Source organism: Lynx rufus, unplaced genomic scaffold (assembly GCF_022079265.1).
Source record: "Lynx rufus isolate CCGP_SWC_20201006 ecotype Redwood Valley unplaced genomic scaffold, mLynRuf1.p SCAF_4, whole genome shotgun sequence".
NCBI lineage: Eukaryota > Metazoa > Chordata > Mammalia > Carnivora > Felidae > Lynx > Lynx rufus.
The window spans coordinates 104,794,847-105,083,204 of record NW_025814856.1 but is presented as its reverse complement, the minus strand read 5'-3'; the positions used below and the strand labels follow the sequence as shown (position 1 = coordinate 105,083,204).

Below are 288,358 nucleotides of genomic sequence, written 5' to 3'. Positions count from 1 at the left end.
AAAAGGCATCCAAATCGGCAAGGAGGAAGGCAATCTTTCACTCTGCAGACAACATGATACTCTATATGGAAAACCAAAAGGATTCCACCAAAAAACTCCTAGAACTGATCCATGAATTCATCAAAGTCGCAGGATATAAAATCAATGCAAAGAAATCGGTTGCATTCCTATACACCAATAATGAAGCAACAGAAAGAGAAATCAAGGAATGATCCCATTTACAATTACACCAAAAACCCTAAAATATCTAGGAATAAACCTAACAAAGAGGTGAAAAATCTATACTCTGAAAAGTATAAAAAAGTTATGAAATAAATTGAAAACAAAAAAATGGAAAAATATTCCATGCTCCTGGATAGGAAGAACAAGTATTGTTACAATGTCAATACTACCCAAAGCAATCTACATATTCAATGCAATCCCTATCAAAATAACATCAGCATTCTTCACAGAGCTAGAACAAACAATCCTAAAATTTGTATGGAATCAGAAAAGACTCTGAATAGCCAAAGCAATCCTAAAAAAGAAAACCAAAGCTGGAGGCATCACAGTCCCAGACTTCAAGACATATTACAAAGCTGTAATCATCAAGACAGTGTGGTACTGGCACAAAAGCAGACACTCAGATCAATGGAAACAAATAGAGAACCCAGACATGGACCCACGAACATATGCCCAACTAATCTTTGACAAAGCAGGAAAGAATATTCAGTGGAATAAAGACAGTCTCTTCTGCAAGAGAGCACTCTTTCTGGTGCTGGGAAAATGGGACAGCGACAAGCAGAAAAATGAAGCTGGACCACTTTCTTACACCATACACAAAAATAAACTCAAAATGAATAAAAGACCTAAACATAGGACAGGAAGCCATCAAACTCCTCGAGGAGGAAGCAGGCAAAAACCTCTTTGGCCTCGGCTGCAGAAACTTCTTATTCAACAAGTCTCCAGAGGCAAAGGAAACAAAAGCAAAAATGAACTACTGGGACCTCGTCAAAATAAAATCTTCTGCATAGCAAAAGAAACAATCAACAAAACTAAAAGGCAACCAATGGAATGGGAGAAGATATTTGCAAATGACATATCAGATAAAGGGGTAGTATCCAAAATCTATAAAAACTTATCAAACTCAACACCCAAAAAACAAATAATCCAGTGAAAAATGGGCAAGACATGAATACACATTTTTCCAAAAAAGACATCCAGATGGCAAACAGACACATGAAAAAATGCTCAACATCACTCATCCCAGGGAGATACAAATTAAAACCACAAAGAGATACCACCTCCTACTAGTCAGAATGGCTAAAATAAACAACTCAGGCAACAAGAGATGTTGGCGAGGATGTGGAGAAAAGGGATCCCTTTTGCACGGCTGGTGGGAATGCAAACTGGTGAAGCCACTCTGGAAGACAGCATGGAGGTTCCTCAAAAAATTAAAAATAGAACTACCCTATGGCCCAGCAATTGCACTACTAGGTATTTATCCAAGGGATACAGGTATACTGTTTCAAAGGGGTACATGCACCCCAATGTTTAAAGCAGTGCTACCGACAATAGCCAAAGTATAGAAAGAGCCCAAATGTCCATCAGTGGATGAATGGATAAAAAAAGAAGTGGTATATACATACAATGGAGTATTACTCAGAAATCAAAAATAATGAAATCTTGCCATTTGCAACTATGTGGATGGAACAAGAGGGTATTATACTAAGCAAAATTAGCCAGTCAGAGAAAGACAAATATCACATGACTTCACTCATATGAGGAATTTAAGATACAAAATAGATGAACATAAGGGAAGGGAAGCAAAAATAATATATAAACAAAAGGAGGGGGACAAAACATAAGAGACTCTTAAATACAGAGAACAAACTGAGGGTTGCTGGAGAGGTCATGGGTGGAGCGATGGGGTAAATGTGTAAAGGGCATTAGGGAGGACACTTGTTGGGATGAGCACTGGGTATTATACATAGGGGATGAATCACTGGAATCTACACCTGAAATCATTATAGCACTGTATGCTAACTAACTTGGATGTAAATAAATAGTAAATAAAGCCTTTAGGTTCTTGGTCTGAAACACTGATACAGTCTTTAACAACTGTTCATTTTTGCCAATGTATGTTCGAGATTTTGGTTGTATATTTTGCCCCCAAAATAGCTTTTTAGTATCTATTGCCCTATATTTGCTTTTTACCTCTCCCATGCTGGTTTCCTTTGGTACCATGTCCTGTAACCTCCATGTGCACTTTTAAGCATCCCAAGGAAAAAATTCTGAGTTTATGAAAAGAAATTCAGTTGACTACTACACAATTATACATGAATTCCCCAATGCCCCCTAGTGTTTTCCAGAATCCAAGCTGAGGGACTGGAGAAACAGGTCAGCGAAGTCTGGTACTAAACAGAAGATTCACAAAAGTCACCATTTCATGTAGGCAGGTACACTGGAAATTTCTGTTTCCTTAGATGTATTGATCACCAACTGTAACAAAATAGGCAGAATTCAGGCAGAGGAGGGAAAAATAGAGAAAAAAAGAAACTAAGAGAGACTATTATATCCTAAACTGTCCATATCAGAAGAGAGATCATGTAACAACTCCTTTTCTGGTTATTATAGTAAGTACCTGTTTCCTAATGAACTCAGCTTTGATAACTAATATGAAGTTTTTAAAGAATTGAAAAAATTAGCTTAGAGAGAATTTCTCAAATTGTGCTCCCTTGCCCAAGTTTTTCTCAAAATACTTATGTACACTTCATCTTAAATGAGGCTTTTGATCAAATAGACGAGAAAAAAGTTGAGTTTAAAATAATTAAATGGTTTTCTTTGTAAGACTTCTCAGATATTTTTCAATACACACAACTATATGAATAAAAATTTATAGGGTACCTTAAATTGACTGTATTTTCTTATCCTTTTACACCAGCTTTTGCATGTTCATCCATCTACAGAAAATATGTATTTGTTGAACCATATGTGACAAGTAATTTTCTTTCAAATTCAAAACTGAGGACTTAAATTTTCCAAAAGCCCTATTGTTGAGAATCTATGTGTCAAATAAACATGCCATTTTAATAGTCCTTCTAAGCATATACTGCACTCTCCCTCTCTCTCACATACATGCACATACACACACATACACACACACACACAATCAGTAAACTTCATGTACCTTGTTGGGGGAATTGATCATAATATTTTGTATTTCCTTACTTGGCAGGATCTTTCCATGAGTTGGATGCTGACTTTCTACCTAATTAATGCACAAGAATGACTAATATAATTTATCAGTTCTACAAGGTCCGGTAATGTGCTCAAAATTCATGATCTCTTCCATTATTCTCTTTCCCTCTGATTATTAGAGCCAGAAGAGCTAAGTTCAATTATTGTCACTGTCACTTACTCATGTAAGTTGGGCAAATTATTTCATCTTTGTTAGTCTGTTTCCTCCCTTACATTATGAATAGTAATACTTCTTTTGAGAGTACTTATGAGATTAAATGAGCACATTTTTAATAGAGGGCTAGCACAACTCATTAACAGGAAGTATTCCACAGATGCTACTTCCCATTATTCTGTCACATCATCCACCTCATCCCCACCTCCCTTTCACCTCATCATTAATCTCCCTAAATCTTTAAAAAAAAATTTTTTTAACGTTCATTCATTTTTGAGAGACAGAGTGCAAATGGGTGGGGCAGAGAGAGAGGGAGACACAGAATTCAAAGCAGACTCCAGGCTCTGAGCTGTCAGCACAGAGCCCGACGTGGAACTCAAACTCACAAACCATGAGATCATGACCTGAGCCGAAGTTAGACGCTTAACTGACTGAGCCACTGAGGCACCCATCCCTAAATCTTTTCGTAAGAAAATAAAATATTCCACAGCATACTGTGTATTCTTTCTAAATCAGTGAATCAATTTCTAAATTGTGTATCCAACTGGTACAGTGAAGTTCTCTTCACAGGCAGTAAAATTAGAAGGGAAAACCAAAGGTACTACCATGCCATAGTGGGATACATTATCCAGTCATCTCTATTCTAATCCTTTCAACCATAACCATAAGGAAAAGATGCAACATTTCCTTCACTGAAAGGATTACAGACAAGCCTTATGCGAAGATGTCTAAGGTTTGTTGACTTATCTTATTTAAAGCAAAAATGTAGGTGATCTAATCTAGAGAATTGTTGAAATACTATATTGTACCCTTGAAACTAATGTGACACACTATGTTAATTATACTTGAATAAAAAATTTTTTTAAGTAATCTATCTATTCTGCATACCTCATTGACAAAGATATTATGATTATTGTTTAATTTGGTGCTGGTGAGAATGCAGTAAAAGGTTACTAATGCTAAAAAAAAAAGGGAGAGAGAGAGAAAGAAGAAACATAAATGACTAATTTTAAGTTGTCACAAACTTGTCACAAAAGTGGAATTTCCTTGGGGCGCCTGGGTGGCTCAGGTGATTAAGTATCTGATTTCGGCTCAGATCATGATCTCACAGTGTGTGTTGAGCCCCACATCGGGCTCTGTGCTGACAGCTCAGAGCCTGGAGCCTGCTTTGGATTCTGTCTCCCTCTCTCTCTGCCCCTCCCCCCGTTCATGCTCACTCGCGCTCTCTCTCTCTCTCTCTCAAAATAAACATTAAAATAAATAAATAAATAAATAAATAAATAAATAAATAAATAAATAATAAGTGGACTTTTCTTTCAATTGTAAAATACGGAGTCAGTGACATTTCAGAAAGCCCTAAATTATGATATGATAGCACCAATTTATGAGGGGCAACTCAGGTCACTTCATCCTTTGGTCCTCTGGTCTCTACTGAACTAGATGCAAATAAAAGCTGCTTTTTATTGTGACTACAGTTATTTGCACAAACGGAATTATTTTGCTTCTTCTCTGTTATGACATCTTGTTTTGGAGATCGACTTGTTTTCACTCAACTTCCCAATCTGCCACAGACAATTTTTCATCACAATATCTGCTACTTCATTAGAGTGGCATGACTGCTTGCCTGCATCAGTTTGAGAGCTCTACTCTTGTTCTGAAAACCTTCAGCTTCACATAACACATGCATATGAAAAAAGAATTACCTCTAAAGCACCACCACCCCCGCTCCCCCACACACACACAGAATCCAAAGATTTATACCTCTTTCTTAGTGGTAATGGGTTCAATGAATAGCTATTTGTTTTTCACTTAGAAGAAAAAATCCTGATATTCTTCAGCTACTTCAAAGGGGCTACAGGATGCTATAGTATCAAGATTTTTATCCTCTTCTGGTGAGATGTCTTACCAACACTTCCAGGGTTTTTTCTATTTTCCTTTCTCCTCATAGCATCAGGATGTGATAAATGTTGTAAACCAACATGACATTCAGTGGGACAGTGATACAGGTACATTTCCTTTAGACAAAATTGTAGCACAATGCTGGACAACTGATCAGACCCTGAGGCAAAACAATGAGTGTACTATTTTCCCTGCCAGGTAAGAACAAACTGATTCTGTTTGTTTTTTTATTTTTATTTTTATTTTTATTTTTATTTTTATTTTTATTTTTATTTTTATTTTTATTTTTACTTACTGGACAAAGAGAGAAAATAGTCACCAGTTTAATAGCTACACAACAAATTCAATGGGCTGTAATGATTCTCCCGACTTAGGAGACCTCATCAAGAAAAAGCAACTATAATTGAATTCACCACCTGATTAAGCTTATAATAATCTACCATCATTCTCCAAGATACATCTGTCTTCTACATTAATCTAACTGGGGATGTGATAAGAATCATCAATCTTCATCTTTCAAGCCTTTAGTAGTAAGTAGTGGAACTAACATCTACAGTTTCCCCAGAGACACAGAGTTGATTTTGGTTTATTCTTTTGGAAAAGGAATAGAAATTTCAGGTGCTTCTACTTTGTCATTTCTACCACAATGGAATTCATACCAGTTGTTCTCAACCCACAGCAAAACTGTGATTCAGAAAAGTATATTTATATTTATGTTTTCTTTGTGCTCCTTACACCCAACTTTATAGATTTAATGCTGCATTTATAACATCTCCTATAAACAAAGCTTGAGAAGATGTTACTGTTGTTTGCCCTTTGAAATAGATTCATGTTTACATGAAAAAGAAAGATCATAAGCATCAAACAGAACCAAACAGATTTCTAATTGTAAACTAATCATTTCCTAAAGCACAAGTGACCTAGTCCACAATAATGTTTCTAAGCTTCAGTTTTCTCATCTATAATAGGGTGATAAGTGTAAAGATTTATGAGGCAAAGTCACTGAACATAGGCATTTATAGTAACCACAGGCAGGGTTGTAAAGCACACGCTGATCCAATTCTCCAAGGCTTCTACTTTTCCTTCAGAGTTTTCTGGGAGACACTCTGTTCCCCTTCTCTGCTTTAGGCTAAATTCCCTCTTATGTATATTCCCTTAAGACCATCTCTCTCCACTTTCTAGTGTTTGCCTCAGTTGTTATTTTATATTCATTTTTGTATTTACTTGAGTGTTATCTATCTTTATCAATGCCCTCTATGCCCTGTGAGAGGAAGCCATGACTGCTTTAGCTCATCTTTGTATTCTTCGTGCTTAGCATAGGGCCTGACCATTCCAGACACTTAAAAATTAGTTGAGGGGCCCCGGGGTGGCTCAGTCAGTTAAGCCTCCGACTTTGGCTCAGGTCATGATCTCATGGTTCGTGAGTTCCAGCCCCACTTCCAGCTCTGTGCTGACAGCTCAGAGCCTAGATCCTGGAGCCTGCTTTGGATTCTGTGTCTCCCTCTTCCTCTGCCCCTCCCCTGCTCATGTTCTGTCTCCCTGTCTCACTCTCAAAAATAAACATTTTTTAAAAATTAAAAAAAAATAGTTGAATGGGGCACCTGGCTGGCTGAATCAGTAGACCATGTGATTCTTGATCTTGGGGTTGTGAGTTCAAAACCCTGTGTTGGGCATAGAGCTGACTTAACAAAAAACAGCTGAATGAATGAATATCACAAAGGAACAACTAATGAGTACTTACTCTGAGTAATACTCCATGCTTTATGTACACCACACATGTAACACCCAAACATCCCTTATATTTCTTCATTATAAATATGAGAAAGTGAGATTTAGAAAGGGCTCAATGCTAAAATTTTTCTATTTTCCTCATTGGTCTGAGTATTCTCTTCCCACAATAGCTTCATCACACAAAAATCTCAGGTGCATGATACCCTCCAGTGCAACACAGCTAACTTGGGAACTCTAGTCTGCATCAGAAACATCTGAAAGCTAGTTTAAGTACCTCTGTCATGCACAGAGATTCTATTCTGTAGTTCAGGAGAGAGACCTAAGTATATATGTTTTTATAAAATTCCTCAGGTGATGCTGATGCTAATGCAAAGACTATTCATATGTTGCTTCAGAAATTTTTAAACCTAGGACTCTAGAGTTAGGGAAGTAATCAGGTGGTGGGGTTGGAATGTTTAGTGGTAGATCACAGAGAACTTCAAAGGAAAGTCTTAGGGAAGAGAAATTCTTAGTCTTGGAATCTGACCTCCAGTATTCTGAAATGTCTAAGTGTTCTGTGGTAAGAGATTGTTAACTAGTACTGTGATAGGGAAAGAAACCATCAACACTAACAACCTAAAAAATGCATACTAGAAAGTTGGCTTCATAGGCTGAGAAATCTTGATTCTTTTTAAATAAAAGAACCACTAAAATTATTTATGGGAAATGTTTTACATTCATGCCTAATTACCATGCAGCCTAATGGCATTTGTATGAACTCCTAAATGCATGTGAGAATGTCTGTATAATTGAAACAGTGATCTCTGTTAATCTTGGTCTTTTTAGGTTATTTCCCTAGAACCGTAGATATTTGATCACAACTTTAAAACAAACAGTAAAGGTCTGATTGACATATATATATTTAGGGTGATTGTTTTGGATTAATTTATTTATTGTGATTGTTTCTGGAATTGTCCTATACACTTCTGGAAAGAGAAAACTGGCATATACTTTCTAGAGGGCAATTTGGCATCTGTGAGAAAGACAACTGAAGATTTTGGAGATGGACACAAAATAATCCATGCCCTTCTAAACATTCCATATGGTATCTCTAGGCAAGGGACAAAGGAGAGTTATATGCCTCACTGGAGCACATTTCAAATGCTAACATAACATAGGACTTTATATATAAGAATGGGCACTTTCACTCTATGAATTAAATGATATACCTTGCCTTTGTTTGTCTTGGAGATTATCAGATTATTTTTCCTTAAAATATGTGCCAAGGTCTCTATGAAAAACAAATAGAATTTTCCCCTTACACATTCAACCCATGTATCCCTTTTATATAATTCTCTTGGTTCCTCAAGTATTGACATTTGGACAGTATAATGAAACTCAACAAATTGAGCTAAAAATAAATAAATTCTCAAATAAAAAAAACAAATCTGATTTTACAGATTTCAAGCTTCAGGCAACTCTTCTTCTTTAAAATAATATAGATGTTATATTAGAATTAATATAGATATATAGGAATATACCATTATTAAGCTAAGACTTGGAAATCAGATTGACCATAGTTCAAATATCAGCTCTGCCATTTACTAGATGTGTGATCAGAGATTAAGTTCCTGGACTCCTCCAAGACTCAGCCCATTTATCAGCAAAATTAGGATACCTATTGCACAGAATTGATGTCAGAATTAAATGAAAGCATGTATTTAAGAGTGCATTAAAATGGACCTGGTATAAGGTCTTGATATCAAGAATTACGGCTTTTGATTATTACTAGTCATCACTGTTAATAAAAAAAAATATTGAGAACAATCATAATGGTGATATCATGAGGATACGAAACAAAGGACCAGGAGATCTTTCACAAATCTCAAATCTGTAAGTACCTTAGATTGTGGCCACAGTTGTTTATAAACTCTCACTCATGCCTTTTAGACTCTGAAAGATGCTTTTCTTTCCTAGCCCAGTTTTTAAAAAATATTTAAGAATTTGGGAATCACACACCTGTTGAAAAAAATGGCAACTGTTCCTTTGGTTCCCAGTTTTTAAGTTTCTGTTTCATGCTTGTTTTGATGTTTTTTGGAGGAAGGAAACTATTGTAATGCTCAAATGGTAGCAACACTTTTATCATATGCCCCATTAGTCAGCCCTCTTGATATGAAAAGCTGAACTTGGTCCACACAGCTGTCATTTAGCATTCTCGCCTGTGAAAGGAAAAATTAAAGAAAGATGGAAACTTGCTATTTTTCTGTTTCAAAAATAAAACAAGGCCGGCAAAACTGTCATCAGGTCACTTTTCTCAAAAAAGCATTGGCTGCCATCCCAAAGGCAAATTGAATCGTGGAAAACATCCCCATTGATTTTTGTAGGACAGAGGAGGATAACCTGGGACATGAGTTGAAAATAGGAAGGAAACTAAAATGTAAATGAGCACCCATGAACTCACATTAATGTTGCCTTTGTTTTATTTGATGAACAAAGAAAAAAACCTGGGAATTGATTTTACTATTAAATATTACCTAAAGGTTGGTTAACATAAAAGTCTTTAATTTGGAGCACTGAAGGTAAGATGAGGTATGCCTAACTTCCATGGATATTAACTTTGCACTTAGAATTATGTACAGGTAAATGACCAAGGAAACATTCTGTAAGACTCAGTTGTAACACTAGAACACATTAGCATTACTTAGGATCTAAGTGTTAATTATGATTTGACTCTCATTCTAATACAGAACAGGAGAGAAAGAGTAAATATCAGTACTGAATACAGATAAAAATCTCATGAAACCTTCTTTTTGGCAAGATAACACCACAAAGAATAGTGTTGTTGTTATAAAACTTTTATCCTTGGGGCCTGACTCATTTGGTGAAGTATGGGACTCTTGACCTCAGGGGTCATGAATTCAAGCCCCACAGTGAGCATAAAGCTTATGTAATTAAAGAAAAAATGTTCAAATAAACAAATAAATAAATAAATAAATAAATAAATAAAGCTTTTATCCTCAAGCATAATACTTCAAAGACTGAGAAAGACATTATGTAATTAAATAAGTAATGAAATCATTTGTGAGAATAAGAAAGGATTAAGAGTTATTTGCTTTCTTCCTTGTGGTATCTCTTCACTAGCTTTTATTAGATGAAAAATACTTTTGAATGAAATTCCTAATGGAAAGTGCTTATATTTATATTGTTCTGAGTAATTTTCTTACACCCGTTTAGATAGATTCAAGTTACAGAAACATCCTATTAGAGTAGGTTTCCTTTAGAAGAAAAAGGTGATCAGAAATTCTAAGGTCAGCTGGAAGTTAAAACTGTAATAAATTGTAACTAGAAAATAAAGGGTAAACTTATATGCGTAACAAAGAGGATAATTTTTCCTGAAACTTGACATAGCCCTCCACCAGAGTATTAATTTTGGGGATTATCAGTAAAAGATACTAAGTAAACTAGATCATAATTTATAATGATTTTTGTGGGAAATTTCATAGATCTAATCACAAAACATAAGGAGACACATAAATGGAAAAATTTATGTTAAAAATGAGGAAGTAGTCATTTTATGACAAAGAACTATGTAGTTTCATGAAAATTAGAAAATTGAGTCAGTTAAGCATCCAACTCTTGATTTTGTTGTCTCCGGTCATGATCCTACAGATTGTGAATTTGAGCCCCACATAAGGCTTTGTGCTGACAGTGCAGAGCCTGCTTGGGATTCTCTTCTCCTGCTGCTCCCCCACTCACACTGTCTCTCTCTCTCTCTCTCTCTCTCTCTCTCTCTCTCACTCTCTCTCAAAATAAATAAATAAACTTAAAAAAAATTAGCAATTTAGCAAATTGAGATAATAGGTGAAGGGTAGCAAAATATGCCACATTAGCACAAAGAATATTTTAGCCTGAATGCAATTGAGAAGGAATATATACACAAAAAGCTCTTGGTCCTTCCCCATTTGCCTAAAAGTGGGACATAAATTTAAAAAGTTGTTCTCCCTCCCCTTTCCTCTAGGAAGGACACAATTTAGTCACCAGTGACAACTCTAGATTCTTATCAGTCCAAAGATGCAATAGAGGAATCTACATTTCAAACTTTACTTACTAGACTTTATTGTCCATTCATTCTCCCATACATTTACCTTCCCACAATTTGCCACCCCAGAAACTCAAAGTCTCTTTCCTTTGTCCTGTCACTTCTCTAAAAAATCTATTGTTCTATTAAGACACTGCATAAGCCTAAATGCTAATCCCCTTTTGAGTTATTCATCATTGAGTACTCCCAAGGATATGTGCAACACACATGTTAATAAACTTCTATTTGTTTTTCTTTTGTTAATCTGTCTTTTGTGAGTCTACTTTGCAGGCCCCAGCTGGAGAACCAAAAATGGATGGAGGAAAAAAAATTTTTTTTCCTCCCCTACATAGGGATTCAGCAAATTGGCAATAGTTGTACAAAAATTATTTCAATAAATATCTTAAGTCATGACAAGATTTAAATTGTAGTAATAAAAGCAGATATGATCACTCCACTCATTACAGACAATGAGATTGATGACAACATAAGAAAAAGGTGCCATATATTTAGCAGAACACCATGTGAATTATGAAGTTCAATATTTTAGTGCCAAGAAAATTAATAAAGAGCTACAGGCACAAACCTATATGTTCTCTTACTGAATTAATAAAAATGTTTACTTGAATGGAAATCACAGTGGACCCTGAACAATGTGAGGGTCAGGGGTGCCAATCCCTTTAACAGTTGAAAATCTGTGCATAACTTTTGATCCCCCCAAATTTGACCATCAATAGACTCTGGTTGACCAGTATTCTTACTGTTACATAAACAGTTGATTTTTGTATGTTATGTATATTATATGCTGTATGCTTACAATAAAGTAAGCTAGAGAAAAGAAAATCTTATTGATAAGGTTTTGGGGTGATGGGGGTTTGGAGACAACAGCCAAGAAAGAATTCTTGAAGATGTCTTTGGTGCAGAAAGGTGATTTTATTAAAGCACAGGGACAGGACTCTGGGGGCAAAAAGAGCTTCACTGGGGTTGTGAAGGGTGACTGGCTATATACACTGGAGATGGGGGAGAGAAAGTCAAGAGGAAGTTTCTTAAAGGGATTTTCATATGCTAAAGACACAGATAACTGGGGGCCTAACTATTGTTAAGCTTAGGTTATTTTTCTCTCTAGCAAGGCTTTAACACAGTAGGGAGTTCCTGGACTTGAGGTTATTGATAAGATTGCCTTTTTTTTTTTTTTAATTTACAAAGATATTTGTAAACTGATGGAGACTCTATCAGTTTAACAGTTTGTTTTCTGTTCTTTCCTTTGTTCTTGGGCAGCCAGGAGTGCCTGAGGAAGGTTACACATATCCCACGTGGAATGGGGGTGGGGAGGTATGCTACCTTGTGCTTGGCCCTCAATTTGCCTTATGCTCGGCCCTCAATTTGCCTTATGCTCCTTCATCATTAAGAAAATAATAACAGGTAGGGAGCCTGGGTGGCTCAGCAGGTTAAGTGTCGGACTTCGGCTCAGGTCATGATCTCACAGTTTGTGAGTTTGAGCCCCGTATCGGGCTCTGTGCTGACAGCTCCGAGCCTGGAGTCTGCTTCGGATTCTGTGTCTCATTCTCTCTCTGCCCCTTCCCCCCTTGGGCTCTGTCTCTCTCTGTCTCTCAAAAATAAATACAAATGTAAAAAAAAAAAAATTAAGAAAATAATAACAGAAAGTGCACTTACAGTACTATACAAAATCTGTATAAGTGGACCTGTTGGAACTCAAACTGGTATTGTTCAAGGGTCAACTGTATAATCTAAATTTTAAATGTCTTTCACAAGGCCTTTGTTGTTTGTTAATACCATAAAATCAACTAACCATAGTTTTTGTTGTTTGTCTTATTTTGTTTTTATTTAAGTATATTTAGCATATAACACTATATTGGATTCAAATATACCGCAACCATAAGCCCTGCTGGACACCAGTGCCAAATGATCTAGAGGTGTCCCTGGGTCGCAGTTTCAAAAATTGGGGCTCCATATAAATGTATAAGCTCCTGCCTGGGAGGCAACTGTTAGCTGTGGTGAAGAGAAGGGAAAACACAAAGATAGCATACACGGCCTAACATTCCTTGAGAGTTCGTCCACAGTCCCCTAGATATTCCAAGTCTATTGTCTGGCCGAAGCTCCAGGACAACCAAGAATGCCTCCTTCACAGAAAGGCCGAGGGTCTCAGTCCGCCGTCTGTGTGGTGTCCTGGGAGTGGCAGCCTCCTAAGAACTATCTCCGTGATTGCTACAGTCCTGTGCGATCTAGGAATGCAAGCTCCCCAGCCACCAGAGCCAGGCTATTATGGGCATTCCCGCGGTTGCAACAGCAAAAACCAGGGCCCCAAACATGGAGTAAAAGCTCCCCTCTGGGAAATACTGGCACTCGAATGATGCAGCGAGAGAGCATGAGGATAGCACCCACACTCCAAGGTCTCTGAAAAGGATTACAGAGATGGCCCTTAGATGTATGTTTAATTAGAAGCCTGCCCCTCAAGCTGCAGGGGCAGCTATGCTGATGAGCTAATAGGCCTGTTCACAGAAAGACTGACCTGCTGCGTCTGTTGCCTCTTGCTGCGCTCTGGAGATCCTGGCCATTAAAGAACTCTTTCTCTGTTGTTGAGAGTCCTGTAGGATCCACGAGCATAAGCCCCACTGACCACCAGAGCCAGGCGATGTAGAGGTCTCGCCTGACAGAAGCCGCAAGAGCTGTGGCATCACCAGACACCAGAATAGCTATCCTGGCGGTGATCCTGGCGCCCTGCAGAACAGCGGCGGGAGCGCGCCACGACGATGCCTGCGGGCTGGCGTAACACAGGGGGAGAGCGCAGGCGTAGCTCCTCCTGGGGAAACAAACCTTTTTTTTTTTTTTAACATTTTATTTATTTTTGAGACAGGGAGAGACAGAGCATGAACAGGGGAGGGTCAGAGAGAGAGGGAGACACAGAATCTGAAACAGGCTCCAGGCTCTGAGTGGTCAGCACGGAGCCCGACGCGGGGCTCGAACTCACAGACCGTGAGATCATGACCTGAGCCGAAGTTGGCCGCCTAACCGACTGAGCCACCCAGGTGCCCCGAAACAAACCTTTTTAAAAACGAAAAAAGAGAGAGAGAGAGAGAAAGAGAGAAAAGCCTAGCATTCAAAAAAGAAAAAAAAAATGGCATCTGTGGCTAGAGCAAGGCAGAGGGAGGGCATAGAGATGGTATAGGTCAGGAAAGAAAAAAGAAAGAAAAAAAACTTATGTTTACAAAAAAAAAAAAAAAAAAAGATGGCCTCCTGCAGCTTCAGCAAGGCCTAAGGAGAACACAAAGGTGGCCCTCACCAGTCTCCTTTCCAACAGACACGCCTGATGTGTGTCGAAAGAGATGCTTGGCCCCCAGGCCAACACTCCAAGACAAGAAACTGGGCCGTTCAGCTGCAAAATCCTTTATCCCTAGATTGACTTCTTCTGCTCTGGGACCTGCAAAGGATGAGTCTGAGGGCACAGGCCCTTTAAGAGTTATTTCTCAAATGTTTATAGTCTGGTGGATTTTGTGAACATTAACCCTGTCAGTTTTCAGAGCCCTAAAGCCCAGGTCCTAAATCTGGGGGTGCCTGATGTGGGGTTTGAGCCCTTCACTCCTCAGGGAGAACTCTGGTTTGGAGTTACCTCCCTGCTGTCACTGTGCCAGGGGTGGGGTTTACTGCCAGACTGGTTGTATCCCAGTGTCTCCTACCCAGCGCAGTGTGGAACTCCATTCGCCCAATGCATAGGAGTCATTCAGCCTGTTTTTACTGGATTTTTTTTCCAGAGGAAGTTGATCGAAATGTAGCTAGATTTGGTATATTTGTGAGAGGAGGTCAGTTCAGCTCTTACATTGCCGCCTTGAGCAGGAACCTATGGTGTTGTGTGTGTGACCTAAGGTGTGTGCACAGAATATCTTAGAAATGCTCACTAAAATACAAATGTGTTAAGCCATTTAGCCCTACTGAAACTGGGGCCTAAGAATGCAAGAGTACCGGGCTTGGAGGGTCCCAAACTGGCCACTCGCCTCAACAAAATCCAAAGACAGAGAGATGACAGGTGGTGAAACCAGAAAGGACTTTATTTCAATAAAGCTGATATCAGGAAGAGAGCAGACTAACAACATCTCAAAAACTGTCTCCAAAGTGCTGAAAATACTTCTAGGCTTATAGAAGGAAAATGTGGGCCAGAGGTCAGTGGGTGCCTGCAGGTTGGCAATGAAGATCAGACCCATCATTGTCTTGGGGTCAATCACGTGGGGGTAAGGCTGACATTAGTGCAGTAGAGCCCCTCCCTAAGGAATGTGGTGAAAACCTCAAAATGAGGGAAGGTGACCTGGTGATGTGCCAGTGCATGACATTCCTCATGACTCTGTAACCTAGAGTTATATATGCCTGTGCTGGTATGAATAAAGCTGCTTCCTGGAAAGAAAAGCCTCTGTGTCCCAAATCTCTGTATGTGACCCTCTGCTACATTAGGACAGTCCCTATAGCATGAGGGGGTAGTTTCTATTCTCAAAATAGGATGCTGTACCCACTGGGTCTCTTTTCTGAGTTACAAGATAAGCTGAAAAGAACTTAATCAGAAAGTACAGACTGAGGCCAAAATAGGGGTAGTTGAAGTCTTCTTTCACTACCAGTATTTATTCCTTTATGTTTATTAAGTATCAACTATAGGCCAAGGACTTTCCTAGGTATTACAGGCACAGCAGGGAACAAATCCATGAGCCAATGAAATTTACATTCTAAAGGGGAAAGAGTCAATAAACATATTTTCAAGTAGTGGCAGGTACATGTTTCCAAGAGACATAAGGCAAGGCAATAGAAAAGAGAGTGATAGGGTGTTGTTTTCCACTGGGAGACCAGGGCATTCTTTGAGGAAGTGGCATGTGAAAAGAAACTTGAACAAAGGAGAAGGAAACTGAGGGAGAAAAACCAAAGAGGAGGCAGTTGCCATGGCCCTGGTAGAAAAACCAAGGACACTGCTGGTGTGTTGGCAGATGCATTGTTGTGAGGACAGAGAGGACTTCAAGACAGGTTTACAGCGAGGCAAAAAAAAGTACTTATAAATATTCTACTGGTAGCATTTACCTCAATTTTCTCATTTCATGCCAACTGCAAAATTCACAAGGGGCAGAGATGGGAAGAATTTTACAAGCAAATCACAGAATTTAAAATGAAAAACACATCTTCAACATAGTAGGAAAAACCAAATCCCTGGGGCTCTAAGGACTGCTGAAAAAGAAACTGTCAAATTTCCAGACATCCCCAACAAATGGAGGCAGTCTGTCACGTCATCATCAAAACACTTAATGAGGAAGAACTGTATAAAAGATGGAGATGCTTCCAGCCATGTAAACTGCCTCTACTAATGGTTACATTAATTATTTAGTAGAAGAATATAGCTTGCAGTTACCTTACAATTTGTGATATGAACTATGTAAAAAAAAAAAGGGTAATAGACTTTATGGTGCTAACCACAGCAAACGATAGCAGAGTTCTCAAAATTTTTTTGCAATAATTACACATTTTACTCAGAGTATTGCTTTATATATATCAGGCTTGCATATAAATTCTTGTGATGTTAAAATCCTATGTGTCCAAAAGGACCCCATACCATTTTCTTTACCCCCTGCTTAATGTAATGAATAACTGAGAGCCTATACATGCTCGCACATAAACAGCTTAGACATTTTCAAGGAATGGTGAAACGTAATGAAAATGTTTAATGAACTTAGTTCATTACCTACCAGGATAGAAGGACACATGAAACTCAATCGGTGCCCAAATAGTAATCAGGGTTTTGCTGTGGTTTTTTTGTTTGTTTGTTTGTTTGTTTAATTCTCCAATTCTAGACTATATATATAAATGTGAGGTACAAAAGAAGTAGCTAGCAACAGGACAAACCTTTGAAAAACCATAAAGCAAATACTTCAAAGAAAATGTTTTCCCTGCAACACTGCACAGAGCTTAGCTGGCATGTTGTCAGCAAACAAAAAGAAATTCAGTGTTATCATTTATGACAGAGCACACCACATAATAAAGAGGATTTGGTCTGAATAAAGAGATGGTCCTAAAATGCTTGAGACCATTTGCAGCAGCACTCGAGGTCCTGAGCTGCCTTGTGGGCGGTTCTTCTCCAGCAACTATCTGTTGCCAGCCCCTGAGATAAGAGACAAGGCCGACTGGTGTTATTAAAAGCTGAATGAATGAAGGAAAAATAGGAAATCTCATTAAATGCTGCCAGCGGCTTCAACTCATTCTGAACATCCCTATATAACAGCCAATAATCCAATAATGATACTGTTTCCAATAATATACTTAAATATATCTCACTACAAATAATTGTGTCCTGAGACTCCATAAATGTGTTGCATGGTGAAATCTTTTTTAGTTCAAACATCTTCATTTTAATGATATTTCATAAAACTTGACTATTAGGTAAAATAAACCAGTACTGTAAGCAACTGTGCATAACCACACTAAATACCTGCAATGGTCATTTTTCTTTTTTAAAATCTATGGACTGTCCTCTTATAGCTATTGTCACTGTCGGTAAACTAAGCTTTACTTACTTGTCCTGACTCACCTGGGTCTAACTTGTCCCTCACAAAGTTTTATTCTAGATTTGTTTTCTTGGCCTCATTCTTCTCCTAAACACCCCCAATACTTACATGTCAGTTTTTGAATTTGGTGTTTTGCTGGTTAGAACTGTTATATCAAATAATCCCCTTCTATGCTCCCCCAACACTCACTGTCCAAAATATTTTTCCCATTTTTTTCTTAACTTCCCCAATACCTTGAAAGAAAATTTTAAGTCAGTAAAAAATTTAAGTGACATCAGCTGTGAGCAATAGTAGCTGACAATCCATGTAATGGGCTGTCAGTATTTCAGCAGAGTTTACAATGGTAACAGCATGTGTTGTGTTGGTTTTAATGGGTAATACCAAACAGGGGAGAAGAAGGTAGAAAACTCAGATGTAGATGTTTGCTCCATAAAGAAATAAAAATTTTAGAAGGACAATGTAATACACAATGAGGAAGGGCTAGGTACTATTATTAGGAGGAAAATTTACCCTCTTAAACTGAGGGAGAAATTGAGGATGGAAATTATGTTGTAAGAGGTCCTGCTCTATGATAGAAGCAGAATGAATTATATCACAAAATTAGAGAAATGTGATTCAGAAAGCAAAAGTTGTCTTTGTCAGCAGGGGACTTGTAGTGAAGGCATGGTTTCTGATGAGAACATTGACTGAGATCATATGGGAAGGAAAAGGTTTTGTATATTAAAAGGAAATCTTTGGTCCCATGAGCTCAAAAGCAACTGTCTGGTCCTGCCTGTCAACTCTCCCACAAACCTGATTTACCAAATCTGAAGTAAATCAAATTTTCATAGCTCCATGATGCTTCCCAGATTGGTCTTCTATCAATACATGAAGAAATCCTATAGGAAGAATTATCAGAGTATCTGTATGTGATCATATTTTGCTCTTCTATAAGTAGATTGACCATGTTACTTATTATCCAAATGAGGACATTTTATTCTTTTTTTAGTTTAAATTCCGGTTAGTTAACACAATGTAATATTAGTTTCAGGTGTATAATATAGTGATTCAACACTTCCATACATCACCATGTGCTCATCATAAGTGCATGCCTTAATCCCCATCACCTAATTAAGCCGACCACCCCTCAGTTCTGGTAGCCAGCAGTTTGCTCTCTACAGTCAAGAGTATGTTTCTTGGTTTGCCTTTCTCTCTTTTTTTCCATTTGCTCTTTTGTTTTGTCTCTTAAATTCCACATGAGTGGAATCATATGGGATCTGTCTTTCTCTGACTTATTTCACTTAGTGTAATACTCTCTAGCTCCATCCACATCACAGCAAATGTGATTTCATTCTTTTCTATGGCTGAGTAATATTCCTGGGTGTGTGTGTGTTTATAATCACACTATGTTTATCCATTCATTGATCAATGGACACTGGGCTGTTTCCATAATTTGGCTATTGTAGCCTGATATAAACACTGGGATGCATGTATACCTTTGAATTATTATGTTTATATTTTTTGAGTAAATACTAGTATTTCAATTGCTGGATTATAGGGTAGTTCTATTTTTAACTTTTTGAGGAACTTCCATACTGTTTTCCAGAGTGGCTGCATCAGTTTGCATTCCCACCAACAGGGCAAGTAGGTTTCCTTTTCTCTACTTCCTTGCTAACACCTGTTGTTTCTTGTTTTGTTGATTTTAGCCATTCTGACAGGTGTGAGGTGATATCTCATTGTAGTTTTCATTTGCATTTCCCTGATGATGAGTGATGTTGAACATCTTTTCATGTGTCTATGGCCATGTGCAGGTCTTCTTTGGAAAAGAATGTCTTCCGCCCATTTCTTAATTGGATATTTGTTTTTTGGGTGCTGAGTGTGATAAGTTTGTTATATATTTTGTATGCTAACCCTTTTTTATATATGATGGGAAAGGTCTAACAGAAATCCCTTTATTTTTTAATTTTTAAAAATTGTTATTTATTTATTTTGAGAGAGAGACAGAGACAGAGAGAGAGAGAGAGAGAGAGAGAGAGAGAGAGAGAGAGAGAGAGAGAGAGAGAGAGAGAGAATGCATGTGAGCAGGGGAGGGGCAGAGAAAAAGAATCCCAAGCACCTCCTGAACCATGACCTCATCATCTGAGCTGAAATCAAGAGTTGGAAGCTTAACCAATTGAGCCACCAGGTGCCCCTATTTATTTTTCCTAGGAAGAGAGGGAGAGAGCACGCCAGGGAGAGAGACAAAAGGTGGGGAAACAGAGAGAGAGAGAGAGAGAAAGAAAGAAAGAAATGTTAAGCAGGATCTACCCTCAGCTTGGAGCCCAATGTGGCAATCAATCCCACGACGTGGTATCATGACCTGAGCTGAAATCAAGTCAGACACTCAGTTGAGCCCCCCGGGTACCCCTGGATACTAACCCTTTATCAGGTAGGTCATTTGCGATTATCTTCTCTCATGGTGTAGGTTGCCTTTAGTTTTGCTTTGGAAAAGCTTTTTATTTTGTTGTAGGCCTAATGGTTTATTTTTCCTTTTGTTTCCCTTATCTCGGAAGATATATGTAGAAAGAAGTTGCTATAGCCAATGTCAGAGGTTGCTGCCAATGTTCTTTTCTAGGATTTTTATGGTTTTAGGTGTCAGCATTTAGGTCTTTAATCCACTTTGAATTTGTTTTTCTGTATAGAGTGAGAAAGTGGTCCGGTTTCATTGTTTTGCATGTTGCTGTTCAGTTTTCCCAACACCATTTGTTGAAGAGACTGTCTTTTTCCCATTGGATATTCTTTCCTACTTTGTCAAAGGTTAATTGACCATATAGTTGTGAGGTTTTTTTTTTCTGGGTTTTCTGTCCTGTTCCATTGATCTATGTATCTATTTTTTGTGCCAGTACTGTACTATTTTGATCACTACAGCTTTGGAATATAACTTGAAGTCCAGAATTGTGATACCTCCAGCTTTGCTTTGCTTTTCCAGTATTGCTTTGGCTATTCAAGGTCTTTAGTGGTTCCATACAAATTGGAGGATTGTTTGCTCTAGCTCTGTAAAAAATGCTGCTGGTGTTTTGATAGGGATTGCATTAAATGTGTAGATTGCTTTGGGTAGCATAGATATTTTAATAATTTTGTTCTTCCAATCCATGAACATGGAATGTGTTTCCATTTCTTTGTGTCATCTTCAATTTCTCTCATCAGTGTTTTATGGTTTCAGAGTACAGATCTTTCACCCCAAATGAGGACATTTTCAAGAGTGGGGGGGGGACTGTAAATAAATTAGGATGATAATAGCCATAAACTGTACAAACTAGAACATTTTTCACCATAATTTCTGGTTTCTGGGAACCAACTTTGCCTATGCCCTTGTGCATGTTATCCTTAAAAATTATCAATTGTATTATGGAAACACAAATGTTGACATTTTCAAAGTCATCAAATTACATAAATTGTGTATGTTAACTATGTGAAGCATTTTGTATACCAGTTATATCTCATTAAAGCTGGGAAAAACTTGCCAGTCCCTGTTGAAAGACAAACTTACAGGTCTATCACAATGTAACAAAGAAATCAAGGGTAAGAGTTAGAAACTTTGATAGTGGTTTGACAGAGTCCTTTTATGTTTATTTGGGCTTTTATTGTGTATGCCTTTGTTTACTCTTCCCAGATATTCATTTTTTCCACTTTTCCTAGCTATTTTTCTGAGTCCATGTTGGATTGGAAATTAAAAAAAAAAAAATAGGGTATTTGTCACAAATAGTCTAAGAAGCACTGGCCAAGAGTTTTTCTAACCATAACTTCAAGGAATCTTCATACTGGGCATCGGAATGGAGTTTGTCCCCTATAGACCTGAATGGGTTCATCCTCTTGAATTATCACTAAGTTTGGGGCACCCCGAAGTACACAGTCTCCCAAATGAGAAACTCAGATGACCACAGTGATTCCTCCCCCTCATTTATCTTCTCCCTCATACTCAGTCTACCTAAAAATTTCTCACTTCAGTTTTCTTTCTACCCTCCTTGCATGGCCTTATGTCATATCCTTGCATTCTTCCTCCTAGAACAATGCCGTGGACTCCTTTCTAGATACCTACCTCTAGGTTCATTGCCTCCACCCCCACATTCATCCAGTAAAAGTCCACCCAGTCAAGTGTGTGATCCTAGGATTGGGTATGCCACTGCACTCTTTACATGGCTTTGGTGAACATCCCTCCTGTAAGTTAAAAAAAGCAAGCTCCATAATGTAATACAGAAGCCCTCATGCCTGCTCCAGGTAGTCTAGCCATTTCTTAGTTCATCCTTTGCCTGCCTTCACTTAGCCTATGTACAGTTTGTGGTTGCCCTTCTGCACACAACTGTTGTCCCTGGGACTTTTGATCCAACTGGGTCTTTACCTGACCTCATTCCATTTCTGCACATTGTGTCACCTCTGAACATGGGAATGCTATTATCTCTTTGAGACCTTGATGGCAGTTCTTTTAGGTAAATATGCAGAAGCGGAAATGATGGATCTTGGTAGTTCTATTTTTAATTTTTTGAGGAACCATACCGTTTTCCATAGCAGCTGCCCATTTTGAATTCCCACCAACAGTGTACAAGCGTTTCAAACTCTCCACATCCACACTGACACTTGTAGCCTTTTTTTTTTCATATTAATCATCCTGACAGGTACGAAGTGATATCTCACTGTAGTTTTGATTTGTATTCCCTGATGATTGGAAACATGGAATATTTTTTCATATATCTGTTGACCATTAGTAGCATTATTCATAATAGCCAAGTGTGGAAACAACTAAATGTCCATAGACAGAAGACTGGATAAAGAAAAGGTGGTATATACATACAATGGAATATTGTTCAGCCTTTTAAAAAGAGAATTCTGCAATGTTTGAAAACCTACTTGAATTTTGAAGACGTTACGCTAAGGAAATAAGCTAATCACAGAAAGATATACTGCATGACTTCACTTATATGAACTATCTATTTCTTTTCCTGCCTGTGGGAAGGTGGATGGTGATTATTATCTAAAGGCTCCCCCAAAGGTTATATTTGCTTGGTGTTCTGGCTTTTTTTTTAAATGTTTTTATGTATACCTGTGCAGGCTGCACCATTTTATGACTTCCTCTTCATTTCAATGGAACATGTATATTTTCTTTATATTCTTGAGAAAAAAAAGAAACTGAATGGTTCTTCCTTGTTTTGATTAGAAAAGCACAAAAAGTCAAAGTGGGGTACAGAGTTCAGTGAGAAGGAAATCTCCAACAGTTTTCACACAAGCCAGGGCATTCTGTCAGATCAGGTTTACACCTGGAAGTTTTCATCTTCTGTTTATCAATGGCATTATTGACAAGTCACAGCCATAGCCAGAGTCACTAAAGTCTGAGATTCAAGGGGCAAGGTATGAGCAGAAGGCTACTTGGCTGCATCCACCTGCTAACTGAAGGGCATGATATTTTTAAAAATTTTTTTTAAATTTATTTATTTTGAGAAAGAGCACGAATTGTGGAGGGGCAGAAAGAGATGGAGAAAGAGAATCCCAAGCAGGCTCCGCATTGTCAGCACCGAGCTGAATGCGGGCTTGAAGTCATGAAACTGCGAAATCATGACCTGAGCTGAAACCAAGAGTCTTAGGCTTAATCGACTGAGCCACTCAGGCCCCCTGAAGGGCTTATTAATAGAAGATGTGCTAGTAGATTTGACACCTTAAAGCTAATAGGATAGAGAAAGGGAAGTGTTACTTGTGATGAAAGTGTGCAGCACAACATGTCCATGAATGCTTGGGCCATCATTCAAGAAATGTGAGCTTCCTCACTTAAGAATATGCTTTCCTGTACTCCTTTCCTTTCTTCTTTATAAAAGGATAGCTGCTATTTAGTGACTATGTTAACAGAAGGAAAGCGAATTGAACTAGGGATTCAACAAGTAAACTTAACTATCAAGGAGTCTGTAAGGAGATGGGAGACCACAGGAATACGTGAGAATTAGAGGTGTAGGGTTAGGAAAGTTGGAAGAAATGTAGATACAAAAGAATCAAATTAGGTATTTCATCTCATGTAATCTTTATTTATTTGTTTATTTAAAGGGTTCTTTTTTACTTTATTTTTAAAATTTAAATGTTTATTTTTTTGTTTTTTTTTTAATATGAAATTTGTCAAATTGGTTTCCATATAACACCCAGTCCTCATCCCAACAGGTGCCCTCCTCAATGCCCATCACCCACTCTCCCCTCCCTCCCATCCCCCATCAACCCTCAGTTTGTTTTCAGTTTTTAAGAGTCTCTTATGGTTTGGCTCCCTCCCTCTCTGACGGTTTTTTTTTTGTTTTTGTTTTTGTTTTTTTGCCTTCCCCTCCCCCATGGTCTTCTGTTAAGTTTCTCAGGTTCACATAACAGTGAAAACATGTGGTATCTGTCTTTCTCTGTATGACTTATTTCACTTAGCATAACACTCTCCAGTTCCATCCACGTTGCTACAAAAGGCCATATTTCATTCTTTCTCATTGCCAAGTAGTATTCCATTGTGTCTATAAACCACAATTTCTTTATCCATTCATCAGTTGATGGACATTTATTTTTTTTAACGTTACTTGTTTTTGAGAGAGAGAGAGAGAGAGAGAGAGACAGAGTGTGAGTGAGGGAGGGGCAGACAGAGAGGGAGACACAGAATCTGAAGCAGGCTCCAGGCTCTGAGCTGTCAGCACAGAGCCTGACGCAGGGCTCGAACTCATGAACAGTGAGATCATGACCTGAGACGAAGTCAGATACTTAACCGACAGAGCCACCCAGTCACCCCTCATGTAATCTTTCTAAAGGTTGATTCAGTGTTAAAAATGTAGCTTTCAACTCATAAGAACATTTTTTAGTGCAAAGCTTGCTAAATCCATACTGAATCCAATACTGAAGAAATGTAGCACCGTATAACTGCAATCAAAGGAGCTTACAGCAACATTCTCCTTGTATGTGATCAGTGCTGTTCAAAGTTATACGATAAATATTACCTGTGGATGCTGGAGAGGGCAAAGAAGCCACTATTGTTAAGAGCTTTAGTTGGTAAAATATTTGTGAAGAAAGACTAACAGTAGATGTCGAAAGCTTGAAAAATTTGTGTTTTTCTGTGTTTTCTGTTTCCTGCTCAACATCGCCAATGATTAGGACAGTGCAAGTGAGTGCACATAAAGACCACAATGAGATACTACCTCACACCCACTAGGTTGGCTGTGGTCTCTGCCTGCTAGGGCTGCTATAACAAAATACTACATGCTAGGTGGTTAAACAACAGAAATCTATTTCTCACCATTCTGAAGGCTAGAAATTCAAGACAAGGTGTTGGCCATTTGGTTTCTTCTTAGGCCTTTCTCCTTTGCTTGCAGATCGTTGCTTTCTTAGTGTATCTTCATGTGGCCTTTCCTCTGTGTGTGCATGGAAATAGAAAGATCTCTGTACTTTCTCCTCTCCTTTTAAGGACATTAGTCCTACAGGATTAGGACTCTACCCTCATGACCTCCTTAGTTATAACTTTAGTTATAGCCTTAAAGTCCCCCCCCACACACTTCAAAACAGTCACATTGGGAGGTGAGTCTTTAATATATGAATTTGTTGGAGGTTAGGGGTGACACATAATTCAATTTATAACAATCTCATTGTTTACAATAGCTGCACATTAGAAATAATCCAAATACCCACCAATAGGAAATTAACTAAATACATTCCTATACGTTCATACAATGGAATGTATATGTATATATCTATGTGTATATATATACATGTATATATCTACACGCATATATATTAACAAGGAAAGATACCATGATATAGTGAGATGAAAAAAGACATGTTTCAATGCAACATATATAGTATGATCTCATTTTATAAATAAAGAAAAATGCGTACACAAATACATTTTTAAATTTCTTTCCCTTTCTCTGTACCTATATATGATCATCCTGAAACACCATAAAAAGTAAAGCTAGGGATAAATTTACTGTATGGTGGACTATGATTGATTTATCATTTTTATCTTAAATTATGTTACTGCCTACGTATTTATATATGAACATATTTTATTCACATATTCCCCAAAAAAAGTTTTCATTTTTTAAAAAAATACTACCATTGAAACTGTGATTTACAAAGAAATTACAATCTTCAAGGCTTAAAAGGTAATCCAAAATAAAGAGTCTAAGGAATCTACTGGTTATTTTCCAGTAACCTCTTAGGTTGGTACCAAAACCCAGAGGCTATGAATTTTGACTCAATTCCTACCACTGAGTTTTCTACACATATATGTTTCCTGCATCTTTTTATGCAGGAGGTATTCTTCAGAAAATCTTACCCTTAATGCTGAGAAAATGATTACTCTTGTGCCTGCTGTTAGATAAATGGCACAATCCTGACCCTGCAGTAAACTGGCATTCTGTGGGCTTCCCCAGCTCCTTGAAAATCTGGCATGCTGTAGAACAGCTCTTTTTGCGTCCAAGTAGTGCTGGAACGCTCCTCCCTCGTAAAGCCAGCTGACATGTGATTCCCTGCTGGCAGCCACCCAGTCCTACCTGCCAGCAGGTGGCACTGAATGGAGGACTTCTGAAGGCCTCTTAGTCCCCAGGGCTGAAAGATTAACCTAAAAGCAGAGTGGGAGCCAGCTTTCAAAGGACAGTGTGGTGGGAGGAGTGAGGGATTGCTTGGAATGGTGTCTCCAGGATCCTGTCCACAGCTCCACCCCAAGATCTAAGTGAGTGTTCTGCCTCTGGCTGCCTTGTTCCTGGCTGTGTGAACTACTGGCCTGGTTCTCTGGCCTTCCAGAGGTTCTGTGAGCTACCTAAGAGCCTATAACATGTCCCTTTCTGCTTGAACTTGAGGGAGACAATTCTGTGATCTGCCACTAAGAATCCTGACTGAATCAATGTTCTTTGCTCATCTTTGAATAATTCACTGGGTGTGAAATTCTGGGTTCGAGTATATTTTCCCTCAGACTTTTATTTTTATTATTCCATTTTCTTCTTGCAACTTGTATCTCTGCTTCTCATTCCCTGGTAAATCTGTTTCTTCTCTCTGGAAGTTTTGTGAGTTTTTTCCTTATCCTAAGTGTTCTGAAGTGTGTCTTTTATTTATAGGCATGAATTGATGTTGTTTTTCCCTGTGTCCTATTGAGTACTCCTACTGAGCCCATTTAGTGTGATATTTACTGCAGAGAAATTCTTCTCTGCTGTCCCTTGTACGTTGCCTTCCATCCATTCCCTCTGGTGTCTTCTCGATCTCCTATGTGACTGATACCATAACTTCTTGACCTATCCCACATATTTTAAGAAGTTCTTTCATTCTCTTTATGACTTTATTTAGTAACCGCATATGAAGCCCTGTCTCTGTGCCTCTCAAACTTCCATGTGCATACAAGTCACCTGGGGATCTTAGTGTAAATGAAGATTCTGGTTCATATTGTGCTGTGGTGCCTGAGCATCTGTATTGCTAACGGGTTCCTGGAGGTGCTGGTGCAGCTGGTCTGCAGCCTGTACCTTGTAGAGCAACGTCTGCGGCCACATGCCAGGCATTGCAGGTACACAACTGTGCACTGAGATAGGGACTGGACAGTCAGCCGGCGTGGGGAGCTTCCTCCTTCACTCACTAGCCATATGACCTTGGGAAGACTCAGCTAATCTCTTTGAGAATGTGGTTTTCCCTCTACAAAATAAAGATCCTTGTCTCCATTTGTCAGATTTCCTGCAGTGATTAAGTGTGATAGTTAGCCTGCACACACCACAGGGGGCATGAGGTGGAAAAAGGACACCCGTGGGCTTCTGTTGTCAGGGGTGGGCTTTAATGATGCCAGACAGAAAGTGTCCTGGTAGCTAGGTCTTTGCCCAGTGGGGAGGGATCTATTCTCAGCTTGACCTCAGCCATGAAGTTGGTTCTTTGAGTTGAAGGGATTAGAACAAAACACCCACACCTGTTTCATCCCCACACAGATCCAATCCCCACCCATTGGATAGGAACAAGCACCCTCAATTTCAATAAAGACAACCTTCTGGGTCAGCCACACAAGTACAGCAAATCATTCTGTGATTAATGGAATATATTGAAAGAACAGATTTCTGTTAAAAACATAAAGGCAATATTTCAAGTGGAAATTGTGAAAAGTCATGAGCAGACTGTGAAGAGCCTGATGTTTATGGGCAGATCTTCTTGCCATAAAACCATTTGACATTTTGGTTGTTCTGAGCAGAGGGAATGAAAAAGGAAGGAAGGAAATCAACATTGAGTCACTCTTTCATGCCAGACATTTTGCAAATATTATCCTGGGATCTGCTGTGGTAATGTGGGGTCTACCACAGCTGAATTCAGCTCCCCCATCTTAGGGAGATACTGGCTATGAAAAGAACAGAGTGACCTCACAGAGGATAAGTAGCCTCAGGCAACAAAATGAAAGGACAAATTAGCTCAGACATAGGTTTTAAAAAATTTTTCCAGTATTGATAATTAGTTATGGATTTGCTTTTGGTTATAACCTTGGTTATAATCTTGCAATATTTGTTATAGGCAAACATTTTGTTATAATTCTGCTGTTCGGAGGCCAATTTGTGTTTGTTAAACCAAATACAAAGAACAGCAAAACAAAACTAGACTAGTGAAAGAATGGGTGATAGTTTTCCTAAAAACAAATTTTATCCTTATTAATTTTCATGAAGTCTATCAGAAAATTGCTTAGTATTTTATTAGCCACGTCAATATCTTTCCCAGAAGAGAGTAGTGAATTTCCCTTTCCCAGAAGGGAGGAGTGAATTACATTGCACAAAAAAAGTTCTGCCCTAATGAGGGTTGGGGAAATTTTCTCTGGTTAAGGATTTTCACCAGTTCCCTTAATGAAGCAAAACCAAGAAATCTGAAAGTGCACTCCACACATTATAAGGTATAGTTTGCTATAAAATGGTTAAAAGGATTTTTCCCCAAGAATTGCTTCAAGTCATTTTGGTGGGAAGCGTTACAGGAGAGTACCCTTCTGTTTTGGTCAAGGTTTGACTTTTCTGAGTGGATTGTGATAATGTGATTTATAGTATTTGGTCTTATTCCAAGGTTCCTGGCTCATAGCTCCTTAAAACCTCTGAATTTTCTGTGATAGAGAGTGAAAAGAATGCCTTCTTTTATGTTAATGAGGTGACTTTTGGACCCCCACCTAAGGAAGAGGGCACTCACTGTCTGGAGAACCAACCATGTGATTAGAGAGCTAGGACCTTGAGGCCCCCCACTGACTCCTGGAGAGTAGAGAGGAGCTGGAGATTGGGTTCAATGGTCAATGGTTTACTCAGTCGTGCCTATGTGATAAAGCGTTCTTAAAACCCAAAAGGATGGGGTTTAGCGAGCTTTCAGTTTGGTGAACGCATGGGGGTGCTGGCGAGGGTGTGGATGCTCTGTGCCATTTTCCCATACCTTGCCCTATGCAGCTCTTTCATCTGACTGTTCCTGAGTTCTATCCTTTTATAATAAACACCAATGATCTAGTAAGTGAAATGTTTCTCCGAGTTCTGTGAGCTGCTCTAGTAAATTAATTGAACCCAAGGGGTGGGGGGAGGAGTCATGGGAACCTTTTGATTTCTAGCCAGTTGGTTGGAAGCACATGTAACAACAACCTGGGTTTGTGACTGGATCTGAAGGGGGTGGGGTGTATTCTTGTTGGATGGAACCCTTAACCTGTGGAATCTGATGCTATCTCCAGATAGCGTCAGAATTGAGTTGAATTTTCAGATATCCGGCTGCTTGGTTTGTGTGATAAGCCCCAAACATATGCTGGAATTGGGTCTGGGAACCCAAAAGAAGATGAAAGGGGTATGTGACCTCATAAACTGTCTTCATTAGCGTAGTTTCTGTGCAGGTGGGCTACATGCTACACTAGAACATATTTAAATGTCCAGCACTTAAACTGAGCTCAAATCTACATTTTATACTTCTTCCTATAAACTACTCTACACTCTTATCCCTGTCCTCTCTCCCCTCAGAGCTGGATTTACTTACCATAGTATTTCTGAACTGAAGAGGTTCTCCATAGTCCCAACAACCTTTGTGCCCTACTCACATCTACCTTAAATATATTTAAAAGGTGGGGCACCTGGGTGGCTCAGTCAGTTAAGCATCCAACTTTAGCTCAGGTCATGATCTCCTGGACTGTGAGTTCCAGCCCCCCATCGGGCTCTATGCTGACAGCTGAGAGCCTGGAGCCTGTTTCAGATTCTGTGTCTCCCTCTCTCTCTCTGAGCCTCCCCCTTCCCTGCTCACGCTCTGTCTCTCTGTCTCTGAGAAATGAATAAACCTTAAAAAAAAAAAGAAAAATAAAAAAATATATATATATACATATACGTATATGTATATATATATGTATATATATATACATGTACGTATATGTGTATATATATATACATATATATATATATATATATATTTTTTTTTTTTTTTAAAGCATACAAAGCCCTAAATTCCTCATTTAGGGATAAGGTCAAATGGTAGGTATCTAGAATCAAGACCACACAGTACTGATGAGTTTCTTTCACTAAGCAAATATTTCAAATATTTTTCATTTTGATTTGAGAAGGACACAAGCAAAAAACAAAACAAAAAACAAAACAAAAGCATGTACTTGAAAGATAAGAATAGTATACTTCACTGGAAGAAGAAATCCCAACATAAAGTGGGGCAATTGCATGGCTGCAAATCAGCTTTGTCTAGCTTCACCACTGGGCCCGAGGCCAGCACTTGGTTAGTGTCATTTCTACTCAGGTCAAAAACAGTGAGAGAAAAACAGAGAAAGCCTTCTTATCCTACCCACTGAGTATGCTCATCAAAAGCAGAGGAAAGGAAAGTGGGAAAAAAGGATCAAACCTGAATCTATCAGTCAGTAACACTGAAAGGTATTGATGGGGTTAAAGAGGAAAGACTTGTAATTAGGCAGGCATGGCTATAAACTACACTCAATTATAGAACTTCTCTAAACTCCAGTTTCCTGCAAAATACAGCTAATAATATACCTCACAAGGCTGATAAATGATTAAGAGTGTGGAGCTCAGCCTGGTGCCTAGGATATAGCATTGTATCAGCCATTGATATATGACAAAGATATCCCAAATTCAGTGGTATGACAACAATAAGCTTCATGCTCATCCACATGGTTCTAGAGTTGACTAGGGTGACAACTTCAAGTTGCAGGCGTGCAGGAAAGCTGAGCACATGTCTATCCACATGTCTCCCTTCTCCTGGCACCAGTGGGCTTCACAGAGTATGTTCTTATGACAGTGACAGAAGCACAGTCGTGCAAATGTGATTCAAGCATTTGCTTATGTAATCTCCACTAACGTCCCATTGGTCAAAGCAAATCACATGGCCAAGCCCAGCACCAGTGAGGCAGTGGGAGGGAAGGGAAAGGTTGCTATTATTTTTTAAGTCAACTCTCTGTTTACATTAGTTTATATCCTTCCCACATGTAAAACACACTCCTCTTCATCCCCAAGACCCTCTAGAGGTCTCATCTAATCACAGCATCAGATTCGAAGTCCAGAGCTTTGTGATCTACATCAGGTCTAAATGTAGCTTTTCTTGATCCAGAGACCTCTTAATATAGTGTTAGGTTTTCTGCCCAGTACATATCCAACATACAAAAGTAGAACAGGGTTGGGATAAAAGTAATAAGAACTCCCATTAGAAAAGTGAACAGTTTTCCCACACTGATTTCTGCCTGGGGAAAATGGAACCTTTTTATATCTGAAATGATTTCAGTCTTCTAGTTCTGCTTGCAGTACTTTCCCCAATATAGCTCTTTTCAAAACATTGTTAGTTCCAAATATTGTGGCACCAAAATATATGACACCCGTATTTCTTTTTAAGACATGCCTGCCTCTCTCTAGAGACTCAATTACAGATAGTTTGGCAGTTTCGGGCATTTATAGACCAAAACTTTAATCTTTGTAGGAACTCTTTTGTCCATGTAAGAGGATCTAGTAGGCACCTTAATCATTTCAGGAGTCTTAGCAAGGACCTTAACAACCACAGTCTTCAATTCATCTTTACCCTGAGGCAATATCTTACTGGCAGTACCCTGAATTTGTTCTTTTCCTTAACGCTATGTCATAATGGCTATATGGTTTTGATGAGAAATAGTTTTATTTTCTACTTCCACTCCCACTGACATGTATTTTTTTAATGTATTTATTAAACACAACCTGATTTTTCTACATGAGTAAGGGAGGACCACCCATACCATCCTTCTTCAAAAGTATATTGGAAGTACATAGAGCCCTTCAGATGCAGACTTTGGTCCTGTAAATGAATTGTCAGACTATGGTTAAATCTCAGATAACACAGGGAATTTACAAAGAATCAGATAGATTCAGCAATGGGAGCAAAATTAATGATTGCATTTCAGGCAAATGATCTGTTCTTGGTGCTGGTCTTCCCAATGCAATAAGAGAAACTTAATAAAGAGCTTGGGAAGATACTCATGGACTAGTTCCCTGTAATATAGTGAGCAGTATTGATGAAAGAGAACAACCACTAGTGATTATACCTGGAACCTTGGTGTGAGGAGAGCAATTAGCAGCCACTCAATTAAAAATTCTGAAGGAAATGAACGTTCATAATGGATCCATGCAATTATGTGAAACTATACCTTCTCACAGTATCACTGGAGACTAGAAAATTATTCAGTATCATCAGTATGCCTTTTTTTTTGATTGACAGATAGAATTGTGAATTATAAAGTTAAATAGAATTACCTGGAATCATGCTTTCAATCCTGTCTTTGCCATTCCTGACACACAAAAGTGGTTTCTGATTTCCTCTCCAGTATGATGAAAAGTCTGATCATAGATGCTCCACACACCAGTCCCATACAACTATAGGCCGTTCCCTAAATACACTTTTGATTCTTTTTCAATTCCCTGTGGCAACCTTCATTATCTCTGACCTGGATATGACAGTTGTGCTATTCCATCAGCCTTAGTTCTTATTCCTTTGTCTTTCAAAGCCTTGTTTCAATGCCATCTCCTCCCTAAAGCTCTTCCTAATTACATTGCTCAGAATTATTACCTTTACATAGTGTTCTGTTTATCTCTCATTTGGGGATAATCACCATGTAATGCATTTTACTATAGTCTGAAATATGGAAGTCTGTTGCCCATATTGGACAATAAGCTTCCTGAGGTAGCATATGGGCTTTATCCCATTTTATCCCTTGCACATGATGTTCATTGTTCTAAATTCTATTTTATGCAAAACTACCAACAATTGAGTCATTTGTAAACTGATTCAAACTTACCAGTATATTCAGACCCAAGTTAGATAGATATACCCATCATCCTATTGACCTAACTCGGTCCTTTATTTTTCTAATCCATAGTTCTACAGTCAATCCCATTCTCTCTAAACCCTTCAGAACATTCTTCCTATATAATTCCTATTCCAATTAGAATATTGCTAGCAATAGTAGTGACAGGGATTCTCTAAAGTATGTACTAGATTATTATGAAAATACATAAATAGGGGTATGATCATATGTGTATATGAGGTAGAAGATTTTTCAAAATTTCTGAGGCTAGCTACAGACGGATGACTAATATATCAGAGTGGAAAAGCGTAAAAACTTATTTATGAAACAAATTAGCTCAAGAAGAACAATTCCTGAATACTGAATACTTATTTGATTGCTGAATGGAATCTTGGACATATATTTTATGAAGCCATGGATGAATAAGACTGGCTTGGAAATCACTGAACCTAGGTGTTAACTGAGCATGCATTTTCTTTGTGAAGGTCAGGTGAGATGAACAAAAAATTTTTTCTAAAAAAAAATCTGCATGTGAAAACTGAAGCTGAGGGTTCCACTTCATCACTCCATATTTTATATTTGGCCACTCAAAACTACAAGCAACAATTAATAAACAATTCTCAAGACTTTATTTGTGATAATCTCAACTGGGGAGGTGAGAAAAGTTGGTATCAGCCTTATCATGGTGAAGAATTCTCTAAAGAATTGATGCAGTGATCTCTCCATAGAAGGAAAGAGAAAGCCATATTGGATATATTTAGTTCTGGATATTAAGTTTGTTTTTGTTTAAAATATATGATGAATGTGAGATATGTTCAAAATGATGAACACAACCCAGTCATAAAAAATTATGGTTACAAGGTGCCTAAATCTTACTGAACTTGATCCTCCTCAAGAAGATAAATCAGTTGAGCCCCTACTTTTGCGAGTAGTTTTTAAGAGTGCATAAGTCATTGGGGGAAAACCTCACATCTGCAATATTCTGAGTATGGAAAGGAGAAGCTTTGTAGACCACAGAATGAAGTTGTTGCAATTGATGTGCTATACACATGGGCCTAGAAGCCCAGCTCTGCTGCTGTGTGCCCCTCCCTTTGCTTCATGAATAGGAGCCTTGGGAAGGGGAGAGTCTCATGCACTTTAGTGAAAACTTCCCCAGGTGTGACACGGAGTAGAAGAACAGGATGAGGGTGGGGAGTTGCTGCCAATATTTCCACTTAGTCTCTTCCTGCTTATCAAGAAAGTCTGTATTCTTTTTTCAGTTTTTAAGTTCCTGGAATTGGATACCCAATTCTGTTGTTGGATCTGACTGAATTAGGGGAAAAAATGTAAGAAGCCTTCTGGCTAGCTCAAAGGAGGTACTCCTAACAATAAGTATCTTAATGCAGGTGGAATAAGTGTATGTTGTCAGTGGTATAACTGTGATTTTTTTTTTTTAGAGAGGGCCTGTGAGCGGGGGCAGGTGGGGGGGGGCAAGAGACAGAGACAGAGACAGAGAGAGAGAGAGAGAGAGAGAGAGAATCTTAAGCAGGTTCTATGCTCAGTGCAGATCCTGACATACGGCTCTATTCCACAACCCTGGGATCATGACCTGAGCTGAAATCAAAAGTTGAATGCCCAACCAACTGAACCACCCCAGCACCCCATAACTGCAAATTTTAAATCAGTGTTTCCTGTTCGGTGTTGTTTAAGTGTCTTTCATTGCTTTCAAGTTAATTATCTTCTAACATCTTCCTTTACATCTCTGCTCTGTATTCATTTTAACATAGATGTGTCCCAAAGAAACCAATCCAGTGCCTGAATAATTCTAAATCCTGGTGGAAAATCCTAAATTCCTGATATGTTAAAAATTATTTTCTTGTATTTCTGCTGTTTATTCTTTGGGACTAGGGACTGTTGGTTTTTCCTTTCTTTGATTATTCTAAAGTACTTCCTTGTTCTGTAGGCTTCTCCATCCACCCCATACCCAAAGGAAAGGACAGAACTACCAAATGGGTTGCTTGTATACATTCTTTTTACACCATTACTATCTCCAAGTCCTACTGATTTTATTTCAGAAAAATATGTATTTCCCCTCCCTCAGTGCCACCATCCCGTGTTTTTCCATGTTCTGTGACTCCTCCTCATAACTTTCCTCATTAATTCAAACAGAAGTGTTCCAATCCATATGCCACCCACCACTGGTGTTGTTAAAATGCAAACATAATTATTTCACCATTTTAAAGCCTTTGATTTTCCCATTTCTTCAAAATAAAATTGAGAATAGAGTATTTTGCATAGTAGGAAAAGCTATTCATAAGTTGACTCTACCTTTCCAACATTATTTCTACTTCTGTCCGTGTGCCCTTATTTATAGTCACCTCTACTTACTCCCAGTTTCCAAAAATATAACTTGCTTTTGTTCATGCTGTTTCTGTTTCTGAAATACTCAAGGACCACTCAAACCACCCTCAATCCCCGATGTATATAGTGAGTTAATAACCACCCTTCTAGACCCTCCAGTTACAGGATAAATGTCTCCCTAGGAAGCATTCACAATGTATTTTGCATTCCATTTGTTGTGTGTTAGTGTCTTGTAATTAATTTTAAGTATAATGTGTTCTAAACACGAGCATGTGTTAGTGCAACATAGTGACTATGGTTTAAGGAAATTTTGGATTTCCTTTACTAGGTGAATAGCAATGAGGATGGGGCCAGAAGATTTCTAAAGACCCTTTTTATAGGCAAATATCTATTCAGTTAGTCTGCATTTTATTAAGAACTTGTATGTGCCAACCGTTTTATAGTAGGCAGAGACTATACAGATGAACAAGACAAAATCTCTTTTTTCATGAAGTTAACATTCTGAGGAGGGTATTGGGGCAGAGACAATGAAAAAAAATAACGTAGGGGAAGAGAGCTAATTCAAGTGAGAGCTGTCACCAAGTGTGTGAAGATCTGGGCAAGTTTAAGTGCAAAGACCCTGTGGCAGGAATGGGCTTCCTGTGTCCCAAGTACAAATTAGCAAACCCATGCATATGGAGTGAAGTGAGGGGACAGTGGTAAAAGAGGTGGAGAGGTAGAAGAGGCAGGAGGTAAAGGGTAGAGGGAACATCTCAAAGGGCTGTGTAAGGAGTGATGGATGAAGCGATTTTACTGGGATTGATCCCTATTTGTCTTCAAGAAGAAAAGCCTTGAAGTCATGAGCCAAAGTCCAGAGTAGACTGGAGTAATTGGGGACTAAACAATGCTTTAGACTTAAACTTGTAGGCCAAAGACAAGCACTGGAGTTATTATCTATAGCGACTCCCAAGAAGAGCACCTCCCAGTGTTTAGTTGGCTTTCTTCACAGACTGACTGAGGGGTGGGGGAAGTAAACAGAGTCTGTGCCAATCTTCCCATTTGACCACAGCTTGCCAGTGGGTAAGCTGATGTGTTTGGAGCCTAATTCAGTCTTCTAAAAGGTACAATATAGGGGTCACCTGGAAAGCTTGCTAAAAATACAGATTTCCATGCTCCTCAACATTCACAAATACTCAATGTATAAATAATGAGGATCTACTATACATATCTGGTGAAGGAGGGCAATATTTTCATTCTCATCATCTGTTCGTACAAATAAAAGGGCCTCTAAGGTACCATGACTATATATTAAAAGTTGCCAATGGCAGCTGTTTTCTTAGTGATGATAGAATTTATTTCCTTTACTTCCACTGCTGTTACTCTTTAATAAGTTAGGAGCTCTTGTAATAGTAAATGTCTTTTAGAAATGGCTTTGTTCAAGAGTTTTCAGCCATAGATATTCATGCACCTATTTCCTTTTTCCCCCAAGTCTCATGGAACTCAGTCTTTTCTGGGCCCAGCTGGCCCAGAGATAGGGAGGCGTCTGGAAGATTCCTGTAATAGGACCCAGTACTGAGGTTAAATGAAAAGGGCAATGACAGATGTTTCCCTGAGATGCAAGGCTCTGTTTTGTTACAGTTGCCTTCCTCTTGTCATCTGCATCTGTTAGAGTGGTCAACCTTGGTGACAGACAAGAAGTAAATGCAAGATTTAACACATCTGTTGTTGAGCAACTGACCTTGCATAACATGACTGCAGAAAGCTGTCAGTTCTGCATGTCCCTAGTCTCTAGACCTTTGCACTCTCTCCCATGCTGCAATCCTGCTGACCTACTATCCTATACATGAAAGAATATTGCTAGCTGGCTGTCTGGGTCAATGTTTTCCATGATATGCCACATTCTGTGAGACAGGGACTTGGTGTTTCAAATGCATTTCTTTTCCTAACTTGTTGAAGCAGGTCTGGCTGGCTAACTGGGAAGTACTAGAATTTTTCAGTCTTAAACTTGCAGTTAAAAATACAGGTAACACCCTGCTGCAAGCACCATGATGCACATGAGATGGCAAAAGGATAAAGAAAAAATAATGATGGAAAATCTTTATCACAGAAAGAGTGGTGACATTTGTTTCCCATGTGAATGGTCCAGCAATTTCAAAATCAAAAATACCCCAAGTAGTTAATCCATGACCAGTAGGACCTCACATGTTCATCTAATGAGAAAATGTCCTTGGGCATTTTCCTGTAGCTTTGCTTATTTGCTTTTGTTTATATGTAATGATGAAATCATCTTTGAATTCATTCACTCTCTGACAGTTTAGTGAGGTGTTTAGGAAATGATTTGATTTCAAAGTCAGTCTAGTTATCTTAAAACAATAAAGAAATTATCTATCACAATTTCAAGTATTGATCTTTCCATAAACCTAATTTTAAACATTCATTATTTTATCAATTCCTTTGTTGTTATTGTTTTTTACCAAAACACGCCTCCCCTTTCTTATATCAAACAGAGCTTATTTGTCCGAATAAAACTAAGAGGGACACCTTTATTTACAAGATATTTGATAGAGTAGAAAAAATAAGACATTAGTAGATCAAGTTATCTAACTACATTTTTTTGTCCCCTGTTTAAGGATATAGCCACCCATGGGGCACCTGGGTCGCTCAGTTGGTTAAGCGTCCAACTTCAGCTCACGTCATGATCTCACTGTTTGTAGGTTCGAGCCCCTTGTCAGGCTCTGTACCGACAGTTCAGAGCCTGGAGCCTGCTTCGGATTCTGTGTCTCCCTCTCTCTCTGCCCCTCCCCTGCTCAAGCTTTGTGTGTGTCTCTCTCTCAAAAATAAATAAACATTAAAAAAAAATTTTAAGGATATAGCCACCCAAATGAGCCTATGAGGGGGAGGTTCAGGTCTAGGCATTCACTCACTCTTCTCCTAAATCTCATGTGTTTGCAAAGGCCATATTTTGTACATATCAGTCTTGAAAAATAAATGGAATTTTTTAAATTTGGTCCATCTTCCTGGCAGTGAACAGAAGGAAGATGAAACATATTTGCAGAAAAATGCTGTAAATGCATGTAAATGAAAATGATGGGGGGGAAGGGTACTCCGTCATGGCCAGTAAGTAGGACAAGAGATTTTGAATGTCAATTCAGATGTCTTTCCTGATTCCATCCTAGTGTATATGAAAACCCTACATGGGGAAAACTCCAAAGCCTTCTTGAAAGTAAGAAAAAGTTCACATTCTAGAGGGCTCTAAATATCAAACTACACAACAAAAAAATTGTTAAAGTAGTCCCCCCAACCCCTTATCCATTCCATGACCCACAGTGATGCCTGAAACCATAGATTGTACCAAACCCTATATAGGCCATGTCTTTTCCTGGACATACATACCTATGATAAAGTTTCATTGATAATTAGGCACAGTAAGAGATTAACAACAATAATAAGTAAATAATTATAACTAAACTGTAATAAAAGTTATGTGATGGTGATCTCTCTCAAAATATCTTAATATACTGTACATACCCTCCTTTTTGTGGTGATGTGAGATGATAAAATGTCTACATGATGAGATGAAGTGAGGTGAATGATGCAGGCATGGTGATGTAGTGTTAGGCTACTGTTAACCTTCTGATGATATGTCAGAAGGAGGGTCATCTGCTTCTGGACCATGGTTGACTGCAGGGAACTGAAACCAGGGAAGGCAAAACCACAGATAAGGGAGGACCAGTCTACTATTATATACAGCTTTTGGGCTCTTTGTTTTTTAATTCTGTTATTTTAGTTGGACATAATCCTAGATTTACTTTCATATTCCTTTTGCTCTTCCTTTATACTACTGCTAAAGTAAATCTGGGTGGTGCTTGTGAAAACAAAAAACAAAAGGAACTAAAGAATATATGCGTATTTATTCTTTTTGGTGTAATTTGCTAGATCTATTTGTCTTTCATTATGTAAGTAACATACACAGATCTATTGTTTTTCCACGTGGTTTACTCATGTGGTATAATTAAAAGTAAATGGAATTGACAAGTCTGGAAGATGTTAAAATGGAAAGGAAAAATCTATTCGTCTTTAAGAATGTCAAGAGCTCTCTTATTTACTTATTGATAGCTACTACATTTGGCTTCAAAATTTTCTAGGCTTTTGTAAATAATCCAAATCTAATTGTTTCTTATACAATATTCAGAAGGAAAAATTTTTTTCTCAGGGAGCAGATTTTCAAATCAAAACAGATTTGAGGACGTTGATTTTTATTACAATGTTTATCAGGGAAATAGGGAACCTTTCAAGAATGAAAACAGAATGCATTTTACAAATTTCTATCATGGTTTATGTTTTCCCAAGACCATTGTCCCCACCATTAGCTTGCTATTTTACAACACTGTACAATTCATCCTAAGAAAGGCTTAGGATGATGTCTACATGTGTTTTCCAGTTACAAATATCAGTGTGTGTGCGTGTTTCTTGGTGACTATATTTTGGATCTACTCACTGCATTGCAGTTAATTTGCTATATTGTAATTTGTGTGTCCTATGTTTACTTCTTCGATTTGATTATAAACTCTAAGAATATGCACTTTCATCTTTATATCCCCAGTGTCTAGCAGGGCCTGATACATAGAAAGTGCTCAGCGATGCCTATGGAGTAGAAAGTGGTCAGTTTAATAAATTAGACATTCGATCAAAAAAGCTCACTTTAACCAGTTTTGCGTAGGCTTTGTGCACAGATTTTCTTTACGAGTAATAACAAATAGTGAGTGACATCTCAGGATGTGGTGGTCTCTAAGCTCAAATTCCAACTGAGAACTGAAGACACTGTTGCTCTGAAGCAAACTGGCTTCCCTTTACCTGCAAGCTTGACATAGGAAGAACATTAAGGACTCCAACCTCAACTTCTTGGGAGTTCAATGTTGTTGAAATAGTTATGAGTTTGTTCAAAACAGCATTGTCAGTAGCCTCATACAGAAATAACCAGTATCAAAGAGCAGAAGAAAGTAAATAGTACGTTCCTCTTAGTTGATGGCTATCAACAGGACTTTTTCCTACCATTTCTAGATGCTTTTTTATAATTCTGCACAACCACTTTTACTCAATTCATGTTTTCTTCTTCTTCGACTTATTTTGCAGTTGCTAGAAATCATACTGAAAGAGAAAAGAAGGAGAAAAAAACTCCATTGAGGATAGATGTATAAGCATAAGTTTACACGACAGGGATGTACCTTGATTAGTCATTTGGGTCCCCCACTTATCTTGAGGAAGGCTGTGCTCACAAAAATCCTGAAAGCTAATTATATTCCCTTTTGTTTTTCACTTTTGAGTGTGTTTAAAATTTTCATTAGTAAAAGATGCTGGCAATTTTGTTTGTGTGTTTTTTGTTTTCTGTTTTTTTTTTTAATAATTTTTTTTTAATTTTTTTTTCAACGTTTATTTATTTTTGCGACAGAGAGAGACAGAGCATGAACGGGGGAGGGGCAGAGAGAGAGGGAGACACAGAATCGGAAACAGGCTCCAGGCTCCGAGCCATCAGCCCAGAGCCCGACGCGGGGCTCGAACTCATGGACCGCGAGATCGTGACCTGGCTGAAGTCGGACGCTCAACCGACTGCGCCACCCAGGCGCCCCTGTTTTCTGTTTTTTTACCTTGTACAGCAGCCTCTAACTTCCATCCCTACATATTTTCCAAAAAATGATTTTCAGTTTTCATTCCTGTAAGAAATGTTCTAGCCATATACACGTACATACATGTACATGTGTTTGAAATGGAATCGTTGTACAGCTGGCTTTTCCAATGCGCACTACTCATTGTAATGCTGGGTAATATTTCGTCATAAAGTTGCACTATGATTTGTTTAATCAAATCCCTTAGTGTCCAACTTGTAGATTGCTTACAATTTTTTCACCTCGGAATGGTGCTTCTGTGATTATCCTTCCATCTATCTTTGCACATTCATATGGGTATATCTGTAGAGAAATTTCCCTAGTAGTGAAATTGCAGGATCAGGGGAAATTTCATATTTTAAATTTTGCCAAGTATCTAGACTGCCTCTTCAAACAGCATACCAAGTGACTTTGTCACCGAAAGGGTATGTGAACATACCTTCCACCCTGTCTCATCAAGCTCCCTCCCTCCTTTTTTTTTCCAATATCTATATTATGTTATATTAGTTTCAGGCATACAATAGAATGATTTGATATTTGAATACATTGCAAAATGATCACCCCAATAAAGTGTAGTTAACATCTGGCACCATATATAGTCACAATATTTTTTTTCTTGTGATGAGAACATTTAGCAACTTTCAAATACACAATACAGTATTATTCACTATAGTTACCATGCTGTACATCATATGCCCTGGATTTATTTATTTTATAACTGGAAGTTTGTACCTTTTTGACCCCCTTCACCCATTTTGCCCTCCCCTTCTGTCCTCCTTTGGCAACCACCAATCTGTTCTCAGGATTTGGTTTTGCTTGTTGTTAGATTATACATATACATGAGTATATACAGTATTTGTTTTTCTTAGAGTTGTTTTATTTAGGATCCATCCATGTTGTAAGTGGCTCCTCAAAAAAGAAATCACAGGTGCATTTTATTATTAGGTCATAATTATTTAATATATTATAAGTATTGACAGATTATGTATAAAAATATAGTAAAAGCCGGAAAGACAGAAGATAAAGCTTAGTCCTCACACATTATATATGACTGTGGTTTGTTTTACTTTTATTACATTATTTTTGTCACAAGAAAAGTCCAATACATGCTACAGCACAATGTAGAAGGATAGGAACATAGTCAGTGAACATATAAATTCCAATTTGCTCTGTCTCTGAGTCTCCTGCTTGCTGAGATAAAGAGGCAGGTTGTTGGCTTCAACTAGAAAAAAAAACACAAAGCCCATTACCCACAATTCCTTGCAACTTCTCTGCTCGATGATGTACCAGTGACAGTACAATAAATCTGCTTGTTCATGAAAGCCTAACGTAGCCCAGTTAGGAAGGTAGCACTCAGCAGGCTGTATCATCATACATCACCTGGAGGTGCTTCTGGCCATGCTCTAGAGAGTGACGCTGCTCTGATTTTTCTCCTTTTTGTCACTGACTCCTCCAGACATCACTGTCTCATTGAATGTAGCTGATTCCTGGCTATAGTTCCCCTCTTCTTGCTGTCTCCTATTATTTCTGTTCAGATAAATCTTCTTACTTTGGCAGAAGGGGTTGAATATACAGCCTCTTCCTCTTGCAGTAATCAATACTTGTGCGGAGATAAGCCAACCAACAAAGGGTGAACTAGAGCAAAGACTGGCTCTTCCCATGATTATATCTCGTGTTTGAAGGATTTCTAATCTTTATGGTGTAATCCATAAAAGTACTGCACATCTAGGAAGATACGACCACAAGATGGGCACCATCATAGTGGTGCCTCAAACACATGTAGGAGAGGCTTTCTAGATGCTTTTTTACAGAGCCACAAGACCCAACCAGGTATACTCCTGAATCTAGCATTATTTTCAGCCCATATCTTACAGACCTTACCCATGTATGGAAACAAATGAGACTTACACTATCTGTGTTAACAAAAATGACACTAACTTATGCAGTCCACTATGAAGTCTGGCCTAACGATTTGGGGGAGTCTCCATGGGATCACCCTAAAGTACCTACATACCAAGTGGTTAGTTCAGTCAGGTTACGTTGCAGCATCTGTCATGTTCTCTCTGGTCTGCTCCAGCCTCCTCCTTTGTAACTACTATGTGTAAAGGCACCTGCAGATGTCCTACCAGACATGCTTGCTCTGAGAGCTTGAACATCTCTGTCAAGGAAGCAGTCTCCTGATCTTCCCCAAACTTCAGGGAGCTAGTGTGGCCCTGTGTTCCTGTGGAAGTGGAGAATACTCTTCTCAACCTTATGCTGCCCTTCATCTCCTGGGTACCAGACCACTCTGCCACTGCCCCTTGCCTCACACTTCCTCATGGAAACAGCTCCACGAATCTTGGCCTCTAGTCTCTCTTTGCAGGACTTGACCTAAGTCTCTAGAACTGGGCCATCATTGAGCAGCAGATCTGCCTTAAACCCCTCTAATACTGTTTCCAACCTTTCTAAAGTCTGCTTCCACTCATGCCTATCAACTCCTGCACACAGCCTGCACAGAGGCAACATAAAAATGGCTGTTTACACAACACCAGGAGCAATTGGGAAGCAGATTTGTTCATACTGATTTGGGAGAGTGTTCAGGAACTTCTTTGAAAACTAGGGAGCTGGCAGACAGCATTTCCTCCCCTGCTCTCCACCCCCCCAGCATAAACACAAAGCCACCTGCAGGAGGCCCGGTGCACAGACTCTTGTGGCCTCAGCCCAGGGCTCAGGGCAAATTTAGTTACAGCTACATGCACGATCCACCTAGCCACTGGCTGCATTCCACGTCAGGTAGCACCCAGCTTCCACAGCACTTGGGGGATTCTGTCATAGGACCAGTGGTCCAGAACAAATTTTGCTAATACCGCTGCCAACTCCCAAGTTCCCAGCAAGCACGCCCCCTCAGAGCTGGCCTGCCTGGGCCCCACTAACACCCCAGAGAGCCAGCACAGCCCACAACAGACAGTGTCAGGGCAGTCATCTGCAGAAAGGATCAGTGACTCAGACACAACAGCAGGGCATAAGCACCACACGTAGGATACTCCACTGAAGTGCCAGGTTCTGGTGAACAGAGGACAGCAGGGCACTCCAGGACCTCTTCTTCATAAAGTCACTGCTTTCAAGAGCAGAAGACATAGCTGCCTTTCTTCACACGGAGAAACAGACACAGAGAGGAAGACAAAATGAGGAGACAGAAAAATTTATCCCAAATGAAAGAACAAAGCCACAGCCAGTGATATAAGTGAAACAGATAGAAGTAACACGCCAGATAATGTTGAGCAATGATCATACGGATATTCACTGCCCTTGACATGAGTGGAAGACCTGAGTGAGACCCTTGACAACAAGGAACAACATAGCAGAGAAAAAGAACTCGTCTCCTGCACACGCAGTCCTCGGGGCTCCAGTCCTACTGTTTCTTCGGCCCTCCTGTTCAGCTTCTATGTCACACATTTACTGTCTAATGCAGTTCTTTGGCCCCCAAGACATGCACAGCTGCATTTTATAAGTCATGTGAAGTTATGCTTCTGTAATTAGAGTCTTCACTAAATTGTAACTGTCCACTGGATTGCCCTCTAGAAAAGGTTCTCGGTTTATTTTATTTTTTTTTATTTTTATTTTTTTTTAAATCAGTGGTTATTTTTTTTTAATTATTTTTTTTAACGTTTATTTATTTTTGAGACAGAGAGAGACAGAGCATGAACAGGGGAGGGTCACAGAGAGAGGGAGAGACAGAATCTGAAACAGGCTCCGGGCTCCGAGCTGTCAGCACAGAGCCCGACGCGGGGCTCGAGCCCACGGACCGTGAGATCATGACCTGAGCCAAAGTCGGACACTTAACCGACTGAGCCACCCAGGCGCCCCTCTCGGTTTTTTTTAAATCACAGTTTTGTTTATTCCCAAACTCAACAGTTTTGAACACATCTGAGCATTCCATGTTCCTGCCAGGAATGTTCCGTGTCCACTCAGTAGTGAAGACAGTTACCTAGTCTGATGTACAAGTCTCCATGGTCTGTCCCTTTCTCTTTTTTAAACTCTGCCTTCACCCCGTTACATCCACTTACCAGTCATACTGAATGGCTTTCAGTTTCCCAAACAAGTTTGTTTTCATACCTATAACTTTTGTTCTCAATATAATTCAGCCTAGAATACATCCCTCCCCACCTACTTGTCTCAAAACCCAGGTCAAGCATCAGTGCATTAATGAAGATATTTCTTTATCCTTCTACCTCCTCCCTCACTATGCTGGAAGAATTGATCACGTTCTCCTCTGACCCAACACCATACTCCATATAAAATTATACCATATCACCACAATATTTTATTTTACAACACTTGCTAAAATTAAGGGCAGTTTTGTTTCAGCACCTACCTCACCATCTGTTGCTCAGTAAAATTTTGATGAACTAATCTTTTGAAAAGAAAAAGTGTTAGCCCATCTTTGCAGACATACAGAAATAATAGTAATAAAGCCATTCTTTCCCCCTAAATGCTTAATTTAACTATATCTGGCCTTAGATAACTTTTTGCGTATAGGAAATGGTCCTATAGAATAACAAAATGAATAATACTATGTGGAGGAAAAAATGATGAAGAAAATACATACAAAGCCATAACATGGGCTATAGCTGCTGGTTTGCCCACATCACATGCCCTTGGCCCACTTCTGAATGAAGCTTTGTGAGCTCTCTGCATTCTTGCCCAGAACCTCCTCTGATAGGTCTGCAGAAGCACAGCTGGTTTTTGTGGCAATACCATACTGTCTTGATGATGACAGCTTTGTAGTAGAGGCTAAAGTCTGGGATTGTGATGCCTCCCACTTTGGTTTTCTTCTTCAATATTATTTTGGCTATTCAGGGTCTTTTGTGGTTCCAAACAAATTTTAGAATTGTTGGTTCTAGCTTTGAGAAGAATGCTGGTGCAATTTTTATTGGGATTGCATTGAATGTGTAGATTGCTTTGGGTAGTATTGATATTTTTAACAATATTTATTCTTCCAATCCATGAGCATGGAATGTTTTTCTCTTTTTTTGTATCTTCTTCAATTTCCTTCATAAGCTTTCTATAGTTTTCACATACTTTTACATCTTGGTTAGGTTTATTCTTAGGTATTTTATGTTTCTTGGTGCAGTTGTGAGTGGGATCAGTTTCTTTATTTCTCTTTGTTGCTTCGTAATTGTTGTATAAAAATGCAACCAATGTCTGTAGATTAATTTTGTACCCTGAGACTTTGCTGAATTCATGTATCAGTTCTAGCAGACTTTTGGTGGAGTCTGCCCCCCTGAGATCAGGAACACGATAGGGATGTCCATTCTCACTGCTGTTGCTTAGCATAGTGTTGCAAGTCCTAGCTTCAGCAATCAGACAACGAAATGAAATCAAAGGCATCAAAATTGGCAAAGACAAAGTCAAACTTTCACTTTTTTCAGACAACATGATATTCTACATGCACAAGCACAGCTGGAAGCAAAGCTTCTCCTTCCCAAGATGAGTCAGTGGCTAATACCTCAGACTACTGTCTGTCAGGTGGGCAATCCCAGAGACATCTCGGGTGCTTGTCATCAGTCCTGGCAGAATCAAACCCCATTTCTTACAATCGCTGTGTCAATAGTACATGTTCCTGTTAGCATTTACTTCTTCCTTTTTGTCTTACTGCTCCCTCACTTCTTCTTCATGAAATCACATTCCAGAAACCACTTGAACAAAAGTCTTTATTTCAGGCTCTGGTTTCAAAGAACCTAAACTAAGCCATGGAAACTTGTCCTGGACAATCCACTCCCACTAAAACATTAATGCATGAGGCTATATATCAGCCTAGATTAAAAGAGACCTAAGGCATATAACAGTTAAAGGGAATGTGTGGTTCTGGATGAGATGCTAGTTGGGACAAGCTAAATATAAAGGACATTTTTGAATTAATTATAAAAATGTGAATATGGTTCGGTACTTGAGAAGATAAAAATATACTAAAGTGGAAAAATAGATATTGTTAACTACACAAGCAGATTACAAAACTTTATCCCCAAAAACATACAAAAATTAAAAAATGATCCAGAAGGATATATACTAAGGCATTGACTATACAGTCTGTAGGTATTTACAATATAATCCCTTTCTTTCTTTAGTATTGCTTGTAAGTATTTTTTAATATTCTACCACACACATATACTGCTTCTCTAGTTAAAAGAACATTTTTAAAAAGCTAATGCTATGTCTGACTTTCAACCTATTATTTTGTTATTCTAGGACAGTTTCTATACAGTTCAGTGATGAATGAGTCTGAGAAACAAAGAAAAATGTAAATGGAGCAAATGTAAATGTAAAAGGAGGGTCCCATAATGCACTGTGGCCGGATAAAAATATATAAGCCACGACCCGGCTCCTGTGCAGACAGGATCCCATAAATATCAGAGTCCGGTTCTATGTGAGTTATATTCACTCCTCTCCGTAAACTCATTCGCATGCACTCATTAAAATACTCAGAAAACACAGACACATTCCTCAGCCCAGATGGAGGAAGATGCTTGTTTTAAACAGTACTTTATAATTTATGATTGCAGGGATTAGGAGCCTGCCTTCCTGCTTACTAACTGCACCTGATGTGACTCGGCAGGAAACTTCCAGCACAACACGCACATTCTCCATAAGCTGGTTATCCTCCTATACACTTAATCTTTTCCTAACCAATCCCCCTAAAAGAAAATAAATATTTGTAGATTAAAGGAGAACTGCCTTCTCATCCTTTACAGCTGCTGGTGTGCAAGCTGTTAAGCACCGAGTGTTTAATTAATGGATAGATACCATTAGAGAGGCAGCTGGACCTGCATTCAGATGAGCTTGGATTCAAGGTGCCAGGAGATAAAGATCTGAAAGTGGAAAAGCTGAACTGCAGTTGGGTTCATTTATAAAAGAGGCTGTTAAAGGTCAGCTGTGTTTCCTTGTGCTAGAGATAAAGAGATGCTATTAAAAACAATGGGAAAGTAATTCATAAGGGAGCAGTAAGTCACTCATGTTAAATTAATTTGTCTTTCTGATAGCATGGCACTCATGATGGGGAAGTAAATTTACCTAAAGCCAAGATCTTTCGAAAACAGCCATTGATCATGTCTCCCTTGCAAAGCCACTGGAATACACGCCGGATGCCAGGCCCACTGGTCCTGCCTGATGACAGCATCTCCTTCATTCACTGCAGCCCCTTCCCTGTCTGAGAAGTCACCATTTTCCCTTTAGGAAAGTACAGTGGCATTTCTATGGGCGCACTGAGACGTTGAGCCTGCTGACATCTTCCATCTCCTCTGATGAAATAGCCAAGTATCAGGACAGCCCATCAGGCACACCATCCCACTCTCCTGTCATTTAGCAACATGTTAGAACATTCTAGCTCACTGCACTCCACTTACAACCTCTCCTCCTCCCTTTTCTCACTCCAGCATACCACATGTACAAACACATGCCAGGGTGAAAATTGTTAATTTATCCAGAGACTGTTATCTATAATCATGACTCCCATTTTATTTAACTCCACGTAGAGACCCGATAGGTTTTCTTTGTTCGTGTCCTCCTCAGGGTGAGTCCTTTCGTTCGGGTGCCATACTCCCTTTCTCCTCCCCAGCACATCTCCTGACACCAGCCTGTGGTGTGACGAAGGCCAGATGTTTTTCATGTGGAAAGGCCGGCTTGCTGAATCACACCTTCATCTTCCTCTGGGCAAGGTGGAAGTTGTGTCTTCCTGCTGCTGCGCATGGGGACAAGAAGGAACAAATACACTCCGTCAGATGTGATCATGTGTAGACAGGCAGGTCTGGTCAGTTTCTCCCCTTCTTCTTGTTGCCAGAGGAAAGCTGCTTGTTTCTCTTCTATCTTTCTTGGGCTTGGAAATTAATTGGGGTCTTCCTTTACTTCCTGAAATTGTGGGGATAATGAGCAATTCCACCACAAAGGTCCATTTGCAAACAACGTGCATTTCCAGGCACACTAATGACAGCCCAGCTCAGCAAGCTGCTCACCAGTTCACAGTGTCAGTCACGAGTGTCAGCCAAAGAGAGACGAGCAGGGTTAGAGGCAGTTAATACCGCACAATTACGGCTGCTGATCATTTGCAGTTTTTAATGACAACTTTGCAATTCAGATTCTGCACTAAAAAGGGTTTCCAGATCAGATAATGCAAGGGTTTTTCTAAGCCTGTCGCCTTTGAAAGACTAGAGACATGTACGTGTTCAATATTAACTGCCCTAGAATGGATGCACCTTGCTCGTGTTCAGACTTCACACACATGATCTTAATAGGATGCGCTTTAGGTTGTAATCAGTGAACTCTAGAAATGGAGGAGGCCGAGTCAGGAAGGCTCTCCTCCTGTATTGGAAGCCAATGAGAAACAGCACATCACAGAATGAGCCAGGAATAATAGCGACAGCAAGAATTACTACTTACAGAGTACCTACTATATGTCATGTACCATACCACTTATTATGGTACATTAGAATCATCTAATTCCTGAAACCATGCTGGGAGATGGGAATTGGTGTTTTCATTCTCCAGTATGCAAAGAATTATAGTAAAACTAATTTAATAATCTCTAAGATTGTATTCCCAGTAAATAGAAGAGACCGCATGCACTCAGGCTTCTTGCTCTGTGCCAGCTGAAATCATCTCTTGTGATACAGAGTTTAGCATTAACACTAACTCAGGAAAGAGCTCCAAGGTACTGGGCACATTCTTTTTGTTTTGTCTGCCCAGCTTGCCTCCCATCGTAAAGTGGAGTCAGCAGCCACGTCCACTTGGGAATGCTTCTTCCACCATATCTAACCATCTCATTAAATAGAACTGCTTTCTTCTTACAGACCCTCAGCCCCTTTGTCCACAGGCCAATCCCTAAGACCCCTCCCACATTCCTGACTATAATTGTTGGTGGGTGGGCACGTGAAACAGTAATAATAATAATTAGTGTTTTTAAATTTGCCAGACAATTGACATTTTTACTTCTCTTATTCTCACAACAATTCTGTGATACAGGTATTGTTACTATCTCCATTTGGCAGAGGTAGAGAGTGAAATCCATGTGGTTAGGTATCCTGCCCAGGGTCATATTTCTAGAAAGTAGCAACGTTGAGATTTAATTTGTATCAATTAGCTTGTGCCACAAAAAATGCTAGGTTGACAACTCATTGGCTTAAAACAACAATCATGTATTCTCCTGGATCTGGGGGTCACGTGACTATTGGCTGGCTGAGCCTGGGGTCAGCTGGGTGGCTCTGATCTTGACTGAGATCACTCATGCCATTGAGCTGGAATCAGCACAGACAGCCTGGAATGGCTAGATGGCTGTGTTCCATGTGTCTCTGGGGACCTGAGGGTCTGGCCTGAGCATGTCCTCATGGAACAGCTAAAGAGCAAGAGCACAGATGGAAATTAAAGAGGCCTCCAAAGGCCTGGGCTCAGAATCAGCATACTACTGTCTTCCCCTCATCCAAACATGGTCATGAAGTGAGAAATGTAGTCTGTCTTTTGTGAGCAGAACGTCACAGTCAAAGACAAAAAATAAAGATGGAGGAAGAAGTGAAGAATAGGGGCCAATGCCACAATGTACCAATGATCCAATATACTTCTTTAGGATGTTCCATCTCAAGCTGGGGAATTTCAGGTCCTTGTTGGTAGCTGACATGATGAGAAACGAAGCTCTAAGATTATGAGCCTCTGCATTCCCCAGAGTGAGGGTGAACCTGGTCTGCAACGGTATGTGGGGAGAGATTCAGAGACACAAGACAGAAAGTCTCAGGGAGGCTCATGATCCTGGAATCAGTTGTCTTCAAGCCTCAGCTGTGTTCTTGCCTTTCTTGTCATTTGGTTGTTCAAGCCTGTTTCTGAGGTCCTCACCCCAAAGTCTTTTCATGTAGGTTCATTTTCTGCCAAAGGTTACTCAAAATGTCTTGAGCAATACAACACCCTATAAGTAAAAGTCAATGAATAAATCTGCAGTAATTCATGCTAAGATATCTAACATTCAACATATTTTTTGCCTCTACTATTTGCAGTGGATTAAAACTGAGTATCAAAAAGGTTGAATCCCTGTTCTCAGAAGAACTCATAATCTGGAAGAAGACACAGCACACACACAGCTTGTGATACTGCAAAATGAGTGTAATTTGCTCCTTTAAGGAAAACAAAGAAGGTGGGATTAAACTTTGATTTAGACAAAAATGGGACTGCCTCAGAGGAACTGATGTTTTCTGTTAAGTCCTGGGAGATTAGGAGGATTTCTACAATCAGAAAAGAGAAAAGAGGTAGGTGGCAGTGAGGGGTTTGCTTGGGGGAGGGGGAAAGGAAGCAAGGGCAATGAGCAAAGTCATGGAGGCATAAAACTACGTATCTGGTGAAGGGATCAGAATCGCTTGCTGATTGATAAGAAATATTAAAGTGTAAAGTTGGAGAAAAGACTTTGTCAGTGTGCCCCTAAGAATTATGCAAGGATTGGGGCCTGTTTAGCTGGCTAAATTGTTCTGCCCTACTTACCAGGCATTATGTCCCCAAAGTGCTATGGAATGTAGAAAGGGCCCCTTGAGATTGCCCTACTGCTTTTATCCTGATATTGTACTTACAAAGCAACCTTTTCATCATAATTTGGTTTCCCACATAAGCTGTCCTCTAGGGAGGAGCATGAGCTAACCAGCCTACAGTAATATTCCCATCCACCTGACAGTTATATTTCTTAGTATAAATTTTTAAATTGACAACCTAGTTTATAAAACAAACTCTTGGGAGTTTAGTGTGTAGTCAGGACTCTATTTTACAGAAACCCAACATAAGCTAAACAAAAAGAGTTTCCTAGAAAATTATCAGTTTGGCTCCCAAAGGAGGAGGTTCAGGTACCCGGGTTACTTCAGGGCCTTCAGGACATGGAACCCAGAAGTCCATGTTTTTCTCTCATCATTGTTTGGAGGTTTACTATACCTGGAAAGACACTGGCAGCCCTGAGAGCTTATTTTTATAAGTCACAAGCAAGAAGGAAGAAAGAAAGTATTTTGCTCATTCTAGCAGAGAAAATCATAAAAGATGCCTCTTACAGTTCACATTTGGATTACATGTTCATTTGTGAGGGATGCGAAAGGAATGAGATACAACGATTGGTCCAGTCTAGATCATGTGGTCAGAGATGGGTGAGAATATTGTTCCAAAGTTTGCAGAGTGGATGGAGGGTATTTCCTTGGACAGAAAATTGCTGTCCCCATCTCTGTTTATCATGAACCAGTTAGCTCCTATGTCCAACAGTCCCCAAGCTAATAGATGAAACTGAGTCTGAACCTAGAAAGCAGAAGACTAGACATGGACTGTTCCCCTTTCCCAAGAATGGAGAGGCCAAACAAATGACTTTTAGTCTGGCACTGCTTTTCTTAAGTTATGATTTGAAATAATGCCGACTGAATAAGCTCTCAGACAGGTCATAAATTAAGGCTGCAAAGGTCAACCCTGTGGGTAGGATATTAAAGTATGCTGAAGTGGAAAAATCTGGCTGAGCATCAAATAATAAAAGAGAATGGGTGAGTTTTTATCTTCTTTGCTCCCTTGGGGAGGCACTCATGTAGTACTCTGCAATATGACACAGAAGGTTTGGAATCAGTAGCATTCCAGATACTCAGGGAAAGGTGGAAAGAGGAACAGCATGCCCAGATCCCAGCCCAGGCAGCTGCTTTTCACTTATTCCCACCCCTTCCGGAGAAACTCAGCATTGCTTTCAAAATAGCATAGAAAACTTCGGTACTCAAAGAATCCAAGGGTCAACACTTTTTTGAGATTTTCTTCAGCCCTATTTAAACCAAGGACTGCTCTGGAAGGTCAAAAAGAACCCATTAATTACACTTGCTAAATTGAGAATAGTTAAAAGCATGGCAAATAATACAAAGTTTTGAAAGGGGGTCATGAAATACAAAGAAAAGCAATTGACATCAGGAGACCAAACTTCTGATGCTCATTCTGTGTGTGCTCTTGAGCAAGACATCCCCTTTGATGCTGTTTCTTCATCTGTGAAAGGCAACAGTTGGACAAATTAATCTCTAAGAATTTTCCACATCAGAAGATGTAAAATTTCACTAACATGCCCAATTCTTAACCTTTTCTGAGATTGATGTGTTTTCAGTGTGCTTTGTTATTAGTGAGGATGATGGGAACATTGGTGTGGCAACAGTGTCTATATACTAAACCATCCTCAATAATTAATTTACACAGAATAGAAGACCATTCAGAGCTCAGCATTTGGAATCACACAGATCTGTGTTCAAATCATGTCTCTTCCACATGGCTTCGTGTAATGGACATTGTGAACAAAGAATCGCTAAAGCTTGGCTCTTGCATATCTGGTATGGGACACTCAAGAGTGGCTCCTTGATTTTGAGTCTGGGAGCAGCAGAAAGGTGGGCATAGAGTCTGGTTTTAGATATTCAAGAGAAAATGGACAGGAGGCAGAGACAGAAGTGAGGATGGAGGCCAAGAGCTACAGATTTTATATTTCTTAATGTTTGTTTATTTTTGAGAGAGAGTGCAAGAAGGGAGGGGTAGAGAGAGACAGGGACAGAGGTTCCAAAGCAGGCTCCACACTGACATCACAGAGCCTGACAAAGGGCTCAAACTCACAAACCATGAGATCATGACCAGAGCCAAAGTCGGACGCTTGACAGAGTGAGCCACCCAGGCGCCTCTAAAACAGTGTAAATAGTATGCTATCTCTGGGCTAGGAAGGAAAGAAAAGAATATATTTACATATGTCATTTGTATGTACTTTTGTGTTGTATGTTCAGAGACACACTGGAAAGATATCCAGGAAACTATTAAAGTAGTTCACTGCAAGGCAGAGGGGAGGGAGTGCGGAGCATTGTGTACAGAAATGACATGGGAGGGAGACAGTTAATGCACACCTTTTGATTGTTAACCAATAGGAAGGTAAGGCCTATTTTTAAAAATTTAAATTCAAACAAAATGTGGAATGTGGATTTGTTAGTTAAGGTAATACTAGTTTCAACTGAAAATAAATCACAAAAGTCAAAAGCTTAATACCATGCATGTTTACTTCTCACTCACCCCAACTCCAGAAGTGTCCTGTCATTCAGGGTCTACACTTCTTTCAAAATACGTGTCCTTCCTCCTATGTATCTCGGGTTCTCTGCATCCAGCTAGCAGGTGGGGGAACCATATTGCTTAGGCCAGAATGCAGCTATTTGACTACTTCTAACTAACTGCAAAGGAAGCTGGGAACACGGTCTAGCTGTGTGCCTGGAGGAGGAGATGAGTTTGATGAATAGGTAGTGTCTCTGCCACCAGTGGAAAGACCTAACGAAAGAGAGCTCTGATGCATTTTATTTCTCTGTTGAGTATATAAAATTAAGTTATTGCTAAAGCATTATTTTGAAATTGTGGCATTAACGTTAACTGTTGTTGCAAGACTGCTTTGTTGCTGTTGAAGAGATATGGACGTTCACTAATCTCATCCATTCATCGAATGCCTTAGTTGTAGATTAAAGGCAGCCATTGGAAGATCTGTCATGAGGGCAAATTTGAGGGTCTGCTGAACAGCAGGATTCTATTCAGGATCCTCTGTTTTGTTTACTTCAAGTAGGATGAGGGCCCTGCTCCACTTAGGAATCCCAGGAGATAAGGAGTATCCTATGCTTTGAAATGCCCCAAAGGTAGACACTGCTAGTACGACTGGGCTGTCCAGGATAGAGGTTATGTTCACTTACCAGTGTAAGGAAATTCAGACCAAGCAAATGAGATTATTAGGTGCGCCAATGACAGACACTGCATTGTTTAGAACACACCTTTCCAGAGTTATCTGATGATAGCCTCTAATTGCCTTGGAGCTATTTTGCATTTGAGGGCAAGGCCAATGTTCATGTCTGTGGACATGCAAATGAATTCTGTGTTGTGGAGGGCTGCTCTTTTGTGGAAAAGACACTGAGGGGTCCATTTATAGATTCAATTCAATATTCTTGACCGGTGAATGTATCTGTTCTTTGGATTCTCCTTTAAACTGGTTTTAACATCTGCCCGGTTCCTTTGTTAACAGTAAGTTAACAAAGGAAATAAAATCCTTAATGTACGTTCTGTGTATCTGCATGAGAATCATAATTTTATCCTCTTCTGAAATGTGTTAACACCAGTAATTATTGAGAACTAAGGATCTTTGCTTCTGGCTTTTGTCAAGCTTTGCTTTCTTTCTGTGGTTTGTTTACTTGTCTTGTTTTCTCTTGTCAGCATTGCCAGGAAAGCTGTTATGTAGTACACCATAAAAATCAGACCACAAAATGATTTTACCATCTTGCACTTGCACCCCCACCCCAACTGTTAGAATGGTAATGCCAGCGTAATATCATCAGAAAGTCTCTTCTGACATTTCAAGCTCCCACAGAAAACGCTGCGAATTTTCTGAGAAGGCCTGGTTTGCAAGATTTGCTCCACAAAGAGGTTGGATAAGCACCTTGAATTAAACCTTCAAAGCAGCAGGCCTTTGGTTACTTGACCTGATTAACTTGGGAACACTGAAACTCTCTTCTTTATCATACAAAGTTTTTTGAAACCATCAGTTTTCATAATGAGAAACACTTTTGTAAACACACTTTTTTTTTTGCATTTCCTTCTAATTAGCAAAACCTTTGCTTTGCACAAAGATTTCCATATGTAAAGTTTATCTGCAAGGAATATTTAGTGTGAAGTATTAAAGAATTAGAAGGCTAATTGAAATCACACTTTTCTTACTGATAACTTATCAAAATCTGTTGGTCTGTCCATTAAGATTTAGCTGCTTAGCCTCCAGGAAGCTCAGAGCCAAATTTGTGATTCAACTTTTCATAACTCAGTAGGACCTACCTAGCTGCATTCTGCCTTTTCCAGTCTTAACCTTGGCTCCTTATTTACATTTTACTTGTTACTGATTTTACTTTTAAGTTCTTTTTCTTCTTTCATATTGTGTACATTTTATAAACCATCTCTACTTCTTTAGGGAATAGGCCAGATACAAAGAATGATGTTTATACAGGCACATTATAAATGCCTCTGTATTCAATCTTATAAGAGAAATTCCTGGAAACATCACTATTTCCTTTGTCATTGTTCTTCCCTGGTGCATTTCACTCAGAAACAAGGAAGCACTTGGGTGTTGTACTTAACTAGTCCATACGCTATGTAACTAACCAGATATACTTTAGGAATGGACAAACAAAATCACAGTAAGGTCAATTGGTATATGTCTCAGTTCCTGCAATTATTCACATTGTTTAAATGATACCGTATTTTCAATCTCAAAAATATTTCTTAGCCGTATCATTATTTATTAGAAAAGTACTTTCTGATCACCAGATTCTCATCCATCTTTTTTTTTTTTAATTTTTTTTTTCAACGTTTATTTATTTTGGGGACAGAGAGAGACAGAGCATGAACGGGGGAGGGGCAGAGAGAGAGGGAGACACAGAATCAGAAGCAGGCTCCAGGCTCTGAGCCATCAGCCCAGAGCCTGACGCGGGGCTCGAACTCCCGGACCGCGAGATCGTGACCTGGCTGAAGTCGGACGCTTAACCGACTGCGCCACCCAGGCGCCCCCATCCATCTTTTTATAAACATCTCATGAGCTAGAAAATAGCCTGTCATTATGCTTAGAGGTTAAGAATTCAACTTGAACAAGTTTACAACTCAGGTTGTAAGCTACAACTAAATCATCCTGGGAATCCAGTGCTCCTCAGATCCCTTTATAGAGGTGAAATCTCCCTAAAAGGAATCAAAGTATTGCCTTAAAGGGGGAAAACAAAAGGGGTGGTTAGCTGCTTTTCCATTGTCATTGCAAGAGCCCATTTGATGATGTATTAAAAGCACACTGGACTAGGGACCACTTTCTTCCTAGTGTAGAGTAACCTTGGGCTCGAATAAACTCTTTTCCTTACTCTAAAAAAAAAAAACAAAAAACAAAAAACGAAAACAAAAACCACAACACTGGACCTGCAGCCCAAATGTGGGGCCAAGCCTTTGTTTTGCAACTCACTCAAGTGTAGTTTCCTACTCCTGTAAAATATGGGTAAAAATTCCCTATACTTTTCAAGTGGTTGTGAAAATTCAATGTGAGCATGTTCAGCATGGACCTCATCACCAGCTCCCTCCCTGACTTACAGTAGGAATTAACTCTGTGTGAACTCTAGAGCTTTTAGAGCCTCTTTCTTTTCTCATGACCTGCTGCTATGCTCAAACAGGCTTCAGCCAACAGCAGCTCTGGGTTTTGGGTTTTACTTTTTCTCTGGGAGATGTCCTAGCCCTATCCTTGGACGTCCTTCATTTTGCCTTAATTACCTTTGAGGAGACCTTCATTTAGGAATTACTTGTTCATTTCTGGCATATTGTATTTTCCAAAGTAGGCCACATCAATTTCTCTCATCCCATAGGCTCTTCTGCAGTGTGAAAGTAAAGAAAGGAAAAATTGGGGTTGTGAAAGGATTTAGTACCCAATATTAGGGTCTTCCACTTTCTAAACATGGACATCACTGTTTCATTGTCCTTCTGTTTGTCATCTAGAGGTTTAATGGGGAGGAATGGGAGGGACACCTTTATTTTATAAAGTGGAAAAGGAAAATTGAAAGCTTCTCCTCATGAGAATTCTCTGGCAGGTTAGTTTGGGGAAAATACTATTAAGGAAGTGGGAATCTGGAAATTGATTTCCTTAAAATTACCATAGGCAAGTACCTGTGGCCAGTCTTAATGTACCTTTGCTGGATGAGTTTCCTAGCTTGAAAGTTATTGCTCTTTGCAACCATTACTTTGTGGTATGATAATTCAAAAACTAGTTGCATACAGTATTGCTAGAAGTTAAAAAAATCAAAATGAGGCTGGGCTCCATAATGGGGAAAAAAAAGTAGGTAACTCTGATTTAACAATATTTTCTTGTTGTATTTGTCAGACTATGGTAACTCTCCAAGGATATAGAATGGATATGGAATGCAACATTCCTCAAACCAATTTGGAGGGGAAAAATTTTTTTTTCATGGAGACTGATATGAGAATAATGTTAAACTAAACATGTTTTTGAAAGCATAGGCTGTATTAGCTATCTATTGCTGCGAGACAAGTTAACACAAATTTTGCTTAGAACAACATACATTTATTATCTCACAGTTTCTGTGGGTCAGGAATTTTGATTGCAGGGCTGTGATCCAGATGTTGTCTGGGATGGATCTCATCTGAATGTCTACTGGGAAAGGGTTCGTTCCATTGAGGTGGTGGACAGAATTCATTTTCTTGTAGTTGTAGGACCGGGGACCTCGTTTTCTCACTAGCTGTTGGCTGGAGACCATCCTTAGTTCTTTGCCACTTTGGTCTCCTTTCATCAAGACCAACAAGTGAGCAGATAGTCTCTTCACAGGATGTTTGTTGCCATTTTATGTAATATCATTATATAAATATAGTCATGTTCATCTTGTCATCTTTGTTACGATCAATTAATTAGAAGCAAGGTATAGGTTTCACCTGCACTCGGAGGAGATTACACAAATGCATGAATATCAAGAGGTAGGAATCATGAAGGTAAGAACTGCAAAACTGTCTGTACAAATGCCTTGTCTACCACCTACACCAAGAGACTTGAACAAACTCTGGCATAGCTTCTATCAGCTCAAGGCTGTGTCCCTAGGATGACAACCCTTGCTCCTTTAAAAGAGCTGCCTGGGAAAACTCAGTACTGCCAAAATAATGTATTGTTTTTTCTAGCTAAAATCTGATTATAGGTCTCTGATCTCCCTTTTTGTATTTACTTTAGAAAACTTGCTGTTGTAAATCCTTTCTCTGCCTCTTCAGAATATATCTTGTGCAACCCAGAAATGTCTTTCTCAAGGACCTGAGAGTCATCTCTGTGAAATGTGATCAAGAGAGATAGGGTCTCTGTTTCCCTTTTCCCTGGGAGAATTGGAGATTGACTTCAGTAAGCACCAGTTAGCAGACAGATAGCCTAATCACATTGACTAACCTTCCCAGTGCTTTTTCTTTAGCACACTCAGCAGTTAAAAGGCATCATTTTTGTTTCGGTGGAGTTGAATCAGTTTACACTGGGGTCTCTCTCCCCTACTGTTGTCACCTGAATAAAATCTGTCTTGCCACATTTGACAAATGTCTGACTGTTTTCTTTCACGGGGGCAATCTTAAAGTTTACCTCCCATAATTACCCAGAGGTTTTGGTGTCATTTTGCTTTCCATTCTAAAACATCTAGTTTAGCAAAGTTGAGCTTCAATGAGCATTTTTGGATTACGTGTTTGGTGTAACTTGGGTGTTTTTCCTTTTACATGATAGACATTTTCCTAAAGAATGGTAATTGTCTTAAAATAAATTAATAAAAGTTAAACTACCAGGGAACATTAATTTTGAAAAGAAACACAAACAGAGAAATACATCGGGGTTGTAGGTCTGGCTCTGTGACATAGACTAGACTGAAATGAATTTTCTTGGTGATAAGGTGTGATTATCTTTAGGCAATCTAGGAAGAAAAAAATAAGTCTCAGCCTTACTGGAATAGAGAAACTGAGCTGGAATCAAGTAACACACCATTACTCCCCCTCCAGCCCCTCAATGGCAGTTCACTCTTTTTCCCTTGAAGGAATGAGGAGAATCCTAAGCATAGAAATATTTCGCTCAGTCAGCTCAAGCCTAGGGTAGAAGAATTGATACAAAAGGAATTGGGATTTTAGACCAAGTATGTTTGCCAAGCAAAGGTTCTGGGATTTTTATTTGAACCCTTCAGTTAAAGAGTCTTTTTGAAGCAGTATTGGATCCAGAAGTGGTGACAGCACATTGTTCCCTCTGTCCTCCACTGAGGTCCACATTCAACCAAACAGCAAGGGCCACCTCTTGTGGTTTCTTACAAGGAGTGGGTCACTTTCTAGCACACATCTCTCCTCTGACCCTGTTGAGCCAGTTTATTTGCATCTCTCCCAAGCCTGTACCTCCAGCCCAGCTTGTCAAAGGGTAAATGTGTTTCCTGGATCATGGTGTGCTAAACCAGGAAGAAAAAGACATTGCACAGGCATTGAATGAGTACAGAGCAAGAGGATTTTGTAGGCAATGGGGTTTTCTTTTGTTTTTGTTTTTTTTAAGGGAAGATCATAGCTTCTTTTATGTTTTATATAAACTGTGGACACGAAGAGCTGAAATTTCCCTTTGACATTTTGTCTGTTCAATGAACTGCAGAAAATGCAAACCTTTACAAGCCAGAAAAATATATCTTCCTTGTGTGTGCTTAGAATATTTAAAGACCAAACTGTGTCTAACTTTTTTGTTCTCAAAGTTTTGGAAATCTTCCTCTTGATTTTATCCTTTTAAAAATTAATTGGTTCTGGGGCACCAGCGTGGTTCAGTTGATTAAGCATCCAAGTCTTGGCTTTGTCATGGTCTCATGGTTCGTTGAGATTGAACCCTGAGTCGGGCTCTGTGCTGACAGTGTGGAGCCTACTTGGGATTCTCTCTCTGTCTCTGCCTCTCCCCTGCTCATGCTGTCTCTCTCTCAAATAAATAAACTTTATTTTATTTATTTATTTATTTATTTATTTATTTATTTATTTATTTATTTTTGGGACAGAGAGAGACAGAGCATGAACGGGGGAGGGGCAGAGAGAGAGGGAGACACAGAATCGGAAACAGGCTCCAGGCTCTGAGCCATCAGCCCAGAGCCCGACGCGGGGCTCGAACTCACGGACCGCGAGATCGTGACCTGGCTGAAGTCGGACGCTTAACCGACTGCGCCACCCAGGCGCCCTCAAATAAATAAACTTTAAAAAAAAAAAACCTAAAAAGAAAACTGGTTCCAATTCTGTATGAGTGTTTTAAATCAACAGTTATTTCCCTAGTTTTGTATCATCTTTAGTATTCCAAACTAATCATTTCTGTCATTGCAATGCCGTTATATAGTATCCTTGCAAATATGATTCTTGGTAAAAGTAATTTTATTCCAAAATCACAGTAGCTCTAAAATGAAATTAAGTTCTTTATAGATGTTTGCCTCCCTTTTTATATTTCAATTATTCCCCCTGAGATTTAGACCTACTTTCCAATAAAACTGTTTGTTCTCATATGGACAACTTCTTCTATATTTTTAATCTGTTAGTGGTTTGGTTCTAGATTCTTCATTTTAATATTGTTATGACTACATTAAGAAGTTTAAGCCTTGCCCTGACTGTTGGTCATTGAGTTGTAGAATCTGGACTAGGACCTTGCACCTCAACTACTTTCTCATTTAAGGTCTCTGTAGACAGTCATATTCTTCACGCTTTGAGTTTCCATCACTGTGTGTAGCTTTTCTGAGCCACTTGGCTAATATTACTAGCTTTATTTTATTTTATTACTAGATTATAATACCTTTTAAGCTCATTTAGGAGTCAAATGTTTGAAATTATAAAGGATGATAATATTCCATAAGTTTGGAACTAAAAAGAAAAAGATTAATATCTACCTTGTACTAGAACACTGTCATATTCACTATTTATTTCACCATAATGTAGTACGTAAGTCTTAGTGATCTTGGTCCAGGAGAAATGCCTCCTTCCAGGGGCCCTGGCTGTCACAATGTTTGTAGCCTACTACTCTCTGCCCTCAGCTGACTGGATATGGAAAAACATGCGACTCAAGAACAGGCCCAATTGGTTCTGGGCCTTTAGACTTTAGAATTCGTTAATGAAAGTTCCTTGAGTTGGAAGATCTGGAGACTGTCTTATAGTTCATATGTTCATTTAGAACCTATGCTGATAAGTAATCAAAAAGAGGTTTTTTTTACAGGGAGGGAGACAGAAAAGAGAAGAGAGCAGGGAACCTATTTTACGTAAAAATAGGGAGGAAACTACAGAAAAATAGGCTGCCAGTTAGCTATCCCGATTCTTGAAGATTTCTAATTCCCCATTCCAGCCTAAGAGTTTCAGGTATTTGGATTCTGGAAGACATCTCTGTGCTCACTCAAGAAATCTCCACATAAGTAGGCTTGAGTGGATTATTATTTATAAACAAGCTATATATGACTAAGAAATTTCATAAGAATCCTATGAAAATTATATTTAAAAACTAGGGTGGGAGCACCTTGGTGGCTTAGTCGGTTGAGCATCTGCTTCTTGATGTAGGCTCAGGTCATGTTCTCAAGGTTGGTGGGATTGAGCACCTGCATGGGGCTGTGTGCTGACAGCACAGAGCCTGCTTGGGATTTTCTCTCACTCTCCCTCTCTTTCTGTCCCTCCCCTGCTGGCATGCACATATGCTGTCTCTCTCTCTGTTTCTCTCTTGAAATAAATAACTTAAAAAACTTAAAAAATTTAGGGTAGATTTTTGCTTAAAAAATAGTAGATTGAACTCATGCTTCTTTCTGCTGCCTCTCCAAGATCCAGTAAAACTGAAAAAAAGAAAGAAAGAAAGAAAGAAAGAAAGAAAGAAAGAAAGAAAGAAAGAAAAAAAAAAAGATTTGAAATCACAGGGACAAGGAGAAAAATAAAGTAAAATTTTGGAACGATGGAAGGAGCATTTTGAGTGGTAGCTGTCTTAGCTCAGTAGAGAAGGTGAGGGCCAGGTACTTGTAAAGGGGGATAAGAATCAGATCAGTTTGTGTCTCACACCTCATAAATACCCAAGAAGTTGACCCAGCAGACATAGTAGGAGGCTGGAATGAAGAGTGAAGCTAATAAACAACACAGATGAGGAACCGGTATCTAGGTGTTTCCCCAACCTGCATAGCAGGTGAGTGTCTCTCTGCCTAAAGGAAGGACATCCACCCCTACCAAAAGACCAGAGGGCCTCAAGACAGAGAGATAGCAAGTACTTATAGGGACAGAGGGGAGCCTCCCCACAGGTTTATATGTAGGGCCATGGGACTCTAGCCCAACCAAGGCTCTGGCGCTCACCCTAGGCTTACTGTCCTAAGACACATAGTTTTAAGAAGGGGTCTTTAGCATTATTCTTGGAGGAAATGGCCAGACTCACACACACACGCAATTCAGAGGTGCTGACTTTTGCAGTCTCTTATCAACACCTCTTGGGGTGAAGCTCACCAGCCCACAACCTGCCCCATGTACATCATGTACATAGTGCTCACTCTTTAATGAGTGGGCAATTAAGAACTTTAAGACGTTTGAGGAAAGCCTTCAACATGAAAGGGGAGAAAAAGGGGAAAAGGTATTTGGATGAACAAAAGGGAAAAAGAGACAATGCAAGATAGCTTTGGTTAAATGCAGGTTTGGAGGTATGGGTATCTATAAGGAAGTCTGAATTGCCCAGTGTAAGACATAGAAGAACAGAGACAAACGCTTCATTAGATGAAGAGATGAATTTGAAGACATCAGCTTTGTGAGAGAACAGCCTCAAATAAGGGAAGATAGGTGATTTAGTGTAACAAGAGGAGGCTACTAATTCCAGAAAGCTGGACCTAGAAGGATATCTAATGATAGAAAAAGAAAATTTGAGGGACACTTGGGTGGCTCAGTCGGTTAAGTGGCTGGCTCTTGGTTTCAGCTCAGGTCATGATCTCATGGTTCCTGAGGTCAAGCCCTGCATCAACTTCCACACTGACAGTGCAGATTATTGTCATAGAGGAACAACTGACTGCCTTAGACATAGAGAAAAACAATGAGGGGCATTAAAAACAACTTTGTAGGGTCGCCTGGGTGGCTCAGTCAGTTAAGTGTCCAACTTCAGCTCAGGTCATCATCTCATGGCCCCTGGGTTTGAACCCCGCTTTGGGCTCTGAGCTGTCAGCACAGATTCTGTCTCCGTCTTTCTCTGCCCCTCCCCCACTCCCCACTCCTGCTCTGTCTTTGTCTCTCTCAAAAATAAACGTTAAAAAAAAAAATTTAAAAACAACTTTGTAAGTAAACGACCCAAGAGAAAAATGGGCAAAAGATCTGAAGAAGCACTTCAGTAGAGATTATATACAGGTGGCAAATAGGCACATGGAAAAGTGTTCACCATCGTTAGTCATTAGGGAGGTGCAAAGTAAAACCATAAAGAGATGTCCATTTGAATGGCTAAAAAAAAATAAAAACAAAACATAAAATACCAAGGGCTGGTGAGAATGTGGAGATGTGGGGCAACTGTAACCATCATCTGTTGCTGGTGGGAATGTAAAATGTTGCAGTCACTTTGGCAAACTCTTTGGTAGCATAGTACAAAGTTAAATACACACCTACCATATGACCCAGCAATCCCATTTCTAGGCATTTACCCAAGAGAAATAAAAACTTTGTTTTCACAAAGATATAAATGTTTATAGTAACTTTATTCATAATTGTCAAAACCTGGAAACCGCTCAGATTTCTCTCAACTGGTGAATGTAATACAAAGTGTGGTACATCCAGGCAATCAACGCTACTAACAACAAAAAGGAATTAGCTCCTGATACATGAAACAACATGAACTACTTTTTAAGACTTTTTAAGTAATCTCCCCCACAGCATAGGGCTCATACTCACCACCCCAAGATCAAGAGTCACATGCTCTACTGACTGAGCCAGCCAAGGGCCCCATGAATGAACTCTTTTAAGTGAAAGAAGCCCCCCCCCCAAAAAAAAAGTGCTACATACTGTAGCATTCCATTTCTATGATATTCTGAAAGGGCAAAACAGTGGGGACAGAAAATGGATTAGTGATTGCCAGAGGTTAGGGTTGGGGAGGACAGATTGACAGTTGGCTATAAAGGGGCATAAGGTAATTTGGGGGTGTGGTAGAACTGTTTTCTACCTTGACTGTGGTAGAATTGTGTGGTGGTATTTACATGACTGTGCAGTATGTCAAAAAACAAAGACCTGCGCATTAAAAATGTGCATTTTACTCTATGTAAATCATAACTTTTAAAAATGGTGGGAAAATGAGGTTTCTGGCTTGAGTAACCACTTGAGAAGACATTGTTAAGGTTAATAGGGAAGCTTGGCTGGGCAGCAGACAAGCCCAAAAGGAAATAAGGGCAGACTCTGCCTTGGCAAATAGAGCTTGAGGCAGCAGAAATAAAGACAGTTAGTATAGTAGTGGCTTGCTGTTTGGTATTCCATTATATGAATATACCAGAGTTTATTTTGACATTTGCCAGGTGAGGGACATTTGAGTCATTTCCAGGTTCAGGCTCTTATAAATAGTCCCTATACACATTAGTGTGGCTACTGAGGATTTGAGCAGAAAAGCCAGGGAGGGATCTGTGTTCCTAAAATGCAAACCCGATCATGTTATTCCCCTGATTAAAATTCTTCTCTGGTTCCTTATTGCCTACAGCAGTGATTCTGCACTGTGACCACACATAAGAATCACCTGGAGTGCTTCAATATGCTGAATGTTTGGCCCACACCCAGAGGTTCTGACTTAATTAAATATTGGATGAGACTCAAGTGTCAGGTTTTTGGTTTTTTTTTAGAGCTCTTCATATGATTTTATTTTTAAGGCTTTAAATCCTTTAAAAATAAAATTATTGAGATATAATGCTTATAACATACAATTTACCTATTTAAGGTGTACAATTGGGGGCTGAGTAGCCTAGTCTATTGAGTGTCTGACTTTGTGTCAGATCATGATCTCACAGTTCGTGGGTTCGAGCCCTACATCAGGCTCTGTGCCAACAGCTCAGAGCCTGGAGCCTACTTTGGATTCTGTGTCTCCCTTTCTCTCTGCCCCTCCCTTCATTCTCTCTCTCTCTCTCTCAAAAATAAACATTAAAAAAATTACAGTGTACAATTAAATTTCTTTTAGTATATCCCATTATTGATTTTTAAAATGTGTATTATATATATAATAAAATATGCAATTTTATTTTTTTATACATTTTTAAAATATCTTATTTTTAAGTAATCTACACACCTAACATGGGGCTCAAACTCACAACCCCAATGGCTTAGTAGGTTGAGCATCTGACTCTTGATTTTGACTCAGGTCATGATCCCAGCATCATGCGATCGAACCCAGCACTGGGCTCCACACTCAGTGTGGAGCCTGCTTGAGATTCTGTCTCTTTGTCCCTTTGCCCCCCTCTCCTGCTCATGTGTGTGCTCTCTTTCTAAAATAAATAAAAATAAAAACAAATCAAAATAAAACCCCACAATCCTAAGATCAAGAGTCACATGCTCTACCAACTGGGCCGGCCAGGTACCCCTAAACTTTGCTATTTTAAAGTGTATAATTCAGTGTCATTAATTACATTCACATTGTTGTACAGCCGTCACCACGGTTTCCTTATCCCTATTTGATTTCAATAAATGTCCAATTCTGCAGAACTAAATCCAAGTGCCTTAGGAAAGTCCCAAAACCTTTCATAAGAATACCTCATCATATCTTCCTAGATGCAGCTCCTATCACTTCCTGCCCTGTCTTCTCTTGGACCCAGACAGCCTGAATCATCTTTAACCTTTGAAAATTCATTATCTTTGCATATTCCTATTAAATATCTCTGAAACATCATTCCCACTACTACTTCTGATAAAGTCCCATGCCTTCAAAGCCAGACTGAAGTGTTATTTTTATGGAATATTTTTCCACTTCTGGGCTTCTTTATCTGCTCCCCTCTGTGAACTCTGGCACACTTTATCAACCTCTGTTGGGACACTTAACCATGACAATTTTTTATGTCTCCTCCACCAGATTCCCTCTGTCTCTGTCTCTGTCTCTCTCTCTCTCCCTCTCCCTCCCTCTCTTATGGTGAAGCTGCAATATGAACATAAAAATCCATGAGACTGTCTTGAAGAACGGGTAAAAAGAGTCACAGATGATATGAGTGAGAAGTAAACTTTTGTTGGTTTAAGGCACTGAGATTTCTGGGACTATTTGTTTCCACAGCAAAGCCCAGTCTACCCTAATACACCCATGAGGAATTCATTCATCATATTCACCAGCAGTTCTCTTGTAATATAACTAAATGGAGAATGTGGAACTCCAAGGTGGGAAAGAGATCTTGGGTTTGAGGGCAAGTAGGAGAGCTTGATTTTAGAGGAGTCTAGGCAAGATACAAGTTTAAAGGAAAGGTCTTGAGCAGAAATGGTTCCCCTGGGAAGATAGACTTGGGCTGCTGGGATGAAGGAAGAAGGAACTCACATACTGGTTGTATCTAAGGGGACTGAAAGCAAACAGCCTATTAAAACCTTTTACATAGACTGTTCCCGACTTCTAGAATTAGACATAACCAAATGTAAAATTTCAAATCCCAAATCAATTCTTGGCAGAAAGATACAGTGTAAAAAAGAGAGAATCTTAACCCTGAACAGATGTTCCATTTGTTAATTTGATTTTTACTAACAAGATACATTTTTGACGGCACTGCTGAATGTACCAGTTTTGTCCCTTGTTAGTATAATCAGAAATATGTCTTGGTTCAACAGTGCTCTGGAGGTTGGAACGTGTTCTCCTTTATGATTTGCAACTCTGATTAGTTCTATTTTTCTGCCTACGCCACAAAAATGCAAATGTGAATTGAGATCCAGTGTAATTTCTGCTTCTTACATCATCACCATTTAAAAAAATTCAGACCAAATAGATATCTTCCTTTGAATCTCACTAAAAATGTGGCCTGAGGTGCACAAGGCAGAATATAGTTTTCCAATCGTCCATAATCATATGAACCTACTGTCTCACATTATTAAAAAACAAAACAAAATGGACATCTGTCATAGAGAAACATGTATGAATTAAACATATCCAGTCAGAAGTAAGTTGTTGAAAGGAGAAGAGTATATGTTAAGGAAGTATTATAATCTAGGATCTGCTTTAAAATCATTAGACAAAAGATGAGGCACCTGGGTGGCTCAGTCGGTTAAGTGTCTAACTTTGGCTCAGGTCATGAAGTCACAGTTTGTGAGTTTGAGCCCCGTGTGGGTCTCTGTGCTGACAGCTCAAAGCCTGGAGCCTACTTGGGATTCTGTGTCTCCTTCTCTCTCTGTCCCTCCCCCACTCGTGCTCTGTTTCTCTCTGTCTCTTAAAAATAAATAAAAACATTAAAAAAATTAAAATCATCAGACAAAAGAGAGATAAAGAGGAAAAAAATATGTATATCAAGCAAGCATTGCAAAATCTCAAGAAGTATTGAATCTTAGTTATGAGTAGATAGGGATTTATGGTACCCTTGTCTCCACTTTTGTGTATGTCTGATATTGTTGATGATAATAATACAGGGATCATAAACTTACAGATAAAATACCTTCAAACATTTGGACAAATTGAAGGACACAACGTACAGAATTAGGTTCCTTAATCACAGAATTACATTGTGTTATATAAAAAATAATAAGGATATTTTGCAAACAATAGGCTTGATTCTTTCTTCAGAGCTCTTTCACATATGTTATTTTCACCATGGAGCATAGAATGGCAGATTCCTGCAGTGATTATTACCTCTTTTGATGCTGTTTAATAAGCTGCCTTTCTCACTGCCCTGAAATCTGAATACCCTGAAAGGGTTCATCTGTCGTTAAAAGCAACAATGATCTTGCCTCACCTTTGGAATTAGACTCACTGTTAAAAATGATAGTTGGAACTGGCATGCATGAGGGAAATCCACATTTTCATCTCCTTATGTATCAACAAGGAAGATAATCATCTTCAAACTTATACATACAACATCTGATTTAATTGTCTATTGTTTTCTAGAAACCGTATCTATTGTTTGTGGCTTGAAATATGTATTTGAAATTAGTGATTTTTTTTTTTGCTCTGTTGACAGTATCAATAAAGGTAGAGTATATCTTAATGTCTGGAGAGATATTTAGCATGCTGTAGGTGTAAATGAAAGACATAAACTAAGAGACAAAAGCGAACCTTTCAAACATTAATGTGATGTTGGCTGTGTTATTATGAGCCTAATGATATCAAGTGCACACAAGAACACATAGGTGTCATGCTGGGAAACCAATGATCTAGCTTTCATCTTGACTGCAGGCAAAGAATATCTCATTAAAGCTATAAATTTCATGAGTCTGTTCCCAAATTTAAAACCTTTAAGGAAAATGGCTTTCATGGTTCAACAGTTTTAAAGGGTTGTACTTACTTGGCTTCGTAACAAGGAAATTAATAGTTTTTCTAAAACAAATCAGAATTATGCCATAGTTGCATGTGTTTTCATGCTGTTGCCGTTAGCACTTAACTTCCTCTCTAGATAACAAAACCATGGACTTCACATTGAATTCGCCACAGGGAGGCATTTATTACCTGCTCTGTTTGTTCAGGATAGTCTGGGATGGGGATGGAATTTGCTCATTCATGGCAATGTAAAAATTGTTTTCTTGAGGTAATGTGAAATGGAGTAGGTTTCTAATCAACCTTCACTATTCAGAGTGAATCTTACTTAGTCTACTATCAGGAGGAGTTAAGTTGTTCCAGTCCCACGCAGTGTTGGCAACCAACCAATCCAAATGCATGCAGGCCTCAGGGACCCAAGGCTTTGAGAAATGTCAGTGCGATTAACTGAACCTATTTCTTCTTTCTCAATGGACTTTTTAATAAATGTTAGGTAGCCATGTGAGAGATGCATTTGTAAGAAACATACTCCCGTTTTTTGTTTTATATACTTTTAACTTAAAGAATAATCATTTGTCCTATCCGAGAAAAACATGACAACTTGTAACGGATGTAGGAGAGTACAAACATGTGAAATGCCTCTAGTGGTTAAGGCTTAAAGGAAAGACATTAGTGATTTACACACAGGATATACAAAACAAAATGAGCAGTAAGAATGTAATTATCATTTTCAAAGAAGTGTTGGAGAAGCAAAACTACCTAGACTCACCTCATTTCATCTGGATGATCAGAATGTTACAAATGAAAACTAGTATACCCTGAAAAGAGCATATCCTGTTTGGTATGTGTGGAAATAAAACTCAAAGTTCATAGACACTTGAAACTCAAAGCAGTTCATTTACACTTACAGTTGGAGCACCTGGGTGCACATCTGGGTTCTCCCCTCACTCAAGCTTTCTAGTCCCAAGGGGAAAGGATAGACTTTATCCAGAAGATACAGTGATTTAAAAATTTTAGATTGTGTATAAATATACTTTGAACTGCAAAGGTCATTCAAAACAAATCATTAAAAGCGAACATGCAGTCATTAAAAAGCTTTAGCTACATTAAATGTTTTCAAATAAGGCATTCTACTGTTTTTTGAATGCTGAATTTTTTGTATGTTGTTTAATTTCTTTTTAAATTTTCATCAGCATCTTTTGTAGGTAGTGATTACTCCTAACCTTCACACACTGATGTTACAAATCTGCACAATACATGCAATTTCCCAGAAAGAAAATCAAGGGATTTTGTGAATCATACCCCACAGCTTAGTGTGACAAATAGTTTTTGAGAATAATAACCATTATGAAATACAACTTTTACTTAGAAAAAAAATGCCTCCAGTTTCTGGCTCATTATGAATATTAGGAATAAGATTATTTAAAATATTCATGTAACAAATGTAATTCATGTAACTACATGTAATCCATGTAATTTACATGTAATGACATGTAATTCATGTAAATAAAACTGTGGGCATATATTTTCATTTATTTCATGTAAAACTCTGTAGTGGAGTGACTGGGTCGTATTAAGAGTATGTTTACCCTCATCCAAAACTTGCAAAATCTTTCAAAATGTACCATTTTATACTTGCACTGATAATCAGGAAGACACAATGACAGTTTCTTTAGCTGTTTGTCAGCCTCGTTCCATGGCTACATCGTTACTTTTTCAGTAGGCTTGTAAATGGCCATCCTGCAGGGATGGAGCTATGAATGGACACAACAACATTAGTGTTCACTCCTGAGAGGAGATTTGGTTACCATTGCTGAATGCCTGACTTGCCAACAGTAGCAGCCTGTCCTCAACGGCTCATGCGATGCATTCTATAGCTGCATGACAATTACCACAAATTTAGCCACTTACGACAACGCATGTTTATTATTTCACAGTTTCTGTGGAATGTGCGTCTGAAGTAACATGGGTTAGTTGAGTCCTTTGTATAAGTTCCAGTTGCTTCACCAGCATTTCATTATCAGACTTTATAGCCCAGGACTGTCCAGTGGAAATACAGTGGGAACCACATAGATAGCTATGTTACAAAAGTGAAAATTGTTGAAGTTTATTTTAATAATATATTTAGCCAAATCTATTTAAATATATTATCATTTCAGCATGCAGTCGCAATAAAATTAATGAGATACTTTATTCTTCTTTCATACTAAGTCACCCAAATCTGGCATGTATTCTTAGAGCACAACTTAGTTCAGACTGGTCATATTCCAAGTGCTTAATAGCCACATGTGGCTAATGGTTGCTGTATTGGACAACATAGAGATCTTTTAGTGGATATGCAGTGGTAATTGTGGTTTTAGTTTGCATTTTCTCGATAACAATGAATCTGAGCATGTTTTCGTGTACTCCTTGGCCATTTGTGTATCTTCTTTTGTATAATAGCTCTTCAAATGTCCAGCACCAGGTGAATGGATCTACAAATTGTGGTATACCATACAATGAAAAAGTACTCAGCAATAAAAAGGAAGAAAACTACTGATTCATGCACTAATCTGGATGACTCTCAAAATATTATGCTGAGTGAAGATAGCCGGACACAAAAGAATACATATGACATGATTCCACTTGTCTGAAACTTTAGAACAGGCAAACGAGTCAAGAAAGAAAGCAGATTGGTAGTTATAATAGGGGTGCATGAATGACTGCAGAACTGCATGAGAAAGCTTTTTAGAGTGAAGGAAATGTTTTATATCATGATTGGAGTGGTGATTATGGGATGTAAAACTTATTGAACTGCATATCTATTATATGTAAACTATACTCAATACAATTGATTTAAAGAGTCAAATCAGTACATGTTAGTACCTGCTATGTACTTTCCAGGCCCAGTGCAGAGTAAAACTGTGGGGCCCCTTATTTTAAAAGTATTAAGAATTTCAAGACCGTGACAGCAGAGGGAGTTTGTCTGTTATTGAATTCCCAGTAATACACAGTGCATGGCATATATAGAAAGTTCCAGTAAAGTTCTATGGAATGAATTTTAGAACTGGAGCATCTTAGTGCTCAGCAATTTCCACTTGAGAACAGCTTCACACCTCTTCCTACTTCTGCTGTTTATTTCATAGACCTGAGGAAAGAGTAGAATTCTGAATACAGTTTAAAAAATAATGCTGGTCATAAGTATGATAGAGAAAAGTACTGATTAAAGTTGTTTTATTTTTAAATTTTCTAAAGATGTGAAGAAATATAGCCCAATCACTAACATGAAGAGTACAATTCAGTTGAGCAGGTGGAGATTATACAGGCATTTTGTCTTTTGAATATTCTCTATTGTTGGTCACAGGCTGACTTACAGTGGCGGTGTTACATCTAATATGAGTCAGGAAATGAGCTGAGTAATGGGAATATATATAGAGAAAATGGGTACATATAATTTTGCAGTGGTCTGTCTTCTTTAGAAATCAATTTTTAGGTCATATTCAAATTATTAACATTTCTATTATTTTCTTCCACTCATGTTTTGGAGCAGGTGGAATACTAGTTATATATAATCCCTACTGTCACAGACAGTTTCACTGGGACTTGGCTCTAGTGCTTTTCAACAACTAGAATAGTTATTCACGGAGAGAGGCACTTGGACTTACTTAAATGTGTTACAGACTGAATGTGGCCCCTCAACCCCTCATATTCGTATGTTGAAGCCCTAACCCCTCAGTAATGGCTACCTTCGGAGTAAGGAACTAATTAAGGTTAGATTAGGTCATAGGGTTAGATTCCTGATGGTAGGATTAGTGTTGTCTTAAGAAGAGACAGAGAGCTTGCCTGCTCTCTTGCCTCATGTGCGCACAAAGGAAAGACCGTGTGGGGATGCAGTGAGTCCACGACCTGTAAGCCAAGAATATCCCTCACCAGAAACTAAAACTGGGGGCTTCCAGCCTCCAGAACTGAAAACAGATCAATTTCTGTTATTTAAGCTACCCAGCCTGGGGTCTTTTGTTATGGCAGCCTGAGCTAATACAAAATGTAATACTCTACAAAATATTAAAAAAATATAAAATATGCATAATCTGACTCAAACAAAGTGACCAATTTAATGAGTTACATAATATGGGCAACCTAGTTGGGTTACAACGGGATTTGTAAGTATGTCTTGATGGCATGAATGTATGGACCCTAAAAAGTGGAGAAATTCATACGGCAGATTATCCCTAAAGCAAATTCACTGTGATTCTGCTTTGTCACTCGCTGTCCTAAACCAAGGAGTGTGTTTTTTTGAAAAAAAATTTTTTTTAAAAAGGGCAACTGGGGTTTTAAATAGTCAAAGGTATCACTTAAATATTTCTATTTAAAATGCCCGTCCAGCGGCTCAGGGTCACTGTGCCTCTCATACTACTCAGTAACTTCTTTTAGAAATGAAACTAATTAAGAGACCAGATGGCAGTGCACTCACAATGTACCGAAGGAAAAAAAAAAAGGCCAGAAAGTTACTGAAAAACCATAGAGAAGCAGTAAGCTGCTCTTATACTTCTTTCATCATAACTTAATCTACAAAAGATAAAGCAGGATTCTTGTGTTTTGGAGCAGGTGAAATGGTAGTTATAATTGTTTCACTTATTTCACTGAAGACAAAGTCTTCAAAATAAATTAAACATGGCTAAGAAGTTGGGGAAGAGGAATAACTAAAGAAGTAGCAGGTGATGAATGAGGTGCTAATAAGCAAGCCTGTACATTTTAGGGGAAGATAGTGGATGGAAAGAGGTACGGTATTAACAAGTGTTTCCACAGTAATTAAATGTGATATTCTTGGGTGAGACTGCTTGGGTTTGAAGTGTTGCTCTGCCAGTTACAAGCTACGTAACGTTCGTTACCTATTTCCTCTTATTTCCCGTCTAAACCTCAGATTGATCACTGGAAAATGGGAAAAATAACGGTAACCATCTTATGTCTTAACAGGGATGGTTAGTGGCATAATGTACACTAAGCATTCAGTATAGTACCTGCAACATCAAAATAAATGCTATGAATCATGTATTATTGCTTCTTTTTAAAAGTGACACTAGTAATGTAATTCCAATCTATGTGAATAGGGTATTTTGAAATATAGACTGATGTCTCACTCAAAAACAGAACAAAATGGGGGAAAATGTCAAATTAATTTGTATAGTTGCTTGTTGCAAAGGCCTGCTTTAGACTCTAACCTGCCTTCTCAGGCATTTGCCTCAAAATCTTTGTTCCAAAATTCATCCAAGGACTCTAGTATATGGGATAGAACTGTTTTCCTGATACCCACGGTTATGTTACTTGAGGCTATGTATCAGTGAATTTAATGTCTTGCCTGCTTGTAGTTTTTCCCATTTCGGCTCACTGTATCATAACTGTCAGCACATCCCACTGCCACACCTTTATTGAACTTGTCAGATGCATGTGGTCAAACTGTGGCTCCAGGGCAAGTACGCAGATTCCACTCTCACAGGGAAGAACTTGTATGCTGACATTCTCTTACAAGCCTTCCCAAGTTATGCTTCTCTTTTTAAAAAACTCTGCCTTAAATCATCAAACAAAGACATCTGCTAAAAACATCTGACTCTGCAAACAGCAAGTCGATTCATTGTTCCTGCTATAGTTGGTAAATGCTGGCTAAAAAATCAGAACCAGGGGAAGTCAAATGGCTGGTTATGAAAATCCTGATAAAGATAGGTATCAAAGGAATTTTAGAAAATTCTAAGCCAAAGAAATACAGATGGGAAAGTGTTCTTGAAATATCCAGGAAAGTGTGCAGGGCACAGCAAATAGTAGGTCCTTAGTATTTTGTGAAGTAAAAGTCATAGTACTACTTCGGCTGCAGAGAATGTGAAATTGTTTCTTTTTAACCCTTACTTGCCATGCTAGAGTAGTATGTCATACATGAGTTGATGAAATCCCAAAATGATATTTCACCTGGTGGCACTGTTTGGTTTTAAGTGTTTTCACATGCGTGTGTTTGCTGTTGATTTTTGAACCATGTTGTCTTTTCTTTATATTCATAATTGGAATTCTGTTAATGCCCCTGAAGAAGACAATAGAGCCCAGTAAGGGGAAAAATGACTGTGAGAGATTTTTGTTGAGGTCGTTCAGATGTATTAATACTTTGAACAGATTATAGGTTACGGATTAGAGAATATTCTGTCTCCATTCTCAGATTTCATTTTAGTATTTTTAGAAGGTCCTTTATTAAAAGTTTAAATTGCTTTAGAAAACATATAGATTCCAAGAACAAGGTCCTATTTCATTTTCAATGACTTTATTGAGAACATTTTGCAAATTAGATTTTACAATTTAACATTTTACAATTAGAAATTTTATCTGCTACTACATAAATTGCAAACTTTTCAAAACACTACAGAAAATCCTTTATTTCTTTGGATTCTTCTGTTCCATGCTGAGCTCCTGAGATAAATTTTTTCTTTCAGCTTCATTTTCATCTTCCTGTGAAATAAATTTTAGAAAACATTAAAATGTAAACTTTAGGGCATTTTATCAGCTATAATTAATACATTTTAATTCTTTTTTCTCTGAAGAATTAACTGCTGTGATTCTGGCAATCCTAGAAAAGAGGCTAGAAACAAAACGGTAACATTATGTAACATTCAAATATTTATAGTGGGAGCTCATTTGCACTACACGTGGACTAAAATTTTCTGTATGTTCTTAAAAGCAACTTATTTTATTAATGACCTCAAATTACTTTTGAAAACACCTGCCCATAAAAAGTATTCATTTTAGGGGGGTGAATCAGGTATTTTTACTTCACTGTTTGATAAAAGTAAATTTAACTTCTGAGACACTTTATGTGCTCCAGCATGGCATTTTTGTCTCCTCTAACGTGCTTTCTTGACAGGCCTGCCAATTTTCCAATTACTTGCACCACCATATGTTATCTGAAGATCAGTCAACTCTAAAATAGGAAACATGGGCATGTCAGTCTATCGAATGCTTACAGTCTTCTACAGTTTCAATTCTAAGTGTGGCTTCATAATTCATAGCAGGGTCCTGTGGAACATGGTGAATAAATGAAGTGACTTCGTAATGTCTGTCTCCATAGGAATGAAGTGCATCTTGTGTTCAATATTAAATGGCGACCTCCAAAGTATAAATAATGAGAGTCTGGAAAAATATTTCACCTTATAATCTGTAACCCATTTCATCATCTATGTTCCTTCAACAATGCCAAGTACAAAGCAGTCTTGCTTTCCTAATGTTTCTAATAATTATCAAGTGAGAACTTTCATTTTTATTAACTGAAATTAAAAAGCATTGTCTACTGAGTTAAGCATAGGTAGCAATTTCTTAAGTATCTCTAGACAACAGTAATATTATCAGTGTCGCCAAATACATCACCCTTTATCTCAGAATCTTATAAAACCAAATTCAATCATTGTTGAGCTCTTAGTAAACTGACTTTATTAAATAAATGAAATTCAAGTATAATTTTTTCCCATGAAAAACCACATCCTTGCCTATAAATATTAAGGTGGAGAAGGCTTCCTTTATATACTTTGTCTCTAGGTTCAACAGCATCTGTGGGTTAGACTTTGTCAACATCAGAAAAGTAGAGAAATTACCAATATTATAAACCAATCTGAATCATTTATAAATATGTTGCATACAAGGGATGGGGCTTTGAATGTCATTTTGGCAGGCAATGTAATTTTAATATATTGTTCAAAGCAAAATAGTCACTGTATGTTGTTTTAATTTTTTTTCCCCAATTTATCTCTACTGAACAGAGATACTATGTTTGATTGACTCTTGAACGGGTATTTTCCACTTTTGGGCAAGAGTTTCTAGAGATTACATTTTGATTATATCTTAACAGAAGCAAATTTTGCACTATGCTTTGCGCTGTCTTCTTCATGTGAGATACTGACAGAAGGTGTTAATTTAGCAGGTAAAGGTGGCAAGACATTTTTTGTTAGGTAGCACTGAATTTATGTATTTAAACAGATTTTTTTCAATAAATACAGTACAGTTCTATACATGTATTTTCTCTTCTGATTTTGTCAACACCTTCTCTTTTCTAACTTACTTTATTATAAGAATACAGTATATAATATACATAAGAAAATATGTGTTAATTAACTATGTTATCAGTAAGGCTTTTCTGGTCAATGATAAGCTCTATTGGTAAATCTGGGGGTAGTCAAAAGTCACATGCAAGTTGTTGGAACACCTAGCCCTCTCATGTTATTCAAAGGTCAACCATAGTTTATAAATGCATGTCTCTTCTAATATTGCCTCCTGCTCAGGACAGGTGAAGAATTGTTCCACATTTTTCTTTATGCTGAGGACATGTCTTACATGATCTTGCCTTTATGTACCTTTAAACCGTTTCCATAGGTAACAAGATCCTATCTCCTTTTTCCTCTGTACAAAGATAACTGTGATTTGGATGAAGAAAAGGATTATGAAGGGGAGGAAAAGGCATTTAACCCTAACTGCTAGAGTGTAACACATTGTAATTGCTATAGTAGAACATCATCAAAATAATGAAAATAGCAATAAAAGCTTTTATTTATTTATTTATTTATTTATTTACTTAGAGAGAGAGAGAGAGAGAGAGAGAGGACAGGGGAGAGGGGCAGAGGAAGAGAGAGAATCTTAAGCAAGCTCCATGCTCAGCACGGAGCCTGACATGGGGCTCAATCTCATGGGATCATGAGATTAGCCAAATTCAAGAGTCACATGCTCAACCGAGCCACCCAAGCATTCCAACAGGTTTTATCATTATAAATAAAAACAGTAGATTTAGACACAATAAACCTCCATAAAGGATTTTAGAGGTTGCTTTATTTTTTTTTTGTTTGTTTACAAGTGCTAATTTGTGTAAGAACTTTATAAGCAATTCAAGATTAATAAAAGCATTGAAATAGCTCAGGCAGCAAATCAAATATCATTGACTAATGATTGCATAATGAATGAAACTGCAAATATAGAAGCTTTTTACCAAAAAGTATTTCTTCACTACTGAATATTAATGGCAGTAAAAAATTTCTTCTGATAAATGGCACGTTTTTGTTTACTCTTTGCTGAGTTAAGACATCTGTTTGTTTCCCAGCAAAAGAAGACCCTTACTACACGGATCATTTTCTTAGTGACAGTCCTGACAATTTTGACATTTGTTTCACAAAGTGTTCTGAGGCAGCCAGCAAGAAAATGTACCCTTTGGGGCCACTGGAAAGTGTAGACAGGTTTACCTCTTAACACTGAAGCTTGCTAATTCATACTCCAGAAAACATGTTGATTGTAACCACCCTGCAGATCTGCTAGTTACATGTGGAATTTCAATACCCACTCCCATAACAACAACCCATAATGCCAAATGACTGACGGTGGTTCTTTAGCCTTCTTGCTCTTTTTACACTGACAGCATTGTTGTAGTAATGAGAATGAGAATGTCTAGGCATACACGGTCCATGGGATCACGGTCTAATGCTCCTGGTGGTAACATAAGACTGAGGGAGTTATTCTAACAGAGAACAGCAAAAACATTCTTACCTAAACTAAACATTCTAACAATAAAAACACTGCCATTCTTACCTAAACTAAATCTCTGTTACCAATTAATAAAACTTGCAAGGTTTTGTTTAAATGCTATTAAAGCTTCCACTATCAATTGGAACAGAGGCACCCTCAATTTTCCTTATTTACAAAACTGTCTTAGTTTTCATAATAGTTCAAAGAATTGATGCCCATTAATAAAACCAATCCATCCTGCTTTTTCTTTCTCTTCGGAGATAACCAACTCCAAAAAAAGGGCAGTTATTTTAGCAGCTAGAATTTCTACTGCTCAGGTAATATTTGGACTCAAATTAGTCTATTAACCCTATAGACAGCCAAATTGTAAGTGATTTCTCTTTAAGTAATATTATACAAAGGGACAACTTTCCCCATTGTTTGTTTTTATCTTTAAAGAAGAATGTATAAATACTTTATAATGCAGATACCTGTCAAATACCACCATACCCAAGTGATTAAGGTTAGTATCACCAGTAATACTTATTCACAGTAACTAACCCTTTGCTATGATGCACTAAAAAGGGCACATCAGGTCTGTGGTATCCTTCTTAATAATGCATAATCTCAATCTAATCATGAGAAAGCATCAGATAAACATTATATAAAATAATTAAACAGTAGTCTTCAAAACTGTCAAGGTCATCAAAGACCATACAAAGTTTGGACTGTCACAGGTGGGAGAAGACTAAGTAAGGGAACATGATGATTAAAAACTGATGGGATCCTGGACCACGAAAAGGGTATTAGTGGGAAAACTGGCAAAATTTAAATATGGTCTATGCAGTAGTTAATAGTATTGTCTTGATGTTAATTCCTGGTTTCAGTTATCTACTTTAGTTATAAAAGTCGATAACACTTCAGCAAGCTGGATAAAGGGCAAATGGGAATTACGTGTACTATTTTTGCATTTTTCTTAAATCTAAAATTATTTCAAAAAGCAATTTAACAAATGGTGACTCAATGAAAGGTTTTCTGCATTCAAAGTAAGTATCACGTATATATAAAGATTTTATGTGGAAAAAAATTCAAGGCACCTATAGCTGCTCACATTGAAAATACACAGCGAAAACAGTTTGCTTTCCATTGTTCTACTTAAAATTCCTTTCGTAAGTATCTCAAATGTTCATAATGGTGATGTTCTTAATTTTTATTTCCTTGTTTATGCTTTCATATATTTTCTTACTTTTCTACTTATGGATTACTTTTACCAACAGAAAACATAAGATTTTTTAAAATAAATCCCTTTATAATCTCACCCTTTGAACTATTTCCAGAAATAAGCATAATGGAGGTCAATGTTTACAAAGAGAATTTCAGTTGTTTTCACTTTACTGAATTTCTTACTTATAGCAGATACATGGTAGTACAGCAGTAAAATGAAGTGAGGAGGTGCAGCTAAGCACTAACTTAACCTATTTCTATTTTCTTGTATTATCTTTAGATTTTAAATATTCCTTTGGCTAATCCAAGAGTTATTGTAGTTGGATTCAAATTAATAGTCAAAATTATCTTTATGCTTTAACAATGGTCTTTTTAAAAATGTTAGTGAATATATATGTGTATATATATTTATGGCTTTTGACAAAAAAGATATACACTTAATCTGTTATGTTAGTTATAGAATAGGTATCAAAAAGCAATATATACTCTTCCAATCTATGGTCAAAAACTGCTGTCTTTTATTTACTTAAAGTATGTTCCAGATATAATTCTCAACAGCATTTAAGATTATGCTTTTAATACCGAAAATGTGCTGGTGCTGCACAATGAAGAAAAAATTTATCTTAATAACTGGAAAAATACTGATGATAATGAAAATGTTTTAGGCAAAATGAGCACGCTGCATGCTTCAGACTAAAATTAATTAGAGTTTTTAATGTTTTACAATTCCACCATAATTCTTTAAATGGTGCATTTCCTTCATAGTAATAAACACTTGGATCATTAAGTAAAGTGCAAGATGTGTGTGATGTGCTACATTTAACAACCTTTGGCTCTTTTTTCTGTACTTCTGCATTCAGTTTTCCAATGCACTGAATAAGCAATTGAAGACCACAATTAAATTTCCTGACTTTGCATATTTGAGATTCTTATTTCATTTAATACAAAAGGTAATTAATCTACCATTTTATAACTGAATCCAACTTTAGTGGGCCATGATAGATACTGAAATGAACTTACAAGAAATGCTTAATTAAATATAGTGTAAAAAGCATAAGATGTTTTTTTTTTCCTTATGACAGAAGTTGCATATTTAATTAGAAAGTCTAGGGCTATATTATAAAATTAAAGTAACTGGGGAGGTTCTTTGTAAACCTAGCTCAAATACTTACGTCTTGTAAGTAAATTTCTACCTTTTTTTCTACTTAGTGGTTCAGAAAAGAAATAACCAAGGAAATTTCCCTTAATTTAATATTATAAAATCATATCCTTTATTTTAATAGCAAGTAAAACAGATAAAAGGGCAGAAATGAATATCTGATTTCATGTATGAGAATACATGAACAATTCTGTTTCATTTGTTAAGCAATCACTTATCTCCGATTTGTGATTGTGGAACAAATTTAATGGACTAGGTTTGCTTTTCTGAGTCTTTAGTTCCTCTTGTCATGTTTTACTTTGTGGTGGCTTTTGGTAGCATGGAAATGGGGAAGTTAGAAATAAAACACTGGGTTTTCCAGTGTTTCCCAGAGCCAGAAAGACCCTCAGGACTAGCACAACCATCTGGAGAGGGTATATTTATATTAAAGGAAATGAAGATCAGTGAGTGAAAGGTGAGAGTCAGGCAAAATAGCAGAAAGGAAAGAAAGGAAATGAATGACGGATGGTAAGTGTGAGCTAGAGTAGGCTCTTAATGAACATAAACCCTATTCTATAAGTTTATATCCTTATATCTTCCCATAAACATGAATAAAAAGCACAATTTCTGTAACATTAATTTTTAGATATTTCAGGTACGTTTAAGATATGAACCTTCTAGGGCTAAAAATACCACTATCCTCTTCATATGGAGCTTATGGTCTTAAAGATTTAAAAAAAAATCTTCTTATAGAAGTCTAATATCTGAGAAATAAGCATAGAAGTATATGCTAGATTCTGCATGAGATGCCCCTACCTTGATAACTCACCTTCATTTGTAACATTTTTGCTTTAAAAGATATTTACTTGAAGTATTCAGTTTTGTAAGTTGGTATGCAGTCAGCACTGATTATAGAAAAACAAAACAAAAATATCTCAAATTCTTTAATGGCCCAACATAAATATATTTTCAAGTGAGGATAGCAAAAGTTTTATATGTTTTTTTCATGTAGTACCTTATTTATGTTTTTATTTACTTATTAATTTTAATTAGGCATGGTTGACATAATGGTATATTAGTTTCAGGTGTACAACATGCTGATTGACAACTATATATATACTACTCAGTGCTCACCACAGTAAGTATAGTTCCCATCTGTCACCATACAAAGTTACTAAAATATTTTATTATTTTTTTTTTCAACGTTTATTTATTTTTGGGACAGAGAGAGACAGAGCATGAACGGGGGAGGGGCAGAGAGAGAGGGAGACACAGAATCAGAAGCAGGCTCCAGGCTCTGAGCCATCAGCCCAGAGCCTGACGCGGGGCTCGAACTCACGGACCGCGAGATCGTGACCTGGCTGAAGTCGGACGCCCAACCGACTGCGCCACCCAGGCGCCCCTAAAGTTACTAAAATATTGACTATATTCCCTATTCAGTACTTTTCATCCCCATGACTTATTTTATAACTAACTGAAACTTTGTATCTCTCTGTCCCCTTCACCTATGTTTCCATTCCCCACACCCCTCCCCTCTGGCACTTATGTTTATTCTATTCAGGAGTGTTTCTGCTTCACTGTTTTTAGTTCCACATATAAGTGATATCATACTGTATTTGTCTTTGTCTTACTTTACTCAGCATAATATTCTCTAAGTCCATCTATGCTGTTACATATTCTACCGTAATTTCTTTATCCACCACAATTTCTTTATGCATTCAGCTACCCACCGACACTAAGATTGCTTCCAAATCTTGGCTATGATAAATAATGCTGCAATAAACATAGGGGTACATGTATCTTTTGAATTACTACTGTTTTTTTCTTTGAGTAAATACCCACAAGTAAAATTACTGTGTTGTATGGTTTTTCTATTTTTAACTTTTGGAGGAAACTCCATGCTGTTTTCCATAGTGGCTGCACCAATTTACATTCCCACCACAGTGTTTTAGGGTTCCTTTTTCTCCACATCCTTGCCAAATCTTGCTATTTCTTGTCTTTTTTTCCCCACTAGGTTATTTATTTTTGAGAAAGAGTGCAAGTGGGGTAGTGACAGAGAGAGAAGGAGATAGAGAATCCCAAACAGGCTCTGTGTTGTCAGCGCTAAGCCCAGCAAGAGGCTTGATCTCATGAATCATGAGATCATGACCTGAGCTGAAATCAAGAGTTGGTTGCTTAACCGAATGGGCCACCTAGGCACCCCATTTCTTGTCTTTTTGATACTAAGTGGTCTTTGTGGTTTTGATTTGCATTTCTCTGACGATCAGTGATGTTGAACATCTTTTCATGTATCTGTTGGCCATCTGTATACCTTCTTTGAAAAAATGTCTCTTCAGATCCTCTGCCCATTTCTTTTTTTTTTATTATATTTATGATTTTATTTTTTAATTTACATCCAAATTAGTTAGCAAATAGTGCAACAATTATTTCGGAGTAGGTTCCTTAACCCCTTATCCATTTAGCCCATCCCCCCTCCCACAAGCCCTCCCATAACCCTCAGTTTGTTCTCCATATTTATGAGTCTCTTCTGTTTTGTCCCCCTCCCTGTTTTTATATTATTTTTGTTTCCCTTCCCTTGTGTTCATCTGTTTTGTCTCTTAAAGTCCTCATATGAGTGAAGTCATATGATTTTTGTCTTTCTCTGACTGACTTAATTTCACTTAGCATAATACCCTCTAGTTCCACCCATGTAGTTGCAAATGGCAAGATTTCATTTTTTTTGATTGCCGAATAATACTCCATTGTGTATACAAGCCACATCTTCTTTATCCATTCATCCATCACTGGACATTTGTGCTCTTTCCATACTTTGGCTATTGTTGATAGTGTTGCTATAAACATGGGGGTGCATGGGTCCCTTCGAAACAGCACACCTGTATCCCTTGGATAAATACCTAGTAGTGCAATTGCTGGGCCATAGGGTAGTTTGATTTTTAATTTTTTGAGGAACCTCCAGACTGTTTTCCAGAGTGGCTGCACCAGCTTGCATTCCCACCAACAATGTAAAAGAGATCCTCTTTCTCTGTATCCTTGCCAACACCTGTTGTTGCCTGAGTTGTTAATGTTAGCCATCCTGACAGGTGTAAGGTGGTATTGCATGGTGGTTTTAATTTGTATCTCCCTGATGATGAGTGATGTTGAGCATTTTTTCATGTGTCGGTTGGCCATCTGGATGTCTTCTTTGGAGAAGTGTCTATTCATGTCTTTTGCCCATTTCTTCACTAGATTATTTGTTTTTTGGGTGTTGAATTTGATAAGTTCTTTATAGATTTTGTATACTAACCCTTTATCTGATATGTCATTTGCAAATATCTTCGCCCATTCTGTCAGTTGCCTTTTGGTTTTGCTGATCGTTTCCTTTGCTGTGCAGAAGCTTTTAATTTTGATGAGGTCCCAGTAGTTCATTTTTGCTTTTGTTTCCCTTGCTACTGGAGATGTGTTGAGTAAGAAGTTGCCGCCACCAAGATCAAAGAGGTTTTTGCCTGCTTTCTCCTCGAGGATTTTGATGGCTTCCTCTCTTACATTTATGTCTTTCATCCATTTTGAGCTTATTTTTGGGTATGGTGTAAGAAAGTGGTCCAGGTTCATTCTTCTGCATGTCACTGTCCAGTTTTCCCAGCACCTCTTGCTGAAGACTGTCTTTATTCCACTGAATATTCTTTCCTGCTTTGTCAAAGATTAGTTGGCCATATGTTTCTGGGTCCATTTCTGGGTTCTCTATGCTGTTCCATTGATCTGAGTGTATGTTCTTGTGCCAGCACCATACTGTCTTGATGATTACAGCTTTGTAGTGTAGCTTGAAGTCTCGGATTGTGATGCCTCCTGCTTTGGTTTTCGTTTTCAACATTGCTTTGGCTATTCGGGTCTTTGCTGGTTCCGTACACATTTTAGAATTGTTTATTCTAGCTCTGTGAAGAATACTGGTGTTATTTTAATGGGTATTGCATTGAATAGGTAGATTGCTTTGGATAGTATCGACATTTTAACAATATTTGTTCTTCCTATCCAGGAGCATGGAATCTCTTTCCATTTTTTTGTGTCTTCTTCAATTTCTTTCATAAGTTGTCTATAGTTTTCAGTGTATAGCTTTTTCACCTCTTTGGTTAGATTTTTTCCTAGGTATTTTGTAGTTTTTGGCGCAATTGTAAATGAGATCAATTGCTTCATTTCTCTGTTGCTTCATTGTTGGTGTATAGGCATGCAACTGATTTCTGTGCGTTGATTTTATATCCTGCAACTTTGCTGAATTCATGAATCAGTTCTAGCATTTTTTTAGTGGAATCTTTTGGGTTTTCCAGGTAGAATATCACGTTGTCTGTGAAGAGTGAAAGTTTGACCTCCTCCTGGCTGATTTGGATGCCTTTTCTTTCTTTGTGTTGCCTGATTGCAAAGGCTAATTAAGACTTCCAATACTATGTTGAGTAACAGTGGCGAGAGTGGGCATCCCTCTCCTGTTCCTGACCTTAGGGGGAAAGCTCTCAGTTTTTTCCCATTGAGGATATTAGCGTTGGGTCGTTCATATATGGCTTTTATAATCTCGAGGTATGATCCTTCTATCCCTCCCTTCTTGAAGGTTTTTATCAAGAAAGGATGCTGTCTTTTGTCAAATGCTTTCTCTGCATCTATTGATAGGATCATATGGTTCTTGTCCTTTTCTTGCATTGATGTGATGAATCACGTTAATTGAGTGTGGATATTGAACCTGTCCCGCATCCCAGGTGTAAATCCCACTTGGTCGTGGTAAATAATTTTTTCAATGTATTGTTGAATCTGGCTGGCTAATATCTTGTTGAGGATTTTTGCATCCATGTTCATCAGGGAAATTGGTCTATAGTTCTCCTTTTTCATGGGGTCTCTGTCTGGTTTTGGAATCAAGGTAATGCTGACCTCATAGAAAGAGTTTGGAAGTTTTCCTTCCATTTCTGTTTTTTGGAACAGCTTTAAGAGAACAGGTGTTAACTCTTCCTTAAATGTTTGGTAGAATTTCCCCTGGAAAGCCATCTGGCTCCGGACTTTTGTTTTTTGGCAGATTTTTGATTACTAATTTGATTTCTTTACTGGTTATGGGTCTGTTCAAATTTTGTTTCTTCCTGTTTCAGTTTTGGAAGTGTGTGTGTTTCTAGGAATTTGTCCATGTCTTCTAGATTGTCCATTTTATTGGTGTATAGTTGTTCATAATATCCTCTTATTGTTTTTGTTCCTGTTGTGTTGATTGTAATCTCTCCTCTTTCATTCTTCATTTTATTTTTTTTTTATTTTTTTTATCGTTTTATTTTTTATTTATTTTTGAGACAGGGAGAGACAGAGCATGAACAGGGGAGGGTCTGAGAGAGGGAGACACAGAATTTGAAACACGCTCCAGGCTCTGAGCTGTCAGCACAGAGCTTGACACGGGGCTCCAACCCACGGACCGCGAGATCATGACCTGAGCTGAAGTCGGCCACTTAACCGACTGAGCCACCCAGGCGCCCCTTGTTCTTGATTTTATTATGTGGGTCCTTTCCTTTTTCTTTTTGATCAAACTGGCTAGTTGTTTGTCAATTTTGTTAATTCTTTCAAAGAACCAGCTTCTGGTTGTATTGATCTGTTCTGCTGTTTTTTGTTGTTGTTGTTTTGATAGCATTAATTTCTGCTCTAATCTTTATTACTTCCTGTCTTCTGATTTTTGGTTTTATTTGCTTTTATTTTCCAGCTCTTTAAGGGGTAAGGTTAAGTTGTGTATCTGAGGTCTCTGTTCCTTCTTTAGGAAGGCCTAGATTGCTATAGACTTTCATCTTATGACCGCCTTTGCTGCGTCCCAGAGGTTTTGGGCTGTGGTGTTATTTTCATTGGTTTCCATGTACGTTTTAATTTCCTCTTTAACTTCTTGGTTAGCCCATTAATTCTTTAGTAGGATATTCTTCAGTCTCCAAGTATTTGTTACCTTCCCAAATTTTTTCTTGTGGTTGATTCTGAATTTCATAGCGTTGTGGTCTGAAAATATGCACAGTATGATCTCGATCTTTTTGTAGTTGTTGAGGGCTGATTTGTGTCCCAGTATGTGGCCTATTGTGGAGAACATTCCATGTGCACTGGAGAAGAATGTGTGTACTGCTGCTTTAGGATGAAATGTTCTGAATATATCTGTTACGTCCATCTGGTCCAGTGTGTCATTCAAAGCCATTGTTTCCTTGTTGATTTTTTGATTACATGATCTGTCCATTGCTGTGCGCAGGGTGTTGAAGTCTGGTATTACTATCGATGAGTTTCTTTATGTTTGTGATTGATTTATATGTTGGGTGCTTCCACAATTGGTGCATAAATGTTTACAAATGTTAGGTCTTCTTGATGGATAGACCCCTGGATTATGATATAATGCCCTTCTCCATCTCTTGATACAGTCTTTATTTTAAAGTCTTGATTGTCTGATACAAGTATGGCTACTCCGGCTTTCTTTTGTTGATCATTAGCATGATAGATGGTTCTCTATCCCCTTACTTTCAGTCTGAAGGTGTCTTTAGGTCTAAAGTGGGTCTCTTGTAAACAACATATAGATGGATCTTGTTTTCTTATCCATTCTGCTACCCTATGTTTTTTGATTGGAGCATTGAGTCCATTGACGTTTAGAGTGAGTACTGAAAGAGGAATTTCTTGCCATTATGTTGCTTGTAGAGTTGGAGTTTCTGGTGGTGTTCTTTGGTTCTTTCTAAACTTTGTTGCTTTTGGTTTTTCTCTCCTCTCTCTCTCTCTTTCTTTTTATTTTCATCTTTTCTCCCCTCACAGAGTCCCCCTTAAAATTTCTTGCAGGGCTGGTTTAGTGGTCACAAACTCCTTTAATTTTTGTTTGTCTGGGAAACTTTTTATCTTTCTATTTTGAATGACAGCCTTGCTGGGTAGAGAATTCTTGGCCGCATATTTTTCTGATTCAGCACATTGAATATATCCTGCCACTCCTTTCCGACTTGCCAAGTTTTTGCGGATAGCTCTGCTGGGAACCTGATGTGTCTTCCCTTGTAGGTTAAGGACTTTTTTTCCCTTGCTGCTTTCATGATTCTTTCCTTGCCTGAGTATTTTGTGAATTTGAGTATGATATGCCTTGTTTGATGGTCGTTTTTTGTTGAATTTAATGGGAGTCCTCTATGCTTCCTGGATTTTGATGTCTGTGTCTTTCCCCAGGTTAGGAAAGTTTTCCGCTATGATTGGCTCGTATAACCCTTCTACCCCTATTTCTCCCTCTTCTGGGACCCATATGATTCTGATGTTGTTCCTTTTTAATGAGTCACAAATCATCTACTATTCACTAAATGTAACATTTCAAAAATCTCAAATGTGCTAATATTTAAAGACAGTACATATAAACTTCTACTTTCCCTACAGACACTCAAGGAGAAGAAATATTTCTAAATTTATGCTGTTTTATTTTTTTACCCTAAATATACACATACAGGTTTAAATTCCCAGGGATTTAAAAAAAATTCTACCAAATTAAAATGAAGTAAAAATAAGGTCTAAAAATGTCTTAAATATGCAAGATATGAGATAGGGCGATCACCAAAGTATAGTACTCAAAAGACTTCCAAGTTGGATTTCAAAAATCAGAGATTGGCTCAAAGTTTTCAGATATATATACCCTGTTTACTATGACTAGAATTTATTGAGCAATAACAGTTATAAAAGCTGGAAAATACTTGTATGTAGCATATTTATTTATTCATTAACATAAGCAATAACCATGATATTGGGATTGGCCACTAGAAGACTACCATCTTTTTCTTAAATTTTTTTTTTTAACATTTATTCATTTTTGAGATACAGAGAGAGAGGGAGACACAGAATCTGAAGAAGGCTCCAGGCTCTGAGCTATCAGCACAGAGCCTGACAGACAGAAAAACATTACCTGAGCTGAGGTCGGATGCTTAACCAATTGAGCCACCCAGGCACCCCAAGAGTGCCATCGTTAGTAGGATGTGACAACATTTTGTTTATCCTTCAAAATACAACAAGGAATTTGATGCAACACAGATTAAAAAGACACTATATTTTTTAAAAGAAAAAAATTTTTTTTTGCTTAGTAAGGCCCTAAGGTTAATTTTTACCAAAATTAACTTCTATACTGCCATTAGAAAAATCATAATCTTTGGCCATTTTAACTGAAACCACAATTTAAAAAAAAAAGAGAAAGAGAAAATACATTTTATATTTCCTTTGCTGAGTTTTGATATTCTAAATAAAGGATAGTTATAGCTCATATGTGTCAAATTACTGTCAAAGAAACAAACAGAATTTACATAAATGGTAATGGTACACACAACCTTAATATTACTTTAGAGAATGGGTAGAAGACAGTCAACAAGTAAAAAATACCATAAACTCCCTTAATGAAAATTATATTAACTTTTTTTTTTACATAACTTGATTCACTGAATGAAACTTATCAAAGTGAAAACCAGAATTTGTATTAAGATAAAAAGCTGACAGAATATTTCAGTAATTAAAATTCTTCTATTGTTATGGTTTCTGAGGCCAGATAAACTGTAAATGTTTTAAACTGACAAATTTCAGACTAAGAAATAACTTCAAATATACGTAATAAAATATCTAGATAGATTTTCACTAGGAACTTATAAACAGTCTCAATTTAAGTTATTTTCAATATATAATGCCCTTTTAAGCAGGAAGTTGTCAACGTATTTATCTCCAAGGCCACATCAAAATCAAAGAAGGACTTGAGGCTAATTTGCAAACAACTAGGATATGTATGGAACATCTCTTAACTCGCTTACAGTTCTCAGAGTAATTAAGTCACAGAATATTAAAGTTGAAAGATTCCTATCAGATCTTATCTAATCCTGCACATTATATATGAAAATACTGAGCACTAAATAGACAAAAATACGAAACCACTTTCTTTACTAGGTTATCTAGGGACATAAAACAACTCCCCAAACTGTCTTCCAAACTCAAATGATTTAAAACTACACTGCTAAAAGAAAATGATAACTTTACAGTGGAGAAACCTGACAAACACTAACTTAACTTGACTGAGCATGGTTAACATAACTAGTAATACATATTGACATGCTATTTCCCCTCATATGATGTACTGAGAAGGGACATCACCTCTAGTCTGTGGTAGCCTCAATCTAATAATGAGGAAATACCAGACAAACCCAAATTGAAGGATAGTCTATAAAATAAATGAATGATACTCTTCAAAAGTGTCAAGGTTTGAAAGGCAAGGAAAGAGTAATAATTGCCACCATCCAGAATACCCATGAATGGGGATTCTGGACCAGAAAAAGGACATTAGTGACAAAACCAGTAAAATTCAAACAAATTCTATAGTTTACTTAAAAGTATTACAATATTAAGATTTGCGTTTGATCATTGTTCTGTGTTTATATAAGATGTTAACATAAGGAGAAGGTGGGTACTCTCCATAAAATTTTTGCAACTCTTAAAATCTAAACTTGTCTCAACACAAAAGTAAAAACAGATAAGCAAATAAAAAAATCTTTGTTAAGATGATTTAGAAATAAATATGCTTTGGTTTTAAATACTATAAAGTTTCTCACCAAAGTAGTATGCAGAGGTAATCAGAGTTATACATAAAGAGGTTTTGGCATTTCCATAATATGAACAACTCATTACAGACTCTATAAAGTAGTGCCCTTTAGTAAAAAAAATGCTAGTAAAATCATACAGTCATTCAGTGATGTTTCACACGTGAAGTTCACCGTCATGTTTTTCTGATTCATGAAGTTTAACAACCATTAGAACAATATTCAACTGTAATACAGTAAAATATATGATTTGTTTTTATTATTTCATTTGGTCGTATTTTGGGTAGTAGATGTTCTTATTAATACTAACATGTTATTTTCGTACCTTTAATCAGTGCCTTCAAAAATGATGTCTGACTGTTATCTAGAGGAAAAGAGGTATTCTTGCTTAACAAAGAAAATTTCTCCAAAGAAGTTATCATTTGACCTAAGACTGACTTAATAGGGTACAGATGTCAAACCAAAGCAAAAATGTTAGTAAGTCAAAACCTAAAGATCAATCAGTTGATCTATTCATTTTTGGTAACCCAATGACAGACCTGATTGTATTGATCAAATAATCTTTACATTTTAGAAGAGTCTGGAATATAGTTTGTTCATTGACTCATATTAAACATTATCTTACAGAGAGGGAGGCAAACCATAAGAGACTCTTAAACACAGAGAACAGACAGGGTTGCTGGAGGAGGGGGTGGGAGTGGGGAATGGACTGGATGGGTGATGGGCACTGAGGAGGGCATTTGTTGGGATGAGCACTGGGTGTGTATTTAAGTGATGAATCATTGGGTTCTACCCCCCACAATCAAAACTACACTGTATATTAACTAACTTTAGTTTAATAAAACTAAAACAAAAACATTATCTTATAAAGATGGTTTTAACTCTTGAGGTAAATTATATTCCTAGAATAAATTCTATTCCTAGAATCTTATTCCCTTTTTACTCTTACAAAAATTTAATGAGGGGGGCCTGGGTGGCTCAGTTGGTTGAGTGTCTGACTCTTGATTTTGGCTTAGGAAGTGATCTCATCGTTCTTAGGAATGAACTCCATGTCAGGCTCTCTGCTGTCATAGAGCCTGCTTGGGATTCTCTCTTTCCTTCTCTCTTTGTCCCTACCTTGCTTGTGTGTGTGCACGTGTACTCTGTCTCAAAATAAATAAACTTAAAAAAAAATTAATGAACAGTGACCATGAGTTGGACATTAGGCAAGGTATTGGAAATAACAAAGATGGATAAAAGTTCTTGTTGCCTAGAGCAATCCATGTTCCTATTTGGTAGACTGGCATGCATACAATTACAATGCAATGGAGAAAGTACATCAGGCATATAAATGTGAAGAGAAGAAAACTGACCATGATAATACATAGAAGAGTTTGCCTTTTTTTAATGATTAATATTCTAGAGAGGTGGGCTATGTCATCAAAATAACAAACCTTTCCTCATGCCCAAAGATTAGTACTGTGAATCTTTAAAACAAATACTTCTCAGGGCGCCTGGGTGGCGCAGTCGGTTAAGCGTCCGACCTCAGCCAGGTCACGATCTCGCGGTTCGTGAGTTCGAGCCCTGCGTCGGGCTCTGGGCTGATAGCTCAGAGCCTGGAGCCTGTTTCCGATTCTGTGTTTCCCTCTCTCTCTGCCCCTCCCCCGTTCATGCTCTGTCTCTCTCTGTCCCAAAAATAAATAAACGTTGAAAAAAAAAATTAAAACAAATACTTCTCACTGTAACTTACACTATCCTTGTATTAAGGTAAATTCAACATCGAGGGCATCTTTCAGAAATAAAACTATGTTTTAGAAAGTGAATCTTAAAAACTCTACTCCCAAGTGAACAGATTAAGTTGCCTCAAATATCTCTATTTCAAGTTGAATACTATTTTCCCCAGAGTGAACCCATTAGTCTTCATAGTTTTATTGGAAATTAACAGCTCATTAGATGTCCAGTAACACATCTTCTATGGCACATTAATTTTTCATGGGTTAAAAACTGATTTTGCTTCAAGAAAAATTAAAAATACTATTTTAGAAAATTCCACACACAAAAATGCTCTAACAGTGGTTTTTCACAATCAGTGTCAAAAATAACAGCCACATTTCCATATCTAGAACTTGTAGATTACTGCTTAGCCACTGTTTTGCTTTTTTTAAGAAAAAGATTTCTAGACAAATGGCACCTTTTACTCTGCATCTGATTTTGTATGCTTAGTTTACTTCTGTCATAAAGGTGTCAGTCAATGAGGAGTTCTCTGACTTTATGCACGAAACTTTCTATTCCTCAGCACTCAGATTGTTCTCCATAACATGTATCACAATGAAAGGATCATTTACTTATTTACATATCATGTGTTGTCTTTCACTAGGGTGTAAGCTCCATGATAGAAGATTTTTCCCTGTCTTGCTTATTACCACAGTATCCTAAGGAATTAGTGCTATTCCTATCCTACTTTGGCTTCTTAATGAATATTTCTTGACTACATGAATAAATTTACTACTATACAGATGCACAGGAAACAAATAAATAATACTTTTGACTTTTTGTATACATTTCAAATACCAAGTATTTACATACATTATATGTAATCTTCACAAATGCCAGGAAAGAGTAAGTATTTTTAATATTTTCATTCCCATTTCTCATTGAGAAAATTGAGGATTGGAGACATTAAGGAACGGCTCTTAGTCACACACTTAAAAATATGACAACCTAGGATTCAAATTCAGCTCTGACTCCAAAGAGTCCTCTTTCCATACACCAAAGGGACAATTACAATTGCCTGTGATCAATACATTTTAAAAGCGCCCCATACATTCTGAAAAATAACTCAATTTTTGCTCACTGGCTACTGACCACATTAATTATTCAGTTTAACAAAAAGATTCTAAGTCTATCTCACAGAAGTGACTGAAAAACAACCTTTAAATCCAAAACAGTTCTACAATTCTCCCTAAAGATAATCTGTAGAAATCTTGATAAACATACTGATTGCCTTTTCACTTTTTCAAATATTATGACAGTATTTAGGATTTGTTGTATGATATTTCCTAAATCTCATGAGGAAATAGAAATAGTTGAGGACAAAAAGGGTATTGGTAAAATGTCACAAGAATCAATTTTTGAGCAACACACAATTCTGCACTACTTTGGGATGACTGCTCTTATGTCTTCAAATAAACTCATGTAAAGATAATTTATTATCAAGGTCCATGGCTTTCTCAATTTTTTACTAATTACTAACACAAAAGCTTACTTTTTGAGAAAATAAAAATAGCCTCTATTTGTAAGAAGAATCATAAGCCTCTAGAGGTAGGACTCCTCTGGGCTCTTGGGAATGCTGAGAGTTTAAACTCAAGGGTCTCAAAAGAAAATCCTGGTACAATATTAAATTGACTCTGACAAAACCCAATGATTAATGAAAAATGAAGTTATACAGTGAAAATATAAAAATGACAAAAGTTAATGATCTCATAGCCACATTATGTGGCAGTCATACTGTTCAATCAAAAATCCATTAAACATTTAAAAGTTCTAATTTTCATAATACAGATGGTTCAGTAATTACCCAGGGAATTTAGATTTATAATTATCCGTTGCAATGAGAGGGTTTTTAAAGAATTATTTTATTTTGCTTATTTTAAAATTACTGTATTTTATCACAGACAGAAAATACATAAATAGAATGCAGGTCCTTTTTTTCCCATTTTCTTTTAAAATAGAAAATAAAGTATATGGTCTGTAATTCACCACAGATTGAAATGTTTTATTGATAAATTCAATTTCAAAAGAATTATAAAACAGGAATATAACTGAGTAATAGTAGGCATTTGAAACTGTGACACCATTGTGTCCCATCTGACTGTAGGTAGCCTGAAGCAGGGCTTTATTCTGCTGATACAAAGGTAGTAAACCCCAAAATTAATTTGTGTTACATGTTTCACATCACAAGCAGCACAATAATATGTAATATTATGTTGACTTCTGAAAAGCCATATGGAAAACTTGGTAACATTGTTTTTTTAGAAAAATTGTAGGCTTCTAATATACAAAATAAATCTACATAACTTATTTAAACTAAGCTTTACTTAAAAAGTTAATGATGTGTTTCCTTCTTTCTTTCCTTTAGTTTTTCATTCAGTAATTATTTAATGAATACCTATTATGTGCAATATGTTCAGGGTAGAGAGGACAGCAAACACAGCTGATCCCGGTGATCAGGAAATTTATACACTTGAAGGGTAAAGTGTCTTTAATTCAGACCTATGTTCTTTATACCAGACACCTCCAGGTTTCTTCAGGGAATCAAATTATTTTTGTTATAAATGTTGCAAACATAACAGTAATCATAACCGTAACTTATAACACTTAACCTTTCAGTATTCCTTCTCCATCCTTTTCCCCTTTCTTTCCAATACATTGAGTTGGATATTACTTATTCCCTGGTATGTTTTTATATTTTAACATTTTATATGAATGGCATCATATTATATATCTTCTACAGTTTGCAGTTTCTTTTCTTTTTTTTAATTTTATTTAAACCCAAGTTTGTTAACATATAGTGTAATAATGGTTTCAGGAGTAGAATTTAGGGATTTGTCACTTACATATAACACCCAGTGCTCAACACAACAAGTGCCCTCCTTAATACCCATCGCCCATTTAGCACATCCCCCACACCCCCCCCCCAGCAACCCTTAGTTTGTTCTATATATTAAGACTCTTATGGTTTGCCTCCCTGCAGTTTGTTTTCAACATTACATTTTATCAATTTATTTACATTAAACTTTCTTAATATAAATGTTTTTAACTCAAACACTAACTTCATACACTTGAAACATACCAACTAAGGTCAAGGTGATAACACGCATACTGCTATTATTTAATCTTGTTTTGGAGATATTAGCCAACACTATTAGACAAGAGAAAGACAAAGTATAAAGTTGTAAAAGAGGAAGTAAAACCAACCGTATTTGTGTATACCTAGAAATGTCCAGGGAATCAACTGAAACACCCTTACAAACAATAAGAGAATACAGTGAGGACCTCTTTTGATAATATTAGGAAAATCAACAATAGGTTAAAAAAAACCCAACAGATTATTCAAGACAACTCTAAATTCTGTATCTGCGTTCTTCTAGTTACATTCCTAAATTTCGAGAGGAGAGTGATCAAAACAAGAAAACTGTCCACTATGTGTATTTCCAAGAGGAAATCGATACATAAGCAAGTCACATTTAGAGATAAATCAGGTATGGAGATAAGTTACAACAGATTTCTATGTTTTTTTTCAGAGCACTCTTCTCTACTAAGAGCTGTTAAGATTTTAGAGATAGGAGGTACCTTACTTAGAGGATGGATCATTTGATCTATTCTTTTTTATAATGCTGATAGAAAAGCCATTCTTAGAGTACATAACTGACTTCCCCAGAGTCCCATAGCTAATTAATAGTAAAGTTGGGTTCAGAATTCATGTCTCCTAGGTTGCTGTCTGGAACTGTCTTTCATGATGGATTAATATTGACCGTAATGAAGCAATATGATTTTAAATCAATTGTTGGCAAAAACAGAGATTATACAAAAACACAACAAAAAATGTTGGTGACATTGTGTGTGTGTGTGTGTGTGTGTGTGTGTACACATAATCCATGGGTTGAATTTATCTTACACTGAAAAACAAGTATGTGATGTTCTTCCCCAAAACATCTACATGAGTACATGTCTAGGCTTTGGTGTCAGACAAACCTATTTGAATCCTGCTTTGGAACTTACTGTTGATGTGACCTTGGGAAAGGCACATGACCTCTTAGTTTTGGCTTCCTTATCTGTAAAATGTAAAAAAATAAAAACCTAGCCTCAAAACCTAACCAGAAGAAAAATTATAAGTTTTGTAGGGGGGCCTGGGTGGCTCAGTTAATTAAGCATCCAACTCTTGGTTTTGGCTCAGGTCATGATCTCACAGGTTCATGAGTTTGAGCCCCACATTGGGCTCAGTGCTGACAGAGCAGAGCCTGCTTGGGATTCTCTATCCCCCTCCCCTGCTTGTGCTCTCTCAAAATAAATAAATACTTAAAAAGGGTAAGTTTTGCTTTATTTTCTATCTGCAATCCTAATTTTTCAATACAAATGATAATTGTTAAGAATTAAATTTACAATATAGAATGTTTTCTATTTGTTGGTTATCTACGAATATGTATCTATTATGTGCCAGGTTCTGTTCTAGGAGATGGAGAAACAGCATAACTGTCCTCATGGATCTTAAATTCCAACAGGTTTCAAATTTTGATGTAGCAGAAAGAACACAGGAAAGGGATACAAACTGTGGGAGCACACCTTTTCTTAGACAAAGTAATCAGGAAAATACCTCTACTAAAGAGGTGACATTCAGGCTGAGACCTGAATGATATGAAGGAGCCACTCATATACTAATCTGTGAGAAGATGATGTCCAGGCCTACAGAAGACAGGCAAGGCCCTTAGAGTACAAATGAGTTCAGCATGCACATGCACCAGAAAAGTCAGCATATTTGGCACGATATTAAATGTTAGGTACAACTATGTGGGCCATATTGGATATTCTATTTGCAATGAGAAGCCATTGGAGGGTTTAAAAATTTAAGTAATACGATTTGATTTTGAATTCGATGCTTGTTTTGGTTGCAATTTAGAGAAAATAGAGGATAGGTAAGAATGAAAATAGGGACATAGGGCAAAAGGCTACTGCAATAGTCCATATCAGGAATGAGAGTGTCTTAAAGTATTGTAGTAGTAGTAGGAGTAGAAAGTATAATATGGTTCAGAGTATGTTACAGTTTAGAGTAAGGGCAGGCTGATAGGTAGATATGGAAATCAACAACAACAACAACAAAAAAGTAATTAGGAATGATTCCTCTGTTGTTGGCACCCAAAAATGGATAAGTTGGTAAAGACTATGGGAGACATAGTTGTGATGGGAGTGATGAAGAATGAGGACATAAGAATTCTATTTTGGCAGTATTGAGCTTAAGACAGTCTTTAGATATTCAATGCCAATGTCAGCAAATATTTGGACAGATGAATTTAGATCTTGGGAGAAGAATTAAGCGCTGGTATTAGAAGTTTTGAAGTCCTCAACATATAGTTATTATAAGACTTTTGCAATCATCTAGGGAACAATACGTAAATAGTGAAGAAAAAGGCCCAAGGACTAATAAGCCATGTTAATACAACTTAGGTAGAGGTGAAGAATTTAGCTAACAGGACTGAGGAGTTGCCAGTTTTGTATGAAGAAAATTAGGGGACAATATGGGCCACAGAAACCAAGATAAGAACATTTTCAAGAAAGAGGAAATGGCCAAGTGATTGCCAAAAGATATTAAGAAGTCAGATAAGATTCAAGCAGAGGTATGACTACTTTGACAACAAAGAGACTGTAAGTGACCTTACAAGAATCATTTCAGTAGAATGGTAGAGATCAAAGCCCAGTTGAAATAATTTAAAGAGGGGCCAGGACATGTCATTTTGCACTTCATCCTTCCTGTTTAATTTTAAGACTGGAGCTATAGCAGCAATCTTTGAACCATGGTAGAAAGACCAAAAGACTCATGGTAAAATTACTCCTCATAGTTTGGGCTTCTAGCAATACTATTTCTGGGCTTTTAGTCAAGCATTATATTTTATATCTTCCATATATTAATCAAACCTTTCCTGCAGCATAAAAATCTACCTCCTCTATATACAATATATGGTATATATATCTCTGTCCTGGTCCCCTAGACTTTCAGCTTGAATAAGAAACAAAAAACAAAACAAAAACAAAAACCAAAACTGCAGCACTGGTTTGCAGAGTCCACTGCATTTACTGTCCATAAGAACATCTTTCACCATCTCCTTTTAAGTCTGTATGTCCTAGTCTCAAAATGACCATATGAAGCTGAATATATGTATGAAAGGGAAACTTTCACAAAGCAGAGATCTAGAACTCCTTTAAAAAATATGCATATATGTTGCTTTATACACTCAACCATAAATAGTCATTTCAGAATGATTTTCTCAACTTCAGTTTAGTGTTCTGAGAATTAACACTACATGACTGTAATCGGGAGGTAATAACTGGAGAAAGGATGAGGTCAAAGTTAGGGTCTCTGAAAGACTGGGAGATATTAAAACATGTTTGTCAAAGAAAATTTAAACAAATGAAGAAATTCTTTTTCAAGGAACTAAAATATTTTCTATCTGATATTTCTCTGGCATTAGTGTCTCAAATGAAGTTTTTGATTATAACAAAATTTTCTTTCAAAGTTAATTTTATAATATTTAAATAAATATAGGAATCCTCATGTTTTCATTATAAAGCACTAGAAACTGTCATAAAACATACTGTCATAAGTCTAGATTTTCCAACAAAACATTTTAAGATAATAGAATTAATTTAATACAGTTAATTAATGATGAAGAATTTAGGCTCAACATATTCAAGAGCTTATTTGCCACTATTAAAATTTTTAAATATGAAATATGATTTTATATTTTCCTAAATTTGCTAATAACCAGTTTAAAATATGGTAATGTATAACATACAGAATAGAATAAAAATAGAAAACCAAAAACTTAAAAGGTTTATAACATTATATGACAATAATTTACTGTTTTTAATCAAACAGGATTATAGTACTGTTCATATATCTAATACATGTTATTTTTCAAATTCATTAGCATATTTCATAATGGTAAAAACAAAGCATGTAATTATTAGAAAAACTGGTCTTTAAATACTTTGATTAAATTAAGTATATTGCTATAAAATATTATTGCAAAATTGATATGTAACTGTGCTAATTGCTTTAAGACAATAGCAGTGTTAAAGCTGGATAAAATACTTCCATAAATTATAACAAGTGAATCAGCGACTTTATATTATCATAAAAATAATTTGGAAATGCTAAATTCTTTTCTACCCATAATGAAATTGCCTAAGAGACATTTTGGAGATTTGCTCATTTTCAGTCTATTTAAGTTTATAGCAGTGATAATGATACCATAGTGGTTCTTAAAATAATGTGAATTTTTCAGGTATGAAGGTTTATGCACACAAGCACTTTTATTTTCTTCTAGATCCTCAGTGAAACAGCCAGTGGAAATTTTAAAATATAAGAGAGAGGGAGAGAAAGAGAAAGAGGGAAAGAAGAAGTGAGAACATATACCTACAGAGAGAGAAGTAGAGAGAGGGAGAGGGAGAGAGGGAAAGAACAAGTGAGAACATATGCCTATTATGATATTGGCATCACAGAACACTCCTACCACATTCTAAAAATATCAAGAATATTTGCTGGGACCCAACAAACCAGGTTAGTTCTCTTGCTACTGGCTTTAACAGTACCTTCAGTTATTTTTCCATAGCTTCCTTCTCATTTGTCTATATTCTCTGATAGACTATAAGCAAGCGTCAAGAAGACAGGAGCTGTATCCTGTCATGGATGCCATGGTACTAAGCAACTATTACAGGGCCTTATACTTATACTAATATCCTAACAGTGGTTACCTGAGAGGTAGGTTAGGAGTTTTGTTTTCTTTATTCTTTTTTTTTTTTTTGCATTTTTTGAATGATCTTAGTAAACATATATTACTTGTATAATAAGAATATAATAATACATTTAAAAATGCAGCTATTAAAGTAATCTGCCACTTAATTCCTTACTAAACATACCACAGATAAACAGTAATATGAAAAAAGTAGTAATTAAAATGATGCAGAGTTATTTATAAAAAATGATGCTAAATGAAGCTTATGTATTTTATTTATTTACAAATTACTGTAGTATACCATCTTCAAAAATTAATTAAGGGCATATTTTAGTATAGAGACTATTGTTCAATAAAATTTTGTTTTTCATTGTTGGAGAAGTGAAGAAATGTAAAGTAAATCTGGATTCTCAAAGCCTGTCAGATATTTCTAACATACGTAAAATCTTTTATACTTCTAATTTTTTAAAGTTTATTTATTTTGAGAGAGAGCAAGCAAATGAACAGGGCAGAGAGAGAGGGGGAATCCCAAGCAGGCTCTTCCCTGTCAGCGCAGAGACCCATGTGGAGCTTGAATCTGTGAACTGTGAGGTCACGACCTGAGCTGAAATTAAGAGTTGGAGCCCAATACCCTGAGCGACCCAGGTGCCCCTATTTCTAATTTTTAAGTAATGTAACCAAGTAGTGTATAGCTTGTTCCTATCCTAGACAAATACTTAACTACAAAAAGATGAAGCAGTAAATTACAGGGCTACATTTTGTATGAGCAGAAAATACTAGATTTTTCAAACTGGTAACTTTTATGACATTAGCCAACTAGCCATTAAATCATTAATGTCATTTTAATACTGTATGTTTATATAGGATAATTTGACTTTGAGAACTTAAAGTATTGTGCTATTAACATAAGAAGTACTTTTTTTTGCATTGTTTTTTGGTGGTTTTGTATAGTGAACATGTGACTAAAACAAAATCTTACTATTTTTCCCCCTATCAAACATAGTAAGATTTTCTTTAAGCTAGATTTGTGATAATGATAGGTTAAACTTGTCATACTATTTTTAATAAAATACAGCATCCTTACTTTAATATATGGAAGATACATTTTCAAGAAGGAAAATGCTGATGTTATCTTGGTTATAAGCTGGCTGCTGAAATGATTTAGATAGTTTTCTCTTCCATACAATATCAGTGTAAGGCCTTTCTTTTCAATGAGTTATAGTGGATAGTTCAAACCTATTTTATGTGTATCTCTTAGTTCAGAAAAATGGGAAAACATAAATATTTACTCTATATAGACAGAAAAGACACAAGATATAGATAAAAAATGATCCATTATAGAGCAGTGAATAATTACAATGTGTATCACTGTAAGAATGGAAAAGGGCATCAAGTATTTCCACCAGCTTTAAATTTGAGGATATCTAAAGTTACTGAGAAGATTTTAAATCTGTAATTTTGTGTGTTTGGGATATGTGTTTTTGGTTCACGAATCTACACTGATAATAAATTTAACATTGTTGTCTATAGCACACTTTGCCAAAAAGAGTAAAACTTTGGCTTTAATTGAAAAGCATCTCTAAAAAAACATGCCTAAAAAATCCTAATATAAAAATAAAAAATAATAATCAGTGGTGCTTGTTTTAAGTAAATTCTTCCTTTTACCTCTGATATTTAGATATTGAAAAGGTAGCTACGTAAGTTTTTGTGGACAAAAAATTCTCATAGTTGGATAATTTAAGGAAAATGTGCTATTTTTTTTTCATGATGCAGTATTTTTTAAATTTTGGAAGACTACACGGTAAGGAGAAGGAAGTATCAGTTAGGAACAGCAATATCACTAATAAAGCGATCAGTATAAAATTTATAGGTACTAGAAACAGTTTCAAACTACATTTAAAAATGAGACACAAAAATACCTGCTATCAGTCACATACTACATTGATGCAAAATGCTGTTAATTTCAAATAAAATCTGTACACAGATTAAACCTTTTTGTAGGAACCATATATCCAACTAAGCTCTTGATGATCAAGACTATTATATACCACAATGCAAGAAAAAATTTTAAATAAGTTATTTTATATTAAAATGGGAAAATATTTGTCTACATATGCCAAACAATAAGCCCAATTAGATAATCATGGAAATGATACAATATTTGGGAAGTATATAGACACTGTAAGAGATTTAGTCACAAATGTACACAATGGAACACTGAATATCAGTACTATATTATGGCAAAGACCAATGGACTTGGAGACATAAAGTCTAAAGTCCTTAGCTGGGCCCTGCTGTTTATTATGGGTCTTTTTTTTTTTTAATATTTATTATTTTTGAGAGAGAGAGAGAGAGAGACAAGGGGGCAGATAGAGGATCAGAAGCTGGCTCTGTGCTGACAGCACAGAGCCTGACACTGGGCTTGAACTCAAGAACTACGAGATCATGATCTGAGCCCAAGTTGGATATTCAACTGACTGAGCCACTCCACCTGCCCCAATTACGGGTCTCTGACAATTCATTCACAAATCTTCTTGGAACTCCAGATTCTTAAATACAGAGATAACCTTGAGGGGGATGAGGTCTAAGAATATTTGACCAGTTGATCTGCAAAGTGAATTCTAGATTTAAATTCAAAGATTCCACCTATTCTAAATGAATAAAGAAGTATATTATGAATAGAACTCCTCATGAAACTGGTACTTTCCTCAAATAACCTTGAGGAACCATTTCTTTCCCTGGGTAAATGCTTTATAATTCTAACCAACTAAATTTTTAAGGCAGACATTACTTATTTGGAGCACATTTATAGTATCTATTGACCTGATACTAGCAATAATTCAGTACCATATGAAATGTAAGAATAATAGCTTAAATTAAAACTTGAGATGCTTCAAAAATATAGTATTCATGTGATCCTTTGTTGAAAATATGAAATAGTACTATGCTGTAATTCTATATTAATCCAGAAAAAAAGAGCCTATAACCAGATTTATATACGATACCACTGTTCTCAAAGAATCTTTTTGACAGTAACAATTATATAAAGAGCTACTGTAAGTTTTTTGGCATTCTATCCTTTGAGTTATGAAAAATCAAACATGAAACAAAATAGCTTGGCTTTGCTCACAAATCAGGATAAACAGAAGATTATCTGTTTATAAAGTATTAACTATATATCATCATGATTATTATTACTATAATTGTATTAGTACATTACATCATATCCTATGGAAAATTTTACTCAACTCCCATCAATTCTAGAAACACTTACTATACCTTTTGTATACCTACTATAGCTTTTTGTATTAATAATTATCATGATGATGTGTATTACCATTTATAGAGGATTTAATGGGCCAAGAATTGTGCTATGCATGCTACATAGGCTATTCTCTGATCTTCAAAACAAGCTTATACAGTATTATCTTTAAGTTATCAAAGATGACATTGAAACTCAGAAGGGTTAAGGAATTTGCCCAGAGCATCACAACTACCAAATGGAGGAGGAGATATTCAAATCCAGGTATGACTGACCATAAACCTGATGTTCCTCAGGCATGTTTCACTTAATTTCAATCTTATAGAAATAGACATAAAGAGGTTACCCTACGGATAATAAACATAACACAAAACATACTGGCTTTTGACATTTACATGAAAAGACTGACCATACATCAAAGATGTTCCTCAGGAATTAAACATTTCTTAATGTCAGTAAGTAGTTGGGAACAATTTCAGATAAGGCTAAACTTTGCAACCTACTGCCATTCTATTGGCATGAAGCCAATCATTAAATCATAAAGGATAGAAATTTCAATCCTAAAACTCTTTCAAATCCTATCATTTAAAGCTTTTTGCCTGAACTTCTAGTTTCTTTAAATATTTCTATGTAAGATATTCTGCAGTTTATCATATGGTGAGAAAAAAATTTATAAATGTATAGCTCATCACTGCTGAACAATGAGAACATGAAAGCTTTAAAGAAATGGTATACAAAATTTGGATTGTAAGTAAAATGTTACTTCCACCTAGCTTATATTTGCTTCATCTGTATTCATATGCCTAGACATGTAACAAAAAAATACTGACCTATGTATCAGTCCAAATGTGCTAGAACAGCAAGCATGTTCTAGTCTACACAAAATGTGGATTTAGTGACTTCTGAACAATTTGGCTTTAACAGCAAAATTTAATAGAAAAGAATAAGATAGGATACATCATATATAATAAGGACAAGAAAGGCAAGTTTTGAGTGTTGAGTGTATATATACATAGAGAGTGTGTGTACAAAGGGTCTTTGAAAAGGCTCTGCAAGGGCTCAGTGTGTAGGGATATGTGTAGAATGTGTCAGAATGTCTGTAAGGATGTATATAGGGGTATAAAAAGGTTGGTGTACAGAGACCAATCACATATAAAAAAATGTGTGTAGGGACATACACAGGGATTTGTGTAGAATAATATGTAGAAATGGGTAAAGACTTGTGGCTTTGCAAATAACTGGCATCAGAAGCCAGCTCATCCCCACACTCAGGAATCCAGAAGTCAATGCCTTATTATATGAACTTGATTATAATGATGTCTTAGTACATTATTTGTAAGAGTACATCATATCCTATGGAAAATTTTACTTAACTCTCATCAATTCTAAGAACATTTACTATATTTTGTATTCCTACTATAACTTTTGGTACCTTAAAAGATACACCAAAAGTTACTATTCGACTTTTTCATTTTTTGTAATTTATTTATCATTTCTTTCAGAAACAAAGCTAAATGCTTGGTATACTCCATACATTTGCCTTTTAACATTTTAAATCACTTATACTTTAGGGTTAATGTAAAATACATTCTTCATTTAAACATAATACAACTTTGTAAAATGCTTTATTTCAAATTAAAGGCTGATGATTTCTGTTTGTCTACTTTCCTCTCAATATGAAGTTCATAAGAATGGACAATTAGTTAACTTGATCATGCTTTTACCTAGGTCAATACATAAACCTACTCAAATAGAGAACAGAGTTTCTAAAATGAATCTTCCTATATGCAAATGCTACTAAGTCGTGTTAATACCCTCCAAATGTTAGAAGAACCAAGTATACATTGAAATAAACACAATGACTCTGAAGGTTAAATATAGATAAATGTCTTATTTGTAATAACAGAAACTATACAAATTAAATGTTTTCTCTTAATAGGTCACTTGTAAATAAATCTGTAAGTTTTTAAATTAGTTCTGTGCTAGGCATAATTTTTGCTTAAAATTACTTTGAAACCAACTTCTTTTTATTGTTAATTTCAGTGGGACTGGAAGAACATATCTAAAAAGCAGTCTGCTTATAAAACAAAATGTTCTTACATAAATGTTGTAAATATGAAAATAGTTGTTGTTTGTTTGGTTTTTTTTGCAGGCAGTTCTAGTCCCTGAGATTTCTGTGGTGAGAATATCTCCAAAGCCTTTGTTTTAATAGATTGTAAGAACTCATACAGGGAAAAAATAAAATATTTGCTCTAAAGAGAACATCCTTCTAGAGATATAAAAATGAGAAAAATATAACAACCATATATTTCCATTTGGTTACATTATTTGGGTTTCAAAATCACCTGTTACAAAGGCTCCAAATTCACTTAAAAATTTGGAATGCTATTTTTATTTTTTTTTTATTATTTTTTATTTTTAAAAAAAATTTTTTTTTCAACATTTATTTATTTTTGGGACAGAGAGAGACAGAGCATGAACGGGGGAGGGGCAGGGAGAGAGGGAGACACAGAATCGGAAACAGGCTCTAGGCTCTGAGCCATCAGCCCAGAGCCCGACGCGGGGCTCGAACTCACGGACCGCGAGATCGTGACCTGGCTGAAGTCGGACGCTTAACCGACTGCGCCACCCAGGCGCCCCTGGAATGCTATTTTTAAAAATAAATTTGTATATTATATGGTTGAAGTCAAGGAGTTTTAAAATTTAGTGACTTTGAACCAAATAAGAATGGAGGTAAATAAATAAAAAAGAAGTATGTCTTCAAGCCATACACAATAACAATAAAAAATATACAATTCTCAGTCTTAGTGTGCTTGTCTCCTAGAATCTGTTTTTCTGAAAATAATTATTGGAAATATAGACATGAGGTACGTTTTAGAAATTAAAATATTATTAGTGTAAAATATATATGATTTATATGGTAAGACGTTTGTCATTGTTGTACTTCATTCTGCCAAGTATTTGCTTGCTTGGCTCCATGAAACAATAGTATCATATACCTTGGACTTTATTTTTATTTTTTAATTTTTTCATATACCTGGGACTTTTAAAGGAGAGTAATAGGTCTTTAGTCTTTCAATTTACATGCCTGTTTCCCAATGAGATAGAATTACTCAGAGGAAGAATTCTATTTGGCTCCCATTTTTAAGTAATTATTAGACAAAATGTCTTACTCGTTTTTGAATCTTCATAGTATAGTAGTGGCCAGGGTAAAGGCATTAATGTGTGTGAATAAGTAGACTCATAAATCAAACCCTAGAATTATAGAAGACAAAAATACGCATACAAACCAGAAGGGCCATAGTAAAACAAAGGTCAGATCATTTGAAAGACTTCAAATAGTAATACACAAAAAATGTTACAAAGGAATCCTACTGAAACTTAGATTTATTAAGACTTATGTTTCACTCTCTACATAGATATTTACAATTCTGTCTCCAACAATCAGAAAGTGATCTAGTACTTTATGGATATTTATGGATTATGATCTCAAAATATGTTTCAAATAAAACTGATTATAATGACTGATGTCACAAATAGATCTATTTACTTCTTAATTTAGCAACATACACCGTGTGTAGGTCACAAAACTGACCTTATGAAAAAATAATTTTTTTAAATATTTATTTATTTTGAGAGAGAGAGAGAGAGAGAGAGAGAGAAAGACTGCGCAGGGAAGGGCAGAGACAGAGAATCCCAAGCAAGCTCCTATGCTGTCAGCACAGAGCCCCATGCTAGGCTCTGTCTCGTTAACTGTGACATCATGACCTAAGCTAAGATCCGTAGTCTGACACTTAGGGGTGCCTGGGTGGCTCAGCTGATTAAGTGTCAGATTCTGGATTTCGGCTCAGGTCATGATCTTGCCCCACATCTGTCCAGCTCCATGCTGAGCCATGGAACCTGCTTGGGATTCTGTCTTTCTCCCTCTCTCTACGCCTCCCCTCTTGCTTGCTCTCAAAATAAGTAAGTAAACATTAAAAAAACTTTATTAAAAAAAAAAGGTTTGACACTTAACCAACTGGAACACTCAGCTACCCCTTAATGCTTATTATGGAATATTAAGGAAAAGAGCAATGTAAAAGTTGTTTATGCTAGTGTTTCTCAACCCTTTGTTATTAGCATCCCCCAAAGAGTTTTCTTAGAAATTTTTTTCATAAGTAGGGGCGCCTGGGTGGCTCAGTCGGTTAAGTATCTGACTTCAGCTCAGGTCAAGATCTCATGGTCTGCGAGTTTGAGCCCCATGTTGGGCTCTGTGCTGTCAGTTCAGAGCCTAGAGCCTGCATCAGATTCTGTGTCTCCCTCTCTCTCTGCCCCTCCCCCCTCTTTGTCCCTCCCCTACTCACGCTATGTTTGTCTCTCAAAAAATGAATAAATGTTAAAAAAAATTTTTTTAAGAAATTTTTTTCATAAGTGCCTCCCATGAAATTTTAATGCCACAGATATATTGTATATCTGTGTACGTGCTGTTTGTATAGCTGTACTTTATATAATAAAAAGGAGTTAAGCTTTATGCTTAAAAAGAGCTTAACTCTTTATCTAAGGTTATGAATGATTAAATATAAATTTTTATAATTTTATAATTTAACAAATTTAAAATTAAAAGCTATTAATATGTAACTTAACTGTGTAACTACAATTGCTGAGTAATCTTAATTTATATAAATTAGGTCAAAATAATCCAATTAAAAAATGGGCAGAGGACCTGATTAGACATTTTTCCGAAGAAGACTTAACAGATGACCAACAGATTCATGAAAGATTCTCAACATCACTGATCATTAGAGAAATGCAAATCAAAATCAAAATGAGATATCACCTTATACCTGTCAGAATGGTTGAAATCAAAAAGACAAGTGTTGACAAAGATAAGGAGAAGATTGAACCCTAGTGTGCTGTTGGTATGAATGTAAATTGGTATAGTCACTGTGGAAAACAGTTTGGAAGTTCCTCAAAAAACTAAAACCAGAATTTTTAAATTTACCCAAAGAAAATAAAAACACTAATAAACTATGTTTACTGCAGCATTATTTACAATAGCCAAGATATGGAAGCAACTTAGGTGTCCATCCACAGATGAATGGATATGGAAGATGTGATATGCACACATACCCAAAATGGAATTTTACTAGCAATAAAAGAGGAGGAGATCTTGCCATTTCCAACAACAGGGATAGAGAGTACAATGCTAAGTGAAATAAGTCAGACCTAGAAAGACAAATACCATATAATTTCACTCATGTGGAATCTAAAAAACACAAATGAATAAACAAGAAGCAGAACCAGACCTATAAATACTGAAAAAAACTGATGGTTGCCAGAGGGGAGGGGAATTGGGGGATGAGCAAAATGGGCAAAAGGGAGTGAGAGATACAGGCTTCCTCTGTAATGTATAAATTACAGGAATAAAAGGCACAGCATAAGGAATACTGTCAATGATACTGTTATAGAATTGTGTGGTGTCAGAGGCAGCTACACCTGTGGTGAGCAAAATGTAAACTATACTGTTGTCCAATCATGATGTACACCTGAAACTAATGTACCACTGTGTGTCTACTATACTTAAATCATAAAATAACATTACAAAATTTAAAAATTATAATGTCAAGTTACATGTAACATAAATATGTAAGAATAACAGTGCAAAACTTAAATCATTCAAACTATTACATTTCTAGTAAAAGTAACTGAAAAATTAAGTAGTGTCTTAAAAGTCTTAAAAGTCTTAAAATTTTAGTGAACGTTAGGTTTTGCTTGATAAGAGAAAATAGCTGCTAAATAACCATTCATGTATTGTCAGTATTTTCTAATTTCAGGAACTGAAATAATTAATGATGGATTAAATAATGTTTATAATAGTAAATAACAAATCTTTTTATTCTTAAAGCCTAAGTTATAAACAGCATCCACAAGATGGCCAATAACAGCCAGCAGGCAAATGTGAAATAACTTCAAGATAAAGCAATTGATGAAATGTCATATGATCACAACCATTTGTTTGTCACTGTTTTACAGCACTGATCATTATACATTTTTGTGTATTCTTCGTGATCTCAATGATAGTATTTCTTGTGCGATACCCAAGAAAACCTGAGACAAATTAAATACTAAAAATAAGATTTTATCAGAAAAGGTTCAGCGATAGAGGTCACAAACCCTCTTTGGTTTTTTTCCTGTGAGAACCAATTTTTGTCCCCTTGGAGCAACTCTGCCCTCAGAATGCATGGCATATGTTACGTTATGTTAAGATCTTTAAAAATACACATAGAAAAAAATAACAATGCTAGCAATGGCTATTCCCTAACTGGTGTCTATTTTCATATTTATATATTATTCCATAATAAGCATGTACCTCTTTGTAATTTTCAAAAGAGTAATTAAATAATTATGGCCATGTTTACTATGGGCATAATTAGATTAACCACAATCTTTTTTGTCTTAATACCTCACAAAATAGCTAGACAAGTTGCACTGGAGAAATTACAGGGGCGCCTGAGTAGCTTAGTTAGTTGAGCTTACAACGTCAGCTAACGTCCTGATCTCATGGTTCCGTGGGATCCAGCCCTGTGCTAGACTCTGTGCTGTTAGCACAGAACCTACTTGGGATTTTCTGTCTGCCTCTCTCTGCCCATTCCCTGTGTGCTGCTACTCACAATCTCTTTCTCTCAAAATAAACAAACATTAAAAAAAAAAAAGAAATTACAGAATATGAGAATATGGTCTCATATATGTAAATTATGTTTATATATGTTTATTGATATTTTTAGCTGAGATATCCAAAACATTTGCAATGGACTAAGTTGATACACAGGGTTAAGGATGGCAAATGCCCTTCTCAGTTTCAACATTTTCTAGGATCCTATAATAATAGCGTATGGCCAAAAATATGCCCATCCTCCACTGTCCTTTTTTTTTTTTTTTTTTTTTAAAGACAAGAAAGCTGTAACTGATGTGGGGAACAAAGGCAGAGAAATGTAGATAAAATTAAATTTTGATATAACGTCCAGCCCACTGACAAATACTTGAGGCCGGCAGAGTGTAACACTCCTCCAGGAACTTGCAACTGTCTTAATGTTAATGCTTTATTAGAGGCAAAAACAACTTTAGCGTGACAGTAGCTGGGCCTCCAAGGTTCTGTGAGTCTTCTTTAGCGTATGAAAGTCCTTTCGGAAATGTCCCTTACTTCACCTCCCCCAACACCCAAGTATATCATCAGTCACTCCTCACAATCCCAGGGCAGCTCTTTCTGCCCACTGGTCCTGTCCTGGTGCTTTAATAAAACCGCCTTTTCACACGGAAGACATCTCAATTCTTTCTTGGCTGTGGGCTCTGAACCTCAACACTTCAAACCACATCAATAACTATGTAAAGTATTTAAATATAAAAAAGGAAAATGTAATCCATTTTTTATTCATGAATGCTGACTTGAAATTTCTGAAAATTTGGTTTCATTCAGAGTATAGAATACTTTACTATGATAGTTATGTTATTTGTGGGTCAAAAGGATAAATACACTCCAATAGATAAAAACAGCCCACAAAGGCAAAAAGCCTACTGATTTTTTCAGCCCAAATAAAACTGAAGAGTTCTAACTCCTTTCCCCTTGCATCTTGAAAAAGACTGAATTAAATGCTAACAGACACAACTATTCAGCAGCAGCACTGCCAACGTGGCATGATTTGGCACGGTGGAAGTCAGAGCAGCTGCTAACTGCACCCAGCTTCGCCAACCTTAATACATATGTGATGAAAAATGAAGGACTTTAAAATACAAGAAATGCAAATAGAACTGATTTTACAAAGACAGGACAAGAATTTAGGTCTGAAATGAGATGATGAAAAATTTAAACTGTTGTCAACAATGCTAACCTATGTGAAGGAAAGCTTACCAATTATTTCTGCCATTCCCCTCCCACCTCTGTTTTTTAATTCCAGTTGACTTTAATAAGACAAGTCTGAATGTATCATAAGTTAATTCTTTATCAGTTTTCATATATCATCCTTTACCTTGGTCGGCCAGCTAAAAATTATGCAAGCTATAAATTAGCTTTAAACAAGCTCTGAATCAGGTTTGAACTGGTTTTCGAATTAAAGAGCCTTCAGTATATTACAAGGTGCTGTCATTTTATTACCTCAATCAATTCTGTGTGGCCTGAGGTGGAAGGAAATGAATGCTGTCTTCATTTGCAATGGGTTTATCTCTTACAGCAGGCTCTGGAAACACAACCACAGCAATGAATTGAAAGCTAAAGTTACATTTGACATTAGCAATGCAGGAAACTGCTCCTTAACAAAGTTGGAGTTGCAATGGGAAAAAAAAAAAGCCATTTATTTACCATGAAAAGTACACAAAAAAATTAACCCTTGCTTAAAATTAAATTTTTAAGGAGTATTTAAAAAATTATAGTTCTATTAAAATAATTTTAGATGATCCTCAAATGAAAAAAGTGAAAACAATGGACGTGTTCTCAGTGTTTTGTAAGTAATAGACATAAAATATATATACACTTCATCTTTTTTTTTTTTTTTTTTTTTTTTTTAAGGCAGGGAGAGTGGTAGGAGAGGCAGAGAGAATCCCAAGCAGAATCCACGCTCAACACAGAGCTGGAAAGGGGGCTTGATCCCATGATCATGAGATCATCACCCCAGCCGAAGTCAAGAGTCAATGTTCAACCAACTGACCCACCCAGGCGCCCTTTCATCTTTATCTTATTAAAACCATTTCATTTCTTTTTCTTGTGAACATTCAACTGAATGGAAAAGTGAATTAGATACTGGTCAGGCTCATCGACACTATAACCAAACTCTAAAACACAGATAAAATAGCCCCACACCAAAGCTCCAATGAGTAAGTATTATTTATTATGGTCTCCATTTTAAAATGAAGAAATGAGGCAGAGATTAAGTCATTCACCGAAGTTTACCCAGTTACCTAGATTGTATGATTTTGAGTGTATTCCTGAAGGAGACTATTTGACTAAGATTATAGGAACCCTGAGAACACTGAAGAGACTACTTTCTCAGGAAATATTGTACCAGAAGAAGTAATGAGGGGCACTGATGACAGAAGGAATAAAACCACGTTTTAGGCCTTAGGAGGGTATATCAAGTAAAGAAAGAGGTGGGTTCCAGTGCCTGCAAAGATAAAAGGATATTATGTGTAAGTATGCTTAGAACACACATATATATGCAAGAAGACTTTTATTCTTTTGACAAAGTTTATTTAAAAAAGAGACTTATAGGGGCGCCTGAGTGGCTCAGTCAGTTAAGCATCTGCCTTTGGCTCAGGGCATGATCTCACAGTTTGTGGGTTCGAGCCCTGCATCAGGCTCTCTGCTGTCAGCACAGAGCTTGCTTTGGATCCTCTGTCTCCCTCTGTCTCTGCCATATATGTAAGGGTCTATTTCTGGACTGTCGATTGTGTTGCACTGATCTATATGTCTGCTCTTTTGCTAATATTACATTGTCTTTTTTTAAAAAAAATACCACATTATCTTGATTACTGTTGCTTTAGAATAAGTCTTGAAGTCACAGAGTTTCAGTACTTCAGCTATGCTCTTCTCATATATGTTGTATGATTCCAACTATATGACATGTGGAACAGGCAAAACTATGGAAACAGGAAAAAGATCTATGGTTGCCAGAGGTTTGAGGGAAGGGATGGAGGGGTAAATAGGTGGAGCACAAGAGATTGTTTTGGACAGTCTATTCTGAATGATCCTGTACAGGTGGATATATGTTATCATAAATTTTTCAAAACCTATGAAATATACAATACAGTGAATCCTAATATAAATTGTGGACTTCAAATAGTGCCTCATTAATTGTAACAAAATGTACCGCAGTAATGCAAGATGTTAATACGAGAACAAGAATGAGGGAGCATATGGAAACTCTCTATACTTGCCACTCAGTTCCTGTAAGCTTAAAACTGCCCCCGCTCAAATTTTTATTAAAAAAGTTTTTTTTAAACATTAGCTAACTGTTACTACACTTTTCAAACTTTTATGCAGTTACCCCCATAGAAACTATACACACATTTTTTTTTCTCCATGGATTCCCCTATGTTGCTTCAAATACCAGAAAGGCCTTTTAAGTATGGTAGCATATAGCAGCATTATACTTCTTTGGTTTGGTTTTTCTTTTTTTTTAATTAATTTATTTATTTAGAGAGAGAGAGACAGTGCGAATGGGGGTGGGGAAGAAAGAAAGGAAGAGAGAGAATCCCAAGCAAGCTCCATGCTGCCAGCAAAGGGCCTGTGAACTCATGAAACCACAAGATCATGACCTGAGACAAAACCAAGAGTTGGACACTTTACCGACTGAGCCACCCAGGTGCCATCTTTTTTTTTAAAGTTTATTTATTTTGAGAGAGGGAGGGAGGGAGGGAGGGAGGGTGAAAGAAAGAGAAAGAACAAGTTGGGGGGGGGGCGGGCAGAGAGAGGGAGAATCCCAACCAGGCTCTGCACTGTCAGCACAGAGTCTGATGCAGGGGGCTTGAACTCATGAACCATGAGATCATGACCTGAGCCAAAATCAAGAGTCAGATGCTTAACCAACTGAGCCACCTAGGAGCCCCCAACTTCCCTGGCATCTTAAAGGTAGGTTTAACTATGTAATTTATGAAATGTAAGCTGGAGTGATATGTGTGTAAGTTTCCAAACATAATTTTAAAAAGCCATTCTGCAATTTGCCATATTTCCTGCTACAGTACCAGGGACTACCTATGTTGAAATAAAACTGCCTTCAGCTTCGGTCCCCAAGTTACTAGGATGTGCCGCATCACTCTGCCAATCTGTATTGATATGTTATTTTCATGAGAATTCAACTTGTGTTAATCCAGTAAAATTTTGAGATTTTGGGATTTGTGTTGCATAACTTAGCCTATCCTCACTTACATTCCTATCAAATGCTACCTAGTTTTCATAATTACATTCAAATGATGTATTATCCACCCAAAGGGCCAGATTCATGCCTTATTATCTTAGTGCAGTATGTGGCATACCTTTGAATACAATACAGATTTCATTCAATAACATAAGGTTACTCTTGCAGACATATTGGTAGGGCTATGATGAGAAAGAAAATACCTTTATAAATAAGACTGTTTCTTCTCAATTTATGTACAAAAAATATGAAATATAGCTATTTTTTAAGATTAATTTTACCCTCTTAGACAATGCCAGTGTTCTTCGTTCTGGAGAAGACAATTTCTTTTTAATTTAAAACTGTATCTCTACTTCAAAGAAATTTACTATAATCAACAGGTACTTGTAGATATTAGCAGAAATGCTGAGTGAACTAGACAGGGATAGAAACTATTCTGAGAAAAGATATTATTTTAAAGTTGCTGAACAGATATTTTCTTATGTCTTTTACTCTTGGTCTTTTATACATATTTGGGTCATGGCTGGCAGAAATTTACATTTTCAGACAGCGTTTGTTGTTTCAACAAATAGCCTTGAGCATGTAAGGCAAAAAAATAGAATCTGAACTATTTCCATTGTCATTCAACAAAATAAAAGTTTAGAAAGTAATTTTAGTAACAACTAATAGGAAATAAGGTAGCAGTGAAGGACCACTAGAAACAATTTTAAATCTATCTTAGAAAAAATTATGTGTAACATTGAAACTCCCAGTCTTCAAGAAAGTATGAAAGAAATATTCTGTTCCATTCGCATTTGTAATCTAGCTCGTAAAAAGAACCTCCACATAAAAAGATGAATAAGAATGCAAAGAAACCTCTACTGAATGCCAAATGAATAGTCTAGCAAAGAAATGAAAAAGAAATCAGTCTGGTCCTAAAGACTGTAGAGAAACTAGGACTTAAGCTGAAAGAGAGCTATCTGTAGTATTAGTGTGGAGGCAGATTACAGATAGCCTTGGAAGTCACGGTTAAACCCTGATGTCTGCCCTACAGTATGGACAATGGAGAACTCCTTCCTTGAGTTTTTTTATCCTGGAAAGGCAAGTGAAAAATAATCTTTCAAAAAGACTGATTTGGAAAAAGTGTGTATAATGGCTTACTGAGAATAGAAAACCAGATTTTGAAGGGAAGGATGATTTTTGGAAGAACAAAAACAAACTTTTTTTTTCTCCTGAGACAGGAAATAAGAGACTGAGGTAGAGAGTAATGAAAATTGAATTAGGAAAAGTATGAAAGACTATTTCTCAAGTTGAGAGGGGAGTAGATGTGGATACAGGCCCTTTTCCTCAGTGAAGTTAAGAGATAGAGTCCTCTTGAAAAAATGAGGATGCTGGGAATGAAACAGACTTGAGATATGTGGCAAAGATTTGAAATAGCTGCCACAAGAAATAGCTCACAAAAGACAGCAATGAGATGTGGTTTAATGTAGGAGGCATAAATTTGTAGTGAATCTAGATTCCCAAGTTCTTCCAGTTATTTCTGGCCAGAACAAAAAAACAGTTAAGATGAAACAATACAATGGATCCAGAGGGGCTCCTGGGTGCCTCAGTCAAATATCTTACTTCGGCTCAGGTCATGATCTCACAGTTCAGGGGTTTGAGCTCTGTACTGGGCTCTGCACTGACACTGCGGATCCTGCTAAGCATTTTCTCTCCCTCTCTCTCTGTCCCTCTCCCGGCTCACTCACTCTCTCTCTCTTTCAAAATAAATAAATAAACTTAAAACCAAAACAAAACAGAACAATGGATTCAGAGAGAGCTGGGGAATTATAATAGAGGGCTCTAATGTTTTTTCTAAAGTATACATTAAATGGCAAAAAACAGGTTTCATTTTTTTTTAATATATATATATTTTTATTTTTGAGAGAGTGCAAGCTGGGGAGGGATAGAGAGGAGGGACAGAGGATCTGAAACGGGCTCTACACTGACAGCAGCGAGCCCGATGTGGGGCTTTAACTCATAAACCGTGAGATCATGACCTGAGCTGAAGTCAGATGCTCAACCAACTGAACCACCCACGTGCCCCCCAAAAATTGTTTTAAAAAGAGAGGGATAAAATCAAAAGGAAGAGGAGGGCCTAGGGACCTTGAAGAGCTGAGGAACTGGTAGAGAGTATGTGAAGAAGTGACAAAAACTAAAAAAAAAAAGAAAAAAAAAAACCTTGATTTGAGTCATGGTGACAGGGTATTTGACATACTTACATTAAAGGATTCATGGCTTGGGTGAAATCTCTCTCTGTATATCATAAATGGTCTGAAATTTCATTTTTTAAAGATAAGCACTGATAAAATACTTCAGAAAATATTTACTTCAAAGCCTCACACACAAAAAAATTGGTCTGACAATTCATTAGATAAGCCTGAAGACAGTAAAGGTGAGATAAGAAAGAAAGGATTTCTTTAGAAGAGATGTTTTAAAGGGAGTCCCTCTATGAGAGGAATTTTCTGAAAAGTACTCAGAGCGTTTCCCCCTACAAGTCTGAGGGTCACAGAGACTGAGTGGTGATCCGCGTCTGTCTAGCTGTAGTGGCAGAGCAGCACAGAAAAAAAAAAATCAGGGCCACAGATGGAATGACTGTCTTTCTGAGCTTACAGAGCAAGAGTGTGTATGTGCTTATCTTAGGAATAATGATGAGATGTGAAAGAGAGAAGACTCTGGTTATGTAGAAAGGGATCTAGCTAGAGAGGACAGCCTATTGGGAATGAGGTGATACCAAGCAAAGAAGAGACAAAAGGAACTTCAGTTCTGAAAATGAGTTGTAAGAAACACACAGGAGAAGGCATCCATCTCTTACTCACATCTAAGGAACTGCTGGTAGGCAAGTCCTAACAATGAGAAATCACCAAAACCTAGAAAAGAAAAGTCGAAGTTCAGAATGGCCCCCATCAAACTCTAGATTTTCTAGGTTGAAGCAGGCCTGAGCTGGTGAGAGGAGAAGTTTTAACTGGTTGAGAGAATGAAGCCTTGACATTAAACTAGACTAAATTTATACACACACACACACACACACACACACACACACACACACACACAAATAATCCCTTAAGGAGACTGCAAACACCATGAGATATGCCCTGGAGTCACTGGAGAAAAGAAGATTCAGCGGAGCTTGTTTAAACACACTAGGAAGAAAGAATTAAGTTGCTTTCTGTTTGTATCTGGTGTTAAATTCAAGAACAAAATCTATTTATCTGAATAAAAATGAAAGACTACTATTTTAAAAATAGGAATCTGAATAGTCCTTTAACATGGAAAACAGATAAGATCACTTCTATTGTCTTTTACACTCTTCATTTAAAATTAATTGAATACTGGTATCAATTTCAGACTGCAGGATTTTTTTTTCTCAAATTGCTATGGTGAGTAAAAACTACTAATATTAATTTAAAAAGCAACTAACCATATTTGACCCTATAAGATTACTATCCTAGAGAAGGTTTTTTTGTTTGTTTGTTTGTTTTTTTAAATTTTTTTTCAACGTTTCTTTATTTTTGGGACAGAGAGAGACAGAGCATGAACGGGCGAGGGGCAGAGAGAGAGGGAGACACAGAATCGGAAACAGGCTCCAGGCTCTGAGCCATCAGCCCAGAGCCTGACGCGGGGCTCGAACTCCCAGACCGCGAGATCATGACCTGGCTGAAGTCGGACGCTCAACCGACTGCGCCATCCAGGCGCCCCGTTTGTTTGTTTTTTTAGTGATAAAGGACCACGAACACTTAGAGTATTGATTACACCTCAGGGAAAAACGAGGAGGGGAGAAAGAGTAGGAAAAAAATAAAAAATTGGGGGATTTTTGGAACAGCTAAATCATAAAATTTATTTCACTGCAAAAATTAGATTCTTGAGTAGTAGACTTGGGAGCACTCAAAAAGAAATGGAGAATAAAATGGTACTTAATGTAGTCATGCTGCAAACAGGTTAAAACTGCTACACTGTCACTAGTCAGAGAGAAAAGGTAGACAAGTGTCTAAATCATAGGGCACTTTGCCTTCTTGTAAAAGAGCAGAATGTTTTCTGAAAATATCTATTTCATTCACAATCCTAAAATGACTTCCAGTGGGGACAAATTAATAACTGATAACTAAATTTAATGAGTAGATACTAGAATAAATTTTAAATTGAGTTATTAAGTAATGATTTTGTTATTGTTGTTGAAACTGCCGCATTAACATAAGGAAATAATGCTGAAATACCTTATATTCATGAATTGCTTTAAGTTACCTATCTGTGCTTTGGAAACTGATTCACAGGTATCTGGTCATCTAAACCTAGAAATCTGATTCTAGAAATAGAATTCACACAATACTATAATGCGTAGTCTTTGAAAGTTGAGAAAACAGTCTAGTCCCTCAGGAACACAAAAGTGAACTAATAAAAATGAACTGATGCAGCCTGAACTTTTCAAAGTGATTCTTAAAAATTGTAACCTCTATATGCATACTTTAAAGAGTTTTCAAGCCAGTGAACCAGATAATCATTTGTAGCCATTATTGAAGGTACATTTAACAAAAAACCATCTTAACTTCAATGAAGATATAACACTACAACATAAACCTTTAAGAAACCTTCAGAGAAAACATTAAAATAGATTGCATCTTAGGTGACCAGAGTTTAAATTTAGCATATGAATATAGTTCAGAGGAAAAAAAGAGAACAATATATTAAAGCTAAAAAAAACTTGTAGAACTGAAATCACTTCAGAACCAAGAGGGCTATGGGAGGTCACAGGTAGAAAATGGTAGAACAACATAGTTACACATATGGATCTTTATCTGAGGGGGATATCTTTATCTGAGGAGGGGGACATTTTTTAACTTCAATTATAGGTTAGGTAACAATTTTCTATTCTCTGGCTGAAAAACAAAAAAAACTGGCAAAAGAATTAACCCAAATGAATCTAAATCATATTATAATTAGGATCTGATCCACTTACAGGTATTCTTTTTGAATAAGAGTTTTTTCTGTAAAAGAATGCTGATATTAAAAAATATATATACAGGGGCGCCTGGGTGGCGCAGTCAGTTAAGCGTCCGACTTCAGCCAGGTCACGATCTCGCGGTCCGTGAGTTCAAGCCCCGCGTCTGGCTCTGGGCTGATGGCTCAGAGCCTGGAGCCTGTTTCCGATTCTGTGTCTCCCTCTCTCTCTGCCCCTCCCCCGTTCATGCTCTGTCTCTCTCTGTCCCAAAAAATAAATAAACGTTGAAAAAAATATATATATATACAAAATCTTTCAATTTGTACACAAAGTGGCTGACACTGAACAAATCAGAATATTCTTAGACTATCCTCGCCAAGAAACTAAATGTGGCTGGTTTTAGTTTCTTTTCACAGTACAGATTTTCAAATTTCACAATTCATGATAAACATTAAGATATAATATTTGATGCAGAAAAAGCATTTGACAAAATACAACATCCTTTCTTGATAAAAACTCTCAAGAAAGTAGGGATAGAAGGATTCATACCTCAAGATTATAAAAGCCATTTATGAAAGATCCACTACTAATATCCTCAACAGGGAAAAACTGAGAGGTTTCCCCCTAAGGTCAAGAACACGACAGGGATGTCCACTATCATCACTGTTATTCAACATAGTACTGGAAGTCCCAGCCTCAGCATTCAGACAAACAACACAAAGAAATAAAAGGCATCCAAATCAGCAAGGAGGAAGTCAAACTCACACTTTGTAGAAGACATGATTATCTATGTGGAAAACCCAATAGACTCCACCAAAAAACTCCTAGAACTGATCCATGAATTCAGCAAAGTCACAGGATACAAAATCAATATACAGAAATCAGCTGCATTTCTATACACCAATAATGAAGCAGCAAAAAGAGAAATCAAGGAATCGCTCTCATTTAAAATTGCACCAAAAATCATAAAATAACTAGGAATAAACCTAGCCCAAGAGGTGAAAAATCTATACACTGCATGAAAACTATAGAAAGCTTATGAAAGAAAATGAAGACACAAAAAAATGGAAAAACATTCCATGCTCACGGATTGGAGAACAAATACTGTTAAAATGTCTATACTACCTAAAGCAATCTACACACTAAATGCAATCCAAATAACACCAGCATTCTTCACAGAGCTAGAACAAACAATCCTAAAATCTATATAAAATGACAAAAAACCTCAAACTGCCAAAGCAATCCTGAAATAGAAAACCAAAGCTGGAGGCATCACAATGCCGGACTTTAGCCCATATTACAGAGCTGTAATCATCAAGACAGTATGGAACTGGTATAAGAACAGACACATAGATCAATGGAACAGAATAGAGAACCCAGAAATGGACCCACAGGTATACAGCCAACTCATTTTTGACAAAGCAGGAAAGAATATCCAATGGAAGAAAGACAGCCTCTTCATCAAATGGTGTTGGGAAAACTGGACAGCAACATTCAGATGAGTGAATCTGGACCACTCTCTTACATCATACACAAAAATAAACTCAAAATGGATGAAAGACCTAAATTAAGACAGGAAGCTAACAAAATCCTAGAGGAGAAAACAGGCAACAAACCCTGTGACCTTGGCCACAGCATCTTCTTACCTGATGTGTCTCCAGAGGCAAGGGAAACATAAGCAAAAATGAACTATTGGGACTTCGTTAAGATAAAAAGCTTCTGCACAGTGAAGGAAACAATCAGCAAAACTAAAACGCAACTGACAGAATCGGAGAAAATATTTGCAAATGACATCAGATAAAGGGTTAGTCCAAAAACTATAAAGAATTTATCAAACTCAACACCCAAAAAACAAATAATCCAGTGAAGAAATGGACAGAAGACATGAGTAGACATTTTTCCAAAGAAGTCATCCTGATGGCTAACAGACACTCATCATCAAGGAAAAGATGCTCAACATCACTCATCATCAGGAAAATACAAATGAAAACCACCATTAGATACCACCTCACCTGTCAGAATGGCTAAAATTAACAACTCAGGCAACAACAGACGTTGGTGAACATGTGGAGAAAGAGGAAACCTCTTGCACCGCTGTAGAGAATGCAAACTGCTGTGGCCACTCTGGAAAACAGTATGGCGGTTCCTCAAAAGACTGAAAATAGAACTATCCTATGACCCAGCAATTGCACTACTAGGTATTTATCCAAGGGTTACAGGAGTGCTGTTTCAAAGGGGCACATGTACCCCAATGTTTATAGCAGCACTTTTGACAATAGCCAAGGTATGGAAAGAGCCCAAATGTCTATTGACCGACAAATGGATAAAGATGTGGTATACATATACAATGGAATATTACTGGCAATCAAAAAGAATGAAATCTTGCCATTTGCAACAATGTGGATGGAACTAGAGTCATCAGAGAAAGACAAATATATGACTTCACTCATGTGGAATTTATGATACAAAACAGATGAATATAAGGAAAGGGAAGCAAAAATAACATAAAAACAGAGAAGGAGACAAATCATAAGAGACTCTTAAATACAGAGAACAAACTGATGGTTGCTGGTGGGGTGTTGGGTCGGGGGATAGGCTAAATGGGTGAGGGGCATTAAGGAGGACACTTTTGGGATGAGCACTCGGTATTATATGTAAGTGATGAATCACTGAATTCTATTTCTGAAATCATTATTATACTATATGTTAACTAAGTTGGATATAAATTTACAAAAATAAAAAAGAATTCAGCCAAAAAATATATAAAATAAATAAATAAAATTAATTTAAAAAAAAGATATAATATTTGACTCAGGAAAAATATAGTACTTAGTGCCTAATAAAAAATTCACTTTTAGATCCCTTTCCCTCACCTCCTTCCAAGCACAACAGATTAGATTCTGCTGGGTCTACATATATCATCCATATTATCAAGTAGTAGCTCCCCTAACACAGATACTCATTTCATTGAATTATGAAGGGCCTTGAGAAGTTATGGTCTGTCTTCTACAATTACAGTAGGACCATCTTTAATTAATCTGTTTTAAGAATTACCTCTAGGCTTTATTCCCCTTTTCACTAGAAAGACCCAAACAGATCCCACTTAATAAAGGTATTTTTCATTTTCCTATTACTAGTGGTGATTATTTATAATAGAAAAATTATCTGAGTTTCTACACTATGAAAATCTACAGTGGCCTCAGGACAAAATCCAATTTGAGGATCTCATGCAACAAGGAATAAAAAATACCTACTTCAGCATATATGAAAGGAAGTTTCTAAAACACAGCCTCCAGAATCAGGCAGATCTGGGTTTGAATCCCGGTTATACCCACTGCATACATAATCCTTAACTTCTCTGAACCCTAATTTTTTTCCCCACAGAAAGGGAGATAAAAACAGTAACTACCTTAAAGACTGTGGTGAGAATTAAATGAGATTATACATTTTAAGTACTTAAATAATGCTAGGTACAAAGAGGTCCTCAATGAATATTAACTGCTATTATTATTTCTAAAATGATACACTTTTATTTTTAAAATGTTCATATTTTTTGACCCAGCAATTAAACCAAGAGTATATCTATGCCAGGAAATGCACAGTACTTAAAAGTCTGGTTAGAGAAAAATATCTAAAATGTGGAAAATGGTCACATACACAATTGCATAATTTGCCATTATATGACAAAATGTATAATATGAATGCAATTTTTAATGGGTAGGTTGTAGTACGATATACTACTGAAACATGAGCAGAAATGTAATGCCTATAGGTATTATAATAGAAGTAATTTTAAATATTTTCTGTTTTTTAAAATTTTCCAAATATTCTACAATGATCATGTATTACATTTATAAGAAATTTAAAAAATGCATAATATGTCTAATTTCTTTTCTGACTCCAATTTTCTCCAGAAAAGCTGACTCAGAGGAAAAAAAAATAAGATAAGCATACATTTTTTAAAGATTTTATATAAAGGATGTTTGTTTTTATTATATTAAAAACTGCTAGTTTGAATTATTACTCTCTAGCATTAAAGTTAAACAAAACTCAAAGTATGACAACTCAATTATAGCATATTTAATCATATGTCCAGAACAATATTTCACTTGGAGATCAAGTTGATATGTATTCTGCTACTTAAACACTAAACTTACAGTAATTTTTTAAAATTTTTCCCTGACTTTATTGAGATATAACTGACATGTAACATTGTGTAAGTTTAAGGTGTGCAGTGTATTGACTTGATATACATATATTGCAAAATGATTACTACTATTGTGTTAGTTAACACCTCCATCACATCAAATAATTACCATCTCTTTTTTTTTTTGTGTGGTGAGAATGCTTAAATCTACTTTTTTAGTAACTTCAAAGTGTATAATACAGTATTCTTAACTCTGATTACCATGCTGTTCATTAGATCATCAGAACTTTTTCTGCATTCAAAGTCATTACACCATTTTATATACCTACCCAAAACTCACTTGTTCATTCTTCCTGTTAGAAGTTGCTACTGTAAGATTTTTTAGCTTTTCCTCAGGAGACCACTAGATAGTGGCAACAGAAAACTAAAAGTTATTGGTGAATTTATCACATTATGTCTTTAATTATTATACAAAGGATATTATTTTTATTCTTTAAAATGTTTATTTTTTTTTGATGGGGGAAGGGAGACAGGTGAAATATGACCTGAAGTGAAATCAAGTTGGATGCTTAAACTATTGAGCCACCCAGATACCCCTCAAAGGATAATATTTTAAAAGTCAGAAAGTCTCCCTTGATGAACATCAACTCAGAAAAAGTAGATAGATCATTAAATCCTAAATGCCATGTTTTCCTGTAGCAAAATTGGGTGTGGTACTTAGCTTTGGGTATGGAGGCTGTCACCTGCAAAGTAAGAAAAGACAGTGAAAAGAAGCCTATCAAAAAACCCAAAAGATATGGTCTGCTAAGAAGGGAGAAAACCCAGAGAAAATAAGTTCACTGAAAGGCAAGGAAGGAGTCTGCAAAAAAGGAGGAAGTTACCAATAGTATCAATTGCTGCAAAGAAGCAGAAAAAAAGATGAAGCAGAGTAACTGAGGAAGATTCTTGATGGGGGAAAACTGAATTTATAGCTCAGGGAAGATACCTATGATGTTGCTGTGCAGTTCCAGAACTCATAAAGAAGAAAGGGAATATGGTATATTAGTAACCCAGGAATGCTACCGTACTGAACCTAAATCAGGTATCATCAATCTACCTTGATCCTGCCTCGGGCGGGGCAGGGGGGTTGAAAGATAGTCCTATTATGAACAGTAAAGTGTGTAGGTATGATAAGTGAATACTTCAAGTAGAAACAAAACTATGTGTAAGAAATTTAAAAGAAATGAGGGTCAAAAGCAGTGGTTCTTAAACTTTAATTATCACCTGTGGTGCTTATAAAAATGCTAATTTTTGAGTAGCATTCTAGAAATACTGATTTAGTAGGTCTGTATAGGGCCTTCCAAACTGCAAATTAAACAGTACTTTAGAAGATCCTGGTGCAGGTGGTTTGTAGGCTTTGAGGAAAAGTCATTAGCATTTGGGCAATGTGAGTTGACAAGTGATGAAAATGTCAAATTATGATGTAAATCAGAAAACTGAAAAAAATTTTTTGTAAAGTAAAAGAAGTAATAAAGTGATGTTCACCTAACCTATTAAAATTAGTTAAGGGTGGTTCTGGGGTCCTGTCAAAATAAGAAGTGAAGCTAATAATTTAATATGGAGCAGGACTGGAGTAGGCTGGGGTCTATGGGAGGATAGTGTGGACCACAGTCTTATAATTTGCCTTACTTAGCATTTTTACCAACGGAAAAGAAGTTAAAAACAGCATATGTGATAGTCCCAAAAAGAGATAGCCAGTTTTTAAAGTAACATGAAGATAAACAGAGAAATTTATATGCTATGGCTAAATAAATATATGTTATTAATGGTTTCTTCTACTGGAAATCAGGGAAGTGGGTAGCGGAGAGGGGAAGAAATATGGGGTGTAAAGCAGGGCTCTGAAGAAGTTACATGTATAAATCACTACCCTTTGACTCATACATGTAAAGCACATATTTGAGATCTACTTTTCCACACGAAATGCATTACTAGCATCTGAGAGTAAGTATAAATTTCCTTACTTAAGAAAGAGGCTTTCTCCTGGCATAAATGCTGTAAGACATATTGAAGGCATATAATCATGCTATGAAATTGCAAATATGTTTACACAGTATGCTCTAAAAGTTAATAACCTGAATTTCCAGACTCCACAAAGAATGTGAAAATGCTAGCCCAGAACCTCTCACATTTCCATCCTTTGGAAGTTTTCAAACATTTATATGGTAAAAGAATGTGCTGCTGATATATATGCCTGTTCTCTAAAAGTCATTTGTTAGGCTTGATGAAACCTTTCATTATCAAAAACTGTATATACTTTGACAAGGTAGACTCGTAAATTATCTTACACCTGTCTTCAATGATTTGTTACTTTTAAATTTTATTTTATTTACTTTTTATTTTCATTTCATTTTCAGGTTTATAGTTTTCATGACCTTCACAAGGAAATAATACCCCTCTCCAGTCTATGAGAAATTTCTTGGGTATTTCTTTCTCTATTAAAAAGTGTATCTTTAGTTAAAAACAAGTTTCCATTTATGTCTTTTTCTATATATAGAAACATATATCAGTTATGTCTTTTTCTATTGTTCAATACTTGGTAGAGCCAACGTTTTAAATATGACAGTAAACTTTTACTTTTTAAATATCAGCCTTCTACTTACAAAGTAAAATAAATACATTAATGTATGATCTGTTCAATTCATAGAGGACTTTAATTCTATATTTAATGCAAAATAGTCATTACCATCAATATTAAAGAAAAAACTATTTGCTAATGATACACAATAGATTTAGAAAAAAATACCTTATGGAATACTATAGTATATAATTTTAAAAGTTTAGAGAGCCACAAGTGCCTTAGTTTAAAAACCAGATTAATTATAAAGATAACTTTCCATTACCTCTTAACCCTGGCAAGAAATTAAAGCAAATGGACTTTTCTTTGTGAATGAAAATGTTAGACATGACCTTACTCTGTTTCATGTGAAAGGGACAAGAAAGATTTTTACCTGGTGCGTTAAGACAAAAAGTAAAACACAGAAAACTGCTCTTCAGATTACTTTTTAAAAACATTTTCTACATTTGAAAATCAGGACATTAGCACCAATTTTGAATTTTTCCCTGTGTAATTAAAATGCTCATTTAATTTTTTTGAAGTTTATTTTTATTTATTTTGAGAGAAAGAGAACATGTTTGCACAAGTGGTAGAGGGGCACAGAGAAAAGAGGGAGAGGCCGAATCCCAAGCAGGCTCCACACTGTCAGCATGGAGCCCAATGCAGGACCCAATCCCACGAACCATGAGATCACGACCTGAGCCAAAACCAAGAGTTGGAAGTTCAGCTGACTGAGCCACCCAAGTGCTGCTAAAATGCTTGTGTATTTTTAAGAATTAGAAGGGATGTCATTTACTGAGTATCTCCAATATTCCAAGTATTACCATTAAGCCTTTCACAAATAAGCAACCTGAAGCTCGCTAAACTGAAACAACTTACTAATTTCACAAGCATTGTAGGGGCACCTGGGTGGTTCAGTTGGTTGAGCATCCGACTTTGGCTCTTGGCTCAAGTCATGACCTCGTGGTTTGTGAATTCGACTCCCACATTGGGCTCGCTGGTGTCAGGGCAGAGCCCACTTTGGATCCTCTGTCCCCCTCTCTCTCTGCCCTTCCCCTGCATGTGCTCTCTCAAAAATAAATAAACATTAAAAAAAAGAAATATAAATTGCACAAGCATTGTAAATAATTAATATCTGAACCCAGTTTGTTTCTTTTCAGAATTCATAAAGCTCTTTGTTCTACAATGTATTGTGTACTTTCACTTTCTGTATACCTTAAATAACTCTATTTTGTTACTCAACAATGCCTCAGATTATAAGAAACCCCATAAATTTAATAGCAAATTTTTAAGAAAAAATATTCTCACTTAAAAATATAAACTGCTTACAGACACCCTAATTTCAGAAATGTCAAAAAATGAACATGTTAAAATGTAAGAAACATGGCATAACATACATTGGCTATGCCTCCAACCCCTAATATCTTATCAATCTTGGTAAAGATTCTATCAGAATGTCTAGATTAGAATTCTTAAATATATTTGATTTCAGAACTCAATTCCATTAACTTTCAGAGTTTATTCTTTTGTTTTTCTTAGCCTAGATCTGAAGAAGTCTGTCTTAGTTGTAGGTAAAGGGTACTACCTACACCACAATATGTAGCTTAGAAGGATTACTTTTTAATAGATAAGTAATTCTATACAATGATGAAATAATTAAAATAAATATTTAATAAATTAGAATATGAGATCTCACTCTGTTTTTTGAAGCTAGGAGTTAAGCCTTCCCCATTATTTCCTTTAGCCTCACAGCTCTGAGAACGGGCTAGCCTTTTTCAACTAGGACCATCTCTTTAGAGCAAACAGTATCCCTCACCCTCAAATCATCTATAAATACTGGAATAACAAGTTTACATAACTAATGTAGTCTACATTCTTTCTTAATTCTTACATTATTATATAATCCAAATTTAATAATGCTGGGTTAATAGGTAAAAATATTCTTATTAACTTTTTAAAATCTGTAATGAAAATCCTTCAGTCTACCAGATTTTTTGTAGGTCACTTTTCCCTCCAACATAATATAAAAGTAAAAAAAAAAAAACTATTTTAAAACTAAAGGATAGTATAAAGTTGGTGAGTTTTGAAAGGCATTCCCATGTATGGCACCCTACTGTACTTTGATTAATTATCTCTCAGTTATGAGTTAGTTTCTTATCACATATGGTATTCCACAGCATGCTATGCAAACGCATCAGGCCCACATGCCATCTAAATTAGAAAGTGGCTTGGTTTTTCCAGTTTGTAGTAAATGCAAATTAAAAAGTGATTTAGTGTTTCAATTTTGAAAATTATTAATATGAAAGAATTGTCTAATTTTAGAAGTCCCAGTCATTTTTTTTCTGTGAATATGAAGTTCAAATACATACACGTGTATGTCATAAACACTAACAAACTGTACCTGGAGGAGAGAAATCATATGTACAAAAAGATTCTTAAGGAATACCTGACCATGACATATTGAAGTATACCAATACACTTAACATGTATTACATAGTCCCCATGGAAATTACTACAGAACTAAACAGATCAGTATAGATTCCAATTCTATTATGAAGAATAACCATAAACAGTCTTTGTTTGGCTAAAATTATTACTTGATAAAATATTACCTAGGAATAGGTTTCAGAAAATGTCTAGGACAATCAAAGAACCTTTTTAAGCAAGCAATAATGACAAAAAATAAGTTCAGTTTGTCCATAAATGTTCAGTTTAAAAAAATACACTCTACTTTTTAAAAAAACATAGTGTCATCTGTAATTAGTAAAATTCTTAATGGCTATTACTTCTTACTGAATTCATACGTCATTGTTACTAGTCTCAAAGTACAATACTCAGTTAGAAACTAAGGGCTTAAATAAGATATTTATACAAACGATTTTGTGGAAAATGCTAGAGTTCAGGCATATAATAGAGTTGAGGCAATACCCTGAACATAACCCAGATGTAAAGCAGAAGATAACTGGAAGATTGTGGGTTTTATCCCCCACACTAGCAAAGAGGTAATCTAAAGTTTAATATGTAACTACAGCTATCATCAAGGATAACCACACCAGTTTTAATTCTCATAATTTTAGTAAGTCTACAAACCACCACAGATTTGTTCTATGGGATTCCACTGTAAGAAACTATATAAACAACTTTTCTCCAAACTTTTACATACCTGTATCAGTAAAAAAGCCAATCAGAATTCAGTAAAGCTTGCTAAAGCACACTGTTGTAAGTTCTAATGCTTGTCACACAAATGCTAGAATACTGAATTAAAACAGTTAGGTGTTATGTTTTACCTAAAATGACTTCTTTGTCAACCATGCTAAATTCAGAAACTTAAAATTTAACCTAATAAAATCCAAGAGGTCAAATGAATAGCTAAAATATTTTTAAAATATCTGTTTTAACGGGTCATTTGTATACTTCAAATTTAAAAGACCTTTAACACCCAACATGGGGCTCAAACTCACAACCCCAAGATCAAGAGTTGCATGCTCCACCTTCTGAGCCAGCAGGTGCCCCTTAATTTTATTTTTTTTCATAAATTGTCATTATACATAAAATCAGACATCCACTTTCCAATATTACCAGGTTCAATTACATGTGCTAATTTAATGTACTATGGCAAGATACTCCTTGGAAAGATTGTCTTGTTCAGTTCTTAAAGGGGCAAGATTCACAATTAGTGTTTTATTTGAAAGTGAATAGTTACCTATGCAGTTTTTACTCAACTATATCAGTTATAGAATTCTAGTTGCTTAATGCAGAAAATTGGAAAATAAAGATGAAAAAAAATCATACTTTCCCTACTCAGGGATTTCTAATACAAATGATTACCAAAAAGTACCACTTGCCTCAGCAGACATGCATAGCATTTGTAGTTCCAGAAAATTTTTCATAGGGATTTAGATGACATTTCTCTACATATGAATTCAATTTATTATTGCTCTACACTATATAGATCAAGTAAGAGTGAACCAAATGGAGTTCTCCAAGCTAAGACAGTTAATCTGGTAGTAGTCAGATAATGACCTGTCATGTATAATCCATGGCTTTTCACCAAACAGAGCTTAAATAAGGATGAAAAGCTAAAATCATAACTGGCACAGTCACTGTAAAATACATGATGTATATGACTTGAATGAAGCACTCTTAAAAAATATTTATATATGTTCATTTAACCATGGCAAAATAAATGATCTTCATTTTGGGTGTGTTAACAGAAGTTGTTGAGATCTACATTAGGTACACTTTAGGAAAAGACTGAATAGTGAATTGTGCCCTATATTTTAAAAAAATTAAAAATTAAAAAAAATACATTAAAAAAAAAACCTGTGCCCTATATCTAAAAAAAGTACTTAATCTACCTTGGGTTTTATATGTAAGTATACAACATAATTTTAAAATAGTTTGTTGACATTTCACTTGGGTTTTGGGCATTGTGTATATTTGTTTTAAAGTTCTAAAAAAGTTAATTTTTAGGTGAGAATCTTTCTTAATAACTGAAGACTTCATAAAACACATAAAACAGATTCTTATTCTTGACTGCTCATTAAAATAATTTAGGGAGCTTGTAAAAACATAGACGTCCACCCTCATTCCCTCTCCCACTTCTTCCTGAACAATTCAGTCTAAAGCCCATTAGGTTATAGTAAGCAAAATAGGTGTCCATGTTGGGTGGCAGTGGAGGGTGATGAGAGATTAGTTTTGTATCAGGGGACTAATTATATAAGAATATTTCAGAATAATGGGAACTAGTTTTCTGTCAGGGAGTTAGAAATATAGAAAGGGAGAAAACTGGAATGGTTTCCAGTATCTATAAAGGCAGAAACGGGTATGTGTACGTATACATCTAGTCCTTCACTCTGTCTAGAAGAACTAGGAGGAATGACACTGCAGTAACAATGAGCACATCTAGTACCCATATCTTGGTTTCTAAATACTACTCTCCACTGAAAGAACTGGAGCTCCTTGGAGAAATGGCTGGTTCTAGGACTAGGGAAAGGGAAAGTACAGTTGAGTCTGGAATATCTTTAGTAAGGAAATACTTAAAGATTGCTGGGATCATGTCAAAAGGACATAGATGCCAAGCTGAAGTGGGAGAAGGCAGTCTGAAGTGGCTTCCATTAGCCAAAACTGGGACAATTTGAAGATCAAAATAAATGATAATAACCAATATAATCCACTGAATAAAACAGAAAATGAAAGTCTGATGAGGATAATTTGGATAATATGGATATTTGCATAGTCTCAAGGTTAGACAAATTAACGAATTAATTAGAAAAGGGAAGAGAATGGGAGAGACTTGCAGACAGCTCCTTAGTCAAGTGATTACCATCTATGGTTCATATTGAAGTCATGTATCACCTGAAAGAATGCATACTGCATCACATCTGTGGCATTTCTTATCAAAGATGCATAAAATGAATCTAACTATAAAAAAGATTTAAAAAATACAAAGTAAGACATTCTACAAAATAACTGCCCTGTAATCTTCAAAAGTGGCAAGGTCATGAAAATCAAGGAAAGAATAAGGGACTGTCCAGACTAAAGAAACATGAAAAATAAATGCAACAATGATTCTGTACTAGATCCTTTTGCTATAAAGGAAATTTCTAAGACAAATGGCAAGACTTGAATACTGAGGATTAGATGGTAATAACATTAATTTTCTGTTTTTGTTGGTTATATTTGGGACATGAAAGAGGATGAAAAAACACAAATGCAAAGCAGAGGTGTGACAAATGTAGTTTCTGAAAGATTATTTTAGTACCAGTATAGAAGTATGGTCTCCAGGCATTTTTGTTGATATGCCCCATACTAAAAATATTTTAAATATGTATCAAAATATATTTGTGTGAAGTTATATCATGTTCCACAGTATTAATATATTATTTACATTATAAAGCACAGACATACAAATTAAAATGGGATGTTATACAGAATTAAGTTGACTTAATTAGACATCTTGTCTATCTCTTAGGGTACAAACACTTCATTTTGGAGGCCACTAGTAAAGAGAATTGGTAAAAGAGAAGAGTATGGCAGACCTATTTAGATAGTTTCCAAAACAGGAGAAACTGAAAGAATGAGGAAAAAGTGAGGCACTGAATCAACACAGGAACAATGGAGGAAAGGAACAAAGAGCACACTGGGGAAACATTTAAGCAAGAAAACTTCTCTTAGAGGACTCAGAGAATGATTTTCTGTAAGGCACAAGGATGGGTAAGGCTTGAAGATGATTCCAGGTATTTAGGTTGGGTGAACAAATGGAACAGAGAGGGAGGAAAACTAAGAGAGAGGTGAAGAGGATGATTAAGAACATGGGGCCCCTGGGTGGCTCAGTCAGTTAAGTGTCTGACTTAGGCTTAGGTCATGATCTCATGGTTCATGAGTTTGAGCCCCACATTGGGCTGTGTGCTGACAGCTCAGAGCCAAGAGCCTGTTTTGGATTCCCACCCCCCCGCCCCCACCCCCCGGCTCTCACTGTCTCTCTCTCAAAAATAAATAAGCATTGAAAAAAATTTAAAAAAGAACAAAATGCATTATTTTTCCAGGCATATAATACTCATTAACATTAATATTATGGCAACATAGTAAAAAGCAGGGGAAAAAAATTCCTAAGGCATGGTGATAGGTAGCAATGAACTAGCTGCACTGAATATAAACTTAATACACTGGCTGGATAGCTGCTGCCTTAGTCAAATGTCTTTGAAGCACAGCCTATGGGAGAAGATATGTTTTGTGCATATGTGTTTCCATGTGTTTGTAAATGTGTAGATTTGTGTTTCCGTGTGTGCACACATATATGTATATATCTGTGTCCATGTAGTCATTTTACATGAAACCTAAAGTGAACTTAAGTAGGTTTATAATAGGTTGATAAGTCAGAGAAAGTCTTATCATGCCATATTTCATAGGTTCAGGTAGAATAAACAGTCATTCTATATACAAATATTGAATGGTTATCTTGTCATACCTGAAAATGATATAAAATTATGTGTCAATTATTTCTCAATTTAAAAAAAGTCATTCTACTTTTAGGTAAATTGTAATTAAATCAATATTATTGAAACTACACTTAGGTATATTTTATCATGTGCTAAAACTTAAAATTATGGATTATGTTATGGTTAATCTTCTTAGACTTGAGCAGAATTTCCATAAAAGTAATAGGCAGGATTTGTGACAGAAGATTTTTTCCCTCACAAAGCCCATAACAATAAACCTATTACTTAAGAGACAAAGTCATGTATAAATATATTATGCTGAGAATATACATGGCATTATTTTTGTTTCCTCTGCTACACAAAATTTGGAGACAATGTTAAGAGTTAAATTAATGTTTAAAGTGCAATGTATTTTCAAGCACGTATTCAACTATATATCCTCACCTTGTATTTATCTAAAATTCTAAGCAAAATAAATAACTTACTTGGGAGTCAAATTTTTAGAATAAAAGTTAAGACTCCTTGGACTTAATAATCCTGACTACCACAGAGAAAGGAAGTTGGATATACATTTTATAGCTGTAAGAATTTTATACTTCACTCCCCACCCCCCCGTAAATTTATTAGCAACTGATTCACTTTCCTTCTCCTGGCAGCAACTATTTTTATCTTAGTTTTCATATCATTAAAATATATGAACATGGCAAATACACACAGTATTACCTAACAAATAATAGTCCACTAAATGTAATAGAGGAAAATCAAGGACAAGCAAAGTATATTAATTTCCACTGTAGGTTTCTTTTAGGCCCTACAATGATACTAATTTTGACTGATACACTAGTTTTGACTCAGATATTAATAACATACTGATTTCTAAATTTAACAGCTTCTGCAGCAATTCACTGAATTATAAAGCATGATATTATCTATCAATGCTTTCTTTGGACCCAAACTAGCCAATATCTTTCTAAGAAAAATGTAAACAAATTTACTACCTGCTAGTTAGGAATGAACATCTTCAACAGTGAACAAATCAGAATGGATCGAACAACAAATATTATTTAAGTTTCCAGCTTAACTATTACATTAAATTTAATTTTTTATTGGAAAAAAAGCATAACTATACAATAGTCATGTTGATATGACAAAAATACAAATCTACTTCACTGCTGTAAACCTTATAAAGTAAAATGCTATGACATTCCAAAGATTAGACACTATATTTGGATGAAATTTTGATCATGTTGGTTGTTTATTATCTCGTATTCAATCAGAGGTCAGAATACAGAAAATATATTGCAAGTTTTCTAACAATGTGCCTTCTTAATGGATTTCCATTCAGAGTAGAAGACCTATTGTCTCATAAAGAGGGAAAACAAAAACAAAAATAAAAATATCTTATCCTTCTCAATGGCTACTGGCATCCTACTGCATTAAGAAATGTATGATAGGGGCATCTGGGTGGCTCAGTGGGTTAAGCATCTGACTTTGGTTCAGGTCATGATCTCAAGGCTCATGAGTTTGAGCCCCACATTGGGCTCGCTGCAGTCGCTGCTTCAGATCCTCTGTCTCCCTCTCTCTGCCTCTACCTGGCTCGCACTCTCCCTCTATCTCTCAAAAATAAATAAACATTAAAAATGTTTTTTAAAAGATTAAAAAAAAGAAATGTAAGATATACTCCTAACATATATATAAATAGGCCCCCTTTAATTTTCAGTATTCATTAATGAAGTTACTATATAACTTTAAGCCATTCCTTAAGCACTGTATACAATGCTACACATTTAAAGTAGTACAGAACCTTTTTAAAAGAATGTACACAAAAAGGTGTATTTTTAAAGGGCAATAAATATTTTTTTAAAAGATGCTTTCCTTATTTGCTTGTTGAGAGTAGAGGAAACCCCAAACAAAAAATTTATTAGAAAAATCATATTATGGAGTGCCTGGGGGGCTCAGTGGGTTGAGCACCCGACTTTTGATTTTGGCTCAGGTCATAATCTCACATGGGATCATACCCCGTGTTGGGCTCTGTGCTGGAAGCACAGAGGTGCTTGGAATTCTCTCTCTCCCTCCCCTCTCCTTGGCCCCTCCCCTGCTCAAATGCTCTCTCTCTCTCTCTCTCAAAATAAACTTAAAAAAAAAAAAATCTTATACCACAAACAGTCCCATAAGACAACTCTCTATAATCTACAGTATAATCACTATTTTTTTCCATTTAAACACAGTTTCTGTACAGCATTTTTAAATTATGCAATATAACTTTCGCTATTAAATATAATACCTCTTAATTCTGGGTCTTAATAAAATGCCTGGAAAAAAATTCTTGATATCGTATAGTTTAAAATCTTGAGCAAAAAAGTTTGATTATTACTAATAAAATGCAGAGTATATTCCACTTCAATAATCATTATGCTAATATATAAATTTTGTAATAAATTTGGTTTAAAAACCCTTTAAATAGCTTTTTTTCTATAATAAAATGTTTTTCTGTAGTTTTTCACAAATCACTTTTTATAGATGGTGTCTGTGGTAACCTGGAACAAATAATTTTAACTGAAAAAAATACATTTTATTTTTGTTTTTATTTTTACTACAGCTTGTACATTATTAAAGGTAAAACTGCAAAAATTATACAGATATCCATTATGCCTTTAGGATTACTCCTGATTTTGGTATGTTCTGAAAATAGTGGCTTTTTATCCTTTGGAGGATCTCCAATTAAAAATGGATCATTTATTAATGAATTAGTAGACTCAATCTACATACCACTCTCTATGGCCATTATCAAGGTTCTTAAACATTTGAAATTAGAATCTAAAGGCAACAATTTGGCCAAAAAATATGTATATGTACAGAAATATATATTTGATTCCACAATCAAAAAGGAATTTAGTATTAATTTTAACTGACTCTAGGAGAGACAAATGCATTTAAGTGGCATTTAAGAAAGATGGCTTCATGTCCATATTACAATAGATAGCTAATTTCCACTGTCTACTTACGGAAGAACAATCTGATTAACCCGCAGCTGATCAAAATGTCTTATTTCAAATATATTCAATATTTTTGTCAAACGAGTCAAAGTATCAGAGTCTATTCACTCACTTTAAAGAAACAATAATCTTAAACTGCAGATTACCACAATTTAAGGTTATAATATTGATATTCAAAAGATATAATTTCAATTTTTGGAGATAAACTATTAAACAACCTTATTGTCCCTTCTAATTATGTAAAAACTAGTTTTATCAAAGAACAGACTTTTCTTCCCCCCCCCATGATCATCTGTTTTGTTTCTTAAATTCCATCTGTAAGTGAAATCATATGGTATTTGTCTTTCTCTGACTTATTTCACTTAGTTTTCAAACAGCCGTTATTAAAAATTAATTCACAATATACTTAATGAGTTATCTACAAAATAAAGTTGGATTTTATTGGTTATTCTGTTGATTCATATTTATACACATTACTATATATTTGTCAAAACAAATTTCTCATGACTCAAGCCAGAATTACCCTGCCATTCCCTAGGTGTGGTAAATAAGCGCAGGGTGACTTTCTTTGGTGACTAGAACACTATTTAATATATTACAGTAACATAGAAAATACACAAAATTTACAGCTAAAACATTTCAGAAGATATTTATATAACTTAGTAGAGCTGTTTATTCCATAATTTAAAGGCAATAAAATCACCATGGCTAAATAGTCTTGAAGTACATTAGATTAAAATGTTGGTTATTCATAATTCTAATTCTCTTCAAAATCAGGAAGCTGATGGTATGATATGGCTATCAAAATGAAGTGAAACACTTTTTCTTATGGACTTTTCTCCTTACCTTAGAAGATGAAGAATCACACTCCTGACATATCCACCCATAGCCTGTTTGTTTAGGAGACTTTTTCAAAGGGGGATCCAAACAGCCAAAATGGTAGCACAGTCTGCATTCATCACACCTGTAGGGTAAAGAGATTTATGGTGTATCTAAATAATATTAAAAACTATCTTTTACAAAGACAAATGGCAAATTACCATACATTTCAACACTGTTAATTCTTCCCTTAGTTCACAAGATTATTAAATTAATGTCTATGACAAAGACAATCTAAAGCTGAAATCTATGTTTAAGGAGAAAACAAAATACAACAATAAAATTAACAAACAAAATAAATATCATTCAGAACACTTTGATAGCAGAAATGTTGAGAGCATATGAATGAATGTGTATAGCCAAATGTGTTCATAACACAATTTCAATTTTAAACATCAAGAATTAATCAATTATCCATTAGTTAAAAAACATTTAATATAAGATGTATATAATTCTAGATTATGAATTTAATCTAATACATTGTGATTACTTAAAAAAATTTAAGCTGTAATCAATTCTATACAATGTACCTTATCACTCTTTCTCCAAGTGAAAGTAGATTGTAAATACACTTTCTAATGTTTATAGCATGTTAACACAATCTAGCAAATAAAAATCATTCTAAGAATTTGGTATTATTTTCTCAAATACAAAATATTCTCAAAATTACCTGTCACTCTCTCTCAGTGCATTTGGTTTTTCAGAGTACCTCCTAGTACATCCTTAAGCTTATCAACAAATATTTTGATACTGTCTTTGCCACCCTATAATGTGCAAAATCTAAGAAAACTATCATACCTATTCTTCGTTTCAGACAATCTCATCCTGCTGACAATGAAGAAAGATCTGCATTATTTCATTGTTTTGTACAATAAAATTTGCATCAGTTGGAATAACAAGACCAAAATTTAACAATAAACAACAAAGATGTATACATCTAACAGAAAGGATTTTGTCCTCATTTTATTTGTGTTCTTTTAAATTAAAAAAAATACTTTTCTTCAGTCTGTCAGATTCTCTTTATTTACTGTCTCTCTTACTAATTTACAACTTAAAATGTTGAGAAATCCAAATACGAAACCACGAAGAAATTTTTATAAAGCATGTGTTACTCAATAAATTGAAAAATTACTATTCAATAACCTTTATTAGAAAAAAGGGGGGAAAGAACTATTGTTAGAAACAACACACCAAGAAAAACCACTGATTTTTAAAAACCATCAGAATAAAGGGGAGTATAAATCACATTTAGGTAAAAATTTCAAATCACGCTACAAAATCCAATGTCCCAAAGACCCATTTTGGAGATCAAGTTTCAGAAAGTTAGCAACTTAGTTAAGTTACTCAGGTATAAAAAAGTTTAAAACATAATATATTGTAAGTTTACCCATTTTTCCTGTAAACTTTCTCCTTATGAACCATATACATTTATGCAGTTTTCCAAAACCCTGATTTTAGACTCAAGACACGGACTCGAAAAGAATGATCTACCATGATAATTCTAATTACATGAAAAACGAAATCAAATAGGAATAACAGTACTTTATATACTATGCCAATATTATAAATAAACCAAAAACACATTTAAAGGCAGTCAAAGTATTCAAATACCTGTTGTTCTGTCATTAAGAAAAAATAACAGAGAATATATAGCAAACATCAAATGTAACATAAAGAAACTAAATGGCAAGCCCACACAATTTTATGTTCTTTTTTGTCAATATAAGTTATTTACCTTTAAGTAGTTAAAACTTCAATTATATTATGTATAGTTACAGAAACCTTCAGAATATGAGCACTTCTGAATTTATGAGAAAGTTAAGACTTCTAGATAGCTGAAGCCATATTCCTTCAAACATGAAAACTAGTGTTTCCACCATTTTGATGGAAAATTTAAAAAGAATCACATTCTTTACTTCAGCAAGAAAATAAATATAATTTACTTTATCTTTGTCCTATCAGGGGCATGAATACAAGTAACACATGCTGCTAAGTGTTTAACTGTGTTTGGAGTACTATCTGCTGTTCTGTTTGAATTCCTGTATTCAACTTTCATAGGTTTTCAGGGTATTAATTTGCTTGAAAAGTGTCAGCTACTGCTTTCTGATATTGTAACTCTATTTGTCTAAGCATTTTCCTAACAATAATTTGTTGTGGATTTAGAAAACAGATCTTTAACCTTAGTAAGACTATGCAAATGGACAATAAAAAGACATGAAAATGAGAACTTCTGAGTTAAGTACACGGACTCAATTTCAGTTTACTACATAGTCTTTTTTGCTTCACTTTAGGTTTTGGTAAATGTTCCTTAGAGTTCAGATTGCCAATAATCTGGGCTCTTGATAGGTGGAGAGTTATGGTATTACTGTTTTCCTAGTTCATATCAAATTATAACCTAATTATTGCATATTTACTTTAAAACTCTGTGTCATAACTTCAAATTATGATTTCTATTGTATAAGTCACATCAAACACCATGATGAATATAAAGGTATATCTTAATTCGTTGTTTTGTAAATAATTTGTTTATATCACCTGCATAGATGAAGGGGATTCTTATTGTTACCTATGTATTTCCAGCTAACAACTTTAAGAATAAGTTTGCTACACTGATACAGTTCCAATTTATAGCTAATTCCAATTAACTGTAAAATCAGGTTATCAGCTCAAGAATAAATGCACTGGGAAAACAAAGGTTGTATATGCTAGATTTGTTAGACAATAATGTTGAAGTATATGCCATTTGGAAATGACCTAATTCTACTGATTACTTCATTAGTAATACCTTTTAGAATAACTTACTCTCCCTGTGGAACTCTAATGTATTTGTGATGGGTCTCAGAGGAAAGGCAGAATTTACTTGTCAGAATTAGGGGGTGATATGGAAGTTCTTTCAAGTTATAGCTCATTCACCAGTAAATAAAAACTGTAATCCCAAGAATAAATAGCAAAAAAGAGTAGTTAATACACTTAGGAACTGCTAAAATCCAGGAGAAAAAAACACAAAGAGAAATAAATCAATCCTGAAATCAATAGCTCTGTTAATAAATATGCAAATAAAAGTTCTTTCTACAAATGACTGAAGTTATTTCCATGTGGAAAAAGTATGGTTGTTTTTACATTAGAATATTGAGGACATCCATAGATTTATGTGCTGGTAACAAAAATATCCTGAATGATACAAGTAAACTTGAACAGAATGTGTACTAATTAATGTATCAGAGACGAATGTAAGAGATACCACTAAGAATCCTAGAAACCAAAGAATAATGTAGATGGTAAAAATAGTGGATTACTTATTTCATGCACATACAAACACCACTATGAAAACTCTGGCATATTTTGTCAGCCAATAAATTCTAGCTATGTTACAAATTCAGATCTTTTTTAAAAACTGAAAATCAGAAACTCCTAAGGGTCTGCAACCATTCTTCTACCTAAAAGCTGAAATAAAGTTGAAGTAGTTTTTGATCAAATTGTTATTTATAGTTTCTACTTCTATTTCTTACATATACCTGGAAACATAACTGCAGCACATAATATATACGTATTTCATTTATCAGAAAGAATAGTGAATGCAATGTTTTAAAATCTTTTCCAAGAGCAGTCATTGACCCACAAAAGCATAGTGATATGACACAATATACTTTATTATGGAACACAAATGTCTATATAAAAAAAAACATTATAATATACCAATAGCACACATACTGTATAGAAAGGCAATATCTTAAAATATTAAAAGAGAATATTAAACTAACCTTTAAAGAAACACTATGAATTCCTTTTAATAAAATACAAACTGGATGCTTAAAGAAGTATCCTTTAAACATCTAATATATATTATACACATTGACACTACAGGGCATTCTAAAATTACAATTTTGATGAGAAAAAATGAATCCAATTTATAAGATGAAAGGAAACCTGATTGTTTAATTATATTATTTAATACAAATATTAAATACAACTTCCTAGGTATCAGATTCATAAAGGACACAGATGTGTAAATAATAAAGCAGCTAAATATATGTGGTCTTTTACACATTTAACAAAATGCAGTGACCAAATAAACATAGTTCTGTATGAATTTAAAATACTTACTTAGCATATGGTTAATTATAGCACCCTAGACAAAGAAAAGGAAGAAAAGGACTTATGTTCATATGTCCTCTGATCCATACAACAAACAGTCATGTGTTTACCTAGTTACTGAGAATATGGATACAAGTAAAAAGAAACAACGGATTTATTTCTGCCTGTGCCAAGAGAAAGGCTAAAAGCCAGTATTCCAAAGGATTTCTTTAACTATCTTAATTTCCAATTGATAATTTCACTAGGAGAATATGTTAAATAACTGTTTTTAAACTAACTAAAACAATTAAGTGTGCCTCCTATAATTTATAGCCAGAGGATAAGCTAAACTTCAGAAGAGAAATCTGTAACATGGGACTTGAAAAGGGATGTACATTTTTTGTGATCAAGTTGACCCATATTCACAGCTATTTTGTTATGTCAAGGAACGTTTTATTTAGATCCATGTCTATCATATAGAGTAGAATACTGACCCTAAAAATATATACCATTACATCTGTTCACTTAAAAAGAAAACAGACTAAATACTGAGAGACTGATGGGTTGGGTTTCCTTACTTTTTCATCATTTCTGTGTAAAAATTCTATACAAGAAAGATCAAAGGAATTGGTCTTTTAATACTAACATTACTTAAATCTCACTAGCAGCTTAACACACCCACATAAATCTATTAACAGATTGATAGATTCTTTCATTGAATAGTGGCCAATTATTTCAATTACCCATTTTAACAGATGGAGAAGAAGCAGGATTGTGGCCCATGAGTTAAATCACTTTTAAAATAATACAAGCTTGGACAAAATTCTGCATTCCTCCAATATCAGAATAACATTTCCTATCAATAAAGGTATATTTTATTCCTTATGTATTTTACAACAAACTTAGTGCAAACCACCTACATGAGCATTTTCCAAACAAAATAATTAGAAAATGTATTTTATATCAGTCTGCAAATAGAAGACTAATGTAGAGATCTTCAACATATTTTCACTAGTGCCACTATAGACTTCTATTTTTATCACAGGCAATAATGACTGAATGAGTGGTAAGAAAGACAAAAATATTCTTTACACATGAAAGTACATTAACTGGAAAAAAATCTAGATAATTATTGAAATCCAAATTCACATTTAATGATAGCTTAAATAATGAGATCAATTCAGTTAGCTACATCTGCAGCAGCCAGGTTATAAGATTCAAAGTGAAACAAAAAATAAAAATGAAACATAAAGAATTCTTAGAAAAATACACAATTAAGGTCAAGTACCTCCTCACAGCATGAGAGAATGATTAGACATTTCCATACCTGAAACACGTCTGCTTTGTTCTTTAATAAACTGATCTCCATCTGCTCATGCCCTTGGAAATTTTTCAGCAGTACAACCTGCTGTGCTCAAGCCCCACATAACTTTGTACTTCCCTGTTCATAATTAACTAATTATGCTCTAATCAATAGTGTAGATCCTGATTTTACAATGTAAATCAGATAAATGAGATAATAGCTGGGGGTCAATCTCATTTTATTTACAAAGCCCAGCGTGAACATCCAATTTCATTATATCTTATGTACCTGAACAGCAGTGAATCTTATCAGCAGGACTGCAGAAGTCTTAGAGTGAGCACTGGGAGAAAGAGGCCTACGTTTTTTAAAGTATTGGCAAACCATGTCCATCTCAGAAATATTTTTAATCACAATCCTTAACATTATGTATATTTACAAAGTGCTGACTCAGATAAGTAGGAAAAAATTGATCTCCATATGCCATGCAACCCTAAAGCTGAGTCTCTTAAACAAGTTTCACTTGTCAAAAACAATTTTAGAAAATATTTTTTTTTAAATGTTACATTCCACTCTGCTATACAGAGTCCTACATTCCTTGAATAAATTTTGGTGAAATATTCATAAAATATTCTCATGTTGTGAATCAAGTACAACAGTGGTAAGTTTTGTCAAAAAAGGAACATTGTTTAAAAAGAGTGGTCTCATTAAGTTAAGATATAAAAACAAGGAAATAAGATAATGGTAATAAATGATCATTATTTATTGGTCAGCAATCTATTTTTAATGCCGTAAATGTATAGTCAGAAAAATACCAAGAAATACATGAATAATGATGGCACAGAAGTGAGACATAAATCATTTCTAAACTTAAGATGGATAAAGGTTAAGGCTAAACTTTTTTTCATGTTCAAACATAACCCTAATATCAAATCTTTTTTTAACAAAGGAATCAGTGAATTATGGACAAAGGCTATGTTTTTTGATTCACTTCTGTAATCTAAAATACTGATTTCCCCATAATTAAAATTAAAAATTAAAAACATAAAAATTAAAAAAAATTGTTTTACTGAATTTATAAAAATAAAGACATTGTATGTATTGTAGATGAAACTCCCACAAACTCTTTTATCTAGAAACAGATATTTCTGAAAATTTAAGGGCCTTTTTACGTACATTAACTCCATCCTCAATCAATCAAGGACAACCACAACACATTGATTCTTTTAAAAACCATTACATACAAATGGTTCTCAAAGTGGTGTCCCTGGCCAGCAGCATCACTCAGGAACTTGTTACAAATGCAAATTTTCAGGCCTCATCCCAGACCCCCTGACTCAGAAACTGTAGGGAGACAGGAGGAGGAGTAAAGTTGAAGAAGAGGACAGTAAGTAGGTGGAATAGCACAATAATCTGTGTTTTATCAAATCTTTCGTGGGATTCTAATATACTATAAAGTTTGAGAACCACCACTATATACTACTATGTCATTCTTCTTGTATTTCAGAGTCCTTTAATTTCCCTCCTGATATTTTAGTATTTTTTTTCATTTCCCTATTACGTGACAAATAACCATAATTTACCTGGCATGCAAATTTTTCGTCTGTGAAATACACACCATTTAGTGCATATTTTCTTAAAGACACATTAATATCTTCTTTGCAGAGCAATTGGGCCAATCATGGAAAAGAGTTTTAAAACTGTGGAAAAATGAGAGCACTTAGGAGATTATTGGGAAAGTATGTTTTATTCTACTCCCTTTAAAAGTTCTCTTACTCTAAATACATGTTTGCAGGACCTTATGAATTAATGAGATTTGTATTTGTGATGTGTGACAAAGATTTTAGGGCTAGCACCAAATATGGAATAGCATATCCACCACTGGAGACTGCAAGATGGAGAATGATGATAATGTAGTATCATAATTAGAACCAAAGTGGAAAGGATTTTGATTAATAGTAACACCAAAACCACAAGGCTTAATGATTTCTCAAAAAACCCAAAATAAAATGACCACTAGTAATTTCTCAGCATATAACAAAGCAGGGCCAGGAAGATTAACATATTCTTTTAAGGAAATGGCAATCTGACATTTTCTTATAATCAGCTGCAGGTCAGCAATAGTAATAATTACCAACTTTTTCTTAAGCTTATGTAGAAATAATGAGTCTTCCGTTATTCCTAAAAAAAAAAAAAAGCCAACTGGTTTTGCTACAGGCTATTAATATTTTTCCTCCAATATTAAAAGATCTTTTGATAAGTTAATCTCAGTTTATACATATTTTATATACATATTACTTTTATTAAACATCTTATCCATAATATGGTTCCTTACTATAACTATAGATAACTACCATACAGCAACTTTATACTTACACTTGCTTTTGATTATTTATAACACTGCCTACTCTATTCCTAAAGTTTAAACTATTTTTAATTGCCACTATACCTGAAAAGATGTCCAAAACCACAATTATAAATCAGAAAATTCCAAGAGACATGTTGAGAATTACATGTATATGTACATTTCAATTTCAGCAAAGAGTCTCTTCTAAATCAGTTCAAGATGGAGTGATGGAATATTCAACGTATGTCTGTCGTTGATTTAAAACTGGATCATTAAAACTTGAAGATCAAATTTTAATTCTGTAAACCTCTGGAAAAATACAGATGTTGATGAAGATCTTTCAGCTGGCAAGCTGTATAGTCATTAAGCTTTGTATCTCCCTCCTTATTTCATAACCTCTTATTTAAGGTTGAGAAAAATAAAATTATACTGAACACAGAAAGTTTGTATTAAATCAATAGACTGAATAAATTTGGGTATTACTAAAAAATACCTAGAGATCAACACAGATATATTTTACTAATGTGTTTAAAATCTGAAGTTGTAATAGTTTCATGCTAATAATATTAGTGCTTTCACACTAGGATTAATGAGCCAAAACTAGAATGGCATAAGCTTTCACAAGTCTTTCACTTTTGCTGAATAATATAAATAGAAATAACCTTTAATATAAGAGTCTATAGTTGTTTCCCAATGTTAACATTTCATATATGAATATATGTATTAAGCTGGATTAAACAGGATAGCAGACTAGTGGAATGCATTGTCTTTCTTGTTACTGGTATTGTTCAACAACAACAGTGAGTAGTAGCACATTGCATTTAAGTCCCACAGGCTTCCATAGCTCTTCAGTAAGTCCAAACACCACATGTCATCATTTGCCAAAGAAGCAAGAAGGAAAGACATCACTTAATAGGACAATTCTGACAAGACATTATCTACTATTTTTCAACAATGCACATATCAAATATTTCTGATTAGTGCAAGGAAAAAAAAAGTAGAAAAAGAAAAAAATAGAAAAAAATCCACACAGGCAAATTAACTGCCTTGTCAGTCCAAGCAACAAACCAATCAATTACATTCTATCCAAACCTGACAAGCAAAGGCAACTTTTTGCAGTGATAAGCTTATGGGAAGGACAAGATAGCTGTTCTCCTTTACTTTATGTACTCTATTGAGAGTGTTATCCACATTTTTAAAATCACACTTATAAAAGAGGTTTCCAGGATTGCCTCCGAGGATGAGCTGTGGCAGAGTTGGGTCTCATGAAGGGTATCTACACAGTAAAGTGATAAGAAAAGAATATTAACATTTAAAGATCATAGCAGCTCTGTACTATGTCTTATGAAACATACTAACAATACCACAGTAGATTCAAATAACATATGATCTGGTCCAAAGAGACAGATACCCTAAATGCCATGATCTTGTATAGGTTCTTACTAGTTAAAATGAAATAATTTTATCATTTGAAACACTGAGTTGCCTCCTCTTGTATTATTATTGTTGTTATTATTATTATCAGTTTTAGTTGTCAAAATAAATCTATCTTACTAAAAAAAGAAAATATAAAAATGTTGGAGGGTTTATATTTACATAAGCAAACATGTATTTGATCAATAAATATTTTGAAAAATTGCAATCTGCTGTATTTTCTTCAACTATGGCAATTTAACATAGTTAAACTATGCTGAATGCTTGAGAAACTATGCTGAATGCATACTGTATGCAACTGTGTTGAAAACAAGCACACCTAATAACTACAGGCTGGTTCTACTCAACTATAGAGTCTCAGAGAGGAAATTTTCACACGATTCTTATCCCCTGTGCCTACACTGCCTTCCTTTGTTAAAGACTATATTAGAAATGTTTGGTTACAATTGTAAAGAGTATATCCCTAACTAGCTCTTTTAGTGGAATGTGCAACAAAAATGGCAGAAAATACACCTCACTGTAAAGACCTGGTAGATTATGAATGTACTAATTTTAGCCAAAATTTCAAAACTTACTCATTTCCATTTATTTCTCAAAACTTTCTCTAGTGTTTCTTGTATTTACTTCACTATCAACTTGTATTCATTTGCTACCTTGGTGCCTTTATTTTCTGGAGAAATTTTAGGTGCTTAGTGATTAGAAGAACTTTTTTTTTTTTTTACTGTGATAATCATAAAAATTTATTTCTTTCTTTCAGATACCCATGTAGCTGAGATGAAACTGCCAAAGTAGTCACACATTATAGAGAAATTTCATTTTAATATATAACTACTAGAAAGATGTGTTTAATGCTTCTAAGTTCCATTGAGAAAAAGAAAGTGAAAAGTGGCACAATCACAGACACACACAGCACTACTGAGAAGAGCTACCATGCCAAGCTGAATAATTTCCAAAGAAAGCAAAAACAAAACTGTACAAGAAAAAAAAGAATGTGAAACACAGTTTTCAGAGAAATATACTTCTTGACATATGAGAAATAAACAGAGTTGAATTCCCTTGTTGAGTCACAGGGAAACAGAGAGGGAAGGCTGAATTCCCTTGTTGGATAGTCACATGTGTTAACTCTTCTCTGTGCTTCAGTCTCTAAGTGAAGAGCTTTAAGCAGATTCTGAATGTGATATTCTGAGAACTGCTTTGACTGCAAGCTAAGAACTATGAGATAAGCATAATGCAAGAGGAAGCAACCACATCATTTACCACAGAAGTATAATTAAATCTTAATTCCAAGTGTAAATGATGGAGACTAGCAGACAACCCAAAAGATATGTTGTACTTAACTCTGATAGGAATTTGAACATAAATACATTAGATATCATGGAAATCTGCTTTAAACCCCAATTAAATCTAAGCTAAAATTTAACTTAGAAAAAAACTAAGAGGCTATTGCTAATATTTCTCTATCCTAAAATTTCACTTAATATTCCAAATCTCCCTTACAGACAGAGTAAGCAGTGTGACTTGTTTTGGCTACTATCTTCCAAGGACAAAAGACTATGTGGTCTTTTACATCAGAGATCAAGTTGTGGCTTTGTATTTATTCCACATGTATCTAGTAAGCTTACCTATAAATTAAGGTAGGAAAAAAAAAAAAAGAATTAAGCATTTTTAAAGGGCTTCCCTGATGCATGCATCAACAGTCAGTACCTTGAAGAGTTGGAACTGCCTGCCAGGAAGCATCTACTTCTGACCCAACAAAGTCAACTATGCTAAAGTAGTGTCGTCTGGAGAGAAGTATACCTCATGACTAGAGCATAAGCTACAGAGTCAAGACTACCCTAATTATACCACTTTCTAGTTGTGTCATCATAGACAAGTAATTCTTAGTCCTCACTCATAAAATAAGGATAAAATCTGCATCTATTCTTGGGATTGCTCTGAGGAATACATGAGATAAAATATGGAAAGCACTAACTAGCGCATTGGTCCATAAAAAGCACTCTGTAAATCTCAGCAACTAATATGAAGAGCAGATTTATCAAGCAGTATAACAGTATTTACTGGAAGGGGAAAAAAAACTGTATTTTAATACATAATTTATATAATTGCAGTATGTAACTGGAATAATTTCTATATCATTATGCTTAGTGCTCTGTACCTCAGTTTCCTAATTTCCAAAGTGGAAATATGAATACCTCATTGGACTACTGTAAAAACTGAATGAGATGATACATTTAGAGAGCAAAGAATAGAGACTGGGACATAGTAAGCATCTAAGATGAACATTAAATCGTAGCCATACAGAATTTAAAATAACATTTTTCTAGGTTCAGCTACAAATGTTAAAAATATTAGAGTCACGGGACACCTGTGTATTTCAGTCAGTTAAGTATCCAACTCTTGATTTCAGCTCAGGTCATGATATTATGGTTTGGGACTTCAAGCCTCGCATCAGGCCTGGGATTTCTCTCTCTCTACCCCCCTCTCTCTGCCCCTCCCCCAGGCGCGCTCTCTCTCTCTCTCTCTCTCTCTCTCTCTCTCACAAATAAACTTAAAAAAATCTTTAAAACATTTTTAAAAATGAGATTCCTATACATTATTACATTGATATAAAAATCTACCAACTCCAAAATTTATACCCAGTGTTATTTTCAAATTCATTATATTATGTTTATTTCATATGTCCGAAATTATACAAAATCAATACAAATCAAAACCTTGTTACAGAAGGAACAGATGAAAACAGGATGTTTGATTAATAAAAAAAAATGAGAAAATATAGATGGTTTCTAATACTAGAACTTGGATTATGCTTGTTTTGTATGACTCCAAGGACTAAAATTATTAAGGAGAGACAAGTCAGTTCACTTGAAGAGAGAAACTACAAATGGTCAGACCTGCCTCAAGAGAAAATGGGTTACTAGGGGTGCCTGGATGGCTCAGTCGATTAAGCACCCAAGCTGACAGCTCAGAGTCTGGAACCTGCTTCAGATTCTGTGTCTTCCTCTCTCTCTGCACTCCCTTACTCGCACTCTGTCTCTCTCTCTCAAAAATAAATAAACATTAAAAAATTTAAAAAAAAAAAGAGGAAATGGGTTACTTACACAATTCTATCTGGGGCAGAAGGTCTCTCCCTGTCACTTAGTACTGAGTGATACTAGGCAGATGATTTAAGTGGTGGATGGATGGCGGGACTACAAACTTTGAGACCCTTTTCAGGACTGTACAGTATTTGTTTTGGAATCTCTTCAAGTTACGTAAGTTACAAAATTTGAGAAAAAATAAAGTTGATGCTTTACATATAAGAAAATGACTTCAGAGGTAACTTAAGTCGAGTCATGCATCTAGCTAATAGCACAGCTGTGGCTAGAGTCCCAGTCTTCCCAAGTAATTGAATACGTAACAGATAATCTCTTCTGGATTACTTAAAATATTAACACATTGCCATGGAAAATAAGTAAAACATTTCAAAAACAAATTTTACTGAAAAACAGATGAGTGAATGAGAAATATTTCATTGCTATATATACTTGAAATTATGATGTTTGCTACTCTAAAATTGCTTACTCCAGAAATACCACACTTCACTATGTAATTAATATATATCATGTTCAGGCTTTTGTTTTCTTTAAATACAATTACTCGTCTACAATGTACTTAATTTTAAAAGAAAAATAAAATTAAAAAATTCAAACACTGATAACATATAACATAAAAATATTTATGAACATACAAAATTATTTAAGGGTTTAGTGTTTTAATTAATGTAGATTTAAAAGCCAAAGAATGTCATATTAAATACTGAATGTGCAAGGCATGTTAGCCATTCCACACATCTAACAACATCACCAAATGAGTATACATTTTCTTTTTAATGTAAATTTTATCAGAATACACCTTAACAAGAAAAATTCAGTGGCAGCTGGATTACCTTCATTATCCAAATAGGAGTACTGTGAAAACTAAACATCTCTTCTCAAATTTTACTAGTAGAAAAGCATTCTTAAAGTAACTAAAGGATACCTGGGTGGCTCAGTCGGTTAAGCATCTGACTCTTGGTATCGGCTCAGGTGATCTCTTGGTCCTGGGATGGCATGGGCCTGCTGGGGATTCTCAATCTCTCTCTCTCTCCCTCTCTCTCTCTCTCTCTCTCTCTCTGCCCCGCCCCCATGCTTGTTTCTCTCTTTCTCTCTCTCTCAAAATAAATAAATAAATATTTTTAAAAAACAACTAACTGGGGTGCCTGAATGGCTCAGTTGGTTAAGCATCCAACACTTGATTGTGGCTCAGGTCATGATCTCACGGCTTGTGGATGGGAGCCCCGTGTTGGGCCATCACTGAGTGTGGAACCTGCTGAAGATTCTCTCCCTTTCCCTCTGCCCCTCCCCAGCTCCCACTCTTGCTCTCTCTTAACAATAAATAAACTTAAAAAAAATAATAAAGTGTCCTTCACCAGATTCAGTTTATTTTCCAATTTCCTCTTTAGGTTCCTTTTATAATGTACTACACAGCAACATTTTATGTTCAAAAACATTAACTTAAATCACTGATCACTGCTTTTTAAAAAGCCAGGTCTAAGGCAAAAATGCAACATTCTTGGTGGTAGGGATAGGCAAGTAACTTCTAAGAACAGTGATATAAAACATTCAATTTTAAATTTTAGACTTGTGCCATAAGACATCTCTCTTACCCTAAATTTGTTCAGTGAATGTTCATGACAGCCTTGTAATAATGCATTTGGAGAATAATGTAAAGGCAGGGTCTAGTGGAGAATAAAGAAGCAAGAGAATGCATGGCCTACTCTGAATAGTAGGGAGGATACTGGTAGGCTTTCTACAATGACTGCAGCTCATGATTAAGCCATTTTATTGGGCAAGAGAAAGACCCAGAAGTTTGGAGAACTGAGATATATTAAAGCTACAGAATGCAGTTAAACAGTGGCAATAAAAATGAGTAAAGCCAGGGAGCCTGGGTGGCTCAGTCGGTTAAGTGTCCTACTTCGGCTCAAATCATGATCTCACAGTTCGTGAGTTCCGGCCCCACAGCGTGGAGCCTGCTAAGGATCCTGTCTCCGACTCTCCCTGCCTCTCCCATACTCGCACTCTCTTGCTCTCTCTCAAAAATAAATAAACATTAAAAAAAAAAAAGTTGAATCAAAGCAAACAGAGTGGAATCCATGGATGTCTCATCAGAAGAACCACAGAAAGAAGGCAAGAGAAAACACTGAAGAAGCTAAGGTGTACAGAATGATGTGGTAGACAGCAATGAAACAGATGTTGAGAAAGATCTCAAAGAAGCCACAAAAATGAAAAAGGGAGGGAATGGATATCAAGAAATATTTTCATGGAAAATTGTTCCCAATTTATTCTGATATTTGTAGTTTTCAAATAACATACCACAGCTATATTTAAAAACTTTTTTTAGAACAAAATCATTATAATTCTATGAATAAAAGTAAATTCACTAAGATGCTATGAGATCATAGGAGTTTAAACTCTTCTTTTTGAAATTTTTTATGTATATTTTTATAACGAACAAAACTTAAAATATACATGTTTCCACTTACCGGTCTTTAATTTTTTTTAATAATAAGACTTTATTTTTCAAACAGTTTTAGGAAAACTGAGTAGGTATACAAAGATTCACATATACTCCCTACACACACACACACACACACACACACACACACACACACACACACACGCAGGCATGCACAAACACACGTGCTTTAAATTTAAATGTTAAAGTTTGCATTTTCACATAACGGGCACTTTTGATAGCTCAGGGGTAAGGAAAAATGAAAAAGAAGAATGCCAGATAGAAACAGAGGAAGAAACAGACATGTGAAAATTTGGGAATGTGCACACTTCCTTGATTTTTATTCAGTGTAATGCTATTGGACAAGTCTCTTGAGTTAGACACAACAGAGATAAATATGAACTTTGAGAATCTGAAGGGAAGAGACTTTCAGATGAGGAATGAGCTAGCCTTAACTGCCTCTAGCATTCAGTGTATATTTTAAGATTCTTACATTAATTGTGAAGTAGTAAAATAATATTTGAAAAGCGTGAGTGATACATTAAGGATATATATTATGAACACTAGGGCAAATATTAATTCTTAAAACAGGGCCTAAATAAGACAACAATGGAGATAAAATGAATTTATAAAAAATACTCAATGCGAAAGTAAGCAGAAGGAGAGAATAAAAAATAGCAAAGACTAGATGAAATAAACAGAAAATACAAAGATGGCAGATTTAAATCCAACCATATCAATAATTATATTAACTCTAAGCAATGTAACCCAGTTAAAAGGCTAAGATTGTCAAACTGGATAAAACAGTAAGTTCCAACTATATGCTGTCTACCAGAAGTCCAATCCATTTTATTTTTATTTATATTTTTGAGTTTATGTATTTATTTTCAGAGGGAGGGAGGGAGGGAGGGAGGGGGGGGAGAGAGAGAGAGAGAGAGAGAGAGAGAGAGAGAGAGAGAGAGAGAATCAGCAGGGGAGGGGAAGAGTGAGAGGGATAGAGACACTCCCAAGCAGGCTCTGCACTGCACAAACAGTGCAGAGCCCAAAGTGGGGCTTCAACTCACAAACGGTGAGATCATGACCTGAGCTGAAATCAAAAGACACACAACCGAGCCACCCAGGCGCCCCAAAATCTAATCGACTTCAAATACAGTTGTGTGTATGGGTGTCTACATATGTATGGAATACATATCTCCATGTATCTAAAAATATATAAAATAATTAATTATAAATATAAAGCTATTTTAAGCATAAAGATATAGATAGTTAGAAGTAAAGAGGAATAAAAGATACACCATGTAAACAGTAATCAAAATCTTATCAGAGTGCTAATATCAGACTAAGTAAGCTTCAGAATAAGAATGTTACCAGAGATTAAAAGGGACATTACATTGATAAAGGGACCAATTTGTCAAGAAGAAATAATGTATAAAGCAAATACTAATAGAATTGAAAGGTGATACACATAAATCTACCATTACAGTCAGAGACTTTAATACTCTTAGTAATTAATAGTACAAGTAGATAGAAAATAAATATTTATAAAAACACCTGAACAGGGACGCGTAAGTGGCTCAGTCGATTAAGTGCCTGACTTTGGCTCAGGTCATGATCTCACCATTCATGAGTTCAAGCCTCACGTCAGGCTCTCTGTGGTCAGCTCAGAGCCTGGAGACTGCTTCGGATTCTGCGTTTCCCTCTCTCTCTGTCTCTCCCCCACTCTCTCTTTCTCTCAAAAATAAAAACATTAAAAAAAATTAGGGGCACCTGGGTGGCTCAGTCAGTTGAGCATCTGACTTTAGCTCAGGTCATGATCTCACAGCTCATGAGTTCGAGCCCCACAGAAGGCTCTGTGCTGACAGCTTGGAGCCTAAAGTCTGCTTCAGATTCTGTGACTCTCTCCCTGCCTCTAACCCACTTGCATTCTGTCTCTGTCTCTTTCAAAAATAAACATTAAGGGGCGCCTGGGTGGCGCAGTCGGTTAAGCGTCCGACTTCAGCCAGGTCACGATCTCGCGGTCCGGGAGTTCGAGACCCGCGTCGGGCTCTGGGCTGATGGCTCAGAGCCTGGAGCCTGTTTCCGATTCTGTGTCTCCCTCTCTCCCTGCCCCTCCCCCATTCATGCTCTGTCTCTCTCTGTCCCAAAAATAAATAAAACGTTGAAAAAAAAATTAAAAAAAATAAACATTAAAAATGTTTTTAAAAATTAAAAAAAAACACCTGAACAATAAATATATTGACCTATTTTTATAGGACATCTCTTTCAACAAGTGATGCATATACATTCTTTTCAAGTGCACAGAGTAAGATAGACCATATTCTGGGCCATAAAATAAACTTCGATGAATTTGAAAGAACTGAAATCATAAAAAAAAATGTTTTTTATAATAGTGTTTTGGCCAAGAGAACTGCCCTTCCTCTCTTAAGGCTCCAAAAGTCAATGATCAGGTTCAGCTAGGAGAGAATGGAGCTCTTGATCTTACGAGGTCCCTACATAAACACAGCTCTAGTATAAAGACTTGAAAAAGGCCAACTCATTTGGGTTTGGATCAATAAATATGTGAGCATATGCAAAAAAAGGCCAGGGATATTTAAACTCTGAGGTATCATGCCTATGTTGTTCACCTCTGAGTTCCACAACTAAGTCCAGCATCTGGTGCAAAGGGTCATAGAATAATTATCTGCTAAATGAATACTTTTCTAAAAATTTCCCCAAAGACTTGGAACTTAATATAATGAAAGGGTAAATCCAAGGGCTAGAGAGAGAACTGGCATAGGTACTGTTAGGTAGCTTGTACCTGTGAACCTTTGTAAAACCACAGATACCCAAACTTCAACCCCATAGATTTATACTATGGATTTAGATTCTCCAAGAAGGTGTTTTTTTTTTTTTTTTTCCTTTTTGCCTGTTTGGTAATTCCTTCCAAAGGTGATTTGCATCCCCAGCAAGCTTAGAACCACGATCTTAGGGCTTCAGCTAAAAGGGCTTCTGGTATAAAGCAGTGGTTCTCAAAGTATGCCCAAACTATCAGAATCAGCATTAATTGAGAACTTGTTATAAATAAATACACATTTTGAGGCATGTTCCCAGAACATCTAAAACAAAATTCTGTGGCTTAATAATCCTGTCAAGTAGTATGAATGTATCCTAAGAATTAAGCCCCTCTCCTTAAAGTAGAGCAAATGGAGCTGGTATGAAGGAAACCACAAAAAAAGAGGTATGGAAAGAAAGCTAAAGATAATAATAATAAAGAAGGTAGGAGACAAATTACAAATATTTCACAACTTAAGGTGGACTAGCTAACATTCAACTAAGCAAAGATAAGTTTTATTTACATGGAAATATTTTGATCACTAAAATAAATCTTTAAAAAATCCCACAGAGAACTATACTACCTCATCTTGAGGATCTCTCCTACTTGGTAGTTAAACTTCTCTGGAATAAGTCTGTGGCCCGGCTCAACCAAGGACACCTATATCCAACTCTTTCAGTTCCTCCATTCTTTCCCCACTTCCCCCTGCCCTTTTTTTTTTTTTTTTCAGTTCCTCCATTCTTATAGAACATGATTTCCTACTAGTCCTTCAGTATCCATTCAGAAACACAGTCATTTACAAAAAAGTAAAGGTAGTAAAATTAGGACTGGATACCTGAGTTGTACAGAACAAATCTGTAACAGTTATGAAATCTATTTCCAGAGTCTGATTCCTCTCTATATTTATAACCCCATAACTTTAAATGCATTCTGGAAATTTCTAAAGCAACACTCCTAAAAAGAAACTTCATAATCCCAGATGATACCATTCATCTATTGTATGTCTCCAAAAATTAATATGGCCACTCATCTTTCTGTTACTAGCATCACCATTCTTTTCAATTAGTTATCTTAGTCAGTTTGGTTTAACATTCAGTTTTCTTCCTTGCCTCCCTGTTTTGGTTAATAGTGTTTTAACATCTAGTATGAAGTTAGGTCTCCTGAATCTTTCTAATCCTTCAATTTTTCCATCACTCAAGGTTCCTAGCACCCAAACCTGTCTACCTCCAGTTGCACATTCCTTCATCACATATCAATCTTCTAAAGTACTATATACTATTATCTCTTGCCTTCAATGAATCCCCATTAGGACTCTTAAAATCTTTAGTTTGAATCTAAGGCCACACCTACCTTAAACCTACATTATACCTTATTCCAATGATCTCACATGCGATCAGGTGTCTTTATTCATGTTCATTCATTCTCTTGAAGGATTTGCTAGTTCTCATCTTAATCTCCTGAAACCTGCTCAGAATTCAAAACCCAGCTCAAATGACTCCTTGGTTTATATGAAGATTTCTCCCTTATCCTCTTAGGAATATTCCCATGATCCTCTAAGTTCTTATGTTTCTTATATATCCTCCGTCTAACAATTTGATGGATGAAAAAATGGATTTTAGCATCCTTAGTAAATATGAAACAGACCAGAAAATAAATCTGAGACTAAACACAGGACTCTTATTTTAAAAAGGAATGAAGAAAAAAAAAAGATTTCATAATTTATTTACAAATGAAAGCTTCAAAAGAACAGTCAAGGAAATCTTTGGTCACTGTGCTCAATGCTCTACATGAAACTCAACTTTCCTTTTAAAAAATATCTACATTTACAGGCCATGTCACAAGGTCCTTGATATAACTAGGCAATTATTTGGTTCCTTGATAAATGACATGAATGAGTACCTGACAAGAGAAATTTGGATCTGGAAGATTTCAGTCACTTAAAAGGGAAGTTACTGATGGATGTAATTTCACTTGGATGTGACTGAATCCCACTGACTTAGTCTTTCCTAGGCCTATCTTCCTTGTGCAGCTGTCTGTGTCTATTATATGGAGGGTCTAACAGTTTCTTTCAAAGCAGAATTTCTCCTCCATTTGCTATTATTTGGAGAGAAGGTACTTAAAGAGTTACTTTCATATAGTTCAATCTATCAGTTCTCAAGTGCTCAAAATGGCTGCCTATTCATGAACTAAATCACACTTAGGATCCTTGGCTTCATGTATTCTTTATACTAAAAGATCACATACACACCCAGAATGCATAAACAATTTTACACTAAGTCACATTATGTGGCCACATTTTTAATAGTATAGTGACAAGGTAATAGTCATCCTAACTTTTTCTACTCTTTACCCATAATGTTTTCCTCAAACTTGCCTAAATATTTTAGGAATACATACATACATTAAGTACCTCATTAAAAAAAATAACTGTTTCTAAGGTCCTAAATTTCACATTTTAAGAAACCATGGAGTATTCAGATAATTAGTTCAAAGAAAACCATGAAAAATTAAACAACTGATACAGTATCCATGAAAGGAAAGCTGAAGAAACCAGGTAATTCACTTCTTTTTTATTTTCTAAATTTCTTCCTCTCTCGTTCACCAAAGGACTAACGTTAAGGCTACAATAAAAAAAACAACAAAACAACAAACAAAACCCTATGGTTAAAAAGCAGCCTAATTCTTGTCTAGGACAGAATTTAATATAATAATAACCAACTTGGAAATATAATAATAACCAACTTGATAAAATGAAAGAGGTACTGTTTTGGAGACTTGTGTTTTAGTTTCTAATTCTAGTTCTACTAATGAAGCTAGTGTAGAGCAAAATTGTAGTTGATAAAAATAATTCAAGATGAAGACAACTCCAAAATGAAATGTAATTATTTAGAGTACTTCAGGTCAAGCAATGACCTACAAAGGGAGCAATGTTATATTATATACATGTATATGTCTATGCTATATATTTTTATATAAGTTATTTTAATTATTTATCAACACACAAAGAGCCTTAATGAGACTGAAAAATGTGTCCACAGATGATGTGACTAGTATCAATAAATCACACACTGTTACCAAAAATTGTTTTTAGGGACTTAAGAGAGTCAAATGTCAGAACAAGAAAGTCTAGGAAATTTATTAAGTGAACAATTTTATATATGGGATATACTACTACTACTAAAATGAGTGCAGAATTTAAGATGTGACTGTGATGATTAAATCTCAAGAAATGTATCAAGGACTGGTTCCTAATTAAACTGAAGTGATAAGACTAAATGAATGTCACATAAACTTGCTACCATCATAGAAGGGAAAAGTGGAACCCAATGACACATGGTGACATGACACTGCAAAAGGTTTAATATTTCAGTATTTAAATAATGAAGTTAATCCAAAAGCAGCTGTGTTCTCCAAAATGACAACTAAAATGATGAACAGTCAAAACATTAGGATAAAAGTGTTTAACAGTACACACAATTCATTAAAAGAAGAAACTGGTGACATGGTATGTAAAGCCACAACTGTGCACTATAATAGACTTTTTCTTTTAAAAAAGAGTGGAATTATTTTAAGAACTTAACATAGAACCTATAGAAACAGTATGATAGTGAACACTGAAGTCAAGAGGTGTGGGTTCTAAGCCTAACCCACACTAACCACGTGGTTTTTTACAAACCATCCACCATTCAAAAAAATGTTGAAAGATTATACCATGACAAGTTTTATCTTTGCTTGTGAGACAGAAATACAAATAAAGCTTTTTCATTAACTTTACAGTCTGATAAGGGGGGTCAAGTGAACAAAAGTATAAGACTCAAGAGAGATTCAATACAGGATGTCAAGTATTTTCACAGAGGCTTACATAAGCTGCTAATGTAGTAAGAAACAATCTTTGAGAAGGAGGAGAGTAAAAGATTAACAAAGGATTAAAGCAAATGTTAAAAGGTAAATTGGAACTTATCAGGCAGAGAATATGTGGAAAAAAATTTGAGGCAGAAGAAAAGTACAGAGTAATTTTTAAAAACAGTATGTCAGGAGGTGCCTGGGTGCCTCAGTTAGCTGAGCATCCAACTCTTTGATTCTGGCTCAGGTCATGATCCTACAGTTCGTGAATTCAAACTTCACATTAGGCTCTGAGCCATCAGTGCAGAGCCTGCTTGGGATCCTCTCTCTCTCTCTCTCTCTCCCTCTCTCTCTGCCGTTTCTATTCTCTCTCCCCCCCCCAAATAAATAAATAAAATTTACAAAATAAAAATATCAAAAACACAGTATATCAGAATAGCCACATAGCTTGTTATGACTGTAGTAAAGGGCACTTGTGAATAAGTGACAGGGGTCTAGACAGTTTGCTGGAGATGCTCTGAAAAGAATTAAGCAAATAGATAACATTAAATTATGTGATATAGAATGAGAGCTGTGGATGCATTAACTGGAGAAAAAGGAAGCTATAAGGAGGAAGAAATTTTAGAAAGTTATCTGCAAAAGCTCACACATGACAAGAGAAAAGCCAAAATGAGGCAGTAGAAGTAAAGATGAAAAATAAAGGAAGATATATAAGGTACAGATTGCTATGGAGATGTGACTGGCTATGCCAGTCAGAAACTAAGTAGAGAGACTCTAGGTAGAATTAAAAATTTCAAATATTCCAAATTAAAAATAGAAATACCAGATTATACACATAGTAAGTCCACTACTGGATATATACCTGAAGAAAACGAAAACACTATTTCAAAAAGATCTATGCACCCCTATGTTTATTAAAGCATTATTATAATAGCCAAGTATGGAAGCAACTCAAGTGTCCACTGATAGATGAATGGATGTGGTTTATATACACAATGGAGTATTACTCAGTCATACAAAAGGATGAGATCTTGTCATCTGCCACAACATGGACAAACCTAGAGGGCATTCTGCCAAGTGAAATATGACAGAGAAAGACACTGTGATTTCACTTATATGTGGAATCTAAAACACAAAACAAATGAATAAACAAACAGAAGTAGAAACTACCTCTTAAACATGGAGAACAAACTGATGGTTGCCAAAAGGGTGTGGAATGGAGGACGGATAAAATGGGTGAAGGAGAGTGGAGACACAGGCTTCCACTTATGGAATAAACCAGTCATGGGGATAAAAGGTACAGTGCAGAGAATATAATCAGTGATACTGTAATAGCATTGTTTGCTGACAGATGGTAGTAGCTATGTCTGTGGTGAGCACAGCATAATGTATAGATTTGTCCAATCACCATGATGTACACCTGAAACTAATGCTACACAATGTGCCAACTATAATTCAATTAGAAAAAAAAAGAACATGAAAAAAATTTTCAGAGAATTCAGCACTAACAGGAAAACCAAAGATATAGAAAGATGAGATCACCAGGGACTATGCAGAATAAAAAAAAAAAAAAAAGGATATTGGACAGAATAGTAAAGAACTGTAACATAAGCATGGAAGGCAGAAGGACACAAGTCTATAAAAGGACTGTCTGGGGAGATAGAAAACCTAGGAGAATGCCACGTCTTGAAAGCTGAGGAAAGTAGTCACTGAGAAGAACAAGAAGATAAAGAAGTAGGAAATAATCTGAGTCAAGGAGGATGGGTTCGAGGGCACTGGCAGAAATATTACCTTCAGAAGGAAAAGGGAGCACCTTTTCTAGTATACTGTTATTAAAAGAGGAGAGAGAAGGGTGATGGAAGAGATGCATAAATTTATAGGTTAGTTATAGGTTACGTATCAGAAAGTTTGTGCATTTCTGTCTGATAGTTTGTTTTCTATGTGAAGCAGAAGATGAGGTCATTGATTAAACATGAAATAAGAAGGAAAGAGTATTAAGATGAGGTACATAAGGAGAATGGAAATAGGTGCTGCCAGCAATGAATGTTCAAGCTGACCAGGAAAATATGCAAGGACTGCCAGACAATGCTGAGGGCCTAATTTATAATGATTAGGTATGTTAAAAAATATATACACTTACACACAAATGAATAAATTGTTTATACCTCAGTAAACATATCCTTTCACTCTATTTAGTATTTTGTTCCTTAATTAAAACTATGTGTACAAAAACTTATTTAGCCTATCTTTAGTCTTTTTTGAGGAGGAATTTTGATGTTTATTTCATCTGAATATATTTGCCCTACGAAATAGTAACTTCTGAGCAAAGCCAGGTTTTTGATATTTTATTAGCTTTTTTGTATGTGTGGTCAAATAGGGCTCTATTTTAACATTAAATTCATGTAATTAACTTATTTAAAATTTTATAAAAAATTTTCAATATTTTATTCATAATCCTACCATACTAAAAAATACCATGCTCATTTTTCCCCTTCCAATCTCTAGCTATCTATATATAAAATTTAGTGGTATATACTCATGTTCTAAGATAGATTTCTTCATTCCTATGAAATTATAATCTATAAAAGATATATAATATTTTGGTTACCCTGATTTGCTTCAGTTTATCATCCACATCCTATACCATGTTTAACCTGTTTTTATTTGGAGGTATGTGTGTCTGGGGGGGGTGATAATTCTCCTAATAAAAATGTTCTTTTATCCTGCTGCTTTTCTTTGTGTACTTCTTTGTGATAATTTCTAAGGTGAAAGATTATTATGATGAAATATAAAAATACATATGTAATTAACACAGTCTAAGCAGTGAAAGAATTTTTTTCCTTAAAATGAAAAAGTAGAATTACATATTAAATATACTTAATTTATAAAAGGTATTTTTTTAAATGCCAGAAAAATAAAAAAATACTATGTTATTTGCATCAGTTGATAGTGTCTGGTATTTGACAATTTGTAAAATATAAAGAAATAACTGCACAGGTAAACACTCTTTAGAAACCAACCATTGGAGTGAAGTAAAAGAATATGGTACTATATCAAAGTACCTACAAACAAACCAACCTAGAAAAAAAAGAGAGAAAAAAAAAAAAAGATAAAGCAGCGCAGTGTTTTCTATTGCTATGGAATTACTCCAGGAAGCCAAATTAAAGTTCTCAACCTGTTAACAAATTTCTTTAAGATTAGAGTAAAAAGGAGACCTAGACTGTTACACATTACAAAACAAATTATAACCTTATTTCTTATATTCTAAAATTGGATTAAGATATAATCAGACCTAACTTTAGCTGACTCTACCCTACCCAAGCAGTCAAAATTAGCAAAAACTAACAGTAACACATATTTTCAGATTAGAGATGATTCAGATTACAGTGAAATAGGTACTATCCTTAGAAACACAACAGGAATATGAAGGATAATAAAATTCATTTAAGAATTTTAAAATACACTTTCATAGAAGAGCAATATAGCCATGACAAAAAATTAACCAAATTAGTACACAAATTATAGTAAAATAAATGACAACAAAAACTACGATCCCAATCTAAACAAGGCTTCAGTTTTGTATATAAAAATAACTAAGCCAAGTTCCCACAATCTGTCACTCTTAAAATATTAAATAAAAGCCAGACTTTAATTAAAAACCATCCATTGTTATTCTCTAAAAATGTATAAAGAACATACTATGTGATAAGCATTGAGTTTGTGATTGGGAATATTAAAACTAATTTGCTTTAAATTTTTAGGTCTAGTACTTATACAATGAGAATCATGGGTTGACCAAGACATAGAAACTAAACTTAGAAAAAGAAGGACTAAACAAGTGAGAAATACTCATTCCAGAGAAAAATGGGAGGTCATATTAGGAAAGAGGATATAACATAAAATAAAGGGAGATGGCATTAAAGTAACAGGCAAGTTTTAGAAAGGAGAAATAGCCTGCAATGTTTTGAATACATGTCATCTGGAGCTGTGAATACAGAAATGTAGCTAGAAATATTAAGGTCAGGTTTGAAAGACATTGTATGCCACGTTATACACTTGATTTACCTTGCAAGAAATGGAAAGTTTCTGTACAAATTTAAGTGCAACATGAACAAATTCATCAGACAACTGGATAAAGACTAGAAACATCCAGACTAATGAAGGTGCTTGTTACCACAACAGACCAGGAGAGGGTTGATGAAGGTATACAATCACTATATATTTACATTCACTTAAACCTCACAGTAATTCTGTGGGATAGAAATGACTGGTATTCACAGTTTACAAGAAACTATGGCACAGTGATTATAAAACCAACTCAAAGTCATAAGTAGTAAGTACAGGGGGAGAACTTTTGAACCCCAAAAACTTGGTACCAAAATTCAACCATTTTAACCACTATTTTGCTACTGAGAACTAGAGTAAAACACTGCATAATAAAAACGAGAAGTTTTAAGAAGAAAGGTTGGTCACTAATGTTATATGTTGAAAAGAGACCAAATGCAATAAGTACTTAAAAACTTTAAAAGCCATTAAATTTAGCAATTCACGTTCACCAGTGACTTCTTCAACAGAAAGGATAATTTCTGCCTTAGGAATCAATCACCAAACATACTCAACTTACTCCAGGTCCAAAACACTTTATAAAAGATTAGAGCATTAATGAGTACCATCAACATGCTTTAAAATTTAATTTTAATTAAAAAAATATTAAATAGATTTTAATTTATTTTCATTTAGGATAGAGTCTGAAAGCTAACAAATTATGTTTCTAAATCAACAGAAGAATACGGCATTCTAGTAAAGAAAAATAACATTTTTATATTAGGCTTATGTCAAAACGTAAAGTAAAAAATTATTCTTAAAGAGCACAGTATTTCAGCAGATCTTTAAAAAATATTTTGAGCAAATCTGTACATACATCATCTAAAAGGCAAAAAAAATAATATGCAGTGCCTAAGTAATGTATGATGTATTAGCTGGCTATTTCATAAAAACATGTCACTTTAGGTTTTTTTTTTCAGACATTAATATCACAACATTTACAAGCAAAATTTTTGATTTGCCAAAAAGTACCATTAGCAAACAAAATGCATACATACAAATAAACAAAAAAAACCTGAAAGAAAGTATTTGCAACTTACACAAAGTGATACACTCAGTTTTTAAAAAGGGAAAACAGGGGCGCCTGGGTGGCGCAGTCGGTTAAGCGTCCGACTTCAGCCAGGTCACGATCTCACGGTCCGTGAGTTCGAGCCCCGCGTCAGGCTCTGGGCTGATGGCTCAGAGCCTGGAGCCTGTTTCCGATTCTGTGTCTCCCTCTCTCTCTGCCCCTCCTCCGTTCATGCTCTGTCTCTCTCTGTCCCAAAAATAAATAAACGTTGAAAAAAAAAAAAAAAAACTTTAAAAAAGGGAAAACATAGGGTGCCCTCGGTGGCTCAGTTGGTTAAACGTCCAACTCCTGATTTCGGCTCCGGTTATGATCTCAGGGTTGTGACATCAAGCCCTATGTTTGGGCTCCACACTTGGCATGGAGACTGCTTAAGATTCTCTTTCTCTCCTTTAGAGTGCGGAAGCTTTTTATGGAGATAAAAAGCTTCTGCACTGCAAAGAAAACAATCAACAAAACTAAAAGGCAACCGACAGAATAGGAAAAGATACCTGCAAATGACATATCAGACAAAGGGCTAGTATCCAAAATCTATAAAGAACTCACCAAACTCCACACCTGAAAAACAAATAATCCTGTGAAGAAATGGGCAGAAGACATGAATAGACACTTTTCAAAAGAAGACACCCAGATGGCCAACAGGCACATGAAAAGATGCTCAGGCTAACCAAGAAGTTAAAGAGGAAATTAAAAAGTATATGGAAGTCAATGAAAATAACACCACAACCCAAAACCTCTGGGATGCAGCAAAGGCGGTCATAAGAGGAAAGTATATAGCAATCTAGGCCTTCCTAAAGAAGGAAGAAAGATCTCAGATATACAACCTAACCTTACGCCTTAAGGAGCTGGAAAAAGAACAGCAAGTAAGACCCAAAACCAGCAGAAGACAGGTAATAACAAAGATTAGAGCAGAAATTAATGCTATTGAAAGCAAAAAAAAAAAAAACAGTAGAACAGATCAGCGACACGAGAAGCTGGTTAGTGAAAGAATTAACAAAATTGATGAACAACTAGCCAGTTTGATCAAAAAAAAAAAAGGAAAGGACCCAAATAAAAATCAAGAATGAAAGAGAAGAGATCAAAACCAACACAGCAAAAATAAAAACAATAAAAATTAAAAAACGAGCAATTATATGCCAATAAAATGGGCAATCTGGAAGAAATGGACAAATTCTTAGAAACATATACACTACCAAAACTGAAACAGGAAGAAACAGAAAATTTGAACAGACCCATAACCAGTAAGGAAAAGTTAACACCTATTCTCTTGAAGGTGTTCCAAAAAATAGAAATGGAAAGAAAACTTCCAAACTCTTTCTATGAAGCCAGCATTACCTTGATTCCAAAACCAGAGACCCCAGTAAAAAGGAGAACTATAGACCAATTTCCCTGATGAACATGGATGCAAACATCCCCAACAAGATATTAGCCAACCAGATCCAACAATACATTAAAAAAATTATTCACCACGACCAAGTGGGATTTATACCTGGGATGCAGAGCTGGCTCAATATCCATAAAACAATTAACGTGATTCATCACACCAATAAAAGAACGAACCATATGATACTCTCAATAGATGCAGAGAAAGCATTTGACAAAAATGCAGCATCCTTTCTTGATAAAAACCCTCAAGAAAGTAGGGATAGAAGGAGCATACCTCAAGATCATAAAAGCCATATATGAACAACCCGATGCTAATATCCTCCTCAATGGGGAAAACTGAGAGCTTTCCCCCTAAGGTCAGGAACAAGACAGGGATGTCCACTCTCACCACTGTTACTCAACACAGTATTGGAAGTCTTAGCCTCAACAATCAGACAACACGAAGAAATAAAAAGCATCCAAATGAGCCAGCAGGAGGTCAAACTTGAACTCTTTGCAGATGACAGGATACTCTATATGGAAAACCCAAAAGATTCCACCAAAAAACTGCTAGAACTGACTCATGAATTCAGCAAAGTTGCAGGATATAAAATCAACACACAGAAATCGCTTGCATTCCTATACACCAACAATGAAGCAACAGAAAGAGAAATCAAGGAATCGATCCCATTTACAGTTGCACAAAAAACCATAAAATACCTAGGAATAAATATAACCAAACACGTGAAAAATCTATACACTGAAAACTATAAAAAGCTTATGAAAGAAATTGAAGGAGACAAAAAAAAAAAAATGGAAAAAGATTCCATGCTCCTGGATAGGAAGAACAAATATTGTTAAAATGTCGATACTATCCAAAGCAATCTACATATTCAATGCAATCCCTATCAAAATAACACCAGCATTCTTCACAGAGCTTGAACAAATAATCCTAAAATTTGTATGGAAACAGAAAGACCCCAAAGAGCCAAAGCGATCTTGAAAAAGAAAACCAAAGCTGGAGGCATCACAAATCCAGACTTCAAGCTATACTACAAAGCTGCAATCATCAAGACAGTCTGGTACTGGCACAAGAACAGACACTCAGATCAATGGAACAGAATAGAGAACCCTGAAATGGACCCACAAACGTATGGCCAACTAATCTTTGACAAAGCAGGAAAGAATATCCAATGGAATAAAGACAGTCTCTTCAGCAAGTGGTGCTGGGAAAACTGGACAGTGACATGCAGAAGAATGAACCTGGACCACTTTCTTACACTATACACAAAAACAAACTCAAAATGGATGAAAGACCTCAATGTAAGAGAGGAAGCCATCAAAATCCTTGAGGAGAAAGCAGGCAAAAACCTCTTTGATCTTGGCCACAGCAATTTCTTACTCAACACGTCTCTGGAGGCAGGGGAAACCAAAGCAAAAATGAACTATTGGGACCTCATCAAAATAAAAAGCTTCTGCACAGCTAAGGAAACAATCAGCAAAACCAAAAGGCAACTGACAGAATGGGAGAAAATATTTGCAAATGACCTATCAGATAAAGGGTTAGTATCCAAAATCTACAAAGAACTTATCAAACTCAACACTCAAAAAACAAACAATCTAGTGAAGAAACGGGCAAAAGACATGAATAAACACTTCTCCAAAGACATCCAGAAGGCCAGCCGACACATGAAAAAATGCTCCACATCACTCATCATCAGGGAAATACAAATCAAAACCACAATGAGATACCACCTTACATCTGTCAGAATGGCTAACATTAACAATTCAGGCAACAACAGATGCCTGAAGGTGAGGACGCGGAGAAAGAGGATCTCTTTTGCATTGTTGGTGGGAATGCAAGCTGGTGCAGCCACTCTGGAAAACAGGATGGAGGTTCCTCAAAAAACTAAAAATAAAACTACCCTTCGGCCCAGCAATGGAACTACTAGGCATTTATCCAAAGGATACAGGTGTGCTGTTTCGAAGGGACACAAGCACCCCCATGTTTATAGCAACACTATTAAGAATAGCCAAAGTATGGAAAGAGCCCAAATGTCCATCGATGGATGGATGGATAAAGAAGATGTGGTGTATATATATACAATGGAGTATTACTAGGCAATCAAAAAAAATGAAATCTTGACATTTTCAACTACATGGGTGGAATTGGAGGGTATTATGCTAAGTGAAATTAGTCAGAGAAAGACAAATATCATATGACTTCACTCATATGAGGACTTTAAGAGACAAAACAGATGAACACAAGGGAAGGGAAACAAAAATAATATAAAAACAGGGAGGGGAAAAAAACAGACGAGACTCATAAACATGAAGAACCAACTGAGGGTTATGGGAGGGCTTGTGGGAGGGGGGATGGGCTAAATGGGTAAGGGGCACTAAGGAATCTACTCCTGAAATCATTGTTGCATTATACGCTAATTAATTTGGATGTAAATTTTAAAAAATAAAAAATAAAATAAAAAAAAATGTTCAGTGTCACTCCTCATCAGGGAAATACAAATCAAAACCACACTGAGATACCACCTCATGCCAGTCAGAGTGGCTAAAATGAACAAATTAGGAGACTATAGATGCTGTAGAGGATGTGGAGAAATGGGAACCCTCTTGCACTGTTGGTGGGAATGTAAACTGGTACAGCCACTCCGGAAAACGGTGTGGAAGTTCCTCAAAAAATTAAAAATAGATCTACCTTATGACCCAATCATAGCACTGCTAGGAATTTACCCAAGGGATACAGGGTGCTGATGCATAGGGGGGATATGTACCCCAATGTTTATAGCAGCACTTTCAACAATAGCCAGTTATGGAAAGAGCCTAAATATCCATCACCTGAGGAAAGGATAAAGAAGATGTGGTTTATACATACAATGGAATACTACTTGGCAATAAGAAAGAGTGAAATCTGGCCATTTGCAGCAACGTGGATGGAACTGGAGGGTATTAAGCTAAGTGAAATAAGTCATACAGAGAAAGACAGATACCGTATGTTTTCACTCATATGTGGATCCTGACAAACTCAACAAAAGACCAGGGGGGAGGGTAAGGGGGGAGAAATAAGTTACATAGAGGGAAGAAGGCAAACCATAAGAGACTCTTAAAAACTGAGAATAAACTGAGGGTTGATGGGCGGTGGGGGGAGAGGGGAAAGTGGGTGATGGGCATTGAGGCAGGCACCTGTTGGGATGAGCACTGGGTGTTGTATGGAAACCAATTTGACAATAAATTATATTGAAAAAAAAAGATCCTCTTTCTCTCTGCTCCCATCCCCCAACTGTGGCATATGCACATGCACATGTTCTCTCTCAAAAAATAAAAATAAAAAAGGACAGAACATCAATAAATAAAGAGGCACATGGAAAGATAACACATGGATGAGAAAACCCAGATGGCTAGTGGCTAATCAGTGTGATAAATTCTCAGTCTCATAGGCAGTCACAACATACAACCAAATGCCGATTTCTATCAACTGGATTGTTAAAAATCTATGTGATCATATTCTCATATATTTGTGTCTACTGGGTAATGAAGTAATTGTATCTGTAAAATGTAAAGTACACACACACATCATATACATATATACATATATACATACATACATATATATACATACACACATACTTAATAAACATATTCTTTGGTCTAGCAAACTCACTTTGAACAGAGATCAAATAGAAAAAAAATACCATCAATAGGGAACTATTATAATAAATCAAGGCACATCCACATTATATTTTTTAATTTTTTAAAAATGTTTTATTATTTATTTTTGACAGAGACAGCATGATGGGGGAAAGGGAGAGAGAAGGAGACACAGATTCTGATTCAGGCTCCAGACTCTGAGCTGTGAGCACGGTGGCAGGGGGGATTGAACCCATGAACAGTGAGATTATGACCTAAGCTGATGTCGGGCGCTGAAAGGACTGAGCCACCTTGGCGCCCCTGAATCCACATTATATTTTGTAGCTATATAAAGTCTGGTTTAGTTCTAAATTTATTGAAAAAAGTTTTTTGGTGTTCTTAAATTAAAAAAAAAAAAAAGCAAGTTTCAGAGTAAAGCCTACCATAACTGTAAAAGGAAGAGATAAACTAGAGGGGGGGGAGGAGGTTAGTCAATGGGTTCTGAATATTTTGTTTGCACACAGATGAAGTATAAATGATCATACTTAATATATTACACCTAAAGAGTGGGGTTTAGAGTAAGTAAGAAGTAAATAACATTTCTCTATTTGTTACCTACATGATTACAAACAATATACATTGCTTCGGTACTTAAAAAATCAATTCAATAAGTTGAATGTGTCCTAATCCAGTATCCAATTAATTCTCTTAAAATAAAAAGCTAGCTGAATATGCCAAAGCATTTGTTTTGCTAATGGTTTTATTTATTTTTTCCAAGGTATGTGTGCATACGTATATTTGTTCTCTTTATGAACATTTTGTAGTTTAATAATTTTTAGTTGTAATGCTGTACTATAAGTTTTATAATTGTTATTTTAACTACATTTGTAGCAAAGAGTAATAGTTTGAAAACAGTGTTATAGAAAATGTCCTTATATATCTTATTTATGTAATATGACAATCCGAAAAACCAACCACACATTGTGCTGTTCCAGGTCAATTAATTTCCCATAGATCTCTGCTTGAACTACCTACTGCCATAAAAGGACTTTCCATCTTCTGGCTATGGCCACAGTCTCTCTTCTCCTATGGAATGCCTTGTTCCTTTCTTCTTTACTTGCTTAAACCTACCCAGCCTTTTACAGCCCCATTGGTTTTACTGGCTACCACTCATTTTTGACAATTATCTCACTGGGTAATCTTATACTGAGATTTCCCATTATGTAAAATTTGGGGGAAAACATTATTTTTATATGACAAACTTCTGTGGCTTTCTGGTCATGATGGTATGGGTGGGGTGGGAAAGAGAGAGAGAGATGGGGGGAGGGTAAGGGATTGGTGGGAGGAGGAGGAACTACGGAGGATGTTGGGGGGGATGAAGAACGGGGGGGGGGGGGATGAGGGACAGGGAGGGGAGGGAGGGAGGGAGAAAGAAAAAGAAAAGTACTTGTTCAGTAGGGCATACTTGAAATTTATCACTAACAAAACCCTTAAGTCATTTTTAGTTAAAAGCATGGGGATATATATCCATCCTGATGTGTTCTTTTAATCTTACACTTATTAGCAAAAAAATAAGGTAAAATGAAGATAAATAATTGATGAACTCCATGTAAACTCTACCATTTTGAGACATTTGGAAGAAAAAGCAGCAGAGTTAACATTTGTTAGAAAACTTATCTTCATTTACAGAGCTCAAAGAGAGCAATGAGTCTCCTACTGAGCTACTCATTCATGTAAAAGTCAACAATTGGAAACACACTGAGAAATTTCACATTAAATTCCCATTCCTTTAATAGATACTGCACTTTTTATGAATACTCCCATAATCCCAGGAGTAGGGGCAACCAAAGTAATGTTTGGTCAAACACTATCTGATGCATTTTTTAAAACAGGAGATACTAAGAAATGGTAATGTGCAAAACAGATTCTCAAGTTTTTGTTTGTTTTTAAATAATTTTGTGATTAGGCTCATACCCAGACAGCCACATCAACAGTAAAACCAAAAATTCATGCTGCAAAAGTCTTACAAACTATATTTTGGTAAGTCACTTTCTCTTTCTTGGCATGTTTTCATAGATGCAAATAAGCTTTGTACTAGTTTTATGTGGACCAACTTTATAACTCAATTCCCAATAGAAATGTATCTTCTCAAAGTTAACAGGTATTGATCTTTTAAACCACTTAGTCTATCCACACTTTGTTCCCCTGTATGATCAGCTCTACTAATATACATCCAAAGTGTAATACAAAGGACACTTTCTGGGTTACATGTAGTAAGTGAGATGTATGCATTTGTTAAGCAAAGCTTTCCTGATTTACTGACAGGTCATATATGTTTAAGGGTTACTAGGAAGAAAAAAGAAGAGGAAGAGCACAATGAGAAAAGAAATTAACTTTAAAGAATAAATAAGCCATCCTTTTGCAGATATAATAGAACTAAATGATTTGTATATCACAGTTTACATACAATGTAAAGAGGGAAAAGCCATGCTCCTAAAATCTTTTTTTAATTTATTTTGAAAACAGACTTCTATAATAGAATTCAGTGCTTGGTCACCCTTCCCCTACATTTCTGTCCTAACTGGTTTCTTTTAATGAAAAAAAGGAGTCAGCAAAACAAAATGCCACCATTAAATCATTTTGCAACATTTTGTGTCAAAAATGTAATGGGAAATGCACACATCAAGAGAAAGGTTACTGTTCTTCCAGAACATCTTTTCACTTGGTTCATGGCTCATCCTTCTACATAACTGTGCAGGCACTACTGATGGTTTTCTCTCTCAGTTTAATGTGGCATTTGAAGGATTATGGCATTTTCAGGAAACCACACTGCAGTGATTTTAGTGGTTATCTGGCTGAAAGTGATACAGTGATTTAGAATAACTGTGCTGTTTATGTACAATGGTAAAAGTCAGCTACCAAGTCATCTCACAATGTCAACTTAATTCTTGATTGTATTTTTTCTTAATAATACCTGAGGTCAGTCTAAAAAGTGAGACCAGAATTAGAGGAAGCTTCTTTTAAAGGGGAGCTTGCTGTATATAGATATATTTAGGTTTAAATCCTATTAAGTACATTGCAGTAGGAAGAGCTCATTCAGAAATTGATAATCCTAATTCATTCCAGTTGAGAAAAAGTATAATTTGCTCCTTGAAACTGTTCACAAAAAGGATTAAAATGAATTAAGAATTAAAAGAAAAATTTTAATTAAAATGAAATTATATAACATACCTGTAAAACAATTAGGAGATACAAAGTTAGAGTAAATATGAAACCTGCTATATTTACCTAGACAACATGTCATTAAAAAAAGTTTATTTGTTTACAGTTTATTTTTAAATGTTTATAACATTTATTGTTAAATGTTTATTTTAATGTTTATTTTAAATGTTAAATGTTTATAACTTTTATTGTTTTTTTTTAACGTTTATTTATTTTTGAGACAGAGAGAGACAGAGCATGAACAGGGGAGGGGCAGAGAGAGAGGGAGACACAGAATCTGAAACAGGCTTCAGGCTCTGAGCTGTCAGCACAGAGCCCGATGCGGGGCTCGAACTCACGGACTGTGAGATCATGACCTGAGCCGAAGTCGGAAGCTTAACTGACCAAGCCACCCAGGCGCCCCTAACTTTTATTGTTAAATGTTTATTTTGAGAGAGGAAGAGCAGGGGAGGAGCAGAGAGAAAGGGAGAGAGACAAGGGGGGGGGGGGAGAAGGAGAGGGAGAGGGAGAGGGAGAGAGAGAGAGAGAGAGAGAGAGAGAGAGAGAGAGAATATCCCAAGCAGGCTCCCTGCTGCCAGCACAGAGCCCAAAGTGGGACTCAAACTCATGAACCATGAGATCATGAGCTGAGCTGAAACCAAGAGTCGGACACTTAACCAACTGAGCCAGGTGCCCCAATAACATGTCATTTTTATCCATAATGTAATTTAGCCTACTTAAAAGTTCAACCTAGAATATTTTACCTTAGAAAATTAGTAAGAAAAAAGCTTCCAGATTAATAGAAAACATTTCTACTATAAGCCATTTCTCACAAACCTGAAAACTGAAAAGTATCTGCTTTATAATAACTCACATATTTTGGTAGGCTACTATCTATAAAATGTATAACTCAATTTAAAATCAGAAAAATATTATAGGCTAATAATACAATTAAAAATACCACTGTTGGTGAAAGTTTTATGCTGTAAATTATTCAGAATTCCATACACCCAAATAACTTTAATTTCTGAATTTTGTCTTCATTGCTATACTATTATAAAATCACAGAATGAAAATTAAAGGGGATTTTCAAATTGATCTAGTACACCACTCATTTTATGAATGAGACAACTTGTTCCCAAAGAAGTTATCTTCATTCCTGATGGTGACACAGCCTCTTGCTGGCAAAGCCTTACCTCAGATTCTAACCTCTCAATTTTAGCTCTATGCCCTCCCTACCGTTTTTCTTGGCTGATTAAGTTTTCAAGTGAGGCTCACTTTTTGAGTCTATTAAATATTAAATGTACTACCGCTCTCAAAAAGAGAGATTTTCATCTGTTAATAAGCAGAAAAATTATCATCCTTATTTTCCTTATCTGTCTCTCCATATCTGTCAACACTATTAACTGGAATATTAAAGTTATACTAATGACGCACATTACAGAGAACGTGTGAATAAGAAGAATGAGGGAAAAGGAAGCTTAATAGTTTCTCTTCTCTATCCTTAATAAAACAGAAATGTATAATCATTTCTGTTCAAATAGCATACAGCTAAAATACACGTGCACATGCATGTATACACACATTTTAAAATATGAGCAAGATTTCCCTACAGTTATGTAATTCTTAAGTTGTATATTTCTTAGATTTAAGTCTAAGTTTCATGTATCCTGAAGACTCAAATTCTCAACTAAAAAAAAAAAATTAACATTTATTTCATGAATATTCTAAAATGATAATGTCTTATTTGTTAAGCTAACTAAATTTCAAAGGACCACAATCTTTGTCTGTTATCTTGTATTATTCCACTATTTACATGATCCCTCCTCTCCAAATAACCCTCAGATAACAATCAAGAGGCTTATAATATGTAACATGTATCTGTTCTACAAATACAATTGACAAGATGCAAAGATACTATGCTTGTAATTTTTTCCTTTTTTCTTTTTTTGCACAACTGGTGGTTAATACAAATACACCTCTCTTAAAATTTCACGTCATTGTGCTGGTATATTCAGAAATTTCCTTAATCTACAATTACAGCATAGCATTGATGTGTGTTGTTCTTTAAGACAAGACAAAGGGACTTCAAAAGCATTTAGTAAATAGATGACCACAATTAAAATTACCAATAATCAAAAAGTAAACACATAGATGGCATCACAGATTTTAACAAACAGCAACCTTCAATTAATATATATGGCATTAAAGTTGTATGTATTTTAATATATTTTATATATACATACACAACATAAATATTATGTGAACATATTATAGTCATATACCTTTTAGATATTAACATTTCTTAAAATATCTGAAAAGAATGTAATCTTGCCCCCTAAAAAGGCAAAGGTATATTTCTTTAAAAACAAACATCACAGAGACAAACATCGTCAAAGGTTAGATCCATTATTAGTGCTATGATCCTCATTCAGTATAAAACATAAATAAAGAACAATTCAATAACATCTAAAATTAAAAAGGAAAAAGTAGTACATTTTAAGAAATCTTCATATCACAGAAACTCAAATAGCATGGTTAGAAGAATGAAGATTATAGCACTGAAGTCTCAAAGAATATCATGTAAACTATAAAATAAACACAATATCAAATCATCCTAAAGGGCTGTCATCATTTAGCCTACAACAAATACATTTATCAAAGTCAAGTTTCATCTAACCAGGGAGCTGAAATGCAAATTATGCTAAGAATATATAGGGTTAACAGTACAGACGCTAGAGCCTGACAGCCTGAATCTGAATATCAGCTCCACTACTTTCTAGTCTATGCAACTTCTGGGAATTTACTTAAGTCCTCTATATCATGGTTTCCTCTTCAATTCAATGGAGATAATAATACTCCTTAGCTCATAGGATGAGCATTAAATGATTAAATATGTATGGTACCTGGTACATAAGTGTTTTATTACAGTTGTTGTTGTTGGCATATGCAGAACATTTACAATTCCCTAACCATTTAGCCAACCCCTATATTCGCAATGATCTCATTTAATCCTCCAACAACCTAAGGGGTAAGCACTATTGATTATTGCTATTTTACAGGTAAGGAAACTAAGGCACAAGAAAGATAAGGGCAGCGCTAACTCACAGAAACAGGTTTCAAACTCAACTGAGTAGCTATAAATCCTCAAACTAATCATACATAATACTGTCTCCCAATATAAGAGATAATAAAATTTAATAAAATTTAGGCTTTTTACATAAATCTAGTGGGCTTCTTTTAAAAATATCCAATGTTTAAAAATATCGAGGGGCACCTGGGTGGCTAAGTCAATTAACTGTCTGACTTCAGCTCAGGTCATGATCTCGTGGTTTGGGAGTTCGAGCCCTACATCGGGCTCTTGCACTGACAGTGTGGAGCCTGCTTGGAATTCTCTGCCTCCCTCTCTCTGCCCTTGTCCTGCTATCTCTCTCTCTCTCTCAAAATAAATAAACTTAAAAAAAAAATTAAAAGAAAATATTGAGTTGAAGAGGGAATAAAATGGGATGTTTTCACATTTCAAGACCCCTTTTAGTATATCTAATTAGAAGTTCCTCTGCTAAAAAAAAATATCCAATCACACTTGGGACCATTACAATAGGTATTAGGACTACTTGCAATGTGATCTTACAGTAGGAAAGAAGCAACTCAGCCCTGAATACAGCATTGCCAAGTGGGAATTTATGGCCAAGGAAAAGGGTGGGGGTTAGTGGGTGGAAAATTACTAAGGGAAACATCAAAGATAAGGGAAACATCTGGCTAAACCAACCCAAGAAGACTGTTGCTGAAGATAGCCCAGGTGATCAGACATTACCTGGGGGAAAGTGGAAGGTGAGGAACCAGAGCAGATATCTAGGATGATCAGATATCAAGGGCAGGGGATTCTAGCTGAGGTGAGGTGACTTAGCAGGATAAACAATCTAACACCTATAAGAGCTAGAAAAAGAACAAAGGCCAAAGCCAATAGAAGGAAGTAAATAATAAAGATTAGAGAAGAAATAAATGAAATAGAGACCAAAAGAACATAACAGATAAATGAAACCAGAAGCTGTTTCTTTGAAAAGATCAACTTCATCACAGAAACAAGGGGATTATAAGAGAATATTATGAAAAATTATATGCCAACAAATTCAATAACCTAGAAGAAATGGATAAGTTCCTAGAAACATAATCTTCCAAAACTGAATCAGGAAGAAATAAAAAATTTGAACAAATCGATTACTAGCAATGAAATTGAATCACTAATAAAAAAAACAAAAACAAAAACAAAAACAAAACTCCCAACAAGCTAAAGTACAGGACCAGATAGCTTCACAGGTGAATTCTAACAAACATTTAAAGAAGAGGTAATTACTCTTCTCAAACTATTCCAAAAATATAGAGGAGGAAGAAAAACTTCCAAATTCATTCTATGAGGCCAGTATTAATACCAAAACCAGAAAAAGACAACAAGAACAAAAAACTATAGGCCAGTATCTGTGATGATATAAAAATCATCAACTAAATATTAGCAAACAGAATTCAACAATACATTTAAAAAAATCAATCATCAGGATAAAGTGGGATTAATTTCAGGAATAAAAGGATGGTTCAATATTTTCAAATCAATGTGATACATCACATGAACAAGAAAAAAGAATAAAAAACATGAGCATCGCAAAGATGCAGAAAAGGCATTTGACAAGGTACAACACATATCCATGACAAAAACCCTCAATAAAGCAGGTTTAGAGGAAACATATCTCAGTATAATAAAAGCCATGATATGAAAAACTCAGAGCCAACATCATACTAAGTGGTGAAAACCTGACAGCTTTTCCTCTAAGATCAGGAACAGAACAAGAATGTCTACTCTTGCCACTTCTTCAACATAGTACTGGAAGTTCTACTCACAGTAATCAAACAACAACAACAAAAGAAATAAAAAGCATCCAAATTGGTAAGGAAAAAGTAAAACTTTCACTTTTTGCAGAAAGACTCAACCAAAAAACTACTAGAACTGACAAATGATTTCAGTAAACTCGTAAGATACAAAATTAATACGCAAAAATCAGTTGAATTTCTTTACACTAATAATGAAGTAGCAGAAAGATAAATTAAGAAATAATCCCATTTACAATTGCACCTCGGAATTGTAAATAATAGGAATATCTAGGATATAAAATAATAATAAAATAATAAAGTCCCTAGGAATAAACTTAACCAAGGAGGTATATAAAACATCCATGATCCACGAAACAATCAATGTGACTCATCACATCAATAAAAGAAAGGACAAGAACCACATGATCCTTTCAAATGCAGAGAAAGCATTTGACCAAATACAGCACCCTTTCTTGATAAAAACCCTTAAGAAAGTAGGGATAGAAGGATCAGGCCTCGAGATCATAAAAGCCATATACGAAAGACCCAACGCTAACATCATCCTCAATGGGGAAAACTGAGAGCTTTCCCCCTAAGGTCAGGAACAAGACAGGGATGTCCACTCTCACCACTGTTACTCAACACAGTATTGGAAGTCTTAGCCTCAACAATCAGACAACACGAAGAAATAAAAAGCATCCAAATGAGCCAGCAGGAGGTCAAACTTGAACTCTTTGCAGATGACAGGATACTCTATATGGAAAACCCAAAAGATTCCACCAAAAAACTGCTAGAACTGACTCATGAATTCAGCAAAGTTGCAGGATATAAAATCAACGCGCAGAAATCGCGTGCATTCCTATACAACAACAATGAAGCGACAAAGAGAAATCAAGAAATCGATCCCATTTACAGTTGCACAAAAACCATAAAATACCTAGGAATAAATATAACCAAACACGTGAAAAATCTATACACTTAAAACTATAGAAAGCTTATGAAAGAAACTGAAGGAGACACAAAAAAATGGAAAAAGATTCCATGCTCCTGGATAGGAAGAACAAATATTGTTAAAATGTCGATACTATACAAAGCACTCTACCTATTCAATGTAATCCCTATCAAAATAACACCAGCATTCTTCACAGAGCTAGAACAAACAATTCTAAAATGTGTATGAAACCAGAAAAGACCCTGAATAGCCAAAGCGATCTTGAAAAAGAAAACCCAAGCTGGAGGCATCACAATCCCGGACTTCAAGCTATACTACAAAGCTGCAATCATCAAGACAGTCTGGTACTGGCACAAGAACAGACACTCAGATCAATGGAACAGAATAGAGAACCCTGAAATGGACCCACAAACGTATGGCCAACTAATCTTTGACAAAGCAGGAAAGAATATCCAATGGGATAAAGACAGTCTCTTCAGCAAGTGGTGCTGGGAAAACGACATCAACATGCAGAAGAATGAACCTGGACCACTTTCTTACACTATACACAAAAATAAACTCAAAAATGGATGAAAGACCTCAATGTAAGAGAGGAAGCCATCAAAATCCTTGAGGAGAAAGCAGGCAAAAACCTCTTTGATCTTGGCCACAGCAACTTCTTACTCAACACATCTCCAGAGGCAAGGGAAACAGAAGCAAAAATGAACTATTGGGACCTCATCAAAATAAAAAGCTTCTGCAAAGTGAAGGAAACAATCAGCAAAACTAAAAGGCAACCAACGGAATGGGAGAAGATATTTGCAAATGACCTATCAGATAAAGGGTTTGTATCCAAAATCTATAAAGAACTTATCAAACTCAACACCCAAAAAACAAATAATCCAGTGAAAAATGGGCAAAAGACATGAATACACATTTTTCCAAAGAAGACATCCAGAAGGCCAACAGACACATGAAAAAATGCTCAACATCACTCATCATCAGGGAAATGCAAATCAAAACCACAAAGAGATACCACCTCATACTAGTCAGAATGGCTAAAATAAACAACTCAGGCAACAAGAGATGCTGGTGAGGATGCAGAGAAAAGGGATCTCTTTTGCACTGCTGGTGGGAGTGCAAACTGGTGCAGTCGCTTTGGAAGACAGTATGGAGGTTCCTCAAAAAATTAAAAATAGGACTACCCTACGGCCCAGCAATTACACTACTAGGTATTTATCCAAGGATACAGGTATTCTGTTTTGAAGGGGCACATGCACCCCAATGTTTATAGGAGCACTATCAACTAAGCCAATGTATGGAAGGAGCCCAAATGTCCATCAATGGATGAATGGATAAAGAAGTTTTATATATATATATACATATATATATATATATATGTGTGTGTGTGTGTGTGTGTATACGTATATATACATGTATATGTATGTGTGTGTGTGTATATATATACATACACACACATACACATATACACACACACAATGGCATATTATTCAACAATCAAAAAGAATGAAATCTTGCCATTTGCAACTACATGGGTAGAACTAGAGGGTACTATGCTAAGCGAAATTAGTCAGAGAAAGACAACTATCATATGACTTCACTTATATGAGGACTTTAAGATCCAGAACAGATGAACACAAGGGAAGGGAAGCAAAAATAATATAAAACCAGGGAGGGGGACAAAACATCAGAGACTCTTAAATATGGAGAACAAACAGAAGGTTACTGGAGGGGTTGTGGGAGGGGGAATGAGCTAAATGGGTAAGGAGCATTAAGGAGTCTACCCCTGAAATCAATGATGCAGTATATGCTATAATAACTTGGATGTAAATGAAAAAAAAAATTTTAAATAAAAAACAATTTTTAAAAATGAATGAAAAGTAATTAATGGAAAAAAAATCCATGAAAGAAATTGAAGATGACACAAATGAAAAGATATTCCATGCCCATGAATTGGAAGAACCAACATTATTTAAATGTTCAGAAAGCAATCTACCCAAAACAATCTACAGATTTAATGCAATCACTATCAAAATACCAACATTTGTCACAGGACTAGAACAAACAATCCTAAAATTTGTATGGAACCACAAAAGACCCTGAAGAGCCAAAGCAATCCTGAGACAGAAAAACAAAGCTGGGAGTACCACAATTCCAGATTACAAATTATACCACAAAGCTGTAATCATAACAATATAGTACTGGCACAAAAACAGACACATTGATCGATGGAACAGAATAGAGAACAGATATAAACCCAAGCATAACTGGATAGTTAAACCACAACAAAAAGAGATGAGAATATACAATGGAGAAAAGATAGGCTTTTCAACAAATGGTGCTGGGAAAAACTGGAGAGCTACACATAAAACAAAACTGAAAACTAGACCATTTTCTTACACTATGCACAAAAATAAACTTAATATGGATTAAAGAGCTAAATATGAGACCTGAAACCATAAAACTCCTAGATGAAAACATTGGGAGTAGTTTCTTTTACATCAGCCTTAGCAACATTTTTCTAGGTATGTCTCCTCAGGCAAGAGAAACAAAAGCAAAATTTAACTACTTGGGACTGCACCAAAAAAAAAAAAAAAAAAAAAAAAAAAAGGGCTTTTCTACAGTAAAGGAAACTATCAACAAAAGCATAAGGCAACCTATGGATAGGAGAAGATATTTGCAAATAATACATCTGATAAGGGGTTAATATCTAAACTATATAAAGAACTTATAAAAGTTAACACACCAAAAAAATCCAATCAAAAAATGGGCACAAGACATCAACAGACATTTCTCCAAAGAATACGTCCACGTGACTGACAGACACATGAAAAGATGTTCAACATCACTCATCATCAGCAAAATGCTAATGAAAACTACAATGAGGGGCGCCTGGGTGGCTCAGTCAGTTAAGCATCCGACTTTGGCTTGGGTCATGATCTCGCGGTTAGTGAGTTCAAGCCCCATGTCGGGCTCTGTGCTTACAGCTCAGAGTCTGGATCTTGCTTTGAATTCTGTGTGTGTGTCTCTCTCTCTGCCCGTCCCCCATTCATGCTCTGTCTCTCTGTGTCTCTCAAAAATGAATGAATGTTAAAAAAAAATAATTAAAAAAAAACTACAATGAGGTGTCACCTCACACCTGTCAGAACGGCTAAAATCAAAAACAAAGGAAACAAGTGTTACAAGAATGTAGAAGAAAAGGAATCCTCTTGCCCTGTTGGTGGGAATGCAAACTGGTGCAGCCACTCCGGAAACAATATGGAGGTTCCTCAAAAAATTAAAAACAGTATTACCATATTATCCAATAATTCCACCACTGAGTATTTACCCAAAGAAAACAAAAACATGAATTCAAAGATATAGCCTCCCCTATATTTACGGCAGCATCATTTGCAATAGACAAGATGTGGAAGCAAGTCAAGTACTGACAAATGAATGGATAAAGAAGAGATGGTGTGTATGTGTGTGTACATACACTGGATTAGTACTCTCTAAAAAAGAATGAGATCTTGACATTTGGAACAAACTGGATGGAGCCAGAGGATACTGTGCTAAGTGAAATAAATTAGTCAGAGAAAGACAAGTAGAGTACGATTTCATTGATACATGGAGTTTAAGAAACAAAACAAATGATCAGACAAAGAAAAGAGGGCAAATAAAAAAGCAGATTCTTAAATATAGAGAACAAATTGGTGGCTGCCAGAGGGGAGGTGGGTGGAGGGATAAATGAAAGAGATAAAGAGGATTAACAGTATACTTACTGTGATGAACACTGAGTAATTTATAGAATTGTTAAATCATTATATTACACAGCTGAAACTAATATAATAACACTATATGCTAATTATACTTCAATAAAAAAATTAAACAAAAAAAACCACAACAGGATTAAAACAGCATTAAAATTAAGAGATCTTGGAGGCCAGAAATTCAGGACAATACCTGAAATTGAGTGAAAAGGTGAGATTAACTGAGAGGTAAAAATTATTTGTATGAGAAAAACATTACAAAAATAAAAACTAACGTTAAAGATTAAAAAATAAAAGTGACTTAGCAGAGTTCTTGCTAAACCTGTGTTTTACAAAGAAGTACACAGATGAGCCTAGGAGGAGGTTCAGGAGACTGACTAAAGCTTGGATCAGAAAAAGAATCTTTGTTGCCTTTAGGAAAAAAATTTAAAAAAAATCTGTAACAAGAAATATGTATAATGGTAATATTAAGATGAAAAGAGCAGGACAGGAAAGTAAATAGGCTATGAGGAACTGGTAGGGAAATGTTGGCAGAGGTTGCCTAAGGCTGAAGGTGGAAACTAGGTTTGACAGTAAACAGGCATAGAAGTTTTTGAGGTGATGGAAATATTGTAAAACTGGATTTTAGTGATAGCAAATCACTTAACAAATGTAGTAAAAGGCATTATTATGCTCTACACTTATAATGGCTGATTTTGCAGTTCGAACACTGGATCTCAATATATTTATTTTTTAAAAAGAAAAGAAGTATTTGCTATTTATCAATGAAAGATGAAGTTGTGAATTAAATTACTTTCCCCTCCTATTTAGGTAAATGAGACACCACAACATGAAAACAGCTTTCACTCTATTTTTTTTTTTTTTTTTTTTTTTGGAGACTGAAGAAAACATAATTACATTCTACATACAGAGTAGCCTAGAGAGAAATGTTACTGACAGAATGTGTTTCCATGGAGGGCTTGTGAGAGAATGTAAACAAATAAGCAGTATGGACTTGGGGACTTGGAATATCATATAATTTTTGATTATCGGAGCTAGTGTGCTAGACCTCAGATATGATATAGCCGAAATTCTTCTCCTAAAATAAGAAAACAGAGATCCACAGATTAACTGACTTGCCTATCAACATCCCTATATATCAATATATATCAGAATAATACAAATTAAAACCACAGTGGGATTCCTTCACATACCTATTAGAAACAGCTGATATCAAATAAAAATTAACATATAATTCATATGAAATTCTACAAGAGGAAAAGAAAAAGTAACATAAGTTTGAAAAATAGAAAAGTAGGTGCCTTTGGAAAGAATGACTGACTGGAAAACAGCACAATTTTTGGAAGGGATGAAAATGTTCCAGATCGTACTAGAAATGGGGGGTTATAGGAGTACCTGCTTTTGTTAAAAGTCATCAATTTATTCACTTAACATTTATGCATTCCATTGTATGTAACAGACCATACACATACAGACACACACACACACACACACACACACACACACACACACACACGAACTTAGTAAATTCACATATCGTAGTTGTTTGGGTTAGCAATTATGTAATGTCTTCCTATATATTCTAAACTCAAGTAAACAGAGAACTAACGGACATGACACTTTTAAATAAATTTTAATATGGACACAATATTTCCATAAAACTGTTTAAGCTTGTTTAATCATTTCATTATTACTTCAGAATTCACAATTTTAGGGACATTAAATTGTTGTTTGTCTATGTAGTTGACATAGTCTAGATTTTAAAACACTGAAACAAAACATGTATGATTAAGTTTCTATTTAGGTAGAGCCACTTTTTTACTTTTAATTTTCTGTTGTCTACATTCAAATGCAAAAAATATCTACTTTTAAAAATATATCATAAAGGATAATATATTTTAAAACTTTAAATAATTGCAATATATATGCTCCCTTTTTTTCCTACTTATCTTTGATAATAAAGGAAAGAAAAACATCTTTGTTAATCAATAATCAGACTGAATTCTTTATACATTCTAGCATTATTCATGTATTAACTATTTGCATTCTTATAGAGTTTTATGTGTAGTATTAAGCTTATCCAATTAAGTAGCTTTTTAAAAGTTAACACAATTAAACCACCATGTTTTCAAGAATAATAAATTAAGCTTTCATTACTAAAGATGATCTCATAAAGCAATACCTTTGTAAAAGATATCAAAAGTTAAAATCAACTGTGTACTAAATAAAATGGAGATTTATTAGTATTTCTCAAAAGAAAGATGTAATTATGTTAAACACTCCAGAAAGTGACAGAAATAGGTGTTCTAATTTTACTGAATTTTAATCTTGCTTCAGTATTAGATATTATTCACTAATCATATCAGAATTTCCTTCAAAAGCAACTGTTTCTATAATCGTTACTAAAATTATATATAAAAATAAAAGAACAGTTAAATATCTAAGAAAATAAAGGTTCAAAGAGTTCATAATTATGTTCCTTGTTTACATTTAATTCCTAAAGCTTCATCAGTTTGGATTTAGAATGCCAGACTTTTCTTCTCTTTTGATGTGAACCCTGTTAAAGGAGTTAGGCAGCATTATTTCTTCAAGCCAAGAGTACAGGAAGTCCATATGTCTTCTGAGAAACCTTTGCATGCTGCTCTTTGTCTTTTATATTAAATCTAACATAACAATTAATCAGATTTAATATCCTGGCAATGATTCCATAATACAACTTCCTATGAAGTGTGTCAGCCACTAACCATCATGGTTGGTGAGGGTGGGGGTTGGTGTTCAGTAACTTGGAGCGAGAACATAAAGGTTTATGAGGGTAAGTGAAACAGAGACTATGCCTTCAAGATGGTTATACTTTCAAGAGTGAAAAGCCAAGTTAAATATATACCAGAGAGAGTAACAGCCAAACTTGAAGAAAGCGGTATAACACAAAGGCTGTCAGGGTGACACGAGAGGATACATTTTACCACATATAACTGAAAGAAATATTAAAATCCAAGTTTTAGAAATAGTCCTTTAGAATACAGTAATTCAATGGTACTAACCACTGACTCAGGAATACAAGACAAAACAAGTAAAACAAAAACCTAAAACTTATCCTTGTAATTGCTGATAGAGGCAAAGAATAAAAACAGAAGTTTGTACAGAAATGTCTTTGTACAGGAATGTCTGTTTTTAATACATTTGAAATTTTTTAGAAGACACAAATCATTTTAAAACTTGTAGTTGTTTCTAAGTTTTAATTCATAAGTATCCAAATAATATATATTTACACCATCACTTACAATCATGAAACTCCTACATGAGTATGCAAATTTTATCATTAAGAATGATTATGTGATAAATTGCACAAGAAATAATAAACTAACAAGTATGTAATCAAAATAAAATAATACATGCTATTTGTTTTAAGAAATCTATCAGCTGTAATCTCAACTGTTCTTAAAAAATAACACCAGGTTTCATTTTTTTAAGTAATTTAAAACAATCCATTTTCAGCAAACCGATGTCCTATGAATATAGTAACTGAAGTTGTAACTAATCTTAGCTTTACTCTCCAGTCTAATAAAATCTCTACGAGAAAACACCTTCTCAACTATGACACAGGCAATCTAATAAGCCTCCATCTGTGTTAGAACAAAACAGGTAATTTAAAAACATCTAAGTAATCAAAGACTAATATTTGAAATACAAATCTGATAAATATAAATTCTTGCTGGTGTTCCAACAGCTTATGATACAATTAAATTTAGTTTTGGGGGGAACACTCAGAATCCAGATGTTTAAAATGGGAACTAAATAAAAGTGCTAATAATGTTGTTAAGAGACCAAACAGACATCCTCATCTCATAACTAAAATGGTTAAATATCTATGTAATTTGCCATATACTCAAGGAGAATATAGTAATAAGCGTTTAATAGTGTGGACATAGCTATAAAAGTGAAATAGCTTCATAGATCATTTCCTACACTCAATGTGTCTGAGTAATAGCAACAATACAAGATAAAATTAAAGATGCTATTCAAGGCGACAATGGATTCTAGGGTTCTTAGTTTTAGAAACCTTTTTCCTCTCTCCTATCTCCCATTAAGTAATAAAATGTGTCATACTGAGTTTGCACAGTTAAAGTAAAATTTGAGGTCTAAAAGTTTGGTCTTATTCTTAATTTGATAGTGTAATGAAGACTTAGAAGAAAGGCCCACCTATATCTAAAAATCTATCTTTTGCAAGTCAAATATGATCAAGAAGAGGGATCACTTCATTTCTCTTATTACACTGATGCATCAACTAACTAATCTCAAGTCTGTAGTTCCTAATTCCTTCCCTAATACACAGAAACAAATAATCCCCTATTCTTTAATGCCATAAAAGCAATCCTCCTTTATTAAGGCTTTTAAATATTTTCACCAAATACTTCTATTTAATGATGAATTTGTTCTAGGAATAAATTGTAACAGTATACATTTTTTTAATTAATTCAGCAAAGAATAATCAGTCATTAGTTATTATGAAGTAGTCATTCATTTACCAAGCATTTACTGAGTATTAAATGTGCCAGAAATGTGGAAACAAAAACAAATACTAGATCACTGCATGGGCCATAACTACCTAGAACAAAGAACATCCATTACAAAGAGATAAATGCCTAAAAAGACTTCACAATTTCAAAACAGAATTTCATTTTGGTCTTTAGCCCTCAGTAGCATAAAAAAAAATACATTTTAATTGGAAACTTCCCACATAATTTTTAATTAAATGTTAAAAGCAAATGGCAAAAAGGAAGCAGTATTTTTAAAAAATTTGTAAGATACTATAAACCATCCTTCTCTTTAAGACTTTGATCATTTTCAGATTCTTCATGTCTAGTGCAAATAGTTCAGTCTAATTATTTTAGAGAACATGTTTCAACAAATTCAAGTTTTCTGTCCCCCATATTCTAGAAATAATTAGATACAAAAACAGGACGTGCACATTTTCTGAAAAGCAAAAAATAAGCATGTATTATTACCGCAACATATTTACCAACTGGAACCCTTATTTCAGAGCCCACATATATGTATCCTTTGTATTACTAAATAATACCACTACCCTACTATTTTATACGGAAAAAATATGATCACTCAGTAGTTATTTATATAAGTCCCTAATGGAAAAGAGTATAATTTTGATCATGTACAATAGAGGGAAAAAACTGAGACACAGAAATGGTAAATTACTTGTCAAAGACCTGAGAAAAACTTAGAGGCAAACTGAAAGTAACAGTTGGAAACTAATATTACAGTTAACTGATTAACTGAACTCAATTTCCAATGATATTAAAAAATTCCACATGTAAATTCACATATACACATATACAATAACTGAAAAAGCAAGAAAATAATTAGGAAAGAATTTTTTATATAGCCTGAATTACATAGAGAAGTGTGGTTTCAAAATCAAAGCTGCTAAACAGCAGGTTCTAGTGAGTCATATACATTAGTTCAAAGGAACTTGAGAAAATATATTCAGCAAAAGACTATTAATTAAATTACCACCCAAGAAGTTTAATTTTATAAGAGAACCTAACAGACATAATAAGTTTAATGTATCTCTGACTAAGCACTGAAATATATCTTTGGGAAAAATAAAGTTTCATTTAAAATGTCTTAAAATTAAAGTTAAAAAATAGCACGTGTACACAATATTTAAGATGCAACTTAATCATAAAAGTGTGAACCTTTGTGGGAATGATTTGCAAACAATAATGGTGCCAATTACAAAATAAAAGAGATGTTAAGGGAAATGGCAGATAATAGCTTATACGATTATCTTTTTAAAAAACACATGAAATTCTACATAAAATAAAATTCTTCTTTAACTCAAGAGCAACAGTGCTTAAATTGAATATGTATTTCTTTTTTACAGAGGAGTCACATTATAACCATAAAACATTTTATGGCACTGCTTTATATCCAGCTTATTTTGTCCTCAAAAACATTACTATATAATATTTATAAAACATTTAATTCCCTCTTCATTACCTCTTTAAAACCTTTGCAGAAAATCTGTGATGTTATCTTCTTAACAAGGCAAAATCAAGGAAGAAGACTTTGTATATTCATTATTTCTAGAGTAACAAAAATATCTTTACCTTCCAGGAGACTTTCCACCAAATCCCAGACTCTGGCAAGTTATAATAATGCAATTAGGAAAGGAAATTTTACAGGAGAAACTAATTAAATAAGTGATAGGAAAGCCTAATACTATTTTAAAAATTTCAGCTATAAATGAAGGAAGATGGTGCCTACTTTTTTTTATGACAACTATGATATGATGTGTTGGACTTGCTCTTGCTATAAAGTGGTTTTTAAACTAAAAATTGAACATATAGCCTAGGTTCTTTCAAACACATGACCAAGCAAATAAAATAGAAACCTGTAAAAATGTATAGGTCCTACAGCAAAAATGTCATGAATCAACTATCTCGAAAAAAATAAATAAGAGGGTTGATATTGACATAGGTTCAAATAATTAAAAACAGAATAACCAGCTCTCTATGTTTTAAACTATTGTTTCAAATTGATTATATCCCACAATACAACCCTCAACCCCAAGAGGATTTCCTCTAGACTGAATTTTTATTCATTATATAAGACTGTTTTATGGGATTTTTTTCCTTTTATTTATTTTTACAGTTTTATGCACTCCATCATGTTATGCTTATGCTTGGGATTTCTTTATTCACATAAATCAGAAAATTATATTGTGGTCTGAATTATTCATGTGTATCTTCTGATACAGTAACTACTCTACCCTAAATTTAAATGAGTTTCATCTTCAGGAGAGTGCTCATGACATCTTATATGTACTACTTCAAAAATTACTGACCAAATATGATAGACCTTCTTAACTTTGTTGAAGCACTTTGCATTTCTTCACTGGAATTTTTATTTTCTCCTTATCTTCTTTAATGATAGAATAAAAAAAAAAAACTCATAAAATTTAAAACTGCATGTTTTTGAAGAATGAAAACAAACAGAAATTTGATTTTTAATGACAAATGACATCATTTTGGAAGCAAATATTTAAAATCATTTAATAGGACTAATATATGTTTCAACACCTTTTTCTTTTTGAAACACTTAATTTCTATGCCCTCAGTTAATTTCATACTGTTTTATCAAAAAACAATTTTTAAAAGAAATCAGAAAGGGTTCCCATAACATACCAAAAGACTCTTTGTTACTGTACTTTGAAAGAATGATACCTCTTTTAAATGAGGTTTCCTTTCGTGCCACCTACTCCTCCATCTCACCTAGGGTTTTAAATAAATTTCTTCATCCCAACAAAAGAAACAAAAGGTTAAAATTAACAATCTCTGCACCCTCAGGAATAGCCACTGTGCAACATCAGCTGAGATTCCTGATTAGCATTATGTCTGATACAAAAAAAAAGGACCAAATCAAAACAAAGAAACAAAGAAGAAAACAAAACAAAAAACAAAATCTACCTAGGCCATCTTTTCACTTTTCTTTATTTCATAAGAGAGAAGCATTTAACACATTCATTTTGATAAATGGTAAGGAAGTGCTAATGAAGCTCTTGTCAATAAACAAGTGTTGGTCTTAACATTATTACTAATAAATTTCAACTTTTATAATATGTAACAACTTAGTAATTTTGCTATTTTATGAGATAAAGTAATAATCTTAGTATTAAGTGTTTAAATCAAATTGTTTTTGTGGCCTCTATATACAGAGCACTGTGTCAAGTGCTCTTGTCAAGAGAAAATTGTTTCTTGTGTTCAAAATCCAGATTTTGAACTCTTAATTACATCTCAATCCAGAAAATAACCATGTGTGGCAGGTTAGTAAGAGAATGAAATGTTTCTGAAATACAGTTTCCACTAAATAAGATTTTAAGAAAGCCCTATACTGTGATTTTTCCCCCATTATATCTGTGATGAGAAAATGATGAAGATGGAACCTTAATGCCCTGAAGACAAAGTCTCAACATCCCATTTACCTGACAAGATTTTCATTGTCTCCAGTTCCCTTGCAAGTTGCACATTCAGTTCGCAAATCTTCAGCCTTAGGCTTCTTTTGTAACACAGACTGCCTTTGCCTTCTCTCTCTAGGAATTCTTTCCTGCCATACAAGAGAAAATAAAACAAAACAAAACATAAAACAAAATCTGGATATGAGTAAAAAAGAAATAATTTAAGCAAGAAAGTTTTTCAAAGTTTAGACTGTGTAAAAAATGCTTAACTTATTCCAACCTCATGTTTTTCTTCCTCAGGAATGAAGCTTCGCTTTCGTCCTCTGGTTCTCTAAGAAAAAAAAGATGCCACAGAAATATCTAATGTTTAATTAATAATAATAAAAAAATACTCTCTGTTAAATGTTACTGCTTAAGTTAAGGACTTGGAAAATTAGTATTTCTAATTAATACTGTATTCCTCTAGCAATATTTTGTTAACAATTTATCTATGAGAGATAAAAACATAACAAATTAAATGTACAAGTTCTTTACTTTTAAATTACACAAATTTCTGATAGGAAAAATAAGTTCTCCAAAATCAGAATGATTTTTTTCAACACTTTATACATGTCACACAATTATGATTTATCTAGAGCATTTCAATTTTCGTAACTTATACGCTTCTATAGCTGAAATGCTATACCTGGACTCCTCCTACTTCTAGTATTCTCATGTGTATACATACATGTTTGTATAATATAAAGAATTTCTAACTGTCATAAAAAAAGTGGAAGTAAAAGATCTCAGATGTCCCCAAATCCGAGGTGAAATAAAACATGGTATAAATTACTTACTTTAAACGAATTTAGTTGAAAGTTTACATCAATTATTTCACAACATATTTACTATTACAAAGATGACCTCTACATGTTCAAAAATAATATATGGGGTGCGTGGGTGGCTCAGTCGGTTAAGTGTCTGACTTTGGCTCAGGTCATGATCTCAAAGGTCATGAGTTCAAGCCCATTATCGGGCTCTGTGCTGCCAGCTCAGAGCCTGGAGCCTGCTTCAGATTCTGTCTGTCTCTCTGCTCCTTCCCTGCTCACACTCTCTCAAAAATAAACATTAAAAATTTTTTTAATAAAAAAAGTAATATAAATACAATGGTATTTGTGGCCAATATGCTAAAAATCTTTATCCACATAGGACAGCCTCCTGTAGATGTGTAATCCCCATGTTCAGACCACAGCTCTTTAGAGAGACTAAAAGAGAATGGAGGCACCATTCCCACAAATTATTTTGCCTGACTGTTGATATCAAGGAACATTCCCAAATTAGAACAGGTACCAATAATTCTAAACAGAAATGATGTCCAATACATTGATGTCTTCCTAAATTTACTCTCATTTCAATTCTTCATAATACTGAGTCCACTGTCATTTAATAACATTGCCAATTGCATACTGTTTAATCTACCCCTAGATAACCAAGCGTTGACTAAATTAGTCATTCAAAGGAAGTAAATTTATAAACTATATGTACTGCTAATCAGGATGTTCTAATTACATTATGGAATAAGTTAGAAAAAGACTATATCCAGGAAAAGGCTTTAAATGCAGGCCCTACACATTAAGGAGGGCACTTGCTGCCATGAACACTGGGTGTTATATGTAAGTGATGAATCATTAAGTTCTATTCTGAATTCTATTCTGAAACTAGTATTAGGCTATATGTTAACCAACTTGGATTTAAATAAAATTTAAAAAAAAAAAGAAAAAGGAAAACACACACAAAAATAAAGATATTTTCTCCACACATACACACAAAAAAAGAAAAAAATCTTTGAAGTTACTGACTGAATTTACTGCCAGAGTCAATGAATTATTCACCTTTGTAACTCTGGTACACAGGAAGCAAAGTATCTGGTACTAAGTAAGCACTAAATAAACAGTGGTTGAATAATGCATGGATAAAAAAATTTAAGATAGATAAAATAATTAAGAGTAGGACCTACATATATTCATTCTTACTTCCAAAAAAACAGTACTGAGCCTTGCTCCTCAAAATATCAGTCATGGCCCATAAATGCTGGCATTCCCTGGGAGCTTGCCAGAAATGTAGAAGCTCATGTTCACTTCGACATACTGAATTAGAGTCTGCCCTTTAACAAGATCCGCAAGCAAATTATACACACATTAAAGTTTGAGAACATCAGTATGAAGAGTCCTTAATACTGACACTTATCCAGGTTTCACCTATAACCTTGAAGCTAGCTCTTTACATATTCATCTTTCCTTTCTGTGACATTCCTGTTCTTTATGCTTTAATTTCTGTCCTCTGACACAATTCATCACAAAACTGGTAAAAGCCTTGTCCTATTCATCTTTCTTGACTTAATTAAAAATAATACAACATGTACTACATTAAAGCTCAATAAATTTGTTTTAATCAAATAAGTGGGTAGATTGAAACTCATAATTATACTAGATAATACAAATGATAAAACAACTGACAAAAAGGATAAATTACTGTTCCCTTCTCTACTGATGTATTTTTAATTTGCATAATTTATGCAATAAGGTCATTTCAATAAGATGATCCAAATAACCAATATCAAAGGGGAAATATCGAAATTACTCATTTGAGTCCCATAACATCTAGGAATCCCCAAAAGGCCTTCACACATTCCCCTATTTTTCTTCATTCAACCCATCTTTAGGTAATGAAGTAGCAATTCAGTTTCTTTCTTTATCTAGTAGTAAACTGCTACCAGTAATTGGGGTTCTTTTTTGCATAGAAGTCAACTACTACCAGGTTTTTAAATTATCTAACCATTGAATTAATTTTTGAAATATATATGCGAATGTCCTAAGTTCATGTTTGCAATTCTTTTGAAGATACACAATAATTTAACATTTCTGATTAATACTTTAAATCCTTAAACCTCTCATATGATTACATCAATTGCAAGTTTTTCATACCCACACTGTAATTAATATCATAAGGCATAAAGCCAAGAGGTGATACCATCACACAATGGCGTAGTTGTATTTCTCAATAAATTTCTTATTTAACCATGTATATGTCTTTTGAAAGTGCTATTTTTTTCAAGTTTATTTAATTGTTTTGAGAGAGAGAGAGAGAGAGCATCAGAGAGAGGGAGAGACAGAATCCCAAGCAGGCTCTGCACTTCCAGCACAGCGCCCGATGCAGGGCTGGATCCCACGAACCATGAGATCACGACCTAAGCAGGAATCAAGAGTCAGATTCCACCCAGGCTATTTTTTTAAAGTGCTATTTTTTAAAATGTTTATTTACTTTTTTCTGACGGGGGGGCGGAGAAAGAAAGAGAGAGGGAGTGCGCACATGCACACGTGTGCATAAGTGGGGGGTGGGCATGTAGAGAGAGAAGGAAACACAGAATCCAAAGCAGGATCCATGTTCCAAGCTGTTAGCACAGAGCCAGACGAGGGGCTAGAACTCAGGAACAATGAGATCATGACCTGAGTTGAAGTCAAATGCTTAATGGACTGAGACACCCAGGCACTGCAAAGTGCTATTTTTAAAATGAATATATTTATAATTACCCAAAAGAGTCATTTTAAATTAAGTATACTTATTACCAAATGGTAATCTTTGATGTATTTCTGTGGTAATTTTAAATAACAAAACACAAGTAACATAAACAATTTCCAGCCAGAAAAAAAAAGAGGTGTTATAAACAAGATGAAATTATAGCATCTTAGAGCTCTGAAAAAGCAGTCCAAAGAAGTGACTTGATGATTACACAGCTGATAACTGACAGAGGCAAACTTCAAACTCAGGTAGCTCAACTCTTAATTCAGTAATTTTTCTTGCATGGCAATCCAAGGTTAATAGTATAATCCCAAGTAGAAATGAGTAAAATTATTACAAGAAAGCAAATCTCTTATTTCCACTTGAATACTTAAATAAATTATAACAGTGTGATGCCTAAAGGAAAAATTCTTGTATTTTGAAACAAGTAGAAACTTCCTTCCAATGAAGAGGAGACTTCAATACCTTAAAATGACACTATAATCTACCCAACTTGGCATTCTATACAGTACAATGACTAATAGAATCCAGTACCAAAGTAAAGTACAGAAATCTTCTTTTTTTGGCATTTATCACACCAGTAATATTAAAAAAAAATTAATCCAAACACAGTTTTTTGCAATACCAAGTCCTCCAACTAGGGAAATACTGGAAATGGTTTTTTGCCCCCTAGGCTTTTTTTTTTAATATTTATTTATTTTGAGGGAGATAACGCATGCATGTACACGTGGGATAGGAGCAGATAGAGAGGGAAAGAGTTTTCTTTTCCTAGTTTTAATGAAGTGGCAGCCACTGTAATAATGACAATTCATAACTGCCTACAATCGCAACAGATAAGATATCTTAAACATGGTGTCCCTGAAAGACTCAGAAAATGTAAGGGTAAGAGTTAAAAAGGGAGAAATGATGCAAAAAGGAATAACAAAAACATGTTTAACTCATGCAACAAATTTCAATTATCCAAAAGCTTGCTCTATCTTAGATATATAGAAATATTCATAACTGGGTGGTCATTTCATGATATATATACATTGAGGCTGATGTTATTTTAGAAGCATAATAATAATAATAATAATAATAATAATGCAGGGTGAAAACAGCATGTGGAAGAAGGAAGAATTTTATTTAAAAAGTATATGCTTTAGAACTTAACACAGATACATTATCTAGAATTCCCAATGATAGAGGGTTCAATTGCAAATATTTTTCTTTGAACCTCACTCCAAATCTTGACATATTTCTGGTTTTTTTCTGTGTTGTTATTTTGTAAGAATTTTATTATTGCCTAGGGAACAATGACAATCTGAGTTGCATAGATCACATCTACCTAGCTCTTTATCTGCCTCTGGTACATTTTTTCTTTTTTTTTTTTTTTAATGTTTATTAATTTTGAGAGAGAGAGAGAGAAAGAGAGCGAGCGAGCATAAGCAGGGGAGGAGCAGAGGGAGAGGGAGACACAGAATCTGAAACAGGCTCCAGGCTCTGAGCTGTCAGCACAGAGCCTTACACGGGGCTCAAACTCACAAACCGTGAGATCATGACCTGAGCTGAAGCTGGACGCTCAACTGACTCAGCCACCCAGGCGCCCCAGTACATTGAAAACAGAAGGTGATAAACTACCCACAAAGAGAGTGTGCCATGGTATTACAGACAATGTATCTAAGTTAAAAAGGAATAAAGTATTTTTACCTACCAAGCATCATTTTAATAGTTTATTCATCCGAAAAATGTAATTAAATGTTTCAGTAATTTCACTAACATTTGGACTAGAAAACATGCAACGAATTTTAATTAATTCTTTAGCACTGGGGTTATTTTAATTTACAATGAAGCTAGATTCATGATGATTTTCACAAGGTTAGAATGATTCATTTGACAAATGAACTAAATTTCAAACTAACAGTACCTCAACATCTTTGATATCACTAAGATGGGTTTCACATATTCATTTGTGTGTTTTCTCTAAATTTAACATGTATCTTTTTTTCACAATTAATAAACTAGCTCTATGTGGTTAGAAGAAACATAAGGAATGCCTCCCTGTGTAATTTCTACATAAAAAGAGAAAATGGTTATTCGTGAACAAAATTCTAAATTCAATGTTAATTAGGACAATCAGGTCAAACCTTGAAAATCTGTTAAGCTAAAATTCGGATTTATGCTGAGGAATCAATGCCAGCAACTGTGTGGCAGTTGTACAAAATCGTTCAATATAATTTTTTTAATTTTTCAAAATAAATTTATGTAACATAAAATTCCTTAAAAAGTAAGTATATGTTTTCCAGTCATAAAACAATATATTGGAAACAATTACTTAGTAAAGCGCATATGATATTCAAAATAAAATAAAAACTATACACGTATCAACAAGCACCATCTGTTTCTACTGGCTACTGGCACATAACAGATGGAATGGTGACCACCAAAAGTGAGTTTTCCCCCTTCTTGTCAGTTGGCTATGGAGTTTATTTTTATCTAATTTAATTTTAACGGGGTTAGGAAAATATGTAGAATGAAACTATGACTGATTTTTCTTAACACTATAAATTAAAATAACCACACGCCTAATTAAAAGTAGAAAAAAAATTATACATTGTACAAATTAATAAATAAGGATCTATAAAATCCTTCTCATGAATGGTGGTATATTCAAAATAAGTAAACTCCTGAAGCTCTGACTATTCTTTGTTGTTATTCTACATTCCAGGAAGTAAATAAAAATTACACATTTCCAACAGGCAAAAAAAAAAGCACAGCATGAGTCTTTGGGCTCTGAATAGATTATCTGAGCTAAGGATACCCATAGTAGATCCCTTCCAAGTAAGCCAAAGTGAGTTACATACAGTCCAGTTCACCACAAAAATTTCTGCCAGGGTTTTTTCTAAGGATCTTTAACAAACAGAGGCTATACAATCTGTTTAGTACTTCAGAGGTCACTTTAAGTCTAATAAGAGACTCAATCTCTGATATCTAAAGCCTCAAAACATAACCCTTTATTTCCAGAACTGTAATAATTTAATTTAAAAAGTATAAAGATGACAAGTAAGTTAAGACACAATGCACAGTAATCTTTAGTCATTTCAATAGGGCTGAGTCCACATGTTTCTGTTTCCACTTAAATTAGCATCAAGAATTACACATACACACACACACACACACAGATATAAACACACAAAAAAACATATTCTGTTTTTTCAAATTCTTAGGATATAGGTTCTAACGTTGTTAAATAGGCTACTATTTTGCATGTGTAAAATTAGTTTAAAAACAAATGTAATGAAAGAACACTCTAGGATATTTGATTATCTCTCGAATGAAGAATGCCACTTGAAACAGGCTATTGACTTCAGACTTTAAGTTAGATGGAAAACAGTTTAACCAGGTGCTTAAGTTTTTTTTTTTTTTTTTCAAAATAATGATCTAAAACAAAAGGTGCCCCCTGAAAAACAATATGCTTTTAGTCAAAGTTGCTAAAAAGTACTTGGACTTTTTAATGCATTTATTTTCCAAAAAAGGAGAGCTATAAAACAAAATAAAATGTATGAGATAGGAAAAAAGATGAGACAACTTCAAAGAGAGTAGAAAATGATGCATGTGTGTAAAAGACTATGAGAAGATAGGTCCCAATAAGTCCTTTGGCACTTGTATAAAAAGATGAAAAGTCACTAGATAATATAAAGTATAGAGAAAATGAAAAGAAAATCTGAATGCTTTCAAGTTACATTAAAGTTATAAGAAAATACGCCAAAAAAGTACAAACATCAATTTTAAACTAACTTCAAAAGGGACACAGGTAAGCTAATTTATATTTTCTTCAAAAGCAATTACCTTGCCTAAAAGCAAATGAAAAGTTTCCACATAAAAAAATAATGCAGAGAAAATGTCTACATAACAAGGTACTTACACAAAAGTAGCCCAGGCAGCCTTTGAGTAATTACATAGTTTCACCAATGAAATACAATTAATATATAAGGAGAAATGGACTAATTCCCTTCTAACCAATAAAGGACTAGAAAAAAACAGACTCTTCCAAAGTACACTAGCTTCAGGTGCATAGCTATTTTGAAAGATGGAAAAAACTCATTTGTGAAATACTCTGTAAGTACCCGGTGTGAACCAAACCCTGTAGAAGTAGATAATAGACCTAAAGTGGTTGCCAGGACAGCTCCTATTCTCTTGGGATTTCAGGTCCACTAGTCTACAGATCTTGCTCAGATCTTTCAAAATCTCAACTATAATCAAAATTGTTTCTGAATTTAGAGTAAGTACTTTTTAATACAGTTAATATAAAACTCTACATTCACCTTAAAGATGGGTATAGAAAAAAAAAAAAAGATGGGTTAAAAAAATGCCTAACAACAAAAAATTCTCAAAAAAAAAAAAAATGTAACTGGCAACTCTCAGGCAGGAATGGAAAAGGAAAGGATTCATTCAGACTGGCAAAAGGATGAAAAATATCAAGGATGGTAGCAAAAGCATTACTAAAATGATTAAACATAGTATCCAACTAACATACTGGAATTTTAAGTGAAGGCAAGAGGTATGTGGGTAACTAGGACACTGTATAATTGTGACAAAAAAATGGCTATTGGACTAGGAATGTTAAAAAGGACCCATGACATAGTGAGGTCAAAGGAATTAGGATTTAATCATGATTATTTCACATACATCTTAAAATTAAAATCCAGTATTATTTCATATAATCCCATCTCTGTACCCATTTGGAAAACTCTTCACAAATATCCCTGATAGTCATATAGCTTCAATTATACCCAAGAACAAGGAAGCACGTTTTCATAGTAAGACAATTCTAATTGTTGTTGGTATCAGTTTTACTGTCTGAACTGATCCTAGCATTCAAGTAACAAAAGTTTAAATATTTAAAAATAAGTTGCCAGGGGCGCCTGGGTGGCGCAGTCGGTTAAGCGTCCGACTTCAGCCAGGTCACGATCTCGCGGTCCGTGAGTTCGAGCCCCGCGTCGGGCTCTGGGCTGATGGCTCAGAGCCTGGAGCCTGTTTCTGATTCTGTGTCTCCCTCTCTCTCTGCCCCTCCCCCGTTCATGCTCTGTCTCTCTCTGCCCCAAAAATAAATAAACGTTGAAAAAAAAAAAAAAGTTGCCAGATCTCTATTATATAAAGGGTCTCTGTCCATTTATTAAACTAATAACATAAAAACAAACTTAATTACAATTGTGATAAGGACAGCAAAAGAAAACAGTGCTATGGGAATAATCTTCACTTATTCCTCAGAGTATCCTTCTGGAATTTGACTATAATATCACATTGGATTTTGCTTTCTTAGCTCATATGAACTAAAATTAGGGATGAGGGCAATAATAGATTATTTAAAGCTGTAAAACAGATGTGTAATCTCAGTCATTTTTCATTTGCTTAAGAGTCCAACTAGAAACATCATTTTAGCCATGTTACATAGCACAGATAAAAGAGAGGGAAAAGGTGCTGCATCATTCTTTTCTTTTTAAAATATCATCAGTGTCATTAGTCAGCAAAGAATGCAAATCAAAACCATGAGATACCACTTCACGCCCACTAGGATGACTATATAAGGACACAAATAAATGTTGTTAAGTATGTTAAAAAAAAAAAAAAACTAGGATCCTCATACACTGCTGGTGAGAACAGAAAATAGTATGGCCAGTTTAAAAGCAGTTTCTCAAATGTTCAAATCAGAGTTATCCTAGGACCCAGCAATTCCACTCCTAGCAATACAACTAAGATAAGTGAAAACTCATGTTCACAACAAGGCCTGTATGTGAATATTCATAGCAGTATCATTTATAACAGCCAAAAAGTGAAAAACAAAACAAACCCACATATATCCATCAAGTAACAGATGAATAGATAAATTTAAAAATCCAGTATATCCATATAATTGAATATTACACAAAAATCGAAAGAAATGAAGTATCATACATACTATAACATGAATAAGTCCTAAAATATTATGGTAGGTGAAAAAAATGCCGTCATAAAACACCACATATTATTCCCTTTATAAGGAATGTCCAAAATAGGTAAATATACAGTGACAGAAAGTAGATTAGGAGTTGCCCAGGGCGTGTGGCTAGGAAAATGGAGAATAGAGTCACTGGTAATGGGTATAGGAATTTTGGTGGGAATGGGGGTGCGGGGAGGAGCAGAGCAATAAAAACGTTCTAAAATTAGGGGCGCCTGGGTGGCTCAGTCGGTTCAGTGTCTGACTTCAGCGCAGGTCATGATCTCACAGTTCACAAGTTCGAGCCCCGCTTTGGGTTCTGTGCTGACAGCTCAGAGCCTGGAGCCTGCTTTGGATTCTGTGTCTCCCTCTCTCTCTGCCCCTCCCCAGCTTGCTCTCTCTCTCTCTCTCTCTCTCTCTCTCTCAAAAATAAATATAAACATTAAAAAAAAAGTTCTAAAATTAATTGTGGTAATGGCTGGACAATTCCATGAATTTACCAAAAACCACTAAATTATACAACATTAAATGAATGAATTGTATGGTATGTGAATTATATCTCAATAAAAGTTATAAAAAAAATCAGCCATAAGTTGATCATTTTTAATTGTAGCAAACTTTAAAGAATAATGAACCAATTTTCCATTACTGCTTAAATGATTTTATATTTAACTTACATCTAAATAAAGCAAAAATGCCTTTCAAAATCATTTCAATATCCATCAATGTTGAAAAAACTAATTAATCACTACAAAATTCATCTACTGACTCTACATCATTTACTCCTTTTAAGTACTTATGTGATTTAGACTGGAATCACATGGATAACCCTGGTTAATCTTCCTATCTCCAGATCCATAACTAAATTTAATCATACCTGCAAAGTTCCTTTGCTATGTAAGGGAACATATTTACAAGGTCTGAGGATTAGGACGTGGACATTTTTGGAGGGCCATTATTCCACTTACCACACTAGAAATCAAATGTATACACAAACACATTTATTAAAGCTATCATCCTATAGATGGAGATGAGGCAATAACATGACTATTTGAAAAAAATACAACACTTAAAAAACAAAATTCTGAAGTAACAATCACACAAACTATATAGACAAGAAATAAAATACTACTTTGGTTTAAAATTCAGCAACATAAAGGTATAAGGGATTTCACTCCCTCCCTATGCTGTCAACAGATTACTCCTCTCCCACCAGACACAGGGGGCATATTCTCTGGAGAAAAAAAACTAAACAGACTCTGGACAATGGATTATCAGGCACAGAGAAGCGAACAGTGAGACAGCAAAACAGAAACCAGAAGGTTTAAATGGAATTCTGTTTCTGAACTGTGAGACCTTTAGCCCTTTTTTCCTTACCTGTCCAGGAGTCTGGCAGTTAAAATTATACCTACCAGTTAAGAGATAAGAGAATAGTTCTACTGAACTGATGTAGAAAACATCTACAGATACTGACATTTAAGGTGTTCTCAAAGAATACGTCCCCAGATCATAAAATCACAGCTATAGGGAAAACAGCTTAAACTTAATTACTATATATATATAATATATATATATATATATATATTATATATATATGGACATCAAAGGATCCCCAGGCATCTGAAAGCTTCAACATGAAAGAGACAAACACAAACAGAAATAAGGATCCCAGAGGAAACAAAGACAATGAAGGATACAAAAGAAAACTGAAAAGTAATTACAGTAAATATTCCTAAAGAGATAAAAGAAGTTTTTGCCATCATGAAGTAAGAACATCTGTTATTAAAAGAAAAAGGAACAGGGGCGCCTGGGTGGCGCAGTCGGTTAAGCGTCCGACTTCAGCCAGGTCACGATCTCGCGGTCCGTGAGTTCGAGCCCTGCATCAGGCTCTGGGCTGATAGCTCAGAGCCTGGAGCCTGTTTCCGATTCTGTGTCTCCCTCTCTCTCTGCCCCTCCCCCGTTCATGCTCTGTCTCTCTCTGTCCCAAAAATAAATAAACGTTGAAAAAAAAAATTAAAAAATAAAAAAAAAAAAAGAAAAAGGAACAATGAAGGTACATACACATCCCAAATCAGAAATTTAGTGAAACAGTTGGAATATAGAGTTGAGAAAATCTCCCAGAAATTTAAAAGAAAAAAAGAAAGAAATGAATATTATGATTAAAAAAAAAAAAATCAGAAATCCAATCTAGGAGCACTAAAATACAATTAGTGAAAGTTCCAGAAAAAGAAAATAGAAAAAGAGAAGGATAAAAATTACCAAAGAAATAATAAAAATTCATTTCTCAGAACTAAAATACATGAGTATTTTAAACAGAAAGGGTTCAGTGAGCTCCCAGAAATGAATAAAAATATACCATACCAAACAAGATACTGAATCATACCACTGAATACAATGGAAAAAGATAAAAAAGCCGGAGAGATACAAGACAGGGGGGAAAAAAAAGAGTTACAAAAGCAGAAAGCAATACTTATAGCCAGGAGTCAGTCAAGTGATACCTTTTTTTAAAAAAAAATGTAGGGGCGCCTGGGTGGCTCAGTCGGTTAAGCGTCCGACTTCAGCCAGGTCACGATCTCGCGGTCCGTGAGTTCGAGCCCCGCGTCAGGCTCTGGGCTGATGGCTCGGAGCCTGGAGCCTGCTTCAGACTCTGTGTCTCCCTCTCTCTCTGCCCCTCCCCCGTTCATGCTCTGTCTTTCTCTGTCTCAAAAATAAATAAACGTTAAAAAAAAAAATTTTTTTTTAAAAAATGTAGTATTTTATGCACAGCCATATTACTATTGAAGCGTAGTTTTTTTTTAATTTTCAAGTATGTAAGATCTCAAAAATTTACCTCTCACTAACCTTTACTAAGTAAGTTATTGAAGAAGTTGCCCCATCAAAATAAGGGAATAAATAGAAAAAAAAGTCTTTTTAATGCAAACAACAAAATATTCTACCTATGGGAGGTTAAAAGGAAGTCCCATGATGATGAAACAAAGTCCAAGGATGACAATGAAAAACAAACTCAGGTTAGAGCTGGAGGAGAAAGGGCTCCAGAGGAAAAATCCAAGATTTTTTTTTATTTGATATGGCTGACCATATAAAAAAATTTGTGCACTAGAAATATTTTGGGCGCCTGGGTGGCTCAGTCAGATGAGCATCCGACTTCGGCTCTGGTCATGATCTCACAGATTGTGGGTTAGAACCCCGTGTTGTGCTCTGTGCTGACAGTTTGCTCAGAGCCTGGAGCCTGCTTCAGATTATGTGTCTCCCTCTCTCTCTGCCCATCCCATCATTCTGTGTCTCTGTCTCTCAAAAATAAATAAATGTTAAAAAAAAAAAAAGTATTTTACAAAGAAGTTGAAGATTGTAGCAAGAGTTGCTTTTAGATTCAAAGAAACTAAATAAATTGAAAAACAATGGAAGGCAAAGGAAGTCATTTTTAAAACTCTATTCATGCCTTCCTTTAAAAATAAACTAAATGAATGAGAATCCTTAAAATTTAATTCATCAATGGGATAGTCAGTGTATTGTTTCCTTCAGTGTCTGCCTCACCCTGCCTACTCAGCCTTATAACAGCAATAGGGTAAAAAGTGTTCATAAAGTGAGAAAGCATGTTTCTATTATTGTTAAACAATATTTTATCTTTGGGATGTTACTATCATAAAGAAGTCAGTATAAAATTGGCTAGGTAAAACAATCAAATGTCACTTTGAAAATAGAGCAAAAGGAAAATTTCAAAAACATAAAATCTTGGAAGCAAGTCAACAGACACATCTCATGGCCCATTTATTGAAAAGTGTCTCCTGGAAGCATTCATAAAGACAACCAATAATTATAATAAAGGTAATTTCCAGAAAGGGAAAATAAAAAGATTAACAATAAATATGGTCTTTAAAAATACAACAACTTTTATTACATGTCATGAAGCCTAATTACAAAGTACTACCTTCCCTAGATTCTTTGAGTATCAATGTACTTTAACTCTCTAATCAATTAAACAGTGTTAAGGATAAAATAATAAATGCAAATGTGAATTTTAGTTGTAGAAAGACTACAGATTATTTAACATATTTTATAAATGAAGATACTAAGTACAACAAGGTAGAAATTAAAGTACTTCTCCAAGGCCACACAAAGGGTTATTGGTGGAGTATGAACTACAATTCAAATCTACTATGTGCTAGTCCAGGTACTTTTCACCCCACATTATGCTACCTTACAGGTTTTGATGTTATCTAAAACACTCAAGAATTTGATTTTTATACCATCTTCTACTTTTTTTTTTAATGTTTATTTATTTTTGAGAGAGAGAAAAAGAGACAGACGGAGGAGCAGAGAGAGAAGGACACAGAGGATCTGAAGCAGGCTCTGCGTTGACAGCAATGACATTTAACAGACCAAGCCACCCAGGCGCCCCTACCATCCTCTACTTTTTAAAGGGGATGATGCTACCAAAAAAAAAAAAAAGTCTAGAGAGGAAAATATGATTATATTTTAAATGGATAGTTACTTTCTAAAGCATAATTATAAGTCATATCCATAAACAAGGTATTTCTAATTGAATAAACAGAGGAGCTATTTAAATTTAAAAAACTCTTAAATCAATCAATACATCAGAATTTTCTTAGCACAGAAATAATTAGAAGAGAAATGAAGTTTCCTAAAAAAAAAAATCTGTACCTATTTATCTAAAAAAATAAAATAGTGGATATATTAACATTTTTGCTGAAAATGTGCAACACTCATTAATAATTAATAATCTTAAGTTATAAATGAATCTGTATTCAAACTAAATTATTAGGATTTGATCTAATTAACTTCTCTAAAATTTTGTCCAGTTCATAATGCAAGAGGCTTTTGCTATCAAATTGGCTATTATAAAAACATGTTGTGGGGTGTCTGGTTGGCTCAGTCATTGACCATCGAACTCTTGATTTCAGCTCAGGTCATGATCTCATGATCTCACAGTTCATGGGATCAAGCCCCATGTCACCGTGGAGCCCACTTGGGATTCTCTCTCTCCCTCCCTCCCCTCTGCTCCTTCCCGTCTCACACTCATGCTCTCTCTCTCAAAATAAATAAATAAACGTGTAAAAAACAAAAACAAAACATATTGTAAGAAAGACAGCTATTGGTATAATGATGCCTAAATTTTTACACTAAATTCCCTGTATTCCCTAGTTAAATTACATTTATTTCAGGGCCACCTTTTTATCAGCATACCTCCTTGATGTAATAGACCATGTCTTCATTTTGGTGTTCTACTCAAGATTTGTTGGCAAGTGCCTTACATTATTAGTTGCTCAAGAGATACATGTTGAAAAAAAATTAACTTGGTCATTGTTCATTAGTAGGACTAGGAACCACAAATAAAGACTAGAGAGTATGGAAAGACCTGGATTCCCACACAGCCAATTTTTATTGCTTAAGACGGAGAACTATTAAACTCTGAAGTAAATTTGACTAAAGCACTCACAAAAAAAGATAACTGCTTATAGTTTTGACTATTACAAAGGAAATACAACATAAATTTGAGTTCCTATATATTATAAGCAAAAGTTTATCTTGAAATACTGTCTTCTCTTTACTGGACTCTGAAGGTTTACAAAAGAGGACAACATAGCTAAAGATCAAATAATTGAGGTTAGAGATTGTGTTGCATGCATCAGAAGTTACAATCTACCCTCTAAACGATATGAGATAAAGCTGAAAATGAACAAATCAAAGTAGATGAAAGAACTACAGAATTACTGGGATCTCAAAGGTGTGAAAAACAAAACAATTAACTCTTAAAACTAGAATACTATAAAATCTGGGGCGCCTGGGTGGCGCAGTCGGTTAAGCGTCCGACTTCAGCCAGGTCACGATCTCGCGGTCCGTGAGTTCGAGCCCCGCGTCAGGCTCTGGGCTGATGGCTCAGAGCCTGGAGCCTGTTTCCGATTCTGTGTCTCCCTCTCTCTCTGCCCCTCCCCCGTTCATACTCTGTCTCTCTCTGTCCCAAAAATAAATAAAAACGTTGAAAAAAAAAAAATTTAGAATACTATAAAATCATAAAACACACTATATGATACTAGATAGTGAATGAATCACAGATCAGTAAAACAGCAACTACAAGGTCAATAGGATTACAAAGTTGTTTTGGCTCAATGACAAACAACCTTGAAAGGCAGAAGAAAGAAGATATTACCTGAAACTAGTGGAAAGGAGGTACTGTAATAAAAATTCATAGTTGAAAGATTAAAACCACATAACATTTAAGAAATTCAATTTTTTTTTTTTTTTACCAAATACAAGAATCAAAGAAAAACACTGTATGTGAAGTATCAGCATTTTACATTTAAAAGTGGGCTAGGTATATAAATTAATTCACTGTCCTATAAGAAGGTTTTCATGCAGGAGAAGAAAAGCATTCTCCCAGTACAAAAGAAGCTAAATTATATTATGAAATGAGATTCCAGTCCCAGAGACTAAATATTTTCATTCCTATAATGAAACATACATAAAAAAATTCCCAATTATTATTACTGGCTATCAATGCAGCAGTGAAAACTACTAGTCTTCTCCAGATTGTATAATTAGACATGTGAAAGTTACTATTTTATAAAGTAATATTACCCTATGTACTGAATATATATATTAAACGCATAGGCTCAACCCTAAAACACTGCATAAAAGCAGACTTCTGAAATAGACATTGGCAACAGATGGTACAAATTGTAGGAATTCTACAGAAAAGAATTGCTTAATGTAATTTAAATAAAAGGAGCTCTCTGCTGAAATCTTTGTGAAAAGCCCTTTACACATTTGTGTAGCTTCTATAAATAGAAGAACAGTGGAAGAAACTCACTGGGTTAACAGAGGCTGACCTAACATCACAAGAAACTTTTTTTAAGGTTCTCTACTTCACCCACGTTCCTTCCTTTTAATTAACTAAAAAGAAAAAAAAGGGGTGGAGAAAAGAGAAAGAAAAAAGAAAGAAAAAACCTATGACTAAAAACCTGTAACATAAATGAATGGCAAACATTGTGAGGGCTCAGCTGGACATTCAGCAAGTCAGGGAAGCAGTTAACCCTCTCTCTATTTTAAAACACTGCTGAGTCTGTAAAAATTCCAGGTTCAACTTCTTTGACCTACACTGAAGTTATCCTTTTGGTATTTACAATTCTTTAAGTCACTGTCTGTATTTATGCTGTTAGTGATTATTTTAATCATCTTATCAAGAACTTATTGCATGCTCTGTCTGCACAATGCTCAGAGCTGGAAGAAAACATGAAATATTATCAGTCTTCAAAGAGCAAAGAAAAGGGAGTGAGAGTAAAGAAGTCTGGAAATGTCACTTTTTAGATCACCTAACACTGCCAAGTACTACATTAGGCACTTTTAAAAACTGCAGTTGGTTAGTACGCTAGATTGTCTTTGGTTAATCTGACACACACCTCCATCACCACCACCATCACCTTACTCTGTTTAAGGCTGGAAACCACATTTCCCATAGTCTTCCCCCACAACCTTCTGTCTATGGTTCCATGTTAGTGACCACAGATTTGAAACATTTAAGTGAAGACCATTTTACTCAGGAGGTCATGGGAGTCAAATGCCTGGCTTTTTCACATGCTGTGCAGCCATATATTCCTTTCCATTTGCTCCCAAGTCATAGTCCTGGCAGGCTTTGCAGACTTCCCCACAAATCCTCATTTTTCACCTACCCAACAGTATTCTTAGGGCTAAGATCTTCACTGTCAAAGTCTCTGACCTGGTGTCAGCAACTACCACTGACTTGGAGCTTCAAGATAAATATTTCATTGACAATTTCTCTGATGTTTGACAGAACTCCTCTGACCAGTGGTGACAGATTTCTTGACATCTACAGCCCCAGATATACCAGCAGTGGTATAACCCACTAATTCCCCACAGAGTGAATTCCATTTTCTTGATCAAACCCTTAGTCACTAATCTGCTGAAATCATGAGAAGCCTGTGATTCTGGCCTTAGGAGAAGTGCCAGGAACAATCCTACCCAGAAAGGCAGCACAATGAGTACTTAAAAATATGGGATCAGGAGCTATCTGATTCCCGGCTCTATCATTTAGAAGCTGTATGTCCTTCTGCAAGTTACTTGACATCTTTGCCTCAGTTTCTCAATTGTAAAATGGCAATGACATTAGTAACTACTTCGTTAGTACAGTAATGACAATTAATATAAAATACAAAGTAAATCACAAGTAATGCATAAATTAAAAAATGCTTTTCAACGCTTCTCATTCTGATTTTCTAAAACCAGATCATTCTTCTTTTACTTATTAATACTTTAATAGTTCCATGTTACTTGAACTATGCCCAGATTACTCTTCCGTAGGACTCACTGATCACCCTTTCCTTTTTTTGACAGATACACCAAAAGAAATGTCAGAAAATCAAAGTTCAAAATATGTACCCTTGTAATAAAGGCAAATTCAAGGCATGTGAATTAGACTGGGGGAGGGTAATGTTGGGAGGAAAATCAAAGGAGACTTTATAATTTTGAATTTCTTTTAACAAAAAGTATTAACACATTACTTTCACAGCTAAAATTCAATTTAAAAATAATTCTAACATTCAGAGTAAATGTTTAAAAATAATGATACCCTAACAATATAAGATAACATGAAAATATCAGAGAAAATGTCTATGTTTGTATAGAAGTATTTTCTGAAAATGTAATATGATTTCATTCTTACACTTAAAAATAGCTCTTTTAACCCATTATTTTTAAACACCAAATCTCTAGTGCTATCATTTTTTTCAAGTAACTTTTCTGGATAATCTTTTAACATCTTTGGATAGAAAAATAAATTAGGAAATTAACAGTAACACTGGGACTACATACATCTATATATATATATATATATATATATATATATATATGTTTTAAGTTTATTTATTTATTTGAGAGAAAGAGAGTACAAGTAGGGGAGGGACAGACAGAGAAAATCCCAAGCAGGCTCTGCACCAGCAGCACAGAGTCCGATGCTGGGCTCAAACTCATGAACCATGAGATCATGACCTGAGCTGAAACCAAGAGGCGGAGACTTAACTGAATGAGCCACCTAGGTGCCCCAAAAAGCATCTGTATCTTATTGGATCTACTGTCTCAAAATATGCTGTATTCGTTCATATTTCTATAAATCTTTATTAAGGAAATCAGAGTAGAATAAAATGAAAAATGACTTTCCTTAGGATCTAAATAATAAAAATATATTAAGCTTTGCCAAAGTGGTCTATTACCCATTGCACTCTCTGGCTATGATAAATGGAAACTTCCTGTCAGCAGTAAAGAGTGGATGCCATTCTTCTAATAGCAGCCTTGTTCGGCACAAAGCAGGCAGTGGAGCACAAAAATTGAGTCCATGGGCCCATCTCTCTTAACACTGATCAACCAAATGAACAAATCCAAAAGATATCTGTTGCTTAATCAAAAAAGCTAAGATGCAATAAACCAAATGTTTTAGGTGGATTTGGAGTATTAGTTAGGCAAAAAGACCATTGTGTACTTCTCTATCTTCACTGCCAATATCAAAGTATATACTTTTTTTCTACAGCAAGTTTCATAGTATTTACAATTTAGAGGGAAACAAGCAGACCAACACAGAAGGGCAAAATAAACATATACTGGCAGCCAATATATACACATGCTGCCAGTGTACTTAGAGATTTGCTGCTTCTAATTTTTTCTTTTTTTTAAATATCAATTTCCTCAAGGTAGAATAACCTTCAAACAGTTTATTAACTTCTATACTATTGCACTGTGATTAAGCACAGTGATGCCAATGCTCATATAAGCTTGGTGGGGGGGGGGGTGGAATTCACATTCAGCTCAAAGTGCGAAGAAGTGTTGAATCTCATATTTTTTTAGTTAACCTATTCTTGAGAGATAGAGCATGTGTGCATGTGAGCAAGAGCAGGGGAGGAGCAGAGGGAGAGAGAGAAAATCCTGCACTGATAGTGGAGAGGCTGACAGGGGGCTCAAACTCAGGAACCATGAGTTCATGACCTGAGACAAAATCAAGAGTTGGATGCTTAGCTGACACTCCGGTGCCCCCGAATCTCATATCTAATGTGAATAAGCTCAGGTACACAAATTAGTAATTGGATATATGCCTGCCTTAGAGCACCATATTTCCAATGACACTACCAAAAGCCAAATGTTTGACGACTCCATTTGTACCTCAACTAAACCTCTAAATCTCTTCTACAAACCTTAAAAGAAAAAACACAGGTTCTTATTTCAAACTATTTGAGTTCAAGTCTTATTCTGCTTACTATCTATAAGATCACAGGTAGGTTACTCAAGCTTTCTGTGTCTCAGTTTTATTTTGAGTGAAATAGGTGTTATAATAGTCAAATACGAACTTATTTTTTATAAGAGGGAGTAGGATTAGTACAGTGTCTGCATATGAGGCATACTCAATAAATGTTAGGTTTTACTACTAATTAAACAATCTTAGATAAAGGTAAACTAATCCCTCATGTCCTCTTCTGATTTACTGTCCTTTGCAAAAAGTAATGAAGTAAAATATCCAATGGTCAAATAGTAGGAAGAGATAAAAAATAATAAGCTGGTTGGGTTTACTGGCATTATGGCTAAACAGAAGTTAATAGTAGCAACATACAAGAATTTGCTCAAATACGCCAACATGTTCCCTTCTTTCCTTCTTTTGCTCTTTTACTACCACAAGAATGTTACTTTTAAATGTAAAGATATAAAGTATACAAAGTGAGAAAGTAATAACAGAGGTAAGAAAAGTTGTTCATCAAAACAGGACTTCAATCTATGGCAGCCATGATCCTGTATGCATATATGTCTATGTATATACATACACACACACACACATATATATACATATATACACATAGATACATATGTGTTTGTTTGTTTGTTTTAATTTGAGAGAGAAAGAGCATGAGAGGAGGGAGAGGGGCAGAGGGAGAGAGAGAAATTTAGGCAGGCTCCATGCTCAGTGCAGAGGCTGACATGGGGCTCAATCCCACAACTCTGCAATCATGACCTGAGCTAAAATCAAGAGTTGGACGCTTAACCGACCAAGCCACCAAGGTGCCCCTCATTTTATACTTTTGATGGTTCTTGGACAACTCTACAGAGACAGTCCTTCAAAAAAAATAAAAAATTAAAGTGCTGTATGCCTAATTATAAAGACTGAATTTTTAAAAACAAAATTACTCTAACCGAATATTAATTCACATATCCCACAAAAAAAAGACTTTTGAAACTAGAAAATACACTTTTACTAGCATGAAATAATCCAAACTATTTTTCTAAAAATTATGCTAGCACTATAGCCCAAGGGAACATATGCTTAACAGAAATGGTAGAAAGTTGTAGAACAAATCAAAGTTGTAAAACAAATGATCATTTTAATAGTTTTATTAAGTGATACATTATTTTGAAATGAGAAATTAAGGCCTAGGATATATGTCATGAATTCCCTATGTCACAAAGGTAAATCTTCCTCAAAATTTTGACAGAGTAATATGACTACTGTGAAATGAAGTACACTTTGATCAATAATGGCAGGAAAAATTAAAACTAACAAAAGAAATATTTTTTTTTAATTTTTTTAATATTTATTTATTTTTGAGAGAGAGAGAGAGAGAGACAGAGAAAAGCACAAGCAGGGGAGGGTCAGAGAGAAAGGGAGAGACAGAATCCAAAGCAGGCTCCAGGCTCCGAGCTGTCAGCAAAGAGCCTGATGCGGGTCTCCAATTCATGAATCACTAATGACAACCTGAGCAGAAGTCAGACACTTAACTGACTGAACCACTCAGGCATCCCCTCAAAAGATTTTGTTACTGAGAATCTTATGCGTATTATATCTAGTTTTACAGATGGGGCAGCAAAGGCCCAGGTATTTTAATCAAAATCACACAATCTAGTTAATAGGATGAGGAAGGAGGGAGAAGAAAATGAACATAAATTGATGTTAATATGTCCCAGACATCATGATCGGTACTTTATGTAAATTATCTAATTTAATTTTCAAAGCAACTGTAATAGGCTGAATACTGGTCTCCACAATATCCATATCCTAATCCTCGGAACTTGTAAATGATACTTGATAACAAAAAGAGACTTTGTATATGTAATTTAGCCAAGGATTTTGAGATGAATTCAGGTGGGCCTGAATCACAGAGGTTCTTATAAGAGGGAAATAGAAGATCAGAGAGGAAGCATATGTGAGTTTGGAAATGAGGTAAAAGTGGAGAAGAGGCTTGAGCCAAGGAATATAGGTGGCCTCTAGAAGCTAGAAAAGACAAGGAAACGGATAATCCCTAACAACCTCTAAAAGACCAGTCCTGTCAACACCTTGACTTTAGCCTAATAAAACTGACTGGAGACTTCTGGCCTCTAGAACTGTAAGATAATAAATCTGTGTTATTTTAAGCCACCAAAATCATGGTAATTCTTATAGCACCTATAGGAAATTCATACAGCAGCTCAGCTGGGGAACTCAGGTAAGGGTTAGGTAATTTGTTCAATATCACAATACCTCCGTAATAGGAAGTTCAATGTGGGGCACCTGGGTGGCTAATAAGTGTAGTAATACATGTACCAAAATAAAAAGTATAAGTAGAAAAATACTAGGAACAAGAATTGAAAATTAAAAGGAGAGATAAATCAGTTACTTACTGTGAAAGATACTTGGTTATACATACAAATGAGGTGGCAGTTAGATACCTAGATTCCCATAATTAACAGTGTGCTAAGAAAAGAAAGTAAGCTGCCTCATTTTTAACCATACCATCTAATTAAAATGTTAATACATCTCTGAAACAGAACTGATAAGATAAAAAGTTGAAGTAACAATAGGAACTCAGCCTAAATGGTAAGATCAAAATCAAGATGACTGAATCACTCTCCTCTGCATCTCTCATTCTTACATTCCTCGATCAGGTACTTGACCAATAGAATAGCCTCATCAAAGATTTTCTGAATTGCTGTATGGATTAATCAGGGGGGAAGGAAGGGAAGAAAAAAGTAAGAGTAATAACGATAAACATTATCCAGATAGTTATTTTCTAACTTCAGTCTGCATAAGAATAAAACCTAAAAAGTCTGCTTAAACCAACCCCTAATTCTAAGTTATTAGTTCTTGGATGAGTCCAAAACCTACATTCCAACAAACACCCCACAGATGACCTTTATGCAAGTAATTCGTGGCCTCTAGAACATCATTTCCAAAGCTGGTACCACTCAGCGCTATATGATACAATAAAAAATGGTCTTGAGAAAAGTGCTCTTTGATAAAATAGGTTAGGAAAAAGTTAAAGTAATCATTATCCTAAACAGTAGTGTTTCTCAGACCTTGAGTATACATCTGAATTCCCCCAAGAAAGAAAGTAATCATACTGTATTTCCTAAAATTACTGGCCATAGAATCCTTTCTTGTGTTTTACCCACACACGTCTACAAGAAGACTAAGACTTTTACACAACAAGAGACAAATGATACAGTAAAAGGAATTGGAATAAATTAGAAAATTCAAAAGCTTCCTTATAATTCCAGGCTGTAAGAACAAACAAGTAAACTAAAAGAAAATATGATACTCTTTTATCTGAAATAATACTAAACTATGGACACATAAATATCACTATAATATGTACAAAATTTCCGTCTCTGGTTAAAGATGATAACACTGGTCCTAAAGATTTCTTTAAACAGTAAAGAAAACGATGTTTCATAAAAGGATAATCTTTGCAAACACAGACACATGCTTTACTCGAATATCTTAATAGCCACATTGAAGTTATTGGCATTGAAGTTACAGAAAATGTATTAGAAATGAGCAGGCTTAGGGCGCCTGGGTGGCTCTGTCGGTTAAGTATCTGACTTCGGCTCAGGTCATGATCTCACAGTTTGTGGGTTTGGGCCCTGTGTCGGGCTCTGTGCTGACAGCTCAGAGCCTGGATCCTGCTTCAGATTCTGTGTCTCCCTCTCTCTCTACCTCTGCCCCACTCGTGCTCTCTCTCTTTAAAAAAAATAAACATTAAAAAAATTTTAAGAAAGAAAGAAAGAAAGAAAGAGAAAGAAAGGAAGAAGGAAGGAAGGAAGAAGTGAGCAGGCTTGAAGGAAAATTCTGTCTAGTTCATTTGTAAACAAAATGTATTTGTGAGGCCAAAAAAAATTGTTTTAAACTAATGGGAATTATAAATAAAACAATTTCAAGTTGATTAACAGCATTGAAACACAACTATTTAAATTATCTGGGAGACAATTTCCACATCTGTTTCCTCAATTTCAAATAAGCTCATAACACAAACTGAATGAAATACTCGAAGTAACTTCTCTTATGATTAGATTAAATGTGTTATTACAGATTAAAGAAAATTTTTGAGAAAGCTGTTACTTTAAGGAAAAAAGAAAAAACTCTCTACAACTAAACAGGTAACAAAACAAAGGATGACAACTAACCCTAAAAACAGCTACATCTTGGGATGTCTGGGTGGCTCAGTCTGTTAAGCATCCGACTCTTCACCTCAGCTCAGGTCTTGATCTCAGCGTCGTGAGCTCAAGCCCAGCCACTGGACTCTGTGCTGGGCATAAAGCCTACTTAAAAAAAAAAAAAAATCTTCATCTCCTTCAGGAGGAGGCAGATTTTTCAAAAGTGTCTGCCTTGGTTCAGAGTCAGAAAGTAAAAAATGTCTCCCCAGGAATTCATAACTGCAAGCCAGCCTTCACTGGATTGGGGCAGAAATTGACACTATTTATATAATGGAAAAAGACACACACACCAAACTTATTTAAAATGGTCTTAGGTTAGGGGTGCATGGGTGGCTCAGTCGGTTAAGCAGCTGACTCTTGATTTTGGCTCAGGTCATGATCTCAGAGTTCATGAGATTAAGCCCCATGATGGGTTCTGCACTGACAGCATGGAGCATACTTGGGATTTTCTCTCTCCTATCTCTCTGCCCCTCTCCCCACTAACTCTCTTTCTCTCTCTTAAAATACATAATAAACAAACATTTAAAAATAAATAAAATAATAAAATGGTCTTAGGTTAGTACACCTCACCGGCACCTGGTAATAACAAATATAAATACTTTCTGGAAGAAATTCTTTGAACTCTAACCTCAAAAATTTTGTGATGAGAAATAGACTAACAACCTCATAGAAAAATCGGAGAAGACTTGCATTTACATTTCCTAATAGATAAAATACATAGATACTCAAAGTCATTAGTATTGAGACAAATACAAAATAAAATGATATACTATTTTACATGTATTGCATTGGAAAGCATTAAAATATTACACAAAATAAGTTTAGGGAACAATAGTAAGATTATTCATTGCTATGAATATAAACGTGGAATTAACTAGCAAAACTAAAGACGCACATATCCGATAACTAAGCAAATGAACACCTTGGTATATATCCTAACTCCTTGTTACCATGCTGCAAGAGACATTTACAAAAATATTCAAAACAGAGTTGTTTACAAAAGAAAAAAGATAGAAACAAAACTGCCAATCTAAAGAACAAAACATATGATCTATTGTTTTAATAAAAAATACTACACATTAGTAAAAATAAATGAACTGTAACTACACAGATCAGTATTTATGAATCTCATCAACAAAATTTGGTTAGGGGCACCTGGGAGGCTCAGGTGGTTGAGCATCTGACTCTTGATTTCTGCTCGGGTCATGAGCTCGTTTCGTTAGTTCAAGCCCCTCATTGGGCTCTGTGCTGACAGCACAGAGACTGCTTCAGATTGTTTCTCCCCCTCTCTCTCTGCCTCTCCCCTGCTCAAGCTCTCTCTCTCAAAATAATAAACTTAAAAACAAAACAAAAAAAAAACTGGTCAAATTAACAAATACCAAAAGGAAAAGCCTGATTCCATTCATACAAAATTTAAAAACTGCAAAACTATGTATTATTTACAAATACACACATTTGGAAAGTCATTACTAAAAAAAAAAAGAAAAGAATGAGAAACACAAAGTTGAGGAAGGAGGTGATCTCTGTGCTAGCCAGGTAAGAATGAAATTACCAAGGGATTCACAGGGGACATCAGGCTTTGTTACTGTTTATTTTTGAAGCAGGTCAGTGGATACAGTGGGTATTCATTATTACTATGCTTTAAGTTGAATATATAAAGCATAAATTCTCAGTTATGTATGGTATATTTCATAATGTAAAACAACAAACTGGCCTCAGAATTTTGCCCTCAGAAGTTTGTGATGATTATGATAAACAGGGAAAAAAATTACCGTATTTCTTATTGGAATCTTCTTGGGTTCTGGGGGCATGTCCTGTGGAACAAATTTCACTGGTTCCTTAATCTGCCTCCTTGATCGTTTGGTACCATCTGGTAAGGTTTCCATGGCCATGTCTGCTTCCATGTCACTGCTCCCTGCCTGGTCACATTCTGAACACTGCCTATATAAAGAAAAAAATGTAAGTTCATACGTTTATTTTTATCTTCTAGTGTTAGCTGTGGTTTCTATTAATACAAAATTCAGGTAGATGTGAAGAATATATGAAACTATATACAAGTATGTGTGACCACAGGGTATACAATGACTACATACAGAGAGGTACACACACTCCTATAAGAATGTCAATAGTAAATGTATAAAGCAATTCCATGTACTCTGTAAGTATCATAAGAACACATGCAATAATGCTACATGTTTAAGTAAACCCATGTAAGAGATTTCAGCACTGGTGGCACAGTCCAAAGCAACAGAAATGTGTCTCTCCACCTAGAAAAAAACTGCAATGGCAAATTTTCTTTAATACAATTATTTTAGAACTATGGATTCTACTGAAGGCTTGTAAATTCCAGGGAAAGGCTAGCACAGGTAAATCACCATCAATTTCTGTTAATTTCATTTCTCAGCAGTCAAAACTACCCAACCTCCAACCAAGCCACATGGCAGGCAGTTGTGCACATATTCCTGCAGTGGCTTACATAGTCAGTAAGAACCAGGATAGCCAAAACAAACCATGTCCTCCAAATATTGGGAATCCATACTCTGATTGGGAATTACTGCTTCTGATCACAGAAGTACAAAGAGGTAGGTGTGTGGTAAGGACCCTCCCTAAAGAATTTAGTGGAGGCTTCTCAGAACAAAGGAAGGCAATGTGACCCAATCAACTCCTACACAGGTTATGTATAGCTCTGACACGACTCTGTAACTTGAAATGTGTCCAATCAGACTATATGTGTCACCACATATGGGAGACAAAGAAGTAGAAGTTGCATAAAAGGCTATACCCTGCTGCACTTGGGACTCAGCCTTTTTGGGATCTTAACCCACTGAGCCCAGGTGGCACAAATAAAGCTGCTTCCTAGAAAGAGGAACCTCAGAGTTCCATTTCTCTGTGTAAGAACCCTGCTATATGTGACCCCCCCCCCCACTTGGCCTGAAATGACTTCCAGTACTTAAAAGACCATTGTCATTTATTTCCACCTTCATTTTTCTCTTTGTCCTCTTTTGGGAGCCAGACATTAAAGATACAGACATTCAAAACATAAGTGCATATACAAGAAAAATTAGAAATTGGCCACCCTTGCCCAGGGAAAGGCTTAGAAAACATATGAGAAGACTGCAAGTTTATACCTCAGTCTGATCCTTAGCAGAGAGATAGCACACTATAATAAAAAACAACAAACAAACAAAAACAGTAATAAAACAGCAAATGCTGGGAATGGAGAAAATCTCATTTCTGAAGTTATTACATTATGAAACTCAAATGTCCAGTTTTTGACAAAAACCCCACAAGAAATAGGAAAAGGAAAGTATGGTCCATTAAAAGAGAAAAAAAATTTAACAGAAACTGTCCCAGAAAACCTGATGGCAGATCTACAAGACAAAGAATTATTCTTTAAATGTTCAATGAACTAATAGAGATTGTGGGAAAAGACAAGAACCAATTTATGAACAAAATGGAAATATCAATAAAGAGACAGAAAGCCTAGGGGCGCCTGGGTGGCGCAGTCGGTTAAGCGTCCGACTTCAGCCAGGTCACGATCTCGCGGTCTGTGAGTTCGAGCCCCGCGTCAGGCTCTGGGCTGATGGCTCAGAGCCTGGAGCCTGTTTCCGATTCTGTGTCTCCCTCTCTCTCTGCCCCTCCCCCGTTCATGCTCTGTCTCTCTCTGTCCCAAAAATAAATAAACGTTGAAAAAAAAATAAAAAAAAAAAAAATAAAAATAAAAGAGACAGAAAGCCTAAAAATAAATGAAAAAGAAATTCTGTAAATGAAAAGTATAATAACTGAAATGGAAAATTTACTAAAAGAATTACAAGGGTAGATTTTCAGGGGCACATAGATGGCACAGATAGTTAAGAGTCTGACTTTTGATTCCAGCTCAGGTCGTGAGAATGAGACCTGCATTGGGCTCCTTATGGACAGCACAGAGCCTGCTTGGGATTCTCTCTCCCTCTCTCTCTGCCCCTCCCCTGTTTACATGTTCTCTCTCTCAAAATAAATAAACTTTACTTAAAAAAAAAAAAAAAGGCAGATTTCCAACTACACAACCTATCCTCACACCTAAAGGAGCTAGAAAACAGCAAATAAAGCCTAAAGTCAGCAGAAGGGAGATAATAAAGATTAGAGCAGAAATAAAATATATAAAAACAAACAAACAAAACAGTAGAAAAGATCAACGAAACCAAAAGCTGGTTCTCTGAAAGAGTTAACAAAATTGATAAACCCCTACCCAGACTTATCAAAAAGAGAAAGGACTCAAATAGATAAAATCACAAATGAAAGAGGAGAGATCACAACCAACACCAAAGAAATACAAATGATCATAAGAGAATACCATGAAAAATTACATTTTAACAAGACAGGCAATCTGGAAGAAATGGAAAAATTCCTAGAAATTCACAAACTACCAAAACTAAAGCAGAAAGAATAGAAATTTGAATAGGCCCATAACCAGCAAAGAAATTGAATCAGTAATCAAAAATTTCCCAACAAACAAGAGTCCTAGGCCAGATGGCTTCCCAGGGAAATTCTACCAAATATTTTTTTTTTATTGTTTATTTATTTTTGACACAGAGAGAGACAGAGCATGAGCAGGGGAGGGGCAGAGAGAGACAGACACACAGAATCTGAAGCAGGTTCCAGGCTCTGAGCTGTCAGCACAGAGCCTGATGCGGGGCTTGAACTCACAGACCGTAAGATCATGATCTGAGCCGAAGTCAGATGCTCAACCAACTGAGCCACCCAGGCGCCCCTCTACCAAACATTTAAAGCATGGTTAATACCTATTCGTCTCAAACTGTTCTAAAAAATAGAAATAGAAGGGTAACTTCCAAACCCATTCTATGAAGCCAGCATTACTTTGATTCCCAAACTGGACAAAGACCCCGCTAAAAAGAATTACAGGCCAATATCCCTGATGAACATAAATGTATTAGCAAATCAAAATCAACAGTACATGAAAAGAATTATTCACCATGATCAAGTGGGATTTATTCCTGGGTTGCTGGGGTGGTTCAATATCCACAAATTAATCACTGTGATACACCACATTAATAAAAGGAAGGATGAAAACTATAAGATCCTGTCAATAGATGCAGAAAAAGCATCTGACAAAATAAAGCATCCATTCTTAATAAAAACGTCCATAAAGTTTGGATAAATGGAACATACCTCAACACAATAAAAGCCATATACAAAAGACCCATAGCTAATATCATCCTCAATGGGGAAAAACTGAGAACCTTTCTCCTACAGTCAGAAATAAGACACAGATGTCCACTCTCACCATTACTATTTAACATAGTATTGGAAGTCTTAGCCTCAGCAATCAGACAACAAAAAGAAAATGTATCCAAATCAGCAAGAAAGAAGTGAAACTTCACTCTTCACAGACAACATGACACTCGATGGAGAAAACCCAAAAGATTCTACCAAAACATTGCTATAACCAACACATGAATTCAGCAACATCTCAGGATATAAAATCAATGTGCAGATATCTGTTGCATTTCTGTATGCCAATAATGATGCAGCAGAAAAAAAAAAAAAATCAAGGAATCGATCCCATTTGCAATTGCACCAGACACAATAAGATACCTAGGAATAAATTAACGAGGTAAAAGATCTATACTCTGAAAATTATAGAACAATTTTAAAATAAATTGAAGAGGACACAAAGAAATGGAAAAGCATTCCATGTTCATGAACTAGAAGAAAAAGCATTGTTAAAATGTCTACACTACCCAAAGTAATCTACACATTTAATGCAATTCCTATCAAACTACCACCAGCATTTTTCACAGAGCTAGAGCAAACAATCTTAAAATCTGTATGAAACCAAAAAAGACCCCAAAGAGTCAAAGCAATCCTGAAAAAGAAAATTAAAACTGGAGGCATCACGAATCCAGATTTCAAGCTGTATTACAAAGCTATTGCAAAGACAGTATAGTACTAGCACAAAAACAGACACAGATCAATGGAACAGAACAGAAAACCCAGAAATGGACCCACAACTACATGGTCAACTAATCTTTGACAAAGCAGGAAAGAATATGCAATGGAAAAAAAGACAGTCTCTACAACAAATGGTGTTGGGAAAACTGGACCATTTTCTTACACCATACACAAAAATAAATTCAAAATGCATGAAAGACCTAAATGTGAGATAGGAAACCACCAAAATCCTAGAGAAGAACACCAGCAGAAACCTCTTCAGCCTCAGCTGTAGCAACTTCTTACTAGACATGTCACCAAAGGCAAGCGAAACATAAGCAAAAATGAACTATTGGGACCTTATCAAGATAAAAATCTTCTGCACAGTGAAGGAAACAATCAGCAAAACTAAAAGGCAACTGATGGAATGGGAGAAGATACTTGCAAATGTCATATCAGGTAAAGGGTTAGGATCCAAAATCTGTAAATAACTGATCAAACTCAACACCCAAAAAACAAATAATCCAGTGAAGAAATGGACAGAAGACATGCATAGTCATTTTTCCAAAGAAGACATCCAGATGGCTAACAGACACTTGAAAAGATGCTCAACATCACTCATCATCAGGGAAATACAAATCAAAACCACAGTGTGATATCACCTTACACCTGTAAGAATGGCTAAAATTAACAACACAATAAACAACAGGTGGTGGTGAGGATGCAGAGAAAGGGGAACCCTCTTGCACTGCTGGCGGGAATACAAACTGGTGCAGCCACCAGTGTGGGATACAAAAATACAGATTCGAAGGGGTACATGCACCTGAATGTTTATAGCAGCATTTATCAACAATTGCCAAACTATGCAGAGAGCCCAAATATCTATCAATTGATGAATGGATAAAGATGTGGTGTGTGTGTATACACACAAACATATATGGAATATATACACATATAAAGGAATATTATATATGTGTGTATACACACACACACACACACACACATATATATATACAATGAAATATTAGCCATCAAAAAGAATGAAATCTTGCCATTTGCAATGACATGAAGCTAGAATATATTATGCTCAGTGAAATAAGTCACTCAGGAAAAGACAAATACCATATGATTTCACTTAGGTGTGGAATTTGAGAAACAAAACAGATGAACATATTGGAAGGGGTGGGGGAGAGAAGAGATGGAAACAAACCACAAGAGACTCTTGATAGATAACAAACTGGGTTAACAGAAGGAGGTGAGTGGGAGACAGGCTAGATGGGTGATGGATACTAAGTCAGGAACTTGCGATGAGCACTGGGTGTTGTATGTAAGTGATGACTCACTGAATTCTACTCCTGAAACCAATATGGCACTGTATGTTAGTTAACTAAAATTTAAATTTTTAAAAAATGGAAAAAAATAAAATAAAAATGAAAAAAAATGGACAGACTTGAGCAGCAAACTTGAAAGAAAGAACAATGGAAATTACAAAGTCTGAGGAACAAAAAGGAAAAAAAAACTTGAAGAAAAGCAAACAGATCTTAAGAGGCATGTGGGACATCAACAAATGGACCAACATCTGCACTGTGGAAGGCTCAGAAGGAGAAAAAGGACAGGGAGAATATCTGAATAATGACTGAAAACTTCCCAAAGTTTGATGAAAGATGTTAATATAAACATCCAAGAAGCTCAGCAAATACCAAGGAAGATAAACTCAAAGAATCCCACAGCAAGACATATTATAATCAGTATTTCCAAGGAAAAACACCCAAGGAAAATCTTCAAAGTATAAAGACAGAAATTCAGAATCATCACATATAAAGGAACCTCAGTAAGATTATAAGCAGATCTCTCATCAGAAATTTTGGAGGCCAGAAGGCAGTGGATTAATATATTCAAAATGCTAAAAGAAAAAAGAAAAGAAAAAAAAAAACCCTGTCAACCAAGAATCCTATGTCCAGCAAAACTGTCCTTCAGAAGAGTGAGAGAAATTAAGACAGTCCTAGACAAACGAAAGCTGGGGGAGTTTGATATTACCAGACCTGTCCTGCAAGAAATGCTCAAGAGAGCCCTGCAGGGTAAAAAGAAAAAGAAAAAAGAAAACAAAAAAGGACACTAGACAGCAACTCAGAGCTATTATGGAAAAATAAAGATCTCAATAAAGGTTAATGCATGATCAATTATAAAAGCTGGTATTATAACAATGGTTTGTAATTTCACTTTTTACATAATGTAAGAGATGAATACATTAAAAAAATTAATACCCTAAAAGCTAACATTATACCTGTTTTTAAAGTCCACATGCATGTTAAAGAAGGATTTAAATTAGATATGCAAATATACACAAATGACCAACAAGCACAGGAAAAGGAGCTAAACGTTACTAATCATTACGGAAATGAAAATCAAAATTATAATGAGACACCACCTCACATCCAATAGGATGGCTATTATCAAAACAGAAATAGTAAGTGCTGGCAAGGATACAGAGAAATTGGAACACTTATACACTGCTGATGGTACTGCTGCTGATGGTATATCTGCTTTGGAAAGCAGTATGGTGGTTCCTCAAAAAATTAAAAATAGAATTACCATATAATCCACTCTCAAAGAGACATCTGTACACCCATGTTCATAGAAGCATTATTTACAATAGCTGTAGGAGTAACCCTAGTAACTACTGATAAATGGATAAGGAAAATGTGGTACAGATATCATGGACTACCATTCAGCTTTAACAACGAAGAGCATTCTGCAATATGCTACAGTATCGATGAACTTGAAGACCTTACTCTAACTGAAATAAGCTAATCACAATGAAAAATACTGTATGATTTCCACTTACATGAGGTACTTATGACAGTAGTTAAAATCACAGAAACTGAAAGTAGAATGGTGCTTGCCAGGGGCTGGAGGTGAGGGAGGAATAGGGAGCTACTGTTTAATATGTAGACTTTTAATTTTTACACTTAGAAATGATTAAGATGGTAAGTTTCATGTTATATGTATTTTGCTACAATAAAATATTTGAAAAAACATTAGTTACACTAAAATATAATTAACCCTGAAACTTCAGTCTATATCAGTGCTGTTCAGTAGAACTTTATATGATGTTAGAATTCCCTATAACTGCACTATCCAGTACAATAGCCACTAGACATATATAGCTACCGGGTACTTGTATGTGGCTAATGTGACTGAGGATCTGATTTTTTTAATTTTAATTTTAATCAATTTAAATTCAAGTTGTTACATGTGGCTAGTGGCTAACATTTGGACACTTGGACAGCAAGTCTACAAAATGTTGAAAATATGGATATTCCCCATTATAAAAACCCATTTAAAAACATGTAAGAAGCTGTTAAAAGTAAAATAGTTTTCAAATATTTTCTTCAAATTTAAAAGAATGATCAGGAAGTATTTCTTTCAAAGTCTAATTTATAGTTATCTTTATAAATATGGTTATAAGATAAAATTATGTTTGATATTTAGTTTATGTATCAGTACTCTTAGTTTATATCAATATCCTCAGTTTACACCAATACCGCTGAATGCATCTTAGCTTTCTCTTACCAAGTATTTTCGAAGATTTCTTGCCATGTGAAGTCAAAATTCACACCTTTCGCTCATTAATAAAGTAAACATTACCAAACTAATATTTATTTTTTATAAGTAACAGCTTTAAACTTTGAACTCCAGTAAGAGTTAAATGCAATATACCATGTGTTATGAAGACATATACATTAACTGCCAAAATACAAATTTATATTGAAGGCATTGATTTTAGTATCTAAAAGTTCCCCTTCATTTAACCAAAATTGTCAAGCAACATTTTAACACTAAAAAAGTTGACCAATAAGAAAAAAACAAGGAAATAATTTATCATGTGTTACTTAAAAATTTTTATGTCTATTCCAAGCACTTTATTCCTTGAATTCACAGATTACCATTAAAATTAAAATACAAATAAAATGTAATACACTAAATTGTTCCTGTTTTGTCCCTCTTGAAAGATTAAAAGATCAAAGACTGGTATGAGAACTAAACACCTAAACATATCTCCTAACTGAAATAATTAACATATTTTGAAATAATCTATTGGCAGTCCTAAATTGTGAAAACCCCACAAACGTTAAATACCATTAGTAAATAGTAACAAATACAACAAACATTAAAACAGAAATGCCTATAGAAAGATATCAAGTTATATCACAGAAAAGGGCCAGTTCCTTGCATTTACAGATTATAACCTTAAGTGATCATTTCTACCAGTTGATGTGAAATGTAGTCAAAGTTTCTCAGACAGTTCCAATTCATTTTTAATATACATGAATTTCTGGGGTATGGAAACAAGTCCCTTTTTTAGGACAAATCATTGTTGTTGTTTTTTTAATTGAGTTTTTTTCCCTTTTGTTTCTCATTTTGTAACTATAACCCTTGTCAGAACATTCTCTAATTTCTCATGGTCATTTCTCATCCTCACCAAAATACATTTAAGTAACAAAAAAACTTGCATTAGAGCCTTATGACAGTAGTACCATTATTCCCTGAACTCCACAAAACATTGAACAACACAGAAAATCAAAACAAAATGTAACCACCAATGAAGAAATTTATCTATTTCTTTTCAAAACAACTGACACGATAGTTACAGTACAGAGTCACATAGATGGACACACTACTTGAAATTTTTCCAACAGTGTATTAAATACTAAAGTCTCTTTTATGTATCCTTTAAGATATGAAAAAGCATATTTGCCACACTAATCAGTACAATAGGTCCTAAGAAATAATAATCTAGGATAAAACCATGGCCTGTCCAATTCAATGTTATTAAGTATTATTTGGGGGTAAAGTCATAATTATCTTTCATAATGTCAAAACACATACCTGGCTTCTTGTAATAACCCACTAAGCTGCTATCCTATATATTTAATCCTCTGTATTTTTACTTAATATATTCTACTAAGGGTTAGAGAATCCTGTAATTTATAATTCCCATGCAAAATATTAAAAATAATCTTAGGTAATCAAATATTGAATTAATTAAAAAGGAATTTTAAAGTAATAAAAGTTCATGTCAGGAATTTATAGAAAAGAACAACCTTCATACTGAAATGAAATACCAAGAGATTTTCTCATTTGCTGTATCTTCTTCATCTCCTACACCATACATTGCAACTTATGTTCAGAAGGGGGGTTAAAAATTTTTAACTACCAAAGAAAAAATATTTCATTCATTAACGCTAAGACAAGGAAGAAGACTAATTCAATTTATAGAAAAAGTTATTTGCATACATCAGAGAAAAAAGGATCTTATGAGTCCTTAAATGTAATAAATGCAATGATACTTTATTCCTCAAATATTATACATAATTCATGTTTTGCCTTTTTTTTTTTTTTTTGCCTTTACAACTTACTTCCTTCAGTCTTCAAAGATTCCATACCAAAATTTGTTTCTTCCCTCATCTCTAAGCCTTTTCCCATATTTTCTCCTCTTTTTAGAGGAAAATTTTCACTGGTGCCTAAACCACGATGAGCTATCACATCAACTCTGTTAGCACAACTGTCATCAAAAAGATAAGAAATAATAAGTGTGGAAAAAAGGGGACTCTCAGACACTGTTAGCAGGGAAGTATACTGGTGCAGACACTATGAAAAATAGTGTGGAAATTCTTCAAAAAATTAAAAATAGAATGCCTATATGATCCAGCAAGTCCACCTCTCAGTATACAGCCAAGGGAAAAATCACTACCTTGAAAAATATCTATATTCCAATGTTCATGTATCATTATTTATAATAGCAAAAATATGGAAACACCCTGTGTCTATTGATGAATGAATGGATAAAAAAAACTGTGGGAGAGATATATATATAATGGTATATTATTCAGCCATAAAAAAGAAGAAAATCCTAGCCATTTGCAATAGCATATACGGACCTTGAGGGAATTATGCTAAATAAGTCAAAAACAAGTATTGTATGATCTCACTTATATATGGAGTATTTTTTTAAACCCACAAATTCATAAATAAAGAATACAGATTGGTGGTTGCCAGAGGCCAGGAGGTGGGTGCTAAAGGGGTAAAGGTGGTCAAAAGGTCTAAAATCCCAATTAAAACATAAATAAGTCCTGGAGATGTAACATACAACATGATGACTAGAGTTATTAATACTGTATTGTGTATTTTAAAGTTACCAAGAGAGTAGATCTTAAAAGTCCTTATCATAAAGACAAAAAAAAAAAAGTCACTATGTATAGGAATGGATGCTAACTAAACTTACTGTGGTAATCATTTCACAATATGTACACCTAAAACTAATCCAATATTTTATGTCAATTATCTCTCAATAAAAAAGGAAAGAGTTAATGGAAGAAAGGGAGGATAAATTATTAAAAATAGGGGAAGAAACCTTCCGTAAATTCTTCACTGAAGAGTTTGTGCTATAGATTTTCTTTTATCTTAATAAACAAAAGTATATCCAAGGAATAAAAGGATATAATAAATATTACTCAATTATCTAATTGTCAAATAATACCCTTCAGAATATTCCTTTTTATTTTGAGAGAGAGAGAGTAAATGAGGGTGGGGGCAGGGGAGGAGCAGAGAGGGAGGGGAAGAGAGGGAGAGGGAGGCAGGGAGGGAGAGAGAGAGAGACAGAGAGAGAATCCCAAGCAGGTTCTCCACTGCCAGCATGGAGCCCAACACAGGCCTCAAACTCAGAAACCATGAGACCATGACCTGAGCTTAAACTAAGAGACAAACACTTAACCAATTGCTACTGAGGCGCCCCCAGAATATTCTTTAATTAGAAAAAGCAAGACAAATTCTGATCAGGTGGGTGGTGGAAACATAGATTACTCTAAAATTAAAAGAATTACTTATTATTTGGGCTATTCTACTAAATCAAACCCTTACTAATTTATACAGTATTACGCTTGTCTTAGAAGAATGTAAGGCAGTATACAAGATCATATATTTAAAAAGAAACATACCAAGATAACATAAACTCAAAGCAAGACAAAATAGATTTCTAACACTAGAAGTAAATCCAAACAGTATACTTTCACTAGTCTATCACCTGCCAAATTCCCCATCCACCAAGCACTCTTCATCTGATTTGTCACCCCTAATCCAACCTTAGAAGATCCTGGGTTTCTCTCCTGCTCCTACTCCTGGACAGCTGAACATCACTGGAGAAAAAGCAATTAACCAAACTTACTAAACTAATTCACTGAACATTCCTGTTCAGTATATACTATATATATATACAAACACATACACATATACACATATATATACATACGTATGCGCATATATATATATATACATACGTATGCATATATATATATATATATGTATATGTATATGTATATGTATATATATGGCCTCAGCAGGTCATTTATCTATTTTTTTTCCCACAGTAACTGTTGGAAACTATCTCCTGTCTTCTTAAGTTCCCATCATCACCCCAGGTCCTCTACCTCTCCACAGACTACTTCTATTTCACTGAAAAGTCAGAGCCTGTCTAATGTGAACTTATTCAACTTCCCTACTCTCCACCAATAATTACTTCTGCATCTTTATCCATTTCTTCTTTCCTGTTACATGTCTTAAATCAGTCCAGCATAACCAATCAACTATTGTGGTGTGGACCAAACAGAAAGCATCTAGATCTCAAACTAGTATCTTCCAAAAGCAGTGCTGATACTGGGAGGAGAGAAAAGCTAAGACAGCAGGTGCTTAGTCTATCATGCCGAACACAATATTTGAGAAGGAAAGATTGCATAGTAATTCTAGCTAGCAGTGAACATAAAGGGGCATACCAGAAAGGGAGTTACCAAGTGCACACAGCATAAAGACAGCAAAAGCAGTGATTGGTGACATTCAGAAATGTATACCAGTAGGCTTTGTAGAAATTTAAGCCAGTAACAGGCCCAGTCATGAGATAAAGGTCCAGGAACCCTTTCCCTAAGAGGAAAGGACTTTTCTAGAACCTCTTTTCCTAAAAAAAGACTGAGAAGAACTAAACAGAAACAAAGCAGGGGTTAGGATTAGTGGTGTGTTAGTAAATATCTAACACCTAGCTCTCTATGGAAAAAAAGTGGTAATCTGTAGCATTTGCCAATTTCTGCAGTACAAATACTCCTAACCATAGTCAATTTCCAAATACCAACAAGGCATCAGAGAACGCAGAATGGGGAAAAGATGCATAGTAGCACACCATTAGTTTTTCTACCATACATATACAATAGACTTAGGTAAAGAGCATACATAGGTAATATTTAGGAAGTGAAACTGTTTTAATGTTTATTATCTTTCATATAACTTCAAAAATAAACTGAAAATGTTGAAAAGAAAAAAGTGCCTCTCACATTTGAGATACACTAAAGAAAAATATAATTCTATAAAATTTACTCCAAAACTAATACACTCAATTAATTGCTAAGCAAAACTAAGTTGATTACAGAGGCCAAAGGAAATTTGATAACTGGAAACTAGAAGATATTGAAGACTTCACTTTGTTCCAATATTACCTTCTACTTTTACTTTAAAACACTGCAACCAATGCATAGGACCCTAAGTAGTTTTAGGTGTTTGGGGGAGAACTTTCACTAAAACATCCGAGGCAACCAATGCATTTTCATCTGAAGTTCTTCCAGAAACTTACACACTGGAAACCAGAACTCTGCAAGCAGAGCAATATTAGAAAAGTTCATAATCTCATTTAAGTAGAGAACTGCATCTCTCCATATCAAAGCACCTGGCCCTGGAGACTACCAAACTGGCTTTCAATTTATAAACACCCACCTAGGATGCTTATTACCACTGCTGGCATTCTAATAAGCTACAGCATTTTCTTAGTAAACTCTGGTTTCAAAAGCACATATCAAAAAGTATATACATAAACTCCACTATACTCGAAAAGGGCATACTAGTAGGACTCTCTCAAGACAAACTGATAAAAGAACACTATGAAAAAGCAATCCTGTGAAAATGGTGAAACAATAGAAGCTTCCTAATAAAATAAACAGAGATTGCTTTATGAGATGAAACAATGAAGTCAAAAAACATGCTTAATGTGTTTCACAAACACATGACTTTTTATATAGATTATCATTTAAGAACCTGGGGTTTACTCTTTTCTAAAAGTCGAAAGGTAATTTGTCTAAACAGAATACTGATGTTTACTCCAAAGTTTTCCATGTCCTATATTTTTCCTATATAGAATCGGCCTATTAAAATTTGAGCATATCTCTCCCCCTTGAACTAGAATTAAGGAAAGGATACAATTCATCATACATAAGCTTTTATAAAACATCTGTAGTTATGCAATATACCTAATAAAAAAAAAAAACCTTAGAAACGTATGTCAAATGTTTCTAGATTTGCAAAGAATGGTTAAACTTAAACAGAACTAGCATAAATGACAAATACCACAAGTAAAGCCTTGGGTGAAACTAATTAAAAATATTAAATTACAAATAAAAGCATGAATATGGAGGCAAGTTCCTGATAAATTCATTCAATTTCAAAACAAAAAGCATTAGAGAAATTCTTATAATAAAGAGAATTAAAACACCTGAGACAGAATTTATGCCTTAACTATTGATATCACAACAGCCTCAATTAACTTAAAATTCATTTCTCAAAAAAACTATTACAGATTTATTCATATAATATTATAATAAATATTTATGTCTGAAGTGTTCTCACCACAAAATAGAAAATGGGAACTAATGTGAAGTGACAGATATGTTAATTCGTCTGATGCTGGTGATTATTTTACAATGTGTTAGTATATCAAATCATTAAGTTGTATATCTTAAATATAATTTCTAATTGTCATTCATACTTCAACAAAGTTGGAAAAATATTAAAATATCAATTAAAAATGTGCTAAAAACTTCATTATAAAATAGGACATAACACTTCATCTTATACTATTGCAACAGAGAGCAAACCAGTTCTACCATTAAAATCTCTTTCATTTTACTTACCAGTAACTGTTTTTGGTCTTCCTTGGCATCCTCGTAAGAGGGGGATCCAGACACCCAAGGTGGTAATGGAGTTTACAGGTATCACACAATAAAAGAAGATGCTGATCATGGTTCTTCTTACAAATTCCACAACTTTGAATAAAGGCAGCAAATAAACGATTAGAATAATAATTATTTTAGTGAAACAGCTATTTACAGCACATTTTTTTAAATTTTAAAATTTCACCTTGGATTAATGTTTCTTCTATTAAAATCAAGTGGTTTTTTTCTTCAAACGTGCCTCTTTGTAACATCAATAATTATTAGTTCTAAATATTTGAGACTATAGAAAAATAGCTGGATCTAGTATAATTATTATTCTGGTGTCGAACTTTTCAGAGAGGCATATATAAGACAGTATTCTCAGGATGCCTGGCTGGCTCAGTTGGTTAAGTGTCTGACTCTTGATTTCAACTCTGGTCATGATCTCACAGTTTGTGAGATCAAGCCCTGCATCGGGCTCTGGGATGACAGCACAGAGCCTGCTTGGGATTCACTCTCTCCCTCTCTCTGCCCTTCCCCTGCTTGCTCTAAGTAAATAAAAAAACTTAAAAAAAAAGAAGATAGTATTCTCAACATCACAGCTACCTCAATTTAGTTATCACTTAAAACATTTAATATTAGCTCAACTTTTCTCTAGAAACATAACTATTAAACAAAAAAATTTTACAATTTTCTACTTCTCTCAAACTACAGAAGTTAATTTACAAACAAAATTGTTTATTTTAACATTAATTATAAGCCTTTCAATGAATCTTCAACATGTAAATAAGCTACATTTCTAAATAAGTCTCTTCAAAATCAGACTTTGAGTCTTAAAAGTACACCAATTGATATTTTTGTGAGGAATGGGGAATTTTGCATTGTTGTTACTGTTATTTGGATTTTTGTTACTTTTCAAGGAATCTAACTTTTCTTGTGCAAAATGTCAACTTAACTACTCCTGAGAGCACAGGCACCATGACTGGAATATCTCTGTTTTTTAATACTGGCAACATAAAGTGTGAAGAAAAAGTTGTTAAGAATCTCTAACAGCTACCCATCCATGTAAGAAATAAAAATGATTTTTGAAGTTTTAAATTATCCTAGAGAAAAAGGGTCACATACACGCAACAATGACAACCAGTACTTGGTTCTCAATGCTACTCAAGTGAAAAAGGAAAATCATTTACAATACATTCTGAAACAAAAATGAACTGTACTGACAAGTGAGAAGCACTCTGATATGCACGGTGGTTCCAAACGAACCAATTTTGTTTGGAAAAGCTAGACTGAGCCAAGAAGTCTTGGCTATGCAAAATTACGATAGAGACAAAGAAGCAAATAACAAAAGCACTTCTAGAAATAAAATTATTACAACTGAGCATATAAAAAAATATAGACAGATTCAAATCTAGAACTTATTTTCATTATCCACCACTGTACAAAGGCAGTAATTCAGATTGTATATGATACCCATCACTACCTAAAAACACATGCAAAGCTCTAAAACTCATTAAAGTAAAATAAAATATAAATGCCCATTAAATAATAGATTATTTTAATTATTTAAGAAAATGATCATCTACATTATTTAAAGTCACTTTCCAATTCCCCCAAGACAATGGATTGTTCATTTCCATGCAACTTTTGGACATATATCTCCACTTATTTAAAGGATACAAGTCATTAATCTTATCATTAAAAGAGGAGCAAAAATCTCTTCTCTCATTCAACCTAAACCATCTTTGATAAAGGTATTGATAAAATGAATTTCAAATGCATTTAACATAAATTCTAATACGGACATAATCCATTCACAAATATTTGAAGCATCTTGTTACTAAAAGTATGAGTTTAAAAACACACAATATTAATCTGTTATCATTTTATTACTTGCCTATAAAGTACTGCAGGAAGAATAGAAGTCTTTTGTGTGCCTCCTTCTTTTTTACTGGGTTTTCTCTCCTTGGGTGCCCGCAAAATTGCCGGTATGTTCAACTTCTATTGATTTGAACAAATGCAGTTTATTTTGTTTTAAAGAAAAAATATAAAGCAACATTCTCCTCTATTTGCCACTCAAGTCAACTAAATATGCTAGAATTGTGAGGGAGAAATGTCTTACCAGCTATTACACCAGCAAAAAGAATTAAAATGAGTTTCTGTCTCACAGTTACTCTCATTAAAAATCTATAATTACATAGTCTCATCCCTTTTCAGTGAAACACTAAAACATTATGAAAATTAAACTTCTACTTTAGCTTTAAAAAGTGAAAGACAAGGACAAGCATTTAAGAGCTTTAAAAAACCACACACAATACACTTGACAAAAAGAATATTGAAGCCGTTTATTTTCCTCAACATCCCAGCTACACGGTGCTCCATAGGTTAATTAGAAAAATTATCTTATTGGACCAAACTCTCCATAAAGTGAATGAGATTCTTTTTGGGTTTCTACTAATCTGTAGTATGCTGGCTTCTGAGACAGCAACCATCTATCAAAGTCATTTCTCGGTGGCCTGGTGGGCCGACATCTGTTCAACCAACTGGAAAAAAGTGTCATGCGAGTGGTACAAATGAATTCTACTTCTTCTGTGTATTTTACATTTGCACAAGGAAATTTGTGAACTTCTGTTAAAAGTCATTTAATAAATGACAATGCTCTTTTATGGTACATAATGCTTTACACTAAATAGAAGATTCTTATGAGACAATCTTGCAAATCAAGCCAAAACATAATGTTAGCTTGGCAAATAAATAATAGTCTTGCACTCAACATTAACTTCTCTAAATATAAAACATAAAGCACCATAATCTTCCCCAAATCCATCAACAACCTATCAATAGGAAGAAAGGTCAATTCTCCATAGGTGACTGCTTCTTCTCACCTCTTAAATTATGTTATTCATTGTAATATAAGCCGCATACATCCTGTTCACAAAAGAAGCATCTTGAAAGCTAGCATAGCACAACATATACCAATATGTATTATTTTCTAAAATATTAAGTCTACACAAATTGTATGATAAATTGACCCTTTGTAAACTTCTGAAACAAGTACAATGAAAAATATCTCTTCTTTGATAAACTCCTTCACAAATAAGACTACTTTCACAGTACCACAGGGAGTCTCCATCTCCTTCTAAAATATAACAGATTATTTGAATGAATTCTTAATTTATGAATTATACACAGTACTAAAAAAAGCATTCAAAGAAATCTATTTGGCAATGATTCTTCTTTTTAACACCAAGAACTTTAATAGGCTAGATATGCTCAAGGATAAAGTAAATTTTTTCATTACTACAATGATATCTACTTAATGGGAAAAACCACACTTTAGACTCTCAAGTTTCAAAACCCATCTCTTACATAGCTCAAAACCAGATTAACATAAAAACGAATCTCTTCAGTTTGCCTTTTAAATTTTATGTCAAAAAAAAAAAAAAAAAGGTGGGGGAGAAGGGACTAAATATAACATAAGAACAAGATAGAAAAAAATGTGGCAAGGACTCTAAAACTGCTAAATTACACATAAGAAGAATGTGGTAGGAGCGAATTCATGCTTCACATCTTAGCTTCACCACAAATGACAATCAGAGCAAATGAAAAAGTTCTGCAAACAAGATAGCTGTTAAAACAAGCAAATTAAGCTACAGGTTCTCAGTAGGCAGCTTCCAATTCTCTAGATATATTTCAGGCATTATCATTATCCCAGAGGATTAGTTGGCCCTAATCAAACAGAATTTTTTAGTTAGGAAAGTTGTATCAGAAGTCTGATCTCTGAAAATAATATAGAGAATGAGAACAGAAGGAGATAGCAATTGGAAAGAAACTAACCTGCCCTGTGATTCTGCCTAGTAAGGCCCATATTCCTTGCCCTTCGCTTCGAAGTTTTCCATTCAGGTTTTGTAGTTCTTCTAAAGATTCACACAGCTACAACATAAATAATCAAAATTAGTATGCCAATAAAATATGTAGTAATCCATGGGAAAATTTAAATAATTTATCAACAAGTGTCCAAGAATATCTATACTTATAGTCCATATTTTTTATAGTCCTATTTTTAATATATTTAAGCCACAGTACCGAGGGATGAGGCTATCCAATTACTTAATCAGCAACACTAATAAAATGTAAGCATTTTGTTTTATATTAGCATTTTTACTGACAATAATAATACCTATATTTATCATTCGGTTACAGTTTTCTAGATATTTCATACACATTCTGCTAATTAATCCTTAAAAGTCTACCAAGATGCATTTCCACCATTTTCCCAATAAGAAAATTAAGGATTATATGTGTCTGTGACTTGGCCAAGATCATAGAACTAGCAAGAATCCCCAGATCTTCTGAATCTAATCCCAGTACTCTTTTCACTACAGATGGCTGATATTGGAAACTTACCTCTTATTAATTTTTTTATCACTTAAAATAACATTACAGTAAGTCAATATAGGTTTTATATGCTCATGTTACTTATTATCTAACATTTTGGCCACACCTTGCTTTTATATTCTTTTGATCTCCCTCATCATTACAATGAAGAGGCAGAATGGAAATTTAGATTAGTAGGTATTTTTCTTAAATCAAAAGTAACATTACAAATTCAAGACAAAAACAATAATTTAAAAGTAAGTTTCTTTGTTTTCTACAAACTTAGAAAGTGAGGATCTACAGTATACTAGTTAGAAAGGAGTCAGGCTGGCCTCAAACCCCAACTCTATGACTTGACTATCTATGTGAGTCTGGGCAAATTACTTCACCTCTTTAGGATTCAATTTTCTCCTCTGAAAATGGGAGCAATAATTACAACTCACATTATAAAACAGAAATGAAAATTAAATGAGTTAATATATGTAACATGCTCAAGATTGTACCTGGCACGTAGGAAGTGCTTAGTGTTAGTGCTGATAATACATTCAATAAGAGTAGGAATTGTAGGGAAAGGTCTAAAGATTCCAGAAAATTTTCAAAATGGGACATACATAGAAAGCTCTAATATCACAAATGACATCCACAACAGATCATATTATGTTGTTTTGTAGCCGACTTACCTTATTATATTCCACATGGAGTTTTTCCTGTTCATTCTCTAATTTATCCTTTATATTCTTTTGTTCGGCCATATTTTCCTGAATTTGAATCATGCGCATATTTCTCTCTATTTAAATTAAATATCCAATTTTACTTATTAGAAAATAAAAGCTGATGTACAAAACACACAAAGGAAGAAGCTAGCCATAAAGATGATCATATGGATAATCATACATTGTTTGCAACATTTTTAACCCTATTTACAAATACATGAACTTAGCATTTTACAACAACGCACTACTTAATAGAAAAATAAACATGCTTTTGGGGCGCCTGGGTGGCTCAGTGAGTTAAGTGTCTGACTTTGACTCAGGTCATGATCTCACACGTTGTGAGTTCGAGCCCCGCATCAGGCTCTGTGGGGCTCCAGCTCAGAGCCTGGAGCCTGCTTCAGATTCTGTGTCTCCCTCTCTCTCTGCCCCTCCCCTGCTCATGTTCTGTCTCTCTAAAAATAAATAAATGTCAAAAAAATTTTTTTAAATAAATAAACATGCTTTTTACTTAATATATGTAATGTAGTATGGCTAATACACTTCTAAAAACTGACAGTGTATCAAATATTTCCAATAGCAAATTGTTCTCAATGAAAATGTGAATGTATCAGTGTGTATACTGACCAAAGTAATAATTCACAAAATCAGCAGTGAGAGCAGGTTGCTTATGCTTTCTCCTTCCATCCACACTAGAACTAGTATCTGAATTGTCCACTGGGAAGATATCTGTACTGATTCCCATTAGCTCTGCTTTCCGCATCAGTTTACGAATGGCTGAAGCACTGCTAGTGAGTGGTCTGGGCAATTTTTCCCTTGGAACCCAGGCCTGGGGTCTGGTGGATCGAGCTAGTTCTGCTTTGGCACGATATTGCTGAAGCCGGGCATTGATTCTTGCCTATAAAGGAAAAGCATATATATTTTAAAAGATATTAAAATGCAACATATTCCTTATGATTTCTACTTGTATGTTTAGAGATAGTAAAGACAACTAGAATTTCCTGTATCAAGGCAAATTGTATCTATCCACAGTTCTTAAGATAATATTCTTGGATTACAATAAAAGGTCTACCCCAGTAACGAATCCAGGTCCTAGTCTATGATCTGAGTTGTCAGAAACTAATTTGACTGAACTGAAGTTCCTTTTCTCAATACCTGCAAAAGTCTCTATAAATTCACTTAATTTACATAGAAATACATTTTAAAAGATGGGCAAACTGATCAAATCTTTTACATAAGCAAACACTAAAACAGACTGAAAAAAAGATATGGGCAACATACTGCACTGATAGAATAACTTCTCTAGGGGCGCCTGGGTGGCGCAGTCGGTTAAGCGTCCGACTTCAGCCAGGTCACGATCTCGTGGTCCGTGAGTTCGAGCCCCGCGTCGGGCTCTGGGCTGATGGCTCGGAGCCTGGAGCCTGTTTCCGATTCTGTGTCTCCCTCTCTCTCTGCCCCTCCCCTGTTCATGCTCTGTCTCTCTCTGTCCCAAAAATAAATAAACATTGAAAAAAAATTTAAAAAAAAAAAAAAAAAGAATAACTTCTCTAAGCCACATTTTTCAATGTATTTGGAAACGTGCTTTATAAAAGGCTTCTCTGTTGACTAAGGAGTAACATATTCAGCTACAAACTACACTCACTACCTTAATGACAATCTACTTCCTAGGTAACTAACCAAACTTCATAATTACATTTCACATGTCATTGGCACACACACATGAGATGTGAAATCCATAACCTTGAAAGAAAAAAACATGAGTTTTGGCATGAATCCCGTACCTGTGCTTCTGGTGACAGTTGCTTCTCCCTTTCTTGCAAAGACATTTTACAGTAGGATTGTAGAGCCAAGTAGTTTTTTCTCTTCCATTTTCTGTCTAACCTATCTGCATGTTGCTTACAATAAGCAAAAAATGGATCTGCTATATCCTATACCAAAAAAAAAAAAAAAAAACAGAAGGGAGGAGTGAATATTTTCACTTCAAAGGGTTATAAACAACCTAACACAAGAGATAATATTTGCTTTTTGAAGAATCTCCTATGTTGTTGGTTATTTCTAAAATAAATTACAAAAGTAACTTTTATACACAATGATAAAAATTGCTGCTTTTGAAACTTAATCCTGTATATCAACTTCAAATTAACAACTATTTTTTTCTTTAAAGGGCCTTGTAGATTTAAAAACACTGAAATAAAATCTTAGGTATTGTATTTAGTTAAACTTGTGTACCTAAATACAGAAAATACAGGACTAGCTAACACAGATAAGTGGAACATTTTTAACTGGCTAGCAATGCATGGCCAGATTCTACCCAAGACAAAAATGGATTAAGAAGGCCAGACTTCTTTTTACTTTTTACTTCTATTTACTGTCAATTGAACACATTAGGTATCACCTTTAACTCTTTATACAACTTTAAAACCTCAAACAGAAAATATAGCTCTCTCATAGCCATCTCTCTGGATACTAACCTAAAGGGTCTATTTTTTATTCATAAAGAGTAGAGTACCAAAAAAAATTTTACTCTATCAAAAACAAAAATAATTTGTAAATATTTAGCCAAAACAAGTAATCTGCATTGTGATTGCCAAAAAAATAACTGGGAGTTCATTCTTTAGGTCTGTCCCAAGGAGAAGAAATAAAGATAAGCTCTCCATATATAGTTTTTATCCAAGTTATGTTAGAAGGGTCTCTTAGTAAGGTGAGATTTTACAACCCAAAGAGAAATGATGACACTAAAAAAAAGAAACAAATGAGAAAGAACAGAAAGGAATATAATAACAATAACAATAAATATGAGGTATCCTTAACATAAAAAAAGTGTATGAGGCAATTCTGTAGTGTGATATCCACAAATGTCACAATATAGTACTGTGGATAACATCACAGAATTTAGAAGTACAAAAAGCCTGGACACAATTTGAGCCACTGAAATTTAATGCATGAATGATTTCAGTCCATTAAGTCAAAGGTTATGGGGAAAAAAAAATCAATAAAAATCTATACTCTATTTCCATTGTTTCAATGAGAACTTTCTACATGGTAACAGGGTGCGAACAATACCAAAATTATACTTTATCACAGAAGAAACTACCATATGGTTTACATGAAATATAAGTAACCTTAAGGGAAACTATATGGTGTGAAACAAATTTCTGTCAGCATAACTGAATCTGTGCTATTGTTCGATTTTAAATAATAAATACATTATATCATAACATGGTTTGAACATTCAAAATAATTTGGAATTCACACAAAGCAGATCAGAAAGAATAGAAACTTTCGGGCACCTGGGTGGCTCAGTCAATTGAGCGTCCAACTCTCGATTTGGGCTTAGGTCACAATCCCAGAGATGTGGGATTATACTCCATGTTGGCCTCTGTGCTGACAGCATGGAGCCTACTTGGGATTCTCTCTCTCCCTTTGCCCCTCTCCCCAACTTGCCGCTACCCTCTCTCTCTCTAAAAGAGAGAGAGAGAGAGAGAGGGAGGGAGGGAGAGAGAGAGAAAGAAAAAGAAAAGAATAGAAACTTTAAATGTATCCTCACCACTGAGATAAAAAGTACTGTCAGAAGGCTACAAAAAGTCATTAGAACATAGTAAGGTATATGATGTCACTAGATGAAACTAGGGTACTTACTCTCTTTTTCCACCTTGCTTTTACTGCCTATATAAAACAGCCATTAAGAAGAAATCCCACTTAACAAACCAATCTGTAAAAGGGGTGGGAGGGGGAGGGGGGAGCTTTCTCGAATGTCATATAAAATTGAAACAGAAGATATGCCCACAAACAGCAGATTTGTTTTACTTTAAAATTTGTCTTTTAATTAAATATGCTATTATATTACATGAATCTTAGTCTACAGAAGTATAATAGCCAAGAACTTCCTTTAACAGAATAATTACTGCCAAGAGCAAATCTTATTGATACTGATTCTTGGGTTTTAAAACACTGTTCAGAAATCTTTATAACTTTCCAATTCTATAAGTGTTTATAAGAAGACATCAGAAACACATGTAAATAGACTTAAGTCATTCCCCACAAAAAAGTACACCTAACAAGGAAGCAAATGTGGAGAAAAGTCACATTTTGTTATTCTAGCATCCAGAATTCCTACCTAATCAATCAAGGGAGGCAGCAAGGCAAAGGAAAAGCCTCAGGTCCTGTTTCTACATCCTGATTTATTTCAATTTCCCCTGTAAATTTCCCCAGATGAGATTAGAGACAGAGACATGCAGACCACAGATGCAAACTATTTACTTAATGTAATATTGTGTTTCGTTTGTTTCATTTCCATGTGCATGCCTTTAGATACAGGGATGTATGCTCTAAATCACTATAGACTCCGTTACATTCCACTGTCCCATCATGCAGCTACTTTACACATTTTTGTTAGCCACTGTCTACCCTCCCCCCAAAATGTTGAATGGCAACTATACAAAGGAACCCAAACTGCCATAGTATGAGAGGTAAAGCTCTCAATAAGTTCTAAAAGAAATGGCTATAAAGGAGTCTTCCTGATTGCAAAGCTCAAAGTTTTCCATAAGTACAGTAATACCCTACCCTACAGACTCCATGATCTGGGTATTCACTTGGGATTTTTCTCATCTTCTAAGTCTTACTTGTACTGCCCCTCTGCACTGCTGCCCACCATCTAGAGTGTAGTCAACACTAATCCACATAACCTTATTATATAATTAATTATGCTTCTATGTCTTCCTAAGAGCTGTAAAAATGCTCAAAATTTATCCAGTACCCTTCATCAATTAAAGTACAATTCTTAAGAATCAAAGCTGGTACAAAAACACGTATCCAACACATAACTGCTATAGAATTCATTTATTCATAAAATATATCCCTCGGGGCTCCTGGGTGGCTCAGTCAGTTAAGCGTCCGACTTCAGCTCAGGTCATGATCTCACGGTTTGTGAGTTCGAGCCCTGCACCAGGCTCTGTGCTGACAACTCAGAGCCTGGAGCTTGCTTTGGATTCTGTGTCTCCCTCTCTCTCTGCCCTTCCCCTGCTTGTGCTATCTCTCTTTCAAAAATGAATAAACATTAAAAAAATGTAAAAAAATATATACCCCTCAAAATCTGCTCAACAAATTTTCATTACATTATCTTTTTTACTTGTTTCTTGTCTACAAAATAAATGGGAAAAGATAAAGACCCAATATAAATATACATATATGTTTTTATGTAACACTGAAAATTTATCCAGTAAAAGAAGGAACATGACCAAAAGTTTATAGGTACACCACAGATCCACCATGAACAGATAATAAGAATTACCAAGCAAATACTCAAATGCCTATCTAACACAAGAACTTAAAGAAATCAACAAAACTTAGTCTCAGGACTCCTTAACAGTCTTCAAAATTATTGAAGACCTCAAAGAGACCTATGTGAGTTATTTTATAGATAGTCCCCATTAGAAATTAAAAAACAAAATTTTAAAACATTTATTCATTTTAAAATAATAATCCATTACATGTTAAGATAAATAACACTTTTATTAAAAATACCATAATTTACATATACACAAACTCAGTGAGAAGGGTGGCACTGTTTTACATTTTCAAATCTCTTTAATGTCTAGAGAGCTCACTTTATTAAAGATGGCTGGATTCTCAAAACTATTTCCACATTCAGTATGTTATATTGTTATGCATCATATAATCCCTGAAAATCTCCACTATTGCTCATGAGATAATTAAGAGTAAAAAATGTATATACTGTTTTCATATTGTTACAAAGATAGTTTCAACCTCACAAACCTCTTGAAAGAGATTAAGGAGTCCCCAAAATGTGCTTTGAAAAAAACTGTCTAATCTAAAGCTAATAAACCTGGAAGGAAAATTATAAGATTAAAAACACTTGTAAAGAGATAGAAATACAGATATTGAAGAAAGGGTAATGATTTTATTTAAAGAAACAGAGCAAAGTTATCCAAACATAATTTCAGATCCTCCTATAAAAAATGCTGACATATTAATACTTTAAAACAACTTGGATTATGTTTCATTTTACCTGTCAGATCTCGCTATAAAAAGCTTAACATGTTTTCCAAATGTCTAACTAGCTTTAAGACTGAAAAACTCATATATTGTTTACTCTTGAAATTTTAGACCAGTGATCTAAGCAAAGACTTTAAAAATATGCTTGTTAAATTCTTCTATCATGCACACCTATTGTAGGACATAATAGAGTTATGAGACATCTTTTGAACATATTCACCAACGATGGTTTTAAATAAACCTACCTCTTCTGCTGCTGCCTCTGAAAGCAGACCTTCCTTCTGGGCACAGGTCACATGGAAATAGGCTCTGCACATCCCTGCATCACAGCTAATGCAAACTCCAGTTCTAGCAAAACGAGGGTCTTCACAGAAGCTACATTCCTAAAATGGAATAACAGGAAAACTCTCAGAATAAAAATATCTCTAAAACAAGACTGCATTCTCATACAAAGCGTCCATAAAATACAAATAGTGAATCAATAGCATATCAATAAAACAATAACTGTGGGCAAGAAAAGAGTTTATATGAAAAAATTCTCTCTAGAATTCTAATGAACCAAAATTCCACTGATACAATAATGATGACACTAATAATAATAATAATAATAATAATAAGGATTTACTATGTGCTAGCCACTATTCTAAACACTTTACATATATTAACATATGTAACCATTTGATCCACTATTCCACACTAACATATGAAAGACGTATTACCTCCATTTTACACATGAGAAAACGAAGACAGGTTAAGAAATCTGCTCAGAATAACACAAAAAAATAATTGTCAAGTCAGTCTTCAAACCAGAGTAATCTAAAAGTCATTGTTCTTAACCATGAAGCTATAATGACTTGAACAACATAATACTGCTTGGAAAATGAAAGAAAATAAGTAAGAAGCCAGAGAAATTCGCCAAAAAAAATCTAGGTACTGGAACCAAAGAAATCATTTTTAAAATATCTTTAAGAGAATTAAAAAGTAATCTTATGTAAACAATCTGATGAAATTGGTTGTGATACACAATGTAGCCAACTAGTTAAATCCTTTCTGAATACAAAGGGAAGAACTGTAAAACTGAAAGTTTCAACAAATGAAATTACCCCCAATCCTCCCCAAATTTATTTTTTTATCCTTTTCACTATCTATACCACAGAGAGAGAAAAAGAAATCTAGTCTTAAAATATAAACTACTCTAATGATAGGAATCTTCGTTTAAAAAAAAAAAACCTGCTAAACTGTGAAAGATTGCCAGTAGACATTTAAAGAAGAACTGTTTAGTAAATATATTCTAAGTAAATTAAATATAAGGGAAACATATACAGAAGAAAATTAAAAAGTTTCAGTAGGCACTAAAAATATCATTTTAATACTGTAACAGTAAGTAACTACCTAGGAGGTAGACAGCACCCAACTGATACATCAGCAATGAATGAAAACAGCAAGAATAGGAATCTGGGTATAGATGTGAAAATATACCCAAATCCTGGCACTCTACTGCTTGGTTAAGGTTTTTTTTTTTTTTTCTAGTAACAGTAGGAGGCATATGGTAGGATGTATCAGTAAATAGTAATCTAAACATGAGACCAAAAAAGAGACAAAGAATGAGACAGAAGGAGAGAAAATGGAAGAGAGAGAAATGGAGAAATTAAATTATTTCAATAATGTCAACAGCACAAACAGAACCAAAGTGCTTAAGAAGTTCCCAAACTAATTTAATGTAATACAATGAAGTTGAAGGGATTTCAGAGTGAATACAAGAAAAAATTTCCTGACAAAAAGTCTTATAAAGACTATAGAACAATCTAACAAAGAAATGGGAATCTTCTTCAATTGCCTGAATCATTTAAAATGCTAGCAGAACTATGCTAAGCAACTGAGAACACAGGGGAGAAAGTAACCAGGATTAGGAAATGGATAGATAATGTGGTCTAGAAGAACTGTCCCAGTTATAATTCACATCACTGACTGTACCAATAAGCTAGAGAATACATAATTTTTTTACTCTACTTTCTAATCACACTTCAAAACAAAAGAAGGTGATAATGAAAAATCAGCTGACGATTATATATTTAATGATTCTCTTTTTCAGTTCAGAGGTCATTGCTGGTTTCAGTTATATGAAGTAATATCTGGTTCTTGTTTTTTTTATTGCTTCTAGATTTGTAATTATGATAATAATGTGTGCCTAATGAAAATTACTTAAGCCAGTCCCTTCTAGGCTCTGTACTCGTGAATTCTGAAGCTGATCTCAAAAAGCACTAACTTTCACTTCCAATAATGGTGGACTAGGTAATACTAGGTAGGTATTAATCCTGCTAGAAACTAGAAAATGTGAACAAATTATTTTTTTTTTAACTATAGCTTAAGGCATTAGAAAGATAACAAGATAGTACAGAATTACCTGAGGACCAGGAAAGTAAGTTCACTGCTTGGGCCTGCTTTTCTCCCTGGGGTCTTTAACTAATTCTGGAGAAAAAAGCTGCAGACAGTTCAATAGAAATTACCCAAACTAAAGCACAAGAGTACTGGAGTGAGGCTGGAGGGTGAGGGATGGGGGCTGTGGTTAGAGCCTGAGGAGAATATTCTACATATAGCAGCAGAAGCTGTCAAATTTTTGAATTTTCACCATCAGAATTTTCCAAAAACCTTTAAGTTTCCCACCCACCTTAATGTATTACTGACACTATCACAGTCTTCCTTCCCAATTTCCCAAGGGACAGTAATGGAAGAGAATGTATCAGTGCCTAATTGGTTCTAGTATTCCAGGGATGTCTATAATAATTATATACCTAAGTTTAAATTAATAAGTGTATTTTTTGTTTGTTGTTTTTATTTTTTGAGAGACAGAGAGAGACAGTGTGAGTAGGGGAGGGGCAGAGAGAGACAGGGAGACACAGAATCCGAAGCTCCAGGCTCTGAACTGTCAGCACAGAGCCCGACTCAGAGCTCGAACTCACAGAAGGTGAGATCATGACCTGAGCCAAAGCCAGATGCTTGACCGACTGAGCCACCCAGGTGCCCCAGTAAGTGTATTTTTATCACTTATAATCCTAAAGCTCAATCAATAAAAACCAATTTATAAATTATTGAGGCTGAGAATGATTTGCAAGGCAGGCTATGCAGTCATTTAAAAAAAAAAAAGGTCCTTGAAACCTGAGTAAAATAATAGGTGTCCCTTTTCCTCTTTTCATAATTTTGGTAAATTTCACTTCAAAAATAAAGTCAGAAATTAGGTTTGTATTTGATCTTACTGATCTGAGAACTCATGTGTACTAGGGAGTATACTAAATACCACAAAAATAGAAGTAGTATCAATTATCATTTTACCCCATAGGTAACTCTAAATTAAGAATACATGGAAGAATTTATAAATTACTGGCTTTCTGGGAAAATTACTAACAATAATAAATGATTTAGTGCTAAATGTTCTACAAATAGTATCATTACTAATAAGCATTTCTGTAGTGAACAACGATATCAGTAAAAAGTCATATAAACAAATTTTTCTCTTTTAGACAATCAAAAACACTTTGCCTCACCTTGGCACCATATTTGGAATAGTTCATTTCTGTCAGTGTTACTGGTCGTAATTTGTCAATATCTCCAAAGGCTACTCCAGGAACATACAGGGCACAGACAATATGAACCCATCTATAAGGAGAGAAAAATATGATTTTGCTATCAAACTTTCATAAAATGCCCACAAGGAAAATAAACATAAAACACGTGTGTGCCATCACAAGTAACTACTGAAAGAATTCTATAGTCAGACCTTCACAATCTCCCACAACTGAAGAATATGGAATAAGCACAACTCAATAAGCACTACTTTTCTAGCAGCTTAGCCCAAGCTAAGAATTAACAACTATAATTGCCTTTCACTTAAATTCACTGCATTTTGCACTTACCTGTTATTCTTAAATATTTGCACAAAACCACTATACAAATGAAACGTCATTTTCTTACTATGAGAAGATTCACATTCATTATTTTAAGCTCTCTGAGAAGGATCCTAATTTAAGAACTGTGAAGTAATTCTGTAGTAAGTAAGTAAAATTGCTCTTTCTTGTTACTGTTTTCTAAAAGCTGTTGGAGAGGCCATCAGGACAATTTAAAATTTGGGTGGGCGGGGCGCCTGGGTGACTCAGTCAGTCAAGAGTCCGACTCTTGATTCTGACTCAGGTCATGATCTCATGGTTTTTGAGTTCAAACCCCACATCAGACTCTGTGCTGGCAGCAGGGAGCCTGCTTGGGATCCTTTCTTTCCCTTTCTCTCTGCCTCTCCCCTGCTCATGCGCGCTCTCTCTCTCTCTTAAAATAAATAAACTTTAAAAAAATAAATAAAACAATTTTTGGTGGTCATCCTTTCTTTCTTCCCAGGTTAAAACTGATTGCTAGAAGACTGTAGACAACAGTTATATAATATAAGGAAGTCCTATCTCATTCAACTAATCTGTTCACCATTCAACCTTTGTACTTAAAACTTACATGCCCCACATACATTTTTTTTAAGTCTGAATGATGCTGCAACACTAAACAAAGAATGCTCAAAGTTTTAGTACATGAAAAAGTTGCAGTACACAGAATGGGGAGTTGATTCTAATTCTTTTTTAAAAGCTGCACTAAAAATGCATTTAGGAACCCTTTGTTTACTTACAACCATACAATATATGGGATCAATGGTTTTAAAATTTTTAAACAGATCTGTATCACTTCTTTAAGAAAGAAGGTAAAAATGAGATGGTAAATCTGCCTTCACCTTGTGACTATATTAACAATAAATTCTGCTTTATCACAGTTTGAGAGGCTATCATTGCCACATGGCTGTGTTTTGTGACACACTGTAAGTTTTAAAAGAAGATGACTAAGAATCATTTTATAGAGGTCCTGGGGAAAATAGTTACGAATCTTTAAAAATTATCTTTTTTATTGAGAAGAAATTCCAAGATTTTGAGATTTTCTTGATAGACTGTTTTAATTCAACCTCCCAAATGCATCCCGCGGAGTTCAATATAAAGATACACATCTTCAACAAGCAGCTGCTTTCTCAATTTAATTTGCACAGTTTTTTCATGCTCCACTGGTGTATTAAATGCCACTGTACTCTGCAGGAGTTTATCTTTGATAAACCCAACAGCTGGCTGCTTGCTTCCTACTGACCTTCTGAAAATGTTTTAGTACAAGCCATGCAAGTACTACAGATTTAAACTGCCATTTCAGTGTGATTGGCACACAAGTGTATCATTTCCCCAAATCACTCATGTGAGGATGCCAACTTGGGTCTTTATTAAAACACCTATCAAACAGCTGAGACAATTTCCATCCTTTGTAATACCTGTTGTAAATATTTTTTTGTTCATTTGTTTAACTGCACAAACTTTAGAACTCTATAATTAATACAAATTGAAAAATCAAAACGAATAGTCTTCTTTGTTACTTTAACATCCATTTTGCTTGGAGCTATGATGACAGATGTTGATTGGGGAAAGGAATACAAAACAAGCACCACATAAAGCCATGAAGAAACAGAGTCAAATTGTCATAGCATAGAAACTATTAATAAATTCTTTTAAATTCACATATTTTAATAAAGAAAACTAACCAGATACTTATCAAAGGCTCAATCAGAATGGGAACAATTTTATTTTTAAAATATCTGATTTTTGAGACAGCTCAAGTGGGGGAGGGGCAGAGGGACAGAGGATTCAAAGTGCTGCTGACAGCAGTGAGCCTGATATAGGGCTCACACTCAGGAATCTAACTGTGAGATCATGACCTGAGCCAAAGTCAGACACACTCAACCGACTGAGCCACCCAGGCACCCCAGAATGGGAACTATTTTAATCAATCAAATTTGATTTTGAAACATGTGTTTGTAGTGCTTTTACAATATGTAAAATAAATCCACTTTCATTGTCATTTTCATTCCATTTATTCACTCATTAATCAATTACTAAGTCACTGCTAGAAACAGAGCACCACAGAGGCAGTTTAGAAGTTACAATTATGTAATGTGAAGTGCTTTCAGCATAGTGTTGTGCATGCTATCTCTAAGTTATTAGAGTCTATTATTTCCCATAATCAGACCACTTAGAGTAAAATACTCTTCCTAAGGAATGGAATAAAAATTTAATGACAAAAATGTACTCATGGTTTTCTTACATTAGATCACATCATTTCCTATGTAGAACTTGCAGCTCCCATCAGAAACAAAGGGTGAAAAAAAGCCCATGTGATAGAAGTCAATTTCAAAACTTCTTTCATTCTTTCCATATTTTGTTCTTTCTTTCCTCCCATTTTCCATTTGAAACTAGAATACTATATGGCTTTGATCAAATCTTCTTGGCTATTTTTTTGCCTTGAATCAAAGCATATCAAGCTTCAACAGTATCCATCAAACTGTATCAAGACCTATAATTTCCACCATAGCCTACAGGTAAGTGTGGGTATCAAGGCAAATAAAATGTTCAAATACTATAATGGAACTTTTGCCAGGCCATACCATCAAGGTAGTGTCTACATAGGTAAGACCCATAGCAGTCAGTGAAAATATTTCTCAGTAAATCTAATTAAAGAGGCCTATCTTTTCTCCATACAGAAAAAATTTTACAAGCTATTTTGTGGATTATAATAGCATGAAGAGACAGGTACTTTATAGTTTCCCAATAGAACTTTCAAATTATGAACAAGAAAAGAGGTAAAACAAATTCTCTTCCCTAAAAGCAAACTGTTTTCCAAAGTTGCCCTACTTATTCACCACAATTTATCACCAAAAATTTCAACTCTTGGAACAAAATAGTTACCACAAGGAATTTATGCAGCTGGTACTCTATGATTACCTTAAGAAAGTAGAACAGTATTGGTAGTAATAAAGCACTAGTAGCAGCAGTGGAAGCAGGAGTAGAAATAAGGAGACATTTATTAACCACTTATGTTCCAGAAACTGTACTGTTTATAGGAATCACCTCATTTAATTCTCTCAAAAGGGCTAAGGAAATGGAGGTTTAAAAAGGCTTTATCACATGTCTATAATCACAGTTGGTAAGGAAAGACCAGAATCCAAATATAGGCAGTCCAACTTGAAAGCACATACTTCTAATGCTGTAAACTCCCTAATTCTGGTCCAAGTCAGTGCAAATGTGAAATAATGCCCATGTCAATGATACAGACTAAAGATTTTATCTTCTTGGATGGGCAATAAGGAAGAAGAGGTAAGATTTTTAGCCATTTTTCCCAGACATCAACACCCAGGGTTCTCCAAGATTCCATGGTAGATTCTATGTTATCCCAACAATCTTGTACGGCAACATTTCTCATGGGCTTCCACTAACTCAGTTTGAAAAATAAGAAAACTATTTTTTACTTTACTAAAGTAATATGTATTAAATTTTAAAGGCTATCCTTTATTTTGGGATAAAATGTATATCCTATCCTTTTCAACATTAAAATATGGCAAACCATTCTGAAAATCTGTATAGGTTATCTTGTTCCCATCCGAATATTAAACATGTTTCTAAAAAAATATTGAAATAACATTATATCACAAAATAAAAAACAATATATTTTAGTACTCCTCTTATATTGGGGAAGGGGGGGATAGGCAGTGATCCACAAAATAAAATCTTAATCATCTATTCCAGATGGTAGTCTCTTGGGCAAAAACCAAAATCATGGGAAATGTCAACACTATTATGACAACAATCTCTCAAATTTAATAATAAAGATGAGTGTGAACATAGTGAAAAGAACATAGGTCTTTGTGCTAGTTATCAATTTACTGCCTCTCACCTCCAAGTCCACCTGTAAATATGTGCGAAATATGAAACAATGGACAAAATCCCTTTAGCATTTCTCCTTCACAGTTAGCATGATATTAAGCTGTCTTAGGAGAAGTTGTAGACAGCACTGCAGGAGGAAGTTATTTCTCACCAGGGATGAAGAAGGACATCTGCCAGTGCTCTGCCTCAGCCACATACACCTACTCTCTGTAACCTCAGAGGCCAAGACTGGAGACAATTTTTCTGTGGCTCTCTTAACACAGACACCACACACTACAGACATCCCACCACTGCCCCAGCTCCCTCTGCAACCTGTGCTTAGACACCCACTTGCCAAGAACTAAAGACCAGTTCTGGCCCAAGCAAACCAGCAAACATCTCTGCCCTCTAGTAGGTTGCAACTACACCTTCTCCAACAAAGTTGAACCCCAGTCTGTGGTGGGGTCTTCCAAGTTGGTCATTCCCTGGTTACTCTCCCTCGGCCTTAGGATATCCTTTAGAGTTCTTTTATATTATAATTACTTTTCTTTTTAATTTTTAAAAATGTTTTTATTTATTTTTGAAAGAGAGAGACAGAGTGAGAGCAGGGGAGGGACAGAGAGAGACGGAGACACAGAATCCGAAGCAGGCTCCAGGCTCTGAGCTGTCAGCACAGACAGATGCAGGGCTTGAACTCACGAACCATGAGATACTGAACTGAGCTGAAGTCAGACACAACCAACTCAGCCACCCAGGAGCCTCTATCATAGTTACTCTTTATCATAGCTTAATAATTCTGTAAATTAAACTTTCCCTTTTAAAATCACTGTATGCGTTCTGTCTCCTGATATACTCATTAAGTCAGATAGATCTGGGTTCAAATTTGACTGTTCATCAGCCTGTGGCCTTGATCAAATTAAAATTACTTAATGATCTGAGCCTCCAGTACTATACCTATAATATGGAAAACTTTAGCCCCTGTCTCATCATAGAGTCATTACTGGGATTAAATACAACTATGGGCATAAAAGCAAATACAGATAATCAATAAATGGTCTTTTCTCCTCCTTCCCCTGATGTGTAGCCTACTGCCCATTTACTCTATGCCAAATATATATATATATATATATATATATAAAGACAATCAAATCTAAGTGTGTAACTGAAAAAATTATAAATAGAAGAAGACACATTACAAAGCAGACACATTAACCCATCAGAATTATGACAACAACCTTCCAGCATCTGTCTCCTTGAAAATTCCATCCTGATTGGGACATAGTTCACAGCTAGGGGAAACACCACATTTACAGGCATCACAAAACCAAGGTTCAGTGGAGTTTTCAGAAGCTGAACTCATAATTGAGTCACTCTCTCCGTCAACTCCATAGCAACCTAAAAAAAAAACAAAAAACGTATGATTAAATAATTAATAAAATCACAAAACAAAAAGTGGAAAAAATTCTGAAAAACTAATGGTTTATAAAAATGATATCAAAGTCAAAACACGTAAGTGAAATTTTATAAAAATACTTTTCACCTACCATAGTATGCACAATGAAACAACCTTTTGAAAGAGTTTTAGATCTACTGAAAAAGCGTTACAGAAGTAGAAAAATATACAGTTCTTTAAAAAAATTTTTAATTTACAAAATTACATAAAAATAGAAGTTTTCATTAAAAAGAAATCAGATTACATCTAGGAACAATTGATTAACAAATATTTATTGTGCTCCCTTTGTAATGGACACTTAAATTTATATAAGACCATGTTCATGCAAAACAAACATACAATCAAAGAAGCCTCTAATGTAACTTTGGAGATGGCAGTTAAAACAAAAACCCATATAACCATAAATACAAAGTTAAGTATTAATAAAAGGAAAATAAGACAGAAACCCACACAAACATAAATTAAAGCTATAGAACAATTTGAATAGCTCGGACTAGAGTCAGACAAGCTGGGTTCCATTCATAGCTGAGCCAACTTCTAGCTCTAGAAGATAGTTGATCTTTTTTAAGCACTTACAATTCTATCTTCTGTAAAAATTTATTCATAACTCAAATTAATGAAAACAAGAAATTACTCTTTTTCTGTTTAACTTTATAATCTGAGAGAAGTTAAATTATTTAAGCAGAAAATGTGATAAAAATTTTTAAAGATCCTCATAAACATACCAAACAAACAAGATTAGTTAACATAGGTCTCTACATTTTATATTAGGTCATGTTATACTTCAACTATCTTTCAATTATTAAAAGCAAAAAGTTTCTTTATCAATGCAAATATACATGCCTGCAATTATAAATTATATTTAAAGTTACTATGTGGGGTACTTGCTTCAGCAGCACAAATACTAAAGTTACTATGTGGGCTTCTAGATCTGGCTAAACTTTTTATAAAATCAAAAAGATCACTCTTAAGATTGAACTTAAAAAGAGTAGATTAGAGGGGCATCTGGGTGGCTCAGTCAGTTAAGCATCCGACTTCAGCTCAGGTCATGATCTCATGGTTTGTGAATTCGAGCCCTATATCAGACTCTCTGCTGTCAGCACAGGTCCCACTTCAGATCCTCTATCTCTGCCCCACAAGTGGGGAAGGGGCAGAACAAAAAAACATTAAAATAATGCTTAAAAAAATAAGCAGTAAAATAAACATTAAGAACGAAAATAGTAGATTAGATGTCAAACCTGTAAGCCAACAGGAAATTCAGGCACAACACCACTGTTAACATTTTGGTTAAGATCAGGTTCTCATTAAAATTCCTAAAACTCAATTTTATCAATGAACTCTGTGTTGATCAGGCTGTTACTGCCTGACAAACCAACCAAACTCACTAGAAAGTGATGTTACGGGGCGCCTGGGTGGCTCAGTTGGTTAAGTTGTCTGACTTTGGTTCAGGTCATGATCTCACAGTTCGTGAGTTCAAGCCCCGCATCAGGCTCTGTGCTGACAGCTCAGAGCCTGGAGCTGGCTTCAGATTCTATATCTCCCTCTCTCTCTGCCCCTCCCCTGCTTGCGCTGTCTCTCTCTCTCTCTCTCTTCCAAAAATAAGTAAAAAAGAAAGAAAGAAAGAAAGAAAGAAAGAAAGAAAGAAAGAAAGAAAGAGAAAGAAAGAAAGGAAGAAAGAGATGTCGCATCCATTGTCATGTATAATTCTTTCTCAGTATAAAAACACCAAGAAGATGTATTGGCATGAACAGAGTACTGATAAATATGGAATCCAATGAAGGGCAACTGAAAAGTTAAGAGATAATTTCACCCAGACTATAAAAAGCCATTCAACCTCTTGATGATTTATAATAAAGAGCACTGGTGACTACAATAGTCATGACTCCTAAATAGTTTTCTTTTCCCTAAATGATGCTTGACACAACACTTCATGTTATCTAATTTCTCTTCTTCTAGAAAGAAAGACACTATGCTTATGATAAAATATCCTTAAGAGAAAAAAAATTAATGCACAAATGGTAATAAATTACAACTTCATTCTAGGCCTAATGTATGCCCTGGTCATCTCTAAGCTTGGGTATTTCTCCAATCTCCTAAGACACATTTATTACCTCTTCTAGATAGGTTGCTTCTACAGACAGATAGCCAAATTATCAACCACTCAAAGATCTCTAGCCAGGTTTATTCTAAGGTAGTCTAAGTGCCAAATTTTAAGGGGCATCCAAAGTGACCTCCAATAAACTAAAAAAACAAAAAACAAACAAAAACAAAAACATACACACAACAAAACAAAACAAAACCACTATGAGAAGCATATATACACAATGATCGTATGTCAAAAGACTCAAGACTTAGCACACAGGTAAGTTTATATGCATGCAGTGTAAGATGTGATTATGTGACCTGGTTACACACTAAATAGACAATAGGAGCCTAAACTAGAGAGTATCTTTTCACAAATACCAAAGATAGCCAATTAAAATAAATAACTATATAAATACTGAATTAAATCACCCAGAAAGAACTATACACAAGTAGAAAATAATTTCATCTACTCCTGAAACCAATACTGCACTGTATTTAATATTTAAATTTTAAAAAGGAAAAAATATGGATATAAAAAGAAAATAATTTACTAGATGTCATTAAATTACTAGATGTCATTAATAAGTCAATAGTCATATGTAAGTATTTTACACAATGCCAAAAACTGAATATAGATTACAATTAAAATAGGCTGGTAGGCAGAAAACTAAAAAGTTGGTTTACAACTATGACTTATATAAGCTGCCTCAAGCAGATGCCATAATTGTCACCTTTATGCTAGTCAAAGGCATAAAGGCAGAACCTTATGGTTCCTTAACCATAAGGTTAATCATGTTAACCAGGAACCTTAACATGATCTGAAAATTGTGCAAAAGAATGCCAAAGAAAAGATTTCTAAGGACCCAGACTACAGTACATAACATTAGCCAAGAAATAAAAACTCATTAATATCATTAAATTGTGGTTGGTAATAATCATCTTCACTTCTGTTTAGATATACATTTTTTAGATGGCAAACCCTAAAATGAAAAGGAAATATAATTTTCTTCTTGAGAGCAGTTATTATTGACTGTCACCAATAAAATAAAATTTTTCAATAAAGGCAACAGTAAACAAAATATTGTATTCAAAGCAAACTCAAAAACAAAATAAAAAATAATCTGCTTTTTCAAAGGGTTATACAATACTACAAGGAAAGAATCTATTTTCTTTATAAAATAATGTTCCTTTGAAGTAAATTCTTTCATCTGTATTCACACAAAGTAGGCGATTACCAAAATAACAAAGCCCCCAAGGGGCTATCTATTTTATTCATTTCATTCACCAAAATCAAGGTAAATCACAGAAAATTTCTGCGATTAGAATACAGAAAATTTCAATTCTATTTTTTAAAGAATATTCTACACACATAACAAAAATTTGCACAGAGATTAAGCCACCTACTTACTAACAACCTCAAGAATAATTTTTGAAGGATTCTCCTTGGCAATTCCTGTTCTGTAACCTAGAAGATTGGTACTATGTAAGTTCAAACATCAACCAGCAGGTGCGTATTTCTTCTTCAGCTTCAATAAGATGATTCACAGTATGTTGTGAGATTTATAGAGTTCTTCACCTGCCACTTTTCCAGTATTTCTCTGCCATGCCTATTGGGTTTACTGACCAAAGTTCTAACATGTTATGTCCACTCTAATCCATTTTAATTAATGACTAAATCCATTTTTTAGAAGTTTATTTATTTTGAGAAAGAGAGAGGGGGGTAGGGGGAACGCATGTAGGTGTGCGCACACAAACGGGGCAGGGGCAGAGAGAAAATCCCAAGGCAGGGCTTCAATCTCAGGAACCATGAGATCATGACCTGAGCCACAGAAATCAAGAGTCAGATACTTAACTAAGCCACCCAGGTGCCCCAATGACTAAACACATTTTAAGATCTTTTTCTTTCTTCTATACAAAACAGAATAGAAACTACCATAAAACATGTAATTCTACCTATGTAATTCTACCTATGTAATTCTGAGTAGAAGATGCTAAAATGCAGAGAATTTTTTTCATTTGGGTAAACACTTAAAATTAATAGACCTATAAAACCTATTTCATATACTTTTTTCATGTTTTCAAATGTTTGGACATTCAGAATTTGAAAACATGTTTCTATGGCCATCTAATTAGGATCAACCTCTGAGCAACACATGAAACCTACACAAATTGTATTTAAGGAAAACTAATATAAATGTGTCTACAATTGTTCTGATTTATACACGGGTATGGATAATCCAGTGGATTTTTTTTCCATTCAACTTTTCCCAGGGGAGCAGAAGACCTGCAGTCTTCCAACTTCCAACTATGTAACTTTGGACAAACCACATCTCTGAGACTGAGTTAAACTGATCTGCAATATGTATTCAATAATATCTCTCCTAATTATCTCTCAGTATGGAAAGAAAAAAAATAGGAACCCAAAAGTTGTCATTTAAAATTTTAAAACATTTTTTCCGTTCTTAACATCCTATCACTAAGACCTCAGATTTTTATTAAAAGAAAATTTCAGTAATACTATTATTTGAGAAAAGATGTGTGATACCTATGACAAAACATAAAAGAACCAAAGTTCTTGCTGACTTACAAAGTTCAAGTGGTTATAACTTGAACATACTTTACCACCCAATAAACATTCACAAGGATATATCTTTGCATATACTAAGAAATACAAATGGTCTAGGGCTAGTTAAAAGACAACAGACTGAAAATGAACAGGGGGAAAACATCTCTTAGTAGACCGTATCTCATTTAATGCATCAGCTAAGCCTAAGGTAACTGCTGCCAAGTGCATTACCTAATGCTCTATCACATACTATATGACACATATGTGACAGTTTTCTTCACACACAGTACAATCAGTGTATCAGGATAACTGACATTACACTCAGGGGTACCCTACTATTACAAGTCAGTTATAAGACCTTGTCACAAAGGTGTTTATACTAAATGACAAGTTGGAACTCTTCAATTTCAAAGAGAAAAGAGTTTCATCTATATTTGGATGAAGAGAGTACTCTGAAAAGCAATCAGACAGTTACACATTTTATAAGCAATATTTCAAGTACTGTCTTATAGCAAAATCTCGACTTAAACACTTCTCTTAATTATGCTTAAGAATAAGTATATTTAAAAAAAAGACTAAAAATAAAAAGAGGAAAAATTAGAAGAAAAGATAAAGGAACTATACCAAAACACTAACCTATGGTTGTCTGGATATTAGGACTATTAGAAATGTTTCTTCTCTCTGTTCTACATTTTACTTACTATCTGTGTATTATATCAGGATGGACAGTTTTCTCAAAAATGAAACATTCAGGAAATTTCTGTTTAAACCATGAGATGTTTAAGAAAAAAAAATCCATGGCTGAATTATAATATAGAAGTTTGTCACTTAGGCACCTGAATTTAAAACAAACAAAAAACCCAGCAACACTAGCTTTCCATTATACTTCAGAAAATTTCCCTTTCTCTGGATTAATTTTATATAAAAATTCATTCTGGAACTTAAAAAGTAGTACAGAGAGATTTATAGCTATAACTGTATAAAAATGAACATTCTAACATTGAAAAATACCACAAAGTTAACAAGCACTGGAAAGGGTGGAAAAAACATTTACAAGAATCAAAAATATTAGCAACACATACAGGACAAAGGATTAACAATAAAACAAATTCCAGTAAATCAATGAGAAAAAGACAAGTAGAACCTATTAAGAAATGACAAAGGAAATATACAGCAAGTAACAGAAAATAAAATGCAAATGACAAGATACCAAACCTCACTCATAATAAGGTGAGCGCATATTTTAATAAAATGAGAGTCTCCAAAAGATTAAAATAAAATTTACTAATATGCAGTGTTATCAAGTAGTTTGTACACTATTGTTAAGAATATAAATAAGTACAGTTTTTGAAGGTCATTCTGGCAATTCTTTTTAAAAGTTAAAACATACTTATCTTTTTTGTTTGTTTACATTTATTTATTTTTCAGAGACAGAGACAGAGCACAAGTGGGGGAGAGGCAGAGAGAGAAGGAGACACAGAATCCAAAGCAGGCTCCAGGCTCTGAGCTCTCAGCACAGAGCCCAACGCGGGGCTTGAACTCACAAACCACGAGATCATGACCTGAGCCGAAGTCTGATGCTTAACTGACAGAGCCACCCAGGAGCCCCAAAACATACTTATCTTTTGATTCAACATTTTCACTTCTAGGAATCTATCCCACAGAAATTATTACATGAATATGTATGACACATACTTGCTAGTACTAAATATAAGTAAAAAACTAGACACAAAAAGAAAAATAAAGACAACGTTGAACAGTTCTATAACTACATACATTAAAAAGAATAATGTATCCATATGTACTCACATGAAAAGAATCTCAATATTAACAGATTAACAAATAAGTGAAATAAGACAAGTCACAGGGGAAAAAAAGTCCACAGTATTTGTACCATTTATTTAGATAGAGACAGAGCCAAGCAAATGCATAAGTGATATGTGTATTCACATATATACACTGGAGCCTGAGTGAAGGGACTCCCACTGGTCAAATCTGGACAATTTAACCATCAGAAAGAACAATCTGGTAATAGATGATGAGAACATAGTAATAATGAAAAGGAAAAATGGGAGAAGAAATTCTCCACAAAACAAATGCTGCCTAATAAACGCAGAGGAATGACAAAATTAAAAACCCCATCTTGCAGCTACATACATAATAAATGATTCTGGCAAGAACTCATATGCCACTATGCAAAAGATTATTGGAGAATAGGATATTAATAGTCTCCAACTTGTTATGCCACAGATTACTCATTAATTACCAAAAGAAAAACAAATGGTTTTAAAATGGAGAGTTCTAGTTGACATCACCTTAACTACCATCAAATTGGCATCATAGTTCTTTTCATGTGGTGGTAAACATCATCAACATAGTATTCTTACCAAAAAATGTTTAAACTGAATCTAATCATCAGGGGAAAAAAAAACAAAAAATCAAAAAAGGACAAATCCAGGTTGAGGGAAATTCTACAAGTTATTCTAAAAAATGGCTTAGATTCTTCAACACATGGTCATGAATGACTCTAAAATGTGTTTTAGATTAAAAGAGACTAAGACACAAAAAGCAACGCATAAACATGGATGGATCTTGGATAGGGAGTAGGACAGTACCACAGTGGTAACAGAGGTATAGAGGTCACAAGAAGAGTTTGCATATTACTGGCCATTAAATTAAAAAAAAAGAAATTTAACGTTTATTTATTTTTGAGAGAGACAGAGCATGAGCGGGGGAAGGGGCAGAGAGAGGGAGAATCCAATCCAAAGCAGGCTCCAGGCTCTGAGCTGTCAGCACAGAGCTTGACATGGGGCTCGAACTCATTAACTGGAGATCATGACCTGAGCTGAAGTCAGATGCTTAACCAACGGAGCCACCCCGGTACCCCCCCACTAAATTTTTTTTTAATGTGTTTACCTGTATGCACATGAGAAAGCAAGAAAAGTCTGGAAGAACACACGCCAAAGTTTTAAGTATGTTTATCTCTATGTGGTATGCAAGATGTTCATTTATACTGATATGTTCTACAATGAAAATGTATTTATGTAATATAACAAAGTTAAATGAATAGCACCTGTAGGGGAGTTAGACTACCAGAGAGGGATTGGTGTGAATACAGACCAAATTAATTAGTGATTTCCTATGCAAAGAGAAGCAAAATTCAGATGAAGAACAGTAGTTCACTGTTTTTACTTTATGTACTTCTATGTTTGCAATTTCTGTATTTATATGTTACTTATATTTAATAAGAAATATTTTAATAAAAATAATTTTTCAAATCTCCTAGTAACATAAGACAGTAACACTCATTTAACACCTCTACATTTAGGTTGTATTTATAGAACATAAGGAATCTGGGTAGAGGGTAGAGCATATGTGAAAGCCCCCTAATATTGGAAAGGCAAGTCATTCAAATTGGCAGGTTATGGAATCTAAAAGAGTCCTGCTGTGAGTGTGAACTTTATTCTAGTGGGACAAAATGATTTTAAACGGAATAATATGAACAGATAGGCATTTCCGAAAAATTAGCCCTGAAGACAGTAGGAGAGCTGGAGCAAGAAGAGGCACATCTGTTTAGAAGTTAACACCCTAGCTCCCATCTGCCTCGAGTCTCAACCTTCTACTGGCTTAGACACCATTATTTTTTGTTTTCAGAGTTTCGTTATCTCTTCCTCTCTATGCTTGCTCCCAACCATTTCTATAAATAAATAAAAAGCCTAAATTTCTAAAAATCTCTTGGTGAGTCTGTTACCTGCCTTATATGAGAAAATGTATTTTATTCTACAATGCCCTGGCTCCTTGCCATGACCTACACCTGCAGCTACAGTAAACTCCAGCATGACATCCAACTATGCATTCTCCTTCTCTCTCAAATTTTACTTCCTTCTAAACCAATATCATTCAAAGGATGATCGTCCCCACCTCCTGCAGGAGAATCCTGAGGTTACCTTTTAAAACTGTAGATAATAGAGTCCCACCCCAGGCCTATTATATCAGAGTCTCTAGGAGTAGAAACCAGAAATCTGTTTTAAACAAGCACCTCAGGTGATTCTTTTCCACAATGAAATCTGAGACCACTGGAAAGAACATCAGATAACTAAATAGATTATCTCTATTCTAAAAAGCATTAATATGTATTTTGTACACCACCCAAATATCAGTCACAACCACAGGAGAAACAGAAAACATGCAGGAGATTTAGAATCTGACTACATAAAAAACACAGGTACTTGTTAGCAAGATATTTTCAGATTCCAATCCTTATATAGGTAAAATGGCTTCAATCATTCAAGACTATCTCCAAACAACATATTATCCCTAATTCATGTAGCTGGCAACAAATAGAACAAAAAGTATTTGCCATGATTCTTTACCACAGGATAAACAACCACAAATTCATCAAGGTTTTACTTCACATTTTCTTTAAAAAAAATAAATAAATAAGAGGGGTGCCTGGATGGCTCAGTCGGTTGAGCTCAGTCCAACTTCAGCTCAGGTCACGATCTCACAGCTCATGAGTTTGATCCCTGCGTCAGGCTCTGTGCTGGTCGCACATAGCCTAGAGCCTACTTCAGATTCTGTGTCTCCCTCTCTCTCTGCCCCTCCCCTGCTGTGTCTGTCTGTCTGTCTGTCTCTCTCTCTCTCAAAAATAAATAAACGTTAAAAGAATTTTTAAATAATAAAAACTATACGTACATAAAATATCTCTAAATTGTCTAACACTCATTTCTTTTTTTTTTTTAATTTTTTTTTTCAACGTTTATTTATTTTTGGGACAGAGAGAGACAGAGCATGAACGGGGGAGGGTCAGAGAGAGAGGGAGACACAGAATCGGAAACAGGCTCCAGGCTCCGAGCCATCAGCCCAGAGCCTGACGCGGGGCTCGAACTCACAGACTGCGAGATCGTGACCTGGCTGAAGTCAGACGCTTAACCGACTGCGCCACCCAGGCGCCCCTAACACTCATTTCTAAAAATAAACAAGGTTAATGATTCTGTCCTAAAAATATTTTTCACAAGAAATACAACTTGTCTATACGAATACAAAGTAATCTCTGCTTTGATGAGCTTATTTTAATGAAAAGTAGCATAATGCTGAAAAGCAAGGAGCCATGTAAAACTGATTTCTAAATGCAAAGAAAAATTTGCATTAACAGTCCATAAATGAATTTAATAGTATAAAATGTGGTAAAATTCATAAATACCTTAAAATTTCATAAAAATAAAAAGCAATAAGCTAAATACAATATATTCAGAAATATATACTTTAGTGCAAGGATCAGCAGCCTATTCTTTGCATATCAAAATGATAGGATGCAACAGGAGTTACTCAAATAAGAGAGCTGAAAGCTATAAGAGAAAGAGGGAAGGAGAAGGGACAAAAGCAGGGAAGGAGAGTGTTTCGGTCTACAGAACCAACAGTTCCAGCCAAGGAGATACCTAACTAGGTGTTTCACCTGATAGCCCCTTGCTAGGTGTGTCTCACCTGACTGCTCCTCGGTGCTGAGGACCTGCACCGAAGCTTCCTGAAGTAACCTTAAAGTTACCCTTCACTCACTGTTATACTAAAATCTCCTCCTATGGGCGGAGCTTTCTGCCATTTTTTGAACACATGATGTATGCACCAGCATGTCGACATGTTAAGCATGTACAATTGAAACAGAAGCACCTATGTAAGTTCCCTACAGTACTCCCTAATACGCTAAATAAAAGCTTCCTGTACTAACCCCATGGGAGACAGTACTTAGAGAGCTATCTTCCTGTTCCCTTACTTGTAACAATAACAATGCTTCCAACCCTTCCTTGGGTTGTGTTCAATTTGATGCACCCCAAGCAACAAACCTCTTGAGTTCAGTTACAAAAAGAACACATGCAACTGACTCACAACTCACAAAGATTTACCAATAAGGTATGTTGCACTCAATACACCCATAGCACAGAATCTATAATTCATTTATAAAACTGTATTCTTCGCTCTTATTTTACATGTTTTCTTTCCTCTATTATATATAAACAGCAGAGACTATATCTGGTACATCCTCTAGTTTCCTAGCACAAAGTCTTAACATTTAAATATTTATAGAATCGGGGCACCTGGGTGTCTCAGTAGGTTAAGCGTCCGACTTCAGCTCAGGTCATGATCTCACAGTTCTTGAGTTCGAGCCCCACGATGGGCTCTGTGCTGACAGCTCAGAGCCTGGAGCCTGCTTCAGGGATTCTGTGCCTCCCTCTCTTTCTGCCTCTCCCCTGCTCAAGCTCTGTCTCTCTCTGTCCTCAAAAATAAATAAACATTAAAAATTTTTTTAAAAATTAAAAATATAAATATTTACAGAATATTTAATATTTAAATAAATTTATTTAAATGGTAGTTAATGTTTACATCAACACCATAGAGAAAGCTGTGCTCACCAAATCTCTCCCTTCAATCCTCTCTAGGTGGCAAAAAAAGCAATACTAGAGAGACAGAAATGTTGATGGGACCCATGACTCAAAGACAGCAACAGGGAAGTCTAGTACTGGGGAAGTGGCGGTACACAAAAGAGTACTTTCAATACTTTCAGTGGTGTATGTACATAATAGATATTGCTACAGTCAACAGAAGGCGGGTCCTGGAGGGACTCATGCATTAAAGCCCTTTGTCTCTCTTAGTCCTTAGTAGAGAGAACTGGTAGGATCCCAAGTGATTCCATTAACCCTTTCCCCTGTTGACTTGTGGTTAAGTTTCTACCTTTGTTAGTCTGGGAACCTGATAAAGAGTAGAGTATCAATTGTGTTACTTGGAAATATTGCTTATGGTAAAAATGACTCTCCTTGGCAGACTGCATCTGAACTGAAAGTAACAATAAATGGGGGCGGGGGGTGGGGGGAGGCGTATGCATAGCCCAAAGAAAATGGCTCCCAGATGACTACTTGCTTGCTACAGGGTCTATTACAAAGACTCACAAAAAATGAAGACCTTGGAGGCAACCTGGGATTGCGTTCTTTTAGCCTTCTCAATAAACTGGTGCTAAATATACCCAAAGGGTAGCCCTGAAAATTTTAAAGTTTAGATACCCTGGTAATCATTGCAGAGCTACTTCTCTGTATTATCAATGGAACTAATGTTTTCATGTGTGTATGAAACATCCTGGGATCTTGTCAAAATACAGATTCTAATTTAGAAGGGACCTGTGACTCTGCATTTCTAACAAGCTCCCAGGTTACACAGATGCTACTGCTTAATGCTGTGGATCCATGAACCATACTTTGAGTAGCAAAGCTTTAAAAAACTACTGAAATAGGTAAGAGTGACATTTTAATTTAAATACTAGGAGTTGCAGAACATTTTTAAAACTTATTAACTTTAAATACAGCAAGAATTGTTATACAGGGAGAAAGACCTTGAAAATGAAAATAATTCAGCAGTCATGAAAGTTCCTATTAGGATAAGTGAAGAACTGACACTTCTAAGAGGCTGCTAACTCCATTTCAGGGGAAGACAAAATTAAAATGGAATAAGAACATGGTACACCTAGAAAGAGACAAAAAAACAAAAAAAGTCTAAATTATCTGGATCAAGTCACAAGTCATGACTTATTTTTTCAACTCAGGGTCTAATTAACATGGGCTAGCAACAGTGTAGTGACCCAAAAAAGGTCCAGAAGATATATGTTGACCAAGATGAATATTATTATACTGAGACTTATCATCATTACTCCTTCCCAGAAGATAAAATCAAACCAAAGATTATTAGCAAGGTTTTTGTTTTATTTTTATTTTTCTATTAGTAGACTCCACTGATGTAAAACTAGTGATGATGAAAAATTCTTCATAGCTCTATTAATCAATATAATTTATTTCTAATACTACCTAAGTATTACCAAAAATAACTTAAACGGAGACTGAGGAGTATATCCATATCAAAACAACCCTTTCTCAAACATACTACTCAATACTACCTGGTAAAGGAATTTTTTAGACTAGACAAACACAAATAACCTATAGGAAATCAACTTAAAAAGGATCAAAGTATAGGGGTGCCCGGGTGACTCGGTTGGTTAAGCATCCAACTTTGGCTCAGGTCATGATCTCACAATTTGTGGGTTCAAGTGCCGCATCAGGCTCTGTGCTGACAGCTCAGAGCCTGCAGCCTGCTTCAGATTCTGTCTCCCTGTCACTCTGTCCTTCCCCTGCTCACACACTCTCTCTAAAAAATAAACATTAAAAAAAAAAAAGAGCTATACTCTTAAAAAAAAAAAAAAAAGGACCCAAGTACCATGTTTGATATGTTTACTGACAAACACCCTATAAGAATTGTATTAGAATATATTAACCATCACTTTAATTCATGTCTATGAAAAATACATTAATATTTAATCACACTTGTCCCCTAAGCCAAAACATAATGTAAAATACCAAAACTAGAAATGTTTCAAGCTATTAGTTCTAACTCTAGTAAGAAAGCAAGGGGAAAAAAAAAAAAAAAAAAGAGGGAATAATATAATCACAATTATACAACACAATCTCCAACATTAACAAAGGAAATGGGAAATTACACTAGAGGGGAAAAGTTGTAACATAATTAAAAAAAAAAAACCTCTCAAGAATTATGTTTTACCTATGATTTATAATTTGCACCTTAACTTTGAATTTATCTGAAGTTCACAAAATTCACAAAACTACCAACAAAGCAATAATACACAACATATTCACCTAAAGAGGTAGAAAAGTATTCAATTTCCCCATTTATTGTCTTTCTTATTTATTTATTCTACATATTAGCTACCTCTCAAAACACTTACAAAGCTTCACACTCAAGAGCATTAATTTCCCTTTCCTGTCTTCTCTTTTTCCTTCTTCCATAACAAAAATAGGTCTCCAATTCTAATGACTCAGTCTTACAAGAAAAACGAGCAATCATTAGCAAATACTTAAGAACATTTGGAACTTGAACTGCCATTAGAGTTGGTTAAATGAATTATGCAGGAAAATATGCTACATGACTCTACAGACACAACTTGCTTTGACCTAAATGGAATTACCACTCAGCTTGATCATCTTTGTCTGCCTTGTCTCAGAAAGAGTTTTTGGCTATTTTTAAAAAATCAGAACTACCTTAAAATAAGGTAGATTTGACATAAAAGAGGCTATTCACCTGAAGGACAGGTCCTATTATGAACCTTTAATACAACTCTAAGCATGTCAAGGGTACTAATGGGGTGCCCTTCCAGAAATCTACATTTGTTTGCACAATGAATCTACTGGGTAAGAACTCATGTTAAGAATCCAAGGTGCACGGGGCGCCTGGGTGGCACAGTCGGTTGAGCGTCCGACTTCAGCCAGGTCACGATCTCGCGGTCCGTGAGTTCGAGCCCCGCGTCAGGCTCTGGGCTGATGGCTCGGAGCCTGGAGCCTGTTTCCGATTCTGTGTCTCCCTCTCTCTCTGCCCCTCCCCCGTTCATGCTCTGTTTCTCTCTGTCCCAAAAAAATAAATAAACGTTGAAAAAAAAAAAATTAAAAAAAAAAAAAAAAAAGAATCCAAGGTGCATTAAGTCTGAATCAAAGACAACAGAACATAGAGGTGGTACATAGTACTGGTCCCCAGTGGCTTGAGTCCCAAAGGCAGGAGCTTTAGAAGAGTAATTGCTTTATTATTATAGCTGTGCAACCATGAGACCACAAGGCCTCAGCAGTCTGTGCACCAGCACCAAGAGATAGCACCCTCAAAACAGATGGAGAACTATACATTCAAATACCTCCAGGGAAAAAGCAACTGACAAAAATGAGTAAGTGATCTGGGAAAGGATTATGGTGAGAAAACTAGGCTTCACCAGCAGGAGGCAGCCCTATTCAACTCTAGCAGACTGTTGCCCTCAGAGGAAATACTGCTGCCAGCACTTTAAGAGAAGTTTGAAATCCAAAACGTGTGAAATAAATATCCCAGTTTTTCAATGTTAGGAACCAATTCAATTTCTTAAAACCACTGTGCCAGCCTTAGAAAATATATCCATGGTCAAACCGATGACCTATGAAGTAGAGATAGTGCTTTCGGCATGGTGAGAAATCAACAACATTAACAGGAGAGGTCATGCCTGCATCACACATCAGCAATGAGATTTATGGATATAAGCAATGGTAACATATTTGTGATCAACAGTGGTGATGAATACAACAAACACATCAGCCGCACAGCAGCTGCTTTTGATAGTCACCTATTCTGCACCTGTTCCAAGGAATCTGAACATGCTGGGAGGGAAAAAAAAAAAAAAAAAAAAGGAGGAAAACAAAACAGACATACACACAACCATGTTGAACTAGTCTGTTTATATTCATTACCACTAATCACAAGTGGTCCTTTATAGCTTTCTGGCAATAAAATATACATGTAATACACATACATACATACATACACACACACACACACACACTATCATATAGTATTATGTAAACATTTCCCTAGTCCATTTCATTCTTCCAAATAACTATTTTATACCAACCTCTCTTCCCAAATCTCCCACACCTCCCTCATCTCTACTCTTCTGCTAATGACTTTGCTTCCCATTTCACTGAGAAAACAAGAAGCATTCAAAAAATAAGTTCCACAGCTCCAACCACCACATCTAACAACCTACGTAATCTGTATCCATATATCGTCTCCCTCCAGTTACTCTGGCTACTCATATTTACTCAGTCTCTCCACTTGGTGTTGGATCCTATCCCCTCTAGCCTTATACTCAAAAACCTTGCTCCAGCAACTCCTTCCTCTTCTCTCCTTAAATGATCATCAACTCTCCTTTTCCACTGGTCACTTCCATGTTAGTATAGCACACTAACATATTATATAATCTCTGCATCTGTGGTACACAGCCTCTAGGATGGTCCCAATGATCAGTGCCCTTTATATTAACAATTTTAGAAGGTCCCCTCCTACATTTAAAGTTAACTAGGGCTGGTCTGCTGAACAATATGTAGAAATTATAGTATTTATTTCTAAAATTAGGTTACAAAAGACACTCTCTCATATAATTGCTTCTATCTCTTTCTCTCTGATCACTCATTCTGAAGAAAAATGTCCTGTCATGAAGATACTCAGGCCCACACAGTGAAGAACTGAGGTCTCCATCCAAGAGCCACCAGAGAATGGAAGCCTACCAATAACTAGTTAAACAAGCTTAGAAGCAGATCCTCCAGCCTCAGTCAAGCTTTGAAATGGCTAAAGCCTAGGCCAACAGCTTTGACTACAACTTCATGAGAGACCCTAAACCGGAATCACCCAACTAACCACGCCCAGATTCTTGACCATTAGAAACTGTGTGAAGTAAAAAATGTTTGTTGTTTTAAACTGATATATTGTGGGATAATTTGTTACAAAATACATAACTAACACATCACCTAAAATAAGAAGAAACAAACCCTCCCTCAAACTCCATAACCCTTTTAGCAAAGATCCCATCTTGCTGCTTCTTTTTATATAAAAAGTCATCATAGGAATTGCATTTAATCACTTTCCTTCTTCTATCCCCACTTGAACTCTCTTGAATCAAGATAACCACTGATGCTCATGTGACTAAATTCAATGGTAAACTCTTGATTACCATGCTGTTTTTGTTCTGTTTGAGAATATTCATTTCTGCTACAGAAAAACAAAATGAGATATAAACTTACATGTACAAAGTAAAGCATGTGCATACACACTGACAGAAAAGGACAAAAAGACCAAGAAACATTTAACATTCTTGAGGCACCTAGTTACTAAGTATAGAGAAGACAAAGAAGAATCAGGATATACTAAATACACATGAGACATGAACACAATATACATGAGGCCTTAGTATGGCCACCGATCAGTGACACCATTCTGACTCCATGTGTCCACAGCCTAAAAACACAAAGCCCATGACTATTTTGTAGGTTAACTGCAGAACTAAAGCTATAACCAGGCATACTTGTCCCTGGATCTAAGAGAGTGTGTCTTTGGCCCAGGGTACCATCTATGTGGGCTCTCGAGCTGAAAAGGCAGAGAGAGCCAGGACATACAATACAAACTCTGTGTACCATAAGATTCAGGTGATCCTTCCACCAACTTGTACTCTATCATAAGTGTGTTAACTAATCACATTTTTTTTCCCCTTGCTTCTCTTCATGTATTTTGTATTTATTTAATAAACCACGTAAGGCGCAGTTGGGTGGCTCAGTCAGTTGAGCATCTTGATTTCAGCTCAGGTCACAGTCTCATAATTAATGGGATCAAGCCCCATGTTGGGCTCTGTGCTGACAGCATGGAACCTGCTTGGGATTCCCACCCGCCCCTGCCCCTTCCCCATTCGTACACTCTCTCAAAATAAACAAGCTTCAAAGTAATAAATAAATAAATACATAAATAAATAAATAAATCAACCAACCAACCATGTAATATAAGCATTTTGTCCATAAACCTTTTCTCCCACAACCTTTGAGGTGGCTTATCTGGCAATATACTTGGGAGTCTACCATTGCATTAGGATAATTTGCCACAGGACATAGTCTTCCTCTGACTCTAAAATCAGAATTTGATAGTTACTCACTTTCTCTGTTTGAAACATTTTCCTTACATAGCTTCTGTGACAGTACTCCTGGTTCTTCTCCTATCCCATTGGCCATGTCTTCCCCATCTCCTCTGAAGTGCTAGAACCACTTTACTACTCCCCAGATAGCATATCCAGTCTCACAGCTTTAAACAAGATCTACAGGCTGATAAGTCCCAAATTTTTATCTCTGGTCCCAACATCTTACCTAAACTCCAGACAGTTTAAAACCAAATTTTTACTATCTACCTCAAAACCGATTCCTCTCTTGCATCATTGCAATGGTCTCCCTGATTCCCAATTTAGACCCACTTTAGTCTACTCCCAACCCAATAATCATTGGAGTGATTTCCAAATCATAAATCAAATCATATTAATCCTCTGCCCAAAATTCACTTAGGTCTCCCCACATCCATCACAGTCAAATCTAAAATCTATGGGGTGCCTGGATGGCTCAATCGGTTAAGCATTGGACTTCGGCTCAAGTCACCATCTCACAGTTTGTGAGTTAAAGCCCGCATCAGGTGAGCATGAGCCCCGCACTGCGTGAGCCCTGCTTCTCTCTCTCCATCTCTGTCCCTCTCTGCCCCTCATGGGATTCTCTCTCTCCCTCTCTCTGCCCCTTGCTCACTTGTGCGCGCGCGCTCTCACTCTCTCTCAAAATAAAAAAATAAACTGTAAACATTTAAAATAAAATAAAATAAGGAGCGCCTGGATGGCTCAGTCAGTTGAATGTCCAACTTTTGCTCAGGTCATGATCTCATGGTTCATGAGTTCGAGCACTCCATCGGGCTCTGTGCTGACAGCTCAAAGTCTGGACCCTGCTCCGGCTTCTCCGTCTCCTTCTCTCTCTCTGCCCCTCCCCTACTCACACCCTGTCTCAAGAATAAATAAATGTTAAAAAAAATTTTTTTAATAAAATAAAATTAAAAAATAAAATCAAATCTATGACCTGCAAGGCCTCACCTGGTTTAATTCCATCTCTACCTTCACCACTCGCAAGCTTGTTCACTTAGTTCCTGCCATTATATAAACACTCCAACCATGTTCCCACTTCAAGATCTTTACACTTGCTACTGCTTCTTTCTAGGGCACTCTTTTCCCAAATAGTTGCAGGACTTGCTTCCTTACATCCTTCAGGTCACTGCTCAAATATCACCTTATCAGAGAGGATTTTCCATTTCACCCTTTGTAAACGCAAACTTCCACCTGCCCGTTAACCACCCCCATCCACAGCATTCCCAATACTCCTTGTCCTGCTTTATTTTTCTCCATAGTCCAGACTACCACCTGATATATATTTATTTTTTTTATTTCTTCATTGCCTGTCTCTTACTAGACATTAAGCTTCAATGTTTATATTACATGCCTAAAACCTATAGAATGCAAGCATATAGAAGATACTCAATAAACATTATTAAAAAATAAGTGAATGAGTAATAGTAATAGGAAACATTTCCATAGTTGAGACTTGGCAGCAAGGAAGGGAAGCTTCATATGAAGGCAAGAGAACTGGCCACAGAAGCACAGACCCTGCAGGTCCCATAGGCCCAGACGAACACCAGAACTATTTGGGAGGAGGGCTGTAACATCAAAAGAGCAGGTAAAGGCAAGGCCACAGAAAAACTGCTCTGTGGTTGTCATGGCCCGATAGAAAAAAATCAGCTGACAAGACGAAATAACAACTTTACCACAGAGAAACTTGGAAGACACTGTCTCAACCAATTGATCAAAGTAACATCACCAATAACTGGAAAAATAAATATTCTATGCTTCTTAATATGATACAATGAGAACACAACTCCTGTGGCATTCTTGCCAAAAGCATGTCACCTGAATCTAACCATAAGAAAAGATAAGAAAAAAATAGTATTAAGGACATTCTATAGAAGAACTGGCCTGTATTCTTCAAAAATGCCAATGGCAGGAAACACAAGGACTCAAAAATGTTCTAGATTAAAGATGACCAAATAGGCATAATGACTGAATGCAATGCATAATCCTAGATTTTATTTTGCTCTAACTGACATTATTGGGATGACTGGCAAAACATGAATACAGTCAGTAGATTACATAGAGTTCAATCAATGCTGAGTTCCTGACTTTGATAATTACATGGTTATAATTATATGGTAAGAAAATGCTCTTGTTAAGAAGTACACACTGAGGTATTTAGGGGTAGAAGGGGACATTATGTCTACGGTTTATCCTCCTAGAGTTCAAAACAAAATTGCTACAGGACAGAAGATAAAATAGCAAAATATTACCATGTGGGAAATCTGAGTGAAGAATATATGGGAATTCTTTGTAGTACTCAACTTTTCTATAAGTCAGAAATTATGTCAAAATTAAAAAAAAATAAGTGAAAAAACAAATACATTAATGAAAAAGGTTCAAAAATAAAATGGGCAAAAATATTCTCAATATATTATAGTTAGTCACTCTTAGCTCAGATCTTAAAAGATAATCTCTAGAGGTGCCTGGGGGCTCTTGATCTCAGTTCAGGTCAGGACCTCAAAGTTCTTGAGACTGAACCCTGCACTGGGCTCTGTGCTACAGCAGGGAGACTGCTTGGCTGCTTGGGGTTCTCTCTTTCCCCCGCTCTCTGCCCCTCACCTGCTCGTGCTCTCTCCCTCTCTCTCTCAAAATAAATAAACTTAAAAAAAAAAAGACAATCTCTATAAATACTGGTTTAAAATTGAAAATTATAACCAGGAAAGAAGAAATTATGTATCACTAGACTTAGAATGTAACTTTTTATTTTTAAAAAAAATTTTTTTTTTGGGGCGCCTGGGTGGCTCAATCGGTTAAGCGGCCGACTTCACCTCAGGTCATGATCTCACGGTCCGTGAGTTCGAGCCCCGCGTCGGGCCTGTGCTGACAGCTCAGAGCCTGGAGCCTGCTTCCGATTCTGTGTCTCCCTCTCTCTGACCCTACCCTGTTCATGTTCTGTCTCTCTCTGTCCCGAAAATAAATAAACGTTAAAAAAAAAAAATTTTTTTTTTAATTTTTTTTTTAATGTTTATTTATTTTCGAGACAGAGAGAGACAGAGCATGAACGGGGGAGGGGCAGAGAGAGAGGGAGACACAGAATCGGAAGCAGGCTCCAGGCTCTGAGCCGTCAGCCCAGAGCCTGACGCGGGGCTCAAACTCACAAACCTTGAGCTGAAGTTGGACGCTCAACCGACTGAGCCACCCAGGCGTCCCAGAATGTTAAATAACATTCTCCCAGACTAACATACTAGACTTTTTCCTGTATTTAAACAGACTTTTTTTCTGTATCTAAATTTCATGTAAAAACTAGAAATAAATGCCATCAAGAATGAAAATATTTTAACACTGATCTTCAAATAAATGTTATGATTTCCATATAATATTTCTATTTCAATCATTTAAAAACACATTTTTAAATTAACATAATCTGAAAAATAACACCCTCATACATTGAGGATTTGAGATGTCACTTCAATTGAAACACCATGAAAGACTGTAGAAGAACTTTAGAACAGTACAAATGCAAAAGACCTGATTTTACTCATTTAAATTCAGTGTCAATTAGCTGTTTCAACAAGGAGACAAAACAAAACAAAATTACCTTCATGGACCGTAATGCCACAATTGTCACACTGAATTATTTCATCAGCATCCTCGCTATTATCTCCAAGACAAACACAGCAAATCAGAATGTGGTCCATTTTTTGAGAACTCCAGTTTTGACTCTTCTCAAGAATCAGCGAGTCCTAATATTAAAATATATCAGAAAAATCACGTTTAAATTAAAAGATAATTTCAATAAATAAAATTCCCACTTAGTTATTTTATGGATTTCTAAAATTATGCTGCATTCTCCATTCTTTTAGTAATTTCAAAGCATATTACACTTGAAAACCCATCTCTTTGTCAAACGACCCTCAAAGCACCCTCTAATTTTTCATTTTCTCTACAGTCCCATATTCTCTCTCCTTTAAGAAATGAAAAAGCAAGCATGCAACTCTTCATCTGCTTTGCCATTCCAGATTATAGTCTGACCCCTTAAACTAGGAGAAAGGAAAAATTAACTCACATGTAATTATTAACCGTACAACGGGTTTAAAAAGTTTAACACAGGGTTCCTATACTTTGGAAGCTTATACTCTTACCTTAAGGGAGACAAGACACACATATGTTAAACAGGAAAAAAAATCAATTCAAGATAACACATAAGCAAATATGTATGTGATGGCATAGTTACAGACTCTACACTCCTTAACTGCTGAGGAATTCAGCAGTTCCAGGGTCATCAAACTACTGGATGACAGATCCAAGAGAGCCTGCATAGACATATCTGTGTATACAGAGACAGAAAACTATCTAAAAAGGATCCAGATCGTCTAGTTGCTAAAGAGAGTACTCTAGTAGGTTCGTGTCAAGAAAGATCTAGTGTAAACTAATAAAGATATGGAGCTAATTATAATATAAAAGGAGGAAGACATAATAAATATAAAGATAAAATTAAAGAAGAGTTTACCTGTCTAATTTAAACTGCATTACAGATTTAAACTTTAAATGGTTAACAAGACAATGATTCTTATCATATATCACCAGATTGGGCATTGTATAAGACAGCACTTGAGTCTACGTATTTTAAAAACCTAACCATGTTTTTTCATATTCCTTTAAACCAATAACCACAGATAACATTTACAGTCATCATTTCATAGCAATTGTAAATGACATTTGTATGATACTTCAATGTCACAATCAATAACATTTTTTTTCAATTCTGTGTTATACATCTAAATTGCAACTGATCTGTAAAACAAATCAGAAATGAAGGAAAAGTCAACAAGGAGGCAGTGTCACTTCTCTTGAGAATCTTACTACTTTAAAGTTGGGGGCACTTGTCGATTGAGCATCCAACTCCTGGTTTCTGCTCAGGTCACGACCTCATGGTTTCATGAGTTCAAACCCCACATCTCTGCTTGGGATGCTCTATCTCCTTGCTCGCTGCCTCTGCCCCCTACTCAAGCTCACTCTCTTTCCCTCTCTCTCTTTCTGTCTCAAAATAAATAAATAAACTTAAGAAAACTGTGTATTTTGTTCCTCCTTGTTACAAAGCCAAAGCAGTTTGAGGGCTTTGGACATGAGTAGGAAATACTTCCTAAAAAGAAAACTCACGTTTTATAGTAGTTTGGTACATTGAACAAAACAAAAATCTACCCAGATTCTCGCTCCATCAGCCATGCTTCCAATGTAACAGCATTTGACTTAAAGCCCAATGTTCTTGGCTTTCATTCTCAGTTCCTACTTAATAACTGTTGAACCTCGAAGCTGTAGTTTTCTTATCTGTAAAGTGGTATCACAAAAATAATACCTACCTGATGAAATTGTTGTGAAAATTAGCAAGATAACTGTATGGTAACAATGTTCCCAAGACAAACGAGGTACTCAATAAGTGTTCATTCTCATTCTCCTTTCCTATTTCTTATAGGTGGTTCAAGAAGAGGAATATGAGCTGACCATTTATTATACTGAGGAATCTTCCTTGGAATCCCCCAAAATGTTGTAAGCTTCAGTGAGCACTGCTACTTTAAATATTTTCCTATGGTGTCCAAAAAAGACTTTTTCCCCAAAATACCACATCTAGGTTAAAAAAATCATAGACTAGAAAAAGATCTAGACAATAACCAGAAACCAGAGTTTGATGACTGACAGTATTGGTGCTGCCAATACTTCTCTGGTGGAATTACAACAACTAATGAGCCCTTGAAAAAAGGTTTACCCATGTGGGAAACAAGTAAATTAGCACTAATAGGTAGCTCTAATTCTATTATTTTCCTATTTTTCCATTTTGCTCAGGAAAAAAAAAAAAACAGTAAATGTTTCAATTGTGTATCTATACCAAATTCTCTCCACACATATTATCATTTAGAGGCAGAAAAATCAAAATTAACTGGTATTTCTGGCCCCCTGATCCCCATCATTTGAGACTCTTACCAGAAATGTATTTCAAAGACAAGAGTAATGAAGGGGAACTGGAGCCCTACCAAATGACTGACAGATAACGCTTCAGTGGGAAAATCTAAGCAACATATTCTCTTCAAATATTATGCTCCACGTTGTCATTAATACATCAAACATGGGTTGAGAACACTTGTGATCAAATAAAAAGCAAATTTAGTATCAATTTTTATTGGCATACTTCTGAAGATGTGTATCATTTTTCAAGTTTCTGGACAAGATAGTTAGGCTCAAGTTTTTGCCAAAAAATATATCTTTTGAAAATATGATTTTTACATAAAAATAGTAATTGAGAAAGTAGGTTTGGAATGGAATGGAGTATCACCTAGGATATAACTTTAATATTATAGAATAATGGAATCTAATGGTAATTAAGAATGGGGCACTGTAGTAATAATTCAATGACTATTTATAGTAAATTATTTCATTTACCCTTGAGATTTAAAATTTACACCTAAAATGGTAATACTGCCCAATGTTCTCAATGGGTTCTAAAATATGTTTAGTGTTCATTTATATATGTATTCCACATAGATGCTTATAAATAATATATACAAGATAAATTCTATCTAAGTTTTATGTGTTTAATATAAGGGAATTCCAGGGGCACCTGGGTGGCTCAGTCAGTTAAGCATCCGACTTTGGCTCAGGTCATGATCTCACGGTTTATGGGTTTGAGTGCCGCGTCAGGCTCTGTGCTGATGGCTCAGAGCCTGGAGCCTGCTTCAGATTCTGTGTCTCCCTCTCTCTCTGCCCCTCACCTGCTTGTGCTCTGTCTCGGTCTTTCAAAAATAAATAAATGTTAAAAAAAATTTTTTTTTACGGGAATTCCAGCACACTTCATGTAAAACTAGAATTAAAAGAATCCACTTGTTCTCAAGATGAGAAAAAAAAATAGTATACCAAAGAGTTTGAGCAATAGGTCTTCCCCTAAGTTTTTTAAGGAAGTTAAATCCTCAAGAATCTCAAATAAAATACAATATTACAAACTGTCTTTTTAGGTTTTAAAGCAGTTTGCTTTATATTGAAATGTGTAAAAAGGCACTTAATATTTAATAAGTCAGAAGCCCCAAATAGAAGGAGCTCTTTATAAATTTTGGCAAAATTTTTAATTACCAAAGTCAGATGACAATTGCCATTTCTTCACATCCATTTAACATCTAATCTAATCCATTTAACATAAGAGTATTTTATAAAAAGAAACCAAAAAACTTTCACCTGAAAATTTCTATTGAAATATGATATGATTTTCTATCAAATATTAATTCTCAACCAAAGCTCTCACTTCAAAGTCCTAAAAATGGGAACCATTCTCTGAAAATGCTACACACCCATCACCAAGATTTACTTCAGAAAACCAAAAAGCAACATAATATAAATTAATCTAAAAGCATCAAGATAAAAGTCTGAAGAAGACATATAACCATATTCCAAGGGGATTATTTAAACCATGCTAAGTTCAAAAATGTCATAATGTTACAGGCAAAGGCAAGTGCCCATATGTAAAATTGCAGGTTTACCAAATGCCCAGGTGTAAAACGTTAGTTCTCAAAGTGTGGTCTGTGGGATTCTGTTTCATAGGGTCCAGAAGAGAAAGGTTATTTTCATAACAATATTAAAGTTATTTACCTTTTTCACTTTCTCTCATGGTTATATAATGTAGTCTTCCAGAACTACATAACATGGGATAGGGTCATCAATCTGACAACTGGTGTGCTTCTGCATGTCTTATTTTTTGAAATTTCTGAGTTTTAATTTGAAATGGTAAATAACAAAATATATAACCTACATTGGGGTCCTCAATGATTTTCTAAGAGCATAAAGGGGTTCTGAGACAAAAAACAGTTTGAAAACCACTGTTCTAGAGTATTTCAAGGCCTATGGCAAAGGCATGTTAAGGCTTTTAGAGTCAATAGTAAGGGGTACAGGGGTGACTCAGTCGGTTAAGCACCCGACTCTTTGGTTTCAGCTCAGTCGTGATCTCATGTTTCATGAGATCAAGCCCCAGGTCAGGCTCTGTGCCCAGAGTGCAGAGTCTGCTCAGGATTCTCACTCTCCCTCTCTCTCTGCCCCTCCCTGCTCGTACTCTCTCTCTCAAAATAAATAAACAAACATTAAAAAGAAGAGTCAGTAGTTATAAAAGGTCCCCAGCCCCCCCCAATCAAAATCCCCTAAAAAAAACTTTAATATTATTAAAGTTTCTGGGCATCATTTACAGGATGTCCAACATCAATTCCCTACAAAAGTACTTAACATAGCAGCTAAGAAAGTTTGCTGCTTATAAACTAAATATATCTCTACCAAAAAGTAATATTTGAATATTAAAATAAAAGCAGAGAAAAATTAAACTTCTGAATATAATCAAATATATATGTATTAACTAACAGATACTTGCCAAGGTATCACTACCTAAAATAACCAGGAAGATTAAGATACAAACAATGGCCACAGGCAATAAGAATTACCTTTAGTCATTTTTACAAAATCAAGAGCACATAAACATGAAATTCAGAAATATAAAATAATAATCTCCATTGATTAGTTTTTATTAATTTTTTTATCTAACTTGAGTAACATTTAAATAGAAATAGAATTATCAAAAATTACTGAAGAGTCTTGGGGAAAAATAGTCACCAAGCCTTCAGGTAGAATATTATCAAGGGAAAACTATAACTTTCTATCAGTTCTTCCACATCTCTGCAGGGGGTAGAGCAAAAGGAAAATTAACATAAATTAACACAAGAGAAATTAATTTAGCTACTATAAGCAACTTCTTGACAATTTTATTGAGGCACATTTCCAAGAAATACTCTGGAATCTCATTTCTTTGGGACTTAATCTAAATATATGAAGTCCCATTATTTAAAGTCTCTTCTGGTAGGAAAAAAAAAACTAAAATAGCACATGTGGCCTTCCAATGTACCATAAAGGACAGTCTACAACCTCTTAAGCAATATGTTATGTATTGCAGATTATTAACAAGTAGATAATGTATACATTCTATGTGGCAAATTTCTAAACATATGCTGGTATTTTCCACACCTTACCATAAATCTAACTCTGCCTCTGTCGTGAGCCAGCCTACGTTTGTGAACGTCAGACTAATAAAAATGATGTAAGAAAGTGATGCTGCCAAAGGTAAACTTACTAACTTGAGAGAGACTGAGTACTAAATACTATAAAATAAACTGGGTAAAGCCTAAATCAAATCAAATCAAAAAATACACTGGATAAAGCCTAAATCAAATCTGAACAACTGAATTTTCCATATTTCTATTTCCCTAAATTGGCACTGGGAATATGGAACTGTTTGTGCTATAGCATTGTAAATATCATATTCCAAATGACAATTTGCCATTACCTAAATATAAGAATTAGGATAGCACTGGAGGCAGGCAACATTCTTCACATGAAAGTGGATAACCTAGAAGTTTGCCAATGTTTATAATTTAAAATATAAACTATTTCATCACTACCAGCATATAACCCACTCAGAGCCTGTTACTTAGTATTCTGGTAAGAAAAATTACCAAGTTTTTAAATGAAACTTACTTAAAATAGGTAATCACTGCTATGAAAAACTTTTAAGTAGAAGTAATGTAAAAGAATAAAGTATACAAGGAAATTCTCCCTACCAGTTTACCCTATTTCAATGATATGAAGAAAAAAAAAAAAAAAGTGCTTGCTAAAGAAGTGAATTTTCATGACAATAAACACATTAACAGAAATGACAGACTTAATTATAGTTCTACATGTTGATGTAACAGGTACATCTACATGTAAGACGACAACTCAATCTTTCTTTTGAAGAAAAACATATACATAAACACACAGACAAAGAGACATAGATGTGTTTGACTGAAGAGTCTTGAATGTTGCATCTTGGGCCCAATGGATAAACCTAACTTTCGGTAGTAGAACTTCAAGTGGAAGGAGTCATTACTGTAGTTTTATAACAGAAATGTTTGTTTTATGACAGGAATGTTTGATTTTTCTTTTTCATTTCTTTGCAGACAGAACTTATTCACTAAATATATGTATACATATACTCCCTACATCTAAAGCAAAGACTTGGTGACTATTCGGATGATGAGTGTTACAACTGGTAAAGGAAGTAACCTTAAAGTGAGTCTCTAAAAGTCTGAGGCAATCATTAAGCTGTTTGTTGTCCTACTCTAGAGTATTCTAGAAGTCTAAATTTTCATGTGGATACAGGATATAACTAAGTTGAAATAAAGGTGACCTTTGTTTCCATAATTCACTGAGCACCGTTCAGCAGTCCTATGAACAATGGGATGAGAGAATAGAAAGGGGAAAGGAAAACTACCATTTCCCTAGTCTATGGGTATAAAAATATTTCTCTAACTATATAGACTGCAAGCTCCTTGAGGACGGTGATTGTGAGCTCCTTGAGGACGGTGACAAATAGTAGATACTCAATAAAGGCTGGCTGACCAAATGAATAAATGTTACAGTTAAGGTGCTCATTCACTCCCACAGCTGTCTATAAATAGGATTTCAAGGAAGCTACTTAATATAACGAGCAAAATGGTTTAGAGAAGAATTCCCTTTTCCCCAGACAGACAGATATCATAAAAATTGGGTTGATCTACCTCATTACTCTTGCTTTGAGATAGTGTCAGGCTATCATTGGTCAGTTCCTCATCATCAGCACTGTTTCTGCTAAGAACTTTACTCTTCTTCTTCTTGCAACCCCCTTCACTGGCAGGGCTGCTGTGATCTTCATCATTGCCTTCATCATTATCATCCTCATCACTTCCACTTCCCTCATCTTCATCATCCTCATTGTCTCCATCACTTCCTTCTTTCTGAGATGCAGATCTTCCCTTTCTCTTTACTACAGTAGGTCGCCAATCATTGTCATCTTCACTGTCATAGTCATCCATATCATTCAGCTCTTCCATGGATACAAAATCCAAAAGCGGTCGATTTCGACGAAGGTTCCACTTTTTTGGCTCACTGACTTGTTCCTCTGTAGTGGTTGTTGTAGTGGGGACTGATGGAGATGTGTTAACAGCAGGAGGACTTGTGGCTGGTGTGGTAGAAGCAGCAGAAGCAGCCACATTATCAGATACTGTCGCTTTTTCTTTCTCCTCTCTTTCCTTCTCTTTCTCTTTTTCTTTCTCCTTCTCTTTTTCCTTGTCTTTCTCTTTCTCCTTTTTCTTTCTAGGTCTTTCTCCATTCTCTTCTTCCTCCTTCTTTTCCATTTTAATTAACTGTTTTTCTGAGGACAGTATTTCTTCCTCTGCAGAATTTTTAAGTTGTTCTTCTTTTACTTTAATATCTTCATTCAGTTCTTCTTCTAAAATATTTTCTTCAGAATCACTACAGGAACCTTCTCCACTGTCCTTTGAAGGATCTTCACTTCCATTACCACTCCCTTCAGAATCTGTTGAAAATATGAGAAAAAAAAAACCACACATATGTATATACATACACACACACACACACAACGCTGACACAAATGAAACCACCAAAATTTGTGAGCAACTTGCAAAACAATATAAACAAAGTTAAGTCAAAGAATGGTAGACATTCCCAACCTGATTAAATAAATCAATGAAGTTGGTATAATGGTTTTAATTCAATATAGCACTAATGAAGATGAATATATGTAACTCTAAATTAAAACATGCTTTAACAAGCAGAGCACTATTTTGTGTCATATAGCTCATGCTATATTTGGTACCCTAGAAACAGTTTTTTTCCCCTAAAAGTAAAGGTGTTTCTTTTTAAATTGGGCACTTAATTTTAACTTAATTATATAATACAGATCAAATTCTTCTTCTCTTCCATCTTCCTTTCATAAACTGTATGAACCTACAAGTGTTGAGTCACATTCAGAACAAGAAAAATCTGGCCCAAAAAACTTGGTTTCATTTCTTTCACTCTTTACCCAGCAAAAATGAGCACAGGTATCTATGATAGTCAACATCCCTAACATATCAATCAATTTTATGAGTACCAAGTTCACAGGTGAAAAGAGACAATAGCACTAGCACAGTTAATAGAAGTTGCAAGAGCTGTTATCGATTTTCCTGCTTATTAGGATACCTTTCCTATCAGTAAGAGCCACCTAAACTTTCAAAAACTCTAGGCAGTAACTACAATAGCCCCAGAATGAAAGAAATTAATAATTTTTTAAAAAGAGAATCTATTTTGGAAATGAGCAACCACAGTAGTCACTAGAAAGATAGGCTGAGAATATTAAAGAATTCATGCAGGACTTCAAGCTTTCTGGCAAGTTTCTTCCACTCTTGATGAGGGCAGGCCAGGCTGTGTTAGACCAACACTACCCAGTAACCTTCAAATCCTCTTTATACCTAATCAAATTAATAAAAATCTAAAATAAAGAAAAGGAGAAAAAAGGAAAGAAACAGGAAGAAATAAGAAACAACCAGTCATAATCAGGTCGTGGTCAACACCATCAGTAAAATCTGTAGAGTGATAAATTTTTTGAGCATATAACCAAGAAAAGGGTAATAAAAATGGTGGGAAAAAGTCTATGTTTCCACACCATTTTAATTTCTGTTAACCAGCCTTAGCCACTATAATTAACTGGGCATTAAAAGAAAGAAAGTTGTAATTAGTATCAAGTATCTAAAATATCCTAGGAATACTTTACAAATGATTGATTAAAAAAATCCTGCAAGTTAAATCACATAAAAAATAAAGACTAACATACAATAGATACTGGCTGACCCTACAAAATAATTGTCAATCTCAAGATGACCATGCAGGAACCCAAGACTTATTCAAAACTGTTGCAGGTGGGGGGAGGAACCTCTCTAAATAATCTTACATAGAACACAATGGCAGTACCATGTAGGTCAACAATCCCTTAGGTGAAACTTTTGGAGCCAGATGTCTTTCAAAATTTTGATTTTTTTCAGATTTTAGAAGGGTAACATGGTCTATACACAATATATTACACTAAAATCTCCAGTGAGGTCTGTGGCACTATCCTATAATGAAATACGTATCTGCATTAAAAAGTATGATAAGTACGATAAGGCAACACTACAAATAAACTATCAGTTCCAATTAGGTTTTACCATGAAACAAGTGTGTACCAAACTTAAGAAACATTTTTGGATTTGTGAGCTTCCTGAATTTCAAAAATAAAGAATATCACCCACAACTAGATAACTTGTTTTCAGCCCAGCAGTTCTGCAAATTGTTAAGAAAATTGTGATTTTTTTTTAACACCACTCATAATTAAACCCAACCTACCATGAAACACTACTTATGGTAAAATAATTTCTAGATATTTTTAAATAAGGATCTAATAAATAATAAGCAGAATTAACTAAACACTTCTAAGTCAAAAAAGAGTCTTTGTGCATACTGACTACAGAAAATTGGAACATCTTGCAAGCAATGCCATAATTAAGAGAGATGGCCCCCATTAACAGAGATACTTTTTAGAAATACCTAAAAAGCATTCCTAATAATTTTTACCAATAAAAACAACAACAGATAACAAAAGTAAGATTAACTGGGGCACAAACGTGGGTACCTAATCAAAACTGAGACCAATCTAGGGGCAGCTGGTTGGCTCAGTCGGTTAAGCATCTGACTTCAGCTCAGGTCAGGATCTCACCCTTCATGAGTTCAAGCCCCACATTGGGCTCCGCGCCAACAGCTCAGAGCCTGGAGCCTGCTTCAGATTCTGTGTCTTCCTCTCTCTCTGCCCCTCCCCTGCTCTCACTCTGTCTACCTCTGGTAGACAAATAAATATTAAAAATAATGTTTATAAATAAATAAACATTAAAAAATTAAAGAAAAAAAGCTGAGACCAATCCAACTTTGCTATTGCTTGGTAAATTTTACAAAATGTTAAAAATTTTTATGATTTTGTCTTGGTTGTTGTTGTTGCCAATGCCAATCATTTATTTTTAAATGTATAGGGAAATTGATACTCTTTGATTCTGTTTTTGTTTTACAATCATGTCTGAATAGAAAGCAATTTGAAAAAAGATTTAAATGCTTTACATATGTTAACATATTATTAGATGAATCTGAAATTTTTCCACAAATCCAAAACCTAGTAGCTTACCCAACCCTTCATTCTCCAAATACAATACATTATTCATACTCCAACTGCAGGCATCAGGATTATATCAAATTTTATCTTTCTTTGATTTCTGAAAAATAACTTCTTCACATCTGATTAGTCATCACTTCTTTTTGGTACATATGCACTTGAGGGATGGAGATAAACAATATTTAGTTACAAACATAGCTTGACAAAAATAACAATGAGAAAATCAGAGTCTTTGTCTATAATTATATTTTTGTAGGCTGCAAAGAAAAATTTCCTATTATTACAAATTCAAACAATGACTCTGTCAAGTTCCAAATCCATCACTCTTACATCTTTTTTTTTTAAAGGTAATAATAGACTAGAGAAATAAGTCAGATACATCACGTAAGTCAGATACTTAGCATTAGAAGCAATTCTAATTCTTCAATAAATTTATTTTTTTTTTTAGGAAAAAAGCTTTAAAATTGAAATCCCTCTTTTCTATTCAGTTAAGTAAAAAGTAACCTTTCTCAAATACACAATATAGTAAACTCTCTCGAAACAATAGCTATTTGACAGTTAAGCAATTTTTTACAGACACAGATTTTAAAAAACAACTTTCAAGGATTCTTTCACAATATTCAATGCTTAAGTTCTCCCCATGATAAATATTAAACAATAAAATTGGTATGATTTGACTCAGTTTTATTTTAGCTTTGCCATGTAAAGAATCATCTTTGTTCATCAACCTTAATTAACTATTCCCTTCATTGATCTAATGCAATAGCGATTAGCATTTATAAATATACACAATACAGAATAGACAGATCACCAGTCTACAGGTTATTCAGTTATCTCCTTGAGGCCATTTTTGACTAATCCTGTACATCCTTCTTAAAAAGTCAACCAGTCAACCAACACAACTCCTCTTCTATTCATTATCTGTGTCATTTAACATTTTTTGGGTAAATTTAGACCAGTGGTTCTCAAGTAAGAACAATTTGAATTCTGTCCCTCAGAGAACATTTGGCAATGACTAGAGGCAATGGATGAATAGTCACCATGAGAGACAGGGGTGCTGATGGCGGTGGAAGGAAGAAGAGATACTACAGGCATTTAGTAAGTAGAAAACAGATGCTGCTAAACATCCTACAATAAACATGACAAGCCTCCATTACAAAGAGTTATGTAACAAAAATGCTAATAGTGCCAAGATTGAGAAACCCTAGTCCAGCAATATAAAGCCTCAATTTAACCTCATTATATTTTCCCAAGCACATCTCTTTTATTCTTTTACTCAATCCAAATCCCCAATCCCCTGGACATTTTCCAGGCTCCACACTTCTAATATTTAAGGTTTCCCTCACCTAGGCTGCTTCTCCTTCAGTTTCTAGTTCAACTCATCTCCTCAATGAATTGTTCTAGATAAAGTAGTCCTATCTCCTTGACTTAAACTACACAAGTAATCAATCATGCCTTGCATTGTTATTTTACTGATTTAATTATTCTAATATCATCACTTTTCTTTGTGAAATCACCATAACATCCAGCAAAGTGCTTTTAAACAAAACTAAAGATCAATAAACGTATCTTGACCAATTAGCCTAAATTAGATAAAGTGCAAAATACTACCAAAGCAAAGTAGCAGCCTGACCCTTCAGGTAAATTATTTTCTGGCAATTTGTCCTAACTAAACTAACTATGGCCCAAGATCTAAAGTTAATCATCCTACCTTGGCCAGTGTGTTAGTGGAAACAACACTGCTATTTTGTTTTATTTAGAAGGAATACAAGCACTCATCTTCAAAAACATTCCACTTATACATCAGATTACTAAATGTAATCTCTCCTAACCCCAATCCTAGGATCAAGTCTCAAATATAACCAGTCTAACTAGGTTAAATGATAAAACTGCCAATAATCTAAAATGGTAATTTTATGTGGTTCAGTTTAACATGTCTACATATGGTTCTTCTGGTGGTTATCACCATAATTCTAATGTTTTAAAACTTATTAATTTTACAATTTATTTACTGACTGCCTTCAACCAAAAATGAGAAATTTAGCTCTAATGTGACTCTTGATCTTGGGGTCGTGAGTTTGAGCCCCATGTTGGATGTATAGATTACTTAAAAATAAACTATTTTAAAAAAAGAAATTCAGCTCTAATTTCACATTAAAGAAAAAACAAAAGATGATCTATTTTCAGTTTGTACTTTTCTAAAGGACTTTTGGCCATTAACATCACTTGCCAATCTGATTGGCAGGTCATTTTTTGATCAATATTTACCTTTTTGTATTTTATCACTGAGAACTACATGAATAAAATTATGTTTATCTGCAAAGGTATTGAATATAATCTTTCAGAATTGTCTATATTCTCAAAGCCAAACAGAAATATGAAGTTTTTTAGCCAGAATTTCTGAATGCAAAATGAAGAGCAAAAGAAATTGATGCACAGAATCCCATTAATAAAAATGGAGGCCAACCAATCTAATCATTTTAATATTAAGTTCTAAGGGAGTCAGTAGTTCATTCAACGAGTCATTTCTAGACATTGCTTTTAAAAGCTTTGATCAGACAGATGGTAAGCTATTTCTCCACCTCAGTTTCATCTACTCATACATAGGATTGGGATCCCACAACTCTAACATGACTGAAAACCAACGAAGAATCTATGTCTTATTTCTTGTAAGAGTTCAACTACCTCAGGCAAAGAAAGGATACAAACAGGAAACACTAGTAATCTAGAGTAAGCCACCACCTCAGCTATGGGGGACATGAATGCACCTTAACCAAAAATGGAAAATAAGATTCAATTGCTATTAACCACTTTAAACAAAATCATTTTCTACTATAATCTCCTTTACAATAGCATAAGAACTGCACAGGGGCCAAAGAAGTAAATTACAAATAGAACAGACTAGGTATGATACAAGAGGAACAGAATGTATATACATTTTTAGTGTTTTTAAGAGATTTTTTAAAAAATTATCAGCCTAACAACTCATCCTCCCATTTTTCACACATAAGTGATAATTCCCATCAACTCTGATTAAGATTTACAAGATCAGGAATCTATATTTAGCTTGATACCAAAAATTATCTTGAGAAAGTAGTTTGTATCATTAGATTGTTTTAACCTTTGTAAAGACAAGTGATAGTGATACCTGTAAATGACTACATCTCAATAAAACAAAAAAACCTACCAAGTGAGGATTTATTGTCACAGAAACAATTATGGAACACTTAAAGATTTGGCTTTAGAGTTTTTTTCATAATTGGTGTTCAAATAACTCATAACTTCTGAGACCCAACGACTGTTGTCACAGTTAACAACCTTGACCAAAACTACACTCTAACCAAAAATATTCTCATCTACCAAGGTTCTCACCAAGAGAACTTAAATAGTTTTGGATTTTACCTCCCGTCCCTTTTTTTCCCCTTCTTTGGAAGGACCAAACATCAGTGAATTGACTAAATGAGAAAGAAAGTAGCTGAGAAGCAAAGATTAAAAGGCAAGATAAACTTAACTTTTGATTGTTGGGAGTGACCTCAATTAGTCATAACATCCAGGTAGCTTCAGTTTAAAATCACATCTATTTACTTTTAGGATCAAAGCAGTGAAAAGATTATTAAATTTTGGAGTCAAAATATATCCATTATGGCCTAAGTGACCTCATGCAAGTTCTTTGAATTCAGGCCTGTTTTCTGTAAAATAGTATCTCCTTCATTAAGTTATTATAAAAGTTAAATGAGATTATGGAAATAAAATGTTCTCAGTAAATCACAATGCAAATTCTACTTGCTGATGCTATTGAAAGTAATATCAGAAACACAACACAACCTAATTTCATCTCCTACCATCCCTAGCAGGAGAAAAAAAAAAAAAAGAAAAACCAGAGGAAAGGAGAGAGAAAGGACTAAGTATAGAAAGCTCTCTGGAAGAATATATTAAAAGTACTAAAGGAATGAAATTGAAAAGGCTTTAACTTCTCATTTTATTTAAATCTCCAACAAAAGGGGACAGATTTAAAATAATTTTATTGTTCGTGTGTATTAGTATTTTTCACATAAAATAAACACAATTTGTATGCATTTCTCAGATTCCTGCAATTAAAACTATATACATGAAGCACAAAAAACAGAAGATACCATGGAAAACCATATTTTTCTGTTTTCCATTTAGTATGTGAATATATGACCTTTTTAAAAAGTTTACTGTTTTTAGAATCACAAAGTATAATGAGCAAACATGTATCTTTATACTTCAGAGTTGTTTGGAAGGCCCAATCCACAAGGTCCAACACCTACCACGAAGTACAACTTTTCACACTGGCTAATTTTATTCTGGTAAGGGAGCTAACAGACAAACAGCAAAACTCCCCTCAGAGGGTGTCAAGTGATTTGAAAAGAACCCTGCTCATGGGCTGTATATGGCTCACGATACTCCCAGGGTATTTATTGATTTCGCAATACTTCTCGATTTTTTTCCCTCTATCCATAAAATAAGCATAAATACATTTTTGAGTAAAGAATAGAGAAAATGCTTTCGAATCAATGGAATAAGTTTTTTTCTGCCTGCTAATTATCTGAGTATCAACATAAACAGAAGCAACGGTAGGTTCTAGTAAAAGAACCTTAGGGAAATCACATGGACAAAATAAGTGAAGTTTATGTGCTTTAACTTTAAATTGGCACTTAAATCAAAACCGATTTTTAATAGGCTCTGAAAATAAGCCCAATTCCAGGAAGCTGAGAAAAGGGAAGAGAGAAGGAAACATTTACCTGAGGCATCTCCAACTTTAAAATCACTGTCATCTGAACTATCATAATCGAGAGCTTCTAGCAGAGAAGCTGCCAAAGGCTTCACCTGCCTCCTCTTGGAGCTGCGATCCACTGTTAAGAGAAAAGCATTACATCGTCATTAATAACCACACCAAGGGCAGAAGACACCTGTGATGCTGAGGGAAGACACAGGTGACCTCGTGCAGGGAATCTTTGTCTAATTCAGTTCTCAGCAAATGGTGTAAGAAGCTCGCGGTGGGTACGCGGGCTGGGGAGGGCTGGGCAGCAACACCTGCAGCTCCAGCCTGGGGTACGGCAAAGGCGAACCCAGGCCGGCCAAAAGCGAAGCTGACCCTCTTGCACATTGTTATGTTTCTGCCACTTGTTCATAATCCCTCACTTAGATATGGTAATAGTCAATACAAAGAAACCGCAAAGCCCAGGTAATAAAAGAAGCCTGTTCATTCCCGTGTACGTGGAAGGTCCAAAAAAGGTCCAGTTTCCCGCAGGAATCTGCCACCCCCACCCTGCTCCCACAGGCCCTGACTTCTAGAAGGGCTGAAATGCACCCTTCTCCCGCCGGAGGCCTCCGACACACTTACTAAGGAATCCGTGAGGTGGTCGTTTGTAGGAGACCTAGGGAGAGGCTTCGAGAGCCCAGGCAGCGCCGAGGTCGGGACTGATACCGCGGCAACAAATCCGAAAGATGCTACTTAAAATCGGTGCAGCGACCGGCCCCGGTCCCCTCCCGCCCCCCACCCCGCCCCCTACTCCTCGCCGAACCGGCCCCTGCAGCTCGCGCCCCTTCCCACGGCTCCCCTGTCAGAGGCGCCCTCAGGCCCCAGCAGCCCCGGGCAGTAAATTTCCTCCGTCAAAACTGTTAGAAAAAAAAATAAAAGAAAAGAAAGAAAAACTTTATTAGCCTGCACCAGATGCAACAAAACACCCAGAATTCGCAAAGTCCGAGGCCGTTTGCCTGAGACAATAGAGAAAGCAACGACCCGGATACAGCTCTGAAGAGAAGGAAGTGAAAATACACGGCAAAGCACTGCCCTAAAAGCAGCCACAGACGTGAACGCATGCGCCGAACTTGCCGCCGCTCTCCTTGTCTCTCTCTGTCTCTATCTCTCTCTGTCTCCCCAACCCCCCGCCCCGTGGGAGGAGGGGCCGAACAGAGCCGAGCAAGAACCGAGAGGAAACCGAGACGAGCCGAGTAGTGACGAGAGGGAGCCGAGAGTCCTCCAGGACCCTGCGCCGCTCTTCCTACACAAATCCCTGAGGTTTCACCGCCAGCCCAAATCCTTGGGAGGCAATTTTTGTTTCTGGCTTTTGTCGTGTAAGGAGTTACTCAGAGTACACTGGACGTAAAAAGAGACGTTGCTAACTTAAGTTACTACTAAAGAAACGTAAATAATACCGAGAGCCACACTCTACCTACTGCTTCTGTAAATTGCATCGCTTTAAATATCTTGGAACTTGAGAAAATTTTATTTTCCCTAAGAGGGAAATGAGGTGTGAGAATTGTATTAGACTTTGCTGCCTTGAAAATCACAAATGTAACAAGGGGGAAAAAGCATTGATTTAGTTATGTTAATATTACAACGAGTGTACTGTGGACAGTTATTTTCACATAAATAGTTCAATTTTACTAAGAGAAAGAATACATCTAGCGGGAAATATTCCATTTCACCAGTATATCATGTATGACCTAGGGATGTGTGTCCATATGAACGTGACATAATGCCTTGCATCTGCCTAGGGAATTTATTTTTTGAGACGAATTTTTAAACCCATAAGAACAGCTCAACATGTACAAACGGATTTGTTATTTCTTCAACAGTTTCAAATGCCATATTACATACAGGTTAAATACTTTTTAAATGATACTAAAATGTTAGAATCTGAATAGTATTAATATTTTTCAAAGGTTATATATCAAGGGCTGAGAAAGATTTGGATGAAGTTAATTCAGTTCATTAGTGTATTCCACACATAAACATGGAGTGGCAGTGTTTGTAACATGGGGAAGTAAATGTGTAGGAGTCAAATCATTAGTAGTGGAACTTACTCTTTAAAGAAACATGTTGAATTATTTTGTAAACTGGAATTGAATTTTATAATATTAAACTTGAAAAAAATAGTATTCACTATAAAGACGTGTAATTTATGGTATGATTACGTAGGGGCTGGACCTTCTACAAGACAGTTGTCTTTTCTCCTCCAGAACTTAACTCGCTGTGTATGGTGAGAAAGGCTACCAGGGAAAAAGTACACATGCTAAAAGGAGAGAAAGCACTCAGGGAAGGCTTCCTGGAGTAAGTTATAGATCCAAACATAGCCTGAACTGGCCTGAGAAAGGGAGAAAAGGAGATGGAGGTGTTCCAGACCAAGGAAAAGTCATACACAAATGCTGAGGGCTAGGAAAGCATGGCTAGTTAAATTTACCAAAAGCTGGACTACTTCTTTTTTTTTAATTTTTTTTTGAATGTTTATTTATTTTTGGGACAGAGAGAGACAGAGCATGAACGGGGGAGGGGCAGAGAGAGAGGGAGACACAGAATCGGAAACAGGCTCCAGGCTCTGAGCCATCAGCCCAGAGCCCGACGCGGGGCTCGAACTCACGGACCGCGAGATCGTGACCTGGCTGAAGTCGGACGCTTAACCGACTGCGCCACCCAGGCGCCCCAGGCTGGACTACTTCTAATACCCCAGGACATTCCACCATAACAGTAGTTGTACAAATTATATTGCAACCTCATCTTTCTGTGTTGCTCATCCCTGCTAAAAGTGTAAACTTCTCCAATCTCTAAGAATCTCTAGTGCCCTGCCCCAAACTACCACTGCTATGTGCCCCCTCAAGTGTTTCCACAGTGCTTTACAAACTAAATTCGAAAATTTTAAAACCTACAAAGTAATCCCTCTTCCTTTTCAAGGATCATTTATGCACTTCCTCGTCTAAAATGGGAAATTACCCTGCAGCCCTCTCAGCTGGAGGCCACTCAGCCTCCCACACTTCATTTTCTCCAGATCCAGAGGTAGCATCGTATCCTTCATATTCTCCATTGGCCTTCAGACCTGTTACTCCTTGAGTTAAAAGCCTAGGAACTTAATTATTTAACCAGCTCTACTCTGGGAACTTAATTTCCATTCTACTTCAAACATCAACCATACGGAGGTGCCTGGGTGGCTCAGTAAGTTAAGTGTCTGACTCTAGGTTTCATCTCAGGTCATGTCTCAAGGTTCATGATATTGAGCCCTGCATCGGGCTCTATGCTGACAGCTTGGAGCCTGCTTAGGACTCTCTCTCTCTCTCTCTCTCTCTCTCTCTCTCTTCCTTTCTCCCTCTCTCTCTGCCTCTCCCTCACTTGTAGTTGCACGCTCTCTAAATAAATAAATAAATAAATAAATAAATAAATAAATAAATGTTTATTTATTTTATAATAAGTTACTTT

General features: G+C 35.5%; 1 protein-coding gene across 6 annotated transcripts; it reads right to left on the bottom strand.

Annotated features, from left to right (window-relative positions):
* Window positions 1–75,063: 75,063 nt before the first annotated feature.
* PHF14 (PHD finger protein 14) lies at window positions 75,064–285,654 on the bottom strand. 6 transcript variants are annotated; one of them, XM_047095552.1, is made up of 19 exons: window positions 285,509–285,654; window positions 284,907–285,017; window positions 276,686–277,482; window positions 269,668–269,812; window positions 248,663–248,822; window positions 243,210–243,321; window positions 239,913–240,050; window positions 235,434–235,580; window positions 234,280–234,550; window positions 233,623–233,729; window positions 232,403–232,498; window positions 230,463–230,566; window positions 228,545–228,676; window positions 214,382–214,550; window positions 188,898–188,948; window positions 188,645–188,766; window positions 136,323–136,440; window positions 116,683–116,733; window positions 75,244–75,281 (listed from the first exon to the last, which is right to left on the bottom strand). In XM_047095552.1, coding segments are annotated over exons 1-18 (2,805 nt in total). In that variant the 5' UTR covers window positions 285,510–285,654; the 3' UTR covers window positions 75,244–75,281; window positions 116,683–116,709. The 6 variants fall into 6 exon arrangements, with proteins under 6 accessions (XP_046951510.1, XP_046951506.1, XP_046951508.1 ...); XM_047095550.1 differs by lacking the exon at window positions 116,683–116,733 and having other exon boundaries at window positions 75,065–75,281; XM_047095553.1 differs by lacking the exons at window positions 75,244–75,281; window positions 116,683–116,733 and adding an exon at window positions 110,396–111,172.
* Window positions 285,655–288,358: the final 2,704 nt, after the last annotated feature.

Bases quoted from the DNA above. Each gene is read 5' to 3' on its own strand.
- PHF14 (XM_047095550.1), bottom strand. The intron at 240,051-243,209 runs GTGAGGCAAAGT...ATTCCATTTTAG, and splicing joins ATTCCAAATATGGTGCCAAG to GAATGTAGCTTCTGTGAAGA. The intron at 188,949-214,381 runs GTAATTTTTTTC...TTTTTTTCTTAG, and splicing joins AGATTCCAATAAGAAATACG to AGAACCAGAGGACGAAAGCG.